At 39.4% G+C, this 221,230-nt stretch overlaps 1 protein-coding gene, 1 long non-coding RNA gene and 3 pseudogenes across 4 annotated transcripts; 2 read left to right on the top strand and 3 right to left on the bottom strand.

The window, feature by feature from the left end:
• Nucleotides 1-28,604: 28,604 nt before the first annotated feature.
• Nucleotides 28,605-92,491, top strand: LOC110568048 (uncharacterized). Its single transcript, XR_010339133.1, has 6 exons — nt 28,605-28,643; nt 45,084-45,132; nt 66,080-66,178; nt 66,763-66,858; nt 70,136-70,191; nt 90,165-92,491. It is a non-coding gene; the product is annotated as an uncharacterized LOC110568048 (long non-coding RNA).
• LOC135270947 (peptide YY-like) lies at nt 28,718-29,100 on the bottom strand (annotated as a pseudogene).
• NLK (nemo like kinase) lies at nt 48,128-202,797 on the bottom strand. Of its 3 annotated transcripts, XM_064367632.1 has the most exons (11): nt 201,425-202,797; nt 122,845-122,974; nt 112,970-113,025; nt 82,433-82,539; nt 80,143-80,228; nt 75,135-75,344; nt 71,198-71,299; nt 59,174-59,260; nt 53,202-53,400; nt 52,230-52,323; nt 48,128-49,913 (listed from the first exon to the last, which is right to left on the bottom strand). In XM_064367632.1, exons 1-11 carry the CDS (start codon nt 201,880-201,882, stop codon nt 49,859-49,861), a joined length of 1,584 nt encoding a protein of 527 aa, XP_064223702.1. In that variant the 5' UTR covers nt 201,883-202,797; the 3' UTR covers nt 48,128-49,858. The 3 variants fall into 3 exon arrangements, with proteins under 3 accessions (XP_064223702.1, XP_064223703.1, XP_064223704.1); XM_064367633.1 differs by lacking the exon at nt 59,174-59,260; XM_064367634.1 differs by lacking the exons at nt 48,128-49,913; nt 52,230-52,323 and adding an exon at nt 57,239-57,275 and having other exon boundaries at nt 53,282-53,400; nt 201,425-202,795.
• LOC135270995 (U1 spliceosomal RNA) lies at nt 119,944-120,097 on the bottom strand (annotated as a pseudogene).
• On the top strand, nt 126,255-129,327 carry LOC110568049 (small ribosomal subunit protein uS14-like; annotated as a pseudogene).
• Nucleotides 202,798-221,230: the final 18,433 nt, after the last annotated feature.

The raw sequence follows: 221,230 nt of genomic DNA, 5'->3' as shown, positions 1-221,230 counted from the left end.
GGGAGGACTTTTGTATACGGCGCCTCTCTTCCTTCTCCAAACCAATCACTTGAAAAAGAACGTGAATTCCAGGCGCTATGGCCCACGCCTGTAATCCCAGCAGAGGCTGAGGTGGGTGGATCACCTGAGGTCAGGAGTTCTAGACCAGCTTGGCCAACGTGGCAAAATCCTGCCCCTATTAAAAATACAAAAATTAGCCAGGCATGGTGGTGCACACTTATACTCCCAGCTACTCAGAAAGCTGAGGCAGGAGAATCGCTTGAAACTGAGAGGCAGAGGTTGCAGTGAGCTGAGATAGCACCATTGCACTCCAGCCTGGATGACAGAATGAAACTGTCTCAAAAGGCCAGGTGTGGTGGCTCACGCTTGTAATCCCAGTGCTTTGGGAGGCCGAGGTGGGTAGATCACCAGGGGTCAGGAGTTCGAGACCGGCCCAACCAACATGGTGAAACTCCATCTCTACTAAAAATACAAAAATTAGCTGGGCATGGTGATGCACGCCTGTAGTCCCAGTTACTTGGGAAGGTGAGGCAGAAGAATCACTTGAACCTGGGAGGTGGAGGTTGCAGTGAGCGAAGATCGCACCACTGCACTGCAGCCTGGGGGACACAGCGAGCCTTCGTCTTTAAAAAAAAAAAAAAAAAAAAAAAGCTGGTAGGGCCTTTATAGATAAATTAGGGCCTAACACCTCATGAGAAAACACAGGTATTTGTCTCAGGTCATAAAGTGAGTGACAAGGCAGGGACTGGAACCCTGGTGTCCTAACACCCAGCACCAGGCCAGGTCTTCTATCCCTAGGTTAAAGCAGTGCATTACCACACAAGGTCTCCAGACCAAACCCAGGACCCAAGAGAGGCCTGGCCAGGTTGACACACGTTGCACAGCTGGAGAGGCCTGGCAGCACTGCTCCCACCCTTAACACCCATTATGGCATTAAGGACATGCTGGTACCTTTTAATCATCTGAGTACAGATCCTGTAGAACTTAAGTATAACTGCTTGCTGGAGGGTGATGGGGCGAGAGGAGTGTGGACTAGGAATTGCCCGGGAAATGTAGTAACTGTACAGCTGTCAGTGTGACTGCTTCTCAAAAAACATCTCATCCAGCACTGACAACATAATGAGACCCCCACCTCTACAACAAAAATTAGCTGATGTGGTGGTGTGCACATGTAATCCTAGCTACTCAAGAGGCCGAGGTGGGAGGACAGCTTGAACCCAGGAGTTCAAGGCTGCAGTGAGCTGTGATCACACTACTGCACTCCTGCCTGGGTAACAGAGAGAGACCCTGTCTCAAAACAACCTTAAAATGTCACTGAGCCAAATTTGTTATCTATAAAGATTTTTAAAGGCCAAGCACTTTCAGTGGACTCTCGCTGTGTCCAAAAAAAATTCTGTCCAGCCATTTGAAATTCCTTTAGTGAGGGACCATAGCTCTTACTTTGATGAGGTCAGATAAGTCTTAGAATGCAAATGGCTCTAAGAGAGGTCAACTGAGGAAAAAAACAGTGTGGAATGACTTCCTGTCCTGAGAACAATGTTTACTGCCTTTTAAAAAGTATTTGTGGCCGGGCGCAGTGGCTCACATCTGTAATCTCAGCACTTTGGGAGGCCAAGGCAGGCGGATCACGTGAGGTCGGGAGTTCAAGACTAGCTTGACCAACATGGAGAAACCCTCTCTCTATTAAAAATACAAAAAATTAGCTGGGCGTGGTGGTGCATGCCTGTAATCCCAGCTACATGGGAGGCTGAGGCAGGAGAATCGCTTGAACCTGGGAGATGGAGGTTGTGGTGAGCCAAGATTGTGCCATTGCACTCCAGCCTGGGCAACAAGAGTGAAACTCCATCTCAAAAAAAAAAAAAAAAAGAAAAAGTATTTGTATTGTGATGAGACAAACACCATTAACCTAACAGTGGACCCAACGGTGACAGAAAGGGAATTTTAGCATTGTAACCCCAGCTGAAAGGTGCTTGGAGAAGGCCCATGCCAGATTGGCCACTTTCCTCTTCACAGCAATTGTACAAAGCTCTTTCCTCAGCTTTTGTTTCACTGTTCACTCTACTTAAAATGCACCCACCCTTCTCACCCCACTCTTCCTACCTCCCCCACTGAAAGCTGTCCCCCACCCACCCCCCGCCAGTTGCCTCTATTTGGTGGCACTGCTGCATCCCCTGAACCTGTCCCTGAAAGTTTGTCCGCTTCCCCTGAGCAACACTTACCGGAGTCCATGTCTCTGGACATGTTTCCCATTAGATCATAGATTCCTTGAAAAGTATAAAAACTGTTTATATTTTTCACTATTTTAAAACTTACCCTTTTTAAAATTAGGAGCCATAACACCAAGTCAAAAAGAATAAGAAATGAATACTTATCAAAAGTTTATTATACAAGAAAAATTATCAATACATCTTTTATCTCAGTTCTTTAAAATGATTATCAGCAATTCTAAGTTCTGTCTTCATTAATAATTCACTATGACCTCATATAAATCATGTCTTATTTCTCATTCTTTGTACCTTCATTTGTAAAATGAAGAATTTGAACTAGACACTCATGTCATTTCTTGGTCTAAAATCCCACAAGTTTGCAGATTTAAGCTGAATTAAAGTTGCCCTATAAAAAAGCCTAATTTTTTTTTTTTAAATAGAGACGGGGGTTTCACCATCTTGGCCAGGCTGGTCTCGAACTCCTGACCTTGTGATCCACGTGCCTCAGCCTCCCAAAGTGCTGGGATAACAGGCATGAGCCACCATGCCCGGCTTAATTGGTTTCTTTAACTTTAACACAAAAACATAAACACCATCAACTCCCACAAAAGTAAATCACAGTAATCATAATAAGCACAGTAATCCCTGGGGTTGCTGATGACTTTTTAAGTGGAAAACCAAAGGCACACCCATGAAAGAAACAATTGGTAAGTTAGACTTTATTAAAATTTAAAACTTCTGCTCTGCAAAAGACACTGTCAAGAGAAAGAGAAGATGAGACAGTTTAGCAGTTTCTTACAAACTTAAACCTATTTTTACATTCAATCCAGCAATCACACTCCTTAGTATTTAACCAAAGGAGCTGAAAACTCATGTCTACACAAAAACCAAAACATGATGTTTATAGCATTCTTTATTCATAATTACCAAAACTTGGCAGCAATTCAGATGTCCTTCAGTAGGTGAATGGATAAGTAAACTGTGATTACCAGACAGTGGAATATTATTCATCTCTAAAAAGAAATGAGGTATCAAGCCAGAAAAAGACATGGAGGAATTTTGGAAACATATTCAAGAATATGTGAAAAAAGCCAATCTCAAAAGGCTGCATAATGATTGCAAATATGTGACATCCTAGAAAAGGCAAAATTACGGACACAGAAAAAAGATCAGTAGTTGCCAGGAATTTGAGGGGAAGAAAGTGAACGGATGAACAGGTGGACATTGGGGATTTTTTGAGCAGTGAAATTATCCTCTAGGATACTATAATGATACATAAATGTCACTATACATTTTTCAAAATGCGTAGAACTACACCAAGAGTGGACCTTAATGTAAACTATGGACTTTGGCTGATAATGATGTCAATGTTGGTTCATTTGTTGTAACAAACGCATTATAACAAATGTGCAGGAGGCGGTGTCTTTAGTTTCAGCTCAACTTTGCTGTGAACCTAAAACTACTGGAAAAAATAAAGTCTGACTACATAAAAGGTGTGGCAAGGCAGGTATGGTGGGTGCTGGATACAAGTTTTTAATCAGGTATAGATTTGTTTAGCATTCATTGGTTTCTGATATTTTTAAAAAAGGAATAAGCTTTGTAAATATTTTTTCCCAGTGAAGCTTATCAATTTTTTATTCCATATCATGCTTTTGGGCTGTCTCTAAGAAAATACTTGTCTAGCCTGTGGTCATAAAGATTTTCTTCTATATTTTTTCTTCTAAAAGATATCATTTTCAGTTTTACATTTAGGTCTGCAGTGCATTTTGAGTTAATTTTTTATTATGATTCAAAGTATAGATTGAGGCTCTTTTTTTGTTTTGCATATAGACACCTAGTTCCAGTGTCATTTATTGAAAACACTATCATTTCTCTGTTGAATTGTCTTTGTACTTTTGTTGAAGATTAGTTAATCATAGATTTGTGGGTCTTTTTTTGGACTAAAATTCTAAAGCTCTATTATTAATCCTTATTTGTATTGCATCTGACAGATCCAGAATTATTTGAAAAGTTCATTAGCTAACAAATTTAGAAATTTGTTAAGTGTCTTATTTGGAACCTGGTGTTTGCTGACAGTAGTTTGTAATCTACAGAAGGATTTTCTTTTTTATTTTTCTTTTCTTTCTTCTTCTTTTTTTTTTGAGATGGAGTCTTACTCTGTCACCCAGGCTGGAGTGTAGTGGAGTGATCTCGGCTCACTGCAACCTTTGCCTCCTGGGTTCAAGCGTAGTACTGCCTCAGCCTCCCGAGTAGGTGGGATTACAGGTGTGTGCCACCATGCCCTGCTAATTTTGGTATTTTTAGTAGAGATGGGGGTTTCACCATGTTGGCTAGGCTGGTCTAGAACTCCTGACCTCATGATCCATGCAGCTCGGCCTCCCAAAGTGCTGGGATTACAGGTGTGAGCCACCATGCCCAGCCAGGGTTTTCTAAAATAACTAAGCTAAGATTAAAACAAGATTTTGCTAATGATTCATTATTTGTTTGGAAAAACTTGTGTGATTTTTCAAGCAGCAGGAATGAGCCGAAATGGTTTTTCCTAGAAGGTGCCCATTTTCTTTTTTTGTAGAATTACTTGGTAGTTCTCTAATATAGTGTTTGTTCTTTATATAGTCTTTGATAGTGATACATTTTGGGTAATTCTCTTTTTGGTTAAAACCATCATGTAGTTTTTCTAAGTTAAATACTCTAGGCCAGACTTGATGGTTTATGCCTGTAACCCCATAACTTTGAGAGGCAGAGGCAGAGGCAGGAGGATCACTTGAGCTCAGGAGTTTGAGACCACCTGGGCAACACAGTGAGACCTCTCTACAAAAATCAAAAACAGGTGGGGTACGGTGGCTCACACCTGTAATCCCAGCACTCTAGGAGGCTGAGGCAGTCAGATCACCTGAGGTCAGGAGTTCGAGACCAGCCTGAAACATGGTGAAACCCTGTTTCAACCAAAAAAAAAAAAAAAATCAGCTGGATGTGGTGGTACAAGCCTATGATTCCAGCCACTCAGGAGGCTGAGGCAGGAGAATCACTTGAACCCAGGAGGCGGAGGTTGTGGTGAGCCAAGATCACACTACTGCACTCTAGCCTGGGTGACAGAGCAAGACTCCGCCTCAAAAACAAAACAAAACAAAACAAAACAAAAAAAGGCCAAGTGTGGTGGCTCATGCCTGTAATCCCAGCACTTTGGGAGGCCGAGGTGGGTAGATCATGAGGTCAGGAGTTCAAGACTAGTCTGGGCAAGATAGTAAAACCTCGTTTCTACTAAAAATACAAAAAAATTAACCAGGCATGCTGGTGGCCACCTGTAATCCCAGCTACCCAGGAGGCTGAGGCAGAGAATTGCTTTAACCCTGGAGGCGGAGGTTGCAGTGAGTCAATATCGCACCACTGCACTCCAGCCTGGGCAACAGAGTAAGACTCTGTCTTGGCTAGGCAAGGTGGCACACACCTGTAATCCCAGCACTTTGGGAGGCTGAGGTGGGTTGATCACGAAGTCAGGAGTTCAAGACCAGCCTGGCCAACATGGTGAAACCCCATCTCTACTAAAAACACAAAAATTAGCTAGGCGTGGTGGCAGGCACCTGTAAACCAGTTACTCGGGAGTAATCTCTTGACCTCGTGATCCACCTGCCTCGGCCTCCCAAAGTGCTGGGATTACAGGCTTGAGCCACCGTGCCCGGCTAAGAAAATTTTTTAATCATTTGTTGATGAGTGCTTTTTCTCATTCCTGAAATACCTACTCTTAAGTCCTTTTTTTTTTTTTGTACTTTTTTTTTTTATTTAGAAAGAAAGAAAGAAAAAAAAGAATGAAGAAGAGGAAGAAAAAGGAAGAGAAAGAGAGAGAGAGAATGGGAGTGTTACTTTCTTGCCCAGGCTAGAATGCAGTTTAGTAATGGGTATTGAAAACCTCTTTTATACCAATAATTATACTTGATGTAGACAGGAAGGAATAAGGGAAGAAAATAACAAACAAGCAGCCAACCAATATTTCATTTAAACCTATGAAATGCTATGCGATTACTGAGGAGTGATTTACTTCCAATTATGTAGTCACTTTTGGAATAGGTGTGAGGTAGTAATGTATGTTTTGTGTATTTGAAGTGGAGAGTTCTATAAATGTTTATTAAGTTTACTTGTTCTGGGTCTGAGTTCAAGTCCTGGATGTCCTTGTTAATTTTCTGTCTCGTTGATCTATAAAATCGTTAGCTCTTCTTGTTACATTGATCCTTTTGCCATTATGTAATGTCCTTCTTTGCCTCTTTTGATCTTTGTTGCTTTAAAGTCTACTTTATCAGAGGCGAGAATTGCATCTCCTACTTTTTGTTTATTTGTTTATTTTTACTCTCTGGTTGATAAATCTTCCTCCTTCTCTTTGAGTCTTTGTGTATCGTTGCATGTGAGATGGGTCTGGATGCAGCATACCGATGGATTTTGGCTTTTTATCCAATTAGAATATATATAAGTTTAATACTGGCATTTGATGCTAGCTGGGTGTTTTGCCCATTAGTTAGTGTAAAATTTTCAATGTGTTATTGCTCTTTGCTTTTTGATATATTTTTGGAAAGCTCGATATCGGTTGTTCCTTTATATGTATAGTGCTTCTTTCAGAAGCTCTTGTAAAGCAGGCCTGGTGGTGGTGAAGTCTCTAAGTACTTGTTTGTTCGCAAAAGATTTAATTTTTCCTTCGATTATAAAGCTTAGTTTGGCTGGATATGAAATTCTGGGTTGAAAGTTCTTTTCTTTAAGGATGTTAAATATTGGTCCCCACTCTTTTCTGGCTTGTAGAGTTTCTGCTGAGAGATCTGCTGTAAGTCTGATAGGTTTTCCTTTATGGGTAACCTGACCTTTCTCTCTGGCTGCCCTTAGTATTTTCTCCTTCATTTCAACCCTAATAAATCTGGCGATTATGTGCCTTGGGGTTGGTCTTCTTGAAGAATATCTTTGTGGTGTTCTCTGTATTACCTGGAGTTGAATATTACCCTGCCTTGCTAGGTTGGGAAAGTTTTCCTGAATGATATCCTGAAGAGTATTTTCCAACTTGGATTCATTCTCTTCGTCACATTCAGGTACACCTATCAAACATAAATTAGGTCTTTTCACATAGTCCCATATTTCCTGGAGACTTTGCTCATTCCTTTTTATCCTTTTTTCTCCAATCTTGTCTTCTCGTTTCATTTCACTGAGCTGGTCCTCGACTTCTGATATCCTTTCTTCTGCTTGATCAATTTGACTGTTTAAACTTGTGCATACTTCGCGAAGTTCTCGTGTTGTGTTTTTCAGCTCCATCAATTCACTTATATTCCTCTCTAAATTGTCCATTCTCGTTAACATTTCATCAAACCTTTTTTCAAGGTTCTTAGTTTCTTTGCATTGGGTTAGAACAAGTTCTTTTAATTCACAGAAGTTTCTTATCATCCACCTTTTGAAACCTGCTTCTGTTAATGGAACACACTCGTTCTCCATTAAGCCTTGTTCCGTTACTGATGAGGAACTGCGATCCCCTGTAGAGGGAGAGGCATTCTGATTTTGAGTATTCTCTGCCTTTTTACACTGTTTTCTTCCCTTCATTATATATTTATCCCTCTGTCGTCTTTGTAATTACCGACTTTCTAAGTAGGTCTCTGAGCGGACGTCCAACTTGTTGATTCCCAGCGCCGAAATCTGAGCAATCCACTGCGCCGGCCAAAACAGTGGTGTTAAGATTGATGGTGCTTTTCTGCCCGGGAATCTCCAGACTCTGCACCAAGAACTGCCGCGCTGAGGCGCCAGCAAAACCGCTGCGCCGGCCACAAGAGTCGCCCTGGCGACCTGTGGGGCTTCTCCGCTGGGAATCTCTTGGTCCGTGAGCTACAAATATTCATCTGAAAGTGTGGCGTCCTCTCGTTCTCTGCGCTTTCAGTGGGAAATACGAGCCTGAGCTGCTAGTAATCAGCCATCTTGGATCTCTCTCCTTTTTTTTTTTTTGTCTTTGGAAAACATATTCCTATCCCTTGCTATTCCATTTTTCTTCCTTTTTTCCCTTTCTTTATTTGGATAGACTTTGCCATGCAATTTTATTTTTATTATTTTTATTGTGGTAAAATACATGTAATAAAATTTATCACTTTAACTATTTTAAAGTATGTAATTCAAGCCACACGTAGTGAAGTCTGTAGTTCCAGCTAGTCGGGAGGCTGAGCCTTGGCTCCTTGAGCCCAGGAGTTTGAAGGCAGCCTGGGCAACATAGCCAGACCCACTTCTCTTTAAAAAAAAAAAAAAGTATATAGTTCAGTGGCATTAAGTACATTAACAATATTGTATGACCATCACCACCACCATCTTGTTCTAGAACTCATTCATCATTGCCACAAAATTTTAGCACCTAATTGTTCCCTAGTGTTTGGCTGCCATATTAAGTTTCTAAGAGAGAAACAAGACTCAGTTCTTGTCCTCAAGGACTTCACAGAGTAGTGAGAGAAACCTAACCTTTATAACGCAATGTGGCAAATTACAGGTTAGAGCTCCCCATCACTGAATTTTATGTATTCAATTAATTAGAATTTCAATTTTCCCTTGAAAAAGCAAAGTAACTTTTCATTAGTTACAATTCAAGTTGTCCTATCATTCCACACACTGAATTCACTTAGGCTAGACCAAAACACTGAAGTCTTAAGTCTTTTGACTTAGGTCATTGTGGGACTCACAAATCCTCATGCCCTGTACTTATTGCAAGAAGGGAACCAGAAAATTGGTATCTTGATTTAAAACCAAATTATGAGCTTTTCCTTCCTAATGAAGCAGAGAGATCTGTGAAAACTATGATTAGAGAGAACTTCTTAGTTGTCTGCAACTATCATTTATTGAAACTGTTTTTATTTATTTTAGCTAAAGTGACAACTTGCTTATGATGAAATACAGCATTATAGGGGCATGTTTATCTCTCTCCGCAGATCATCTTGAAGAATAGTTGCTTTGGAAACTGTCAAGAGATTATTTTTAATTCCTTGAAAAGCTGGGAGGTATCAGTTGATTTAAAGTTTAATGTCTTAGCAGGTTTAGGTTAAAATAATGTTATCAGGCCGGGCGCGGTGGCTCACACCTGTAATCCCAGCACTTGGGGAGGCTGAGGTGGGCGGATCACGAGGTCAAGAGATCGAAACCATCCTGGTCAACATGGTGAAACCCCGTCTCTACTAAAGATACAAAAAAATTAGCCAGCGTGGTGACACGTGCCTGTGGTTCCAGCTACTCGGGAGGCTGAGGCAGAAGAATCACTTGGACCCAGGAGGCAAGGTTGCAGTGAGCGGAGATTGCGCCACTGCACTCTAGCCTGGCGACAGAGCAAGACTCGGTCTCAAAAAAAAAAAAAAAAGTTATCAGCATTTAGCAGTATTAAAATATAGATTTTATTTTCATATTACGTATTTTCTTCATATTAAAAATGTAATGCAATATTGCTTATGAAAGTAAAACAGCGTAGCTCTTTCCATCTAGAAGGACTAGATGTAGCAAATGCTTTCTACTAAAAAAGCATTTGGGGTGGAGTTGAGAGCAGCTTTTTCGTATTATATACACAGGCCTTCTATAAACAGCCAGTAAATCTTCCCAAAGGCTGGCAGGCATTTCCAAAGGGCCGAACATGGCCTGTCATTCTACTATTTCTCTCTTCCGACAGCAAGTTCTCGTAGCACCAAGACCAACCGCCCGACGGGCGCTAACCGGTCGACGGGTCATCGTTTGGGACTCACGTTCAGGCCCGTTAAGGTTTGTCGGTTGAGATCAGGACTAGGTAGGTCTCGGCCAATGGGGACAGAGCGGTCACCGGGAGCGGGTCTGCGCGGCCCCGAGGCCTAGAGAGGTGGCCGAGCCTTCCCGTGTCCCGAGGCCGCCTTCCCGGGCCCTCCACACCCTCGGGGCCTCCGCCGCGCGGCGTTCGGGCGGTCACTCCCGCCGCCACCCACAGGCGCCGCGTCCAGGCGGCTCGGCGGGGTTTCGTCCAGGCCCAGCAGGCTTGGGCAGAGAGACCCGGCGGCTGGTGGGCTCTGGGCTGGGAGAGGCCAAGCCGCCATCACTCACCGAGGTGGGTTGGGGAAGCTTCAAGGCCTGGGCCAGGCAGGGGGCAGCCAGGGGTTGGGGGGCCGGTGCATGCAGGGCGGAGGGCGCGGCCTGTCCCGGAGCCCCCAGCTCACCCGCTGGCTGGAGCCACAGGAGCCTGGGGGACCCGGGGGGAGCGGGCAGCGCTCTCCCTGTTCATGAAATCATAGTCTTACTCATGTAGTCAGTCTAAGAGAGTCGCTGTGTCCCAAATGGTGGATCGTGTTTCAGTTTACGATTTCAGCACCTGTTAGGAGACGCAAAGTTTAGATAACTAGGCCTGGATTCTAAGACTGTGTGTTTTGTTGTTTTGAAATAGGGTCCCGTTCCGTCACCCAGGCTTGGAATGCTGTGGTTTGATACAGCTCACTGCAGCCTCAACCTCCTGGGCTCAAGTGATCCTCCCACCTCAGCCTCCTAAATAGCTGGGACCACAGGTTCATACCACCATGTGTGGCTAATTAAAACTTTTCTTTTCTTTTTTGAGAAACAGTCTCACTGTGTTGCCCAGGCTGCTTTTGAACGCTTAGGTTCAAGTGATCTTCCTGCCTCCGCCTCCCAAAGTGTTGGGATTACAGGCCTGAGCCACTGTGCCCGGCCCTAATACGGTTTTAGAATTTTTTTTTTTTTTTTTTTTTTTTTTTTTTTTTTTTTTTTTGAGACGGAGTTTCGCTCTTGATACCCAGGCTGGAGCGCAATGGCGCGATCTCGGCTCACCGCAATCTCCGCCTCCTGGGTTCAGGCAATTCTCCTGCCTCAGCCTCCTGAGTAGCTGGGATTACAGGCACGCGCCACCGTGCCCAGCTAATTTTTTGTATTAGTAGAGACGGGGTTTCACCATGTTGACCAGGATGGTCTCGATCTCTTGACCTCGTGATCCACCCGCCTCGGCCTCCCAAAGTGCTGGGATTACAGGCTTGAGCCACCGCGCCCGGCCTAGAATTTTTTTTTTAAAGTTGGAATTTGTGGTGTGGTTTTGATTATCTACTGAAAAAATGATTGCTGTTTGAAGGAAGGAAGGAAGGGAGGGAGGGAGGGATAACCCTTAGTTTGGTTAGGCTGTTAATAAATTTTAAATTTGACATTTATTGCTCTTGAAAAATAGCTGTAATCATCTTTTTTCAGGGTAATCACTGATCAATATGAAGAAGGATATTTGGAAATTGAACAAGCATCACTTGACAAGCCTACAGAATCAATAACATGATCAGTGCTTAATTTCGGGTCTTAGCCACTTAGGTAGGTAGTGTTTGTGTGACACTTGATGTGAATGAAATTAAATTGGTAATAACCAATATAGTTTAGAGTTGTTTTCTTTCATGCTATCCACTAATCAGATAGAGTTTGGGATGTAATCTAATATTTAATATGTTGGGAAATCAGTGCAAAAAAATCTAGAAACACATCCAGGAGCGGTGGCTCATGCCTGTAATCCCAGCACTTTGGGAGGCTGAGGCAGATGGATCACCTGAGGTCAAAAATTCGAGACCAGCCTGACCAACACGGTGAATACCCCATCTCTACTAAAAATACAAAAATTAGCCAGGCGTGGTGGTGTTTGCCTATAATCCCAGCTACTTGGGATGCTGACGCAGGAGAATCAGAGAATCGCCTGAACCCGGGAGGTTGAGGTTGCAGTGAGCTGAGATCACGCCATTGCACTCCAGCCTGGGCGACAAGGTGAGACTCACCCTTTTTCTCACATGTTTAATAGAGAGGAACAAATGATAAAAATGTAGCGTTTTAATGATATATTTATGTGTAGAAATGGGAGAAAAAATGGCCAGCTGAGGTAATCTAGGTGAAAAAAGTTTGAATTTTCAGCTTAGCTCCATGGTTTAACCAGAATTAGAACTTCATTTCCAACCAAAAACAGGCCACACAGCCTCCATTTTGGGGTCTTGAGCAGAGAGAGAAAACAAATAGATGGTTTGTGAGAACTCTGAATTAGGTAGAAAACCAGCTTTTTGCTTATTAGACTTTGTCAACATTCAGTTGCCTTATTTATTAATTTAAAGTTAGGATTCCTTTGCAATTCTTCCATGTACATTTATATCAAGTTGATTCTTGAGAAGGAAAAAAATTATAAGCAGCCTACTTGCATCATACATCTTTGTTAGCTGTAAACCAGACTCTATGTGTGTGTGTGTGTGTTTGAGAGATGGAGTCTTGCTCTGTTGCCCAGGCTGCAGTGCAGTGGCACGATTTCAGCTCACTGCAACCTCCTCCTCCTGGGTTCAAGTGATTCTCCTGCCATAGCTTCCCAAGTAGCTGGGACTACAGGAGTGCACAACTATGCCTAGATAATTTTTATATTTTTAGTAGAGATGGGGTTTCACTATATATTGGCCAGGCTGGTCTCGAACTCTTGACCTCAGGTGATCCGCCTGCCTCAGCCTCCCAAAGACCAGGATTACAGGTGTGAGCCACCGTGCCTGGCCAATAGTTTTTAAAAATAAAAAAAAATTCTATAATTTATTTTTGGTTCTATGAGATTATATTTAAACCCCAAATTATATATTTAAAAAAAAAAAAGCCACGTCTGGGTGTGGTGGCTCATGCCTGTAATCCCAGCACCTTGGGAGGCCAAGGCAGGTGAATCACCTGAGGTCAGGAGTTCAAGACCAGCCTGGCCAACATGGTGAAAACTCGTCTCTACTAAAAATACAAAAACTAGCCAGGTGTAGTGGCAGGTACCTGTAATCCCAGCTACGCAGGAGGCTAAGGCAGGAGAATCGCTTGAACCTGGGAGGTGGAGGTTGCAGTGAGCTGAGATCACACCATTGCACTCCAGCCCGGGCAACAGAGTGAGACTCCATCTCAAAAACAACAACAACAACAACAACAAAAAGCCAAAAGACTTTTAGTCGTTATTATAGTAACCAAAATTAAGTGAAGAATTAATTTTTTAAAAATTATTTTTCAAAATAAGTACTCCTTTAGAAATGAATTGGCTGGGAATGCAAAGTTCAACACGTCCAGGTTGCAGTGAGCTGTGTGACTGTGTGACTGTGCCACTGTACCCCAGCCTGGGTGATGGCAAGACCCTGTCTCAAAAAAAAAAAAGAAAAAAGAAAGAAAAGGGAAGAAAGAAATTTAGTGTTCATTGCCCTTGTTCTGTCTAGATTACCTGTTTGAGCCATAAGCTTCTTGTACCAACTTAGTGTTTTAAGTAGCATCCATAGACCTGTCGTGGTAGCCTAGGCTGGTAATCCCAATACTTCGGGAGGCTGAGGCAGGTGGATTACTTGAGATCAGGAGTTCGAGATCAGCTGGCCAACATAGGGAAATCCCCTCTCTACTAAAAATATAAAAAATCATCAAATAGCTCTTAGACAATGTAATGAAGGAAGTTCAGGCACCACTTCTGGGCTACACCTATTGATTAAATATATTTCACAGAAAAATAAAATTTTTGAACACAGATAAAAGTTTAGCCCCAGGGAAAAATAAATGGGGCCTGTTATTATTTCATATCTCACCCTGTCTAGCAGGTTGGATCAGTACATTTAGACAACCAACAAAGATTTACTTACCTAACTACATTCTAATTATACCAGCAGTAAATACCATAAGACATGGAGAGAGGAGATAAGATGGTTCTTGACCTTCAGGTTTATTTTCCAGTCCCTCGAGTCTTGCTTTTTGAACTGCTGTAGGCCTATGAAGTTTCCTTGAAGCCAAGGATGATGTTTTCTATTTCTGTGTACTCCTTTCATGCTTAGAATTCAGTATGTGATCAGTCTGAATATTTAATTGAAAAATCGTTTCAACCTCCTTGTGTGTAGGGAGTCTCATTAATTTTTGCATAAAAGTACTTGGTGTGGGGCATAAAAGCAGTGTGTAAATATTTGGAAATATGAGGTCTGGGTTTGAGTTTGGCACTACCATTTCCTATAAGTAAAGGGACAAGGTACCATCACTGAATTATTTTCCTCAGCAATAAATGGAAATTAAAATCTCTGCCCATCTTCTTAAAGAGTAGATATGAAGACAAAGTAAGTGAATTCACATTATACAAACTGTAAAAGTGCCATATAAATGCTTATTATTAACACCTATTGTATAGTACATAGTTATTTTAATTGAATTGGAGATAATCCATCCTTAGGTCTTCCAAGACTAACAACAGTAGCAGTTAATATGCTTTCTATGTGATAGATGTTGGACTTCAGGATCTGTGCTTTTTTAATGTTATATGTGTTTTAGGGCCCCTAAGTTCCCAATTTTTGCTGTTGGTTTCACTAATTGTGAGCTCATTAGTCATCTCTACTTCTGAGTCTAACTTCTAAAAAGTCAAACATCTAAAAAGAGCCTCAGTCACTCAGTAGTGGTGTTGGGACAACGGAATAACAACCCAGAATTTAAAGTCGGATCCCTATTGTCATTCCTTACCCCAGAAAGATTCCAGATGAATGAGAGGTTTAAATGTGAGATCATAAAATTATTAGAATGAACAATGGTAGGATTATTATCTTTAAAATAGTATTTGAATAAGAAAAACTTTTCTAAGCTTAACCCAAAGCTTAGAAGCCATAAGACATGGATAAATATGCCTAGCATTCTAGTACTGGAACGCTAAGCGTCGGGGAGTTATTCATGTCCTGCTCAAGTTCATTGCCAAGGTCTGATTACAAAAATTCAAAAAATTGCAACCTCAGGCATAAATGGGTTAAGAAAAGGATAAGGCCAGGCACAGTGGCTCACATCTGTAATCCCACGACTTTGGGAAGCCAAGGTGGGAGGATCACTTGAGGCCAGGAGTTCAAGACCAGCTTGGACAACAAGACAACCCAGTCTCTACAGAAACTTTAAAAAACAGATTAGCCAGCCATGGAGCTGTTTGGAAGGCTGAGGTGGAGGATCGCTTGACTCCAGGAGTTTGAAGTTGCACTGAGCTGTGATCCTGCCACTGTACTGCAGCCTGGGCAACAGAGCAGGCCCATTTCAAAAAAAGAAAGGATAAATTTGACTATATTTCATCATAACAAAGTCAACAAACAGACTGGGGAAAATATCTGTAATATCTCATTATAGGCAAAGAATAACTTTCCTTCAGGTATTTATCAGTTCGAGAAAGACCTAAATATAATAGAAAAGGGGAAATTATATAAACACTGTGTACAGAAAGGTAATGCAGATGGCATTTACTTTTTATTTTTTTGAGACAGAGTCTTTATTTTTACTTTTTGAGATGGAGTCTCACTCTTTCACAAGGCTGGAGTGCAGTGGTGCGATATTGGCTCACTACAACCTCTGCCTCCTGGGCTCAAGTGATTCTCCTGTCTCAGCCTCCTGAGTAGCTGGGACTACAGGCACACACCACCATGCCCAGCTAATTTTTGTATTTTTAGTAGAGACGGGGTTTCACCATGTTGGCCAGGATGATCGTGATCTCTTGCCCTTGTGATCTGCCCACCTCGGCCTCCCAAAGTGCTGGATTACAGGTGTGAGCCACCATGCCTGGCCAAGACAGAGTCTTGCTCTGTCGCCCAGGCTGGAATGCAGTGGTGCAATCTTGGCTTACTGCAACCTCCATGTCTCAGGTTCAAGTGATTCTCCTGCCTCAGCCATGCAAGTAGCTGGGGTTACAGGCATGAGCCACCATACCCAGCCACAGATGGCCTTCAAACATATGAAAATATTCTCAACCATTCTCATAGTAAGAGATGTGCATATTAAACTGTAAAAAGTTAGCTTGGTAAGATTACAGGAAAATAGGTACTTACATCACAGTCATGAGACTATACATTGGTGAAAACCACTACAGAGAACAATTTGGATTACTTAAAAATTAAAATGGATGTATTCTTGAATCTAGTATTTTTTTTTTTGAAACAGAGTCTTGCTTTGTTGCCCAGGCTGGAGTGCAGTGGCGTAATCATAGCCACTGCAGCCTTGATCTCCCCGGCTCTAGTGATCCTCCTGCTTTAGATTCCTGAGTAGTGGGGACTACAGGTGCACACGACCATGCCTGACTAATTTTTAAGAAATTTTTTATAGAGACACGGTCTCACTATGTTGCCCAGGCTGGTCTCAAACTCCTGAGCTCACGTGATCCTCCCACCTTGGACTCCCACAGTGCTGGGATTATAGGTGTGATCTACTATGCCTGGGCTAATTATGTAATTAACAAACTTCTTAGAGTATAAAATTCTTAAGGATTCTTCCTGGTTACTAAATAATTAATATGATAACACACAGTTGCTTCCTGTGTGATAACGGGTCCATTCCTTTTGTTGATACTGAAGCAGATTTTTCAGTTTTGTGTTTTGTTAGTTTTATTTGGAATGTATCTCCAGACATCTCACATATCTTTTTAAGAACATTGTATTATGTTTTGGGATTGAAATAAATACATGTAAAAAGTTTACTTTATAAAATCATTAGCTGAAAAAATGCGTTAAAAGAGATGGACATCCTCTATAGCTTGGGTAGTAAAACTGAGGCATTTTATTGTGAAATATTAAAATGGTGCATTCTGTGGGTATACAGGAGTGTGCCTGTATATTTATGTTTGTATTTGCTTGACCATGAAGATAAAAATTTTTGTAAAGATAGACTCTCTGAAGGGGAACTGAGTTGCATTTTACTATATTAAAAAACTTTGATATTATGTACTTGTATTACTATTCAAAAAATGCAATTGTTTTAGAAAAGACCTAGAGTAGGCAGAATGAAAGCAGAGTAGGGCTGGGGGCATTTCTTTGGTTTTATTTATGTATGCCTCCTTCCCAGTCTTGTTTCAGTTAGAAAATAAATGAATACAGTAGGGTAAGGCCTGCATTAGGTAAGTCACAACAATTTTTATACTACATTTTATGACTAAATGAAAATTAGTCTTTTTTTTCCCCCATTAGAGATGAGGTCTTGTTATGTTGCCCAGGCTGGTCTCGAATTCCTGGCCTCATGCAATCTTCCCACTTCAGCCTTGCAAAGTGCTAGGATTACAGGGAGAAAACTAGATTTGAATTCAATACAATAGGATAGAAACATGTAATGTTACAATTTAAGCCTTATGGTTAAATTATATTAATTAATATTGCACTAACTTCTGGCCTGGTGTGGTGGCTCACACCTGTAATCCCAGCACGTTGGGAGTCTGAGGCAGGAGGGTAGCTTGAGGCCAGGAATTCGAAACCAGCCAGGACTGTTTCTTACTGACTTCCAGCATGCTGTGTTGTTGGAATTCCCAGTTCAGTTTGAAACAGATTTTCTACTTAGCATATTAGTAGTTCCCAGCATGCCATTCATACTTGCTTTGTTGTTTCACATTTATTTTTTCATAGCATGAAATGTAGCGATTGGAATTGCATTATTGGCTACATCTTCTCTAATTGGTTCAAAGCAAATAGAGATTGGATGGGAAAAGTCAGTGGATTATGGGCCTGTATAAAAGTGCTTTGATAAACATCTGTGCCATGTACATCTCCTTAGTGTATGCTGGAACCTCTCTAGGACATACTCCTCTAAATGCTGGGTCACAGGATGAATGCATACCTTATTCTATCAGCTATTGGCAGAAAGCATTTAAAGTATTTTACCAATTTATAATCCTACCAGCTGGGAATGAGAGTTCCAGTTTCCCTATGTCCTCAAACTTTAAAATATATGTCAATTTGACAAGATAAATGTGATCTCATTGCTTTCCCTTTGTGTTTGACAATTTGGGTTATCTTTTCTGTCATTTGCCCTTTCCCTATTAAAAAAACATTGCCTTGTTTGACTTTTCCTATTGATTTGTAACAATTCTTTATATATTTTCTGCACATCAATCCTTTGTTACCTGCTGCAGAGATCCTCCAGTCTGTGCTATTCATTTATTTGTTTATTTTGTGGTGTTGGTGTACAGAAGTTTTTTGCTTTAATGTAGTCACATGTATCAGTCTTCTCCTTTGTGGTTTGTGGGTTTTGAGGGAAAGGTAATTTTTGGGTTTTGTCTTATTTAAGAAATCCTTACTTAGCCCGAGGTCATTTATGCCATCTGTATTTTCTTCAGAAAGTTTGAAAGCTTTGCTGTTTCCACTTGGATTTTAAGCAAGCTAGAGTTTATTTTTGTGTGTTACTTGAGGTGTCTTTTTTCTGTATGGATAATAACCAGAACTGTTGTTGGCATTTATTGTAGTCTCTTCTTCTTCTTTTTTTTTTTTTTTTTTTTTTTTTTTTTTTTTTTGAGACGGAGTTTCGCTCTTGTTACCCAGGCTGGAGCGCAATGGCGCGATCTCGGCTCACCGCAACCTCCGCCTCCTGGGTTCAGGCAATTCTTCTGCCTCAGCCTCCTGAGTAGCTGGGATTACAGGCACGCACCACCGTGCCCAGCTAATTTTTTGTATTAGTAGAGACGGGGTTTCACCATGTTGACCAGGATGGTCTCGATCTCTTGACCTCGTGATCCACCCGCCTCGGCCTCCCAAAGTGCTGGGATTACAGGCTTGAGCCACCGCGTCCGGCCTTCTTCTTTTTTTTTTTGAGACAGTGTTGCTCCGTCACCCAGGCTGGAGTGCAGTGGTGCCATCTCGGCTCACTGCAACCTCCGCCCCCAAGGTTCAAGTGGTTCTCCTGCCTCAGCCTATTGAGTAGCTGGGATTACAGGCGCGTGCCACCACACCCAGCTATTTTTTGTATTTTTAGTAGAGATAGGGGTTTCACCATGTTGGCCAGGATAGTCTTGATCTCCTGACCTCGGCCTCCCCAAGTGCTGTGATTACAGGTGTGAACCACCTGTAATCAAATATGTGGGGCTGTGTCTGGGCTCTTTCTTTCGTCTTGGGTCAGGTGTAGGATTTGCCTTTCCTTCTCCTTCTGTACCTGCACTGCTGCCGTATTGTTTTCATTGTTAATTGCTTTATAAGTCATAATGGCATGTGGGACATGTCATTCCTCCTCCTCCTTCAGAGTGGTCTTGGCTATTCTTTCTCTCCTCCCTTTTTATTATGTCACTGTTCCCACTGACAATGTATCAACTTTCAGATTTTTCTGTTAAGTCACCATTGAAAATTTACCTCATATCCTACATCAGTGTAAGGTATATTGCTGAGTTGAAATGAGGAAACTGAGGCCAGTGTGAGAAAATGAGAATCCAATTTATTCAGCTCCTGGGCAAGGTTCTGTGGTCTGGGAAGGGGCCAGAGAAGTCGCACTGAGCTTCTCAGGGTGTGGGGTTTTATAGGGAGTGGAGGTAATTGATTGGTCTTTAGGGAAACAAAGAGCAGACAGTTTCATTGGTGAGGAGGGTTGATTGATTATTAGGGAAACAAAGAGCAGACAGTTTCATTGGTGAGTTTCATTGGTGAGGGGGTTTGATTGATTACTAGGGAAACAAAGAGCAGAGAGTTTCATTGGTGAGGGGAAGTCAAGGTGCCGATGGGGCGAGCTGCCATTGGTTGCCAGGCAGGACTACTGGTGGGCTGACCGGCTGGGGAGGTCAATGTTAAGCTGCCGTTGGACAAATCTTTGGTGGGCCTTTTAAATTTTGAAGGGGTCGAGTGAGGAATGAAGGAGTGGGTGTGTGGAGCCTGCATAGAGAGACCAGATAGGAGTGGGTGTGGGGAGCCAGCATAGAGAGGCCGGCATGGGGAGAGATAAGTGTGTCAGCATGGAGAGGCTGGCATGGGGAGAAACAAGTGTGTCCATTTAACTCCCGGTAAGGCAGCCGGCCTTACAATCAGGACTTTGTTAGAGTCCTAATTCTCCTTTCCATCCCCGTTGCGATCTAGTCCCCTATACCTGTTCCCATGGTTGCCCTGATCCGGATGTCAGCTACCTCAGGCTGCATTCCTACAGTAGCCCCCGTACCTCCACACCCCCGCATTATCCCAGAATATCCTGGACTTACCTTCTGGATGCAGCAGTCTGGTCTCAGACTCTAGCAGTGATTTCTAGTTGCTTCTCAGGACCACAGGTCTTGCCTAGGAGCACTCCAGGAAGTCATTTTACAGGTCGCCCAGCTTCTTCTGGTGCCCTAAGGCATTCCTGGAGGCTACAGGGAAGCTGTGGAAAAGACTAGGTGCAAGCTGAAGCCAAGATGGGGTCCTGCAGTTGCCTCCCTCTTCCACCCACACATGGAAACAAGATGCATGAACACATGAGGATGGGTGGCAGCTGGTTCCAGGCCCAATGACAGAAGCCAGGCCATGCATTTGTTCACTCATTCATCTATCTGTCCCATTGTCCCTTTGTTGGTCACATCCATTGATCCATGAGTCCCTCTTTCCCTTCCACTCCCCTCCTACCTCCCTCCCTTCCCCCTGCCTCCCTCCCACCCCCACCCACACCCTAAGCATCCATGGAGGCCCACAGTGAGCTGGGCACTGTGCCAGCTGCTGGAGGTTCAGAGCTGAACGAGACCCCAGCTGCCCTCAGGAAGCATGCAGTCTAGAAGGGAGAACACAGGACACGATGGGACTCCCTCACCAAGAGGAAAGGGCTTTGATGGGACTTTTAAAAAACTGCAGTGACACTGTACAGGGCAGTCAGGCCCCTCCAAGGCCAGCTGCTCTCCATGGTCTGCAGCCAAGGTAATGGCCTCTCTCTGTGTCTCTCTTCGGATGTCACCAGCACCCCAGATACACTGGAGGGCAGGTAGGAAGTAATGAGCCAGTGGGAGGCCAGGTTTGGGCCACCCCCAGCAGAGAGGAGGAGCGGTGGTCCCAGTGGGAGGGATGGTCAGTTTGGGGCAAGTCAGCCAGGAGTCTCAAGGTCAATCTATCATTGGGCCTATTCCACAGTGAGTGGCAGAGAATGACATCTGAGAACCATCATGCATCACAGGAAGCCCACAGGGCTTATATCAGGGGCCCCAGAAATGGGCGGTCCAAATGGTCACACACCGACTTGGAGTCAGAACGGCAGGTTTAGCCCCAGCTGTGCCTAAACCAGGTGGCTGAGCAGCTTCTCTTTGCATCTCAGTGTTCTTCTCGGATAAGTGGAGGCAGGAGCGAGCCCCTGTCCTACTGCTCTCTGGGAATCTGGGCATGTGCTCCATAGTGAATTTGGAAGTTCCATTTAAATGGCAACTTTCAGTCAGAGTTTAAGGGGCGACTGACAGGGAGACCCACTCGGAGCTGTGTCCTCAAGCCACATTCCCTCATCCTGCCCATCACAGCGCTGCCACCACCGCCTCCTGCCCTCAGGGTGGCAGGTAGCCTCTGAGCTTCCTCCTTTCCTCTCTTCCCCCTTTCCTCCCTCCCCACACCCCTCCACAGTTTCTGGAATGAGTAAGGGAGTCCGGAAGAGTGAGGGGCTGAGAGTCCACCTTAGGGTGTGTCTCCCAGTTCATTTTTACCTCGATGCTATCTGGCATGTCCAGGTGTGCGCCATTCCCCCGGGCACCAGGATGTCCCTTAGGGTGTCCGTGCACTGGTATGTGTCCCAGAAATAGCCACGTCCCTCATTCTGAGCGCGCCCGCATCCCAGCTGGCTTACCGTGCGGAACACCTACAAGCACCGGTCTGGGCGCACGCGGGCCCCACCCCCGGCGTCACGTGACCGCCCGCAGCTCTGTGCGCCCCGCCCCTCCAGACGCAGGCTCTGCTCTGCGCATGCGCTCTGGCCGTAGCGGGCCTCGTGTGGCTGCTGCCGCCGCTGGAGGGCGCCCTGGGCGAGGAGCTGCAGGTGCCGCGGCAGCTGAACCTATGCTCGATTAAGAAGTACGTGGGGAGGCTCTTCAGCAGCAGGTGGGCAGGCGGAGGGTGCGAGGGGAGGGAGGACGGCAGAGGGTGCGGGGGGACACGGACGCCGCCGGGCACCCTCACGCGCATCGCGGCCCGAGCTGGGCTCGGGGAGCGCCCTCTTGACCAATGCAAAGACGTGTTCCCAGCTCGAAGAAATCTAAAACCCACAAGAAAACTGCGAACGCCACGAACACCTCCCCACCGAAAGCCACGAAATCCCCTCCATGGACCATCGCGAACCCCCAGTGGCTGAACACCTCGGAACCCTGACCACCAGCCTCCTCTTGGGGGCCCAGGTAGGACAGCCTGGATGCTTGGCACCGAGCCAGGAGCCTCGGGGCTGCGGGCAGCTTGGGTAGGAGCCAGAGAAAGCCCCTGGGGGAGAGCGTGCGGGGAGATACCGGCGTCCTGGGGCTTCCTTCTCCAGGCTGGACCTTGGCCTCCAGACGCCTCGCTGACCACCAGCCCCTTTATATTGTGAGAGGCCTCAACCCCTCCTCATCCCCTCAGTGAAAACAATAAAGACGAGTCTCTGTTGCTTCACTGACTTCTGAGGGCCGGGGTGGGAGGGGAAGGGAAGGGCAGCGGGGAGACCAGTCCTTCGAGGGGGTGGGGGAACCTTGGAGTTCCTGCCGTGGGAGAAAAAGACCTCAACTGCATGGTGGGTGGGGTTGGCAGGTCCTCCCCTCCTTCCCCTAGCAACCCATGCACCTTCCCCCAGCTCAGCCCACATACCAGCATAGCGTGGGGGGCTCTAACCCAGAGGGAGAGCAGAGCTGGGAACCTCAAAGGAGGGACTTCAGGTAGACGCACCCCTACTCCCACCTGGCCCAAGTTTCTACCAAACAGCCCATCTTGGGCTGTCAGAGTTGGCACAGGAACAAGAAGAGGTGCCTTTGCCCCTCAGTGTACAGAGTATAGGGGGCCGCCTTTGCCTCCTGGACTTCTAAGCCCTTCTAGGGTGAGCAGAGCAGGGGAAGGGGTGGACCTGGCTAGGGCCTGTCCCTGAGAAGCTAGGTGTGAGGGTGGCTCTCTGTTCTGGGGTCTTCCATGGCCCTCAGAGAGGCCTGGTGGGGGCAGTGCCCCTGCCCTGATCCTACTCTCACATCCAGGTGTGTCTCCAGGTGTGAACTCCTGGCCCCAGGAACTATCTATACCTCTCCACATTCACAGCCCATCCACTTAAGCCGACAGAGAAAATGCTGGGATTTCACCTCCCTCACCCAGACTCAAACCATTCTCTTTTTTTTTTTTTTTTTTTTTGAGACGTAGTTTCGCTCTTGTTACCCAGGCTGGAGTGCAATGGCGCGATCTTGGCTCACCGCAACCTCCGCCTCTTGGTTCAGGCAATTCTCCTGCCTCAGCCTCCTGAGTAGCTGGGATTACAGGCACGCGCCACCATGCCCAGCTAATTTTTTGTATTTTTAGTAGAGATGGGGTTTCACCATGTTGACCAGGATGGTCTCGATCTCTTGACCTCGTGATCCACCCGCCTCGGCCTCCCAAAGTGCTGGGATTACAGGTGTGAGCCACCGTGCCCGGCCAAACCATTCTCTTACTGAAACCATCTCTCAATGGAGACAGACGCCCCTTGGATTTAAGAATCAACCTGAGGTCAGGCACAGTAGCTCATACCTGTAATCCCAGCACCTTGGGAGACCGAGGTGAGCAGATCATTTGAGCCCAGGAGTTCGAGACCAGGCTGGGCAACAGAGCGAGACCCTGTCTCTACACAAAAATATTAGCTGGGCATGGTGGCATGTGCCTGTAGTTCCAGCTACTTGGAAGGCTGCGGGAGAGGATCGCTTGAGCCCAAGTGGTCAAGGCTACAGTGACCTGTGATCAGGCCACTGCACTGCAGTCTGGCTGACACAGCAACACCCTGTCTCCAAAAACAAACAAAATAATCAATCTGAGCCAAGCAGCTGCATCCTCTAGCAGCTCTTTGCCTTTTAGGACCTGGTTCCACTTCCAGGTCATTTGCATACACCAGTTAGAGTCAGGGTTTGAGGGGAAACACAATTGTGGTGTCATTTCCATGGGGTCTGTGCAAGGTGCTGAGCCCAGGAAAGTGGACCCCTCATCCTCCAAACCCATAACCCCATCCCTTCAGGCCAAGCATGTGGGGAAGGGAGAAGCAGCCATTCTAGGAACGTGAAACATTCCAGTTCCCTCACTTCTCCCCTTTATACACACTCATACACACTCATGCACACACACACTGTCCCCACCTATTCAGGGTGCCTGAGAAGGGCCAGGAAGAGACAGGTGCACTGGGACTTGGGGCAGTCGTCCCTGGGGCAGGATCCAGGTCCTCGCCCTCCCAGAGCTGGAGTGTGGAATCCACAGATTAGACTCGTGGCAGTAGCTGGAACTCAGCTAATCTAGCCTCCTCCTCTTCCACGGCAGCTTGAATACCTCCTGTGCCCAGGGCTTCACTACCTCTCTGGACAACCCATTCTCTCCAGATTTCTGGACAGCAGCTCAGGCCCCTGGATGCAGCCATCACTGCCGCAGCACCTGAATCTTACTTCCGGGCTGGGCTGATGCCTGCACTGCAGCCTGGCAACAGCGAGACTTTGTCTCAAAAAAAAAAAAAAAAAAAGGTTTTGGGGAGGTGAACAGGGAGGGCAGGGCAGGAAGTTTCCTGGAGGAAATGAGGCCTGAAGTGGCCTTGAAGGCTGGGGAGAGGCAGAAATGCTGTTTCACAGAAGCAGGCCTGTGGAGCAGGGCTGAAGACTTTAAGGGCACACATTGAGGAAGTGCAGGAGGTGCCACCAGAAGAGGAAGAGGTGTTAGGGGAAAGTCTTGAGTTTCCAGCAGAGTTTGAATTTCATGTTTAGTAGAATCAGAACTGCTTTGGGATGAGATCTCTTAGCTTTGTCCCTCACTCTATGGCCTCATGCAAGCCTCTCTCCCTCTCGGCCTTGGGATTCCCATTGGTTCAATTAAGAGATAGGACCCGGTGATTTCTAGATGACATTCAAAGGACATCATGTTTCTAGCAGACAATGCGAGGTGCCCAAATATCCACGTTCTCATTTCATCATCAAAGAGCTTGAGATGGTACATATATAGGTTTGTTATGTAACAAAAAAAATCCATTTATAAATAAAAACAGTTTTAAAAACAGATGGGCACACAGCCACTCAGCTAAAGACGTCTCAGAGGTTGTTCTTGCAGCTAAGTGGGGCCATGAGACTAGCCTTTAACCAATGGGCTGAGAGTGAAAGTGATTTTTGCCGTTCTGTTTTCAGGAATGGATGTGCCTGCCTGTGGCAGATTATATTTTTCAAAGATGACCACAGAAATCTCTCCTCTCTCATGTGTGATTCTCCAGTGGGGTCTGTGTCCCTGCCTCTTGAATGTGTGTGCACTTGTGACTGCTCTGACCAACAACATATGGGGTATGATGGCGTGACTTCTGAGGCTGGGTCACAAGAAGTGATTGTCATGAGTTAAATTGTGTGTCCCCCCTGAAATTCATGTGATGAAGTCTTAACTCCTAGCACCTCAGAATGTGACCTTGTTTAGAAAGAGGATCATTGCAGATAGAATCAGTTAAGATGAAGTCATGCTACAGTGTGTAAGCCCTACTCCAGTAGGACTGCTCTCCTTATAAAAAGGGGAAATTTGGACACAGAAACAGACATGCATAGAGGGAAGACGATGTGAAGAGACACAGCTCAGACCCCCTCCTCAAGGCCAGGAGAGAGGCCTGGAACAGATCAGAAGGAATCAACCCTGCCATTTCAGACTGCTGGCCTCCAGACCTGTTGTTTAAACCATCCAGTCTGTGATTCTTTGTTGGCAGCCCTAGCAAACTAAACAGCAATGCCACCTTCATCTGATTCTCTTGAAATAAGTGGGCAGCCAGCTACCACATAAGTCCAACTACCCCAAGAATTTCATTGGAGAGGCCACATGTAGGTATGACGGTCAATAGCCCCGGCTGAACTCAACAGCCGGCACCAGCATGGGAGTGAGCCTCTCAGGCATCAGCCAGTGGATCATTTAGATAACTGCAGTTCTGCCAACCTCTGATTCTATCCACATGTGAGACTCAAAGCGAGAACTGCTGAGGCGAGCGCTGCCTGATCCTGACCCACAAAATCATGAGTGACAAACAATGGTTGTTAAAGGCTGCCAAGTTTTAGGGTAACTTACTATACACATAGTAACCAGAGTGCCTACCCTTTCCCTTCCCTCCCTTGCAACTGGCTGGAACACAGATGAAGTCATGGTGGGCTGTCTTCAGTCTTGTAAATGACATAGAAGAGGGTGTGGGGAAGCCACAAATGAGCCTGGGCTCTTGGGTGCCCTCATGGAGCAGAGCTGCCAACTCCCCAGATGCCACTCACATTTCATGTAAGAGAAATTTCCATCTTGTTTAAGAAGTCACTTAATCCTGTTTTTTAAGCCAAATCAATATCCTAGTAATATCATATATGTAAAATGAACAGCTCAGTGTCTAAAAGAAGTGCTTTTTGGAAAAGGTAATTATTGCTATTTCATTATTATACTACTAATAATTATTAATATTATTACCCTAAACTGCTCGACACTCCTCAAAATGAACATGAGGTGAACCCATGTCACTGATGGTCAATGAGACCTGTCAAACTAGGCAGAAATTATCTGTGGTCATGCTTAATTCATACCAAGTCTCTCTTCCATCCACCTTAAGCTGACTACAGCTCTCCCAGGCAGACCAACAGACAGGGGATCGTGGATACCAACCCACTCCCCACCCACACAATGAACCAAAGCTCCGGGCAGCCACTGCGTCCTCCCATCCCACCCGTTCTGTTGCAGGAGAGATGACAGGCAGCAAAATGGTATGGATAGTGGATCTAAGATAATGAGTGGGGAGAGGAAGCCAGAGAAACTAACTACATCCCAAAAAAAATCAGGCAAGGCTTCTGGGAGGAGGTGACCACTATCCTGAGAGTGCCTTCCAGGCTGAAGAGAGTGAAAAGGCTCTGCAAGCAGGGAGAGTGGCCTGGGCAAAGACACAGAACATCAGAATCCACATAGCCAGTGACCTCCCCCATCTCCTGTCTCCTCAGCCTCACCCTTTCAGCTCTACCTCCAGGGAGGCTGGAGGTCAGCATAGGGGAGGGTGGGTATCAGAGCCCTGTGGGCCCCTGGGGACCTGTGTCCAAGCAGGGACCTCCTCTGCAGCTACGGCAGAGTCAGCTTTAGAGTCTTCTCTCCTTCCAGAGTCATCAAACTGCAAGCAGTACTTCAAAACCCTAGTCCACGCAGGGATACCCTGTCTTCCTGGTTTTTTTTTTACCCTCTCTGAGTCAGAGGCTTTGGCCTCAACCTGATTCTCCCCTTCATCTCCTAGCCCCGTGCTTCAGATTCAGGCAGGTCTTGCTGACCTAGAAGACCAGGAGACAGCCCACAGATACAGGAGGCTGAGTCCAAGGAAGGAGACATAGGCCCTTCCTTCCTGAGGCCCCAGGAGGGAGACAGTACAGAGACATAGAACTCTCAGTGAACAGAGCAGAGGCCCTGAGAGCTGGGCAGCCAGAGAGGGCAGGGAGAGTGCAATTGGGCAATCAAGGCGAGCTTCTTGGAGGAAAGGGGCAGGGAAGGGTTGATGTCAGGGGAGATCAGTCTGCAGTCAGGCTCTGGAATAGGTGCAGAGTGGTGACGGATTCGTCTGACTCCAGTTTAAACCACAGCGCCTTTAGGCTTCATTCAGTATCTAGTCCAGGGGAAGGGGGTACATGGGAAGGTGTCTATATGGCCTTGTCACTAGGAAAGCACAGTTCGTGACTTATCCACCGAGTGTGGATTCAGCGAGATGGGGGAGGGCGGTTTTTTAGGGATAGGGGAGCCCCCACACTCCCATTGCTCCTCTGCTCAGGGAAAGGGGGACGGTAGAAATGACCTGCCTCTCCGGTCAGCACACACACAGCCACTTCAGCCCCTCTTGGCTCGTCCTCCACAGCCCCATCTTAGACCGCATTTCACCGCCAGCCACTCCAGCCCTGGCGCTAGTAATACAGCTCCTGGGGAAGCGCCCCGGAGTGTTGGTGCTTCTTTGACTTCACGGGATGGGGGAAGGACAGCCCTGTCCCCATCTGCTCTTCTAGGCTGCCTAGCAGGCTCCTGTCCACGCTCCCCGCCTTCTTCCAGAACCCCATCCACTCCTGACCCCACTCGATACAGTTCCTTCCACAGCAGCCCCTGGTCTGGGCGCTGTCCAGGCCCACGCTGGGTGGTCGAGTCTTCACTGGGCTCCGAGCAGAGGGAACCCCCGCGCCCGCCCCAGCCTTGTTGTCCTGGGGCTCCTCTGGCCCCCAGGCCTCCACCCTCCACTTCCAAGGGACGCCACCTCCACGAAGGAGAAAGGAAAGGAAATACAAAGGCACACATTCGTTTCTGTGGAATTCGCTCTTTATTTTGGGACCAGGGAAGGACCACACACAGCCGTGCAGCCCAGGGGTTGGGGCACCGAGACACTGAAAGTCCGCACCCGCACCCACACCTGCACCCGTACCCTGCTCAGACGCCGCCTCCAGGAGGCGGAATCCGGGTTTCTGGGGTCGGGCGTGCGTATGCAAATGAGACGGGCGTGGTTGGAAGATCTCCCAGGAGGCCTCAGGGGTCCTCGCCACAGGTCGGCGCCAGGAGCGAAGGGAAAGGAAGCGCATGTGGGGAGGCAAGCGTGGGAGACGTCGTAAGTGACGGACTAGGGTGGGGTGGGGCGAGGCCGCGCTCTCGGAGGCAGGATGTGTGGTGACGGGGGCACTTTCACCTAGACCTGCTGGGGTGGTCCTCGCCGTTGCGGTAGAACGTTTTGTAGAGGCGCGCGTCCGGGCTGTCCTGTTTCACCTACTGGGGGCGGAGCTGGGAAGGGCGAGTTCAGACCTGGCCACGCCCCCGGCGGTGCGGGGCTGCAAGGGAGAGCCCCAGGGAACCCGCTCCGCCCACCCCGTGCCAGCGCTCACCGCGGCCGGGTGACCAGGTTGAGCTAGTGGCGCAGGGAGGCGTAGTAGCGGCTCAGCTTCTCCCGGGAGGCGTCTTCGCCGGGAGCCTCGGGTTCGATGGGGTAGGCGTCGACTAGCGCCCCCAGGCGGACGAGCAGGGCCAGAGCACTGTGGCCAGGCAGGCTATGGCCTGCGCACCGACACCATCTGGGAAGGCGACACTGGGGCATGGGTCATTCCGAGCCTCGACCCTCCACGGCGTGAGGCTGCGGCTGCCGTCGGGGCCACGCTCCGACGCTCTCCCTCGGTCTGGTATCGGACCAAGGCTCAGCCACCAGCTTACCTTGTGTTCTCCGGCACTGCACTGTCTCCTGCCTCAGTTTCCTCATCTGTCAGAGGGACAAAGCTCTACCTGACGTAACCCTACCCCTCACCCCCTCTGCTGCCCAGAGAGGTAGAGGGAAGAAGAAGGTTGTGCTGGGGGGACTCCTGGGCCTCCTTCCCACCTCCGATGGCCCCCTCCAGTCCAGTTTCTCACCACTCACCCCCAGCTTCCACCATTCCAGCCTTAGTTTTCCCACCAAACAGCCAGGGTTTCCCGGTACCAGACAGTGCTTGAGCCCCAGCCACTCACAGCGACAGCTTGGGAAGCAGATGAGCAGGAGGTGGAAGGCAAGGGAAGTCCCAAGGGCTGCACTGCAGCAGGTCAAGCTGAGGCCTCCTCTGCTCAGGGCTTTCCTTGCGGGGCTTATATCCCTGCCTGGAAAGGAGGGGGAGTCCTACGGGGAGGGGGAGCCAGCAGAGGGTGGGCCCTTCTTCCTCCCTCCTTCCACCCCTGCTAGATCGCTGAGCTTACACCCAGCCAGTGTGTGATGTCTCCACCTGGCAGGAGCTCAGGGGCAGCTGCCATGCTCAGATTTTGGGTCCCACTGGATGGGGTACCCAGTCTGAACCCTGTGCTCACCCCATAGTCCCCCAGGGGCAGGTCTAGCCTTCTGAGGAAGTAGAGCAGTTGGATCTAGCCTCCTAGGGCAGCCCCTAGGACCAGGATGAGAGTCTCTCTTCCCTAGCCTGTCCGTGGGTGGGAGTGGGGGGCAGAAGGGTGAACACATTTCCTCCAGCCTGTGGGATCTGTGACCACTCTTAACAAAAGACAACCGTTTTCACCCTCTGCTCAGTAATACCTTGGAGAAGGGCTGAGGAGTGACAGGACCTCTGGGGGTAAAGTCTTTCTCTTGGAGGCAGGGGTGGGGGCACATGACCTTGGCTCCTGACCTGCAATTGATGGTGTCCTCAGGGAGAGGCCTCTCTGAACACTCCATTATGTTCTTTCTCCATTAAAGAGTTGGGAAAAGAGGCAGGAGGGGGCAGAAGCCAGTTCCCCCACCAGAAGCAGCTGAGTCGGCCACCTGTGTATCCAGCCTGGCACACACAGACCCCGGTGCAGCCATGTGTGGCATAGAGCCCCCTTGCCAGGCAGAGTGTCCCCACCCCTATGCAGGTGTCATTCAGGGCACAGGTGTCTTATGCCAAGGCTTCCCAAGCACATACCACTGTCCCCAGCCCGTGACAGTCTCCACTGGGCTCTGAAGCCCAGATCCTTTGAAGGAAAGGACTCATGTTTATTAAGCACCTACTGTGCACCGGGTAGTACATAATTTCAGGCATCACAAGACGATGAGCTGAGTTTATCTCTATTTTCTAGATGAGGAAACTGAAACCCTGATAGGTGATGGAGCAGCCAAAGTCACCCATGATTCAAACAGGAAAAGGAGGGTGAGGCAGACCCCAGAAAGAAGACCTCTCAATCTGAGGGGCAGAAAGGCTCAGCACCTGGAGTAGCATGGGGTGCTGGAGCAAGGACACGAAGGCCAAGTCAGGCCCACCACCCACTCTGAGAAGCCGCGTAGGGGAAGGGTCTCCAGACCACCAACCCCCTCAACCCCACGTGCCCAGGAGGAGGGAGGAATGTGGGACGGTCTCCCCATAAAGCCCTTTCAGCTTCCTCTCCCTGGCCTAGCCAGACCTCCAGTACTTCCAGATGTCCCATCAGCCCATAGGGGGTAAAGGGGCCTACTTGGGTAGGCTGCTGGTTCTGAGCCAGCCCCTCCAGCCCCAGGACAGATGGCTGTGGGGCCTGTTTTTAGCGCTCTCCTGAGATGGGAGTTCAGGACTCTCTCAGTCACTCTTTTATGGGTTCAATCACCTGCATTCTCCGGAAATGGCTCCTTATCAGCCAGTCAGGCCCCATAGGACCACACATCCCAGGAAACACCAGGGTGCCCTGCTGAGCATGGAGGTGGCAGAGGACACTAGAACAAGGGGACATAGATCCTGCCCTTGGAGGAAGGAGAAAAATCATTCTTCTTAGGGACTCATCATCCACGGGCAAAGCACAGCCCTGTCCTTCAAGAACCCCAGTCACAAGGGAGAGACATGGCCATATCATGGGGGGATCCTCAGTCTGAGGGGTTCCCAGAACATGGATACAGAGAGACAAACAGAGACAGCCATTGTATTGTTTGGAGGGAAGACAGCAGAAATCAAAGAATTGTATTCCCATGGAAAGACAAAAGGCAGGTGCTCACCCTAGGATGCAGGGGCAGAGGGGGCTGGCTAGGACATCTATGATTCCAGGGGTCAGGGCCCAGAGAAGGACCCTGCAGGCTAATGGGGTCAAGGATACCAGAGAGCAGGGGGCTGTTTGCTCTTCTGACCCTGCAGCACTAACCATGGTGGTGATAGGGGTTTCTAGTGCACTGATTCTGGGCAGAGAGATGAAGGAGCCTGTGAGATGGCCACAGGGAATCTGACATCCCTGGAGCCCCATCATGCCCTGGAACCCCATCATGTGCTGGAACCCTGTCATGTCGCGGGGAATAAGCAGTCCAAGGACAGATGGGAAGAGAGGAGAGACATTGTAGAAGCTAGAGGGCATGAGATGGCCTGAATTCGGGCTACAACCTCTGAAGAAGTCACTTCCTCATTTATAGCCAAAGTAAATGGGTGCCCTGGTGGTCTCACTGTGGACCAGGAGCCAGCCTCAAAACCTCTCTATCCATCCCCCAAACCCTCTCTATCCATCATACCCCTACCCTCCAATCTCACTCCACAAGTACAGGGCAAGCTGATTGGTTCCTTAATCTCCGCCTCCTTGCTGAAGAGCTTATTAATTTGTTGATTAGCAGGGAGGATGTCTCAGCCCTCGATCAGTGGGCTTGGCTACCCCCATCCACACACCCACACCCATCACTGATGCATGACTCAGTGGCTATGAGACATGTCTGGGGGATGGAGGGCCGAAGTCTGTGAGGGGGGAAAGTTCAGAAACGATTGTTTTTGTAGATGTGAGACCAGTGCCTGCCTCCAACTTGTCCTTGGAAGGTAGGGGACAGAATCACTAGGGCTTCGTTGGCCCCATTTTCAGAGCATCTGGCAAGGCCACCTCAAGTCAAGGAGACCATGGACCTGGAACCCAGCTAACCATTTCCCTTGTCCAGTGGGCTCAAAGGCCACTAATCAAGATGGTGTGGCCTCTGCCATTCATCCCCAGAGGTTTAGAATTCTGCACCCCATTGCCCACCTGCCTGTACTTGCTCCCCACGCATAAGACCCCTCTTTTTTTTTTTTTTTTGAGATGGAGTTTCGCTCTTGTTACCCAGGCTGGAGTGCAATGGCGTGATCTCAGCTCACCGCAACCTCCGCCTCCTGGATTCAGGCAATTCTCCTGCCTCAGCCTCCTGAGTAGCTGAGATTACAGGCACACGCCACCGTGCCCAGCTAATTTTTTTTGTATTTTTAGTAGAGACGGGGTTTCACCATGTTGACCAGGATGGTCTCGATCTCTTGACCTCGTGATCCACCCGCCTTGGCCTCCCAAAGTGCTGGGATTACAGGTGTGAGCCACTGCGCACAGCCCATAAGGCCCCTCTTTGATCAGCGTGTACTGTGCAGCACTGGGCTACTGCCTTCCACCCGCAGGCACTTCCTCATGCCCAGGGTCCTGCAGACAGCAGGTTGTCATACAACAAGAGTAATTTGATCCTCATTCAACAAGTACTTATTAAGTCTCTGCTGTGTGCCAGGCACTGATCTAGGCACTGGGATAGGGCAGTGAACAAGCAGGCAAAACCCTTACCCTCATAGAGCTCATATTCTAGTGATAGAAAATAGAAAATAAATAAATAAGCATGGAGGCTGGGCGAGGTGGCTCACACCTGTAATCCCAGCACTTTGGGAGTCCAAGGTGGATGGATCACCTGAGGTCAGGAGTTCGAGACCAGCCTGGCCAACATGGTGAAATCCCATCTCTACTAAAAATACAAATTAGCCAGGTTGTGCTGGTGGGCACCTGTGATCCCAGCACTTTGGGAAGCTGAGGCAGTTGGATCACCTGAGGTCAGGAGTTCAAGAACACCCTGGCCAACATGGTGAAATCCTGTCTCTATTAAAAGTATAAAAATTAGCCAGGTGTGGTGGCAGGTGCCTGTGATCCCAGCTACTCAGGAGGCTGAGACAAGAGAATTGCTTGAATCCAGGAGGCAGAGGTTGCAGTGAGCCGAGATGGTTACCACTGCACTCTAGCCTGGGTGGGTGACAAAGTGAGACTCAGTCTCAAAAAAATTAAAAACATAAATAAATAAATAAATATGCATGGAATATGTCTGATAAGTGCTATAGAGAAAAATCAGAGCCGGGTGTAGTGGCTCCCGTCTGTAATCCCAGTGCTCCAGGAGACTAAGGTGGGGGCATCACCTGAGTCCAGGAAGGAAGTGATGAAGCAAACAATGAAGCTGCCTTGGGAAGAGTGGGAGGTGGGTTTGGGAAACAGTGATGCCAAGCAGGAAGGGATTTTCACTTTTTATAGTAGGAGTTCTCCTCGGAGCCTCCCTCTTACCTGAAGCTTCTGGAAAACACAGTAACAGATACCCATGACATGGTGCATGCCCAAGGCTCAGGCTTCGCTCTAGAATAGAGATAGGCAAACTTTCTGTAAAGGACCAGATAGTAAATATTTTAGACTTTGTGGTCCATACAGTCTCTGTTGACACCGTTAGGCTCAGCCATTGTAGCTTGAAAGCAGCCACTGAATACACCAAAAAAAGAATGGGTGCGGTAGTGCTTCAGTAAATCTTTACTTACAAATGGTAAAAGTTGAATTTCATATAATTTTCATGTCATACAATTTTTTTTTAAGTTTCCTTCAACTGCTTACAGATTCAGTCACTTTAAAAGACACTCTTTTTATTGAGCTCAAGGGATCCTCTGGTCTCAGCCACCTAAAATGCTGAGATTATAGACATGAGCCACTATGCCTGGCCTAAAATGCTTTTTTTTTGAGACAGAGTCTCACTCTGTCACCCAGGCTGGATTCAGCTCACTACAACCTCTACCTCCCGGGTTCAAGGGATTCTCCTGTCTCAACCTACCAAGTAGCTTGGACTACAGGTGCCCACCACCACGCCTGGCTAATTTTTGTAATTTTAGTAGAGACGGGGTTTCACCATGTTGGGCAGGCTGGCCTTGAACTCTTGACCACAAGTGATCTGCCTGCCTTGGCTTCCCAAAGTGTTGAGATTACAAGTGTGAGCCACCACATCCAGCCCCTAAAAGGCATTTTTAAGCCACAGGATGTACAAAAACAGGCCCACAGGGCCATAGTTTGCTGACCCCTGGTCTAGAAAAGCAAGAACTCAGCTACCTCTGCTCTGGGTTAAGTTATCTGTTTACCAAGAGTTGGTTTGGTGTGTCTGTAGCCTGTTTATGCCAGGTGCATTTGTCATTGTAATCATGTAATTGAATTAAACGTTACATAAACTGATGAAATATGAGTGCATAAAGAATTGTTTCCTTGCAAATGATGTTAAATGCTTTGGAAGTAATACACAAAGAGATTTGCTGACATGTTGAATTAGATGTGAAAGATAAACTATTCAGGGAAAATCCTAAAAATCTAGAAGTGTTCTACATCAGATTGCTTCATAAGTGTCTTTAAGTTTAAAGAAATTGGAAATAATAGGTAAATTATAGGATTGTAGGTGTGATTTATGCAAGAAAGTGAAAGGAGGATTTGAGTCGAGATATCCAAAGAAAAATTAGTGCCTGAATGTGAATTTTTGTGTTTGAACCTGTATGTGTCTGTTTTTATTATTGCCCACTTGAACTGACTGTTTCAAAAGACCGGTCAGTGACTCAGATCTGCTTCTGTCAAAACAAGGACTTCTCCAGTACTTTATATATTTCCAGTATAGTTTGATTTTATAGGGTATTTCTATTTAATGGCTTAAAGAACAAAGAAAGATTTTTCAAAAACCAATAAAAATAAAATGCTGGTGTATGTTGTGAAGCCTGAAATCAGACACTGTGAGGGGCCCTGGGCTCTAGCCCCTGGGAGCTCTGTGCATATCCCCTCCACATGAGTCCTCCTCTTCCCAGTCTGAATCCAACACTTTTTCAAGGGCCCAACAGTCTCAAGAGGCCTATGCTGCTGGTGCAGAAACTCAAGTCCTGAAAGACGTATGGATTCAGGGAGAAACAGTTCTGGGCTGGTTGAGACAGAGCAGCTCCCTGATTCACAGGGCCTTGTGGGCTTGTGTCTCTGTGGCTCCTGGTATCTTATGTGGTGCTGGCACGTGGTGGCTGCCAGGTTATTGAATCGATCCGTCAGTAAGTGAACATATTAGTTAAAATGTTGGTGCGCCTGCCTTAATAGAGACTAAATAATAGTAATTTAAATACCATAGATATTTATTTCTCTCTCATGTAAGGGTCCAAGCTGGCAGCCAGGGGTAGGGTGCCTCTGATCTACAAGAGGCCCAAGCACCTTCTAAGAAAAAAAAAAAGCAAATGATCATATTGATTGAAAAACTATTTGACAAAAATTCAAAATCCACTCACAATTACTCTTAGGCTCAGCTGGGTCACTCATACCTGTAATCCCCTAATACTTTGAGAGTATGAAAAAATACTCTTAGGCTCAGCTGGGTCACTCAAACCTGTAATCCCCTAATACTTTGAGAGGCTAAGGCAAGAGGTATTGCTTGAAGCCAGGAGTTCAAGACCAGCCTGGGCAACACAGTAAGACCCTGTCTCTAAAAAACAAATTTTTAAAAATTGGGCATGGTGGTGCCTGTAGTTTCAGCTACTTGGGAGATTGAGGTGGGGGAATTGCTTAAGTCCAGGAGTTTGAGGTTCCTGTGAGCCATGATCACATCACTGTAGTCCTGCCTGGGTGGGTGACAAAATGAGACCCTGTCTCTTTAAAAAAAAAAAAAAAAAGGCCAGGTGCAGTGGCTCATGGCTGTAATGCCAGCACTTTGGGAGGCCGAGGCTGGATTATCACTTGAGGCCAGGAGTTCAAGACCAGCCTGAGAAACATGACAAAACCCCATTTTTACTGAAAATACAAAAATTAGCTGTGTGTGGTGGCGGTCGCCTGTAATCCCAGCTACTTGGGAGGCTGAGGCAGGAGAACTGCTTAAACTTGGGAGGTGAAGGTTGCTGTGAGCCGAGATGACACCACTGTACGCCAGCCTGGGTGATAGAGGGAGACCCTGTCTCAAAAAAAAAAAGTGTGATACAGGTGAAATGACAGAATGACAGACAGCTAGGTCAATAGAACAGAATAGGAAGTACAGAAATAGACCTACGCCAATATGACAAATTGATTTTTGACCAAAGTGCAAAGGCAACTGAATGGAGAAAAGACTCCTAGAACCACCACCAGAGTCAGGACACAGAAGGCACAGAAGAACTGTATCACTCTGAAGGACTCCCTGGAGTTACCCCTGTGTAGTCACTCCTGCTCTCACCCCTAATGTTTGGCACCTGCTACCACCACTATAGTTTTCATCTTTTAGGGAATGTCATACAACTGGAATAATACAGTGTGTAATTATTTGAAACAGGCTTTGTCCACCCCTAATGCCTCTGAGATTACTCTAATTTGTTCTGTGTATCGATAGTTCATTCCTTTTTTATTGCTGAGTAGTAAATATCCCAGTACATTAATGTGGTTGGTTTACTTGGTCACCCACTGAAAGATATTAGGGCTGTTTCCAGTTTGGATCAACTATGAATAAAGCTGCTGTATTAGATCACGAGGTCAGAAGTTCGAGACCAGCCTGGCCAATATGGTGAAACCCCTATCTCTACTAAAAATACAAAAATTAGCTAGGCGTGATGGTGGGCCCCTGTAGTCCCAGCTGCTCAGGAGGCTGAGGCAGGAGAATCACTTGAACCCGTGAGGCAGAGGTTGTAGTGAGCCGAGATTGCGCCACTGCACTCCAGCCTGGGTGACAGAGTGTGACAGACTCCGTCTCAAAAGAAAAAAAAAAAAGCATTCATGTGGGCATATTCACCTCTCGAGGATAAATACCCTGGAGAGAGTTTTATGGGTCATATGTAATTGTGTGCTTAACTTTAGAAAAAAGTGTCAAAATGTTTTCCAGGATGGCGGTTTTGCATTCCCTCCACCAGTGGACAAGAGTCTAATTGCTCTGCACCCCGAAGTACTTCGGATTGTCAATATTTTTTATATTGCCCATTTTAATGTGTAGCTGGTGGTACATCATGATGGTTTTAATTTGCATTTTCCTATTGTCTAATGATGCCAAACGTCTATTCATGTGGTTATTTGCCATCTTTATATCCTCTCTGGTGCAGTGTTTGTTCCTGACTTTTTTTTTAAGTGTGTTGTTGGTTTTCTTACAGTTGAGTTTGAAGAGTTCTGTATATATTCTGGATACAAGTTTTTTGTTGAGTATGTGATTTGCAACTATTTTCTTTTGGTTTGTAGCTGTTTTTTTCATTTTCTTAACACTGTCTTTTACAGAACAAAAGTTTTTTTTTTCTTTTTCTTTTTTAAAGAAAGAAAAAAGGAAGAAAGAAAGAAAAAAAAATGAAGGAGAGGAAGAAAAGAGAAAAAGAGAGGGAGAATGGGAGTATTGCTTTCTTGCCCAGGCTAGAATGCAGTTTAGTAATGGGTATTGAAAACCTCTTTTATACCAATAATTATACTTAATGATGTAGACAGGAAGGAATAAGGGAAGAAAATAAACAAGCAGCCAACCAATATTTCATTTAAACCTATGAAATGCTATGCGATTACTGAGGAGTGATTTACTTCCAATTATGTAGTCACTTTTGGAATAGGTGTGATATGGTACTGATAAGAATGTACGTTTTGTGTATTTGAAGTGGAGAGTTATAAATGTTTATTAAGTTCACTTGTTCCGGGTCTGAGTTCAAGTCCTGGATGTCCTTGTTAATTTGTGTTTCGTTGATCTATAGAATCGTTAGCTCTTCTTGTTACATTGATCCTTTTGCCATTATGTAATGTCCTTCTTTGCCTCTTTTGATCTTTGTTGCTTTAAAGTCTACTTTATCAGAGGCGAGAATTGCATCTCCTGCTTTTTATTTATTTGTTTATTTTTACTCTCTGTTTGGTTGGTAAATCTTCCTCCTTCTCTTTGTTTTGAGTCTTTGTGTATCATTGCATGTGAGATGGGTCTGGATGCAGCATACCGATAGGTTTTGGCTTTTTATCCAATTAGAATATATATAAGTTTAATACTGGCATTTGATGCTAGCTGGCTGTTTTGCCCATTAGTTAGTGTAAAATTTTCAATGTGTTAATGCCCTTTGCTTTTTGATATATTTTTGGAAAGGCTGATATTGGTTGTTCCTTTATATGTACAGTGCTTCTTTCAGAAGCTCTTGTAAAGCAGGCTTGGTGGTGGTGAAGTCTCTAAGTACTTGTTTGTTCGCAAAAGATTTAATTTTTCCTTCGATTATAAAGCTTAATTTGGCTGGATATGAAATTCTGGGTTGAAAGTTCTTTTCTTTAAGGATGTTAAATATTGGTCCCCACTCTTTTCTGGCTTGTAGAGTTTCTGCTGAGAGATCTGCTGTAAGTCTGATAGGTTTTCCTTTATGGGTAACCTGACCTTTCTCTCTAGCTGCCCTTAGTATTTCCTCCTTCATTTCAACCCTAATAAATCTGGCGATTATGGGCCTTGGGGTTGGTCTTCTTGAAGAGTATCTTTGTGGTGTTCTCTGTATTACCTGGAGTTGAATATTACCCTGCCTTGCTAGGTTGGGAAAGTTTTCCTGAATGATATCCTGAAGAGTATTTTCCAACTTGGATTCATTCTCTTCGTCACATTCAGGTACACCTATCAAACGTAAATTAGGTCTTTTCACATAGTTCCATATTTCCTGGAAACTTTGCTCATTCCTTTTTATCCTTTTTTCTCCAATCTTGTCTTCTCGTTTCATTTCACTGAGCTGTTCCTCGACATCTGATATCCTTTCTTCTGCTTGATCAATTTGACTGTTTAAACTTGTGCATACTTCGCGAAGTTCTCGTGTTGTGTTTTTCAGCTCCATCAATTCACTTATATTCCTCTCTAAATTGTCCATTCTCATTAGCATTTCATCAAACCTTTTTTCAAGGTTCTTAGTTTCTTTGCATTGGGTTAGAACAAGTTTTTTTAATTCACAGAAGTTTCTTATCACCCACCTTTTGAAACCTGGTTCTGTTAATGGAACACACTCGTTCTCCATTAAGCCTTGTTCCGTTACTGATGAGGAACTGCGATCCCCTGTAGAGGGAGAGGCATTCTGATTTTGAGTATTCTCTGCCTTTTTAGGCTGGTTTCTTCCCTTCATTATATATTTATTCCTCTGTCGTCTTTGTAATTACCGACTTTCTAAGTAGGTCTCTGAGCAGACGTCCAACTTGTTGATTCCCAGCACCGAAATCTGAGCAATCCACTGCGCTGGCCAAAACAGCGGTGTCAAGATTGATGATGCTTTTCTGCCCGGGAATCTCCAGACTCTGCACCAAGAACTGCCGCGCTGAGGCGCCAGCAAAACCGCTGCGCCGGCCACAAGAGTCGCCCTGGCGACCCGTGGGGCTTCTTCACTGGGAATCTCTTAGTCCGTGAGCAACAAAAATTCGTCTGAAAGTGTGGTGTCCTCTCGTTCTCTGCGCTTTCACTGGTAGCTACGAGCCCGAGCTGCCAGTGATCAGCCATCTTGGATCTCTCTCTCTCTCTCAGAACAAAACTTTTTATTTATGAAGTCCAATTTATCAATTGTTTTCTTTTGTGACTCATGCTTTTGGTGATTTCCCCCTACTTTTCTCTGAAAGTTTTAATCATTTTACATTGCTTTTAGATATATGATCTATTTGGAGCTAACTTGTATAAGTGTGCGGTTTAGGTTGACATTCTTTTTTTGTATATGAATGTTTGTGGTTCAGACACCATTGTTGGCTCTAGGAATCTATACATGTGTTAAAACTCATAAAGCTGTACACCAACAAAAGTCAGTTTTACTTTATGTTACTTTATTGGTTTTTGAGAGGGAGTCTCATTCTATCACTTAGGCTGGAGTGCAGTGGTGTGATCTCAGCTCACTGCAACCTCTGCCTCCCTGGTTCAAGCAATTCTTCTGCCTCAGTCTCCAAGTACCTGGGACTACAGGTGTGTGCCACCACACCCAGCTAATTTTGCACTTTTTATAGAGATGGGATTTCACGATGTTGGCCAGGCTGGCCTCGAACTCCTGACCTCAGGTGATCCACCTGCTTCAGCCTCTCAAAGTGTTGAGATTACAGGCATGAGCCACCATGCCTGGCCAACTTTATGTTACTTAAAAAAACATTTATTTGAGACAGGATCTCACTCTGTCACTGAGGTTGGAATGCAGTGGCACAGTCATAGCTCACTGTAACCTTGAACTCCTGAGCTCAAATGATCATCCCACCTCAGCCTCCCCAGTGCTAGGACTACAGGCATGCACTGCTATTTCTGGCTAATTTTTATTTTTATTTATTTTTGTTGAGACAGGATCTCACTGTGTTGCCCAGGCTGGTCTCAAACTCCTGGCCTCAAATGATCCTCCTGCTTCACCCTCCCAAAGTGCTGGGATTATAGTTGTGGGCCACAGCACTCTGGCAAAAAAGTCATTAATAAAAGAAAAAGTTATTTCTAAAGTGCTTAGAACGGAACCTGAAAAATAGTAAGTTTTCAAAAAGTGTTTGTTACTTAAAGATAAATTCCTGGCCTCCCTAGGCAAGCCACCCTCCTATTATAAATAAGCACTCAGGGGTGGCTACTGACAGATCAGGAGGGTCTTTGGGTTTTGTGCCTGGTGTGGGATCACATCCTAAGTTGTGTCCCCAGATGCTACAGTGCAAGCAGAAGAGAAGCAACGGGGAGATTTGGACTGTCCTGCACAAACAGCCCCCACTTAGAGGGTGGGATGAAAGGCAGACAGCGGGGGATGGTCCAGGAACCTGTAGGCACCTTTGGAGGGCATCCCAGAGTTGCTCAGAGCCCCACTCCAGAATCAGACAGAACCTGGTTCAAACCCTGCCTCAATTGTTCAGCCAATCTCTGTGGCCTGAGGAAATTATTTCATCTCTGATCTTTGGCTTTGTCGTCTGTGAAAAATAGATCTTTAGAGTCCCCATAAAGGGTTAGGAGGATTGAATGAAATAATACCTGTCAGAAGCTCAGGACTGTTGCCAGCTCATTATAAGCACCCAATCACATGCTACATTTTCTTGCTATTGTTTGTAGTAGAGACTGGCAGGGTGCACCCTCAGTGTGAACAGTGAGTTATCTTTTGTTGTGGGATTTCAGGTCCCAACACTGTATTCCAAAAATGTTCAAAGTTATAGTAAATTGAAAAAGGCTGTTCAGCAAGCCGTACGATGAGAATTAGGATGCTTTTCTTCTTTTGGCTTAGCTATCATTTATATTTTTCTACAGTAGATATATATTACTTTGATAATTAGAAATAAATATGGAGGAGAGGAAAAGGAAAAAAAAGTTCAACAGAGTAGGACCAGGGACAGAGCCCTGTGGTGCAAAGCCACCACTTCCCAGTTTCAGCCATGGGCTGCCTTTAGAAACAGCCTCTCATCTAATTAAATTCTTGGCCGATGCAGTGGCTCATGCGGGTAATCCCAGCACTTTGGTAGGCCAAGGTGGGCATCACTCGAGGTCAGAAGTTCGAGACCAGCCTGGCCAGCATGGTGAAACCTCATCTCTACTAAAAATACAAAAGTTAGTCAGGTGTGGTGGCGTGCGCCTGTAATCCCAGCTACTCGGGAGGCAGAGGCAGGAGAATCACTTGAACCCGGGAGGCAGAAGTTTCAGTGAGCTGATATCAGGTTGCTGCACTCCAGCCTGGGTGACAGAGCAAGACTCTGTCTCAAAAAAAAAAAAAAAAATTATTCCAGCCATTGAGCCATTTCACCCACATATCACCCGGTGTCCACAGGATGTCAGATTTTGCTGTCTGCCTTGCTGAAGTCCAGACATGAGAAGCTTGCAGCACTCCCATTCCCAACCAAATAATTCCATCAATGGGGAAAATCAGATCAACCCAGACAGATCTGTTCTTAGTAATTTCTTATCATGTCTTTCCTTTACACATACTTACAAACCTAGAGGTGGTAGAAAGGGTATGGATTCTGGAGTCAGAGGTTCTGGGTTTGAATCCCACTCAAATTTTTCAGCTGTGTGACTTTGGGAGAGTTGCCTGGCCTCTCTGATCCTCACTGTAAAAAGAGAATAGTAAAGCTGTTGTCACAGGCTTCTTTTGACAACTTAAAGAGTGGGTAGGCTGGACGCCATGGCTCACACCTGTAATCCTAACACTTTTGGGAGGCCAAGGTGGGTGGATTGCTTGAGCCCAAGAGTTTGAGGCCAACCTGCGCAACATAGTGAAACCTCATCTCTACGAAAAATACAAAAAAAAAAGCCAGGTGTGGTGGCATGTGTCTGTAGTACCAGCTACTTGGGAGGCTGAAGTGGGAGGATCACTTGAGCCCAGAAAGTTGAGGCTGCAGTGAGCCGAGATCACACTACTGTACTCCAGCCTTCAGTGACAGCAGTGAGGCCCTGTTAAAAAAAAAAAAAAAAAAAAGTAACCACCAGTGACCATATCTGTATGCCTCTCCTTCTCCTACAAAACTGGTTTCCTCAAGGACAAGGCAGGAGCTTCCTATCTTTGTGCCTCAGTGCCTGGCACAGAAGAGCACCATCACTCCACCCCACCCCACTTGAGCTGATACACACACTCCTTTTTCTTGCTCACATCTCCGCCACCTGCCTCTCCTCACATTTCTCCACAATTCTCACCAACTCCCTCTGCACATATGCTTCTCCCCAGTGCTTATCTCTGCCCTCTCGTTTCCCCAAACCCTGCCTTCCTGGCCTAGGGTGACAGGCCCCATCCTTCATCCCCATTCTGTGTCCCCAGTGTCCATGAGCTGCTGTGCAGCCCACGGCCTGCTCCGTGGCCTTCAGTGGGAGGGAGAGTGATGCAGGACGGCAACTCATTTACTGAGGCACTTGTTAGCAGCTTCATCAGTTCCAAGGGCTGCATGGAAAGCCATTAGCTGTGACTCAGTCTGTGCCATCCATCAGAGAGAGGGGTGGAAGGTGAGACGAGAGAGGGAAAAAAATAAGAAAATGACCCACTCCTGTGTTCCTGCCGCCTCCCAGGGAGAACGAGGCCCAAGCCAGTTGGGTAGCAGCGATGGGCAGCACGAGGTGGCACATACATCTCCATACGCACAGTCCGCTTCCCATGCTGGAGTCCTCACAGCAGTCTGCTCCACATCCCTCCTACTTCAGACCAACATGGACTACTGGACCATCGCCTCCAATCACCCAGGGCTGCAGCCACACACTCCCACTCATCCATCACTGAAACAACCACAGGGAGGAGAGAAGGTCACTGGTAGGAGCCCTAGAGCCACTGAGTCAGGAAGGGCAGCAGAATGAAGACGTTTCTTTCCGTTTCTGCCTCTTTATCCTTCCACCAGGGTCTCATCCCACTGTCAATCATCAAAATAATTTCCAGGTAAAGAGTTAAATGTAAAATATATTGAACTATGGAAAAACAGGAAAGAGAATCTTGTGGCAAGAGAGCTTTACGAGTATAAAAGCCCTGGAAGAAATCACAAAGAGGAAGGTCAACAGCCTGGCCTGTACAAGTGTTAAATGAGTGTGCATGTCATAAAAGCATAACTGAAATCACAGATTGGACCACCTCTCTTTGCCAGGCTAACTCCAATTTATCCTCAATTCAGCTTCCCGAGGAAGCTTCCCTGACCACTTCACCCGCTTTGGGTTGGCTGCCACCCCTGAGCACTCCGGGGCACTGAATCCTGTCTCAGATGAGAGTTGAAACCTTGTTATGATGATTTCTTTATATTTCCATCCCCATGGACCATAGGCACCGTGACATTTTATTATTTTGATAATCTCCATGGCCAGCACACAGAGATATTGAACACAAAGTAGAACTCAATAACTTTAAAAAAAATTTTTAGTGGCTGTTATATTTTCTGGTTATCTAGCTTTTTTTTTTTTTTTTTAAAGACAGAGTCTCACTCTGTTGCCCAGGCTGGAGTGCAGTGGCACCATCTTGGATCACTACAACCTCCACCTCCTGGGTTCAAGTGATTCTCCTGCCTCAGCCTCCTGAGTAGCTGGAACTATAGGAGCCTACCATCATGCCTGGCTAATTTTTGAATTTTTAGTAGAGGCGGGGTTTCACCATTTTGGCCAGGCTGGTCTCAAACTCCTGACCTCAGGTGATCTGTCCGCCTTGGCCTCCCAAAGTGCTGGGATTACCAGCTTGAGCCACCGCACCCAGACTCAAGCAATCCTCTTGTCTCAGCCTCCCAGATAGCTGGGATTATAGGCACACACCACGTGCCTAGCTTCTAATTTTTTTGAGGAACTGGCATACCATTTTCCATAACTGTTGTACCATTTCACACTCTCAGCAGCAATGCACAAGGGTTCCAATGTCTTCACATCCTCGCTAGTATTTCTACAATATTTTTGGTTAATTTTTACTCTTTTGCTTTAAATATATTTTTGTCAAAACTTTGCAGCTGCAGATTCAGGCTAATTCTAGTTATGGAAAACGTCAACCATATAAACTAACTGGAACGTCCTTACTGGCAAACCAGGGAGTCAAAACCAATTTACTTTCTACTGGGAAAGGTCTACATTCATTTTATGTTTCCACAAAAACCATCTCACTTCTCAACTGTAAGACAGACACAGCTGTGCCATGAATTTGCTGCCTGGATGAAATTAAATACTGCCAGTCCCAGTATTTCTTCCTAATGTTCTCTTTGCTTTACTTTCCAGGGGCTGTCTCTCAGGACTGATGGATTACCTGACAGCAGAGATATAAAAGGTGAGGTCTTTATAAACAAAAATTGTTTCAAATTGTCCCTTTAGTTTGCAACTCAGGAAGTTTTTATACTTAGGTATATTGCACCACATTACTATCTAAGATGTGTAAGAAATTCGTCTTTCTAAGTGGGAGAATGATAATGTCATACTGGGGTTCAGCGTGCCCTCAGCTCCCAAGAGGACATTTCTCCAGGTTCTTGGTCTCCTGCCCTCTCAAGAATGAGAAAGGGGACCACGGCGCAGTGCGCAGTAAATACCGGACTCAAAAGTGTTTGTAGAAAGTGATTTAGAGAGAGAAAAACAGGAGAAGGAGAGAGAAACAAAGAGCTAACTCTCACACCGAGTGAAAAGACTCCAGAAAGATGGAATCCAGGAGAGGAAAGCAGCTTCCACACTGAGTGGAAGGGAACAGAGCGAGAGATGGAGTTTAGGAGGGGAAGACAGGCTTCCACAAGAGATTGTGGAAGGGGACTTTAGAGGGAAAATCCAGGATAGAAAAAAACAGCTTTGTTCATGGAAGGAGATCCAAACATGGAGTCCGAAGGGGTGTGGAAGAAGGGGACTTTTAACCTTGGAGGAATCCCCACCTTCTCTAAGACCCCAGGGCAATGAAAGGAGTTCCTTAGGGGAGTGACCAACTCTTAGTTTCTTCCTGCACCTGCAAAATTTAAATATAAACCGTTAAATATCCCGGATGGAGAGAGATGGGAGCGGGGCATGGCATTAGGAAGTTCTTGCCCTTAAAACTATGCCCCCTTGTGGACCCAGAAAGAGAACACATTCCCTCAATAACTGAAGAGGGATGTGAAAATAAAACTCAGAAAGGGAATGGAGTAAAAAAATAGTGAAGATGGCCAGGTGTGGTGGCTCAGACCTGTAATCCCAGCACTTTGGGAGGCCGAGGCGGTTGGATCACGAGGTCAAGAGATCAAGACCATCCTGGCTAACATAGTGAAACCCCATCTCTACTAAAAATACAAAAATTAGTTGGGTGGTAGTGGCGTGTATCTGTAATCCCAGCTACTTGGGAGGCTGAGACAGGAGAACTGCTTGAACCTGGAAGGCAGAGGTTGTGGTGAGCCGAGATTGTGCCATTGTACTCCAGCCTGGGCAACAGAGTGAGACCCTGTTTCCAAAAAAAAAAAAAAAGATAGTGAAGTTGGCTCTCTGGCTTACATCTGTAATCCCAGCATTTTGGGAGGATGAGGTGGGAGGCTCACTTGAGCCCCGGAGGTTGAGGCTGCAGTGAGCTACGATCAAGGAACTGCACTCCAGCCTGGGTGACAGAGCAAGACTCTGTCTCAGAAAGACCCAGAGACCCAAACAAATATATGTGCCCATGTACCTCCTGGAGAGTCTTCATTTATCCTCAGGGGTGTGTGTACCCCTAGTTTAAAGGTGCTGCTGTAGTTTATTATCCCCATAAACATATAATTATATGCAACGTATCTGCTTAGTTTCCCCCACGTGTTCACCGATTTCTTTGTTCACCATCCTTGGATATCTGCTTTTAGTTATTGTTTTTCTTCCTCTTGAAGGTACAACATCTTCTTGAAGTAAAGTAAGTCCCCTTTAGAACTGCCTTTGGTGAGGCTCTGTTTAGAGTAAACTAAATTTGTTTTCTGAAAATATCTTAAAAGTTATCTTAATTTCAAAATTCATGCAATTTTACATTCTATTAATATATTTTTTATTTTACTATAAAGTAATATTTTAAGTAACCTATCAGAGAGGAAAACAAAACAAAAATTATAAACCTTATGAGTCATCACAAGAGATTATCTCCATCTTTCACAGGTTCTTAAACTGCCTACAAATTATAGGTGATTATAACCCTAATTTACCTGTCCACACTGACTCTACTGGCTATGAGAACTCCCATTTTTGCAACTCCCAACAATAAAGCAATAAGGCACAAATCTCCTTGGTTTTCTAAGTAGGTTGCAGCTAAGAGCAGGTCAGTATATTTTCTCTAATACTTATCATCTGTAAAGGAATTTAGTTCTTTTTTTTTTTTTCTTGAGACAGTTTGCCAAGGTTGGAGTGCACTGGCACGATCTCAGCTCACTGCAACCTCCACCTCCCAGGTTCAAATGATTTTCCTGTCTCAGCCTCCTGAGTAGTTGGGATTACAGGCGCCCGCCACCATGCCTGGATAATTTTTGTATTTTTAGTAGAGATGGGGTTTCACCATGTTGGCAGGAATTTAGTTTCAAAATCATGTGTAACTCAAAATGCTCTCTTTTAAGTGATGAAACTGGTTTCCTTATCTAAGCATTATTGATATTTATTAATATGGCTTCCTGATAAGTAATTCTTATACTAAGTATTCAAAATTTTGTTGAATAAAATAATAAATGTATTTATATTAACTTACATGAATTAGAATAGCCAACTCCCTCAATGTTAGGGAAAAAAAATCCATTCATTTTGCTAAATAAAGAAAGATAAGGAGAAGTACACGCCACCTACAAACTCAAGAGTAATGTTGCTTTAGCTTCAGGCAAAATATTCTGAAGTTAGGCAGTCTAGTTTCAGGCCTTGATGACACCACCAATGGGCTGAGACTTCTTCCTTAGCTCAAAGTACCTTTGGGCTGCTAGGCGTAGGAGGCAGAAGTAGTAAAGAGGGAGGTGTCCAGTTCCTTCACCAGTCTGCTTCATACAAAGCAATCTACTTTTATTTAATATATTTGACTCCAAGATATTGCTTCAAAGAAAAAAAAGTTTGAAAACCACTGGATTAGAGACTCCAAGGTCTAAAAATACTTCTATATTGTGTATATTTAAATCACATGTCTTTGATATTGGTTAACTAAATTTTCAATATATTTTTGTCAATCTAAAGTTTCTGGGAAGATTTTTTAAAAAACCAATTTCCTCAAAGATCAAAGTGGAAATATAAATAGGAAATGTCTCAAAACTTTGCAAAGTCAAGATATGAGTTGTACTGAAGAGAAAACAAAGGAAAGAAACTGAAATAAAACAGATGACACATCTTTTTCAAATGTCACATTTAATGTTTTCACCACTGTACTTCAAATCTACATTGTACAAAGTGTGCCACGGTAATTGACCAACCTCTGAGATTGTACCTTTCACACCAGTGTCTTCTTGGGCTCTTTTGATACTAAACACGTTTCTCATTCAAGTGAATTGAAATGCTTCAGTTGGGTTGATTCTCAGGAGCCTCATAAAAAAAAACAAAGATATTGCACCATCTTTGTTTAGTAATTCAATGTTTGTTTCTTTCACAGCAAATAATTACTTCATTGAAGTTAAAACTTCCAAACATAACTTATTAATAGTCTTCAAATTCAGCTCAGATCACTCAAGTTGAAAATACTCTGCTAAATACAGATAACTTACAATAACTTTAACAGTTAATTGTCCATAACACACACCAAGGTTTTTTCCTAGACCAATTTTAAGACGATCCATTAATATTCCTTGTACAGGTGAAAAATGATCTTCAATTTTCTTTTTATTTTTAATATAAAAGTTGGAAGGGACATTCAAGTTTCAAGTCTCCACACTGAACTTAAAAAAAAAAAAAATAGTCATCATCAGCATGTGGAGGTAAACAAGCCAAGTTGTATAACTCCAGGAGGTAGAGGCCTTCGATTTGTATTCATATGTACATATGCACAGAAGAATTCAGTGTTCCAACAGAAAAAAAGAACTTGTCAAAAAGTAATAAGTTATTTACTACTGTGACATTTCAAGACTCCCACAGCTTTGCCTAAGGACACAAACACATTTGACATAATTCCCTATGTGCCTTTTTAGTTGTGGCTTAAAATTTTTTTAAAATTTGTTTTTGTCCTTTATTATTTTTTTACTGTCCAGTGCAGGAAAAGTCTCACAAAATTTCACAGACCTAAAATGTGCAAGCTAGTTCTCTTTCTATACAGCAATGTTGGGATTCTTTTGAAATTAGCTCAGAAATGAATTATTTACACACATGAAAGATGCATGCTCGGGGTTCTTTTATGTAAGAAAGAGCAGAAAAACTTCTAATAAAAATAGATTAAATATATATATATATATTTATACTGGGTAAGGAAAACAAAAGTTTAGTCTCTCCTAGTCACAAACTCATTCTCTCTACCCACAACATTGGATTTTAGACAGCACACATCACCATCACGGCTCTAATGAGAAGCTAATTATAGGGCTTGATCATTAGGTGGCATGCCCCCTCATCCCTACCCTCCCCCCCAGGTGCAGCCACGATCAGTTCACGTAGCTCCATAATTGGTCGCAGGCAAGGTTTCTAGATTTTTTTTAGTTTTAGAAAACCCCCAATCTTTAGGAATGGCTCAAATAATATCAAAATGTATGACTGTCCTGTGTGTGTGTGTGTGTGTGTGTGTGAACAATCTCACTTCATTTTAGAAAAGAAAAACAACAAAAACATAAAACCCCAAACTCCCAAATTTGGTTCAATTCTCTTTTGTTCTGAGGTGAGCCATAACAGCTGCACTAAATTCATAAAACATGTGCAACTCTGGGTAAAATATTTTTCTTCTAAAAGCACAACCACTTTACAAGATTAAAAGTCTAGTAACATTTCTAAATATTATTCATATCATACAAGTAGTGGTTGTTAATTTAAAACTTCATTAGTAAAATTACAGTACAAGCATGATTAACCTCCAGAATTGCAAATCCCAGACTCCAGTGGAAAGCTACATTACATCTTCAGTAGTACATTATCTTCCACCGTCACTCCCACACCAGAGGAGATGGGGGCATCTCAGATGGCTGAGCAACAGTGGAACTGGAAGAAAACAGCGATGGAGAAATTAATTGTAATGCCACAATGGCAAAAGGGTAATTCACTACTGCCTGTTTTCCTCTCTTCCTCTGAAAAAATTAAGTCCACTTCTGGATTTTTACTTGTTTCTTTAAAGTTGAATTTTCTAAGTTGTCTGTTTAAGGATCTGTTATCTACGGAGAGGCAATCTGGTGTAGTGGGTAATATATAGGCTTGAAATTAACATGTCATTTACTAGTTGTATGGCACTGAGCAAGTGCCTTAATCTCTTCTCATTTGGAAAGGAATAATGCTGTTTACCTCAAAGGATACTGTGATGAATAAATGATAACAGATGTGAAGTGTTTTCTACAGTGCCTACTTCATAGTGTAAGGTAAATGGTAGGTATTACAAGTGACAATTTCAATAATCAATCAGGAAAACAACCTTAAGGGATGTAGAATTATCCATTTAAAAGTAGCCTCTCAAAATACAGTGGCCTAATCGAATGAGCCTTAGAAGCATTATCAAGTATTAATGGAGAAATATAGGTAATCATTTAGCATTGGTTATCCACAGATGTTACTGGCTTTTTCCTATGTCTGACTAAGGTTGCTAATTAGATTATAAACTTGAAATGGAGAAGTGTACCCATTTTGTTTCTCCAAGGCCCAGGATCATTTATACCTAAGCTGCTTAACTGCCTAATTGACAGGGTCAGTAACTCTTAGGGGAAAATAGTAAAACAAAGTAATTTAAAACCACAGATAAGTAAAATGCAACTTGATTCCTTCTTCCAATAGAAAAATACATGGAAAAAATGAAAGTCAGGTCTTATAATTTTATGCATAAAATCTTGACTGTGGTCCAAAAAATTCAAACAACTTCAATATGATTAAAGGGAAACAGCAGAAGAAGAGAGAAAAAGGAGAGGAGAAAGGCAGCAGGGAAGATAGAGACTGTGTGGCCGCTCAGATAGAATCCACCCTTCGTCTTGCTTTGTGATGCTGGAGCCAGACCCTGTTCATGATTCCCTTTGCCACTGAGCTAAATGTTAGCTTTGTCAACAAGAGGGTGCTGGAAGGGCACTACAAAGTAGTAGCATCGGGAAGCAGGCTCCCTTCCCTGGTTTGTTGTGCTTTTTTTTGGTCATGTGGAAGGCTCAGCTTTGGTCCACCCAAACTCTCCTGGCAGGCGTCTTTGATGGACCAGTTCTGCCCACACCTTCTGGCACACTTCCTCTTCTGCACATCACCCTCGTGCTGTGTTCCTGTTCCTGTGGCAGCCATACCCTCTCCAAAGAGGTCCTTACATAGAGGAACTGCTTCTAAATTCTTAATTTCTTTATTTTCCCTCTGTCAAAAAAATTGCCAAAGCAACCTCAGTCTACAGGGAGTAGCTGCTTTCTGCATTTGCTACTTCAGCAGCCTTCAGAATCCTTTTATGCCTTTTAGCAGTTGATCATCTTTCCCAGTTAACAATTGTTGTTATTAAATTATCCCCATTCATATTATGGGGAAGTGGTTTATTTCTCCTGACTGGACCCTAATTGATATATAAGGACTTAAACAAAAAGAGATCAAGAGAAGGAAAGGACAGAGAGACAAGGAGAATGAAGCCTGGTAAGTTCCAAAGTAGGTTCACAGCTCTACCATAAACCTCTTGGCTTCTCCTCCACACAGGATACACCAGCAGTCCACCAGCACACAAAAAAATTATTTTCTCACTTGCAGTTATTACTAGGGAGTGGGAATGGTAGTGGGAACTGAGATGACCACATTTAACTCCAGGAAATCACCATGTACATCATGAGGCGGCAAAATGATCATCTGGGAAAAATATTGCCAAAGCAACCACAGTGAACTGGCACCAGTGTAAAATGTGATGCTTACAGTTTTTGTGAGATGGAGTTTTGCTCTGATTGTCCAGGCTGGAGTGCAATGGCGTAATCTCGGCTCACTGAAACCTCCACCTCCTGGGTTCAAGCGATTCTCCTGTCTCAGCCTCCCGAGTAGCTGGGATTACAAGTGCATGCCTCCACACCTGGCTAATTTTTGTATTTTTAGTAGAGATGGGGTTTCATCATATTGGTCAGGCTGGTCTTGAACTCCTGACCTCAGGTGATCCACCCGCCTCGACCTCCCAAAGTGCTGGGATTATAGGTGTGAGCCACTGTGCCTGGCCTGCTTAGTTTTAATACACTCAAACCTCATAACAGAAACTTTCTGTTGCACCTTTTACCTATGTTAGCTAAATAAAAACAAATACGCTGAATAATCAAGTAACACTGGCATCCTTTAATTCTAACAAAAATGTTAGAATTACATAGATATAGTTACCTAATAAAGCTCTTAAAAGCAGCAGACTGAGGGTTGATGCAGAGAGGCACTCTGTTTCCTTTCTGCTGTTCCAAAATGAACTGGTGAATAATTTCTGTGGAGAAAGCAAGCATCATACAATCCATGACAATTTGGAGGCCTGGGAGCAGTGAATTCTCAGCTGACTCTAGCCAGCATCTGAACAGCATTTCCTACTGGTTTAGTTAAATCAAAAAAACACATCATCTATCAAGCAGAATTCAGTTGAACTTCCTAAAACTAAAATGACAGCTGTTGCTAAAGGTAGGCAAAAAACCCACTGGTGGCATTACAGACTGCAGCCCCATCAGTGGGAAGAGTAAAATGGTCTATAAATTTGAGAGAGACTCCAAGGTTTGGCATTATAGATGAACTCTTCTAAGTTGCTGCCTTTTGGAAGATCAGTTGGTATCTAGGTGTACAGTTTCAGGTGGTTACTTGGGGACTACCCTCTCTCTTGTAAAATGTCCTAGAGTAGACACTAAAATCACTCAGAATTTTGATTGCCATTACCCCCACTGTATCCCAATAGGAGATCCTGTAACAAAATTTTATGACTACACTATCAGAAATTCCCTTCTCTTGTCATCATCCAAGGAATGATTCCCTCAGTGAATTTTTATATTTAATGGAACTTTGTATGTTATATAAAGAAGATCAATACGTTTCAATCAATGAAATGACATTGAGTGAATACATATTAAATGTATTTTGAGTCATACTCCCTAAATAAACTTTGAAAATAAGAACAAACTATTCATTCCTCTCCCCAACCTTCCCGTGTATAGTATTAAATATGAATTATTATGCCCTGGACACATAGCTATATGCAGGGTTGTAAAATAAACATACAGGGGAACTTTGGTTACCAACCACATCTCAGCTCTTCATGGCCACCTGGTGGAAAATGTTACTTGGCATCTTGCCTGGCCCAAGGCCAAACCAGATACTCACCTTTAACCTGTCGGACAGAACTGAGGTTCTTCTCAAAAGTGTCATCAAATTTGGGATTGGTGACAGGCTCAAAGTCACTGGTATAAACTCTTCCAGTAGAGGTGGAAAAGCAACATTTACACATACATGTGTGATATCGTAGTCGCCCTTCATCTAGGTAGGGGTGGGCTAAGGCATCCTTAGCGGATATTCTTTTGGACTGAAATCAAATTAGAGACCAGCACATCAACACTACAGATAAATATGACTGTCCACATAGGATCTTTCCAAAGATATATTAACTGCTTTACACAGCTTATAATTTATAGTACATCCCATCCAAAGAGGGATAATTGAATTTAGAGGTGGGTAACGTAGCAGCATAGGGAGTGTATGATTTAGGACAACTACTGTTATCATCTACCATCATAAAGCACTTAGAAGTGCCTTTCTGTTGAAATTCTGAGAAGTTCCTACCCTGAAACAGATGTATGCAGGGTCAAAAATCACAAATACCACGACATTTAACTATGTAGTGCTTCAAATGGGGTTACATTTATATTTTAAATGACAGGCTGTATTTTCTAAATATGTGTCAGCATCCAGAAGATATGTTCATAGTGGCAGTCTTACAAAGCTGCTTGAAATTTTTATTCTCTTAGAATACCAAACAGACTAAGGCAAAAGCTGCTGGAGTTAGGCAGCAGATAGCAGTTTGACTGCCATGTTTTGAGATACAGCTCAGTCTGAATATCAGGAGTCTAGCATTTTATTTTCTGGCACTTTTATTTTTTAAAATTTTTTTGTAGAGATGGGGGTCTCCATATGTTCTTGAATTTCTGGCCCCCAGCCTTGGCCTCCCAAAGTGCTGGGACTGCAGGTATGAGCTACTGTGCCCAGTCATTTTCTGTCACTTTAGATCAGAATACTTAATATATTAATTTTAAGTTTACCTGAAAATCTAAACTTTTAAACTTATTACTCCATTAAAAAATTAATGTGCCTTCTTTTAGCTCAGTAGACCAATGTGTACTACTGAGATAAAGTAAATTTTAAAGGATTTAAGGATGAACTCAATAGTACAGAGTAGAACAAAAATGAGAACTAACATTTTGCTCTGATTCTAATATGACCAAGAACTTCACATTACACAATTTAAAGAAGAAAACCACTTTTGTTTTCAAATAAACCAAAAACAACTGAATCATCCTAACTGTTCTGGTCCCCAAATAATAATAAAATGTTTTCCATAAACCTGGATTCCCACAAACACTTTTATCTCTGATTTTTGCTATGCTGATCTAAAAGGGCATGTCATGACCTTTCAAGATACCATAATCACAGAAGAAAGCGGGTGTTTTATTTACCATGAACCGGCAAATGTATACTTGATAACCTTGGTTTGTTTTCCTTTCAATGAGTTTATGTTTTGTATTTGGTGACCTAGCTCTTCTGAAGTCTGACTCCCCTGCACTCTTAGCAAGTAAACTTTTTCCTTTTCTTTTTTTCTAAAAAAGTCTGAGTCCTTTGACAGCTATTCCTAGAGGTTCCACTGGGACGGAGTTCCACTGCTGGAACCCAAAGAAACAAGTAGGCTGACCATGTGCAAGCCTGGTCAAGGGCCCCTCTGAGCCCTTGGCTTCCCTTTCCATCTTTCATTAACTTCTGTTCATGAGTTTCAGCACAGAACTTCAACAGTTTATCCTTCTGTTTCTTTAGGTCATATACAGTGATCATTCCAACAACTTACTTCCAAGTGTGAAGCAAGATGCTTCACACTTATACCACTGTCCAGTTTCTCCAATAGCTTGGCATTCTGTGCTATAGATAAACATAAATGCTTCCTTTTTTTAAAAAAAAATCACTGTTACCTGCTGGGTTATCTGCAGGACTTTTTGACATTTTCAATAATATCTTTACTCCACAGAGCAGAGAGCAGGCAAAAAATACAGAAAATAATGCCCATAGGTCTTGGCACCATGTGAAGCATTGTGGGGAACCTGTCATTGGCACATCTGGCCTGCACGTGTGCCACTTTATTACCTGTTGTGGACACGCCTGCATGGGGGAATCTGGATGTGCTTAGGGAAGATAGAATCACAGCTGACAGAGGCTGGGGGGATCTTTTTTCCCTTGGGGATACTGAACAAACTGTGTGTTGTATACCTGCTTTTTGACTGTGACCTGTCACTAAGGTCAGGTCATTTGCGATGTCATGTTAGCATTCAAAGTTCCAGATTAGGGATGTTCAATGTGTATGTGTATGTATGTGTGTGTGTATGTGTATCTCACCACAGACACCTGCCTCTTAGACTGAATCAAGTAACTGAGTTAGCATTTCTAGTACTGTTTCAGTCCAGGAGCAGACATACCATGGCAGTAGACTGCTTAACCCAAGATCAACAAAACAAGAATAACTAGTTACCTAAGACTAAATGGACTAAATAAATACACTGATTTATTTATGGTCAATGGTCTGTTCTTCATAGGTATTTAAAAGGGGCTCATGCCTGTAATCTCAGCACTTTGGGAGGCCAAGGCAGGTGGAACACTTGAGGTCAGGAGTTCGAGACCAGCTTGGCCAATATGGTGAAATCCTGTCTCCACCAAAAATATAAAAATAAATTAGCTGGGCGTGGTAGTGCACGTCTGTAATCCCAGCTACTCAAGAGGCTGAGGGAGGAGAATCTCTTGAACCCAGGAGGTGGAAGTTGCAGTGAGCCGAGATCGTGCCACTGCACTCCAGCCTGGGCCACAGAGTGAGACCCTGACACACACACACACACACACACACACACACACACACACACACCCTCATTTCTTCTTAATGTATTGCTGACTTTTAATTTAACAGGTTAAAATCAGAACAAAACTCTCTTTAAATGGTTTCTTATTCTGACTGAACTCTCAGAACTGGAAATTAAAAAAAAATCCTTAATATAGATCAAAAGCTAACAAAGCATCAGGCCAATTTAAAAATAATAATTCTGTAACAAAGTAATAAACTTGTTGGCTTTGTTTATAACACAGTGATAAAAGCAGTTAATTATTATGTAGTGTACATTAACTAAATTAATTTCTTTCTTTTTGAGACAGGGTTTTGCTCTATCTCCCTTGCCAGGGTGGAGTACAATGGTGAGATCATGGCTCACTGTGGCCCTGACCTCCTGGGCTGAAGCCATTCTCCCACCTCAGCTTCCTGTGTAGCTGGAACTACAGACATGTGCTACCATGCCCAGCTAACTTAAAAAATTTTTAATTTTGTAGATGTGGGGTCTCCCTAAGTTGCCCAGGCTGGTCTTAAGCTCCTGGGCTCAGGGGATTCTCCCGCCTTAGCCTCCTAAAGTGCTAGGATTACAAGCATGAGCCACTGTGCTCTATGCTCAGCCCAATTTTGTTTTTAAATGACTATGCAGTTATTTATATAGGTCCCATAAATATGTACTCCTCCTTACCAGATAAATCTTTCTCTGTAAATAAATCTTTATTATAACTACAACCACACCACAAATTTCATTTAATTGTGATAATCCCACTATTAAGGAATAAGGACTACATGTCACATGTAGAATTTATGTACAAAAGACCTCCCAGAAAAAACGTGCTTACTACTTGCTCTGTGGCTTTTAGGATATTCCAGCCTTAAAGATTGTAAACACTAACAAATCAGGAGCATTAATAAACATGAGTTCTCTAGGCCAGGTGCAGTGGCTCATGCCTGTAATCCCAGCACTTTGGGAGGCTGAGGCAGGCAATCACAAGGTCAGGAATTTGACACCAGCCTGAATAACATGGTGAAACCCCATCTCTACTAAAAATACAAAAATTAGCTGGAGGTGGTGGTGTGCACCTGTAATCCAAGCTACTTGGGAGGCTGACGCAGGAGAATCACTTGAACCCGGGAGGCAGAGGTTGCAGTGAGCTGAGATCGTGCCACTGCACTCCAGTCTGGGTGACAGAGCAAGACTCTGTCTCAAAAAACAAACAAACAAAAACAAACAAAACATGGGCTCTCAGAGAAAGAGGATGGCTTACAGCTCTAAACAGTGCATGCACACCTGGTAGAGGGGAGTTACATGGTTCTTGGATCCACATCTAAATAGAAATAGAGAATAAAATATTTCTAACACATAAATTTCAATCCTAGACCCTTTATAAAATCCTCTATGGGCCGACAGAAATTACCTCTGAAGCCTGAATTTCACACAGCTCTAGTTTTGTTAACCACGTAAAAGGAGGTTTTTAAAACATATTGATCAACATTTTTTTGTTAGCTATGTAGATAAACTTGCAAATAACACAAAATATCAAATAATAGTAAATCACTAGCTCATTAAGCAAGTTATATGATTGAAATTGTCCTTAATGGTGGGAACGTGACCACAAGGAGACTGTGGAAGCAAGAACAACTGTCACTTTTGTCAGGCTTACAGTATCACTAAGCACTTCACATACCACATGGTATGGTTTGGCTGTGTCCCCACCCAAATCTCATCTTGAATTCTCACGTGTTATGGGAAGGACCTGGTGGGAGGTAACTGAATCATGGGAGCAAGTCTTTCCTGTGCTGTTGTTGTGATAGTAAGTCTCATGAGATCTGACGGTTTTAAAAAGGAGAGTTTCCCTGCACAAGCTCTCTTTTCCTGCTGCCATCCATATAAGAGGTGACTTGCTCTTCCTTGCCTTTCACCATGATTGTTAGGCTTCCCCAGCCATATGAAACTGTAAGTCCAATTAAACCTCTTTCTTTTGTAAATTGCCCAGTCTTGGGTATGTCTTTATCAGCAGTGTAAAAATGGACTAATACACCACAGTAAAACAAAACAAAACAAAAAAACAGCAAAAAACACCAAAATAAACACATAAACAATCTACACTGTATGCTAAGACATCACAAAAATAACTTGAGTCACCATAATTGGTTCTGGTCCCCCAAACCTTGACTGTTTCTCACAAACCTGGACTCTTAACAGAATGTTTTTTATCCCTAATTTTTGCTATGCTGATGTCTGTAGGTTTGTGCATTTGATAATCTTCTAAGAAAGTTGCAGCTTCCTTACTACAAATGGCCCAATGTAAACTTAATAACTTTGGTAATCTTGTGGTTTTTTAATCTTTTAAATATCTGGTATTTTTTGTATTTGGTGACCTTGTATTCTTGGCATAAAATTTTCTTTCCTAAATGCTTCCATTTTTGAGTCTTCTTTGACAGTAGTTATTGGCTAGATGTGAATAATATTCTCTGGATGGACGAATAAATGCAGAGCTGAACTTACACTGTAATTTGTAGTACGTTCCAGAAGAGTCAAGTCCAGAAAGGGTATTGGGAAAAGCTTCCATCTCAACAACCCAGAACAAACATTTCCTTATGTAATATAATGGTCAGATTTTTTCAAATAATCTTAAAACATTTTGTGTTCTGACTGGGCATGGTGGCTAACACCTGTAATCCCAGCACTTTGGGGTCTGAGGCAAGAGGATCACTTGAGCCCAAGAGTTCAAACCAGCCTGAGCAATATAGTGAGACATCTTCTCTACAAAATATTTAAAAATTAGCTGAGCATGCTTGTAGTCCCAGCTACTCAGGGTGCTGAGGTAGGAGGAATGCTTGGGCCTGGGAGGTTGAGGGTACAGTAAGCTGAGATCACACCTCTGTACTCTAGACTGGGTGACAGAGCAAGACCTTGTCTCAAAACAAACAAAAAATTATTTTGTCCTGATTTAACTTGGTGCCAAACTCCTTTTGCAAATATTGAGATTAATAAGAAATAAGAGATAAATGAGATCCAGCTCCTTATCTCTTCCCCTAGACTCTTATGTGTTAATAAACTTCTGTGTGATGAGTGCACATGATACATATGATACTGGTGATTGAAGTTTATGTTTTGAAAAGTAATTATTTACATTGCCAATCTATTCAAAACCACATTGTTTCTCTCAGAACACATTTATTTGTAATTCATTAAAAATACATAAAAACAAACACTACTTACTGGATCAAAGACCAACATCCTGCAAAGGAGATGAACAGCTTCATGTGTAGCCTGGCTAGACAGGGTATAGAGTACAGGAAGAGATGGCTGTGAAAAAATTAAAAATTCAAATATTTAAGTGAGTCTTTGTGTAAACAGCTATGGAATACAGCCAGCTTATGACAAGGTAAGTACTCAGCTCGAAAGGCAATGTGTGTCTAAACTCAAGGAGAATGAGTTTTCCCTTCATTAACCAGTTTTCAAAAGCAACAATTGTTACTAAGTTCCCATAGCTTGCTTGCTTGCTTTATTTATTAATTTATATATGATGGAGTCTCACTCTGTCACCCAGGCTGCAGTGCAGTGGCGCCATCTCGGCTTACTGCAACCTCCGCCTCCAGGGTTCAAGTAATTCTTCTGCAGTCAGCCTCTCAAGTAGCTGGGATTACAGGCATGTGTCATCACGCATGGGTAATTTTTGTATTTTTAGTAGAAATGGGGTTTCACCATGTTGACCATGCTGGTCTCGAACCCCTGACTTCAAGTGATCTGCTTGCCTTGGCCTCCCAAAGTGTTGGGATTACAGCTGTGACCCACTGGGTCTGGCCCCGTAGCATTTTTATATTGCATGATTATCCCCTGTAGGGTAAAGCATAAAAGAGCCTATGAAAAATGAAAATGAGTTGTAAATATGGCACTCCTGCTAGCCATCTTTTTTTTTCAATAGGAGAAAAGGCATGCACATTTATTTATTGTGTGTACATGGGAGGCTTCAAAATAAAGCTCCAAACCCCTAATGAGGTACAGAAGCTTGAGGTTATAGAAACCATGAGGGCTCAGAGCATGGCCAAAACCAGGATTTGGTTAGCCTTATATCTTAAATGCTTTGGCAAGAATGATAATCAAACATGCCTAGGGATGGGAGAGAAAAGATTTAAAGGCAAAGCATGTAAATTATAAGCATGTGAACTGTCTTATGACAACATGATAAAGGTGCTGAGATACTAGTTCTAAAGGAGCTATAGGACACTCAAGAACTTATAGAACCTTTAAAGTACACCACTGGTTTTGATGGTTTAATCTGAATTGTCTTTATTATTGATTTCTCACTCAATAATTGTCTTTATAAGTGGTAGGCTTATTCACATGGCCATATCTGACCTCCGTGAGGCAGCGAGATGGCTTCAATGACCTGAGAAGCCATAGAGCTTATAAAGCTTCTATTTCACTGCTAGGAGCATCAGGAGACAGAGCAGGTAAACAGCATCTGCTCTGTCTCTCACACAAGTAAATTCCTTATCTTTAACATTAAAAAAGGAAAAATTAAGGAAGGTGACAAAAAATGTTTAGACACTCCCTTTCTTTCAATGCTTAATATAACTGTTGGCAGAGAAATTTTTCCTCAAGCTTTGAAAGTTCAAATTATTATTGGTTTGACTTTCATACAATTAAAAAAAAGACTAATCTTGTAGTGGAGTAAATGACTTTCCTAATGGGTTTCAGACCTGGCATCTACTTATAACCTTTCTGTGGTCAGAAAGTCTAGAAGGTCAAAGCCTATGAAAATCAACTGAAATAACAATAAAGTTAAAAGCTGAGGCTGGGTGTGGTGGCTTATGTTTGCAATCCCAGCACTTTGCAGGAACAAGGCAGAAGGACTGCTTGAGCCCATGGGTTTGAGATGAGCCTGGGAAACATCATGAAATGCCATCGCTACAAAAAATTTAAATATTAGCCAGGCATGGTGGCACATGCCTGTAGTTCCAGCTACTTGGGAGGCTGAGGTGAGACGATTGAGCCTGGGAGGTAGAGGCTGCAGTCAGCCGTGCTTATGCCACCGCACTCTAGCCTGGGTGACAGAGTGAGGTTCTAAAAACAAAAAAAAGTCAAAGCCTTTTTTAGTTAGGCCTAAAAAAAAAACCTAACTTTAGGGGTAATGACCCCTGACCTTCACTATGCTTTGGAAAAGTGAAGAGGCTCAAGTGCCATAAACTACATTTTATCTGGGTCTGATCTCTTCCCATTAGCTCTAAGTGCTGCTGCTGCTGCTGCTGCTACTTCTTCTTCTTCTTCTTCTTTTTTTTTTTTTTAAAGAAATGGAGTCTTGCTATGTTGCCCAGGCAGGGCTCAAGTGATCCTCCCACCTCAGCCTCCCAAGTAGCTGGGACCACAGGCACGTGCCACTGTGCCCACCTCAGCCTCCCAAGTAGCTGGGACCACAGGCACACGCCACTGTGCCCAGCTTCTCTAAATCCTTTTTTTTTTTTTTTTTAAATAGGAGATGGAGTTTTGCTCTGTCACCCAGGCTGGAGTGCAGTGGTGCAATCTCGGCTCACTACAACCTGTCTCCCTGGGTCAAGCGATTCTCCTGCCTTAGACTCCCAAGTAGCTGGAACTACAGGCACGCACTACCATGCCCAGCTTTTTGTATTTTAAGTAGAGCCAGGGTTTCAACATGTTGGCCAGGCTGGTCTTGAACTCCTGACCTTGTCCATCCACCTCAGCCTCCCAAAGTGCTGGGATTACAGGTGTGAGCTACCGCACCCGGCCAATCCTTCTTAAATCCTGTTTTTTCAGGGTTTCCCTATAAAACTTTGAACTTTTAGGAAATAATCAGACTAGAGCAGCCTTTGGTAGTTCTGGGGCTTCTTCTTTTATATAATGCCCAGACTGCTTCATTATGATTATATTTGTGGGAAAAACTAAAAAGAGAGTTTTAAAAACATATGTTTCTCTCATTTGAAAAACAATTTAAAAAGCCATCTGTGAACCATGTGGTATCTTTATCTGGTCCTGATCTCCAGACACTGCCTCGTCATACCACTTTAGAGTTAGGGCATTTACATTTTGTTACTACAGTATTAATGGTCTATTAACAAGAGAGCAGAACTTCAGCGGGTAGTAGGTGGGGCAGGGGCAGGAAAGGCAGTCTGGTTTATGTTTGGGAGAATTTGACCATCTGAACAACACTATTACTTTAAAGGCAAACTGGAGGCAAGTTTTACTTGCAAACTCTTATATAAATTTCCTGTGGGTAGTCTGCCTTGTATTTTCTGGTTTGTCAGTAGATGAAAATTCAAAATATCACAGAAAGTTCCTGCTATTTGAGCACTGGAAGGCCAGAAACAGCAGCATGAACAGCAATATGAGCAGGTCTCATGTGGGTCAAACTCTCTGCAACACCAGAAACAGGAGAAGCAGAACATTAGAAAGTTTCCTTGGACTTTGGTCATAGCCTCAGAATCCTACTATGATAATTATTAACATCAAGAATTTTATATATCTTCCTCCTTCCAACAAAAGCCACATAGGAAAATCCAACAAAAACAACACAAAGAAGATACCACAGAATCATCAGGAAGTTATTACTCATTATGCAGAAGTTTTCTTCAGGATCAAAGAGTAATAGAGAGAAGATTAGATGGAGGTTCTAGCTCTGTCTTGTCACTAATTAAAGTTACCTCAGTAACTTTAAGTATAAAATGAGGCGGCTGGACTATGTGATTTCTGAAGTTTGGTTCTAAAATTGTATGTCTTTTTTGTTCATTTGTTTTGAGACAGGATCTTGCTCTGTCACCCAGGCTGGAGTACAGTGCTGTGATCACAGCTTACTGCAGCCTCCACCTCCTGGGCTCAAGTGATCTTGCTACCTCGGCCTCCCAAGCAGCTGGGACTACAGGTGCACACCACCATACCCAGCTGATTTTAGTATTTTTGTAGAGACACGGTTTCATCACGTTGCCCAGGCTGATCTCAAAGTCCTGAGCTCAAGCCACTGGGCTGCCTCGGTCTCCCAAAGTGCTGGGATTTGTACAGGTGTGAGCCACTGCGTCCAGCCTTGTATGAGTCTTGATAAGATTACTTTGGATAAAAAAATTAAATATATACACAGAACCCACACAGTGTATCTGGCATTCAAGTATCTGTGGACCCACTCATTATTCCTTGGTACATGTACATGTTTGCAGAGAGAGAAGTATTTCTTTTCTTTCTTTCTTTCTTTTTTTTTTTTTTAAAGAGGCAGTCTTGCTCTGTTGCCCAGGCTGGAGTGTAGTGGCATGATCATAGCTCACTGCAGGTTTGAACTCCTAGCCTCAAGCGATCCTCCTACTTGTGCCTTCTGAGTATACCTGGGACTACAGGCATGTGCCACATGCCTGGCTAACTTTTTTTTTTAGACATTGTCTCGTTCTGTCGCGAAGGCTGGAGTGTGGTGATGCAATCTTAGCTCACTGCAACCTCCGCCTCCCTGGTTCAAGGGATTCTTCTGACTCAGCCTCCCGAGGAGCTGGGATTACAGGCGCCTGCCACCACGCTCAGCTAATTTTTTTGTATTTTTAGTAGTGACAGGGTTTCACCATGTTGCCCAGGCTGGTTTCCAACTTCTGAGCTCAGGTAATTCAACTGCCTTGGCCTCCCAAAATGTTGAGATTACAGGCGTGAGCCACCGCGTCCAGCCCTGGTTTTTAGAAAAAAGTTTTTTGTAGAGACAGGGTCTTCCTATGTTGCCCAGGCTGATCTCAAACCCTTGGGCTCAAGTGATCCTCCCATCTTGGCCTCCCAAAGTGGTAGGATTACAAGTGTAAGCCACCGTGCTCAGCCTAAGTATTTCTTGTTTAAAAATGTGTGAGTCTATAATAGCTTTGAAATTATCTGTATTAGTCAAAATAAGGAGAAGTGGAGAATGATGGGGGAGAGGCTTTAACTTATAACTTAATTTACATGTGTTTTACACAAGAATTTTTTTATTGTGTAAAGTGAAGTAATTTGATATTCTTGAAAAATTTTTACTTTGACTGTGAATAGCTATCTGCTTTTTTACTGCCTGTGCAGGTTGGCAGCCAAATTCCAGACAATTCGTACAACTGAATTGTCTTACCATAAGCAGTTCTTTCCCGTCCACTCTCGAAGTGAAACTACTCATCCTATTTTTGTGGTGAAGATATGTCATAGCTTAGCAAAGGGAATACTGGAAGAAGTACTAGAAGACATGAGTTTGAATCCTATCCTTGCCATTACTAGACTTAGGTAAGTCACAAGCTTTAGCTTTCTCATCTATTAAACTGCACCAGTACACACATCTCTACCTCCCAGCATCAATGCTAATCATTTAGCAGTCACCCAATGTCAGGGCCTGCGTCAGTTGTTGGAAGTAACGAAGATAAAAAAGACTTATGTGGTGGGCAAGGAAGAAAGGCAAGTAAGTAGTTCCAGTTGCCAGTGAATGGGGATAGAGAACAAATTAAAAGGCAGAATTTTTAAGACTTGAAGACAACTGGGTATGGAATAAGTGGCTGGAGAAAATCAAATAAGTGGATGTTAATGCTACCTGAAATTTTAAATTTCTCCCTCCACCAAATTTCACCTTTCTTTATAGAAGCATACCCCAACAAATACACTAAAAATAAAAGTATCATTTCAGCCTAGAACAGCCATATTATATACTTTCTCCTTTTCTGTGTCAGTTCATTCATGCCAATGCTTCTTCAGAAAACAACCATTAACATTTTAGTTTCTAGCACTGGCTCCATAGGAAAGATGCATTGCTAGAGATACTGCATTTCTAAGTTCACTTTCTTCCCTCTAACTCACCAGCCATTAGGTTAAAACCATTTGGGCCAGGTATCAGCAACAAACAAGAAGTTTACATTTCTCGTAAGTGCAATAGAATCAATCTAAATAAGCAAAATAATAATAATAAATAGAATGCTTAAAAATACGCCCTAGGCTGGGCATGGTGGCGCATGTCTGTAATAATCTGTTGGGAGACCAAGGTGGGAGAACTGCTTGAGCCCAGGAACTTGAGACTAGGCAACTTAGGGAGATCCTCTCTCTGTTTCTTGTTTTTGGTTTTTTGTTTTTTTTTTTGAGTCTCATTCTGTCATCCAGGCTAGAGTGCAGGGGCACGATCTTGGCTCACTGCAACCTCTGCCTGCCTCCCAGGTTCAAGCAATTCTCCTGCCTCAGCCTCCTGAGGAGCTGAGATTACAGGTGCTGGCCACCACACCTGGGTAGAGACAGGGTTTCACAATGTTGGCCAGGCTGGTCTTGAATTCCTGATTTCAAGTGATCCACCTGCCTTGGCCTCCCAAAGTGCTGGGATTACAGGCATGAGCCACCTCACCCAGCTGAGAGACCCTCTCTCTAAAAAAAAAAAAAGAAGGCTAGGTGGGGTGGCATGTGCCTGTGTATTGGAGAGGCTGAGGTGGGAGGACTGCTTGAGCTGGGAAAGGTGAGGCTGCAGTGAGCTATGCACTCTAGTCTGGGTGACAGAGCGATACCCTGTCTCAAAAGAAAAAAAAGATGCTCTAAATGTCTCATTTGGAAATATTTTTGCCAATTCTCCTAACATTCACACATGTTAAAATTTCTCCTTTAAAATAAACTGCTCCATTTTCTGTTTGTTCTGCAAGTTTATAAGTAACTTAGCAATGTGGGAGTGAGTGGGTGCCAGTGCTGAATCATGAGGACAGAAAGGGGTATGAAGAGTGCTCTATTAATGACTATGATTAATTAAATGAAGCAAAGATGAGCTTCTGGACTTGGGTGAGTGGCCGTAAATAATATGCCAGAGTCATTATAAGCTAACTGCAACATGCTGGTTGCTACGGCAGAGTCAGCTGGACTATGCAAATATCCCGAGTAGATGTTCCTACTAGTTTTCATCCAACTACATATAAGTTTTAGACCTTAGCTGGCAGTAAAGAAGCTATGATGATCAGTCAGCAACATTAAGTGAGTATGCACAGTGAGTACACAATAGTAAGCACTCTGGGGTGACATAAACCCCCATCTAGAAAATCAGTTTGAACTGAATGAGCTCTCTAACTTCATTAGAGCCTGTTATATGTAAGATATGGTTCCTGTCAGGAGACAGAACTATCTTCATTTCAGCAAAAATACTGTATCTATTTCTGACACAATTAGGTGGGAACAAACTGAGGAAAACTGAAGACCTAAACCTTACTATAAGAGAAGAACAAAAGGACTAAGAGCTGGCAGTAGACTTTTCAGTCCTATCAACAGGTCAGTAGTACCTCAACTATCTTCCTTAATAGATATGTAGGCTGTGGCAGCTAAGCTTTCCTTCATTCAAGATTTTGAGCTATAGAAAAGAGATAATAAACTTAAAACACCACACAGTGTTTTATTCTGTCCAGCATTCCCTGACCTTTAGGGAAACACCCCCTTTCACTCCCAAACCAAGTGGTTTGATTGGGCTTGATTGCAATCTCCCAACTCCTAGGATGAGTACTTGACCCAGGCCTGGCCAATCAAATGAGCACCATGATTAGCTCCAGGATGGGCACATGGTCTGAAACAGGCAAGGGACAGACAATGGGATGGCTAACCCAATATATACCCTCAATGGCTCTTTCCTTATCTAACTTTATTATATAGAACAGGAAAGCTAAATACTCACTTTGTTAGTCTGTTTTGCAGCTAGGAGGCCACATATGACACAGTTCTGGACAATGACATATGAGCAGGAGTTTGCTAAGCAGGCTTCTAGGAAAGCTTTTGCTTTCCTGATCAAGGGAACAGATAGTGCTAATGCACCCTTTTTCCTCCATTTTCTTGCTTTGAATATGGATGTGTTTTCTTGACAGCTACAGCTATATGGTGACCAGTCACCACACAGTATGCAGGCAACATTCTGAAGATGGCAGCGCAGAAAATTAAAAATAGCTGGATCCTTGACACAAGTAAGCTACTCTATCAGCTCCAGACTATAGAGGAAACCTCTTGATATGAGGAAAAAGTGGACTCTTATTTCTTAAACCACTATAATTTACTTGCAGCCAAACATATTCCTAATAAAAAATCTTTCAAAGATTTTTTTCTGGAGCTATTTGGGAAGCTCTTTCCAGAGGATAGTTATGGTAACAGAACGTAGGCCTGGAGTGCTGGCTCCATCTTTGCAAACACATGGAGAAAGCCTGTCTGAAAATGAAGCCAAACACAGGAAAGCAGAGCAGAGAAGGAATCAGATTCCTGGCATGGAAGATCCCATGAATTCTAACAGGGCCTGAGGTTGGTTGTAGCTCAAGATTTTTCAGTTATGAGCCTTAAGGTTTCTTTTTTTGCTTAAGCCAGTTTAAACTAAGTTTCACTGGAAAGAGTCTTGACTAATATGCCACATGGAAGCATTTATATTAACCAACCAACACAAATACATTAATTTGACACATTAATCTGTGACTTTAAGATGACCATCAATTAGGTTCTCCTTTTGTATATGTATACAGTTAACCCTCGAACAACACAGGTTTAAATTGCATGGGTCCACTTCGATGTGAATTTTTTTTCAATAAAAGTTATATTGAGTGTGCCTGCCTGTCCTTCCACCTCCACCTCTGCTACCCTTCCTTTCTCTTCCTCCTCAGCCTACTCAATATGAAGACATTTATGATGATCCACTTACACATGAATAGTCAATTCATTTTTTCTTCCTTATGATTTTCTTAATAACATTTCCTTTTCTCTGGCTTACTTTATTATAAGAATACCAGTATATAATACATATACAAAACGTGTTAATTGACTTATACATGGTTTTTCGACTGTAGGCAGGGGGTTAGAGGGTGGAGTTGGCACCCCTAGCCCCGGTATTGCTTAAGGGTCCATTGTATGTTTTTGAAAGTCCAATATTCTATTTGTACAAATACATGTAAACAAATATGTGAATATATATCTGGAAAGATATTCTAAAGTTAATCCAGATGGGACTTGGATTGGGGGTGGTAGCTGCAGATAACTAACTTGCTGTAAAATTTTTATTTTATTTTATATGTTCTCACTCACAGATTACCTGCATATATACAAATGAAATTTTAATAAATCTGCTGTGAAGATATAGGTGCCAGGCAGTATATACTAGCCAAGAACATAGATTTTGGAGTTAAGGAAACCTAATTTTAAGATCTGGTTTATGATGTTAAACATGTTATTTAACTTCTATTAATCTTCCATTTCCCATCTGTAAAAAGGAATCGTAATGGTACATTATAGTGTTATTGTGATAATTTAATGAGGTAATATATAAGAAGTGTTCAGTACATAGCAAAGTTCTAATTATTGTTAGAAATTATTAAAAAAATGATAATTTATGTCTAACTTTGAGTAATTACTTAGATGAAAACTACTTGAAAGAAGCTTAGTTTTTCTCAGTCCAAACTCAAAAACTTGTATTGAATTTTTAGAAGTTTAAACACCATCATCTAATATTCCTATATTAAGTAATTTAAAATAAATACAGGGAGATAGAGCTTGCCCCAGTTAGACCTCTAAATGAAGACCTCCAATTGGCCTAAGCAGCATCACTGAGGATTACTAGGAGTCTTTTCTAAAAGTCAGAGGCTCTTTCTGTGTGCACACATTTTTCTTTCATGCAAAGTATCATATACTTCATTCTGTACTGTTCATAAGCTAAAAGAAATTCACCCAAAATTTCTCTATAGATTTTTTGTAAAGATCCTTTAAAATGTTAAGGCATAAAATGGACTAAACCTTATCAAATGCCTTTTCTGCGTCAACTGAGATCATCATGATTTTTCTCACTTAAGATGTTATAAAATATTAATAGATTTTCTGTAGGTGAACCATCCTTGCATTCCTGGGATAAACCTCATTTCATCATGTGTAATTTTTAAAAAGTCACAAGCTTCATTTGCTATTTTAGAGTCATAACTTTAATGGTTAATATTTATTAAATATTTTCTATGTGCCAGGCACTATTCTATGCTCTCCTTACATGCATTAGCTCTTTTATCATTATAATAATTTAATGAGGTAAAACCATTTTTAATCCTCATTTTAAATATGAATGAACTGATATACACAGAGGTTAAATAATCTGCCTAAGTCACAAAGGGAGGTACTAGTAGAGCCAGGATTCATACTCAATCTGTCTGAAAACTGTATTGTACAACTCCCAGTTCACCATTCAAAACATATGCAACGTGGTAAACCTGAGATTGACACCACAGTCTGCACTCTTAATCACTACAGTCCAGAGGTTATAAATTCAGTATATAACCTGTGCAGAGCACTAATCTAAACACTATACATTTTGCAGAAAAGTCATGATGTACAGAAACATAAGCTATATTGTTATTCCAAAGACCAAATTAATCTTTTAAAGTAAAAAAAAAAAAAAATCCAGGTAGCTACATACCAAATATATTTGTGTGTAGGTATCTTCCAACCTCAGCTGTAAATAGCTATAACATGAATAGAGATACCTTCAATCAGCTGCTAATAGGTCAACAAGAGGCACACAGGACATGCATCTTGTGACTGGCGAGTGGGCAGGGAGTGGGAAGTGAAAAGGTAGAATCTGATTGGTGGCTTAAGTAAAGAGCTTCAAGAACCTGTTAACATCTCTTGAGAGCAGTGATGATATAAAGATCAATTAGCAAACACAGATCAAAAACTGAATTTCCACACTGGAGGGAAAATGAAAAGAGGCAATATGCTAGGTTCATTTACATTCACTTATATATGGTTGGTATAACTTTATACACATCTAGCTGGATTAGTGTTCAAAGACCATGAGTATCTGCCTAAGGAGGCCATTTCTAGCAGTAGATAAAAGCCATCTAAAGACCTTAAAGTCTCTGCAAAGTGCATCTAGCCTTTAAACAGAAATGGTCTCCTAACTAGTTTTCACTCCACCAGTCTTCTCTTCAAAATCAAAATATTCCAACACCAAGACTGGACAGGGCTGCCCCTTTTACCACAGTGTTCCCTTAAGGTCATCACTAAACTCAGTGACAAGCAAAGGTATTACTGTTAAGAGGTCAATTAATAGCAAAATGTATAAGAAATGATTTGGTTAGACATCTCAACCTATTTAACTAGTTAAATAAAAGTGGAACTTCAGATTTTCCTTTCCTCTTCTTTTGCTTTATAAAATATTACTTTTTATTTCATGGAAAGTCTTGGGTTTTTACAACTAACAGATTTTTAAATTTTTCACAGAAACAGTACTCAATTGCCAGGAATGCTCAGAGCAGTGCACAGTGACTTTTGGTAAGGTAAGTTACATTTTTGAGCTGTTCTATCTAGACAGCAGATGGGAAACTCCTCAGTTTCCTTGTTCTTCAGGCTGCTGTTTAGCAACTCTTTGACACAGATGATTAATTAACTAGCAACCATTAACAACAGTTAAAAATCCTCTAGAGACAGAAGGGTGACATAAGGGTGTCTGATCTTCATCAGTTTTCATTATTGTTTACCTTGAACCAGGCAAGATTTACTAATTAATGAAGTCAGTGAAAGAGGACAATTATTTTGCTACTTCTAAGGACACATTTACCAAGAGGCATTAGTAAATTAGTTTAATGTTCCTGACGCTGGCCAATAAATGGAACATAATAGATCTTGTTAGTTCCTTCTATAATATAGAACTTTCCTCTAGGTTAAGATTTACTGCTCTCTTCTAAGGGTGTTAGGGCCTCATATTATTTTATAGTTCTAAACCAATTGCAACAGAAAGATGTAATCATCAGGGGGCTATTTAACAAACAAGCATACATCTCTATTTGCTAGCCTGGGCAGGCTTTAAAAGAGAACACACTTTACCTCACTGCCCTTTATGCCTGTGACAACAAAGCTCTGGAGTCACACTAGAATTGCAAGGAGAGAACTGCAAAAGGAAGGTGAGGCTATACCAGCTATACTGGCTCAGTATTTGGAAAGGACATCTTGATATACATATACTAGGTTATGGCATTGAGGTCAAAGCTCCATCTCCAGTAGTTTTTCCCATCTATACTAAATCAGGAGACACAAAGCCAAGGATCATTTATTAGCAAAGGAGCTACAAAACATGCACTTTCTCCTATGGCATCAGCAATGAGGAGATTTTATTTAGTTTGACAAATATTGAACATTTTCTTACTTAGAACCATGACGTTTAAAAAAAAAAAAACACCTACAAATAATACATTTGCTTAAAAATCCTTAATAGATTATTCTATTGGAAGAGAAATCTTGCCCAAACAGATGGTTACCAGAAAAAGATCCCCCCGCTCCTCTCACCTGTTTATGAGGACCCCTGAGTATATGTGCCTTAGCGCCTTCACAAGCTGTCCTCATTGCTTCCAGTGATGGTGTGCCCAACAGATCCGTGATCAAATCCAACTACAAGGAAACATAAAATACAGACAGATAGCAATCTCATGGAAATAACTTTTCATTACTCTTAAATCACAGCCTTAGAGATGCAGACCAAATTTGCATCTCTAAGGCTGTGATTAGAGCCTTAAAGCTGGGGGGAGGGGGAGAACCTTAAGACAAGCTCTAGATTAACTGACAGGAGCCCTTATTTTCACTTTCTGGCCTATTAAAAAAAAAGGTATCTAGGAATTTATAATAAGTAAATTCCTCACATAAAGGAATTTAAATAAATTCCTGTTAATTTATTATTCCTATTTATTATTTAAAAGTTCCTATTTATCAGGAATCCAGATGTTAGAAATATGGAAAACATGTTTTGGCAAGCATGACATTCTAAGGCTAGAGCAATTTAGGAGTCTGCATCTGCTTGTCCTGTTTTCTTGATACCATAGCATCTAAGATCTTTGCAGAGTTGAACTCCTCTTCTGTTGATGGCTAATGACTGTTCTTTCCAAACACTTAATGAATGGATTCTGATGCTTCAAGTGGATTCAGGCTCATTAAGGAGCTAAGCCACAAATCAGACACCTGTGATTTAATAAATACTGGAAACATTCACACCTGAAATGAAAGCTAAGCTCTCCATGCTTGGGCCAGTATACATCCTTTACATTCTACTCATACTAGAAATCTCTTACACTGGCAGAAAACTGTGACACAGAAAATATGACACCATGTAAGTCCACATTTAGCTAGCTGGACACAATAAAAGAAACCAATAAAACAGTGTTTTTGCAAACAAGTCTTTGGGCAGCAAACTATCTTACCAATTTTCTGTAGTGTCACAATTATTATTTATTTATTTTTTTTGAGACGGAGTTTTGCTTGTGTTACCCAGGCTGGAGTGCAATGGCGCAATCTCGGCTCACGGCAACCTCTGCCTCCTGGGTTCAGGCAATTCTCCTGCTTCAGCCTCCTGAGTAGCTGGGATTACAGGCACGCGCCACCATGCCCAGCTAATTTTTTGTATTTTTAGTAGAGACGGGGCTTCACCATGTTGACCAGGATGGTCTCGATCTCTTGACCTCGTGATCCACCCGCCTTGGCCTCCCAAAGTGCTGGGATTATAGGCGTGAGCCAGCGCGCCCGGCCCTGTCACAATTATTCTAACTTCATAACCTAATTAGCAATAACATTTCATTTGGATCCCTCCAGGATGGGAAATTCTTACCTAGAGAACATTTCTTTTCCTGGTTCTGGGCTTGCCGAATATAAAGCACTATTTTCTGCACTTATCTAACCCATGGGGTAGCCATCAGCATCACTGCCCTACAGGTTAATGGAGATACTTGAGGAAAGCTTGCTTTCCACAGAAGTAAAGATCTCTATACAAAGCTTTTTGGGAAAAGTATGTAGGTGGTATTTTTGGACCTCAAACCACTACACTAAAGGAAGAAGGAAATGACTAGCTTGCAAAAACAAATGGAAACATTCAGAAAGTTGTCTAAAATGGGTCAGATCCATAGATGAGAAACACTTTTATGACATCTGCTGGTACTAGGGTAATTAATTCTCAAAGATTCAGAGAAAACACAACAGGAAATAACGACTTCCATTTAGAAGTTAGAGTCTTTTCCTATTTTAGATATTTATTTCTCACCCCAACACACAGCAACAATTAGACAGATATGAATTCTCCTGCAGTGGCTATGTCAGACTGCCAAACTCAAGATCTATGTATTTCTTTAGAAAAGGAGATATCTGAACTCCAGTCCAGTTGCTTCACTTTCCCTCACATATTCTTTGCAGCAGCAATTCAAGATTCTTGTTCAATATATAGGCTTTGAATACCTCCTTATTATATTTTACTTAAGCTTTTCTGTATGCAAGGTAGTAGTCACATTCATTTTATGACAGCTTCTTAGGTCCAGATATGATAGTCTTATAGGTTAAGTCTGTTAAACTTCACTTTCTAAAGAAAGTGAAAAGTGAATATTGTCAATAGTACACAACATTAGATTACCTATATGTACATGATTTTTTAACACCAGAATCAATTTTTAAGATGTAAACTTCAAAAAAGACAGTCTGAATGTATAGAAATAAATTTAAATGTTGATTGAAGTGGATATAGTTTCTAACAAATTAGGTAACAATTCTTTGTAAAAAAAGCAAAAAAGAATTCTGTCTCTGGTTATGTGCATGAATTATTTACAAAGACACACAGTGGTGTGGTATTTTTAAATGTCATCAATCAAATCTTAATATTCCTTTGGTCAAAACCTTCATTTAAGTTTTCTCTCACACTTAGAATAAAATCTTAAGGCCTTATCATGTCTCCATGGCCAAGCTCTTTCTCTCTTTCTAACATCATCTCCTACCAGTGTCTTTCATCACATGCCAACTCTTGAACATGCTATGCTTATTCCTGCTTCAGGGGTGTTGTTATGCTGGTTGTCCCTCTTCTTGGAACACTTCTCCAGCAACTTGCTGCCTCATTTCATGTGGGTGAAATATTATCTTCTCAGAGAATCCTTTAATGCCTGCTCTGCTTCCCCATCATTCTCTATCCCTAACCTAGCTACATTTTTCTTCATGGAACTTGCCATTATTTGGGATATTTATTTGCATACTTATTTTTGTCTTGTGAAAGTTTCACAAAGGTAAGAACACTGTCTTATTTACTGCTGTATCCCTAGCGTCCCAGCACACTACCACCATTGTAATTGCAAACATTTACAGAGTACTTATGTGCCAGGCCCCATTTTCAGCTTTCCTACTTCATTGTACAACAATCCTCAGAACAGTTTTAGGGACAAAAAAAAAGAAAGAAAAGGTTAAGTAACTTGCCTAAGATTTAACAGTTAAATGGTGTAGCTAAGATTTGGACCCACCAATTTCATTTCACCGTCTGAGCTCAAGGTTACTACATTATTTTCATGCAAGCAATACTGTTAAAATTTGTAAATAAAAAATACCTAGTAAGGATCCCAAGAAAATATGTGTATTAGTGAATTAGCTTTAAAGACAAAGTAACAGGAATGGCTTCTTAAAGCTATACTTTAATCATTTCCTGATGTTCTCTGTCATATTTAAATATTTTAGTCCAATAATAAAGGTTAGAAATTGTCCTAAATGTTCAGATTTCAAGAAATCAACACAATAAAAATTTATATTCTAAGCACAAAGTTTAAATACATTAAGTCATCGATACATTTTCAAGTCAGAGCCATTCATTTAGAAGGAAGAGAGGCTTTCTAACAACTTAAGATTATGCTTATGCAAATTGTTACAGCAGAGCCTGCAGCTATGTATCAGTGCATATGATAAAGTCAACAGGCCGCAGTGGCTCATGTCTGTAATCCCAGCACTTTGGGAGACCCACATGGGCGGATCACTTGATGTCAGGATTTCCAGACCAGCCTGGCTAACATGGTGAAACTCCGTTTCTACTAAAAATACAAAAAATCAGCTTGGCATGGTGGCATGTGTCTGTAATCCCAGCTACTCAGGAGGCTGAGGCAGAAGAATTGCTTGAACCCGGGAGGCGGAGGTTGCAGTAAGCTGAGATGGCACCATTGCACTCTAGCTTGGACAACAGAGTGAGACTCCATCTCAAAAAAGAAATAAAATAATAAATAACTAAATAAAGTCAACACTCCCTCTAAAGGCTTGTAAGTTACAAAATGAATCTCTTTGTAATCTTCAGCTTTGTAACTTTCTGAATTTTAAGTGAACCCCTGAATTTCCTAAAAGCAAATTAGACAGTATAATGAATAAGCCCAAGACATGTACAAGACGGATTTTTCTTTCAAATCTGTAACAGAATTGAAACTAGAGCCTTAAATTGAAATCATACCTGCTGAATGGGACTCTGTGCCTGAAACAATATTCTTCGTCCTAGTAGTTCTGCAAAGATACATCCAACAGACCAGATGTCAATAGCATTGCTGTAATGACGGCTGCCCATCAGGATTTCCGGAGCCCGATAATACTGAGTAACAACTTCCTGAGTCATATGACGGGATTCATCTAATTCTTCCACTCTGGCCAATCCAAAATCACAAATCTAAATAGAAAAGGCAATCAAAACATTGTCAAGCAAATACAAATGAAAGAGTAAAACAAAACATCAAAACCTTCATGGGGCACTGAACTTTGAAACACTTTTTTTTTTTTTTTTTTTTTTTGAGAGGGACTCTTGCTCTGTAGCCCAGGCTGGCTGGAGTGCAGTGGTATGATCTTGGCTTACTGCAACCTCTGCCTCCTAGGTTCAAGAGATTCTCCTGCCTCAGCCTCCCAAATAGCTGGGACTACAGGATCCCGCCACCATACCTGGCTAACTTTTTTTTTTTGTATATTTAGTAGAGATGGGTTTCACCGTATTGGCCAGGCTTGGTCTCCACCTCCTGACCTCAGGCAATCCACCTGCGTTGGCCTCCCATCAGCCTCCCAAAGTGCTGGGATTACAAGTATGAGTTATCACACCTGGCCACTTTGAAACATTTTAATGATACAGGTATAGTATATTTATGTCAATATACAATCTAGTTTACTTGGTTAAGAGGGGAAAAAAGTCTCAAACTTACATCATTTTCTTAAAAATATTCTTCTCATCTTTATCAATAAAAACATGTCTGTTTTGTGATGAATGTAAACGACTTTGTTTTTTTATTTGTTTCCCTGGCTCAAGTGCAGTGGCGTGATTGATCTGGGCTCAAATGATCCTCCCACCTCAGTCTCCTGAGTAGTTGGGACTACAGGCTTGTACTACCCATGCCGAGCTAATTTTTTGTGTTTTTTTTTTTCTTTTGTTGTTGTTTGTTTGTTTTTTTGTAGAGATGGGGTTTTGCCATGTTGCCCAGGCTGGTCTTGAACTCCTGGGTTCAAGCAGTCTGCCTGCCTCAGCCTTCCAAAGTGCTGGGATTACAGGCGTGAGCTACTGCACCTGGCCAAATGCATACTTCTAAGTTTGATTTAGAAACCAACTGTTGGCCAGGCACAGTGGCTCATGCCTGTAATCCCAGAAACTGGGAGGCTGAGGTGAGAGGACTGCTTGACATCAGGAGTTCAAGATCAGCTTGGACAATACAGCAAGATCTAAACTCTACAAATAATTTTTAAAAAGTAGCTGGGCATGGTGGTGTGCACTTGTAGTCCTGGCTACTCTGGAGGCTGGGGTGGGAGGACTGCTTGAGCCCAGGAGTTTTAGGCTACAGTGGGCTATTTATTATTGTGAAACTGTACTCCAGCCTGCAAGACAGAGTGAAATTGAGACCCTGTCTTTAAAAAAATTTTTTAAAGCCCACAAAACCAACTATTTTCAAGACCAGCTTATGGAGGAAGATATAAGATAAAGGGGTTTATCTTGAAGATCTCCTTAGCTGAGATTATGTTTGTCATCTTAATGAAATATATATATATTTCTTTAAAACAATGGGTTTCAAACTGAGTCCAGCTGAATCTAGTTCTGACTTTAGGCATTCCATAAATATTATATCCAAACTTCACATGTACCTATCTATTTAAAATACAAATTCACACTCAAATGCATAAATATGTTAAAATGTAGTACACTGTAGAATATTAATGCTACTGGTTCATTCATTTCTTCATGCCATAAATATTTAAGTGAGTACTTGTTATATTACAGATGGTATGCTAGAATCTGGAGATATAGCAATAAATAATAAAGACTGGTTAACTTATATACAAGCTTAGAAATAAATTTTTTCTTGTTATTTCTGCTTAACTGAAAAGTATGCTGAGGTTACAAAGTGAGCTGTTAATAAACAGCAGCAGTGCCAGCACTAGCAACTACTGCTTATCTTTAGGAATTAAAATTTTCTTGATATTGGGCAATTAAAACACAAAAACTAGGATCAATGAGGATGAGAACAGATAGTAATGGCCATCTAAGCTCCAGTGTTCTCACTGATGAACGTTACAAGTCACAATATTGCAAGTGATAAAATAAGATTTTAAATCAGTTTTCTAAATTGAAGTCCCAACATAAGATTTTATTTGAAAACGAGTTGTGGCAGCTTAAAAAAAGGTCTGAAAACTACCATTCTAAAGAAAACAAAATTTACCCCCAAATTTTTGGCAATCCTCTCTCTGTGATTTGAATCTGGTTATATCAAATGAATTCAAAAGTGCATGCGGGACTGAACCAATATGAAGCCACCACCTTTACAACTTAAGAACAAAGGAAAATTTTCCATGCCACACAGAAAACCATATAACATAATGACAACAACAGCTCAAGTTCATCAAATCCTGTTCAAATAACATAATTTTTTTTTTTGTGACAGTCTTGCTCTGTCACCCAGACTGGAGTGCAGTGACGTGATCTCGACTCACTGCAACCTCTGTCTCTCAGGTTCAAGCCATTCTCAAGCCTCAGCCTCCTGAGTTGCTGGGACTACATGCACGCACCACCACACCTGGCTAATTTTTGTATTTTTAGTAGGGACAGGGTTTTGCCATGTTGGCCAGCCTGGTCTTGAATTCCTGGCCTTGAGTGATCTGCCCACCTCGGCCTCCCGGTGCTGAAATTACAGGTGTGAGCCACTGCACCTGGCCAAAATAACATAATATTTTAAAAACTCTATTACTTGGCCATGACTCTTTAGGATATTTTTAAAAACCAAACCAAACCAAAGAAAAAAAATGTAATTTTTTTCTCTTATTCATATGAAAAAAACCAACCAACCACCCATCCAACAAAAAATGCCTTCTCTTATAAAGCAAATCCCTTACTAAAAACATTAGTCTGATTTTGTCATTTTTAGCTTATCTGGAAGACAACCTCAGCCCAAAATAGGAAGCTTACATGATCAGATAACTAAAAAAATTTCAACAAAATTATCCATCTTGTGCTTTATGGGAAACAAAATACATTGACAATATGGAAGGATACTGATTTTTAAAAAATATTTTGTTATAATGATCTTCAATGAATTTGTATGTTTGAGAAGAAAGAACTAGTGTCTGTAGCCTAGCACTGTATTCTGACTTTTTAAAAGTAGGCCCTTAAGATGAGTCAAAGAAGTGGAGTAAAATTTGTTTGTTATTACTTGTGTGTTGTGTATTCATAAACGACATTTTCCTTTAGTTGCCCATTCATACAGTTGGAGGTTATAAAACCGTAACAGGCAATTTGGAAAATGAACTTCAAGCAGTTAATGGCAACAAGCATGCACAAAATCCTGTGTGAAGTATTCCAATTAAAAACCAAAATTAGAAGAAACGGGCTTAAACTGCCGTAAGACTGATTAGGTATGAATAAGACAAAAAAATTTCTAACTATAAGGTTTTAAAATTTTTTTAAAATAAAAATGATTATGAGAATAGGTTGTAAGTTCTCTTTAAAAAGTGAAAAGGTGGCAGGAACAACTCAATAACCTATAGAAGGAATACTTTAGTCGATTTTTGGGGCAATTAACTTTTCTGCAAAACAAAGAACTGAAACTACAACATCAGCTATTTTCAGGGAAAATATGACAAATTGGTTTTTATCTTTCTAGAGTTAAAATAAAGGTGAGGGCTCTTGAAGGGAGAATTTTCACTCATAAGCAGTGTAATCCACCAGCTTTTCAAAAGAACTGGCCTACAATTCAGAGAAATCATTTAAAATAAAAAATGAATTTTATTTATACATTTGGTTTTACGGCTTAGTTTAACCTCCAGCAACCTAAGTAATAATGATAGTCTTGATTACTTTTAAAGTAGGTAACATTTTAAAAACTTACTTTTATTTTCAAACAGAGCAGTTAAAGCCCCTTATTTCCAATTTCTATGATAAAGGAAAAATACGGTAGACCTCTCTCTATTCAAGAGTTCTGCCAATACATATCTGTATTAGAGGTAGGGATATACAAATACGTGGACTTTGCTATTTGCAAACCCCTGTTTAAATGAAAGACAATGGCTGTACTAGGGAGAGAAGTAAAACTGAAATTGATGACTTGAGATTTTGGAACTACTAAATATAATTAATTCTATAATCAATTTCTCTTCAGAGGAATAATTGAGAATTGGCTACCATACATTATAAAAATACAGTGGATAGGTACATATTACCCTTTTCTGGCTTGGCATTTTCACTTTTTTTTTTTCTTTTCTAGAGACAGGAGTCTCACTCTGTCACCTAGGCTGGAGCGCACTGGTGAGATCGCGGCTCACTGCAGCCTTGACGCTCTGGGCTCAGGCGATCTTCCTGTCTCAGCCTTCTGAGTAGCTGGGACTACAGGCATGCACAACCATACCTGGCTAATTTTTGTATTTTTTTGTTGAGATGGGGTTTGCCATGTTGCCCAGGCTGGTCTTGAACTCCGGGGCTCAAGCAATCTGCCTGCCTCAGCCTCCCCAAATGCTGGGATTACAGGCATGAGCCACTGTGTCACACCAGCATTATGACTTTTAAATATGTTATTTCTCACTTTGCTACCTTGGTCAAACAGCATATAGAAATGTTAGCTATGGAAAAATGTAGATGGTCTTCCTAAAAGCCACACTTCATTCTCTTATATAAACAGATGCTTGATGTTCTAATATTTCTTCTGATATGCACTTCTTTTAATAATGGAGCAATCTGTAAAGAAGTCACCTTCTCTATTCTTTCTAATTACACTATAATTCCAATTTCAGTGTTTCTAAAACATATGCAAAATATCTGAAAAGAACATGAGGCAGGACTACAAATTATTACTATGGTTATGAGTAGTGATATGGAGAAAACTGGGTTCTTTAAAGTTTGGTAAAGTAATGCAAATGAACTTATTCCTTTCACAAAAATATGCTGTTCTTAAGCCTGCCTTGACATTCTGATTTTTCCCAGGTATTTAAATAAACTGAAAAGCTACCTTTAGAACACAGTTGCTGTTCACAAGGAGATTCCCTGGCTTAATGTCTCGATGTAAAATGCCAGCTGAATGGAGATATTTCAAACCTGAAATAACAAACAGATTTAATTGCAGATATTTAATACCTTGTATTCAACTAATAAGTTAGAAAAAACCTTGGAAGGAAACAGTAGAAGATTTAAAATTGTTCCCTAAATAACTGCATGATGAACATTATTAAAAGCTAGTCCCACCTCAAAATACCATAATCTTGCTACAGTAAAATAAAATGTCACCAAAGGCTTGCAAAGTCTAGAGACAAAATCTGTAATTTAAACAATTATATAGGTTTAAATACAGATAAGCTTCTTAGGCACTTAAGACCTTAGATTGCTGGTCAGTGTGGAGTGCTGCTATTGATACTTTTAACTGGCAACTCTGAGCCTGCTCCAACAAAACATTTTCCATTAACTCACAGGGAGCCTCTCCCAGGACAGAGGTTTCACTGATATGACAAAATTCAGGAACTTGCCCACACTGTCAGTAGTAGTCTTTACCACTGAAAATCAAGAGGGTAACGGACTTCGTTACCCTAAGATTTCTGACATCTTAGAAGACCAGTACCTTCATTCAGTACTGCTAAGGGTCCCAGCCTCAAGGTTGAGTCCTTTTTATGTGTGTTCTTTTCTTTCTTTTTCTTTTTTTGAGACAGGATCTCACTCTGCAACCTAGGCAGGAGTGTGGTGGTATGATCACAACTCACTGAAGCCTTGACCTTCCTGGCTCAAACCATGCTCCCACCTGGGCAGTACCACCATATCCGACTAATGGGCTGAGTCTTTTTTAGATAAAATGTAGCAAATTACATTTTTCAGAAGTATAAAAAGAGACAATATCTTCCCCATTTTCCCCTACCATAGAATATGAACAAATCTATTGGAGGTCAACTTTTTTTTTTCTTTTTTTTGGTGACAAGAGTCTCATTCTGTCACCCAGGCTGCAGTGCAGTAACACAATCTTGGCTCACTGTAGCCTCCACCTCCCAGGTTCACTTGATTCTCCAAGTAGCTGGGACTACAGGCATGCGCCACCATGCCCAGCTAATTTTTGTATTTTTTAAAAGTAGAGATGGGGTCTTGCCGTGTTGGCCAGGCTGGTCTCAAATTCCTGATGTCAGATGATCTGCCCGCCTCAGCCTCCCAAAGAGCTGGGATTACAGGCGTGAACCACCATGCCTGGCTTGGAGGTGAACTTTTTATTGCTTATATGTTTTCATCCTTTTGGCATATGTTTTTCAATCTCTATAAAGAATCTTTTTTTTTTTTTTTTGAGATGGAGTTTTGCTCTTGTTGCCCAGGCTAGAGTACAGTGGCATGATCTTGGCTCACCGCAACCTCCGCCTCCTGGGTTCAAGTGATTGATTCTCCTGCCTCCACCTCTCTAGTAGCTGGGATTCACCACCACGCCCAGCTAATTTTGTATTTTTAGTAGAGATGGGGTTTGTCTACGTTGGTCAGGTTGGTTTCAAACTCCCAACCTCAGGTGATCCGCCCACCTTGACCTCCCAAAGTGCTGGGATTAGAGGCGTGAGCCACCGCATCCAGCCCTTAGAATCTCTTAATTCTATGAATTCTGTGTGGGTGGGGGGAGGTAAGAAAGTTCTTTCGGCTTTAAGAAATTCTCTACTTGTAATGGCAAAATTCTCACAGACACACTTGATAGCCAGAAGAAGTGTCAGTAATATTGGCCCCAATTTTTTCTCAGTCACATCTGTGCTCTTTAATTAGCTAGTCTAGAGTTATTTAGTTGGCTATGTTTATTGGTCTTCTGCATCTACTTTGGTTTTAAGGGTCATTTTGTTTCTGTAGGGTTGGCTTCAGGTAGGCCAGCCAATACTTGGACAGGCCCACCTACTGCTGGCTTGCAGGATGGATGTCATCCATAGGGGATATAGTCACTTTTCACTTTAGTCATCTGATGCTACATATTCCTATTCTGTTGAAAACTAAAGGCTGTTTTGTGAACTCGTAACAAATCATTCTGCTTATTTACCTAGATTAGCTTACTCAACTGCCTAATGAATTTGACAGGGCTTTCTCTTTCATCACTGAAAACAAGAACTTTTTGGCCACCCTCAAAAGCTTCTTCTTTAACATTAAATATGGAAAGTATAAAATATGCATTGGTCAAAAGAAAAAAGTCTTTAGAGAAGAAGAGAGCCTTGGAAGGTCAGATTAAAGTCTAAATGAGAAGCAAAACATTTCACTTACAGTGTGACAACACCTTTTTTTTTTTAATAAAGAAATCTTACCTCGCAAAATTTGGTAAAGAAAAACTTTGACATGATCTGAGCTGAGAGGTTGAGGAGAGACGATAATTTTATGTAGGTCACTCTGCATCAATTCTGTGACAACATATCTTGAAGTTTTAAGTTAAGGAGAGTTCAGCGAATTCAGTTCCCTACCCCCTCAAAATGGTGACCACATCTAAAAAATAACTTCCATTCTCAAGCCTGGAAAAGTAGGGAAAGCTTCTAGACAGCGTGACAGGTGAGAATTCCAGCCCTTACAAGATAAAACACTACTAAAATTAAACATGTTTAAAAGTCAGCAGAAGTAAACGACCAAATGATTTCCTTACAATCAGCATTATAAAAGAGAAAACCAAAGGTAAACATTTTAAACAACAGCAAGGCCAGGAAGAATATGAAGACCAAACAGTTTTTAGCTCTACTTAGACATGTTACAGGAATGTCGTTTGAATCCAGACCAAAGGGGACTGGTGATCTCATCTTAGGCCACCATGACACCAATGGAAAAGATCACGACCTATCCAAGGACCATGGCTTGTTACACTATAAATATGGTATTCCTAAACACATGTAAAATGGTTAGTTAAGTCTCTCCACAATCTTAATAACTTAGTTCTTTTATTATTTAACTTTTTATATATTTATGAAACACTCCCCCCACCAACACTACCACCACTAGATTTCAAGCTTCTTATGTGTTGTACTCTGTTGTTTGTTTAGAGTTTTGCTCAATGGACACATGACAGGTGATTAAAGGCTGGAGCTTGGGGAGCCATGGAGATATGGAATTCACAAGACTCTTGTGAAGCACATGAGTGTTAGAAACATTAGGGAATCAAAAGTATGATAATCTTATAATTTATTAAGTTTTCTTAAGGCAATTTCTAATTTAATGTTTTAGCAAAAACAAGTAGGAAAGGGGACAACTTGAGAACAGGAAGGAGAACTGATAATGATAGCCTTTGACATAAACAATTGAAAACTCCTCTTTTTTCTGAATTGCTTTAGTCTCCTTTTTTCTTCAACCACTGTATGTTGAAATGCCCCACAGCTGCTGGTCCTCAGTCCTCTTCCCTATCCACACTCTTGGATATTCGGATCTAGTCCCATGCCTTTAAATAACAACCATGCTGATGACTCCCAAATTTCTCTCTCTAGTTAATCTTCTTTCCTTAAGTGCAGACTTATATATCAAACTGCCTACTTATCATTTCCCCTGGATGCCTAATTGACATTTCAAATAAGTCCAAAGCTGTATTTCCAATCTTTCTTCTACCACTTTTTAGCTATAGGCTTTCCCATAGCAAACCCTTTTTTCTGGGAAGTTGCTCACGCCACAAACCACATCAAGGAGTTACCCCAATTCTCCCTCTTTCAACATACCTCCAGTTCATTAGAAAAATCCTTCAAAATTTAGCCAGAATTAAGGCCACTTCTTATATCCACTGTTACCACTCTGGCCCAAGACTACAAGATTTCTAAAACATAGCAGCCAGGATAAGTCTTTCTATTATTATATTTTTATTTTGCCTATATACTGACATTTACTTTATTATGTAGACAATACAATTTTTAAGGTTGTTTTATCATCCAGATTCTTTCCAAAGAAATATATTCTACTTTGTAATGAAAGCTAATGAGAAATAATATTTGGCATGTGGGATTCATTTACAGGACAGTTTTCAGTGACATGTTAAAATGATTCTATAAAATGAAGAAAAGTAAAATAATGACATCAGGGTTATAGTTTTTCTTAATAGTTTTTATTTAACTTTTTCCTATAAAAATTTTCAAACATGGAAAATTACACAGAGACAACCCATATTTACATTTACCACCTAGAATCTACACTGACCATTTTGCCATATTTGCTTTGTCACATTATCTACCCATTGGTCTTTCCATTCATCAATTCATCCAAAACTGGATGCATTTCACAGAATGATCTTTTAGGATGAAGGCCAAATTATGTCACTTTTCTGTAAAAGCTTTCCATTTCATTTAAGAGTAAAAGCCAAAGTCCTTAAAATGGTCTCAGAGGCCATAAATCATTTGGCCTTCTTATTTCTCTGACCTCTTCTATCGCTTTCTTCCTGGATATTCTCTGAACATGCTATATACACTGCAATCTTAGGCCTTACCTATTCCCTCTGCATAGACTGTACTTCCTGACATCTATTTGGTTAACTCTTTTCACCTCCTTTGTGGTTTTGCTCAAATTTTATCTTTCAAATGAGGCCTACCTCAACCACTCTGACACTACAGTCAGGTGTTGCATAATGATGCTTGGTCAATGATGGACCACATGTATAAAGGTGGTCCCACAGACTGTAATGGTGCTGAAAATTCCTATTGTATTGCTTAGGGATGTCTTGGGGACTAATCCTGTGTAGGCTTAAGCTAATATATATGTTTATGTCTTATTTGAAAAAGTCAAAAAGCAACTCAGACCTCAACTCCACAAAAAATTTAGCCAGGTGTGGCTTGTGCCTGTAATCCCAGCAGTTACTGAGGAGATTGAAGTGGAAGGATAACTTGACCCTGGGAAGTCAAGGTTGTAGTGAGCCATGATTGCACTACTACACTCCACCCTAGGCAACAGAGTGAGAATAAATAAGAAGAAAAAATATTTTTGTACAGTTGTACAATGTGCTTGTGTTTTAAGCTAAGTGTTATTACAAAAGAGTAAAATATTTAACAAAATAAAAAAGTTACAGTAAGCTAGGATTAATTTATATTAAAGAAACATTAAAAAAGAAACTTAGGAATGGGAGAGAAAAAAATAAACAGTGTACCTTAAGAGTACAGAGTTTATAAAGTCTATAGTAATACACAGTAAGGTTCTAGGCTTTCAAATTCACTCACCACTCACTGACACACCCACAGCAATTTCCAGTCCTGCAAGCTCCATTCGTGGTAAGTATACCATTCGTGGTGTACCATTTTTATCTTTTCCATCATATTTTTACTGGACCTTTTCTATGTTCAGATACGTTTAGATATACAAATACTTATTATTGTGTTAAAACTGCCTAAAGTATTCAGTATGGTAACATGTTGTACAGGTTTGTAGCCCAGGTGCAACAGGTTATACCATACAGCTTGGGTGTGTAATAGGCTATACCATCTAGGTTTGTGTAACAAAATCTGCCCTCCCTATCCAATTGCCATGGCCTTGCACAGCTCTACTTTTTCTTCTTCCCTTAATACTTATTAGCTTATAATTTCCTTATGTTCATTCTCTGTCTGTATTGCCAAGCCTGCTCCATAAAGGCAAGCTTTGTCTGCTTTGTTCACAAATCTATCCGAGACTCTTAGAATAGTGTCTACACATAGTAGGTACCTAAAGTATTTGATGAATGAATGTATATTGAGCACCTACTAGGTACTCTACTAAGTATTTTAAATATATAATCTTATCTAATTTTCATGGTAAACCTATAAGGTATGTAGTGATACCTAAAATTTAGATAAAGAAATTGATGTTAACAGAAGACAAACAGCCTGCCTATGGTTACATACTAGTGAAGCTTTTAGATCTGATCATGTCTAAAATTGCTTCAATGGTTCAATGCAATTTTGGATTTATCTTTTCTTATTCCTTTTTTTAAGTAACATTTTTAAAAACTATAATAAAATAGGCCCGGTGTGGTGGCTCACGCCTGTAATTCCAGCAATTTGGGAGGCCCAGGCGGGTGGATTGCTTGAGTCCAGGAGTTCAAGACCAGCCTGGGCAACATGGAGAAATCCCATCTCTATAAAAAGTTTAAGAAATACACCGGGCATGGTGGCTCACACCTGTAATCCCAGCACTTTGGGAGGCCAAGGCAGGTGAGGTCAGGAGTTTGAGACCAGCCTGGCCAACATGGTGAAACTCCGCCTCTACTAAAAATACAAAAACTAGCTGGGCATCATGGTATGCGCCTGTAGTCCCAGTTACTCAGGAGGCTGAGGCTGGAGAATCGCTTGAACCCAGGAGGCAGAGGCTGCAGTGAGCCAAGATTATGCCACTGCACTCCAGCCTGGGTGACAGAGCAAGAGTTTGTCTAAAAAAAAAATTTTTTTTAAGAAATAGCTGAGCATCATGGCATGTGCCTGTAGTCCCAGCTGCTCAGGAGGCTGAGGTGGGAGGCTCTCTTGAGCCTAGGAGGCGGGGGTTGCAGTGAGCCCTGATCTCATCACTGCACTCCAGCCTGGGTGACAGAGTGAGACCCTGTCTCAAAAATAAAACCCTACAACGATCACAAAATATACTAAATGTTCACTGTGTTCTTTATAGAAGAATTTCAATTAATAAATGCAGAAATAATTATAGAATTATAAAAAAAATCACAGTTTTGCAATCTCTGGAGCTAGGCACCATCAATGGCTGGTAAACCACTTGAAAAGGATGAGTATGAGATTGACATCACTTCAATCCACAACTCTATTTTAAGCATAATTTAATGTAGAACAAGAATATTATTATGTTTATGATATTCACACCATTGCCTAGGAAGTATTCATGTTCCCCAAAACTTAATTTGAATATATCAATCCTCTAGTTCTAATTACCAGTTAACTAGAAATATGTGGAATTAAAAAACAAGACACTATGATGAAGCAATCTGCTAAGCACACAATGCAGATCATTCTTCAGGAAAAATTTCTTGAAAAAAATCAATGACCATCTCTCTTCTCCCTCCCACAAAAAGGGTCTGTGTGTGGCTGGGTGAAGGGCAGGCAGAAATGTTTGGGATAAGAGACTCAAGAGACATAACCACATATACATGTGAATTTTGTTTAGATCCTTATTCAAAAAGTGACTCGAGGCAATCAGAGAACAGATATTAAGGAATTAGCTAATTTTATTAGGTGTGATAATGGCATAATGGTTGTTTTTAAGGTACTTATCTGTTAGAAATTCATATTTAAGTATTTGTAGGTGGAATAATGTGATGTTTGGTTACCTGCTTTAAAATACTCCAGCCCTTTCCCTTTCCCTCAATAAAAAGGAACAGAGGAAATGATATTGGCAAAATTAATATTGTTAAAGCCGAGCAGGAGGTAGATAAGTTATATACTTATATACTACTGTCTCTTATATTTTCATATGTTTTGTATATATTTTTGTTTATTTTGAAAATTTCCATAATAGTTTTCTTAAACTTCATTGTAGAAAATGGAAAATACAAAAAAAAAAAATGCAAGAATATTAAAAATATCCAGAATTCTACCTCTTTGGATGAATTTATAACATTTTGATGAAAATAATGTATGTGGCTACATAAATGTATATTTAAAATAAAACTGGTATTATATACATTGTTGTTTTGTTGTCTCTTCTTTTTATAAAATACAAGGATCTAAATACAAAGCAAGCAAGGGAATCCTTTCATTCAATGGTCTAATAATGCAGAATATTAATGACAGCATAGTGTTTTAATATGTGGATGTATTATCATTCATTTAACCAAGCAATCATTGTTAAAAATCTATTTCTAATTTTATTTTTTGAGACGGAGTCTTATTCTGTCACCCAGGCTGGAGTGCAGTGGCGTGATCTCCGCTCACTGCAACCTCCGTCTCCCAGGTTCAAGTGATTCTCATGCCTCAGCCTCCTGAGTAGCTGGGACTACAGGCATGCACCACCACGCCTGGCTAATTTTTGTATTTTTAGAAGAGACAGAGTTTTACCATATGGTCAGGCTGGTCTTGAACTCCTGACCTCAAGTGATCCACCCACCTTGGCCTCCCAAAATTCTGAAATTATAGGCATGAGCCACTGAGACTGGCTTACTTTTTACTATTTTAAATAACCTTGAGATAAACATTCTATACCTAGAATTGTATATGTGTATCTGAGAATATTATGTATACTTTTAAAAAAGTTTTAAAATACTGTAAACTCTTTCCATGGTATTACATATTCTTTTACATCATTTTAAATGCTTAAATAGTACTCCATTTTATGTAGTATGTCAGGAGTTAAGTCATCTCCTGCCACTGGATGTTTACAATATTGTTTCACTATAATGTAGCTCTGCGGGAGTGCTTAGAGCTTTAAGGTACTGTTTCATGATGAACCCTCAATTATGTATAGATCCTCCCTTCTTGGGTTAATTCATTTATTCAGAGTCTTCCAATATTCCTTCTTAGGCCAAATGGGTGAGGCTGCCAGAATTCTGTGTTAGTGGGTTAGGAGCCAGGGATACCATAGCTCAGCATACTGTCCAAGGAATAAACTTTTAGTCTCCAGCAGGGTTGGGGAAGAAGATCTGAGCATCATACTACTTCTTAAACAGGCTTGCAACCAATCCAATGTTTAGGTCCACCTGTACCCCTACTTCCTGAGATACTTGATGCCTCCAATTCCTGAGACTTTGTGACATTCTGTAGCAAAAACCAACCTGTTTTTGGGTTCTCATTACTGCCACCTTACATATCTGCCTTTTCTAGTCTGAATTTTTAACCCTTCAGTGAAATTTAAGGGGACTACAGGAAAGAATGGTATTAAAGATCTGTGTTCTATCCACTGAGTTTTCAGGTTGAAAACTCTTTACATGTTTATTGGCCACACGTATGTGTGACCATGAGAGACGGAAAAAAAGGAAAACCAAGAGTGAGAGCAAATTGTTCCTATCCTTTGCTCTATTTTCTACTGTGGTGATAATTTTTATTTGTAATACTGCTTCTCATCTTAAAAGATATCAACCCTCTAGTATATATTAAAACTTTCTTTTCCACTAGGAAATCATTGGATAGTGATATAAAAAACTGCTACTTGCACCTTGCTACTTGCACCTTTAAGTCTTGATCAGAAGTCCCAATATTCCTGAGTTGCACTGGTTCCAGAATTCTCAAGGGAGAGGAAACAAAGGAACATTACACAGAAAAAAAACCCAAACAACAAAAACAAGAATTTCACAATTGCCACCCCTGTATTAAGTGTTTTGTTATGTTCTGAATATCTGTGTCTCTTCAGAGAATTTTTTATACAGAAAAAAAATTCACAGGTTGAAATGCTAACCCCCAAGAAGATGTGATCAAGAGGTGAGACCTCTGGGAGGTAATTAGGTCATCAGAGCAGAGCCTCTCTATAAAAGAGGCCTAATGGAGTTTGTTAGTCCTTTCCACAACAGTCCTAGACTGTTAACAAGGAAATGGGCCCTTGGAAGACACCAAATCTGCCAGCAACTTGATTTTGGACTTCTCAGCCTCCAGAACTGTGAGAATAAATTAGTGTTGTTTATAAACCACGGAGTTTATGGTATTTTGTTATAGCAGAGTGAATGGACTAAGACAGTTGTCAATCTGAGTTTTTATACAGAAAAAAAAAAAAATCTTGTATCAATGGCAAGGCATGGTGGCTCACGCCTGTAATCCCAACATTTTGGGAGGTCAAGGCAGGAGGATCACTTGAACTCAGGAGTTCAAGACCTGCCTGGGCATCTTAATGACACTCTGTCTCTACAAAAAAATTAAAAAGTTAGCTGGGCATGGTGGCACGCACCTGTAGTCTCAGCTACTAAGGAGGCTGAGGCAGGAGAATCACCTGAGCCCAGGAAGTCAAGGCTGCAGTGAGCTGTGATTGTGCCACTGCACTCCCACCTGGGTGACAGAGTAAGTCCCTGTCTCAAAAAAAAAAAAAAAAAAAAGTATGAAGCATTTATCTGTATGGGATGTCAGTCAGATCTGCTGAGTTTATTAACTTTTTTTTTTTTTTTTTTTTTTTTTTTTTTGCTTTTGCCAGGATTGAAGAGTTCTTCCATGGATGTGAAGAACAGGTTATATTCTATTCTGCTTCACATATCTACAAAATTGGCAGCCAAGATGTGATGCCAGAATCCTTACTGTTAGTAGTGACAGTTGGTATGCTTGCAAGCAGTGAAGAGAAAACATCTTAATTTTCAAGTTTATCAGGTTGAATTCATAGTGCTGGCACTTGGAAAAGTGGCTTTGACTTATAAATGAAACAAACTGATACAAAAGCCAAAAACAGAAAATAAGTATGAAATAATGTCATATGCCTTCTTCTAACAGTGATTACATTTTCAAAGAAAGGAGAAAATGGAAAACATTGACTGAAATGATTAATGTTCTAACCAGATATAACTAAGCACTCATTTCAGAAAAATAAATCTGACATTTCATCAGGCATTATGAAACATATCAGGTCAGGGTGTTGCTCACCTTATACCTGTTGGATTTGAATGGATAAACTGGACTATTTTTGACCAACAATAACAATTTCATATGATTCAACTAACACAAAGTATTACCAGATATCAAAAAACTGAAAAGTATTCAAAATGAATACAGAGCATGATTTCAAATGGTAAGTCAGTTCCTTCATACTAAGACCACATACACATGTGCATAATTTCTCACAAAATATAAACCAGCAGGCATTCCTTCTGCCAGGCACAAATGACTACATCACCATGTTACTAACTTCAGGATCCATGAACTTCAAAAACCTTTCATTCAACCTTCTATTATCTATTATAATATTTAAGAAAGGAGAGTTTAAAAGAATGCTACTTTTATATCTCTGCTTCTTGAGAAGATGACAGGTTGAGTTAAAAAAGAATAGGGGCAGGTTAATTAACTCTAATTAACTGAAAATTTCAGGGCAAAATACATAGAGCACTATCTACCTCTACTATTTTCCATTTACCCTTGTACAGAAATGCTTTCCCTTTCTTTAATATCTTTTAAATATAAAGGACTGGAAAATTTTAAACATAGGATTTTTATAAAGTGATTAAAACAGCTATTTTGCAGATAATACGTTTTGTCAAGCTTTTGTTTAGCAAAGCAAATTCTTAGGGAAAATACATTTTTCACTCCATGAATAATGCAGTCTTTTTTCTTTAGAGAAAACAATGTGACAACCAGGCCAACCTTTTACATTTTTCTTTGGAAAATAATTCCTGAACTTGAAGCTCTAACAATATAGTTCAAAAATTCAGAAGCAATACACACCATCTTATGATATGGTTTTTGCTTTGCTCTAGCAGAAATCCTCTGAAGTCTCAATCCCCAGCATAATGTCTCCCAGATGTCTCAACTAGTTGCCATGCCAACTAAAGCAGCTTAAATTAAATGAGGGGCTGAAAAGGCACCTGCATCACTCCAGGTCTGCTGCACATTAAATAAAGCTCTCTTGATAGGGACTTAGAGGTGCCATTAACTTGAACAGCATCTATCTGATTATTGTTTCTGAGAAATTTAATGAAGGTCTCCAAACAAGAGTGAAAACAGGGTGCTCCTTCCCTCTCCTGGTCTTTCTAAATGGGACAGCCACTCCAACAGCTGGTGCACCCAATGGGTCAATGAATTTGCTATGGCCCTTTAAGTTACCATTGGATGAAGATAAACTACAGGACCAAAGTTAAGGCTTTCAGGAGAATATGAGCAGATTAACCATCTCTGCTATTTAAACGTGCCATTAAAAATATGATTGTTAAAAACACACTGTGCATGGTATGCCAACCTCAAAGTGATTTGAACAGCCCTACTATAAAACAAACTGCTGCTGATTACAGCAATTAGTTAAGCAGCTCAATGAAAAATGGATTTCAAATGTACTGATTGGCTTCAAAAAAAACCTGAATGATGCAATGTATTGGCGGTGGACTTGGGGGATGTCTCAGGTGTCCAAGAGAAAACAATGTTTCTGTTTTGTTTTAAAGAGTTAATTTTTAAAAGTTTCTTTACTGCTTTCTCACATTAGTCACTGGAGAACATCACTTAAAGAAACACAAATTTGAACTTGAGAGGTTAGATTCTTTACTCAAGGTCACGATGCCAGTCAGTAAAAAGCCAAGACTAGGCCGGGTGCGGTGGCTCAAGCCTGTAATCCCAGCACTTTGGGAGGCCGAGGTGGGTGGATCACGAGGTCAAGAGATCGAGACCATCCTGGTCAACATGGTGAAACCCCGTCTCTACTAATACAAAAAATTAGCTGGGCATGGTGGTGCATGCCTGTAATCCCAGCTACTCAGGAGGCTGAGGCAGGAGAATTGCCTGAACCCAGGAGGCGGAGGTTGCGGTGAGCCGAGATTGCGCCATTGCACTCCAGCCTGGGTAACAAGGGCGAAACTCCGCCTCAAAAAAAAAAAAAAAAAGCCAAGACTAGTTCAAGTTTCTCTAGTGCTCTTTCCATTCCCACCAAGCTGTTTCCTGTGGAAACCTGCCTTTACAGGTCTGCTATTCCAATTTCTTAGCCAAATATCAGCACCATATGCAGGTTACTATGAAATACAAAACAGATGAATTATTCTTAATTATGGGCTATGAGGAGAAGAAAAGGAGAAAGGATGTTAACGTTTATTTGAAGCTACATGTGCCACTGCATATGTGATCTCATTTAATCCTCATAACACCTACTTTATAACTATTGTATTTCCATTTAAGAAATAAGCACACTGAGGCTGGGAGAGGTTAAGCTGCTCCACACAGTTTGGTTTCAAATCTAGATTGTAATGATTCTAGTCTGACCCTTTCCTTTAAGTTGCATTATCTCAATTTGTTTACTATTAAAAGAGAAAATGAAATACATGAGACTGCCATTACTCGAATGTTGCAAAAACCAGGCTTCAAGCAAAATCAGAAAATCAATATTGCATTACATAATGTAGTATTCCTTCCTTTGCCATGTTTTTTCCAAGTGAGAAGTCACGGCACTGTCTTCATTCTTCAATAAATTTTGAATAGCAGCATGTACAAGATGCCAATCTAGGTATTAGAAATGCAGTGGCATACAAGACAGCCCACTGCTTTCACTGAGAAACTCAACAGCCTAACAAGGGAGACAGACAATTAAACAAAGCAACTGCAATTCACTCAAAGATTACAACACTGTTACAGCTATTCATCTCATAAAAGCTCCTTAGGTTCTGCTTTTGAACTGAATAAGCCAGACTTGCCATTATGGAGCCACCAGGAATAACAGCAACAAACTTGCACAACAAAGATATATTATTCTAAACAGATAAATCTCTAAATTATTAGAATTACTAATTTCCAATAACTAAAGAGATTTCAACATGTGAGAAACTGTCAACAAAAAGGTGCTTTCTTCAGCACCTACAAATTTCTGAATTAGATGTGCAAACTAATTGGCAATTTATCTATACTGTATAAAAAACATACACTCATATTTGGTTTCCTAAAATGGTTCATCCTGAAAAAAATTTCTTTAAGCCAGACACAGTGGCTCACACCTGTAATCCCAGCACTTTGGGAGGCCAAGGCAGGAAAATCGTTTATGGTCAGGTGTTCGAGACCAGCCTGGGCAGCATAAAGAGATCCTGTCTCTACAAAAAAAATGTAAAAATTAGCTGGGTGTTGTGGGGTGTGCCTGTATTCCCAGCTACTTGTGCCTGAGGTGAAAGGATTGTTTGGGCCCAGGAGTTTGAGGCTACAGTGAGCCCTGATTGCCACTGTACTCTAGCTTTGGTGACAGAGCAAGACCCTGTCTCAAAAAAAACATTTTTAAATAAACAACATGAAAAGTAATACAAATAAAATGAGCATTTATTAAGTGTTCACTATGTGCCAGACACTTCTTTAAGTACCTTATATGAACTATTTCAATGAATCCTCACAAAACAAGTAGCAGGTTATGCTAAAGAATGAATTTTTCTCTTTTTGAGGTTTAGTCTTTCCTTTTGGAAGAAAATGAATCCAAAGACACATGAAGTAACTGCTCAATCCACTTATGTACTTTTATTCATTTCTTCTAGCACCTGAATTTTAGTCTTAGTTCTATCACTGGCAGAACACAACTACAAATAAGAAATAATCCCACAGTTGCAGACAATTTATCTCAGTTTGCTGAAAAGCATTTCTGAGCCAACTTTGTGCCACTTTTAATATAGGTAACATACGTAGGTCACCTCATTTAATCCTCATAACAACTTGTGGCTATTTCCACATAACAAGTTTAAACTGCTAGTGAAGAAATGTCTGGCTGACAGGACAAATAATGATATCCTTTTGGCCAATGACTGAAAAGTAAAAAGGTTAAAAAAATCAAGAGGCAAATTTTGCTACCTCACCCTCTTTGTCTCAGTGTCTCCTTCCACCTCCTGAGTATTCACTTCCTTCAAGTCTTTTTCCTCTTACCCTTCTTTAGTCAAATTATAAAAATAATCTTGACAATACAAGAAACATTTTCCCTGTACTTATGAATCATATATGCTTAAATAGCTTCATATCCCCTTGTATTTATTTGAGTGCATGAGAACTAAAAAGTTAGCATATGTGTGTGTATGTATAAATGTGTATAAATGTTTATGTGCATGTGTATAAAAGAGAAAAGGAACTCCTGGCTACTTTTTTGTGTCTGGTGGGGTACTGGGCCTGGACTAGCAGCCTTTCCCAGAATTTTTTTTTTTTTTTTTAAAGAAAGAAAGAAAAATAATAAAGAAGAGGAGGAAAAAGGAAAAGAAAGAGAGAGAGAGAATAGGAGTATTGCTTTCTTGCCCAGGCTAGAATGCAGTTTAGTAATGGGTATTGAAAACCTCTTTTATACCAATAATTATACTTGATGTAAACAGGAAGGAATAAGGGAAGAAAATAACAAACGAGCAGCTAACCAATATTTCATTTAAACCTATGAAATGCTATGCGATTACTGAGGAGTGATTTACTTCCAATTATGTAGTCACTTATGGAATAGGTATGAGGTGGTAATGTATGTTTTATGTATTTGAAGTGGAGAGTTCTATAAATGTTTATTAAGTTTACTTGTTCCGGGTCTGAGTTCAAGTCCTGGATGTCCTTGTTAATTTTCTATCTCGTTGATCTATAAAATCGTTAGCTCTTCTTGTTACATCCTTTTGCCGTTATGTAATGTCCTTCTTTGCCTCTTTTGCTCTTTGTTGCTTTAAAGTCTACTTTATCAGAGGCGAGAATTGCATCTCCTGCTTTTTATTTATTTGTTTATTTTTACTCTCTGATTGGTTAATAAATCTTCCTCCTTCTCTTTGAGTCTTTGTGTATCGTTGCATGTGAGATGGGTCTGGATGCAGCATACCTATGGGTTTTGGCTTTTTATCCGATTAGAATATATATAACTTTAATACTGGCATTTGATGCTAGCTGGCTGTTTTGCCCATTAGTTAGTGTAAATTTTTCGTTGTGTTAATGTTCTTTTCTTTTTGATATATTTTTGGAAAGGCTGATATTGGTTGTTCCTTTATATGTATAGTGCTTCTTTCAGAAGCTCTTGTAAAGCAGGCCTGGTGGTGGTGAAGTCTCTAAGTACTTGTTTGTTCGCAAAGGATTTAATTTTTCCTTCGATTATAAAGCTTAGTTTGGCTGGATATGAAATTCTGGGTTGAAAGTTCTTTTCTTTAAGGATGTTAAATATTGGTCCCCACTCTCTTCTGGCTTGTAGGGTTTCTGCTGAGAGATCTGCTGTAAGTCTGATAGGTTTCCCTTTATGGGTAACCTGACCTTTCTCTCTGGCTGCCCTTAGTATTTTCTCCTTCATTTCAACCCTAATAAATCTGGCAATTATGTGCCTTGGGGTTGGTCTTCTTGAAGAATATCTTTGTGGTGTTCTCTGTATTACCTGGAGTTGAATATTACCCTGCCTTGCCAGGTTGGGAAAGTTTTCCTGAATGATATCCTGAAGAGTATTTTCCAACTTGGATTCATTCTCTTCATCACATTCAGGTACACCTATCAAACGTAAATTAGGTCTTTTCACATAGTCCCATATTTCCTGGAGACTTTGCTCATTCCTTTTCATCCTTTTTTCTCCAATCTTGTCTTCTCGTTTCATTTCACTGAGCTGGTTCTCGACTTCTGATATCCTTTCTTCTACTTGATCAATTTGACTGTTTAAGCTTGTGCATGCTTCGCGAACTTCTCGTGTTGTTTTTCAGCTCCATCAATTCACTTATATTCCTCTCTAAATTGTCCATTCTCGTTAACATTTCGTCAAACCTTTTTTCAAGGTTCTTAGTTTCTTTGCATTGGGTTAGAACAAGTTCTTTTAATTCACAGAAGTTTCTTATCACCCACGTTTTGAAACCTGCTTCTGTTATTGGAACACACTCGTAATCTATTAAGCCTTGTTCCGTTACTGATGAGGAATTGCGATCCCCTGTAGAGGAAGAGGCATTCTGATTTTGAGTATTCTCTGCCTTTTTACGCTGATTTCTTCCCTTCATTATATATTTATCCATCTGTTGTCGTTGTAGTTACTGACTTTCTAACTAGGTCTCTGAGCAGACGTCCAACTTGTTGATTCCCAGCGCCGAAATCTGAGCAAACCACTGCGCCGGCCAAAACAGCAGTGTTAAGATTGATGGTGCTTTTCTGCCCGGGAATCTCCGGACTCTGCACCAAAAACTGGCGCACTAAGGCACCAGCAAAACCGCCGCGCCGGCCACAAGAGTCGCCCTGGCGACACGTGGAGCTCCTCTGCTGGGAATCTCCTGGTCCGTGAGCAACAAATATTCGTCTGAAAGTGTGGCGTCCTCTCGTTCTCTGCGCTTTCACTGGGAACTACGAGCCCGAGCTGCTAGTGATCAGCCATGTTGGATCTCTCTCAGAATTTTTTTTTTTTTTCAAGTCTAAATTAGATATTGCTGGAAATATAGGAGACGCCTTTGATGGGAGATCAAAGTTAAAAATGTAAGTTTGGGAATCATTAGGTACAGTAAAAAATAATTAACAATTTCTACTTTCTACTAAATGAAATATGCCATATTGAGGTATTTATTTGCATTTGGTTACAATCTTTTTATTAGTTTATCTTTAAAAACTTTTTTTCCATTTCTTTCTTTCTTTGTTTGTGTTACCATTAATGGGTTTTAAATTCAACTTTATCAACATGACATTCTTCAGAATAATGCAATCAGTGTCAGCAGCTGAATTGTTAGTGCATAGTGCCCAAATATAATAAGCAGAACATCCTGCTAGATTCCCACAAAGTTTGCCGAGGAAGAAAATGTTTTCATGGAGGACAGAATTTGAGGCAAGAAAAAGCAAGAAATAAGACATCTTCTGAAGATCAAGGAAATTAGGTGGGAACATATTAGAGATATCAAAAAAGGCAGAGAACAGAGAGGAGTGCTTAGAATTAAAAATAATCCTGTACAATTTTCTCTGATGCAAAAAAGATTATGGGCAAGAAGACCAGGAAACTAATCTAGAGCCTGGTAGCCAACCACCTCAGTGATAAGCCTCTCCTGACCTCTTGCTCCAATTAAAGCAGGTCTGTACCATGATCAATATTTGTTTAACCCATCTCTACGATGCTGCATCTATTTTAGGAAGTAATTTAAGAATGCATGATAATCAGCGCCACACCAGAAATCTGTCCAACTGTCAAAGGTAATTCTTCAAAAAAGCTACACAGTCATAACAGAAACAAAAGCTGACATCAAACTCTGACCTTCAATTATAAATAAGATGATTGAGTACGTTTCTGTTTTTAGGAAGTCATGATTACTCAGGCAGTCTCAGGCTGCAGGACTGGTGCCAACAGCATCTTTGTTTAACCATCATCATTAGCATCAATAAATACTGACTAGGTACTAAGTGTGTGTAGAGAGCACGTTAACTCATTGACAAGACGTGGAAAAAGGATGGATGAATACAAGGCAACAGCCAAGAGGTTGGAAAAAGACTGACGACTGACATTGACATGTAAAAATCAAGGAGAGAGGACAATAAGGCACAAAAAGATTTTAATATAAATGAACAAAGAAGCTTGACTGAAAAGCAGCTGAAATTTACAATTTTCTGTGTTAGGCATCCAGCTTTAAATTTATTTTCCCTAACCTACTCCTAATTACTGTAAGAAGTTAAGTCTCAATATGGGTTTCCATTATACAGATGAACAAAGAGATTTAGAGAAGTAAAGAAACTAGTCAAAGGTCCTAGCTAGTGTGCAGCAGAGGTGGCACTAGATCACAGCCATTGTTCTTGTACTCTGTCCTTCAAAAGATGAAATAAACTTCAAAAATAGAAAATTAAAGAAAGAGATAAGAACAAAACAATTCTACTTCAGAAGGGAGAAGGCCTGGAAATTGATTTTTAAAATGAGGAGTTAACAGGTTCAGCAGTGGGAGGCAGTGTGGTGTAGGCTTTGGAATCAAAATGGCCAGGGTTAGAATCTTGACTCTGCCACTTAGTAGCCTGATAACATTAGGCAATTTAAATAACTTATCTGAGTCTGTTTCTGCACTTATAAAATAGGTACAGGGACACCTATTATACAGGGTTACTGCTACGATTTAGAATCACATATAAATTCCTGGCACACAGGAAACAGGAATTAGGTGGTAGCTGCTATCATCGTCATCATCATCGTTAAATGAGGGAGGGAAAATGAGTTTTTTTAAAACATCAATACATGCTAGGTGGTGTGCCAAATGTCCTACATACATTAATTCATTTATTCCTTAAAATAACTCTGTAAGAATATCATCTCCATTATCACTGAGGAAACTGAGGTTTAGGGAGGAGTATCAAATAACATTTTGAAGGTCAAAAAGCTAGTAAGTGGAGAAAAAAAAATCAGGATTTGAACTCAGGGCTGGTGATATCAAAGTCCATGGCCTTTTTCAAAATGTATGATTGTGCCTCTATTTCTTCCCAACATTTCTCCCCAGGAAAAAAAAAAAAAAAAGCAGAACATTATAACCACTCAAAAAAAACACTCCTTTCGGCTGGGTGTGGTGGCTCACATCTGTAATCCCAGAACTTTGGGAGGCTGAGGTAGGCAGATCACCTGAGGTCAGGAGTTCAAGACCAGCCTAGCCAACATGATGAAATCCTGTATCTACTAAAAAATACAAAAATTAGCCAGGTGTGGTTGTAAGCACTGTAATCCATTACTCAGAAGGCTGAGGCAGGAGAATCGTTTGAACTCTGGAGGCGGAGGCTGCAGTGAGCCAAGATCATGACACTGCACTCTAGCCTGGGCAACAGAGTAAGGGTCTGTCTCAAAAAAAAAAAAAGAACAAGAAAAAAAAAATCTCCTCCTTTAAGCCACTGTGATCTCAAAAGGAAAGACTAGGTAAGCTCAAAAGGATATCACCACTGAAGGAGAAAAACTTTATTCACTTTTTATTAATGTGGTCTCATGCAGGGTTTTAAACCTTCAGGGTTTTTGGCATCAAAAAACATGTCCATGACAGTCACATTCCTTTAGAGTTTACTCATTCACTTATGTAAGGACAAAAAGCCCTTTCTTAGACCAAGAAAGGTTTTGTACAGGACATATTATTTTTGACAGATGGGAACTTGAGGGAACAATTAAACGTACTAGTTTCTGTGAGACCTCTGAGAATCTCCACTAGGGTAACTCCTGGTTTTGGTAAAGGGTTAGTAACCTGAAGGGTTTCTTAGTCTTGAACTCAGGGTGGTAAATATTATCCATCAAATTAATATTCTTCATATTTAACCCTAACTACAGAAAAAGATTAATATACTATAAGTGATTAACAGTCCTCATATCCCCCCAAAATAAAAACACACATTAAAAACCACCCCAAAACTTTGCTTATTCATGCAAATCATATTTATTTGGGGAAAAAAATAATGCCACTTCAACCTGATCCTATTTTCTACCATCTGGTTCTCTTCACCTCTAAGTAACATATCAGTATGAGGAAAACTATCAATTAAACATGTAACTTTTAAACCCACTGCCAAAGGTACATTTAATATTCTTGGTATTTAATAATGACAGTCACAGAATATGCAGAGAACAAAACAATACGAGCAGCACATAAATAAACTGTACTCTGGCTAAAATCCAGATTGTGCTACTGTGCTATAGGTCTATTAAGTTTCCTGAGGTACTGCTCTCAAACAAATTGGGTTGATAGCAGGAGACTCAGCTGGTCTAGCAAGTGTCTAAAAGCCCCGCTGATTCCCCATATCCTCCAATTATGGTAAGTCTGATATATTTAGTGGCTTCTGAGATCTCTAGGTCTCCACATAACACATGCCTCCTGGAGTCTAGCAACCTTAAAAAATAAAGTCAAAACAGTGGGACATGAAAAAAAGATCAAATAAATACAGTCCCAAAAGCGTCGCTAGACTCTCACCTGAATTAAATATGTCAAGAGGCTAATAATCATAAGGTTAACCAGAAGGTTAAGCAGTTCAGAAGAATGATAATGGGGTTACCAGGCTTTTCAGAAGCTCAAATTAAGTGTGGCTTTGTTGTTATTCAATATTATCCTCTAACAGTTGGGAGCACTGACAGCATTTCATTCCCACCAGCTGGGAAGTTTTTTATTTTTTAATGGAGAAGTGAAAAGACCAGATTCAAGCTTTAGATTTTTTGGGGTCTTCACCTGGAATACAGGTGTTTCAAAGAGCTAGTGTGAACAAGTTATTCCAACTATAGTGACTCTCTTCAAAGCAGAGGGGAAAAAAATCCAGCTGTTGAGCTCGAACTTTACATGATTCTTTAAAACAATCTCAGGATTTGCTATATACTAAAGCCAAAGTAATCTTTATGCAGACAGGAAGGCCTTTTAAATGAACTGAAATAGAAATAAAGATATTTAATTGGTTTATCTGAGTTGGGAAAAGAAAATAGAAACTCATTGTATCAAATTATTTCCTAAAGAATGAATATGGAAAGAAAGCTTTGGAAACCCTATTTTAATTCCTAAACTCTCTTTATTGATTTCAGCTAATGGAAACTTAATATACTACAGGGCATAGGCAGGTGAGTGGTTCTTGGGATCTCAGGCTGAAGGAGAAAATTATGTCATATATGAATGGAGGTCAATTTTCCACCTTCCCATGTTCAGGCCTGCCAACATAGTCTATGACTTACATTTTTCACACCTTTCAGGAAAAAAAAAAGAGGAATAATAAAAAAATTAAAAAATGTTGATTCATTACACAGCATTTAGAGGTCAATAAGAACTGGGAGAATTTACAAAGTATTATAAGTAAATGCTTACTGCTGACAAGGTGCTGTGTAAATACGTCATAGTAAAGCACTGCTGAATAGGCACTTTTAATAATAGCTAACCATTCTGGACAGCTCAAGTTGTGTGTATGTGTGAAAAGTTGTGATACTGTCTTATGTAAAAAACTATCAGGTTCAAAAGCTTTTGCCATCTAGAGTTCAGAATGATAGTGGGCTGGCTTCCCTGCTCAACTGAATTCTGAGAACATATTTAACGTTCCAAGTGCAATGAGCTACTGATGCTGTATGACGTTCGAATGATGTGTTAAAATCTTTCAGATAGCAAAATAAAGATATTTAATTTGTTTATCTGAGTTGGGAAAAGAAAATAGAAATATGTTGTATAAAATTATTTCCTACGGAATGAATATAGACAGAAAGCGTTGGAAACCCTATTTTAATTCCTAAACTCTCTTTACTGATTTCAGATAACATAAACTTAATCATTCATTTTTCATTTAATATTGGACAGAAACTAAGGCTAAGCCAGATTATAAAAAAAAGAAATCTTACAATATTAAATATTTATTGAGTAGGTCCCATTTTGGTCAAAGCCTCTACAGTCCTTTTTAAAAGTTATCATCTTTGGCCAGGCACAATGGCTCAGGCCTGTAATCCCAGCACTTTGAGAAGCCAAGGCGGTGGATCACGAGGTCAGGAGATTGAGACCATCCTCGCCAACATGGTGAACCCCATCTCTACTAAAAATACAAAAATTAGCTGGGCATGGTGGCATGTGCCTGTTGTCCTAGCTACTCAGGAGGCTGAGGCAGGTGAATTGCTTGAACCCGGGAGGCAGAGGTTGCAGTGAGCCAAGATCACACCACTGCACTACAGCCTGGGCAACAGAGCCAGATTCCATCTCAAAAAAAAAAAAAAAGTTTTCATCTTCGATGTGATATATATTGGAACAAATGTGAGTCACGTGACTTTCCCAAAAGACACAGTAAATTTGGTTTAATAAACTGCAGTACCGAGATACCCAAGCCTAGCCCCCTCAAGCCATAGATTCTCTTATATGACAGTTACACAAATGACAGTTAAAACATGCTTAAGCAATAACATGCTTAGGCACTTTAGACACGAATTCTGAAATCTTGCCATTCCTGTTTGAAAAAAGAATCTACAGCCATAAATGTGTGAGACTTAATAAAATCTCTCTGCTCACATTTTTTTTTTCTTCCAAAATCAGGTGCACAGGGGAAGGAAATTTCAACCTAGTACTCAGATATATAAAACTGGCTGACCTGAAATAAGAGTGAGGGCATTGAATAGTGTAGATAATGACAATCTGGTTTACAGATATGGTTGATTTCAAACAATGCTTTCCACATGAAAGAAAAATAGCAATGTGTCACAGAGAGAATTGTGTTCTCTTGTAACAAATGGTCAGCCTTAAATCTAATCATCTTCTTTGCCACAAAAAGCATGGGAGCCTTTGCAACTAGAAAAAATCGTGTGCTTCAATTAGAATCACTGACCTTTCCTGAGGCATGCCTGTGCTTCTCTACAGAAATCAATGGAATAAAAGGTCATGTTGTTAAAATGTTTGAATACGACAATCTCTTTCCCAGGCAAAGGCAAATTCCTTTTCTTTTTAAAGTAACAAATTTGTTGTATAGAATGTCAAAAATTAAAATGACCTCAGTTGTAATTTAAAACTGACTTTAAAAAAAATCAATCCAATCACCAGAAAAAAAAAGAGAAAAGCTGGAAAGCTGTCATTCTACAAACTCTGTTATAGCCCAGAAAGTTCTATTTGATGAGTCTTTTTAACTAAGGCTATAACCATGTGTGTAATAAAACAAGAAGAGCATTCTAGAGAAAATTATATTATTTCGAACTTCAGCTCTCTCCTTTACAAAGTGCTCTGGAGAAAGCAAGGCAAGCTCTGTGTCTGTGAATTGTAGGTGGTAGATACTGGTGATTAATCTTCCATCATCATAACCCTCCAAATCAAATGCACATGTACACAAACCAGAGATTAAGAGCTGAGGAATAGAAGCCAAAATGACTGGAATAGTCATTGTTTTTTGGAATATAAAAAACCATATTTGAAAGAGGAGCCTCTATATAGATTAGGAACATTTTACTGCATCAATTTCTTCATTCATGAAGAGAAAGGGTGAATTCTTCAATTACCTCAATGCATTTAGAAGGTAAGGGATGAACATATCAGTCATATAAACTGCAATGTCCCTCTTACTGCCAATACAATGAATATTAACACTTTCTCCAAAAGACAATGAGCCCTCAAATTAGACCCAAGTAACCTTTCCATAACAGGTCTGAAACATTTACTTCCACGTCCAGACAATTTGGTGTCAAATGTCCTTCTGCCTAATAGAATTTGAGAGCATTTACTCTAGTCTGATCTATTGTAAAGCTGCAGGAATAATGTCACTAAAACCTGAGAGCAGACTGCTACCAGCATTATAAGCAACTGCAGCAGCATCATGAATGGAGGGCAAGTCTCTGAACATACCAATCTACAAATGCTAGTCCTCACCTACCCAGTGTTACCCATCACCATTGTAGCTCATTTGTGGTTGGAGATTTTTTTTAGATGGAGTCTTGCTCTGTGGCCCAAGCTGGAGGTTGGAGATTTTAAAAGACAAAGTTACTAAAAGAAACATTTCTGAAGAACAGAGAAGATTCAAAATTAACAGAGAACAAAAAATCTACAAGAAGAATTTAGGAAAAGTATATCAAAGAGTCTGTTTCTGAGTACTTTTTATAGTTGAGAAGAGATGAAATAGAACAGTGGTCTATTTAAAAGGATCTCCCTCCTCTGTCTAGATATATGATACAACACAGTGCCTAATACACTTGTTCACAGTACCCACTTTCAACCTTTCACAGAATGAATATTCTATTATGCACTTAGTTGTGCCATCTATTAGCACTGTTTCCTATTGTTAATTAGAAAAGCTATGCAAAAACGGTTACATGAACCCATAAACAGAAATCAGACATGGCTTAAAATTTTGTGGAAAAATGAGAATATTACTAGAAATATTGAAAATATACTTTTCCTACTAATATGTAACTGTTCTTACATGAATTGATACACGAAGGACTACTGAACATGTTTTGTTCTATGAAAATTATTAAGTTGCAAGTAAGTCTTCCAAGCTCTTTTTTAGGGGGTGGGGTCGGAGAGGAGAGAAGGAACACAGGGCAGTTTTTTATCCATAAGAGAATTTGGTTAATATCTCTATTGTAAAATTGATTACTGTAGTACTATGATTATTTGAAAACTGTCTATCATCTTAAACCCATGAATTCTTTAAAGGTAATGGCAACAACAATACTTTGTATTACCTGCTGGTACATCGTGGCTGAGGGTAAAGGTAGAAAGGGCATGAAACAAACATTATCATGAAAAAATATCTGGGAAGATGTCAAGCATCATTCTGTTCTCCTTTCACAACAGTCACTGTCTCTTAGCTCCAAAAATCAGGTCCTTGTTATGGTGTTTTTTAAAAATTGTGGTAAAATGCACATAAAATTTATCATTTAATCATGTTTCAGTGTGCAATTCAGTGGTATTAAGCACATTCACAATGTTGTGCAACCATCAGCACTATCCATTTCCAGAACCTTTTCATTATCAAATAGAATCTCCTTGTCAAGTTTTTAAAGGACATTTCTGATTCTGTTATTTTTCATCACAAAAATCTTTCATTGGGGCCCAGTGTCAACTGAATAAAGACCAAATTCCTTAGTTCAACATTCAAAATCCCCTATGACTTGGCCCCACCTAGTTTCTCATTATTTCTGCATGTCAAACTCTGGCCAACTAGATGATGTACCATTCCCTAATTATGCTCCTGATACTTACTCCCGCTATCTGGAATATCCATCCTCTTCGATGCTACCGTCCAAATACTTCTCATCCATCAATGCTCATCTGAAATGTCTTTTCTCCATACATTTTTCTTATCATTTTTTCTGCCTGAAGTAATCTCTCCTTTTAAAGTTCCACACCACCCGACTATATTCTTTTGGCACATTCTACCACACATTAGTTATCCCTTTATATCTTATCTTTCCCCCATTGACTGTATCTTCCTTGAAGGAAAGCATTGAGAGACAGCAGAGCATGGTGGGTTGAGAGTACTCCTGGACCACTGGACTATACAGTTTCTTCATCTACAAATTGGAGATACGAATAAAGTGTTTAGGATAGTGCCTGAACATATTATATATACATATATTTTTGAGACAGAGTCTCGCTTTGTTGCCAGGCGCCAGGCTGGAGTACAGTGGCACGATCTCGGCTCACTGCAATCTCCACCTCCTGGGTTCAAGCAATTCTCCTGCTTCAGCCTCCCGAGTAGCTGGGACTACAGGCACGTGCCACCACGCCCAGCTAATTTTTGTATTTTTAGTAGAGACAGGGTTTCACCATGTTGGCCAGGATGATCCCAATCTCTTGACCTCGTGATCCACCTGCCTCGGCCTCCCAAAGTGCTGGGATTACAGGTGTGAGCCCAGCCAACATATTACATTTTTAAAAAAATTAAATAAATGAACAATTCATCTTTGTATTCATCCCAGAGGTTAGTACAAGGTAACATACATAGCCGTGGTAAAGGTTTGGCTGAATGAATAAGCAAGGCTAACCAGATACTGACAAAAATGGTAGTTAAGTCAGGAATTTATCTGTTCCTGAATTGTTCTATCAACCTTTATTTGGTTTTTCCTTTCTCTAAATTTCTGTCCTAGTCTTCAGAGATAAGCAGAAAGGATCAGTGATAGTGGGTAAGTGTAAGTTTTTGTTTTAAATCATCAAATGTTTGTCTAGTAATTCAGTGGGAAACCAAAATGGGAAAGAGTAAAAATCAGAACTCCCCAGTGCTCTCAGGATATCTTGGTCCTTTTCTTTTTCTTTGGAGGGAAAAGGAGTCTCACTCTGTCACCAGGCTGGAGTGTAGTGGCACAATCACTGCAACCTTTGCCTCCTGCATTCTAGAGATTCTCCCGCCTCAGCCTTCTGAGTAGCTGGGATTACTGGCACGTGCTAAGAAACCCAGCTAATTTTTGTATTTTTAATAGAGACAGGGTTTTGCCATGTGGAACAGGCAGGTCTCAGGCTCCTGACCTCATGCAATCCACCTGCCTCAGCCTCCCAAAGTGCTGGGATTACAGGTGTGGGCCACCGTGCCTGGCCAATTCTTTTCTATTATCATACTTTCCAACCTATATTATTGTCATTATTTATGTGATTGTATCTTCCACTAGATTATACACCTGGACCAGAAATCATCTATTGGTTCATTTAGCAAATATTTATTTTGTACCTACTCTATGTCAGGAACTGTTCTAAGTGCTGGTAATGTAACAATGATGGATCTGGAAACATAGTTGATGCTTATGTTTATGGAATAAATGAATAGGAAGTTCTTATAATATGGGAATCTTCAAAGCCCCCAGGATATAGATTTCTAGTCCTTAAAGGTACCATTATTGAAGAAAGAGTATGCTTACATATGCATATATACATGTTGTTTCCATTGTTCTTAGTTTTTCAATGACTCCTAAGATTCCCTGAGGGTTACAGAGCTGTTTCAAAGCACTAGAGACTCTTAATGGCTGAAATGGACGCATATGTTTCCTCACCGCCTTTATGACAAGAGATTCCTGTTTAAAACATTGCCCGTACAAGCCAAACCTATCATCCAAACAGGGACACTTCTGAGAGTGAGAAATTCACAGTAATTGTACCAGAACATCAAGTAAAATCTGAGACTGTCCCAACAAACCAATGTGCACAGACACTCCACTAGACTTCTCAATTCCACTGGGTTTAGAATGTAATTGCTTCTAGCACAGAAGACTCATGCCACCCATATTTGTCTTCATAAAATACTAAGTTATGCTTCAAGTTAAAAATAAGCTTTTCCCAAAGCAAATCAAATTTTTATTTGCAACCCTGTAGGTATCTAGTGCTTTCTGGGAAGGGGCCTGTTAATGTGCATTGTAGAGCATCCAAAATCTTGACTGAAGCATAATAAATTCGGTTTTCTAATCAAACAATTAGAACTGTTTTCTCTTGACTTGAATTTCAGTAGGCTCAAAGTAATTAAGTACCAAACTGTTTTCATACAGATTTCCAAATAGAAACTCAAAGTATAAAATGAACAATGTAATCGTTTAAAAGCTGAAACATCAGCCCAGAAAAGTATATAATCTTTAAAATTATTAAATAATATATTTCCTAGATTGATAAACACTATGAAGACAAAAAGTTAAAAGATACAGAGGTCATGATAGAAGTTATTGCTCCTTCCACATCTGACTTGTCCTATCTCTGTTCAACTCTGTAGGCAGATTTATAAAAACTTACAGTCTCGATACTGACTTTTTTTAGTTGCTTCAAGGAGTTATCTAAAAATGCATGGTGTTTTGAAACCCACACTAAATTTTTGGTGAGCACTGATGTAATAATTTTATTACAGTTTCAGTCTCTTTTAGGAAATACATGATTAATTGCATGATACTATATACTGATACTCTTACTGTAATTTGATTACATCAAAATGCACATAGAACTCAAATTTTCTAAAATTGTATTAACTACTACATTAGGTTTAAAAGCACCTGCTGATTTAAAATGTTTGTCTATTAAAACTTGAATATGTGATACACAACCCAACTTTTCTAATGTTAGAAAAAGTGTAATGATATGATACTGTATGTACAGTGGATGAATACTTATGATTATTTCTTTTCCCTCACAACTTAATATAAAAATATATATTTCTGACTTGATGTACTGACTCATTCAACTAAATATTTAAAAACCCATTAGATGCATAATATACTAATAACTTGCCCAAAACAACAGAACTTCATACAGATCTCAAAATTAGTTTCTTAAAAGCATAATTCCATGATCACTTATTTAAAATTCAAAATATTATCTAAAGTCTGTAGACATAATAATCCTCCAAATTAAAAATCATCTAAAACTATTTGTAATGCATGTGCCATATTTCTGAGATACTACAGAGGGAGCTACTGACATAGATAATAAAGTATGCTGAATTCATATAGTAACTTGAGGTCCTATTAATCTTTAATCTTTTTATATTTTAGGTAATATGTTTTTTATTTTTCAAGGAGAAAAATGAGAGTAAGGAAACTGAAGGTTTTTTTTTTTTTTGCTTTTGCTACAGTAAATTTATTTGTATTAAAAACACATGGCTGGGTGTGGTGGCTCACGCCTGTAATCCCAGCACTTTGGGAGACCAAGGCGGGCAGATCACCTGAGGTCAGAAGTTTGAGACCAGGCTGGCCAACATGGTGAAACATGGTCTGAACTAAAATACAAAATTAGCTGGGCATGGTGGTGTGCTCCTGTAATCCCAGCTATTTGGGAGGCTGAGGCAGGAGAATCTCTTGAACCCAGGAGGTGGAAGCTGCAGTGAGCCGAGATTGCGCCATTGCATTTCAGCCTGGGCAACAAAGAGCAAAACTCCATCTTAAAACAAAACAAAACAAACAAACAAAAAAACACAGGACACAGAAAACCTCCCATTTAGGACATTAAAAGAATCAGCAGCAAAGGCAGAGCATATATGTAACTAAGGTATTTCTTACATTTTCATTTAATAGTTGTTCTATAATACAACTTTTCAGTATCTTATATTCCAAGCTAAATCATTGCTTCCTAAAAAGTTTTTATAATCCTGTGGTCACTATAGGTATGATTTATTTTTATGTTAAAAGAATTCAGTTTTTTCCAGTTGACACCACTACTGGAAAACGCGTACCTTTTTTCTATGCATGATTCTACGTATAGCTAAGAATTATAAGGCAGAAAACAGAAGACTACTGAAGTTTTAGGGTTGAAAGATTGGATTTTTCCATCTGTAATCAGCTAGAAATCACAGTAGTGCAAGTAAAGTGTTAATTTTTTAACCTGAAGCTAAAAATTTAAGTGATATAAGATGAAATAAAGTAAAACATTTAAGTAAACGGTATACCAGAGGGTTCCATGAATATTTTATGACAAAGGCTCTTTACTTAAACATCTGTGAACAATTTTGAGGAGGAAAATTTCATAGAAACATTCTAACTAATAAAATGGGTTGAAATTTGCTACCAACGGCTCCTAAGCCACCTACACCATTCATGGTTTTAGACCATAACTATGCTAACTTTCCCACTGTTCTGTAAGTATGTGAAATAATGATGAATCAGAGATCTCCTAGACTCAATTAAATTATGGCCAATTAATAAGTGATTGAAAACTTTTATCCTAAAGAAGCACACACAGAGTTTTCAAACCAAGTACCAAAATTAATGCCTGATATAAACAATATGTGCCTGAACTGTAAGGCAGAAAATGGATATAATGAATTAACTAAGTGTTCAATGAAGAGAACCTAAATATATGTGGCATTTATTCAAGATACCCATATTCACCAATTATCTTACATGGAAATGTTCTTTCCTTACCTAGGGCCTATATGCAGCAGTAAAGGTTTAACTCAGCAGACCTGAGCCGTCCAAATGCTGCACATTCCAAAAGTCTTCGGGACTGGCCCCTGACTTCTAGGAAGTAACCTTTGGGCCACTGCAATATCCACCTGATAACAGCATCTTAGTATACCTGGGGCTTTGGCCATGCCAGATAGTTTATGCTAACAGTATGATTTACGGTGAATATCTGTCTGCCTGGGGCCTTGGGCTATGCTGTATTAGTTTGACCTCTGGAGGGGAAGGGAAAAAGGAGGGCTGGAGACTCAGTAGCTAAGGTCAGTCATATGGATGCTCCATGCCTATGTGACTGACTCACAATAAAAACCCTTAATACCAAGGCTCAGGTAAACTTCCCTGGTTGGCAACACTTGCTCATGTTGCCATCTATTATTGCTGGAGAATTATCCCAAAGGACAAAGGGAATCTCATGCCAGGCCCTTTAAATTGTTTTCTTTTCTTGATTTTAGTCTGTATCTCTTTGCTACAATAAACTGTAACCATGAGAACAACAGCTTTTCTGGGTCCTGTGAGTTCTTCTAGTGAATCACTGGACCTGAGGGTGGTCTTGGGAACCCCCAACACAAGCTAAAATATAGCAAAATTCATATTTAATAAAGGAAATTTCTTCTAATTTCAAGGTTTGGTTTCAGCAACTTCATTTCCAAAGAGACAGAAACAGCACTACACACTAATGGGAATTCTTTCTACTATATGGATTTCCTTCCCACCAACTAAAAAGAATAAAGAGGGGTATCTCCTGGCCAGGTATAAGAAGGTACTTCTGCTGAATAAAACAAGTGGTGATCCATTCCCACCAGCTCTCTCCTTTTCTCCAATGAGGACCCAGGTAATCTTCAGAAAGTCTATGAAATGGAATCATTAATGCCTTCTCAGTTGCTACGGCTGACCTACAGTTGAGGAGAAAAGAACTTTCTCAATTCTTCTACCCTTAGGTTAATTTTGTACTTTTAAAGTAAGGGTTTGTCAGAACTATCTGGCCAGGCTCCAAGTTTCAGCTATACAAAGACATTCTTGTCAGCCAGGAACCAGTCAAGGGACAGTCTTTTCTTTGGAATGTGCAGAGCTGGAGTACCCCAAGTCCACTGAGCTAACCCTTCACTGAATAAAAGGATTAACTCCATAAAGGATTTGTGGATTAAAATATAACCAAGGATTACAGTTTCCCCTCAGTATCCAAAGGGGATTGGTTCCAGGACCCCTGAGGATATAAAAATCCGTAGATGCTCAAGTCCCTTATATATAATAATGTGGTATTTGCATATAGCCTGCATATAACCCTCTGTATGTTTTAAATCATTTCTAAATTACTTATAATGCATAATAAAATATAAATACTATATAAATAGTTGTTATATTGGTTTTTAATTTGTATCACTTTTTGGGGGGAAGGGGAGTAGGGACTCACTCTGTCCCCCAGACTATAGTGCAGTGGTGTGATCACAGCTCACTGCAGCCTCAACCTCCCAGGCTCAGCTGATCCTTCTGCCTCAGCCTCTTGAGGAGCTGGGACTACAGGCATGTGCCACTACACCCAGCTAATTTTTTTTATTTTTGGTAGAGACAAGGTCTTGCTAAGTTGCCTAGGCTGGTCTCCGACTCCTAAGCTAAAGCGATCTGCCCACCCTGCCTCAGCTTCCCAAACTGCTGGGAATACAGGTGTGAGCCACTATGCCCAGCTATATTACTTTTTATTTTTTTCAAATATTTTCCATCCATGGATACAATTTCACATCTATGAAGGCTGACTAGCATTCAAGAGCTTTTGGTTTATCAGATCAAAACACTCCAGCAGTGTTGATCAGTGACAATTCTATTATTATATAAGGTTTCCCAAATCCTTAGCCAGCTTAGTCTTAATTGTTCCTATTTTCTAAGGAAGTTATCAAAGATAACTGTCTCATATGGAATTACAAATGAGATTTTCATTACCTCACTGGTGACTCAGAAAAAGTATCTCACTATTATATTGGTCTCCATTCTGAATCATAGGCCTAAAGTATTAATAAAAAGGCCTGAAGTTTGAATAAACTATACTATCATGAGCTTACCAATATCAATGACTTAGGATTCCCTGTCTTTATTTAAAGTTTTACCAAGTTAAATGTGGAATGGAAACTGATGACACTTTGTCCAGGAATGTCAGAGAGGTTAACTTATGTCTCAATTTTTTTCATTCACTGTCCCAGGAGCTATTGCCATGCATTATTTTATTATTACCATGGAGCTATCACCAGCCATTATTTTATTATTATTTTATAGTTCATTATTATTCACAATGTCTAACTTACTATTTTTAAACATTAACAGTAGTAACAGGAGAATGTTAAGGCCTCTATCCTGAGAATCACATAGCTAAGGGCTGAAAGCAAGACTACATAGTCAGAATACCTGGAACCAAATCTCCATCCTGACACTTAATAGCTCTGTAATCTTCGTCAAGTTTCTTACCTTTTGTGCCTCAATTTCCTCTTCTGTAACAAGGAAATAATCATAATATCTTCCCTAGAGAATTTTTGTAGGGGTTAAATAAACTTATATGTGTAAAGAGCTTAGAATTGTGCCTGGGATCTGATAAAAACTATGTTAAGTATTGGCTATTATGTCAATATCATCACTAGCACCACCATCATTCTAAGGAACATAAGACAACTTAACTTATATTAATTCTATAATTTTTATCTTACCCCATGTGTTATAAGAAAGGGTAGTATTACTCTCTTAACTGACAGGCAGCTGTTGTATAGTGGTAAAAGCACTTTCCTAGGTACTATTACAACACAGCTGCCTCAGTGGTTTCATTTGCAAAATGGGGATGGTAATAATCTATCTCATAAGACTGTGTGGGGATTAAATATCTGTTCAGATGTTCTGTTCTGTGGCATCACCACACAAAATATGTTAATAATACTGAGCTCTGCCAGACACTTAGGATTTCAAAATTACCTGGTTCCAGGTACTCAATCACTTCTGCAAGGATGAGATTTAAAATACTTGAAGGCATGAACCCCAAAAGGTGCTAGAAGAACAAATTAATTTTAAAAATTGTCCCCTTCTTTCACATTCCCTGGTTAGGATACATTTCTTCAAAATAGTCAATGTGTGGAGGTTGGAGTATGTCAAGGGCAGAGAGTACCTGAGAAAAGGAAAAAAAAAGTCAAATTTAGAGAACTAAAAAGGAAACAAAATTTGACATAAATGCAAATAAATACTAACGACTCTTTAATGAATTAAAGCTTAGTTACAATTGCCCACTGAAATTAATTAAATTTACCTGTCAGGAAACACAGTCCTAACCATTAAGATGGATTAGTGAACTTACTATCCAAAAGATTTACAAAATGAGAGAGGCAATTGGGATATACCATATACTACCAAAATCCCTGTACAGGAGAGTTTTTGAAATAAATGCCCTATTTGAAATAATCAATGTTGCTCTAAGAGTCTGAGAAGCCACATCTCATTCCTTTATTCCTCTGTTCAACAAATCTTTACTATGTGCATTCTACTTGGCAAGCACTAAGCTTTCAGGTTATCCTGTTGAACAAAATAGGCATCATCTCTGCTCTCGCGGCTAGAGAAAAGGCAAGTACTAAACAAATAGTTATAGATACGTAATTACAACATCTATTACTATGGAGGAAAAATGTAAAGAAGGGTGGAGAGAAAAAGCTTCCCTGAAGTAACACTACTCTAGAATTTGAAGGTTGAGTGGGAGTTGGTCAGCTGATGGGCAGGCAGTATAAAGACACTGAGGCAGATTCTAGAAACAGAAAAGCCAGTAGTTATGTAACATAATGGGTAGGAAGAAAATATAGACTAACATAAAGTAAGAGGAAGACATGAAATACACTACATAAGGTCTCTTTAAATCATACTAAGCATTTTCGATTTTATTCCAAGATTCCTATAAGAAAAGAAGTCACTAGGGTGAGGAAAAAACTTAATGACTTCAAGTCCTTTATAAAACCAGCATAGTCCCTGCGTAACTTCTGCCATCAAAACATAACAAGTAACCCCCCTCCCAGCTGTCTGGCTATTCTTTTAAGACTTTGAACTTATCTTGCTATACTAATGAGAAATACCAAGCTCAAAGGACATGGAAGAAACTACTTAACAGGAAGTAAGTGTGGTACAGTTCAAATTTTATGATCTGTAGCTTAGTTAAATTTTCTTTTATTACAGAGAATTACAAACATATAAAAGTAGGCAGAATAGTATAAAGAATACCCACATAATCAATACCTGGCCTCAGTTATTTACACACATGAACATTCTTTACTCTCCACATATAATTCTCAAGCATATACCAAACTTATTTTAGCCATAATCAGTATCTCTAATGAAAAAAAAAAAGGTTAAAAACTACAATGATCAAATCTAAAATGTAAACGTTTAAAAATATCATCAAATAGTTCTCAAATTTTCCATTTTTTCAAATTTAAAAAAGTTAGTCTAAATCAGTAGCTAAATAAGATTTACATACTATGATTGTTAATCTAATGGTTTCTCCACCATCTTTTTCGTTTCCTATTGCAATTTACATGTAGAAGAAACCCTGTTCATTTTAAAGGTTATTCTTGTTTCAACCAAGCATTTCTCACTATAAATTTTAAGTAAAAATTTATTTTATGCATTAAAATCTCCTGTAATGAAAAATCCTCCACTCACTTTAAAGCCAGTTAGAGGCTTTTAAGTAGTTTAGATGTTTTTATAAGGACTATATATCTTTTGAATTAAAATGTTTATATTAGGAATTTTGGTATAAACAGAAAATAAGAGATTTTCCAGTTTCTTCAAAGAATAATTTTTATCATATGACAGATACATTATTTCATTTCTATATATTTTTAAAACTATAATTAGCCAGCTATATTTCTTAAACCAATAAATTCACATAAATTTCTCACTATGTGCCAGAACAATTTTTTAGATGAATATTTGACAATTGAGGAAGGCAGTTAGAAATTAGTGTTTTACTTGACATCTTTCGGACTCTAAACTCTGTATCTGAGCAACACACATCCTGTCTAAGGGGGAAACAGAATGCAATGAATGACTGCGTCCAGTATACAAAGCTATTTTACACTTCAAATCTATCTGCTATAATTAGAGGTTATCTAGAGGAAAGTGACAACCATACATTTTAAACCTTGATAGAGAAGAATGAGGCTTTCTTACTCCATATTTGATAAGGCTTTTTTTGTAGAAAAGCCATATAAAACAGGGCTAGACATTTGCACTACAGCATTTAGCTGTGATTGTTAGTTCCAAAGGTATAATATTTTAAACTATGCCTGGAATTTTTTAAGCGATTGTTGTTTTTTCCTCCTGCTCTCTCTACTCCAAAATGTTTTATCAGAGGATGGCATTCTACAGTGCTTCTAGGTGGCAAAAATATTATTTAGACTAGCAGAAATGATCCTGGAATCTCAGAAGGAATGTAAATAAGTGAGAAGGTACAGTGTCAAGAGTCTGAAACTACAGACTTCATGCCTGACACCCCGTTTAAATAGCTGGAGATCCTCTATAAAACCCCACTATTATTTGAGAAAATAAAGTACATGAGATTAGCCTTAAGATGTAAATAGGTGGACACTTGTATAGACTATGGCTTGTAAAGAGTTTAACCCCAAATACCACTAACTCTTCAAAGGATTTCAAATATAAAAAATGCAAGCAGACTTGTCTAATTAAAAAATAAATTAAGGTTACATCTTTAAATGATAGTCATTACTAAACACATTTCTTAACAGTGTCTTTACACATTTCACAAATCTTTTAAGAAACACATAAAAGCTCATTGTTAGCTGCTTTTTAGAATTTTAATCTCCATGATGTTAGAAGATTCACTATAAACTGGTTATGTAAGAAAATAGCTTAGTTTCAGTCAACCCTTTATCAATAAAATTAGTGCTGTGAATAATTAACTGCTGTGAATAATCTCAATCCTAACTATAAAGACGAGAAATTATCTGTTCATAGAACCAACATTTAGGACTCAATGAATAAGATACCTATAAGGAACACAGTTAAATCCCATGTTAGCAAGGAGCTATTCTTTTCCTACTCTCTCTTCACAATAGATTCTAAGTCCTTTACAGTACAGACTATGTTATTACTATTTTTTTTATAGAGTTAGAGCATAAGGTATACAAATCCTCAGTATAACTTGATGAATTTTTATACACACACATATTTCCATGTAAACACCACCCAGATTAAGAAATTAAGCATTTTCAAGACCCCAGAAAACCCCTTTGCCCTTTTTTCAGTCAAAACCTATCCTGGCACTGTTTTCACTTCTATCATCAAAGATTCATTTTGCTTGCTCTTGAACTTTACACAAACTGCATAGTAAAGAGTGAAGTCTTCTGTGTATATTCTTTCATTTACTGTTATGCCTGTGAGAGTTATCCATGTTCCTGTGTGAATCAGTGGTTCATCCTTTTTGGTGATGTGCAGTGTGCTATTATTCAACTGGACTATACCACAAAGTACTTATCCAGAGTGCTGTTGGCAGACCTTTGTACTGTTTCCAATTTCTAGCTATTATGTATAATGCTGCTATGAATATTCTTGTACGCTCTTTTGGTAAATATATGCATTCATTTCTCTTGAGTGTATACTAAATAGAATTGCTGGGTCATTGGGTAGGTGTATATTTAGCTTTAGTACAAATTGCCAGTTTTCTGTGGTAGTTTTATAAATTTATCCTCTCACTAGCAATGGATTAGAGTTTTAGTTGATCTACGTCCTTGCCAACAGTTGGTATTGTGAGTCTTTTTAATTTCAGCCAGTCTATTGGGTATGTAGTGTTAACTCAATGTCATTTTAATTTACATTTCTCTGATGACTAATGACTTTGAACACTTTGATATGTTATTCTCTTTTGTGAAATTTTTCATTAAGTCTTTGGGCAAAACATCTTGAGTTATAGAAGCTCTTTATATGATATTTAGATGTATAATTCACAGTCTGAAAAATATCAAGTAAAACATTTACTTCTAATTGTCTTCTTCAAACACTGAGTATTTACTTTAAAAATTCTTCTAGCCCATAACATATCTGAAAACAAGTATTTTGTTGGATATATGTCTGAGGTCTGTATTTTCATTCTCTTAACTTTTGATGAACATTTAGTTCTTAACATTAATGTTAATGGTAATTAACATTAATGGTGTCCAATTTAACAGGTTTTTTATGGCTAATGATTTACCTGTTCAGTTAAAACATCTTTGCTTATCTCAGTCACGAAGATATTTACCTATGTTTTATTCTAGAAGTTTTACTATTTTACCTTTCACAGTTAAGTCTATGATCCATTTTGAATTAATTTATGTATATGGCTAAGATTAATTTTTTAAATATGGATATCTCACAGACTCAGAACTGTTTATTGAAATGGTTATCCATTCCCCACTGGATTACAGTGGCACTTCTCTTGCAAATCAGGTGAACATACATGTGGTACACCAGTTTATAAACTTTCTATTCTGTTCCATTCACCTATTTGTCTCTCCTTGTTTCATATCCTATGCTTTATACCTTCTGTTGCTCAATACCTGGGATTCAGTCTCAATATCGGACGACAGTCTCAATATGAATTTCTAACTTTGCTCAACCTCTTTAAGATTGTCTGGACTATTTTAGATCTTGTGCATTTCCATAAGTTTTAGAATGTTGTCAATTTCCATACATATATACACATAAAACGCTGCTGGGACTGTGATTAGGATTACACTAAAATGTACTTGAGAAGAAAAGACCTATCAATCACATTGAGTCTTCCAATCCATGGACATGGGAGACTTTATTATTTTAAATGTTAATAATCTGCCCAGAACCACAAACTTTACGCACATAGCAAACAAAACCAAATTCCCTGAAAAGTAACCTACCTCTACAGCATCCTTTGCTTTTTCCAACTCCTCAGTGGCTGAACAGTTAGTATTAGTTAGCACTTAGTATTACTAATGTCTGAACAGCATGTCTGTATTGAGAGATAGGCCGTATCTGTTTTTCCCATATTGTATGATTCTGTAACCTACTTATGAGCCCAAAGAGGTGTTGTTTGAGTTAGGTCAGACTATTCAAAGGAAAATGAATGATGATTCTTTGTCTCATTCTAGCCCTCTCTGGGGCACTCTAGAGCTAGGACAAGAAAAAATAACCCCAAGAGAGAGTTATTATTCCAGGACCTTAGATTTCTTTTATTTCTGTCATTTTCATTCACTCACTCACTCTTCAAATAGACTGGCTACCTACTGTATATTTAGTGTTATTGTCTAAAGACAAGAAAAATGTCAAAGATATGTGTTACAGGGGCTCTTGGCAGGAATCAACAGACCCTAAGGGGGCTCGAAATGCGCTCTGGAGGACAAGTGAAAGCCTAAAATGACATTAAAACTGTATATATGTGTATTTTTCCAAATGAGGATTCAGAGCTTTCATCTCAAAGGAGTACAAGATCTAAAAAACCTCAATCATCACTTTCCCTGATGATCATATGACAACTTGCATGTATATACACACAAGCACAGGCGCATAGGTGCACAGAGAGAAGATTCTGCCAGATTTTACAAAAGCTCAGACAGATACTAGCAACAAGCCTAAACACCAATTTTTAGAAAGCTAAACCCATTTCTGTTTCCCCAAGTTACTTCAAGGTGAATGTATTCTTTAAGATGAAGTAGCTACTCGTGTGTGTGTGTGTGTGTGCGCGCGCGCGTGCGCGTGGGCGCACATGCACGCATGTGTGAGTAAAAATTCAGTCAGATCACCTGAAATCAATGAATTTGATACAGCGACTTTGAAGTTTCCTTTCAAAAGAAAATCCAAAGCCTCCCAGGCTTTGTTGCTATTCTCTGATACATAAAAAGCCATCCAAATTAAAATCCAACCTTCCAACAATGACCAAAATCTTTCTATATGCCATTTTTATCATGACATTCCTTTGTTCTTCAATCAAATCTTGTTCTCAAAAGGCTCATATTAATATTTTCCTTCTGTGTTTGACGCATCTTTGAGTTTCTAAGTCCACAATAATTTCTCTCTTTTCCTTAATACTATGGTACTTGCCTGCCACCTGAGAAGCTTTAAAAAAAAAATCACAGATACCTGGGCCTCAACCCCAGAGATTACAATTTAGTAGGTGTAAGGTGAGACCCATGAATCTGTGTTTTAAGGCCCCCCTCTTCAGGGAATCTTTGAATACATTTCTAGGTTTTGGTTGTCCAGCTCTTTGCTATACACACAGCTGTCCTGCCTTAATATTTAACCACACAGGCAACCCTCCCACAGTACTTTTATCATAGTATTTATCACATCATGAAAGTCATTACAACTATTTGAAGGTAAAAACCCCAGAAGCTAATGTACCTTAGGCATATAGGATGTGCACAATAAATGTTTGCTGAATTAATGAACATGGGCTCTAGAGTAAGACAGATTTACAGTCCAATCTGTGCCACCTTAACCTTGGGCAAGTTACTTAACTCCAAGCCTCTGGTTCCTCCTCCATAAAGTAGGGTTAACAAGCCCTATCTGACAAGATTTTTGAGGAGTAAATGAATTAATATATGTAAAGCATCTAGCAATCTCCAGACACACAGCAATATGTATTAAACATACCCCTTCAAAAAGTAAGTGATTTAAGCCTTTATTGTATCCTCCACATGACCTAGCACTGCACTTCTTACATAGGACACAATAAATAAACATTTGCTGCCTTAACTAGATCAAATAACAGTTGCTTCTTAGATAGGCATTCCACACATACTAGGTATGCTGGCCCTGAGATCCTTTTGGAAATAGATCTCAGAGACAGCAGAAATCCATTAGATATAAAACAATGGTGCTGTGCCAGCTTCAACTATGTGGCTCACTTTTAAGCACTTTCACAGATGTCACAGGCACTCTTCTATGATAGAGCTCAGCAGCTCCAAACAGTGGTTGTGTGTGTGTTGAACAGATTTATATGCATTAAAAAAATTTAATTTCTGAAACAACCATATATAGTTTTGTTTCTTTTGTTTTTTAAAAATTAAGAGACCAGGGGAGAGCACGAATGAAGTCCCCCAGTACCACAAATTATGCAGCTGAGTTTCCCACATTTGCGGAAATCACGGGGGTCAGCGCATCCGGAGTGCAATGACCTGGGAAAACCATGTTCATGATCATGGTATCTCCCTTGCCAGGTTAAGTATGCCATATACAGTTTTTTAAATGCTTTTACCATGCCTGCTTTGAAAATGAAAAAACTTAAAGCTTGGAGAAATTAAGGTCCAACACACACCAGTAAAAAATAGTAGAGACAAAATTCAAACCTAGTTCTGACTTCAAAGCACAGCTCTTAGAAACTATGTTAGAATTGGTTGTGTATTTTAATTGGTGTGATTTTCAGTTTTATTTCTTCTCTTAACACTACTCCCTCTGATACTGTCTTTATAACTTAGTTATTAGGAATGAGTCACAAGCAAAAAATACCAACTAGACAAACAGCAGCTTATTACACAACCCCTCCTTTACAGAAGAGGCCAAGATTGGTCTGAATATAGTAAGCCATTGACATCATTATTAAGCAAATTTCTTTTTTCTTTGTCTTTCTATTTTTTTAAGATGGTGTTTCACTCAGTGCCCAGGCTGGAGTGCAGTGTCACGATCTTGGCTCACTGCAACCTCTGCCTCCCAGGCTCAAGCGATCCTCCTACCTCAGCCTCCTGAGTAGCTGGGACTATGGGTGTGTGCCACCACACCCAGCTAATTTTTTATTTTTTGTTCAGATGGGGTTTTGCCGTGTTGTCCAGGTTGGTCTTGAACTCCTGGACTCAATTATCCAGCTGCCTTGGTCTCCCAAAGTGCTGGGATTACAGGCATGAGCCACTGCACATGGCCCCAAGTAAAGAAATTTCTGATGCCACCCTTGAAATATTTCTTCATCATGGATACCTTTACTTGAGTATCTGCACTCTTTGATGCTGAAAGAAGTTCTGCACTCTTTGATGCTGAGGTGACATACTAAGGCAAAGTCAAGAAATAACTAAGAAAGAACTAGACATCATTCTAAATTATTTATAAAATCTGAGGAACTGGTCATAAAATAGCAACTCAAGTGGCATTTTGTGTGTTTGGTTTTTTTTTTTTTTTTAAGAGATGGAGTCCCGCTCTGTACCCAGACTGAAGTGCAGTGGTGTGATCCTAACTCACTGCAACCTTGAACTCCTGGGCTCACATGATCTTCCCACCTCAGCCTCCCAAATAGCTGAGACTAAAGATATATACTACCACACTCAGCTAATTTAAAAAACTTTCCTCTTTAGAGATGAGGTCTCATGATGTTGTTCAGGCTGGTCTTGAACTCTTGGACTCAAGCGATCCTACCACCTCAGCCTTCTGAGTAGCTAGGATTATAGATGCAGCCATTGTCCCTGGCTTCAAATGGCATTTTGAAATGTATTAAAACAAACATCTTGCTAGGCAGTTCCAACTGACTAAAACACAGCAATACCTTTTTTAAAAATTTAAGGAAAGAGAATTTCAAGAGGAATAATCATTAAAATGAAATACATCAAACCAAGGAGCTTTGAGTGAACCATATGGTAAATTTCATACTCCCAGTTTTAACAAATACCTCAAATGTTTGCAAATTAGTTTCTTAAAGTGAGATCAAAACTCTGGCCAAAGTTCTAAAGTTTTTTGTGCAAATAAGCACTCAGACTCACAAGAAATCGTAATTTTTTTCTGATAAAGTTTTTATTATGGCAATTAAAATAGCATAGGCTGAGTACTATGTAAAGAACTTGAGGCAGTTTTTCTTTTCACATGAAATTGAAAACAGATTCTAATGCTGGCAACTTCCAGGTAAATTTTACATGTATCAAATTTTTAATTAAGGATTAGTTAAAGGGAAGCTCTGTCAAAGCACAATAAGTCTATTTGTTTGTAAGTCTTCACATCTCTAAACACAGCCATAAACAAACTAGCCTATGTAACCTTAAGGCATATATTATTTTTATAGGATAAACTGTTTCCTACGTCTCTAACTTAATCTCTGATTAAAAATATTAAGAGATAAAGATAAGACACTTAAAATCAAGGGTCAATTATTTCCACTTAAATCTCTCACTATATAAATCACTACACTCTATTTTTGTGCTGAATATTAATATTATTCCTCAGCTAAATATCAATATTGGCTTTGCATCAATCAATATTTATCTGTCAATCAATCAATCTTAGAATTCACTTACACTTGCTCTTTGTTCAGTCACAAAAAGGGTCTACTTTGTCTCAGGTTTCTAAGCCCCTCAATAAAAACCGTGGTTGTGGTTTCTGTCTATTAATAACCTATTTTCCCTACAAATACATGCTCCTTTTCTGTGGGCTTTAAACATATTTAGTAGCTTGTATTCTTAGAATTAAAAAAGACATTCAGATTGACAAATGAGAGTACACACCACAATTCAGAAGCCAATGTGAAACTTAATAGGTTCAATGTTTCCTGATTGGGAGTTTAGAACTTGTGCATGTCATACAATTCACTGTGTAATTTTCAAACCTTGAAATAAAACGCTGATAAAATATACTACCCTGGTGAGTCTAATATGCTGCTAAGGTTGAAAACCACTAATCTCGATAGTGAAAATTTAAGACAGTCATAGAGAGACATAAAGAGTATATATAAAAGGAAAGCAAAGCATTGAAAGACTACAGCTTAGAAAACTTTTGGTGTGTGCACACCTCTTTCAGTAAGAATGTATGAATTAGAAGCCTATCAATAAGTATTCACCTATAACCTCACTGCTGCGCTTATTGCTTTTCACAGTTTGGCATAAAACTGTAGTCAATTTCCAAATTTTACTTATAGGTGCCCTTTTAAACTCTCGTTTGCTCTTTACTAATTCAACGCAGGAGGCTTAGGAAATAGTTTTCCCCAAATACCAATTTCACTTACATTATCATGCTTAAAAAAACACAACATCTTCAATTCCCGGAAGACCCTTTTGCAAGAGACCAGATTCTGGAAGACGTTGGGCATCTTTTTGAGCGCTACTCTCTTTCCATCTCTTGGATCTGTTACTGACCTAAAGAAGCAATATTTGGGGAAGGGGGAAAAAAAGACAGAGAAATCATTCCACACCTTGTTTTCCAATATTTCAGATCATGACAATATCTTTATCTTAAAACACTCAACATTATCTGCTTAATGAAGCTTAAGGTATCAGTAAGAAAGATAAAAGAGTACACACCTAAAATTAAAGAGATGTTTGGTCACCCAACTCATCTTCCATGCTTAATGGGAAAAAAAAAAAATCCCTATCTAAATTTCCATAAACACTTACTCTTTCTGAGAGGTCACTTAATACATCTGAGGTAGGAGAGGTATTAGTGAGAAAGCCAGTTTAAGAATGGGAAAAAAGCAAATATACAGAAGCAGCATAGATCACTAATCTGATCAAAGTCAAATCAATTTTATGCTTTATTTTCAGAACTACATTTGAGAAGGAAGACATGTTCAAACACAATTTAAATATTTTGGTTTCTTATGTATATGAACATCTTTTAATAATACAGACTTCAATATAAGCTGCAGCTGAACAACGTCCCCTCCTTGGAAGTCTGAGTGCCAGCTTAGTGATCCCTCTAGTTCCCAAGTAATGATAACCTCATTCCTTTTATTTCCCAGCTCTTAGTATGGTAGTTGCTTCTTGCAGTTACTATCTCTTTAATAATTGTGCCCCCCCACTTTTTTTTCTCTCTTTTAGCCTTCTAACACCTATATAACCAATTTCCTGTACTATATTTCCCTATGTTTTAAATAGGAGTGCAGTTTCTGTTTTTCTGCCTGGACCCAGTTGATACATATTAATCAAAGAGTTAAAAGAAATATCAGGCCAGGCTCCCTGGCTCACGCCTGTAATCCCAGCACTTCGGGAGGCCGAGGTGGGTGGATCACCTGAGGCGAGGCTGCCGACTCGGTGAAACCCTGTCTCTACTAAAAATACAAAAATTAGCCAGGTGTGGTGGCGGGTGCCTGTAATCCCCGCTACTTGAGAAGCTGGGGCATGAGAATCACTTGAACCGGGAGGTGGCAGTTCCAATGGGCCAAGATTGCACCACTGCACTCCAACCTGGATGACAGAGTGAGACTTCGTCTCAAAAAAAAAAAAGAAAAAAAAAGAAGTATCAATAAATTGAGTATACATGGCCAACTGGTCATTTGGCAAATTGACTTTCCATGAATTAACCTAGAGCTTTTTTTTTTTCCTTTTACCTGTCATAGTAAGATTGGTTGTTCTGGTAGAATTTATTCCTGTTCAATTTTTTAAGCTAAATTCCTGCCTAACATTCTCAGCTATTATCATTCAGCCCCTGTTCTGATCATCCAATGCTCTAAGTATTTATTCCTCCTAAATTTGTGTCATTTTAAAATTTGAGGCTGGGTTCAGTGGCTCATGCCTGTGTTCCCAGCACTTTGGGAGGCCAAGGCAGGAGGATTGCCTGAGACCAGGAATTTGAGAACAGCCTGGGCAATACAGCAAGACTGTGTATTTAAAAAAAAAAAAAAAAAATTGATCCATGTGACATTAATGCCTCTTTCCAAGTTAAAATTAAAGTTTAGAACCGGACTGAGAGTAGATCTCTGCAACAGATATAATACTAGAAATCACCAATAAGACTGTCATCCAATCATTTACCTTGAGTATGGATATTTGATTACTCATTCTATGAACTACAATCACTCAATTTCTTCATCCTGTCCATAAGGAAATCAGACACTCATCAAATTGCTTTCCTGAAAATAAAAATTCCTAGTATCTATGTATCTGTCTAAAAACCATATCAAACTTCTTTATGGATTCATTTTAGTGATCACTACTTCCTTTTCTAAGTGCTCATGAAACGCTGAAATCATGTATTCCAGTATTTTTTTCCTCAACATGGTGCTATTTCTATTAAGTATTCTAGTATTTTTAAAAAACACGATGACTTCATTTTCTTCTACTGGCTGAAATTTTGATAAAACAATTATTATCTACTTATTACTATTATTTTTTAGAGAAAGGGTCTCACTGTCACCCAGGCTGGAGTGCAGTGGCACAATCATAGCTCACTGTAGCCTGGAACTCTTGGGCTCAGGCAGTCTTCCTGCCTCAGCCTTTCTGAGTAGCTGGGACTACAGGCAATTAAATATTAACATTTTTGAGTTTCAGTAGCTTCATATGTAACTCAAGTAGGCCAGGAGACCTAACATTCATGACTGTTGCTTAAAAAATACTAACCCAGGCAGGGCACAGTGGCTCACACCTGTTAATTTAATCCCAGCACTTTGAGAGGCTGAGACAGGAGGGTCACTTGAGGCCAGGAGTTTGAGACCAGCCTTCGCCACAAAGTGAGACCCTGTCTGTATTACACACACACACACACACACACACACACACACACACACGCCCCAACCCAAATCTGCAATACTGATTAAAATCCACATAAACTAGAAAATTGGAGAGGACACTGATATACTGATATATTCAGACTATTAATTAGAAGTACTTTTTTTTTGTTTAAATGTACTACTTCAGTATTTAGCTAATAGGAGAGAAAAACGTCAGTGAAATATGGAAAAGGGAAAACTTCAGATCACACATTGTATTCAACTGTCACATCTCTTTGGTCTTCTCTAAGCTAGAAGTTACTTGGCATGTCTTTCGTGACTGCCATTTTTGAAATATACAGACCAGGCCAGTTACTTTGAAGACTAGCCCTTAATTTGGGTTTGGTGTTTTCTCATGAATAGATTCAGATTACTCATTTTTGATACAAACAACAAAGGAACTGATGCCTTCTCAGTGCATCATCTCAGGAGGCACATAATGTCAATATGTCCCATTACTGATAACTTTTATCACTTGAATGAGGTGTCTGCCAGGTTTCTCCACTATAAAGTTACTATTTTTTTCCCTTTGTAACTGTATTTATGTCCTATTTCTCATTGAATTTTAACCCATTAACTTTAGCATCCATTCATGATTTTTGCCTGAATCAACTGTTACGATGGTTGCCAAATGACAATTAGGTAATTTTAATATTTTTAACAGTTGGCCTGGCATGATAAATATTAGTTTCTAAACATAAGTAAATTGATTTAACACCATGCCCTTTCCAAAGGTTTCATACAATACTTCTTCCTAACTTCTGACTACTTCTTACTGGTCACCCTATTATGGTGAGAAAAGCCACTAAAGGAGATAAACCTACTCCTGAAAATACTTGACACAGGCTCAAGGCGAGTACTGTGTCTTATAATATTTTAAGGTAAAATTCACAAAGCAGTATTTTATTTTATTATTCATACAAAGGCCAGTCATGCCTGTGGCTGGTAACAATCTAACTTTAATGAATGTGAATGGCAGTGCAGTAATTTCACGCCATGTTGAGTTTGTTCTCTCTTAACTTGAGGTAGCAGATGCTTTGGTTCAGCACAAACAGTACCACAGAACACAGATAAGTGTGAACATGTTATACAGGAATTCTTTTTATTTTCTTTGTTACTCAAAGGTTTGCGGCGCTTAGTTTCTCTGCTGCTGCAATATGATGGTTATTCTAACTGCATTTGCTAATGAAGCTCCAGCTGTAGAGATAATGAACAACATTTAGGACAACTTTCTTCATTTCAGAAAAAAGGAGCCATCCTTATGCCTACAATTCTGGGGCAGTTACTTTTTCTGCTAAACACTGGATGCCTTAAATAAAACAGTACTTCTGTCACTTAAACAGCCAAGTTATACTAACAGGAGTTTATTTCCTAAGTTTTAAATTAATACTTCAAACAGCATGTTAAAAATAGTTTTAAGGGTCTTGAGAAAAAATCCTTTCTTACATCTGTCCAGAGTTTATCAATACTTCTTTGTACCCACAAATTCAACTGTTTTTCAAAAAGCCGGAAGAATCCACAAGTCATTTTTCAGAGAGACACAGAGTTGATCGAAAGAGTACAATAACAAAACAGGAAGCATTTTAGATCTGTTGAGGTCATTTTGTTGAGTTTTCTTAATCCCAGAAAACTGAACACTGTCACAAATCTGCTTAAATTACTGACAAGCAGCAAAGTTGTAATGAAACAAAAGTGAAACTTACTATTGGGAATACTTTCTCAAGCACTAAAATGTCATTTAAAATATCTTTAAGTCAGCAAGAATCTCCAAGAAATTATGTTTTTCTATGTAAAGAATCCCCCATGTTTTAGCAGTTTTAAAGTTCATGTTTCTGATACATGTTTTTAGCTATTCAAAGCAAATAAATAACTTGTAATAAAAAGAGTGCTTTGACTTGGTGTAAGAAAATCAGGTTCTTCTAATTCTATTCACGTAAAGCTGTAATCAGTAATCCTCCATTTCTTGCTATACATACTACAATTACTATGTCAACTACACCAATGCAGTACACATCTCAGTAATAGAACCTCCTAACTAGACTCTAAATATTTAGATTATTGCCTTCACGTTTATTTTGAAATTCATTTCCTTATTTTTACTTGTATTTAGATTAATTCTGCTTCAGAAAACAATAGCAAATTAAGGCAAAATTTTGGACAACAAACAAGTCTAGGAAATGTATCCTATAGGTACCTTGGTCCTTGTTATATGTCCAAGGATACACAAGAAATTTATGTAATAAATTACAGAAGAAACAATTTTATTTCTCATTGGTCTAACTAGAATTTTAACAGGCTATAATCTGTGTGTACTCATCATATTTACAGAGTTGTACACAATTTAGAAGAAATCTTTCTAGGTCTCCCTTCCCCCATCCAAAATGCATAAATAAAAAACAGATTCTCATTTTCTATATTTAATATATCCTATTAGCCAAGTTCTTTTCTAAGTTGTTTGTTTGTTTATCCAAGTTTGGTAATTGTTGGGTTAGCTGTATGCATAAGAAAGAGATCCTTTCCCATTTTGTCAAGATATATAAAATGATCACGAATTTGCTAATTTATTTTACAAAGAAAAAGGGCCTATACAATAGCTCAACCAAAGCCGTGAAACAGTTCATTCTTTTCTTCATATTCTCCTAACATTAGTCATCAAAAGCAGCAAAATACCTATATTTGACTGAAAGAGTTAAATAAGAACTTAAACATCCTCTAATTCTGTTTAATGAAGTAAACATTGCAAAGATCTCAGCAGATAAGACATCACTAGGACATTCTGATCTGCAGTGAGACACCTGAAGGTGCTGATAATGGAGGAAGGATAAGGAGAAGGTAAGCCATCCAGTGGCTGTCATTATTTATTTCAAGTACTTAGTACTAGTGAGTGAAACCTAACTCATAAGACCCGTTTAGTCCCCACCAATATGCTGGATAAGTTAAACTGCAGCTGAAAATCATTTATGCTAATTCTTGTGGTCTTGGGAGTACTTAATTGTTCTTTAGACCCTGAATTAATTAGTTCCATCCATACCATAGATGCTGGGGAGATACAAAGACTCTTCATCCTCAGTCACTGTTAAATATCTCTATGAGGAGTCTGAACTGCCTGCAGGAAAACTGCTATGCTGGATCTTCTCATATTAGAGGGTGAACATGATACAGCCCAATCTGCCAAGTCTAGGAAGTTTTCATGGCCCACTAGCCACAGTCCTCACTTAGAAACAGATCTATGAATATTGCACGGGGAGGAAAACCAGTTGAAGGAATGAAAGAAAGGTTTCTGTGCAAAGTCAAAAAGGAAAATAATTCACAACTACATCTCCCTCTTGCATTTTAACAACTTTGTCTAGGCAAGATGAGGTCACCAAAGGGCATGCAAAACTAAAACTATGTCACACAAAAATGCACTTGCTTTTAATCCCACTTGATGACTACCTGAAAGATACGTGTTCGTTCAGTAATAGGAACACTAGAGGACTAGAAAAAAATTTAAATTTGACAAATGGCAATTTTTATTGTACATTAGGTTTATAAGCATAGAAAACATTTGAAAGAAAAAGACAGTTTATTCACATGGTAGGTTTGTAACTGTGGCTTTGCAGACGTCAAAAATATTAATGAGTTTAGAAATAAAGTTCACATCAGAAAAAAACTTTGTTCTGAATTGTCATAGAGCATACTTTAATATTGTAATGGCTAAACTAATATTTTAATAATTAATACAAAATGTGAACAATATGCTTGAAGTTAAAATCAGATTAAATGTATCAACAGTAAAAAAAAATAGTTTTCAAATAAAAGAGGCCCTTTGCCTGGTTGCACTCCTGAAAGCAAGATAGGTCACCAGCAGCTCTACTGGAGCCACCACGAAAATTCAGCTGAGGTTCTCACTCTTGTTGCGTCTGCTCAAACCCACATGGTCTGATCCTGAAATATGGCCTCAATAGGTGCGGCCAGTGTTTCCATCAGTACATGAAGGATATAGGTTTCATTCAGTTGGACTAAATGATCTTTGTTGAATGAATTATCCAAGGTATCCACCCAATGAAAGAAACCACATTAGCTCTTTGTACATAAAATAAAAATTTAAAAAAAGATAAAAGAAGAAATGTGAATATGGCTTAGAATTAGTTATAAATAAAATGTCCATATTTTCTAGAGATGAATACTTATAAGTATAAACAGGTGAAATGACATGAGAGCCAGGATTTGTTTAAAAATACTTCAGCAACAACAATAAAAAAAGATAGTTGAAACAAATGAAGCAAATCTTGTTAATTATTGAATCTAGGTAGTAGGTATAATGGGGTCTAATTATACAAAAGTAAGGAAAATAATGTAAGTTTGAAATTTTCAAAATAAAAATGAAATTTATAAAAAATACTATTTATAATATTAAAAATATGGAATAGCTGGGATTAAAGGTAACAGATGCTATACAAGACTTCTATACAAGATGTTTTAAAAATATTACATAGCAAAATTAAAGAATAAATGGAAATATGTATCATATTCACGGATCAGAAGACTTAACATTGTACAATTTTAAATTCTCCCCAAATTGATTTATAGATTGAATGAAATCCAATCAAAACCCCACAGTTTCCTTTTCATGAGACTAGATGAAGCAGTTTTAGTTTTTCCATAAATTCAAGTGTGCTGGTCAAGCGCAGAGGCTCATGCCTGTAATCCCAGCACTTTGGGAGGCCAAGGCATGTGGATCACTTCGGTCAGGAGTTTGAAACCAGCCTGGTCAACATAGTTGACCATGGTCAACCCCATGTCTCTACTAAAGTACAAAAAAATTAGCTGGGTGTGGTGGTGGATGCCTGTAATCCCAGCTACTTGGGAGGCTGAGGCAGGAGAACTGCTTGAACCCAGAAGGTGGAGGTTGCAGTGAGTTGAGATTATACCACTGCGCTCCAACCTGGGAGACAGCAAGTCTCTATCTCAAAAAAAAAAAAAAGGAAAGATCAAGTGTGCTAAGGACAGGTAAACACTTGAAGAAGAATAGGTTGGTTTTGAAAAATTGTTCTACTAGATATGAAGACATATCTAGTAGGGCTACTATAGCTTTATAGTAATAGTAATTTACATAGTGTAATTCTGGTACAAGGATAGACAGAGGAAACAGAATTATAATCTAAAAATAGACTATCACCTATATGTACACTTGACTTATCAAAAAAGCCCATTCCTCCTATGGGCTTCCTGTCTGTTTCTTGTTTCTGTGACATGCCAACAATACTTCTTCACTCCCAGCAGTAGTACCTTCTTATAGCAGTAGCTGAATCCAGTTTATAGCTCTGCCAACACTTGCAGAACTAGCCTCACTGTGTCTTCCACTCCAGATACCAGCACCAGTGAGCCAGTATCCTCTCCTCAGACATCACGGGGTTCTAAATTTTAATAATTCCAACCTCTTCCTTTTATTCTTCTTGCTGTGGGGTGGAAACTGCCACTTTTGAGATATCTTAGTGTTCTCTTCTTCCATTTTTAGTTACCTACTTGACAACTTTATACCTAATTAACATTTTTTTCCATATTAAACTCTGTTTAAATAACTGGTGTGGTTTCTTTCTCCTGATTGAACCCTGCCAGATACAATATCTTTTCAATCTATGTTACTGGAACCACTAAATATCCACATGGAAAAATAAGATGAACCTCTACACCTACTTCACACTATACACAAAAATGAATTCCAGGTAGGATGTAGATATAAATGTGAAAAGCAAAATCACATAGCTTTTAGAAGATAACATATAAAAGAATATGATATTAAGGCAGGGAAAGATTTCTTCAATCAGACACAAAAAGCACTAATCACACTGGGAAAAAATTGATATATTTGACTACTTTAAAATCAAGAACATCTTTTCACATCTGTACATTGTTAAGAGAGTAAAAATGCAAGTCCCATAGGAGAAGATGCTTGCAACTCTTATAAGGAGCAAAGGGCTCTTATCCAGATGTATACAGAACTCCTACAAATCAATTTTTTAAAAGTCTAACAACAGCATATGTTTTGTTAAGATGGAGTGCAATGGAAATTCTTATAGTTTAGGAGGGTAAATTGTTATAATCACTTTGGAAAACAAGTTGGAATTATCTATTAAGTCAAAAATATATATATCCTATGACCTGGCAATTTGACTCCTAGGTATATAACCAAAAGGAATATGCGTATCTATACATTAAGACACATGCAAGCATATTCAGAGTAGCAACATTTGTAATCCCTTAAAACTGGAAATAACTTAAATATCTACAAACAGAATGTTCAATATATAATATACAATATGTAAATTGTAGTATATTCAAACAATGGAATACTCTCCAGCAATTAAAATAAACTACTGCTGTATGCAACAACATAGATAAATCTTACAAACATAATTTTGAACAAAAGAAACCAGTCACAATAAATACATACTACAATATATCATTTCCATAATATTAAAAATACAAGCAAAGCTAAACTATAATGTTTAGGGATGCACACTTAGGAGACAGACACTGTTGAGAAAGGAAGTCGTTAGCATAAAAGTTAGGAAAGAGATTGTCTTAGGAGAAGAGGACAATGGTGTTAGAGTGTCAGAGGCGTTTGAACCACAGCAACTCCATCTTGAATAGGAGTTGGATAAAATGAAGCTGAAACCCACTTGGCTGCATTCCTAGGATGTTAAGGCATTCTAAGTCACAGGATGCAATAGGAGGTCAGCACAAGATACAAGTCATAAAGACCTTGCTGGTAAAACAGGTTGCAGTAGAGCACCCAGCTAAAATCCACCAAAACCAAGATGGTGATGAGAGTGACCTCTGGGGGTCCTCACTGCTCATTATATGCTAATGATAATGCATTAACATGCTAAGTGACACTCCCACCAGCACCATGACAGTTTACAAATGCCAAGGCAACATCAACAAGCTGCCCTACATGCCCTAAAAAGGGAAGGCGTAAATAATCCATCCTTTGCTTAGCATATAATCAAGAAATAATCATAAAAATGGGCAACCAGCAGCCCTCGGGGCTGCTCTGCCTAGGGAGTAGCCACTCTTTTATTCCTTTACTTTCTAAATAAACTTGCTTTCACTTTACTGTATGGACTTGCCCTGAATGTTTTCTTGTGTGAGATCCAAGAACCCTTTCTTGGGGTTTGGATCCAGAGAGCACCGGGGACTTCTGGGTGCAGGTGATGTCCTACATCTCACGTGAACAGTGGTTACAGAGGCATGCACTTTGTGATACATCACCGAGTTATACATTTTATTTTGTGTATATTTGTTACTAAATAACTAGAAAGGTTTTATTAAAAAGGCAAACTGTCCAGCTTAATTTTCTAGCACAAGAAAAGTATTTTAGCTTAAATCTGTATAATGAGTAACTTTTTAAAGGATAAGTCTTTCCATTATTTTTCTTATAGATATACATCTGTACCAGCCCAAAGAACTTCGTCACTTCCTTCCCTGTGCCACAAATTCATTCTGTAGAGAGGAGTGTACTGTCTTTTTTATGTTGTGGTAGAATTCCAAAGGAATCTGCTTGCTTGAAAAAAAGTAAACATTTTTCTTCATCATTACAGAAGAACACGTTATTAGGAAGCATTCCACAGGAAAGTGCTGTCAGTAAATTTAGGACCACAGTCCCACCCCTAATCTAATCACAATCTCCTAACTTCTTCCACTGTGAAGCAAAATGCTGAAGCAGCTACACTATACAGATGTGCTTCAGGTTTTTAATTAGTTAGCCTAATTAAAAATAACCAAAACCAAAAATATTACAAAATAAAACAAAACAGGAGGCAGGACTTCCAGCTGCGGCAAACTGAAGAGGTCAGCAAATCCTTTCCCCTCAAAACAACTATAAAACTACACAAAAGTGTCAAAAACAGTCATTTTGGGACTCCAGAAAATGTCCAAAGTCAAATGACAAATTTAAGTGTTTTTACAAAAAAACTGCTGATATTTGTGTAAGAATAGTGGGAGTCACAGCTTGGAGCTGCTTCTTACCCTACCCCTGCCACACCCTCCCCAAGCACCAGTACATGTAATAATTACTGGGTAAGGCTGGCTACAAAACCTAGCAGCTTGGCTGTCTCAGGGAGCTAATATGATTTGAAGGGGAGGGCAAAAAACCCACACCCAGTAGCATTGAGAGGTTAAAGCATTAAACTCAACTAGAAAGGAACAGAGAAAGCCTATAGCTCTGCTATCCAAAGGTTGCTGTCCTGGTTGAGAAGAAGGGCAGACTTTCAGAAATCCAGAAATTTAACAAGGAGATTCTGGAAATGAGAGAGCCACAGAGGGGGCTAAACTCCCCAGACATTCCTGGCTAATTGATGGCTGAATATATGCCCGGAGGAGACCAGAGACAACCTAAACATTCCATACATCTCTCGCTGACTGAGAGGCTTCCTGCGTGTGAGGAAAAACTGAGAGGGCTCAGCAGAAAATAAAAGCTGGGCATAGTTGAAAACTGGATGCTCTCCCAACACACACACAGACACACACAGACACACACACACACACACACACACGCGTGCGCGCGAACGCGCAGGCGGCCAAAAAGGTATAAGCCTTATTAGCTCAAGACACTAGATGCTTGAGCATAACCTTTAACCAACAGCTGACTACTCAGCTATGCAGACACAAGCAGGACTCCAAGAAAGCTAGGCTAAAAATTAAAATAAAAATTAAAAAACAAAACAAAATTGAGCAGAGACCTGAGCTGGCTGCACCCGAGTGGGGAGGAGAGAGATTCTGCACATCAAGTCTGCACCTGTCGTTTAAGAATAAGCAAATATACATAGCAACAATAATGACAAATGTCAGGGGTGAGGAAAATCAGAACCAGAGCTGTTATGCTGTATTATCTAAAACGTCCAGTCTTTAGCAAAAACATACCATGACATGTGAAGAAACAGGAAAATGTGACCCATACTCAGGGGAAAAAAGCAGTCAATAAAAACTGTTTCTGGACAGGAGCAGTGGCTCACACCTGTAATTCCAGCACTTTGGGAGGCCAAGGTGGGCAGATGACCTGAGATCAGGAGTTCAAGACCAGCCTGGCCAACATGGTAAAGCCCCATCTCTACTAAAAATTAAAAATATTAGCCAGGCATGGTGGTGTGCATCTCTAATCCCAGTTATTTGGGAGACTGAGGCAGGAGAGTCGCTTGAACCCAGGAGGCAGAGGTTGCAGTGAGCTGAGGTCATGCCACTGCATTCCAGCCTGGGCAATAGAGTGAGACTCTGTCTGAAAAAAACAAAAAAAACAAATGACAAACAATAAGTGTTTCTGAGTAGGTCCAGATGTCCTATTCAGAAAAAGACTTCCAAACTAGCTATCATAAATGTGCAAATAATTAAAGGAGACCATGTTTAAGTAATTAAAGAAAAATATAGTGACAATGACTCAACAAACAGGGCATATCAATGCAGAAGTAGAAACTACAAAAATAGGACAAAATCAAATTCTAGATTTGAAAAGTACATGTTAGAAATGAAGGAAAAAGTTTGAGAAAATGAACAAAACCCCAGAGACCTATGCAATAACACTGAAGGTACCAACATGCATGCAATGGAAATATCAGGAGGAAAGGAGCAAGAAAAGAGGCAGAACAAGTATTTGAAGAAAAAGAAATAATGGTTGAAATATATCCAAATTTGATGAAAAAATAATCTACAGATCCAAAAAGTTGTAAAAACAAAACAAAACAAACCAAGTAGGACAGACACGGAGAACCACACCTAGACACTTCATAGTCAAACATTAATTCAAGTCAAAGAAAAACTCCAAAACAGCAAGAGAAAAATAACAGTATGATAAATGACTGCCTTCTCATCAGAAATAATGGAAGCCAGAAGGCAGTGGAATTCCATTTTAGTAAAGAAAGCAAAAATTTAGTATCCGACTAAAAAGATCCTATCCTTCAAAAATGAAGTCCAAATGAAAATATTCCAAGATATATACTCCAGCAATAAATAATCTAAAGACGAACTTAAGAAAACAATTCCATTCACAACAGAATCATAAAGAATAAAATACTTAGGCAATAAATTTTGAAAGAAGTGTAAGACATACAATGCCAACTTCAAAACAATAAATTAGAGAAGATTCATATTCATGGAATAGAAAACTCAATGACAATTCTCCTCATAGTGACTTATTGATTCAATGTAATCCCAATCAAAATTGGAACCCTTTTACACTACTGGTAAAACTGCACAATGGCACATTTACCTTCGAAAACAGTTTGGCTGTATTTTAAAAAGTTAAACGTAAACTTACCATGACCCTGCAACTCCACTCTTAGGTGTCTACACAGGGGAAATGAAAACTTATGTCCACACAAAGACTTATATGTAAATATTCATAGCAGCATTATTCATAATAGTCAAAAAACTGGAAAGTGTTAAATCCATTACCTAGTGAATGCATAAACAAACTATGATACATCTATACAACAGAACAAACAATTACTTATTAACACATGGATAAGCTTTAAAAATATGCTAAGTGAAAGAAGCTAAACACAAAAGACTACATAATATAGTATATCACTAATAAGAAATTCTTGGAAAAAACAAACATATAGAGACAAAACACTTCCGTGGTTGCCTGGGATTGGGAGTGGGTTACTATTAATGAGTAAGTCTTTGGGGTGATGAAAATATTCTAAAATTGGGTGGTAGCGATGACTGTATAACAACATAAATTAAAAGGTACTGAATTACATACTGATGATGGGTAAATTTTATAGTATATAAATTATGCCTCAATAAAGCTGTTAGAACAAAAAATCATCACCACTAAATATCAACTGTTTATAATATTCTAGGCCCTATTCTGATTTTATTCTGTACAGTTTCCTTCTTTCCCCTTTGATAGCTTTTCCATTCATCTAAATAGGTCACATATTAACCGCTTATTTAAACAAACAGGAATCACCTGGAAGTCTTAAAATACAGATTGATTCCCTATGTCTGGAGTGGGAAATTGAGACACTCAGGTAACACTGCTGCTGGTATCAAAGCTTCTAAAGATATTATATTAGTATCTTGGATAAATAATAAATCTAGTAATTAATATAGTAAGCATGGAATTTTAATACATTTGGCCTTCCCATTAGCCAGGGTACAACTTTCCATTTATTCAAACTTATTTCATACTTGCTATTAAAGTTTTATTATTCACATATACACAGAACATTATGTTAAAGCATTTTATCTGTGCCATTGTAAACAGGTATTTGTTGCTATATTATCTATTGTTAAAATACAGCAACATGCTTTACTTTTGTTAACTTAAAATTTGCACCTTTTCTAAATTCAACTATTATACTGTTTTTCAGATTTTCTAGATATATAACAATCGTTTGAATTCTGATAGTTTAATTTCCTTCTTGCATATATCTGTACCTTTTTTATTTTTATAACTTTCATACAAGCTGACATTTGATAAGAGGCAGCACTATTTTATTTTTTAATAGAAGATGCCTTTACTTTTCCTTTTGACTAATGTTAAATTTTAGTTACAAATATATATGAAAAAATCTTATATTTCCTTTATACATTTTGGGTTGTCAGGAATTTTTTTTTTTTTTTTTTTTTTAAAAAAAGACAGAGTCTCACTTTGCTGCCCAGGCTAGAACACAGTAGTGTGATCTCGGCTCACCAGTCTCTGCCTCCCGGGTTCAAGTGATTCTCCTGCCTCCTGAGTAGCTGGGACTACAGGCATGCATCACCGTCTCGGGCTTTTTTTTTGTATTTTTGGTAGAGAGGAGGTTTCACCATGTTGGTCAGGCTGGTCTCAAACTCCTGACCTCAGTGATCCACCCACCTTGGCCTCCCAAAGTGCTGGGATTATAGGAGTGAGCCACTGCGTCCAGCCTGTTAATTTTTATGAGGCATTTTAAGGATATTTTTAAATATTTGGGGGATATCATGATTTCCACTAATTGTCTTTTTAAATTTACTGGATTATAAACCCTTGAGAGCACAAGGATTCTACTGATGTATGTCTCTTTGTATCCCTCCAGTGCCTAGAACAGTATCCCATCCCAGGTCAATGAACATTGTTTTAAATTGATTTTACTATTTTTCCTAGTAATGAAATGATTGTATTAATAGTCTGACTTACACTAAACCAATCTTGAATTTCTATACTAAATCTCACTTGGTCATGGTGAATATTATTTTTAATTGTTAAATACCTTTTAATATGTGTTCTATTTATATTATTCTTAAGAGTTTTTTCACCTATATTAATCAACAAGACTGCCTTCAATCTTATGTTACCTTAGCAGGTACCATACCTGCCTCGAAAAATAAACTGGGTAACTTTCAATTTACTTCAGTGTTTAGTAGCTTTTTTCTTTTTTTCCGACAGAATTTCAATCTTGTTGCCCAGGCTGGAGTACAATGGCATGGTCTTATCTTACTGCAACCTCTACCTCATGGGTTCAAGGGATTCTCCTGCCTCAGCCTCCCGAGTAGCTGGTATTATAGGTGCCCGCCACTTCATCCAGCTAATTTTTGTATTTTTGGTAGAGACAGGCTTCCACCATGTTGGCCAGGCTGGTCTCAAACTCCTGACCTCAGGTGATCTGCCCACCTAAGCCTCCCAAAGTGCTGGGATTACAGGAGTGAGGCACCGCACCTGGCTTAGTAGCTATTTCTATGATATACATATTACATATTGAAAAATACTTACTAGTGATTCCATCAAATTTTCTTGTGCTTCCTATTACAACTAGTGTATTCAAAATACCTAGTTGTGCAGTGTTTTTTAATTTTTGTAGTCTAGTATCTAAAGTTAAAAAATTTAATTATCCATTTCAGTAGTTTTCATCTTAATTTTGTCTATCCTTACTCTGTTCTTTTCTTAGGTCCTTTTGGGATTAATCAGTCCATTACATATACTCTATTTATTCTTGTGGAATTGGCATGTAGAGTTGAACAAAATTATGAGTTAAGCTATGCCAGCCTCATGAGCTGGATAATTTGATGATGGGAATTTTTAATGTCGTTCAAGTATTATAGTTTTATTGTAGTATGTATTTCTCTTTTTCATTTGGTTGAAAACCTGCTGTTTTCTTATTCATTTCTAATTTTATTGCACCATAATCTGAGGATGCTATATGTAAAATTTTCATTGAAAGTATTTACTACAAAATTGTATGTATTTAAATCTGTGCATTTAAAACACTGTGTGTATTCAGATCTGTGGACAGACCTACTACTTCCATTTCATTCTCCTAAAAATTTATCTTATTACATTACTGAGAGCAATTAAATTTTTGTTTATTTGAACTTAAATTCTCTTAGTGAGATATTGTCTCCTATTAAAGTGTTCTGGTATACAGTTCTTGCATTTATCAGTTTTTCCCCCTTGTTTTTCTCTTATAAGGAGTATATCTGCTGGCATATAAGAAGCAGTATATAAGATATACCTCAATTTGACAAACGAAGTTCTAGGATAAATATTTTATGTATTTTCACTGTATATGAATTGAAATGATTATAAAATGGCAACATAAACTGAAATGCTATTGTGTTCATAGCACACTGTATAAAAGAATTTAGTTGGGGCCGGGCGCGGTGGCTCACGCCTGTAATCCCAACACTTTGGGAGGCTGAGGTGGGCGGATCATGAGGTCAAGAGATGGAGACTATTCTGGCCAACATGGTGAAACCCAGTCTCTATTAAAAATACAAAAAATAGCCGGGCATGGTGGCACGTGCCTGTGGTCCCAGCTTCTCGGGAGGCTGAGGTGGAAGAATCACTTGAATCCAGGAGGCGGAGGTTGCAGTGAGCTGAGACTGCGCCATTGCACTCCAGCCTGGCGATAGAGCAAGACTCCGTCTCAAAAAAAAAAAAAAAAAATTTAGTTGAAGATATTAAGTTCTGAATATGCAAAATTTTTCTGAAAGCTAAAAAGAAATTAATGTTGCTTGAGGCATGTTTTCAATAAAATAAGTAGAGTGAGGTACTCAAATCATTATTCTATATATTTCATGTTAGGTTCTCCAACTATAAGATGGATGATTTAGATGAAGAATAAGTTTTTGGGAAACATACTTGGAAAAATGGGACAAATACAGCAATTTACTCTTGATTTTTAATTATGGCAAATAGAGCAACAACGGAAATTAAATAAATCATTCACAATAGGAACATCGAACATGGTAAACAAAATTTTCTTTATATGTTGGTAGTCTGACACAGGAGCATGGCCTTGGCTTTGGGTACTGAAGCCTGCTGGCATGATACAGGAAGTAGAATGACTCTAAATGAGAAAGTGATCATCATTAGCTAACAATGTCTGCTCCAGATCCACCTGGAAAAATGGGGGTGGGCTCAAAAGCTGCTAGCAAGAGATAAGAAAGGCTTTCTTCTGTGGCCAACCTATGAGTGAATCACCAGGTCTTCTCTATAACTCAGTTAAAAAGTGGTAGGGGAAATAACTGGTTGTTCAAACACCTGACAGGGGTTTATCTGATGAATGAAACTTACGTTTTCCCAAATCAATTTTTTACTAACAAATGACATCATCAACCTCTGAAAAAGAATCCATATGTTCTCCCATTTGAAGAGCCAGTTAACTGGAGGAAGGAGATAAAAACACCATTACAGGTTTATATCTGAAGCATACCAGTCTTTGGATCAAACAACAATTTTTAAGATTTTATACTACCAGTATAAAAAAAAAGAATTGGTACACAAACTGTAAAATCTCAGGTAAAGAGGCATACATCATACATTTTCTTCTGCTACAGCTCATTAGCCATGTTAGAGAAGCCACCTGTTATACTACAGCTAGAATTTCAGGTGTATATTACATGGTTAGGAGGATTTTTAATCCTCCTTTGGGATATAAATTTAAAAGACACTGCTGAGTGAAAAAAGGTACCTGTTTCCTTTCCCTTCAGCTGTAGCAGAAACTTTGAATCAAGGTGAAGATTCAAAGTAGCAATCAGAAACAGTCATGGAGAATGTGGCTGAATACAAGAAAATAGTCTGCAGCCTGACATCTCACTGAGGAATTGAACACCTAACAGAAAACCACCTGAATAATGGAAGGCTACTAAGTCAAATAGAACTAAAGCACTTTGGGAGGCCAAGGTGGGTGGATCACGAGGTCAGGAGTTTGACATCAGCCTGACCAACATGGTGAAACCTCATCTCTACTAAAAATACAAAAATTAGCTGGGCGTGGTGGCACATGCCTGTAATCCCAGCTACTCAAGAGGCTGAGGCAGGAGAATTGCCTGAACCTGGGAGGTGGAGGTTGCAGTGAGCCAAGATCGTGCCACTGCACTCCAACCTGGGTGACAGAGCGAGACTCCATCTCAAAAAGAAAACAAACCCCAGCCCCTATCTTCCACTGACTTGGCCCCACTTTGATAAAACAAAAATGACTGTTTATATATAGCAATTTTTATCAGATCACAAATCCCCAGAAACAAACTAGAGAAATTTGCATGTATTTATATATACACACACACATACAAATATATATGGATGAATACAACCTTCACACAAAAATTTTCACATTACAAAAGCTCCAAAGTTCAGATAAAAGGGTAAAGAACAATCTTAGAAAGTTTGAGTGCAAAAAGATTTTAATTCATGGTAAATATGTATGCAATGCCTAATATCAATGGTGGCTGGCTTATGGAACTTCTGCTCTACTTCCAGAGAACAAGCTGCAGCATTCATTCAAATTTGTTACTCTCAGATAGCATATTAAATACTGTATATAAAGTTGCAAGAAACAGAATAGGAATCACATATAACAAAATAAAACTTCCCTCCACCATTCTTAAACTTTTTTTTTCTATTTTTCTCCCTCACAAGAATGAAAGGAAATATATAGAAAGGGATACTTACTACCAAAAGGTTGTTAGAAATTGCAGAGTTGCTCTACACAAATGCTGTGATTTGCTTTATGAAAGACAGACATAAGAGCGATCTACAAACCATTTCTTCTTTCCACAAACCTTTATGGGGCATTTAACTAGCTATTACTTGGTACTACATGATATAAAGAAGAATAAGACCAGGAGGCTGAGGCAGGAGAATTGCCTGAACCCAGGAGGCAGAGGTTGCGGTGAGCCGAGATCGCGCCATTGCACTCCAGCCTGGGTAATAAGAGCGAAACTTCGTCTCAAAAAAAAAAAAAAAAAAAAAAAAAAGAGGAATAAGACAAAGCTGATGCCCCCCTGAAGTAAACTTCTGTCCCATGTAAGAAAGTACAAAGAAAAAAGGCAAGCCAGACTCTATAATAAATGAACTTTTATTCATTAGGCTAAATTTCTTTTGCAACCTCATCGCATCCCTCAGAAATCAGAAATATTCCAAATGCATGAAATATTTCTAGCTCAAGGGGGTAAAAACTATTTTCTACTTTAATATAAGTCAACAATATATTAAAAATGTTTGATTAAAGCAATTACTGTCAGTAGATGTCTAGAGATCACTTAAAAAGATTGGTAAATATAAGCTTTCCATCTCAATAAAAATATATCTCAAATAATCCAAAAGTGAGAGGGCTAAAAAAGAGGAACATAAAAAGAAAAAGCAGGTGACAACAGAAAACAACAAAATGGTAAACCCAAACCTCACTATATATCACTAATTACATTAAAGATTAATAAACTAAAATTCCAATTAAAAGGCAGAGACTATCACAGTGGACAAAGAAACAATACCCAATCTTATGCTGTCTATAAGAGATACACTTTAAACAAAAGATATAGATAGGCTAAAAATAAATGAAAAAGGATATACCATGTAAGTAAGCATAGGAGGGCTAGAATGGTTATATTAGAGTCAGATAAAATAGATCGCAAGATAAAATTTATACAAGAAATAGAGACATTTTATACATATATAAGGGTAATTTATCCAGGAAAACAGCAATTATAAAAGTGCATGTACGCTGGGTCCCTAGCCAAGAGGGAAAAAAAGTAAGTAAACAAGAAAATACATAAATGACATATAGATGAGAAAGGAAAAGCTTAAAATGTCCTGATTGAGAGATGATAAAATCATATATGTAGCAAATCCTAAGAAACCTACAAAGAGCTACTAGAACTAATAAATTAAAGCAGCAAAGTTCCAGGGTATAAAGTCGATCTACAAAATTCAACTGTATCTCTACGTACCAGCTTTGAATAATTAGAAGATAAAGATGAGTAAAAACTCCAACTTTGTTTACAAAAAAAGCACAAAAAAATACTCACAAATAAATTTAACGAAAGATGTTCAAGACCTGTACACTGAGAAATATCAAACATTGCAAAGAGAAATTAGCGACAACCTAAATAAAGCGCCAACCTAATTCTACCCTTCCTATACTTACATGGTATATTCTTTTTCATTTATTTACTTTTAACCTATCTATATCTTTTGTTTAAACCTATCTATATCTTATAGACAGAATATGACTGGGTAGATCTCAAGGTTCTCTATTAAATAGAAATATACCATGTCCATGGATTCATGTTCATGGCTTAAAAGACTTAATACCGTTCAAACAGCAAACCTCCCAAAATTGATCTTTAGATTCTATGCAATTCCCATCAAAATCCTGCAGGCTTTTTGAAGAAAGCAACAGTGGATCAAAAAATTTGTATGGAAAGGCAAAGGAACTAGACTAGGTAAAACAATTTTGAAGAACAATGTTGAATGATTTATACTACTTGACTTCAACATTTGTTATAAAGCTACAGAAATCAATATGTGGTGGTACTGGCATAATGACAGACATACAAGTCAATAAAACAGAACACAAAGTCCAAAAACAGACCTATGCTTACATGTCAAGTAATTTTCAACAAAGGCCAAGGTAATTCAACCAAACAAAAGATTGCTTTTTAAACTAAGGATGATGGAATAATGGGATATCCACATGGAGAAAAATGACTCAAGACCTTTACTCTCACACTATACACAAAGTTCAAAGTTGGCCAGATTTCTATTACTAGAAGAAAAATATTTCATCATTTCTACTCTTTTTACCCCACCGTGGACATATGAGGCTACCCTTTCAGGACTAAATTTAAAAGGTAAAACTGATTAAACTTTCAGGGAAAAAAAATCATTTGGATAAAATGTGACTTTGGGTTAGGCAAAAATTTCTTAGAACACAAAGAAGCAAAAACTATGAAAGTAAAAAAAAAATAGATGAAATGATCTTCATAAAAAATGTTTGCTCTTTAAAATACACTGTTAAGAAAATGAAAAGGCAAGCCACTAAATGGGAGACACTATTTTAAAACACCTACATGGCAAAGGCTTGTATCTAGAATAAATAACAATCCAATTAAAACTGGGGAAAAGGTTGGCATACTTTATGCAGATGGCCAATAAGCTCATAAAAGTATACTCAACACCACTAGTCAGATAAATGCAAATTAAAACCACAGGAAGATTCTACTACACAGCCACTAGTATGGCTTAGGTTTAAAAAGACCGACATATTTAGCACTAATCATACTATATTATAATCATGGCCATGCTTCTCTATTCCAATAAAACATGAGCTCATGGCTTAAAAAAAAAAAAAAGTCTGAAAATAATAAGTGGTCATGAGAATTTGGAGCAACTTGAACTCTCCTACATTACTGGTAGGAATGCCAAGTGTACAGACACTTTGGAAAGCAGTATGGCGGTAACTTGTAAAGCAATTCCATTCCTAAGTATTTACCCAAGAACAATGTAAAAAATAAGCAATGCTCATTTTAATATAAAATGTAAAATGAGCAATGTAAAAAAGAGGTATTTACCCAAGAGCTATGTAAAAACTTGCACACAAACGTTCCTAACTGCATGATTCATAAAAGCCAAAACTTCAGCACAATCCAGATGCTAACAAAGTGATGAACACATAAATGTTGGTACACCCAGATTATAGAATACAACTCAATAATACAAAATAAAATATTAATAAACAAAATGGATGAATTTCAAAACACTATGCTAAGTAAAAAAAGTCAAACACAAAAGACTGTTTACTATAGACTCCATTTATTTGAAAATATAAAAGTCTACAAAATGACTTTTGTCAAGACAAAACTACAGTGACAGAAACTAGATCAATGGTTGTTGCCCTGGGGCTGCAGATGGGAGAGAAGACCAGTTGCAAAGGAGAAGGAAGAAACTTTTTAGGGTAAAAGACCTGTTCAACATTCTGATTGTGGTGGTGGTTCCATAACTGTATATAATTACCAAAATTAGTCAAACTGTACTGTATACAAAATTCACAAATAGGTGAATTTTGTTGTATGTAAACAAAACCTTAACTTTAAAAAAGGAACACAAAATCAGAAAACAAAAGAAATAGTGCTCCACTGCACTAATAAAAGAAATAAAAACTATATTATTTTTTTCTCATAGACTTGGCAAGAATTACACTTGTGATGAAAGGTGCTAATTAGTACATTTCTGAAGAGTATTTTGGCATTGTATTATCTAAACCCTTGAAAAATGAGTGGACCTTTTTGTCCCAGCAATTCTACTTCTGGAAATGTTTACTACAGAAACAATCAGGCAAATTAAATAAGCCTGTACAAGAATGGTAATAAAAAGCTCTTCTCAATTGTAAAAAACTAACTGGGAAAAAAACTTGTATGCCCAACAATAGGTGATTGGTTAAATAATGAAATATCCATTCAATTAAAATGATGTGACCAATAACATACATGTGCCCTTATTGATGAATAAAGACGTACTCGATATCAGTTTTCTTCCTCTTTCCTGCATTTTATGCTGGTGGTACCTTTCACAAAAATGTTTACCTTCTACTTGGGAGAGTTGTGATACAAATAAGTGAGTAATAACTATCATACAGATTCCTATTATTAGAAGAAAAATAATTGTTCATTTCTACCCTCTTTTACTTCACCTTGGGCATATGAGGCTACCCTTTCTGCCTAATTCTTATGACAATTTTTTAAACAACTACCTTTGGACTTCAATCACTGTTATCACAAAATATCTAACATGAGCAACTGTATCAATTCAAGAGAGCTCCGATTCACAAACTGAATCAGTTTTTTTTTTTTTTTTTTTTTTTTTTGAGACGGAGTTTCGCTCTTGATACCCAGGCTGGAGTGCAATGGCGCGATCTCGGCTCACCGCAACCTCCGCCTCCTGGGTTCAGGCAATTCTCCTGTCTCAGCCTCCTGAGTAGCTGGGATTACAGGCACGCGCCACCGTGCCCAGCTAATTTTTTGTATTAGTAGAGACGGGGTTTCACCATGTCGACGAGGATGGTCTCGATCTCTTGACCTCGTGATCCACCCGCCTCGGCCTCCCAAAGTGCTGGGATTACAGGTGAATCAGTTATTTTAATTATTTACTTACAGTTTGCCCTGTGGTAGATAAAGAAGTAACAGAAGGTTCTAGTGTACATTTGTAGGTTTATATTATCTGGGTCTCAGTTCCTTTATCTATAAAAAGAAAAGGGCACAGTGCTGGATCTGGTCATTTCTAGTTCTAAGGAAGATTAATCTATTAATAACCAGTCAATACCTTTAAAAAATTACAGAATTGGCAAATGCAAAGTTACAAGAAACAAATCTTTGTCAACTAGATTACCTTGTAAACATTCAGTTAAAGAAAAAAAAAAAAAGAAACAGGATCCTTAATAAATCTTGGCAAATTGAAATCCACACTATAACACAAAATGGAAATTCAATTTGTCAAGGAGACTAACAAAGGCAGGACTCACAACTGAAAAGTGATATATCCTCAATGGTTTTCTAGTTGCTAAAAAAGTCAATCATCTTACTTGAAGACATTGAAAATGTGCAAGTATCTGTCATTATAGTCATATCAGTAGTAAAGGGCCTTATACTCCTACAACTACAGGTAATTTCAAACAGAAAAAAGCAACATACTTTCAGTTATTTAAGGTAAATAACTTATCATGACTGCTTTAAAATAATGTTGCCCAATCCAACTAGGTTCAGATATTCAAACTAAGTAAGGATAATTCATTTATAAAATTGAAATACAACTTGGGTTCACAAGAACCTTGCCTAACCAATGTTCCCTGCAACTCAGCATTACATAATTCAAAGAAGAGAATAAATGTATGTAAGTTTGACTGCAGAAAAAAAAATCTGAATTTTACTTGTCTAATGCCAAGTCAAAGAAACCAAGTTAAATACAGGCATCCAGGCAAGAAATAAAACTCATTTATTAAACCTTCTTAATGAAAGAAACAATTACAGTTAGAAGCATGGCCAATTCTAAATAACAGTATAATTTTAAAATTTCTATAATCAAAAAGTAGTTTGTTATCTGAACATTTTTTAAGGTTGCCTTCAGAGGTTACACAATAAAAATAACTTATAATATGCACCTTGTACCTTGGTGCCTCATTTTAAAGTTATATCCCAAACAAAATTGAAATACAAGGCAATGGCTCAAGCAAAGTTTCATTAGATGGAAAAATAATAAAATTTACTCTCATTAAGTCTGGCTGGAGATGGTGGTGCTGGGATGTGGTACCGTAACATAAATGACATAGCTAGACAACAAAAAGCATGTAATCAAGGGAAAGCCTCCATCCTATCACTGTTTAGACTCCATAGTGTCTCACTTACATATGCTACAAGGTGACTGCTAGAAGAAGAATGCTCCTCTTATTTTTGAGGAGAAAGGAAATGATTCTTTATCTGCCAATAGTAAGGGATTTCTTCTTAAACGGTTTCTCTGACACCAGTGATTTGTAAAAGTAGATTTTTATTAGGGGCTTATTTTTTTTTTTTCTTCTACTTTTTTTTGAGATGGAGTCTTGCTCTGTCACCCACGCTGGAGTACGGTGGTGTGATCACAGCTCACTGTAACCTCCGCCTCCTGGGTTTAAGCAATTCTCCTGCCTCAGCCTTCAGGTGTCCGCCACTATGCCTGGCTAATTTTTGTATTTTTAGTAGAGACAGGGTTTCACTATGTTGGCCGGGCTGGTCTTGAACTACTGACCTCAAGTGATCTGCCTGCCTCAGCCTCCCAAAGTGCTGGGATTACAGGCATGAGCCACTGCACCCAGCTTGGGGATTATTTCTTCATTAAAGAAAATTAAGATGTTGAAAAATTCTCTTTTCCCTGTTCTCTCTGCTGTTTGGAAATAGATGAGGGAGTGGGAAACTAGAGAAGTGTCTTCAAGATCTACATGGGCTTTGATTAATCTATAGCAATGACCCATTGAAAGTGTCCCTTCTGATGCCCCAGGTGTCAGGATTCCAATATTAAGTTCCCATAATCATCTCTGTCCAAATGCAAATTGACAGACATTTTCTCCTTTTTCAATATTCCTTTGATTATAGCCCCTTAGGACAAGAGATCTGAGACTATACTGTAGGAGGATAAAAAAATTACAAGAACACTTCATTTTTGAAAACTCAAGTCTATACTACTGAGTCACAGTAACAACCGTTATACAAGGTTTTGTTTAGCTTACATTTTCTTGGCTTAATTATGGTTAAACAGGCTAAAAGTAAACCAAATTGTACTTTTTCTTGTGTAAAAATACAATTTTACAGCCGGGTACGGTGGCTCATGCCTGTAATCCCAGCACTTTGGGAGGTTGAGGCAGGCAGATCACAAGGTCAGGAGTTCAAGACCAGTCTGACCAAGATGGTGAATCCCTGTCTCTACTAAAAATATAAAAATTAGCTGGGCATGGTGGCACATGCCTATAATCCCAGATACTCAGGAGGCTGAGGCAGGAGAATCGCTTGAACCCGAGAGGCAGAGGTTGCAGTGAGCTGAGATCATTCCACTGCACTCCACCCTGAGCAACAGAGCAGATTCCATCTCAAAAAAAAATTATTTTATATATATATATATATGCACATATATATAATTTTTCATAGTTAAAAACAAGGACTTATACATTTTGTCATCCTCTTCAAAAATTAATCCCTATTTTCAGTGAGTCAGTAGAAAGTCAAAGATGCCATTTAAACTAGATTCTTCTGAAATCAGTTAAATAATTACTATTTTTTAACGTTTTCAAAATAAGTATATCCTTGACCTATAAAAGAATGCCTGTGCTGACAATTTCTTGAATGTCACTATTTAATAAGCAAGACGTCATCATGAATGTAAAATTACACTTCACTTGTGACAGTGGGTCCTTGCATCAGGAAGTAAGATTGGATGGAGAAATGCATGGGAATTTTTGGAATAAATTCTCCATTCTGGTTTTATGATTTTAATATAAGTACAACAGTTAGAACACACAATAAGAGAAAAGGACAGGAACATACTTGGAGAAAAGATGACTTTTCTATTTGAGCCAGCTATTTTAGAAAAATTCTAGAATACTTACAGTAAGTGTCAGAATGCCATCTGGTTGTACTGTTGATGTAAATTTTAAATGTAACTTTAAGGATTGATGCAGATTTTCTTTTGTAAAACCAGAAACATTAAAAGCTACACCATAGCAAGGGTCACAGCAGGAGGCAAATGGGTTGCTTAATGGAATAATCATTTCAACCATGTATATATTGTAATTGCAGAAATCTGGAATCACAGGATAATCTGCATCAATAATAGTACTGACACCTTGCTTTATAATAAAGCCCTTGGAGATTAAAGTGTAAAATTATACTACAATTTTGAGCAGTAGGATCCTTGCTGCTAGAAGTGAAACTTGGATAGAGAGATGCATCTTTTCCCATAAGCTCTAAATTTCTTCCACAACTGTGTGAGTTACAGTCTGAAAATTGTTTTAGAAAGTAATATAATTCCATCACATGTAGAAGCTGTGAATCTGAATTATGAATGGAATGAATCTGACAACATGGCCACGTAGACTTTTTTTTAAAAATTTTTTTGAGGCAGAGTCTCACTCTGTCACCAGGTGCCATGCTGGAGTGCAGTGGCACAATCTTGGCTCACTGCAACCTCCACCTCCTGGGTTCAAGCAATTCTCAGACTGTCTCAGCCTCCCGAGTAGCTGGGACTACAGGCACATGCCACCACACCCAGCTAATTTTTGTATTTTTAATAGAGACAGGGTTCCACCACGTTGGCCAGGATGGTCTCAATCTCTTGACCTTGTAATCCGCCCGCCTCGGCCTCCCAAAGTGCTGGGATTACAGGCTTGAGTCACCACGCTCGGCTGGCCATGTAGACTTTTAAGCAAACTCTTCCCTAGGGTCAGGCCACTGTCCAAGTTGACTACCTTCCCACTTTGAGGGGGTACTGCACTATGGAGGGGAAATATGGGGATAAAACAGGACTAGCCCAGGAAGGCAGCAACAATAGTATCATGTAACATTTGCTAGCACCATGAATAATTCATGGTCTCTTACTTTATGAGGACAATCCTTTTCTAGCACTCACAGTAATGACTTCCACTTAAGGTGGCAAATTATTTGTGCCTTCCCAATTTTTCCTTCTAATATTATTCTGGTAAGGAGATTACATTCTCCACCACCAAAAAAGACTAGATATTTTGAAAACTGGAGCTGGGTCAGGTCCCTTTCCTCTTTGGTTAAAGAAGATCTATAAAGATTTGGACTGAGAACTGCCTCTGCCAATGGAGAAAACAATTAAAAAAATAAACACAAATTTGCAGAGAAAGAGAAAGGAGACAAGAGTCTTGATAATATTCAAGTTTTGAACTATCAAAGGTTAGTTCTTCTCTATCTATCTTGAAGCCTGGTTATGTGAGCCAGCATAGCAACTTTTTACCTCAGCCTCCCCAAGTGCTGGGATTACAGGCCTGAGCCACTGTGCCCAGCAGTAAAATTATATTTTTATACAAGAAAAAGTACAATATGGTTTACTTGTAGCCTATTTAACCATAATTAAGTTGAACTTTTATAATCCAAGAATCCCAACTCTTACACCTCCCCTTACCAGATGTTATTTCCACCTGCATAAAAATAATAGCTTTTGTCTCTCTTTCCTCTTCCCTCACAGACTATAAATAATGTAATTTGCCTCTACAGCAAACCCCTAGGGATGGCAATGTTTGAAATAATCCTTTTCAGATACTTAATCTTTTGATGACTGACTTTACATTACACATTACCATAGATGCAAATCAGTAGCTCTTCTGTCAAGAACTCTCTCCCAGTACTACTTCCTTTTCTGGTACACAAGCCGGTCAGCAAAAGGCAAGTGGCTACAGCTGGGTTAATAATGCACTACTAGTAAACACATCCTTAGCAGTAATTTGAAAGGTGTAAAAGAGAAGGGCAGCCTTATTGAAATGTGTTCTTGCTTTTAGGTTCTTAGGGCAGAAGCAATCTGACATCAACTCTCAAAATACTTGGGTAATTTGGTTTTGTTTTGGAGGGCATTTTTGCTCAGAAATCTGAACAGTCTAACCATTCCCCATATAGTAAATTCTAGGACGTTCTGAAGAATTACAGCCTTTTTAGAGAGCTTAATATTACCTCACGTGAATAAAAACAAGTTATTTCATTTGTTCACAAGTTACTAAGTATCATCTGGTAAGAATATAATGGCTCTTGTCAACATCTGTGAATTAATCATATTCTAGTAAAAATATTACAGCTTTCTGCTACCCTGACTATTAAATAATGGTCATTTTTTTGTAATCTTTTGTCATACTCTTTTTAGAGATGTTGGATTGAAATTCTAATGTTATAATGCAGATCCTTTCCTCACTAAGGCAGTCTGACAACAGAATAAGTTCTGACACAATGTTCATCAATTATTAACAGTAGCAGAAACCATTAGAGTCCAGTACAACACAAATAAATGAGCTGAACAAATGAAATATATGGTGTCTTTGGTGTGCAATTTTCATAGAAAGAATTGTTATCTTCATTTTTCAAACAGGAAAACTAATGCACAGAGCAGTTAATAAACTTGCCCCATGTTACAGAGAATAAAGGGCAGAACTGAGATTGGGTTAAAGTCTATTGGACTCTACAGTATATGTTCTTTTTACTATACCAGACTGTTCTCCCTCAACTCTGAAGTTCTGTGAAGCAGCAATTACAAAGCTTTCCCACCACACCTTCCAAGGAATCCTTTGATGACAATTATATTTCACAGAATTTTTCTTTTTATTATAAATTACTCCTCTTGGAATGCCTATGGAATAAGGGAAATATGCAGTGAACATAGCAAGGGAGAGTTAATAGAGATCGCCCACAAAAGCTCTACTTTTGGAAATGCTATTATATATAGATCAGCCTACTTTAGGAGCATTCAATTTTGGTTTCATTAAGTATGTATGTTCTTCAGAGCCAGAACTATATTTAAGAAATCCATTGTATATTTTTTCAGCATTTGGTCATGAGACTATTTCAAAGAAAGGAAAGCTCTTTGTTCCGTTAATGCATGTCCCCTCCTCCCTGCAAATCCCCTCCCAACTAATGAAGTTACTCTTAGTCTGAGAAACCTGGTTTAGGAAAACTCAAAAAATGTAGCTCTGTCTACTTGAAGGTAGGAAACAGTCTGTTTTGTTTGACTATTATCGCCCTGAACTTGTTACACAATAGGTGACTGTTGAAGGGGAGGGTTCTACTAACTTAAATCTGGTTAGAAAATAAGCAGTTACACAATTGACTGAGCCTGAGGGTGGAACAACTTTAATATAGGAAAGAGAAATCCTAAAAGACATTCCAAATTATTTATGTAGTTAATGGGAACAAGAAAATTCCCTCACAAACTATGGCTTTCTCCAAAAAGAAAAGTAAATATCACCAAAATGGAAGAACTATCACATACTGAGTAAATGTTCTAGATTTGTTTCCATTTGCTGTAAAGAAACGTGTATATCCACAAGTTTTCTGAAACTGCTACATTATATTTCAATGTAAATTCTTTCTGGAAGACAAATGAAAATGCTGAGTAGGCTTTCCTTACTCTTCCTTCTCCCCCTTTCTTTTTTTTTTTTTTGTTTCTTTAAAAAATAAGCTCTGAGCAACACACCAATTTTAATGCATTAAGATTAGAAGCATGTAACCAAAGAAAAGTTGTTCGTGACAGAAGGCTATTTTTACTTCTTACCATTAGAAATGGGAGGAAAAAGCTGCTGTGCAAGTGCTACATGTCACCAACCTAAAGAGGTTATGCCCTTTGGCAGCACATTTAAGAAAAACCTGTATATTGTTAGCTCTAATGATTTCCAGGTCTTTCTTGTTCAACAAGGGGTACCCACCTGGCAACATATCAAAAGACGCTAAAATGAAATTCAGGAGACAGAAGACAGGCTGGTTGTCAAAAGAAAAAAAAAAAATCAGATGCCAGTATGACAAAGACTTTTTATTTTGGATGATAGGTAACAAGTGAATTAATAAAAAGGAAGAGTAAGAAGGGAACATTACCCAGTATTATCTGTTTTAGTTGGATTTGCACACCTGCAATGTTTCTTCTGGGATATCTAAAAATGAAATTAACAAGGGTCTCTTAACAGGAAAGGAAATGACCCACAGATCAGACTTTTACTGGAGTCTCATTTTAGAGATTACTATGGAAATTCTGGTCATGACATTTTAAGGAAATAGGTCTTACATCTATGGGAATAACTTTTATTTGGTAGATTACTGAAATGTAACCATGTGGAAGGGGTAATTTTATATCTAATAAAGTGAAGCAATAGAAGTTATATATAAGAACTATATTGACCTTTTTCAAATCAGTGATTTTATATATGTATGTGTTTGTGTATGTGTGTGTATATATATAAAATTATATGTTTTAGACATGTGTGTAAATATAGAAATTAAACACTGTGTACTCATTGCCCAGATAAAATGTTTACCGCATCTGCTTAAGATACATTTTATTAAGATATAATGCTACTACAGATGCATCCAAAGACTGCATCTTTAACTCAATCTGTCCCAGAATTTACTATTATTCTGGCTCTAGTGTGAATCCTTGATACTCACTCTTTAAATTTTGATACATATGACTGTAGCCATAAAAATATGATTGTTTTGTGTTTAAAATTTACATAAATGGCTCACACTGGCTTAAGCTTTTATTTATAATTTGCTTTCTCCCAAATCAGCTTTGTTTTTATAATTTATCTATGTTGATGTGCTTCAAGTCAGTGAAAATAAATACATAAAAGAAAATAAAATTGATCCATGTGAATACATCTAGATCTAGCACATTTATTTCATATGTGTATATATATATATATATATATATATATATAGTATTCCACTATATGCACACACTATAAGCCCACAGATTCAAGAAACTCACAAAATCCCAAGAAGAAACATGAAGAAAATTACATTTAGATATCACAGTGAAATTGCTCAAAACCACTGATAAAGAGAAAAATATTAAAAGCTGCTGGAGAAAAAAAGACATATTACACACAGAGGAACAAAGGAGGATTATAGCACATTTCTCATTGAAAACAATATAACCTAGAAGATAACAGAGCAACACCTTTAAAGTACATAAAGGAAAAGTCACCCTAAAATTGCATACCCAGCAAAAATAACTTTCATTATTATTATTATTTTTTTTAACAAGCTCCCACTATGTTTTTAACAAGCTCCCACGAGGAGATCTTGAGCTCCTGGCCTCAAGTGATCCTCCCACCTCTTGGCCTCCCAAAGTATTGGGATTATAGATGTGAGCTACCACACTTGGCTAAAAATAACTTTCAAAAATGGAGATGCTACAAAGACTTTTTCAGACATTAAAAAAAAAAAATTAAAAGAATTTATCACCAGCAGACTTGCACTGTAAGTAGAGGTAAAGGAAGTAAAATGATTAACAGATGAAAAACTGGATATATACAAAGAAATGAAGAGCATGGAAAATAATTAACAAGCACAGGAAACAACAACAACACAGGTAAATATCAAGACTTTTGGTATTATTTAAATCTCCCTAAAAGATAATTAACTGTTTAAAGCGAAATAACAATGTCGTGTGGGGCTTAAAGCACATGTAAGAGTAAAATGTATGACAACAGTAGCACAAAGGCTGAAAGTGAGAAATGGATACAGACTACTATAAGGTTCTGATGCTATGCATAAAATAGTATAATAGCAATTGAAGGTACACTGTGATAGGTTAAAGATGTATACCTATATACCCTAAAGCAATCACTAAAATAATACAGCCAAACAGTTACAACTAAAAAGCCAACAAGAAAGATAAAATGGGGGCATAACAAACATGCATGATTCATTTAAAATATTCTGATAAATTGAAAGTCATTAAAATTAGAAACTTCTGCTCTTCAAAAGATGCTGTTAAGAGGATAAAAACACAAGTCACAAACTGGGAGTACTTATTTGCAAATGATGTCACTGATAAAGGATTTGTATTCAGCATTAGAAAACCCCCAAAGCTCAATTAAAAAAACACACACCATTTTTTTTTAAAGTAGAGAGAAGACTTGAACAGATACTTCACCAAAAAAGACATATGGATGGCAGATCACTAGTCATTAGCAAAATGTAAATTATAACCACAATTAACACTACACCCACATTAAAATATCTAAAATTCAAAAAACTAACCATACTAAGTAACAGCAGTGATGTGGAGGTTCTGGAACTCACACACAGTTGGTGGAAATATGAGCTGGTAAAACCACTTTGGAAAACAGTTTAACTTAAAAAAAATTATGCATACACCTAGCATATGATCCAGCCATTTCACTCCAGGTGAAATGAAAGCATATATCCATGCAAAGACTTATACATCAATGTCCAAGGAGCTTTATTTCTAATAGTCCAAAACTAGAAATAACTCAAATGTTCATCAGTAAGTGAATTAAAAAAACAAAAAAACAAAAAAACTATAGTATATCCCTAGATTACTACTAAGGAATAAAAAGGAATGAATTATGAATTCATGCAACAACATGGATAGATCTCAAAATAACTAAGCTGTGTAAAATAAGCCAGAAGAAAAAGAGTTTATTTTATATTATTATACTTACATAAAAATCTAGGAAATGTAAACTAATCTATGGTGACAAAAAGCCTAGAAATGGCAGTGGGAGGAGAAAGGTGTGGAAAGAAAATATTACAAAGGGATAGAGGAATTTGTTTGTGGTGATGCATATGTTCAGAATCTTGACTGAGACAATAGTCTCACTTGTATACGTACATCAAACTTACCAAACTGTACATTTTTAACAAAGTTCTTTACATAATCTAAACCTGTTTTCATTCATCACATTGTTGGTGCTGGTATTCTGAGTACTGTGTATGCACTGTGAGGTGAACAAATGAACACTTACGTGAAATTCTAATTCTATCATTTCTGGCACCATTGAAAACCAAGATAACTGATACTTTGTATGGAAAAAAGGAGATTCAAGACGAGAATTTTAATAATTTGAATTTGAAGTATCAGTATGAACTCCTGATGTCATTTTATCTTAAAGATCTGCCCACTAAGAAAAGTTTAGAAACAATGACAAACCCAAGCATTGAGTACCTCTAGTGCCAAGGGAACGCTGGAAAAATGGCTGATTCCAGGTCTGGGTTAGAAAATGTACAGATGAGCCCAGAACATATTGTCAAATCTAGACAACTAGAGTTATATCAAAAGAACTCAGGAGCCCAGTGGCCAAAATCACCTAATTTGCATACCAATAAAGACAATGATTTCAGTAAAACAAAAATATCAAATATTTTCCTATTTGAAATATAACTTAAATCCATAAGTTATAACTGGTCACTGTTAGAGGATGCTAATGGATCAATACATTATTTTGAAAATGAATAAAGCAAACAAATTATGCATTTGTCCCATCATTTATATAAATGATACCTACCAACAAATAATCAAATAGAAAATGACGTTTCACTTTACAGAACTATTTCAGCTAATAGATACATAAGAACTGGTAGAATTAGATCACCATTTTGCAAACTTTAACAAATTAATGGATCTAGTTATTAACCATCAATGTCTATAATATCGAAAAGGAGAAATGATCCAATATTATATCTCACCTGATTAAGTACATATCACCTACACTACCTAGAGAAGTAGTCATAGCCACCCATCAAAAAACAAGCAAATAAACAAAAACATGAATGTGATCGAGCCTCCAGACTAAACTACCAATGAACAGAAGAGAGAGCAGAACATGCTATACCACATGGATGCAACCAATAAAATATAGATTATGATAAACTCTAAGACAAAGTCACCTGAATTCCTCAAAATAAAATTGCAAGGAGAAAAATAAGAGACGTGGAGAGGGAACCACTCCCTAGATGCTGACATTCTCAAAGTTCAATCTTCTTTTTATTTCTCTCACTTTCGTCCTTAGTGACCTCATTCACCATATTAAGCTATAAATTTTATGACTGATTATCAAATCTCTCACGCTGACACCAAAGAGGTGACATGTCTAAAGCCCAACCTCATCATGGGTTACAGATTCACAGGATTAAAAGGAATCTTAGAAATTATCTAAGCTAACCATCTACCTAACATATCAATCTAATGCAAACAAGGTCACTTTCAAACACTTGGATCAAAACTTTCAACAAAAGATGAATAAAATCCAAATTTCCTAACATTCAAAGTCCAATCCCTGTTTCTAGTTTTAACTTCCTTCTCGTCTACATATATCCTACTCCACTCACAAACTAGACAATAGCTACTCTCCAAATATGCCTGTATGTTCTTACCTAATCTGTTCCCATGTCATAGACCCATCTACTACTTCCATTAGCTGAAACAGTCCCATTGGTGATATCACAATTTTCTGTTCTGATGTATATCCCTCTATACAATAATGGTGAATGATTAGCATTTCTACAGTATCTCTGATATTCAGGATTGAGTATAAAACACTCAAAAGAACCAAGATAGAACCAAATCTTTCTAAGTCCAATTCAAATACCACTTGTTAATACTTACGTATAGTTCTAACTCAATGCTGACCCACAATTCCCAAATTTCCCCTAATTTGGTACATATAGACAGCCTATATAAAAGTTAAAAAATTAAATCAGATAATATTTGAAATTACAAACTCTAAACATGCTAGAAATGTGGTGGTAATTTTCACATAAATGTAAGGTAGTTACATCTCTGAAAACCCATTTATATTGTTCCATCTAACAGGAAAAGATTCACTCATAATCCTATCCTTATAAAATTATTTTGCTTGCCACATACTCAATATCAACTCTTTTTTTTTTTGAGAGAGACAGGGTCCTTGGGTGTCACTCAGGCTGAAATTCAGTGATGTGATCCTAGTTCACTGCAGCCTCGAACTCCTGATCTCAAATGATCCTCTCATCTCAGCCTCCAGAGTAGCTGGGACTACAGGTGCATGCCACCACAACCAGCTAAAATACATGTATTTTTTCATAGGGACAAGGTCTCCTTTTGTTGCTCAGGCTGGTCTCAAACTTCTAGTCTCAAGTAGTCCTTCCGCCTCAGCCTCTCAAAGTGCTGGGATTACAGGCCTGAGCCACCACTCTCAGCCTTAACTTTCATTTTTAAATGAGATGTAAGTGACTCATTATAGAGTCATTTATACTGACTTATGCTAGATTTAGATATTAAAGTAAAGGCAATGCAACCTCATGATTATCTTGAAAGAAAAAAATTAAAATATTTTTAAAAATAAAGTTAAGGCAAAAGACAAAATCTTTAATTTACAAAGATTCAATTATGTATGTTTGGCAAAAAATAACAAAACAATAATACTATGAAATTGTATTTTCATACATCATTGGTAAGTATACATCAGCTCTTAATCTTAGGCAAAGACTTCTAGATGCCATCTAGTAGCATGTTCTCTCCCTCTTCCTCAGAAACAGAACTTCAGTTTTTTTAAAAGTAGCAATGCATTCAAGTAAAACACTACTTTCCTTCTCTTCTGCAGCAATCTTGGCCATATTATTCTAGCCAATGGAACATAAAAGGAATTGTTATGTGATTTCCAGCAAGGATCCTTAAAAGGAAACTAGTAACCTGTTTTTCCTTGCCTCTAAGAGGGGTAACTGGGTGACTGGGGAGATAGATGAAAAAGAAAACTTGTAAACCCTTCTGTATCTTTTGAATTTTGAATTATGTAAATATTTTATTAAAACACACACACATGATTAGAAAGAATTATAGTTACCTTTTAAAAGTATTACTGGTTCAGGGGGAAAAAGTGGCAAATTTAGTAGTCATGTGTCACTTAACAGGTATACATTCTGAGAAATGCATCATTAGGTGATTTTTGTCATGTGAATGTCAGAGTGTACTTACACAAACCTAGATGGTATAGCCTACTACACACCTAGGCTATATGGTATAGCCTATTGCTCCGAGGCTGCAAACCTGTACAGCATGTTACTGTGCCAAATTTGTGTATCTAACAGATGCAAACAGCCAAAATGTAATGGTGTTGCACTACAACTTTATGATGGCTGTGTCGTCTCTGGACAATAGGCATCTTTCAGCTCTATTTTTTTTTTTGGAGACAGGGTCTTGCTCTGTTGTCCAGGCTGGAGTACAGTGATATCATCTCAGTTCACTACAGCCTCCGCCTCCAGGGTTCAAGCAGTTCTCCTGTCTCAACCTCCTGAGTAGCTAGGATTACAGCTGCACACCACCACACCTGGCTAATTTTTATATTTTTAGTAGAGATGAAGTTTCACCATGTTAGCCAGGCTCGTCTTGAACTCCTGACCTCAAGTGACTCACCCACCTCAGCCTCCCAAAGTACAGAGATTACAGGCATGAGCCAACACGTCCAGCCTTCAGCTCTGTTATAATTTTAAGGTATCACTATTGTGTATGTGGTCCATCATTGACTGCAACATCATTATGCAGTGCATGACTGTATGAACTTTCTTCTCTTGTTTACGTTTAAATGAATTACTTATTTGTGAAGAATGCTCCAAAAAATGCTCTGGGTTCGGGGTTGATAATGGAAACTTCCTTTCAGCTGGTTGATGTAAACTTTATTCACTCCATGTACTAACAGAATAGTGTCACCAGGGGCTGGGTTTGGGGGAGAAAAAGGCATAAAATGTGATAATTTTTACCTAATCTGATAAATTACAAATCTTGGGCACTTGAAATAAAGATAGGCTTTTCATCTGCTTATTTCTAAACTATGTGACTATTATTTCAAATAGACAGTCCTCTACATCCAGTTTTTATGACCAACCAAAACACTTTTTAGGAAGGGCCACAATAGAACCTTGGCATTAGACTACACAGTACAGTTGATTCTAATGGCTAAAATTAGATTAGTCAGATATTGAACCTTGATGTACTAATTTGTGTTTTTCCACAGACTTTTGTGCAGCATGGAACAATACTGAAAAAAAATAGAAAAGGGAGTGGAACAGGGGCTGGGTGTGGTGGTTTACACCTGTAATCCCAGCACTTTGGGAGGCTGAGGCAGGTGAATCACGAGGTCAGGAGTTTGAGACCAACCTGGCCAATATGGTGAAACTCTGTCTCTACTAAAGATAGAAAAATTAGCTAGAAGCTGTGGCAGGGCACCTGTAATCCCAGCTACTCAGGAGCTGAGGCAGGAGAATCGATTGAACCCAGGAGGCGGTGGTTACAGTGAGCCAAGTTCGTGCCACCGCACTCCAGCCTGGGTGACAGAGCAAGACTCCGTCTCCAGGGGGAAAAAAAATGGAAAAGGTAGTGGGACAGAACATATAGCCCTGTTGACAAGTCACAGCCCAGGCAATTCAGAAGCCTGGAAGACTTGCCCCCATTACTACCTCTTTTTGGATTGTCAATTAGGAGGCTGAGTTCTTTCTGTTCCTGGCTCTATCACTCACTAGCTTTCAGACTTTGAGTTAGACACTTAACAAAACGGTATTTTCTAACTCAAGAAACCTATTTCATCTTAATAAAACAGTGAAGGTTATCAATAAGTGTGTGCTGCAACATTTTCTGACTACCTACAACATGTTAAACCTTTTTACATCAAACGTTATCTCATTTAATCTTTATGATAAGGTAGGGTCTTTTACTTTCACTTTACAGATGAGAAAACAATACTCATAGGTGATTAAACAAAGGTATTGTTAGTCACACAACTATTAAATGCAGAATTTAGGAAGCAAGCTAGGTTGTTGCCTCTGAGTCCAGCGTTAAACCCACTATACTTAACTCCAGTGGGCCTTATTCTTCTTTAATACTGGACTAATGGGTCTTCCACACAGCCCTCACAGCTGTATCATGATATGGCTCATTTCTTTCATAATTGTTTTGTGCTAGGCACAAGCAATTCTCATGGATGTCTGCTATCTAGTGGAAGTGGGGAGAGATTCTGAGGACTATTCAACATAACTTAAACCACCCCTCTGTGGCTTCTTCTGTATAGTGTCTTCATACCTATGTATTATTTAAGGGTCATACAAAGAATTTTCATGGTTATCTGGGACTATGAAAATCCCACCTCTAAAAGAAAAATAAAGCAGCATCTATTGAATGGCCAGAGATTTAAAACAATGTTCCCAAGACTTATGTTCAAAATTCCAAATATTTAAAAATCCAAGTCAAAGAATGGTTAACTGCTAAAAACATATATATAAACCAACAACAACAACAACAAAACAATCATAAAATGTACTCTCAATCCATTATAGTTACTGGTAGAACTTTTTAAAAATGGATGTCTCTATCTGCTGGGATTTGGATTTAGCAGTTCTGGGCTGGGAACTTAGATATCTGATATACACTCCTGGTGAGCATTCAGTACAAAGGCTTAGACACTATATTTTAAATTTATGTAATCTAATACAGGAAGCTTTGCCTTTCTGAATGTGATATAATGGCAACATCCTGTCGATATAATGTAAATAATAGTCTTCTCTGTTCCAAAAACATATTTGGTTAAAAAGTAATCAGATTCTCCATAAATTCATGTATTTTTCAAAGAACGATGATACATGTTTATTCATTCAACAAATATTTATAAATCACCTACAAGGTGCTATGTTAGGTACTGTCACAGATACAAAAGGGACAGACACCCATAAAACAAATTAAACAAATAAAATAAGATTCTACAGATCAAGCTGCCTCACAGGTGCTCATAATTCTGAAAACAAATGCACAAGCTGATTTCCACATGTCAAGCAGCAGAAGGAATGGTATTGTAAGGACAGTGTGGGAAAAGGTAGTTTTAATAAAATAACAATAGACTTTTACTCTACTTATTTCTAAACCATGTGTGACTATCAGTCCAAATAAACAGTCCTCTGAATACAGTTTTTATGATCAATCAAAATACTTTTTAGGAAGGGCCACAACAGAAATCTTGGCATTAGACTACATAGTATAGCCAATTCTTATGGCTAAAAATTCCTTCCTAAATATCTATTTAGGTATCTTTTAGGATAAATGAGAAAATTCTAAGATGTGCACCTGCATATGTTATATTACTTAGACATTACAAACATGTTATTTCCTCAGTGTTTACATTTCAAAGCTTTTACAGCCAAAAGTACTCTACTCAATTCAAAAACTGACAGGCTTTAGTGAAGACAAATAAACCCTTTCAGGTATCAACTTTAGAGGTCAACATTAAATTCTGCTCTTCAATTTCAGCTCACAATCCAAACTGATCCTGCAATAAGAAAAGCTGCAGGAAACACAGGGGATTGTGCTTCCCTTTTAACCCCACCTACTCTTTTTCCCAGCTTCCTATTCACATGGCCAGGGAGGCACCCTGATTTCAGACAAAGGGAACTGATAAAAAGAGGCTAAACATACTAGCAGAAACTCACATTCAGGCTGGTGGGACATATAAATATGCATTTTGCCAAAGTATTTCCTTGTAATTCAGGTAACTCAAATGAAAGTTTTATGTTATGCTAACACACACATCCCTCCCTTTTTCCCCCTTTTTAACAGCTAATAATGTTTTTAAAACACAAGATTAAACAGAAAGCTATTTTCTTTGGCCAGGTCTGTCAAAAGCCAGTCTTAATAAGTTGCAGATGGAACATTTCTATTTAAAGAGTTACTTAAAAAACAACATGAATTTCAGTCTGAGCACAGTGGCTCATGCCTGTAATCCCAGCACTTTGGGAGGCCGAGGAGGGTGAAGCACGTGAGGTCAGGGGTTCAAGACCAGCCTGGCCAACATGACAAAACCCCCTCTCTACTAAAAATACAAAAATTAGCTGGACATAATGGCGGGCCCCTGTAATCCCAGCTACTTGGGAGGCTGAGGCAGGTGAATTGCTTGAATTTGGGAGGTGGAGGTTGCAGTGAGCCAAGATCACTCCACTGCACTCTGGCATGGGTGGCAGAGAGAGACTCCATCTCAAAAGAAAAAACAAAACAAAACCAGGAATTTCAGAGGGGAGAAGTGTCACTTTGGGCAACTGACAAGTGTTCAGTGATGAGGAGTATGAAAGCATTCCTAACACATGCTCCTGCAGGTTGATTTTCTTAGGGACATAGAATTTGCTTGGAGATGTCAGTATCAAATGGAAACCTGATAATAGGTGACATTCAAATGAACACAAAACCTGATTACTTTGCTACTCCAGTGTACATATCATTGGCCCATGTGAAGAGCTAACAACAGAGACTTCAGGTAATAAAGCTCAAAGGTAAGCTTTTAGTCAATCACACCCCAAAATGAAAGAGACTTTCTTCCAGTTTTTAAAATGTATATTTGTTATTTTTTTCCCCCAGGGAATGGTGGGGGGAGGTGGACACACTGTCATTTCTAAAATTTAATGTTGTATTATAATTACTAACACCCACCAAAAACATATAACCATTATCACTTATTCATTAAAAAGTGAGCCCAGGCAACATAGTGAGATTCTACAAATTTTTTTTATTTAGCTGGGCATGTGGCATACACCTGCAATCCCAGTTACTCAGGAAACTTGAGCCCAGACAGTCAAGGCTGCAGTGAGCTGTGATCATGCCACTGCACTCCAGCCTAAGCAACAAAGTGAGACATTGTCTCAAAAACAACAAAAACCAGGTCTACGCTTGGTGTGGTGGCCCATGCCTCTTATCTGAGCACTTTGGGAGCCTGAGGCGTGTGGATCACTTGAGCCCAGCAGTTCAAGACCAGCCTAGGCAACATGGTGAAACCTTGTCTCTACAAAAAAAAAAAAAAATTAGCCAGGTGTGGTGACATGCACCTGTAGTCCCAGCTGCTCAGGAGGCTAAGGCGGGTAGATCAATTGAGCCCAGGAGGTTGAGGCTGCAGTGAGCCATGATTGGGCCACTGCACTCCAGCCTGAGTGACAGAGCAAGATCCTGTCTCAAAAAAAACAAAAACAGATCTGAAAGTTAAACTGATTACTTCAAGGAACTAAGCTCCTAAGTTAAAAACATTAACTTTTACCAAATAAATATTTTAGAAGCAATTAGTTCTAACGTTTTGGATGTTTGGTTTTCTGTTTTCAATAAACTTTCAAAATATCTGACATGATTATGCACTAATCTGATCTGCTAACCTTGTCAATGAGAAACTGCAAGCAAACTGAACTCCAAATGCTCCAATGCCTCCAAATGCTTCATGATAAACATTGGTCCCATCCTGCTTCTCACTTCATTAGCAGCATGAACTTACCCTTCATTTGCAGCAAAGTATGCTCTGTACCAATAATAACCACAATTTTCCCTAGCCAGGCATTATAATACATTTAAATGTAAATAATTACCTCTTTTAGACTGTCATAGTCCTAGTGTTTGGGGGTAAGGATTGGGAATCACTTTCATGGGGGTCTCACTATGTTGCCCAGGCTGGTCTTAAACTCCTGGGCTCAAGCAATCTTCCTGCCTTAACCTCCCAAAGTGCTGAGATTACAGGCATGAGTCACTGTGCCTGGCCTAATTTTTTGTAGAGACAGGGTCTCACTATGTTGCCAAGGCTGGTCATAAACTCCTGGGCTCAAGCAATCTTCCTGCCTTGGCCTCCCAAAGTGTCGGAATTACAGGCGTGAGCTACTCTGCCTGACTGGATCCTCGTCTTTAAAAGTGACAGACACAAAAACATGCACAAAATATTGCACATAATTTCAGCAGTTTATAGATCTGAAGTTGCTGACCTGCAGGTTAAGAATAAAATTGGGGAAACTAGATAGCCACATGCAAAATAATGAAGTTGGATCCTGAGCTTATACCACATACAAAAATCAAGTCAAAATGTATTAAAGATCTAAACATATAAGACCTGAAACAATAAAGTTCCTAGAAGAAAATACTGGGGAAAAGCTTCATAATATTGGATTTGGCAATTATTGCTTGGATATGATACCAAAATCACAGGCAACAAAAGCAAAAACAGATGAACAGGACTCAAAAACTTTTGCCCAGCAAAGGAAACAATTGACAGAGATAAGGCAACCTATAGAACGGAAAAACATATTTGCAAATCATATATGGTTACTTCCTAGAATACACAAGGAACTCTGACAACTCAACAATAAAACAATCTGATTTTTAAAATGGGCAAAGGAGAAGATACACAAATGGCCAACACACATATGAAAAGATGCTCAACCTTATTAATCATCAGGAAAATGCAAATGAAAACCACAATGAGATATCATCCCACACCCATTAGGATGGCCACTATCAAATATAAAATAAAATAACATGAGCTGGCAAAAACTGAAAATACTGGAACCCATGTACACTGCTGGTATGAATATAAAATGGTCCAGTTGCTATGAAAAACAGTATGAAGGCTCTTCAAAACTTTAAAAATAGTTACCATAAAATTCAGCAATCCTACTTCTTGACATATACCCAAAAGAACTGAAGACAGGATCTCAAAGAGATATTTGCATATCTGTTCATTACAGCAAGACTTGCAAAAGCCAAGAGGTGGAAACATCTATCAATGGATAAAGAAAATGTGATATATACCTACAATGAAATATTATTCAGCTTTAAAAAAGGGAATACTATCATATGCTACATCATAGATGAACATTGAGCATATCATGCTAAGTGAAATATTCCAGTCACAAAAAGACAAATACTGCATGATTCCTCTTATTGAGGTATCTAAAGTAGTCAAACAAATATAAATTGAGAGTAGAATGTGGTTTCCAGGGGGTGACAGGGAGGACAGGAAGTTGTTGTTCAACGGGTAGTTTCAGTTTTGCAAGATGAAAAAGTTCCAGAGATCTGTTGCACAATAATGTGCATATACTTAACACTACTATACAGTACATTTTTAAATGGTTACGATGATCAATATTTTTTTTAACAATAAAAATAATCCATAAGAGTATAATAAATATGGTCAGGTGCGGTGGCTCACGCCTGTAATCCCAGCACTTTGGGAGGCCGAGGCGAGTGGATCACGAGGTCAAGAGATCGAGACCATCCTGGTCAACATGGTAAAAGCCCGTCTCTACTAAAAATACAAAAAATTAGCTGGGCATGGTGGTGCGTGCCTGTAATCCCAGCTACTCAGGAGGCTGAGGCAGAAGAATTGCCTGAACCCAGGAGGCGGAGGTTGTGGTGAGCCGAGATCGCGCCATTGCACTCCAGTCTGGGTAACAAGAGCGAAACTCTGTCTCAAACAAACAAACAAAAAAGAGTATAATAAATCTGAGAAGGGAAGCTAAGGTCTTTTTTTAAAGGTCCTTTAATGCTTTGCTAAGACTAGAGATGAACTTTATACACAAAAAATTGAGAGCATGGGTGCTATAAACCATGGTTTATAAACTGGGTGGTTTATAGACAGGGTGCTATAAACCAAATTGACTACTCTAAGTCTGGCACTGTATTAGGCACACTACATGTATCATCTTATTTAATCTTCCATAGGCCTGCAAATGACTGCAAAATAGAATGGAAACCTGCTATAAGGTGACCAACTACAGTTAGAACATGTGGAGTAATCCTGGCAGAAGGAGGTAACAGTGATAGAATTTACTGGTGTCACAGATGTAATGATTGCCAACAAAGTCTTCAACAATTTCCTGGGCCAGGTTCAATATTGCTACCAAGAGGAAGGCTGTGTGTGTAGCACTGGAGAGATAGGCAGGGACATCATACTTTCCAAATTTTGCTGTAAACCTAAAACTGACTTAAAAAATAAAGTCTGAGGCTGGGTACGGTGGCTCACACCTGTAATGCCAGCACTTTGGGAGGCCAAGGCGGGTGGATCATGAGGTCAGGAGTTTGAGACCAGCCTGACCAACATGGTGAAACCCCATCTCTACTAAAAATAAAAAATTAGCTGGGCATGGTGGCACATGTCTGTAATCCCCGCTATCCAGGAGGCTGAGGCAGGAGAATTCCTTGAACCCAGGAGGTGGAGGTTGCAGTGAGCCAAGATCGCATCACTGCACTCCAGCCTGGGCAACACAGTGAGACTCTGTCTCAAATAAAATAAAAGTCTGTTAATTCTTTTTACATGGTAAAGTATCTATTTTACCATATAATCAAAGGAGGTTTTACAGTCATTTTTATTTCAATGCTTGAAAAAAGGCACATTATTTTAGGAAACCTTCTGATAATTAAATTTTAATTTCCTCATAATGGATATATAATGATCTAAACCCCCAATCAGCTGCCATTACAAAAAGAATCGCATACGTTTTCTGGGAGAAAAAAATAATGTACAGTACTTTCTGGATTAAAGCAGTGTATCATTTCATAATTTTAGCTGATTGAATGAGTAGAGGCATTTATAAACTTGATTCAATGCCACTTTTTAACTAATTCTTTTTAGTGGTGAAATAACAAATGCATACCTTAAGGAAGAACATCCTTTTAAGAATTCTGTTTCAGGCTGGGTGTGGTGGCTCATGCCTGTAATCCAAACACTTTGGAGGCCAAGGCGGGCAGATCACCCGAGGTCGGGAGTTCAAGACCAGCCTGACCAACATGGTGAAAACCCTGTCTTTAAAAAAAAAAAAAAAAAGAATTGTTTCGTATTTTCCTATAACATGCTTGAGAAAGAAGCAGAACTGTCTGTGCATCTATATATTTGTTAAAAAGGATTATTCTTTTTCAAAATTTACTATAAAGACCTATGATAGGAATTTAATGTAAGGCTAATACTATAAAAACATGACAATCTAGAGTTAGCTTATCATTTTCAGTGTGAATAAATTATAACACATCACTGGCAAAAGGAAGCTAAAGTTTCCAAACATTTTCTTATCAATTCCCTCCATATTAATGCAAAGTTTAATATAATGGGATTCTCAGCATCAAACTGATCAAGATGCCTAATTTTATCTCCAGATTAAGGTCTGCATTAACTGATAGTGTGAGATGTCTAATCACCTTATAAATTGTTTATAATTTTTCTAAGACAATTAATTCTCAAGAATGACTTTTATCCTCAAGGACTGGTGATATTGTTTGGCTGTGTCCCCACCCAAATCTCATCTTAAATTCTACTCCCATAATTCCCACATGTTGTGGGAAGGAGCCGGTAGGAGATAATTTGAATCACAAAGGCAGATTACCCCATACCTTTCTCATGGTAGTGAATACATCTCATGAGATCCAATGGTTTTATGAGGGGATTCTGCTTTTGCATCTTCCTCATTTTCTTTTGCCACTGCCATCTAAGAGGTGCCTTTTGCCTCCCACCATGATTCTGAGGTCTTCCCAGCCATATGGAACTGTAAGTACAATTAAACCTCTTTTTCTTCCTGTCTTGAGTATGTCATTATCAGCAGTGTGAAAACGGACTAAAACAGCTGGCAAACAAGGGAAGAAAAGAAGGCAGGGAAAGCACATTTGTACCTAGTATAAGAAAGGGAAGTACAAAGCAAAGAAAGGGAAAAAGTAAAAGGGACATGGGTACTAAGAAGCATCAAGAAGAAGAAACAATAAAAAAAAAAAACACAGCTTGACATACAGCACTAAATTAGCAAATTTTACTTATATCTGACTGATATAATTGTCAATCTTACAAGCTGCAATGTTGCTTCAGAGGCAGAAGAAATAGGAAGAGAGGCAAAATAGTATAATACAAGTCCAATTACTACTTTGCACTTAATTTGGTTAGATTAGGACAGGTGTTTGAATAAACTCCATGAACCAATGACACTAACCCTTTCTACTCCACTTCTTTGCTTTTTATAAACCATAGGTCCTCTTTTATTCACATACTAGTTTAATACACACAGATGCACAAAAATGGGGGTACTCTTTAACCTCCTCTGTTCTCAGGCAAAATACCAAAATTTCTAACAGAAAGTTTAAAAATATCTTTTCTGTTAGAAAAGACTACAGCTCTGTCACATTATTTCAGCTAATCAACAGTAACTGCTTTGGACTGAATGTGTGAGTCCCTCAAAAATTTGTATGTTGAAATCCTAACCAACAATATGATGGTATTAGGAAGTGGGACCTTGGGAGAGGTGATTAGACCATGAGGGTAAAGCCCCCATAAATGGGATTAGTACCCTTTATAAAAGAGGCCCCAAAGAGCTGCCTTCCACTTTCCATCATGTGAGAACACAGTGAGAAGATATCATTTATGAACCAGGAAATGGGCCCTCAAAAGACACCAAATCCTCAGAAGCTTTCATCTTGGACTTCCTAGTGTCTAGAATTGTGTGAAATAAACTTGTGTTGTTTATAAGCTACCTAGTCTATGGTATTTTGACACTAACTACATCTTTTAAGGTTATCCAAATTTTTAATTATCCTTTTCTTTAAAAATCTAGTGTCTCTAAATTAGAAATAACTTGAGAGAGCTCACAATCCGTTTTAGCTCCAACACACTAAAGCCATCACAAATGTCAACAAAACAAAATTTGCCTTTCCTCAAAACAACTCACCTTATTTAACATATATACGAAGAAAAGAAAACACAACTGGATTTTTTACTTCACTGTTGCAATGTGCTGTTTTCACTGTATGGGTAAATGTTTTTTTAAAGATAGATTTTATCTGTTTATGTTTTTAGCTTTTATTTATATCCTACCCCATTCCAAAACAGGTAGCTAAGAAGGAAGCATACAGTATAAGATTAAAAGGTGGAGGAAGACGAGGAGTAAGAGTTTGAGGAAGGGGGAAAAATGGGTAGGAAGGTTATGAGTGGGCGTGAAGGGGCCGAGAAGGTGGTCTGTACCCAAAACATAAGCTAAAAAATTGTACATCCCTTAACTGAGGAGTCTGCACATTTGGCTCTGAGCTTTATAGAAGCCAAAGCAAAAGAAGAAGAAAACTTAAGAATAGTTTTTAAGTTGAGGCCCTTTTCACTCAAATGCCCAATTTTGTAAAATAAGTCTTGAGAGCCCAATAGCTGTGTCAAAATTCCAAAGATATTCAAGAATATAAAACAGAGATGAACTTGAGTCACAAATTGTACGGAGATGTTGTCTAAGCAATGCTAAGAAGTTGCCATACAGGTTGTTCTTGCCTAACAAATAATTTGCACATGCTTCAGGGAAATAGCCCCTCAGATCACAGGAGTAGAGAAAGGTTACTCTGATTTCCACCTAATGATTACTTGTATTTGATTCAGAATTTGTAGCAACTGCAAACACAGCCTGTTCAATGGTAGACCTTTTACAAAAAAGAAGTTGCTAGTTTCACATGAATCACCTTAGAGAGAAGTTTCTATTGGAATAACATCAGAGTCAGTTGTCCGAATCAGTTGAATGTTGAGTCTGTTTCTGAATGTTTTTAAAAACTGGTTTGTCTGCCAGATCACATAATGTAAACTAACAGGTTAATACAGCCAATACTCCTTGTGAGCAATGCAAAATTATACCATATTTCATTAACTGTAAAATGCCACTAATGGTAAATGTGCCATTATTCTATGTATCAACAAAAAGCAGCAGCAAACAATTTTAAGAAATATCCTAATTTTGGAGATGTTAAAATGAAAAGTGCATATTATTAAAACATTTACAAGTGAAATATGCCAGCTTGTTTCATCATGAGCCAGCTTGGTGTCTATCTCCCCACCTCTGGTGTTGGTACCTCCTCTTGCCTTCTTCTCTCACCTGTGCCTTCCTCTACTGTTAAGTCATCCCAACCTCTACACTAGTTGCTTTCCTCACCTGTTTTTGCTCTCTACCAAGAATTCTTCTCACCTCCCTTTCTCATCCTACTGTTCTTTTCCCCATCTATGTATCTTAAAATGTGAAAAGATGCTAGGCAAAAGAAATACATGTTCATAAAATCAGCTCTGCCAATGGACACCTAAAGCCCCTTGATCCCTTTTTGTAAAAAAAAAATTAAATTTAATTTAAAAAAAAATTGCAGGGCAAATATATAATGGCCACAAAATAATTACGTAATTCACCAGAGAAAAAGGATTTAAACTCAGGCAACAGGAGAAAAACAACTCCCTCAATCCCCTCTCCAACACGTACAAGTAATCAAGGTCATTCGGAAACTTCTCCATTTGTAATTTTTATGCTCTAAAATCCATCACTGTATCCATTTTTTAAAATAGTAACCCAAAGGCAAAAATTCTCCTTGATGTTCCAGATACAAAGTGCATAATTTTTTTCTACAACTTTTAAGTTCAGGGGTACATGTGTAGGATGTGCAGGTTTATTACCTAGGTAAACGTGTGTCATGGTTTGTGGCACAGATCATCTCATAAGTGTGTAATTTTAAAGTGAGCTCACATTTAAAATTGGGATGTAAACCTTCATTCGTTCCAAAATTGTATTACCCTAGTCCATCTGGAGATTGTAAGATAATATTTCTAACATATTTTAATCCCTCCTTATATAGGATTAGCCCAAGGAATTTACCAAATTATTTTATCTCCAACACGTTGAATAAGCTTTAATTGCTTTAAGTTATTTCCTGAAAATAGCAAGTAAGTTATAACAGTCCTAGCTAGAAGCTTAAAATTTCAAGAGTTATCTATAAAGACTTTGAAAACTGAATTCAACAAACTTTAGTGAATGCATATCACGTTAGGAACATAAAAATAAACAGAATTCAGTCTCTATCTTTGTGTCTACGGGGATACCTCTTCTTTAAGAAATATATATATATATAAACAAGCATAGAAACAAATGTTAAGAGAGTAATTCATTCTGCTGGGGGTATATATAGGGGTAGGAGTTGAGCCAGATGGGGAGAATACCTAAAGAGAAGAACATCTGAAGTGAGTGAAGAGGAGGATGCATTTATCACAGTTGAAATAGGAAAAGACATTCCAAACTGGGAGCAGGACTGATTTGGACTTTATTTTTCCCCTTATAATAATCTTGCCACATTTTAAAAACAGCTAGAGGTAATTCCTAAAGATACGAGTATAGAGTAAAAGTAAATTCGGTGGAAAAGCATGTAAAGATGCTGGATAAAATATATGGTTAACCTTGAGGAGGAAGCAAAGAAATTCCTGGAGAGCAGAAACAAGAAAGAAACATAGATTCACAAAGTTGAGTAACACTACAGACAGTTTTCCCTGGAGTTATTGGCCAATCCTTGGTGAACAAAAGCCTGTATTCTAATGGGCTACTTGGTGAGATGACAGGAGGCCACCTGGGGCCCTTCCCAGGAGACTGGATTAACCATACCTTTGCAAATATGCTAGGAGCCTCCCAAAAGTCTGCATCCTTAGTAAGTGAAATAGGAAAAAGCTTATTCTGCAGAGGGAGATAATGGGAATAAGGGTCTTTTTTGGCTTCAGTTCTTGGTAGAACAGTAAACAGAAATATGTCTCCACTGTGAATTCTTAACAAGTCTGTACCCTTTGTTACTAAAATTCAAACTAGTTGTGTGGCCTGAAAAATTCAAGTCAAAAATTTACTTAAAAGTAGATGGTAGCACTAGATACTCAAATCATCTTTGCAAAAACAAAATCTAATACCCTGCCTCAAAAAAAAAATCACAAAAAATAAAAGTTCTAATGACACAAGCTCACAAGTAAAAAAAAAAAAGAAAGAAACAAGCACTCATGAATGACAGCCAATGAATTAGAGTGACAAAGATAGCAGATAAGAGTTATTTTTTTTATCAGATACAAATAAAATATTTTTAAAGTATTTGAAAAAATACAAAAGGGGACAAGCATGACCGAATAGGAGACTATTAAAATGGATGAGGCAGATTTGAAAACAAATAGTATTTATTACCCATGGATTTAAACATTCATGCTAAAATTTCTAGGGCAACTAAAAGAACAAAATAAGGTATGAAACTTTCAAATAAGTAAACAGAAAATCTTAAGCAATTCAAAAGAAGGCAAATAAAGAGAAAAATATGAAAAGCAGAACATATGACATATATAAATAAGGTGGTAGGGACAAATTTAAAAAGATCAGCACTCATCTCAGCAGTCTGAGACCAGCCTGGGCAACACAATGAGTCCCTGTCTCTACAAAAAATTTTTAAAAATTAGTTGGGCATGGTGGCACGTGACTACAGTACTAGCTACTTGGGAGGCTGAAGTGAGAGGATCACTTGAGCCCAACAGGCTGAGGCTGCAGTGAGCCGTAACTAAACATCTGCACTCTAGCCTGGGTGACAGAGCAAAACCCTGTCTCAAAAAAAAAAAAAAAAGATCAGTACTCATGATTGATGGAAATGTTTCCCTTAAAAGACTGTCAGACTGGACTAAAAAGCTTAATTTAAATGTATGCTGTGTACCAGAGACATATAAAATATAAGAATATAAATGCTGAAAGTAAAAAATTTTTTTTAAAAGTTAAAGTTAAAAGATCTACCAAAACATGGAACAAAGAAAACCAGTTAACATAGAAATATGACACTTTCCATAACAAGGAGAAAAGGTTAGATAAGCAATTAAATAATAGTTTTTGTTGACTGATTGGTTGGTCAGTTGGCTGGTTGTATACAAGAAAGCTGAGAACTCAAAGACTGTAAATGAACTAAACTCCAAAGAGAGAGAAGCCCTTGCTAAGAGAGAAAACACTCCAGGCCGGGCGCGGTGGCTCATGCCTGTAATCCCAGCACTTTGGGAGGCTGAGGCGGGTGGATCATGAGGTCAAGAGATCGAGACCACCCTGGTCAACGTGGTGAAACCCCGTCTCTACTAAAAATACAAAAAATTAGCTGGGCATGGTGGCGCACGCCTGTAGTTCCAGCTACTCAGGAGGCTGAGGCAGGAGAATTGCCTGAACCCAGGAGGCGGAGGTTGCGGTGAGCCGAGATCGCGCCATTGCACTCCAGCCTGGGTAACAAGAGGGAAACTCCGTCTCAAAAAAAAAAAAAGAGAAAACACTCCAAGCCCCTTTCATCCCTGAGTCACAGTGGAATGAGGAGCTAACTGGATGCTGAAAGGGGAGGAAGGAGAAACCAAGATAATCTTTTAGCACCTTTCATTGGCTTAAGATAGTTGACTTAATTAATTAAAACCTGAGGCTCTCCAGACCTGTTCTGCCAATTCTTTCTGATGAGGCCTTCATGTATGATACAGCAGGACTGCTGAGAGAGATCACCTTAAGTAACATGGTGCCTTAAGTGAATGTAAGCTTGAAGGCAGGACAAGAGGGTCTACAACTAGTCAATGACATTGGACAGTGAAACTGAAAATAAAAATACCATTTCCAATAGCATTTAAAAATATTAAATACTTTCTGTCACTTCCCAGGAAAAACAAACAAACAAACAAACAAACAAAATTAAATACTTAGTGATAAACTTAACATATGCAAGACCTTTAAAATGCAAGCTCCCAAACACTGCTAGGAGAAATCAAAGACATAAATAAGTGGAGATCAGAGTGGTTGACAAAGCCTGTTAAAAAAAAAAAGTGGAGAGATATGCCATGTTCATGGATTGGAACACTCAACTTTTTTAAGAATTCTCTTCTATTTGATCTATAGAGTTGACACCTTCCAATAAATATCCCAACAGATTTTTATAGAAACTGACAAGTTAATTCTGTAATGATACGAAAACACAAAGCTTCTAGAATAGCCAAAATAATCTTGAATGAAAACAAGTAAGTTGGAAGACTTACAGTATCTGACTTCAAGAGTTACTTTAAAATAGTGTTTCTCAACTGAGGGTGACTTCATCACCTAGGGGACATTTGGCATTGTCTATAGACATTTTTTGGTTGTCATACCTATTGAGTTGCTACTAGCATTTAGTGGGTAGAGGCGCAAGGGATGATGCTGAACATCCTATAATACATAGGCTAGCCTCCCACAGCAAAGAACTATCAGGTCCAAAATGTCAATAGTGCTGACATGGAAAAATCCTGCTCTAAAGCTACAGTATATAAAGACAATGTGGCATTAACATAAGACTAGACAAAAAGACTAATGAAACAGAAAAGTTTAGAATTTCACTGTATTTATATAGTCAACTGATTTTCCACAGTGGTGCAAGGCTATTCAATGAGGGTGAAAAAATCTTTTTAACAAAAGATGTTGTGAGAATAGGTAAAATTAGTGTTTTTAAATTACTAGTTTACTTTAAAATTAGTATTTTAAAAAACAAAACAACAAAAATGCCTCAAATCCTACAAAAATTAATTTCAGATAGAAAACTGACCTAAACATAAAAAACTACAAACCTTCTAGAAAAAATAAAAGAGAATAGTTTCATGACCTTGGCATTAGACAAAGATTTCTTTTTTTCTTTTTTGAAACACAGTCTTGCTGTCACCCAGGCTGGAGTACAGTGGTGCGATCTTGGTTCACTGCAACCTCTGTCTCCCAAATTCAAGTGATTCTCATGCCTCAGCCTCCTGAGTAGCTGGGATTAGAGGCAAGGGCCACCAAGCATGACTAATTTTTGTATTTTTAGTAGAGATGGGGTTTCACCAAGGTAGCCAGGCTGATTTCGAACTCCTGACCTCAGGTGATCTGCCTGCCTCGGCCTCCCAGAGTGCTAGGATTACAGGCATGAGCCTCCGTGCCCAGCTAAACAAAGATTTCTTACACTGAACCAAAAATATACTAATAATAAAAGAAAAAATTGATAAACTTAACTTCTCAAAATAGAATTTTCTGTTCATCAAAATACATCATTTACAAAATGAAAAGGTAAGTTACAGAGTAGGAGAAAATACAATAGATTGATCTGTCAAAAGGCTGGTATTCAGAAAAAAAAATAAGACTCCTACAGTATAATAATAATGATAATGGCAAATCAATCATTTAAATGGGCAGAAAACCTGAACAGAATTTTCAGAGAAAAAAAAAAAAAGATATGCCAACAGCCAATAAATTCATTAAAATGTGGCAAACATCATTAGTCATCATGGTAATGCAAATTAAAACGAAAATGATATACTATTTCACACCCACTAAAATGGCTACATTCAAAGACCATCAAATTTTGCAAGGACTTGCAAGTGGATTAGAACTCTCTTTGCTGGTAGTAGTACAAAATGGTAAAGCCATTTTGGAAAACTGTTTTGGCAGTCTTAATAAAGTTAAATATATATATATCTACTCTACAATTCAGAAATTCCATCCCTAGATATTTATCCTTAGAGAAATAAAAACATATATCCACAAAAAGACTTATGTAAGAATAGTCTAAAAGTGGAAAGAACAGAAGGACGGATAAACAAATTGTGCTATATTCATACACTGAAATATGATTCAGTAATAAAAAAAGAAAAAAACGCTGATATGTGCAAGCAACATGGATGAATTGCAAAAACATTATGTAGAGTGAAAGAAGCCTTGCACATAAGAGTACACACATACTGTATGATTCTATCTATATAAAATCAAAGAACAAGCAAAACAAATCAAAAATGACAGAAACCAAAAAAGTGGTTGCCTAGGGTAGGGGGAGGGGGATATATCGTGGAATTTACTTGAGTGAACTTTCTGAGGTGATAAACATTCTGTATCTTGACTGGGGTGGTGCTTACAATAGTAGAAACTCATCAAAAAACGCTAGGTGTGGTAGCTTACACCTGTAATCCCAGCACATTGGGAGGCTGAGGCGTGAGGATCGCTTGAACCCAGGAGTTCAAGACCAGCTTGGACAACATAGTGAGACCTCATCTCTACCAAAGTTTTAAAAATTAGCTTGGTGCGGTGGCACATGCCTACAGTCCCAGCTACTCTGAAGGCTGTAGCAGGGGATCACTTGAATTCAGAAGTTTGAGGTTACAGTGAGCTATGATCATGCCACTGCATTCCAGACTGGGCAACAGAAAGAGATTTTATCTCTAAAAAATAGAAAAAAATTTAAAAATTAAAATATAATTAGCAAACTTTATCTAGTGGACATATACAAAATATTAATCAACTGCAGAATAAGAAGGATATTTATAAAAAGTGATCACATACAAGGCCAAAGTAAATCTCAACAAATTCCCCCCAAAATGGTATCAATCATGCAAACCACATATACTAATCACCACAAAATTATATCCCAAGATAGTAACCTGAAAACAAATATCATTTTTGAAAATTAAAAACAGGCTCGTCTGAAGGTAGTAAGTTCTCTCAATTGTTCAGTTACAAATAGAACTCCTTATTTCACTTTTTCCCTCTTCTCACTACTGCACTTACTAAAAAGAAAAAAAGAAAATTAAAAACACACTTCTAAGTACTCTATAGGTTAAAGAAGAAATGAGACACACAAACATGGCCAAATATTTTTTCAAGAAAGGTATAAAGGCAAATCAATGGAGAAAGGACAAGCTTTACAACAAGCTGTATTGGAACAATTAGACGTCCATACTTTTTTTTTGAGGTGAAGTTTTGCTCTGTCACCCAGGCTGGAGTGTAGTGGCTCCATCTCAGATCACTGCAACCTCCACTTCTTGGCTTCAAGCGATTCTCCTATCTCAGCCTCCTGAGTAGCTGGGATTACAGGCATGCACCATCACTCATGGATAACTTTTGTATTTTTAGTAGAGATGGGGTTTCACCAAGTTGGTCAGGCTGGTCTCAAACTCTTAACCTCAGGTGATTCGCCTGCCATGGCCTCCCAAAGTGCTGGGATTACAGGCATGAGCCACTGTGCCCAGTCCATAATTTTTTTTTTTTAAAGGTCTACCTACATGGTAGGTAGGCTTAGGCAAAGGCTTGGGCAATTGGGCCATAATGCCAAAAGACACAATTCTGAACACCATAATCCTCAATGCTGAATTCTGAACACCATAATCCTCAATGCTGAAATCCCAAAAGAGCAAAATCCCCAAAGTCTAAACCCTAACAATTAAGATCCAAAAGTCATCATCATAAGATAGTTGCATCATGTTTGACAAGATCTTATCTCCTATTTCTATGCAAATTGCTCAAATCTATCCCTATCTTACACTTTTATATGCTGAATTTTCTTTTTAGTTTCTTCTTTCAAAAAAAATTTTCCCACTATTTTTAATTGTCAGTATTTTTTTAATTACAATTCTCTGTGACATGTATTTAATATTCACATCATTTCCAATACTGGAGGTATAAATTGTATAGACTTTCAGAGAATTCTAATTTGTTTTATGCATGTTTTACAAATTTGACTCCATGAAAGTGGATTAGCAGAACGTTGACTTTGTGTACAAGCATTTGCATGTGCTTAAAACTTGTTGAATAAATGGACAGATGTTCTTTTTATTTAAAAAAAATTTAAAAAAAAGGTCTACCTAAACCTCACACCTAATACAAAAACTAACCCAAACATGAAATACAGAATTCAATGTAAACCATTAAACTATATAACTTTTAGAAGAAAACGTAGAATTCTTCATGACCTGGGTCAGGCAAAGAGTTTCCAGATCCGACACCAAAAGTTATGATCTGAAAAGAAAAAATGGATCAACTGAACTTCACCAAAATTATAATGTTTGTATTGCAAAAGACATTAAAGAGAATTTTTTTTATAAAGAACTACAGACTGGGAGAAAATATTTGGAAGTCACACATCTGAAAGAGGATTTATATCCAGAATATATAAAGATCACTCAAAACCTAATATTAAGAAAGTCATCCAATTAAAAACTGGGCAAAGGCTTGAATAGATACTTTACCAGGATACAGAGATAGCTAATAAGCCCTTGAAAAGATGCTTAACATCTTTAGTTATTAGGGAAATGCAAAACCACTACTAAAGAGCATTGCATATCTATTCAAATGGTTAAAATTAGGAAGAAAAAAAATAAATATTACCAAATGCTCACAAGCAACTGGAACTTTTAGACCTTGCTGGTGGGAATGCAAATTGCAATCCCTTTGGAAAACAATCTGGCAGTTTCTTTTTTTTTTTTGAGACAGTCTTGCTCTGTCGCCAGGCTGGAGTGCAGTGGTGCGATCTTGGCTCACTGCAACCTCCGCCTCCCAGGTTCAAGCAATTCTTCTGCCTCAGCCTCCCAAGTAGCTGGGGCTATAGGCACGCACCACCACACCCAGCTAATTTTTGTATTTTTAGTAGGGAGGGGGTTTCACCATGCTGGCCAGGATGGTCTCAATCTCTTGACTTGGTGATCCGCCCGCCTCAGCCTCCCAAAGTGCTGGGATTACAGGCGTGAGGCACCACGCCCAGCCTGGCAGTTTCTTTTAAGCTTGAACATATAATATGACTGGTTCCACTCTTTGGTATTTACCCAAGAGAAATGAAAGCCTATGTCCACAGAAATACTGTAAATGAAGATTCGCTCCAATTTTATTTGTAATAACCAGAAACAACCTAAATGTCCATCAACAGGTGAAGAGGTTTTTAAAGCTGTTATATATTAATGCAATGAACAAGGACAAACTATTAGTACATGCAACACAGGGACTGAAATGCGCCCACTGGATATGGTACCTATCTGCTAGTTAACAACAGGTCATTGGTTTTGTATTTGTCAGAGCAGTTTGAGCTGTATGGTATGTGTAGAAATGATTATACAGCGGACTGTGAATAAATGAGGTGAAGAGGTAGAGACAGTGATGGACAACTACACTTTCAAGGAGCTTGACTGTAAAGGGAAAGAAAGAGGTTAGGCTGGTCATCTAGAGGATGAGGGTTGAATTTAAGGATAAGGTTTGAACGAGTATAGAGGGTAAAACGAAAGGGAAAGGGGCAAAAGTTGAACACCTGAAAGAAGAAGATCATAGATGAAGTAAAGCCTCTGGAAAAACTGGAAGAGGATCCAGAGACTGAAAGTAGAGGAAAGCTACGCTGACATAACTTCATCTGTGGGTGTAACAGGAAGTTACCCAGTTCCTGCATCCTTTGGCTTTATTTTCTCTGTAAAATAGGGGAATGAAGTCATCTGCAGAAAGTGAGGAATAGGTGGAGTAGAAACTTGAGGAAAGAGGTAGCGGTTTGAAATGGCTGTGTGAGCAGTGGATAAATGAGCTGACTTGAGACAAGTCTAAGACTTGCTAGAGAACACTGAAGGCCCAACAAACTTTATATACCATGAACCACGTCAGACTGCTATAAAAGTTTCTAAATATCTAGGGATGAGCCTCAAGCAAGTTATATGATAAGGAGAAATGTATTTATTTATCACTGCCAACTTGTAATAAAGTTTGGGTCCACACTAGGAGTAGCATTCACCTAAAGACTATACAACTACCTTCTTCCAGCTTCTAGACCCATTCCTATTCCAAACCATTCTTAGTACTGCCTGAGCCACATTTTAAAAATAAATCTGATCATTTAAATCATTTCTTTAAGTCATTCAATAGCTTCCCAGATTCATATAAAATCTCAAGGTATTAATATAGCAAAGAAGTTTCTTCATAATCTATCCTCTTGTTCTCATCTCTTAGCAATCACACTCATCCTACATTCTAACCATAATGAACTAATTCCAGGTCCCCAAACATACTGTCATCTCTTACTTACCGACTTTGTACATGAAATTCCCTCTGCTTGAGATGCCCTTCCCCTTTGTCCCATCATCATCAAAATTTAACTCAAATATCACTCTCCTATCAGGCCTACACTGCCTAGAAAAAAGTACACTGCCTAACTTCAGGGGGTATCATTCACAACATAATGTTATGAAAATGGTCACATCAGAATTGTACAAACTAAGGATCTTGGTATCCCATCTATATCTTCTCATAGTAAACATTCTGTACATAACTGTATATATATCTTAATTGCAATTTTTAAAATAAATATTCAAGTATAAGTTTCTCCTGGTTAAGAATTATATCAAGGAAGCTTCCTTCACCTTATAATTTAGACTAGGTTAAATTAGGCTTTTCTAATTAATCACTGTTTTTCTCCATAAAACAAAAATGTAAAGTGCTAAGAGATAACAATTAAAACAGCTAATATTTATTGAGTGTTGACTACAGGCAAGACACTGTAGCATTTTATATGCAGTATCACATTTAAATTTTCATAAGAACCTGAGATAGGTACCATTATAACTGCTATTTTTTAGAAGAGAAAGCTGAGACACAAAGCAGTAAAGCAACTTGCCAAAAGGCACATGGCCAATAAAAAGAGGCAGAATGTGAATCTAGGCAGACTATCTTAAGAGACTGCACTTTTAAAACGACTTGTTTAAGCCAGGCTCTGAGGCATATACCTGTAGTCTCAGCTACTTGGGAGGCTGAGGCAAGAGGTCTGCTTGAGCCTAGGAGTTCAAGGACAATCTAGGCAACATAATGAGACCCCATCTCTGAAAAACATTTTTTTTAATAATATGCTAAATGTCTGCCTTCCCTGCTTCATATGACATGAATTTTGTTCCCAATCTACCCTCAGGACTCAAAGCCTAGTATACAGGCCTCCAATAAATATGTCTACTAAAGACCAGGTAGGGTGGCTCAAGCCTATAATCCCAACAATTTGGGAAAACAAGGCAGGACAATCACTTGAGGCCAGGAGTCTGAGAGCAGCCTGGGCAATATAGAGAGACCTCATCTCTACAAAAAATACTTTAAAATAAAAAAATTAGCCAGATTTGGTGTTACATGCCTTGTAGCCCTAGTTACTGAGGAGACCAAGGTGGGATGATTACTTGAGTCCAGGAGTTCAAGACAGTGAGACCTTGTCCCTTAAAAAAAAAAAAGTTTGCTAAGTTAAAGATGACTCTAGATTCAGCTCTCTGAATACCTGTTATCTACCATGTTAGCCATCTTTCTTGACTTCCACTGATCAGCGAATTTGATAAGCCTACTATGTTCCTGACAAATTATCAATAAAAGTGTTACAAACTCCTATATATATGTTCAGTAAATGATGTGACATCTCAAATCTGGACATTCACCCAACTACTTAACTGAAATCACAGCTATTTAAACTATTCAAAGGGCTAAAGAACAGACCCATTACTTTGGTAGGTTTTCCATAAAACATTATTTTACCTTTTGTCAAGGCTTGCAGTTTTTCAACAGGTAAATCAACACTCTTTTCTCATTTCATTCAGTTTAATTATTCTTAGCTTCCTAATGCACTTTGAAGCTCTTCTCATTTTGTCACAATTCTTTTCTGCCAACCTCCTATTTGTCACAAAGCTCCAGAGAAGAAAGAGTGAGGAATAAGACGTTCCATATTACTAAGTGAACTTTTACGAGGGCGAGGGAATAAAACTTCCACGAGTTTGACTACATAAACATCTTTGGAGAAAGGGAATTAGGAACTTTCTTTATGTAAACAAACAGAGACAAAACATCAAAGAACTATCAGATGGTAAAATTACCTCTCCTCCTTCGGAGAGCTAAATTTTAGTGAATACTTTTTACAAAACAGTTTTTTAAAAAATGTATTGTTTTTAAAACCCAAACCCTGAGAAATGAGAAAATGATCCAGACTTATGAAAAAATTGTGTGTGTGTGTGTGCATGTGTGTGTGTATATACACATACATCATCCTTGATTTTAAATTCTTTTTCCTCTTGAATGCCGTATGAAACTATAAACTGAAGTATGCTATCATCCAACATGGAGCATACTCACCAGTGTTTATTTGAGGTTAAGATGTTCTCACTGTGTTATCAAACAAACAATATAACAAAGAGAAAAGATAAGAAATGACTTCTTAAAAATAAAAACGTTGCCAGTCGCCATGGCTCACGCCTGTAATCCCAGCACTTTGGGAGGCCAAGGCAGGCAGATCATGAGGTCAGGAGTTCAAGACCAGCCTGGCCAACATGGTGAAACTCCGTCTCTACCAAAAATACAAAAATTAGCCAGGCATAGTAGCACACACCTGTAGTCCCAGCTAGTCGGGAGTCTGAGGCAGGAGAATAGCCTGAACCCGGGAGGCAGAGGCTGCAGTGAGCAAAGATCGTGCCACTGCACTCCAGCCTGGGCAACAGAATGAGACTCCATCTCAAAAAAAAAAAAAAAAGTTATTTATCCCATGGTTTGTTGTAAGACTAGACTATAATACACATGGCTTTAATACTAAACTTTTCATCATTATCCAAACAGCACCCATTATGGTACATTTTAAAAGTCTTTTCTTAAAACACTGTACAATTCCAGGTTTTTTTTTTTTTTTTGAGACGGAGTTTCGCTCTTGTCACCCAGGCTGGAGTGCAATGGCGTGATCTCGGCTCACCGCAACCTCCGCCTCCTGGGTTCAGGCAATTCTCCTGCCTCAGCCTCCTCAGTAGCTGGGATTACAGGCACGCGCCACCATGCCCGGCTAATTTTTTGTATTTTTAGTAGAGACGGGGTTTCACCATGTTGACCAGGATGGTCTCGATCTCTTGACCTCGTGATCCACCCGCCTCGGCCTCCCAAAGTGCTGGGATTACAGGTGTGAGCCACCAGGTTTTGATTTTTAAAAGGACTAAAAAAAAAAATCTATACATTCATTTTAAGACTCTTTAGTCATCTTCAGCAACTTTCTAAGTGTTACATGAAGCTCAATAATGGTATTTACATTAAGAAAAACAGAACTAAGTGATAGGAAATGGTCAAAATGTTAGTATTAGCCACAGAACTCTTTTGATCATGAGGGCAATAAAAGTCAGAATTAAGCCACTAAATGAGGATTACAGAGTCACCATTCTAGACATCCTCAGAAAAAAAATGCCAACAGGCTGTCCCATCTATAACTCTCTTGTTCTCTCTTTCTGGCACTTTAATATCCTAGTCTTATTCATGCAGTTTTAATAGGCAACACTTCCCAAACTTTCCCCACTAAAGTACATGGCATTTTTTTTAAGGGTCAGAAGGCACCTGCAGGTCTGGAACCCCAGCTCAGGGATTAGATGGATGGAAAGTCCAGCATGAGGAAGGAACTGCTTGAACTAAAGCTGACAGGATGGCACTGTTTTCTAAAACAAAACAAAAAAATTATTTTATAATGACTTGAGAAATATATCCCATGTATAGAAAAACTGGAGGTGGAAATCACCAATTACTAGGGCATTAGTCTAGTATGCTGGACAAAATGATCTTGTGTCTCCTCTAACGTAAAACGACAAAATAAAGCTTCTAAAAAAATAAAATTGCATTTCTAGTTTTAAGAGTTTTAGGGAATTAACACTCTCATTAGCCATTTTCATATTCTGTGGTATTCAGAATACATGTAGATACCATGAAGTATGTCTTACAGCTGAGGCCTCTGCAAATCATATAATAACTTATATTACTCTCAAATTCACATTAGAAACTCAAGTGACATTGAAATATCACACAAATTAGCTGGTGCTACTTTTGTCACTAGCACTGTTGCATCACAACTAAGGCAGCAGAAAAATCATCTCTGGGTTCGTTCAAGACCATTTTCTTTTAATGTCTTTTTTCAATGTGCTTATAAGGTTATAGATACCTTTTAAAAATAACTCATAGAATTACAGAATGATAAAACACTGAAATTGGATAAACTGGTATTTCAATCTCCAACTCTCAGCAAATTGATCACTAGAGGAGTCTATTTAAAACTAACTGGCCCTCAGGAGGCTGAGGCAGGAGGATGGCTTGAGCTGAGTTCAAGGCAGCAGTGAGCTATGACTGCATTCAACTCCAGCCTGGGTGTCACAGCCAGACCCTACCTTAAGGGATCACTGATACAGATTTTCATTTAATAAATTGTGGGTATATTTCAAAAATGACCACTCTACTACTCATAGATTTAGGTTGCTTTCAATCTGGGAGGATTATAAATAGCATTAAATGAACATCCTTATAAATATATCTTTGTATCTAAGCTCAATGATTTCTCCAAAGAGCGTGTGCATTCAATTTTGAGAAACTGCTCTTCAATCAAGACTCCATCCATCCACACTATCATAAAAAATTTAAGTGTATATGTGTTTCACTACATCTGCAACAACAGGGAGGATTATTACTTTAAAATATCAATCTAGCAGTTTAAAAGTGTTATCTCATTTCTGCATGTTTATTAATGAAAGTGAAAATTCTTTAATGTTTTTTAACAATATGTATTTCTTCTATGTGCTCATTCTCTAGCTTTTGCCCATTCTCTGTTGGGTTCTTCAAGTTTATTTCTTGTTGATTTAAGAGCTCTTTAGGTTGAGTGTGGTGGCTCATGCTTGTAATCCTAGCACTTTGGAAGGCTGAGGCAGAAGGATCACTTGAGCTGAAGAGTTAGAGATCAGTCTGGGCAACATAGTGAAACCCCATCTCTATTTTTAAAAAGTAAAAAAGATAGCTCTTTAAATATTAAAGATATTAACTTTTATTTTTCATATATGTTGAAAAACATATATGAGTTTTTGTTTTTTCTTTTAGGTATTTTTAATGGCGAATTTTACCAAATATACACCTTAGATGTCTTCATAGACAAATCTGATGTTCTTTTCTTCCTTTGAAGTCTAATGTCTTTCCCTCCAAGACTATAAAAATAGTTATATTTCCTTATTTTTTGGCTTTGTTTTTAAAAAATCTTTAATCTACTTGGACTTTACTTTTGTACATAATGAATATAAACTATTCTTCCCCACTGTTTGCTAAGTAACCCAACAAAGGTACAAAATAAACTAGTGTGCTGGAACCTATGCATACTGCTTATGACAGACTTACATTTTCTGGAAATTTGTAAGCTGTTTGTGAAACATAGCCATAAAAAACTATATAAACAGAATAAAATAAATCATATTTAAAACAAAGGTAACAAATACTCAAGAATTATCACTCCCTAGTTATTTTGTTATGATTTATGCTCTTAAGGTTATCTAACACGTATTTTATCTGTATGGTGAAAATACTATATAAGAGTGTGCCAGTGCATATCTTTCTCCAATTCAGCATTTAGTAGCTTCACATTAGTGGCTTGAAATTGGCCATTATAGGAGTATTACAAGAGATCAGCAAATCCTACAAACTACAGCTTTTTTATTTTTCAGAGAGCCTGTTGTTAAACACATGTCAGCATACCCCTGGAATAAGCCATTCTTTCCTCACTAATTTGAAAAAGGATCTCTAGTATATACTAAACTGCCATTTATTCATAAGTTTATAAAATAGAATGAGGAGCTTAGAATTGAACTTTTTTTTTCTACTCTAGTATCACAGACTACTTGGTATGTTTTGATATATTAGGTAAGACTTTGGACACAGTTTCTACTAACTGGATCTCTATTTTTCTAACATAGATCACAGTCCTGCAAAGAAAAGGGTATTTTCCCTAAACAATTCAATAGCATTCTTAACTTTATGTAGATTATAGAAAACAGTACAAATAAAGGACTATTTCATTTCAAAATAAAGGACTATTTCTGGATATAGTTGGTTACCATATACTTATTATAGATTAGGACTCTCACTTTTTTTAGGGGGGCGGGGCACTCTTACTTAAAAAAAAAAATTCAAACATAAGAAAACAAAACCACTACTATGGGGTGGTTCTAAATACCACTAAGTGTTCTCTCATTAAAAATTCTGCCAGTGCGTGAGGAAATGGGAATCTTTTAATATATAATGGCAAGACCCAATGATAGTACTCTTTTTTTTTTTTGAGGCAAGATCTGGCTCTGTTGCCCAAGTTGGAGTGCAGTGGCACCATCTCAGCTCACTGCAACCTCCGCATCCTGGCCTCAAGCCATGCTCCCTCCTCAGCCTTCCAAGTAGCTGGGGACTACAGGCACATACCACCATGTCCAGCTAATTTTTGTATGTTTTGTAGGGATGGGGTTTTGTCATGTTGCCCAGGCTGGTCTTGAACTCCTGAGCTCAAGCAATCCGCCTGCTTTGGCCTCCCAAAGTGCTGGAATTACAGGTGTAAGCCACAGTGCCTGGCCAACAGTACTGTTCTTTGAGAGTCACCATCACATACAAACTCAGCATTGGAAACTTTCTTCCTTTTCTTCATAGAGATGGGTCTTGCTATGTCACCCAGGATAGATGCATTGGCTATTCACAGAAGCAATCATTGCATATTAAAATCCCAAACTCCTGGGTTCAAAAGATCCTCCTGTCTTAGCCTCCTAAGTAGGCTGAGTAGCTGAGACTATACTCATGGGCCACCATGCCCAGCCTAGAAGCTTTCAATTCAACAACCAACAAGCACCCAGCCTGGGATCATGCTAGGCTCTGAAGAAGCAACTAAGACACGACCCTGATCTTTAAAACTCTCATAATTTTTGATGGATCAGTGGGTAAAGAACGTGTCACAAGTGGTTATAAGCATTTGTTTTCATTAGCACTGAGAGACAGAAACAGATTGTCTTCAAGAATAAGTATCTACTTTAAGAGGAAAAGAAAATCAGGTATAAAAACTAGTTATTTAAAGTTTGGCTACCTACAGAGACAAGGTGATATATGCTGATAACTAGCTCTTCAGCACCTATACCAGTTAAATATTACAGTGTCCCTATTTTAATGTCTTTCCTGCTGAGGTTCTTTAAGAACTCAGTGATTTATTTGTAAATACTGATATCAACGGCATCAAGAAATCCAGTAACTGCTGTCTATGTAATTCCTTACCTGTCACAGGCCATTTAGATTTGCACTTCAGCTACCTCATTCTAGGAGTTTACATTATGAAACTATGTAATGAAATACCTGGGTTGACTCAACAGAACCACCCTTTTTGCATCTATACTGAAAGACCTCACTTTTAAAGGCTTACTGTCATTTGATTTCTTGTAAACATCTTATATTGTAGCCTAGGCAGAAAACACAGCAGTTGCCCTTTTCACACATACAGTTGATATAGTGACAATTTCAACCTTTTCCAATCATTAACTAGTATTTTAGATTTTAAAATCTATTTCTTAAGGCTTTATACTATATATAGAAATAATCATTACCCTTTGGGAAACAATGGCTCATTTACTGAAAATGAGTTTAACAAAGGAATTATTTGGTACTGAAAAATACAGAGCAGTGAATTGGGTGACAGAAATCACGGCATCATCAGCTCATATGACTCCATTAGGGTAATTTACTTAAAAAAAAAAAAAACTACAATAACTTAAAATTTAAATTCAACAATAAAATCATGTCCTCTGTCACAGAATTGTGAAACCAGATCTTAGATTATTTTGAAAATGTTCCCTTAAGTCCCAACCTGAGATTAAAAACCACAAAAAAGAAAACTTTTGTAGAATGGAATATTTCTATACCGCCTGAAGCTTAGTTTTGACTGGTACATGTTTCAGTTACACATTTGATTCACACTGAATTTTGTTTTAACTATTGAGAATAAATAGCATTCCAAAATAGTCACAAGCTTTAAAACTTCGAGTTCCTTCTCTAGTTAGACGGCTTACAAAATTCATTACATGGAACAGTGAGTTTATGCAGTGACCACAAATTTCTTAACACATTGTATAAGTCTTAAATTAATCATAACCCAATCTCCACAAGTTCTGTAGAAATAGCCTCAAAGTAGGTAATGCAAGAGTCACAAAATGTTAATCTAGAAGGGTGTTTTCCGAATATACCATACAATTCTTTCAAATTTCCTGAGGTTTAAAACTTTTCAAAAAATAAGTGAGAGAATATGCTCAAAATAGATATACAACTTAGTTACATATAACATGAAAAGACTGAGTTGTTCTTCACCAAAAATCTTGTAGTATGTGACATTTAATCAGAAAACTTGGAGTCACTGGCCCACACAAAATAACCAACAGATTAATCTAAATATTCCATAGTTTTTTTCAGATGCGCGTTCCTGGTTTAATTTACAGAGTTTTTGTTTTTTACTTGTTTTGTTTTTATAAGAACACTTCCTCCATTTTCAATAGGCATTTAGTTGGACAGGTATTACTAGTAAAGCAGCAAAACACCAAAACTCTGGCTCAGCCCCCAACCAGCTGTGCAACATTGAACAAATCTCTTAGCTTCTCTGGGTCTTAATTTTCCCATTTATAAAATGAAGCAGCTAGTCTAGAATGCATTCTAAAGTATCTTCTAACTCTCTAGTTTCTTTGAGTCAGAGCTCTAGGCTGGTGGAAATGAAAAAGCGCTCAAAACAAATGGCCAAAATCTCATTTTGCAATGTTAGTGAAACAAACAGGATACAAAATTGTAAATACAGTGTGATCATAATCCCAACTCTAAATAATACTACAAACATATCCACATATTCCAGGTAAAAGTCTTGTAAACAATACACCAAAATGCTATCAGTGGTTATCTCTGAGTTGTAGGTTACAAACTGTTCTTCCTTTCGGCTTTTCTGTGTTTTTCAAGGGTCCTATAATAAACATACTATTACTCTAATAATAGGGAAGAGGGTGAAAAACAAAGAAAAAAACCTTCCTTTTATGTGCTAAAAGAATTTTACATTTGGAAAGGATTCTAGAATTTGAATGAATTTTTCAAAAACAGTTGGATGGAGTTAATCAGAAAAAAAGATCTCTGGTGAAGTCACATACCTGATACCTGTCAACCATCACATAAAAGCTGGTTATTTTCCCTAAATTAATAAGTTTTCAGGAGGTACTATTTTTTTCACTTATACTGAAACCAGTAATAATAATTATGATAGCTAACATTTACATAATACCAAGTATAGCTCTAAGACTTTAAATATATAATAATTCATTTAATTCTTACAACAGCCAGACGCAGGGGCTCATGTCTATAATCCCAGCTACTTGGGAGGCTGAGGTGGGAGAACTGCTTGAGGCCAGGAGTTTGAGACCAGCCTGGACAACCTGGCAAGAATTCCAGGACCACCACCTCTTAAAAAATAAAAAAGTCAGCTGGGTATAGTGGATCGTACCCTACAGTATCAGCTACTCAGGAGGCTGAGGTGGGAGAATCACTTGAGCCCAAGAGTTGAAGTAACCACTAACACTCCAGCCTGGGCAACAGAGCAAGATTCCATCTCTTAAAAAGAAAAAAAAGGAAATCCAGCTTGGCACAGTGGCTGATGCCTATAATCCCAGTATTTTGGGAGGCTGAGGTGGGCAGATCACAAGGTCAAGAGATCAAGACCATCCTGGCCAACATGCTGAAACCCTATCTCTACTAAAAATACAAAAATTAGATGGGCATGGTGGCGTTCACCTGTAGTCCCAGCTATTCGGGAGGCTGAGGCAGGAGAATCGCTTGAACCTGGGAGGCAGAGGTTGCAGTGAGCCAAGATCGTGCCACTGCACTCCAGCCGGGTGACAGAGGGAGACTTGGTCTCAAAAATAAATAAATAAAAATAATCCCCACAACCACCTTACAATTATTGGAATACTATCACTATCCCTGCTATACACATGAAGATCATGAGGTACTCAGAGATAAAATAATTTACCCACAGATAATGAGGGGCAGAGCTAGGATTTAGAGAGAGTTATCCTCTCAAGTAGCTGGGAATACAAGTGTGTGCCACCACACCAGCTAATTTTTATTTTTTATTTTCTGTAGAGATGAGCTCTTGCTACACAGCCCAGGGCTCAAGCAATCCTCTGGTCTCAGCCTCCCAAAGCGTTGGGATTACAGGCATGAGCCAATGTGCCCAGACAGAGTATAGACTCTTAACTACTAAATCATACTATCCCTTTAAGTGTTAAATGTTGTTCTCTTCAGGTCACTCTTTAACTGCTTTTGTTCTAAAAGTTCTTCTAAACAATTTTTCTTTAAACTGAAAAAAGACTGGCCCCACTTTTACCAGCTCAAAATTATGATTCTTTTCCAAGTCATTATTTCAAAGCTATAAGGAATATAATTTAATCCCTGTACCTATCACTAAGTGAATAATATTATAACATCTGAGATATTAAATAACAGTAATTATTAAGTTTAATAAGTCTTAAAAAAAGTTGCTTTGTTGGTTGAGATTTGTCCTCCTTTCTAAAATTTCTATTTTATTAACATGTTTTAAATAGTCTTATAATTCAATAGCTTGTGTTTTTAAAAGAATGCCTGTCAATGTTTACTTTGAACATTTGTTGTGGTATACACCCAGTTAACTTCAGAATAACCCCAATTACTATAATATGCAAAACCTGAGAAAATGGACACAGAGGAAGCCAATCAGTTAAACATAGTTGAAGATGCTCACATAATTCTCTAAGGCAATTCAAACCCAAACCAAGCCTCTTCTGCATAATACCCACATTACTTGCAAATTTTCATAGCTTTTAATAAAGCTCAAATTTCCTCTACATCTGTATTACTAAATTTCCAGCTCTGAAGTAAATATAGAAATCAATAGTTTCCTATTTTTAAAAATTGGAAGAGAGGGAAGTGGAGAAGAAGGTGGGGAAAAAAAAAACCTCTGCACCAGGCTGCCTGTTAATTTAGATGTGCAATGAAACAATTACCTGAAAATTGCACCCTTTGGGTACTTTTGTACTGGTAAGATAATACAGTGAAATAAAGTCACCTGTTTTATTTCAATTAACTTACACAATTTGCAAATCTGCAACGCTCTGCCATGGTACATTAAGAAAATTAGCATGTAAGAAAAATCACCTGCTTATGTAAATTGAGGATGATTTTTATCCATGCAGATGGAAAAAAAAAAGCTGTAATCTGGGTCAAATTACTAATTTTATCTATTTGTTCAAATGTCTCTTCTCTCCTTTTCTCTGTAGCTCAGAGCAAGAATTTTAGGTCAAAGAATGGATAAACAAAAAGTTTCTGTGTTGTCCATTCCCCCATAAGAAGTCTGCTGCCTGACACTACTGAGCTCTATACTACTTAAATTGAAAACAAGACTGAGAACCCTATCCGGATAACAAAACCAAAACATGGAGAGGAAAAGAAATCAATGGGAGATGTCTGTTCTAACTGGGAAGGAAAGCAAACATGGCAAGGATCAGGTACCAATTCCACCTTCTGCTACTTTAGGCAAACAAAGCTTCAGAAAAGAAAAGGAAAAATGCCTCCAAATAACTCAGGGCAGACAGGACTTCTCCACAGAGATCATTATTCCAGTATGTTCCATAAGTGTACCCAGTCAAGTTCTTCTGAGTCTGACGTAAGTTAGACAAATGCATTATCTCGGTCTTTAATGACTGCCTTCCTGGCATTTACTGCTGGTATTCATCCCTCCCATTTAAAACTGACTCCATCTCCAGGTCCAGGAGTGGATCTGATTGCTCCAAAAGTAATCTTATCTTCATTGACAGTGGATTGGTTCAGAAATGAGTATATAATCCAATAAAAGCCAAAGAGAAGCCAGGTGTGGCGGCTCACGCCTGTAATCCCAGCACTTTGGGAGGTCAAGGTGAGTGGATGGCTTGTGCCCAGGAGTTTGAGATTAGCCTGGGCAACAAAGTGAGACCCTGTCTCTAAAAAAAAATTAAAAAATAAAAAAATTAGCCAGGTGTGGTGACAGAGCGAGACTCTCAAAAGAAAAAACAAAACAAAACAAAATAAAACAAAACCACAAAAGCCAAAGACTCTAGAACTATGCTGGTGCTGGTCAGCAGGGTAGTCAATAGTCACATGTGGCTAGAGAGCACTCAAAATGTGGCTAGACCAAACTGAGACATATTGTAAGCATGAACACAGTGATTTTGCAGACTTAGTATGGAAAAAAATATAGATCATTAATAATTTTTATAGTGAATACATGTTGAAATGATAATATATTGGATATAGAGTCAAAATACATTAATAAAATTAATTTCACCTGTTTCTTTCTTTTTTTTTTTTTTAAAGACGGAGTCTCGATCTGTCACCCAGGCCAGAGTGCAGTGGCACAATCTCAGTTCACTGCAACCTCCGCCTCCCGAGTTCAAGCAATTCTCCTTCCTTAGCCTCCCAAGTAGCTGGGACTGACAGGTGCATGCCACCACGTCTATCTAATTTTTGTATTTTTAGTAGAGATGGGTTTTCACCATGTTGGCCAGGATGGTCTTGATCCCTTGACCTTATGATCTGCCCGCTTTGGCCTCCCAAAATGCTGGGATTACAGGCATGAGCCACCGTGCCCAGCCAATTTCACCTGTTTTCTTTTTACATTTTTTACTATGGCTACTAGAAAATTTAAGATTACATAGATGGCTTTCACCATGTATATAATAGATTAGCACTGCTGGTTTGCTGAGGATGTCTACAAAAACTCCCTTCCTCTTGTACAAGAGCTTTAGGAAGTCATTCTCTGTCTCTGGGCACTGTAAGTCCTAAACTACTACAGCCTTCAAGCCATGTCAAAGCTCCTTTTCTGGAAGGCCCACATGCAAACTACTAAGTATCTTATCCAAATTCAGAATTTAAGAGATTCCTGGAAAGAAACTTGTTTTAAAGAAATTTGCAAATTAATGTAAGCACTGGCCCCCAAGTACCTGATTTCTCACACACAAAGAGGTGACAAAATACTGAACATCAAATTTTATTTAAAAATTTTTAAATCACTCAAAATATTATAAGAAAACTATTATGAGACTTTTAAGAAACTATGCAAATTTTTAAAGTCTAAAACACTAAAAAGGTAAATATTATCAGGAAACTAGTAGTATCAAATAGACATGTAGGAAGAAATTGATTGCTCATTTGCAAATAGGCCTTCTCTCCTCCACAACTGAACTACATGTATAATTCTTACCAATAAGTCAGTCACAGAAAAAAATGAGTCTCTTGAACAAACTGAACATTTAAAATCTAATCTCAAATTAGAAAACTCTATAAAAGCCACCACACTGGAACAGGGTGACATTTCTCTCATTCCTCCTTGAAACAATTTTAGAAGCTATTCAACACTGTAATCCTGAAGAGAGAAAGTTGTCTTGTGGTCACTAGCAAACTCCATTGCCCACAAACAATGCCACTATGCCATACAAATATTAATTTTATAATAGAATCTTAGGAAACATAGGATTTCATAAATGAGAAAACCAAGGCTCAGAAAGTTTAAATAACCTTACCACGGTCACAGAGTTGTTGGCAGCAAGGCTAGGAACAGAACCTTGACTCCTAACAAGTGTAGTTTATTATTCTATTACCCTACTGTTAAAAAAAAATCATCGCACCTTGAACATGACAAACATCAACTGCTCTGATTTTTAAACTAAAACAACAACAATAACAAAAACCCCCCCGAGATTTGGAAGAACTGTACTAATAATTAAAAAATAAAATTATAAAAAATAATACTTAAGGCATTTTTTAGAATCAAACATACACATTATAGGGAAAAACAAATACAATCATTCTCTCAAATGCCATCAATGATCTACTTATTAAATACAACGGCCTTTTCTCCATCTTAATTTTCTTTGACTTTTTTTTTTGGAGACAGGTTCTGGCTCCGTCACCTAGGCTGGAGTGCAGTGGTGTGTTATCAGCTCACTGCAACCCCAGCCTCCTGAGTAGCTGGGATTACAAGTGCATGCCACCACGCCAGGCTAACTTTTTTTCTTTTTTTTTTTTTTTTGTATTTTTAGTAGAGATGGGGTTTCACTATGTTGCTCAGGCTGGTCTCGAACTCTAGGGCTCAAGTGATATGCCCACCTCAGCCACCCAAAGTGCTGGGATTATAGGTGTGAACCACCACACCCAGCTTTCTTTGACTTTTTATTGGCACCAAAGATCACACCCATTTTCCTAACAATCTTCTGCCATATTTAGGTTGTCAATCACTGTAAACACATTTTCCTGACTGCCCTTTAGTTCTGCTTCCAGTAGCTTCTTCCACCTAAAACTGAGAACATTCCCTAAGACTCAGACAGATTTCAGTTCACTCTATTTTACATACCCCCCCAAAAAAAAAATTAAATCTGACCAAGTCTCTCTTAAAAACTTTCAGTAGTTGCCATTTGCAGTATTTCAACCTTTTCTCATCATTACTTGCCTAAGGAGCCTTCTTAGGCTTTTTTCCTAATTATTCCCCTTACCATAGATATGCTATATAACTGTTTATGTGCTATATGTATACATATGCTCTATTAATAAAAAGCTGGTTTTAGTGCCTCAAGCCTTAAGCATGACATTCCAACCTCTTCATGATTGAGCTCTAGCTTACACCTCCTACCACCCACTGCACTGCACTTTCAGCATCTCCAGTCTGTAGTCTCCTGCATATAGGCCCTTCCACCTAGACTGCCCTTCACCACTGGTTGACTCTCGTTCTTAAAGCTCACTGAAGAATTACCTATTTTAGGAAGCATCCATACCTTCCATAGAAATCCCTCCTCTGCACTCCCTTAACGTCCAGTGACTATCTCTATTGCTGCATTTATGGCACTGAATTATAAATCTATTTCCCCCACCAGGTCATAATCACCTTTAATCCTTATCTCCAGCACAGTGCCTGCCAAATAGTAACACATAATAAACTAATGTTGTAAGAACTTGAAACAGAGTTTCACTCTTGTTGACCAGGCTGGAGTGCAATGGTGCGATCTTGGCTCACTGCAACCTCCGCCTACCAGGTTCAAGCAATTCTCCTGCCTCAGCCTCCTGAGTAGTTGGGATTACAGGTATGAGCCACCACACCTGGCTAATTTTGTATTTTTAGCAGAGATGGGGTTTCACCATGTTGGTCAGCCTGGTCTTGAACTCCTGACCTCAGATGATCTGCCTGCCTCAGCCTCCCAAAGTGCTGGGGTTACAGGTGTGAGCCACCACACCTGGCCTGAAAAGAATATATTCTTTTTTTAATGGTTTCAAATTTAGTTTCACCTCTCCACCAAGGCTGAGGACATCCTGAGAGTAGGCATGTGTCATTTTTTATATTGTTTACTCTCTGACTGTCAACTCAGCCAAGGCAATATGACTTAAACATCCCTCTACCTCAGTACTAAGCACAATGCAGACAACACCAACAGCAGTTTAATAGAGGTTCACAAAATTATTTATAAAACTAAATATCCCCATTTAGTGCATGCGAAAGTGCCGGTCCACAGCAAACTGACAATAAAAATATATAGACTAGTGAGTTCCAAAAGTGTTAAAAGCTTTCACTGCCTCACAGTAGACATGACTCAATTAGTCAAACTATTTCAAAACTGGGTTTAGGTAAAGAGCACCAATCATTATCAATGGCAGACATCCCCCTATATACTCTCTCTACTCACACCATTACAACTAATTGTTAAAGTTCAATCTCAGTAGAGTTCACTTAGAAGTCATCTTTCCATAATGCCAGAGTATCAGTTTTTTCTGTTTCTAGACTAGGTACCTTACAACTACTGACAGTGTCTATCAAGACTTGTTACATGCTCACTGACAGTGTTACAACTGTTGCCTCAGGCACTCTGTTACCCCTCAGCAACAACAGGATCACACTGACAAGCTATTTTAGTTAGGAAGTCCTTATTGACCTATATTAGGTGGCCCAATCAACAAATAAGTCACTGGAGTAGAATGGAGGCAAAGGGACTCAGGACTAAAACTCAAACAGACTCATAATTAAAGAGCTTCTAACAGCTTCTGTCCATTTATTGGTTGGATGACAAATGAAAAAGTTTCTTTGGCCTTGACACTCTTCATCAAAGAAACCAAAAAAACATATTAAGGAAATACACAGTACATGAACAGTTAATTCTTGAATTGCTCAGACATCAATAAATCTAATAAAAACCACCAATAGCCACTTAATTTTACAATATAGAAGTCAGAGAAAACTCTGACACTCCAAGTTATGAAGACAATGGAACATTCCAGTACTCCATTAGAGGATTTTTTATATCTATAGCTCCCTGTGCTTTGAAGGTAAACATCCAGAATTTAAATTCAAACATATATTTGGTTAATGCATTTATGCATTTACAAATTTTTTTTCTAGTCTAGCATATGAAAGAGAACTATGCCTGCCCCCGTATCTCTTTCAGGACACATGCCCAGTGACACTGATAGCTAAAAATATGGCATATAATTCTGAGGGATATTGTCTTAGCTTGTTTGAAAAGGCAATGTTTCTGAAATATCTTTTTTAATAAAAAATATTTGTCTTTTTTTCTAAAATAATATTTGACAGTATAACATGAAATTTCTCCCTAAGAATAAAACAAGTTTATTTTTTGTGCTGTGGCTTTGTTTTTTGTTTTCTGAACATAATTTGGATAATCTTTTCAGGAGTCTAACTACAAAACGACTTGCAGTGTTACAAGCTGTGGAGTTTCAACCACCAAGAAGTGGGTGCAGTATCATTAGACTGTTAGTTTTATTCTCTACTCTTTGCTTTCTCTACTTTATGATCATGAACCTGCAGTTTCTAAAAGTAAGTTCGTCTGTAGTTAAAATTAACAATACAGATTTCCACATTTCTAGTTTCACACGGATGCTTTGTTATGTCTAGAAGAGCAACCGTTTCCTTTTTACGTTACAGGCTCTGCTTCTTCAAATCTCTTTTCACAAAACAGACCCCCCCCCAAAGAATCCAGCTGTGGCTGTTAATCTTGGCTGATGGTGGAGAAACTTCTCAATACTACAGATTCTTAACCTGTAAAACATAGTTAATAACAAAATACACTTTAGCATACTACTCTTTCTGATGCAACTTACTCCAGGATTTTCCCCAAACATATTCCAAAAGCATTCTCCATTTTCCTAAATTACAGTTTGCTATGTGGAGTAAGAAGACAGGAGAAAACACAATGCCTCTCATTTTCACAAGATGAGTAAGCTAGGCAATCTCCACCATGCACAAGGGTTTATACTGAATAATTTTTTTGTTAAATCAGCATATTTCTCCCACTTCACTGGGATCTTTAGCAATTCATACTTTTTCATCCAAACATAAGCAAATTAAATTTCTACTAAAGCTGAACTTCAACAATAAGGATGTCTTTCATTTGTTACATTCTGAAAAGAAAACATTAATTTCTTCCCTGTATATAAATCCATAATACTTTGGAGTTCAGATGATCTGACTAGAACACCTATAAAGTCCATACAAATGTGTATTATTTTTGTTTGTTTTTAATTAATGGACAGGACAGCACAGAGTATTTTTCCCTTGGCTTTAAATTCAACCTTTTTTTTAATCTCCCTGGTATACAGTATAACTGAGGGGACACACTATGTTATTTAGAGTCATGCCTCCAAAAATAGTCTGCATGCTGATTTCACCTGATAAATCTGACAATCTATGAAGACACTTCATTGCACGTTAACACAACAGCTTGATTTTTCTACCAACAATAACTACAATAAAAACAACTAACACTTATTGATGCTTACTGTGTGCTAGACAGTGTACTCCTTGGTTTACAAGAATTACCTCACTTAATCTTCACACCAATCCTGAGATAAGTACTACTATTATCCCCATTTTATAGATGAGGAACAGAGAGGTCAAATAATTTATCAAGCTCACAGAGCTAGTAAGTAACCACCACTATAGTTTTGAAAGATAAAAGTAACCTGCTGAAGTTATTAGGATAAAAAAATTCAAAGACCTCCAGCATTACTTGGAGTACAAAAAGGCAAAAGTGCAAGTGAATCCCAGGCTTTAGTAATCAGACAAGTCACAAACCAAAACGCTAATTTTACAAAAGAGCTTTTCCCAGACTCACTTTTACCAAGGTGGCAATATGTGTCATTAACTCCATCTCTGATATGTTAAGTGGCCAATGACAAAACTGCCTAGGTGTAGCGGCCCTCAAACCACTCTCATGTGGTTAACTTCCTCCAACTTTCAACATTATATACTTCATGAGCCCCTGAAACTCTTTGTCCCAAAGCATTTTCCTCTGGCAAATGTGAACTACAGACAAAAAGGAAGATTTATATTACACTGACTGAAGTTACTATTTGTGGGTTGTTTTGTTTTTGCATTATGAAAATGTCCATGTGGGTGTTTGGAAGCTGTGAGTCTCATAAAGACGGTCAAATTATATATGACATTTTGATAACCCATAAACAACATTCTATCAGTGGCAACAAATGTATCTCAGGCTATCCCACAATCACATTACCAGGTAAACTGGAATTCTTACTTTGAGATAAAATACAGCAGACAGTTGTTAATGAAACCTTAATTGAACTGTCACAGCACCATCTTTACCAGCAAGCTAATGAGTAATTCACTATTTTACACAACTGTCCAATACTGATAAGTTATTCCACTAGTTAAATTCAGCAGAAAGATAAATAAAATCAGCTAGACTGAATTGTTCAGTGATAAATCTGGTAAAATGCTGCATCACTTCTACAAATATCTCTCCTTGTCTACATGGAAAAACAACAATCCCTCTCAAAATTGCATGCTGCTTTTGTAGCCATCAGTTATTACTGCTGGGTGTATGTCCCCAAGGAAATGGGGGCAAATACAGTTTCTTGTCATATGCTATGCCAGAAGAATACTTGCAAAATGCATTAAATGAATATATGTTTGAATTAAATGAATCTTATAATACCCAGGTAGTTAGTTATACGGTGGTTTGAATCAATGATGCATCACTGGGAGAAAATCTTTACGTTCCATTTTAATCATTTTAGAAAAAAGTTGTTTCCAATTCATAAGGTGCTTTCTAAACTAAAAATAAAAATTCTTTTTAATTAAAAAGTAAAAAAAATAAAATAAAATTCAGTAATTCCTTTACCTTGGGTTCCAGAATACTAGTGCAATTCCCTGTAGTTTGGTTTTCAAACCTCTAAACAGTCTTACTTAGGTCATACAACAGTTAAATTTCAAATCTAATAAGCAATTCAGACAGGAAGTCACTGACAAGTAAATATAAAAATAGGAAAGTATTTGCATACAAAACATACACCTGAAACTCTTTCCTTTTTCATACCAAATTGTATTTCACCTGTAATAGCTGATGAAAACACTCAATGCAGTTAACTAGAAAAACTCGGTTAAAAAAAAAAACAAAACCAAAGACCCAAATCACATGAGGACGCAGAAGGAGGGTGGCCATCTACAAGCCAAGGAGAGAGGCCTCAAAAAAAAACCAAGCCTGCACCTTAATCTTGGATATCTAGCCTCCAGAACTGTAATAGATAATTTTCTGTTGTTTAAGCCAAAACAAAGAAGGACCTGACTAGATCAATTAACCAAGCAGTATAGATGCTAAAGCACTGTGCTAGGTGCCAAGGAGAAAAGGATTACAACAAGACTATCCTTACCCTCAAGGGGCTTACGAATGTACTCAGTGACACACAGCAAACCTGAAATAAGATGGTACACAAAGGAGTACTTTAAGTATATGAGACAAACTCCATAGGTGGTAGAGCAGTCAATCAATTAAAGAACTTTAGAATGGATTCAAATCAAATACATTGGGCTTTCAGATATCAGTGATTCATAGTACCCACTAGCAGAATGTTTGCTGTGTGAGATGTTTCAGTACTCCAGTTCTTTATTGCCCCTTCCTTAAAAATAATAAAGTTTAAAAATCTTCCTTTGCCACCAACTTGAAGTTAAAACTGCTACAAGTCACATCACTTTTTGATAGACATGTAAGTGAAAAATGCCTTTAGAATATACTCAAGAATGCTGCAACCCATTTCCCTTTCAGTATCCCCAGTTTTTAACATTGCACGTAAGGCACTAAAAAAGCAAGCAAGCATCCAGATCTAAGAAGATCCAAATAAGTGCTGAAAGTTATTAGTAAATCAATGACAAAATCTACACCAAGGAACAACCGTTTTCCTGTTTGCTCCATCGCCCAACCAAAGCTTGGAAATCCTCAAGAGTTAGGCAAGGATAGGAAGTTCACAGTTAAATCTCTGAGATAGTCTATAGAAGAGAAGAGAGGAAGGCAGGAACAGGCAGGTCCCTGAGCAAAATGACAGAGAGGCACCATTGCCAGCTATACTCTTTCCCACCTGGAATCGCACACACCTTGGAGAAAGGACCGTGCTGCAGCAGAAACTTGCTTGGAGACTAGCTGAGCAAACACCAGACACTACTAGTTTAAAAAATGATGAGATCACTTAGTAGCCTAGATTATCAAATCTGAAATATAAATACAATGGCCAGTTAAAATGCATAAACGATGTGCCTATCATTTTTAGCCTCAAAAACAATGACAAAAGGGGATATTTACCAGGCTAGTTCCAAAGAGTTCATTTGCCTGTGGTAATGGGGGCTTTTCTAGGTAGTAACAAGAATCAATTTTTGAATGCACTGAAAATATCAATTCATCTATCCAAAGTGGAATCATTAGTCCTTGGGAGAAAATAGTTCATTCTAGTTTTGATAGGAACAAACATATTTTATTATAAACTATTAATCCTTTTAAGGTTAGACCAAATAGATCAAAATGTTTTAAGAAGCCTTTAGACTTTTACAAATATCCTAGCACTAGCAAAAGTAGTGTCATTTGTTTAAAAAGTGTATTTCCTACTATAGCAACTGACCAACAGATAACAGCAACTTAAGAGGCACTAAATGACACTAAAACATTACACGGAATGTGGGCCACTGCATAGCTAGTCTACTAACCTCATTTGTGGTACTCATGTGTGATGCTATATTTAATGCATTCTTATCAAAAGGCTAAAGCTACATACTTCCCAACCGTAGCTTTATGGTTTAAAATAAAACCACTCAAGCAATGATCTTAACTGGTTCAACTATGAATCCTACCTTTCTTCTGGAGATCAAGATCACAAAATAAGGAGTGAAAAGACAGAAAGGATAAGAAAGTAGTTACACAAAGTATATCCTAACGACAAGAGTATTATAAAAGAATTGAGTCTGGATCAGTTGCTAACGCTTAATCCCATTGGGCAACTGATCCAAACTAAATCAAACACATGAGATGACCAAGACCTTTGTAGGAATTAGTATTCCATACATTCATCTACTGATCCTGTGTTCAGTGGCTTGCTTAGGTTCTAATAGAAAAGTCTGGTAGACAACAAACATGTGTGTTGCTCATGAGAAGGTGCTCCACCAAACTTGCCATGAGCCTGGACAGCCGATGAATGAGGCCTCTTTACCACGTAATGAGGGTGGCTTCCTACAGTTGGGTTGAGAAGCTTGCTCCATCTTGGTCAACATGGAGAAAACCATAAGGGTTGGAATCACCCAATCACAACCATCCGAAGAAACCATAAGAAGTTGTGTTCTTTTGATACTCACCAGACAACACCAAAGGCTCCATATCCAATAGGTCTATCCGGTTCAATATCCAGCTGCTGTTGTGGATGATGCGAGTGCTGATGATGGTGTGCCTTAACTGTAGCAGCTGCGGCAGCCTGTACCTGAGCTGGGGCTGCTGCAGCTGGTCCAGGAGCCTGCCCCGGTGCCGGTGACGGGAAATATGGCTGTTGTTGCCCAGGGTTTAACATGGCTGCAGCTGCAGCCGCTGCTGCGGCTGCCGCAGCTGCCGAAGACGTGTGCTGCTGTACAGGGTGTACAGCGGCAGCTGACCCCGGATGAAGATGGTGTTGAGGGTGGTGGTGGTGGTGCAGGTGAGGAGGTGGGAGGTGTGGAAGGTGGTGGTGATGGTGGTGGTGGTGACCTGCTGCTGCTGCAGATGTACCGCCATTGTAAGCCGCCATCATTTTTGCGTTGGCTCTTGCGCCACAAAGAGACATTCAAAATAAATGCCCTTTGATTGGAAAGCAAACTGGGTCAAGCTGTCATTTGGCCATTTAAAAATGAAGAAAAACCACTCACTCCACCTCAAAAAACATAGAGCGTAACTGGCTTTATGTCTTCATCAGTCAATCCAAACAAGTTAAGAGGATCTTGGTGTTTTAATTTTGGGGTGAGCGTGTGTGGAAGGGTGTGAATTGCCAAAAGGAAAAAAAAGGGAAAAAAAGAAAAAAGAAAAGAAAAAGGAAAAAAGGACCCCTTCCCCCCAGGATTCCTGCCACAAGTGGGTACTAAAACTCCATTCTTAATTCGGGGGAGGTTCCAACTTTGAATGTGGGAATAAAGGCCAAACCTCCCGACCCCCTGAACTCCACACACGAAAAGGATCTGGTAACACACCACCCTTGGAATCTTGAAAGAAGGTTGACTCATCTACCCCTTCCATTCCCACATCCTTTTCTAAACACCTACCACCTCCTCAAAAACACGATTAAAAAAAATTCCCACCACCTTAAATGGAGAAGATAGGGGGAAATTATCTGGGAAACCAGCTTCCAGCTTCCCCCCCTCGAACTCTCAGGCCTTCCTACATCTCCCCCTACTCCTAGTCAGGTTGACCTGATTGGGGAGGGGGGGCGGGGGTTCTAAACTTTCCTGGGCAGAATGAGCCAGGGAAGGAGGCTGGAGTGAGGAGAGGAGGCGACAGCAGGACAGAGAGGAGAAACAGAGCCGGGGCAAAAGTAAAGGGAAGGAGGTGCAGGGAGGAATGAAAGAGGTGGGCAGCGCTCGGACGCCCAGACAGAGGGAACCGCCCCGGGAGAAGGTTAGGGTCCCGGGGCCAAAGAATAGGAGCCCCGGGAGGCGGGCGGGGTACGGTCGGAAGCGGGCTGACTCCTGCCCCCGCCGCCGGCTGCTTCTGCTGAGGGTTGGGGGGGAGAGCGGGTGGGTCCCCCGCGCGACGGCCCCGCAGGGCTCAAGGCTGCTCCGTCTCCCCCCCTCCCCCCCACCCAGCTTCCGTCCCCGCGGCCGCTTTCTCCTCAGCCGCCGCGGCCGCTTTCTCCTCAGCCGCCGCCTCCTGAGCCGCCGGTGCCGCCGCGGCCGGACTCACCTCCCCTAGCAAAGCCGGATAGAGCGGAGCCAGCGGCGGACACGCGCAACCAGCCGCCGAGGCCCCGCCCCCGCCTTGCACTGACCGGCTGCCCTAGCCAATCCACGCCCACCTGTCCGCGACTGCCTCCAATCCTGGACCATTAACTTCAGACAGGCGCACTGTTCGGCCAGTGGCAACAAGGTGTGGGTCTTCTGGGGAAATCCCGCCCCCGATGCGGGATGGGCAGATAGAAAGACCAATCAAAGAGAGAATTTGGCTTGACCGACAAAGCTTAAAGCCAATTCAAAACCAAAGATCTTTGTGACATTTTCTCTCGCCTCTCTTTTCTTTTTCTTCTTTTATTTATTTATTTATTTTTTTTGGCAGGAGCAGGAAGCTGCGTGCTAATCCCGCCTGCAAAAGCTGGAAGAGAGGGGCAGAATGAAAGAACCAATCATGAGCCGGAGACAAAGAACAGCGCAACCAATCCTTGGGTTGAAAATGAAGTGGGATGGAACCTGGGCCTGATAGACACTTGATTTGACAAATGGAAAAAAAAATTGATATAAGTCCCGCCCTTTAGATATCCTATAGAACAGGATTGTGGAGAATTTGCTGTCATAGCGAGACAACCTCTTCAAGGGGCAGGGCTTGGGGAAGGGGTGGGGTCTTGAAGTGGGCGGGACCTAGGTGAAGAAGGCGGAGTACAAATCATCGCTGGTCCATTGATCTGAGCTGTCTAATATCCCATTTAAGATGTAAAGTGTGGGGGAAGAAATAGGGGAAGAAAAAGGGAATGTCAGAGGCCGGGCGCGGTGGCTCACGCCTGTAATCCCAACACTTTGGGAAGCCGAGGCTGGTGGATCACGAGGTCAAGAGATCGAGACCATCCTGGCCAACATGGTGAAACCCCGTCTCTACTAAAAATACAAAAATTAGCCGGGCATTTGGCACACACCTGTAGTCCCAGCTACTCGGGAGGCTGAGGCGGAAGAATCGCTTGAAACCGGGAGGCGGAGGTTGCAGTGAGCCAAGATTGCGCCACTGCACTCCAGCCTGGCGACAGAGCAAGACTCCCTCTCAAAAAAAAAAAAAAAAAAGAAAAAGGGAATGTTGAGCTTCGGAAACTCAAGGTGCAAGGTCACGCAACAAGAAGATAGTCACAAAAGAAACTCAGTAGACTGACAGTTCATAGTCTACGGCGGTCCTCCATGGTTAATCCTGATGTTGGCAAAAAGTGGAGGAATCTCCAGCATTCAGAAATCCATTGTCAACAGATGATAAAGCTGTTGGTGCAAATTTTTAAAAGTAATCTTGACCATAAAAATGACAATTTTCTTCCATCTTTCTTTCTTAACATGGTCGCGTTCTGTCACCTAGGCTGGACTGCAGTAGTGCAGTCCTACTTCATTGCAGCCTCCAGTTCCTGGTTCAAGCAATCTTCCTGCCTCAGCCTCCCAGATAGTTGGGATTACAGATGTGCACCACCATGCCCGGCTGATTCTTTAAATCTTTAGAAACACGGTCTCAATATGTTGCCCAGACTGGTCTCAAATTCTTAGGCTCAAGAGATCCTCCTGCCTCCCCCCTCGGCCACCCAAAATTCTGGAATTACAGGCATGAGCCACCACCCCCAGCCTCTTCCATATTTTCTATCAAGTAAGTTTCTGTCATTGAAAGCTTACTAAAATAACATGTTTCCTTTACATCACTTCACTTATCTGAATTTATCCTTCTTTTAAATGTAAAATAATAAGCTTACAGAAACTTATCCCTACTGAAACTGCATACTGTACTCAGAAACTTGGAGGTCATCTTCAATCCCTCCTTTGCCTGTCCACATTGTCCCTTCTAATCAATCAATCATCTTTTTTGTTTTGTTTTGTTTTTTGAGACAAGGTCTCTGTTGCCCAGGCTGGACTGCAGTGGTGTGATCACCGCTCACTGCAGCCTCCACCTCTTGGGCTCAGGTGATCCTCCCACCTCAGCCTCCAAAGTAGCTGGGACTGCAGGCATGCTCCACCCTACCCAGCTAATTTTTTTTTTTTTTTTTTTTTTTTTTTTTTTTGTAGAGATGGGGTTTTGCATGTTGCCCAGGCTGAATCACCAAGTCTTAAACAATTTTAAATCTCCCTCACTTCTGCTTCTTCCCAGTCACATGACATTTACCCAAATTTACACCACTAGCATCTTTAACCACTTCTCTGCCTACAAGCTAGCTCTGCTTTGATCCATCCCTCTTGGGAGCATAATAAACTTTGAAAAATTCAAATCTGGCCGGGCGTGGTGGCTCATGCCTGTAATCCAAGCACTTAGGAGGCCAAGGAGGGTGGATCACCTGAGGTCGGGAGTTCAAGACCAGCCTGATCAACATGGTGAAACCCTGTCTTAAAAATAAAATAAAATAAAATAATTCAAATCTGAGACCTGATTGCAGGTGAAGTGCTCACACCTGTAATCCCAGTGCTTCGTGAGGTCAAGGTGGGTGTATCCCTTGAGCTCAGGAGCTCGAGATCAGTCCAGGCAATGTGGCAAAACCCTGTGTCTACAAAAATACAAAAATTAGTGGATTGTGTGGTACACGTGTCTCTAGTCCCAGCTACTGTGGAGGCTGAGGTGGGAGAATAACTTGAGCCAGGGAGGTAGAGGCTGCAGTAAGCTGAGATCCCACCAATGCACTACAGCCTGGGTGACAGTAAGATCCTGCCTTAAAAAAAAAAAAAAATAGTCTGACTGAACCCCTAAATAGTCTGGCATAATCTGGTTCCTGCTACCTACCTCAAAGGTCTTATCTCTCCCCTCCACCCTCTACATTTCAGACATTTAGAACTTCCTGCAGCTCTTTGAATGCTTTCAAGAGTTCATGCATATCTTCAGCCCAAAACACTTCCCACCCACCCTCTACTCCTCTAATTCATCCCTCAGGTCTTCATGTAAATTTTACTTTTATTCCTGGAAAGTTCTCTCTAACTCTGTTCTAGAGTATATGTTTCTGATGTATATCTCCATGATATTGCTTCCCTCATACTCTGTATTTTAATTGCTTGTTGAGTTTGACCAGGACAGAGAGCTTGTCTGTCTCACTCAATGTTGTATGCCCAGTTCTTTAGGACAGTGCTTGAAAAAGAAGAAGACACTTGCTACAGATTTGCCTGAATTGCTGAGTGCAGAAGTGGGTACAAACCCAAGCTCTGCCATTTACTGACTCTATAGCTTAAGCAACTTAACTAACCTTTCTCAATCTCAGTTGCCTCAACAGAAATAGTATGACTCATCAGGTTGATATGAGGACTAAATGAGGTGATGTATTTAAAAGTGCTTGGTAAATAGTGAAAATGCAACATAAATTATCGTCAACACTTACCCTCATGTAATATTTGAGATGTCTTTCCAATTTTCCAATACACAGCACTCTCCTCCAAAGTATAGTTTCCTAAAAGCTTCTTAGATGTGCAGCAAATTATCTGGTGAAACCAGGACCTACTGAATTGTGGGAGGAGAGGAAGAATCAGTTTAACAAGCTCTCCAGGTGATTCTTATAAACGCTAGCGCTTAAGAAGCACAGGCCTAGAGTAAAGGAGCTTAGTCTTTGTAAACTTTATTTTTCAACACTTAGTATACTATTATAACACATAGAAAGTGCTTGATACATATGAAATGAATTAATTAATCTAATCCGTGAGAAAACAATTGCACATTAAGAGTTATTTATTTCTTCCACAAACGTGTGTTGAACACTGATTTTTTTTTTCTTTTCTTTCATTCTTTTTTTTTTAATTGCATTTTAGGTTTTGGGATACATGTGAAGAACATGCAAAATTGTTGCATAGGTACACACATGGCAGTATGATTTGCTGCCTTCCTCCCCATCACCTATATCTGGCATTTCTCCCCATGCTATCTCTCCCCAACTCCCCACCCCCTGCTGTCCCTCCCCTATTTCCCCCCGACAGACCCCAGTGTGTGATGCTCCCCTCCCTGTGTCCATGTGTTCTCATTGTTCAACACCCGCCTATAAGTAAGAACATACAGTGTTTGATTTTCTGTTCTTGTGTCAGTTTGCTGAGAATGATGGTTTCCAGGTTCATCCATGTCCCTGCAAAGGACACGAACTCATCGTTTTTGATGGCTGCATAATATTCCATGGTGTATATGTGCCACATTTTCCCTGCCCAGTCTATCATCGATGAGCATTTGGGTTGGTTCCAGGTCTTTGCTATTGTAAACAGGTTGAGCACTGATTATGTCTAGGCATGGTGCTAACGTCAACTGTGGGGGAGGGGAGATAGATGTACAGATGCTCCAGGACTCATGATGAAGTTGTGTCACAATAAGCCCATTGTACATTGAAAATGCATTTAATACCAATAACCTACTGAACGTTGTAGCCTAGCCTACCTTAACGCACTCAGAACACTGACATTAGCCTACAGTTCCGCGAGATCATCTAGCACAGTCTATTTTATAATAAAATGTTGAATATCTCATAATTTATTGAATACTGTAGTGAAAATGAAAACCAGAATGGTTGAAAGAGTACTCAAAGTACACTTTCTACTGAATGGGCATCACTTTCAAATCATAGTAAAGTGGAAAAATCTTAAGTCAAATCATCATGAGTCAGGGACCATTTGTATTAAAGTCTCTGCCCCCAGGAGCTCTAAGTCTCTCTGGTGCAAGAATTTCCAAAATGGTGTGTGCACACTGTGGGGGGCGGGTTCACAAAGTGGCCCACTGGCTCTTGGAAGAAATTAGTACAACTTCTGTTTCTATTTATTTTTTATTTCATCTTTTAAAAATATCCCTTTTGCCAATGTATTATAGTTTACATAATATTACAGAGTAGTACAAATGTATAGCATTTATGAGTAAATAAGAATACACAAATTGAGGACTTGTGCTCAAAAATTTATCAAAAACATTGGGAAATCATTGGTCTGGTGATCATTTAATAATGTTCATGGTTTAGATTAGTGCTGTCCTAGAGAAATACAAAACTAAATATAAAATTTTGTGTTCTAGTAGTCACATTAAAAAGTTAAAAGAGGCCAGGTGTGATGGCTCACGCCTGTCATCTCAAAAGTTTGGGAGGCCAAGGTGGGAGGATCACTTGAGCCCAGGAGTTCAAGACCGGCTTGGGCAACATGATGAAACCCTATTTCTATTTAAAAAAAAAAAAAAAAAAAGCCAGGTGTGGTGGCATGTATGTGCCTGTAGTCCCTGCAATTCAGGAGGCTGAAATGGGAGGATCACCTGAACCCAGGGAGGCCGAGGCTGCAGTGAGCCATGATGGTGCCACTGTACTTTAGCCTGAGCAACGGAGTGAGATCCTATCTCAAAAAAAAGAAAAAAGAAAAAAAAGTTCATTAGCCACATGTGGCAGGTAACTACTATATTAGACAGTACAAATCTAGATCATGGCTTTGAATCCTTAATCTGTCCCTTACCAGCTATGTGACCTTGGGCAAGCTCCTTAACCTATCTTAGTGTGAAAACTTTCCTTGTCTCTGAAATAGAGAGGTTCCCTGACATCTGCAGTTGTGATAATTCAAAGAGACAATCCATGGAAAGCACATAGCCTGGGGCTTGCTGGCTCCTCATCAATTGGCAGTAAGTAGGATGGTTATTATTAGTACAGGTATTACAATCCAAGGCAAAGTGTCCCAAGTGTCCAATGGAGAAATACACTTTGAGCACCACTCAGTTCATGTTCCCAGCATTCCATCCACGTGGAGTGGCTGGCCCCTTAAACACATCACCAGACAGTACAATTTCCGGCCTTTTCCATTTTGTTCCATTTTCAGGAGCTGAACATGATGAACGAGAAGTCGGAAGTGAGTCAGCAGGATAGCACTTAGAGCCTAAAAAAGCAAGCAGGACATCAGAATGCATAAGCAGGAATATAATGTGCAGGAAGTGGGAGGTGATCTTCCCTTTCTTCCAAGAACTGGCTCACCCCATGAGTTGTCTGCAGAGACTTTGCAGAACTTGGGCCAGGCCCAGGAAGATTAAAGGACTACAAAAGGAGCAACTCACATCAACAGTGCTGGGTGCTCAATACCTGTGATCTCATGTGATCAATCATCAATATGTCCCATTTTGCAAATGAAGAAACAGATTCAGGAAGGCAAGGTACTTTACCAAATCTCACACATCTAGTGAGTTACAAAGCTGAGGCTGGCCCAATGCCCACTGTACCTCACAGCTGGAGGGAAGGGCCAAAGAAGTGATGCTATGGAGTACCGGGAAGAACAGGCAGAGAATTCTTACCCTTTCGGCCTGGCAGCCAGGGGCCTCCCTCACTGGGTGCATGATATTTCTTTTTAACATTTCTCACCCAAAACTGTTAGCAGAAGGCAGAAGGATTATCTCTGACCTTTCAGCACACACATCCCTCTGGGTCACACTCCCTCCATTCTCTGTCTCCATGCTGCAGGCTGGCTTATCTTTCTACCTCCCCTTCTTACCTCCCCTTCTCTACTCACTTTTAAGGCTTTGCTCTTGGAGCCTCAGATCTTCTTCTTCTTCGTGTGTGTGTGTGTGTGTGTGTGTGTGTGTGTGTTTTGAGAACCTCCACCTCCCTGGGCTCAGATGATCCTCCCACCTCAGCCCCCTGAGTATCTGGGACTACAGGCATGTGCCACCACACCAGACTAATTTTTTTGTATATTGTAGAGATGGGTTGTTGCACATTATAATTTGCCCACCTTGACCTCCCAAAGTGCCAGGATTACAGGTGTGAGCCGCTGAACCAGGCTGTAGCCTCAGATCTTTCATGAAGCCTTTCTCTGACACAAGTCCCTCTGGATCTTTCTCTCCCTTGAAGAATTTAGACAGTCAACATCTGCAATATTTATTTGAAACATGTGAGGCTGTGAAAAACTTTCTGGCTGTCTGACCTTGGGCACTTGACGCTTGAGCTTGTTTCCTCTTCTGTACAATGGGGATAATAACACCTATTTTGCAGTAGGTAATATTGAGAAAATTAACTAAGGCCATGTTTTATTCTATGTAACATCTAGCACAATGCCTGACAGAGTGGCCACTTGGGATAGGAAGTTTTCTTCCTCCCTTTTTTTTTTTTTAACAGATGGGGTCTCATGGCCGGGCGCAGTGGCTCACGCCTGTAATCCCAGCACTTTGGGAGGCTGAGGCGGGTGGATCACCTGAGGTCAGGAGTTCAAGACCAGCCTGGCCAACACAGTGAAAACCCATCTCTTAAAAAAAAAAAAAAAAAAGAGAGATGGGGTCTCACTATGTTGCCCAGGCTGTTCTCAAATCCTTGTGCTGAAGCAATCCTCCTGCCTTGGCCTCCCAGTGTTGGAATTACTAGTATTCACAACACCTGGCCTCTTTCCTCATTTCTGTGCATAGCTTACTTGTCATTATTTTCCTGATATCTCTATTTCCAGTGCTCTTCTGTCTGGGGAGTTGGTTGGGGAGATGAGATGTGATACTTAAATCTTACTAGTAAATTGTAAAATGCTTCTCCCATCTTCCTTCATCCATTTTTCTGAGCCCCTACAGGCCTTCCATGAGCCTTGTGACAGGGGACAAAGTCATCAATGTCAAAGTGAAGGTAGAGGTTTGATAGGAGAGAGTGGGAGCAAGGCTGCAAACCTCATAGGCATTTGGTATTGCTGAAGGACAAGTGCATGTTCAGGATCAGCTACCAGAAGGCATAACAAGAGAAGACCGACAAGACAGTGGAAGAATCAGTCAGGGAGCCAATATCAGGGAGATAGAGACAGGACATGGCAACAAGCTGGGGACTGGGTGAAGCCAGACAAATCTAAGTTCATGTACCACCTGGTCCTTTTTCCTCTATAGCTGGCCTCTTTCCATCCTAACAACACAGGCTCTTAGCCCCAGGAGAGTTCCCTCTGCATGTATCTGAGGATGTTGGCCTCATCTTAGCCCTCTCCATTTATCAGTCTCTGGAGAGGATATTTATCCCAGCTCCAAACCCCAGGACCAAACCTCAGCCCTGACCCATGTCCTTGGCCATGTGATTCAGTCAATGTTCCAGACTTCTCTTCTTCCCAGATGAGTGGTGAACCTTTTATCTTAAATTTAGTAAAAAAGAAAATTTTAAAATAGATTACAGCCCGCCTGCCGGCCCGCCCGACACCAGGCCATAAAAAAATAAATAAAAATTAAAAAATAAATAAATAAAAAATAAAAATAAATAAATAAATAAAATAGATTACAAAATTGTTACGCTCAACATTTGTAGGTGCCTTTTATTACTTTGACTTAAGCCTTAATAAATGAAAGTATACCTCACATGCATTGGACACAGCAGTAAAAGGAGGAATGTTTCATAGCATTATACAGATAATGTTCTGTGGATGCATTTTCAGCTTAGAATCCAAATACAACAAGATACTTTCATCAAAAGGGCAGCAATGAACCATATACAAAATTGCCATCTATCCACTCCAATACACCATGTTACAGAGCTCAGCCTCCAGGGCAGAATAAAGCTTGTCCTTGCTGAAAGTCCTCAGAGACAGTGATCCTGGATTAGAGAGCCACAGCCTTAAATAGCTATTGCTAGAGTTAGCAGGTGAAACCAAATTATCCAAGACTACAATGAGCATTGTTTGGGCAAAGACTAAGACAGTGGTGGTTTCCAGACCATGCTGCACGGAATCACCTGAGGATCTTAAAAAAATCACCTGATGCCTGATTTCAGTGGTATGCTGGTAAATATTTTAACAATTGGCTGTTTAGAAAGAAAGGAAAGCCCTGATTTATAACTGATATCCATGGCATAAAAACTTCCATCATGGTTAATTTCAAACTGCTAGTATGACATCATTGAGACAGAATTGGGAAGAGATGCACGAAACAGGTTCTCCAGAGCCAGGTAGCAGCCGGCTTTAGCACATCACTGCCTGGTCACCCCCAGAAACAACTTCATAGGTATGGGGTGTGACCTAGGCATCAGAATCTTAAAAAGCCCCCCCAGTAGATTTCTAATATGCAGCAAAGTTGGGAAACACTGGCCTTGTAATAAGGTCCCAGAAGCCAGAAACCGGCCACTTGATTGCCTTCCAGTGATAGCTGGGTGGTAACAACTGCCTCCTCAAGTACACTTTCTTCCTCCAGCAAGCCTCCATGGAAAACTAAATCGTCAGCAGAAGGTTGCTTGGTGGGCTGCTCTCAGAGCATGCGGCAGGGGGTGGGAGGTCCTGGAGGGGAGGCCGTGGGAGATCTGAAAAGCTAGGGTCAGTGTGTCAATGTAACTGTCCACTAGAAATTCCTGGGGGTGCTAGAAACACTGATAAATTCCTGCTCCAGGACATTCCTCCAGGGATGTCATTATCCTTCCATTAAAACTGTCTTTATTCTGACTGGTGGCAAGTGACTGATTTGCTTAATTCTTAATTGTTATACCTTCAGCTCTGCTGACTGAGCTCTAGCCATTTGGGTTGAAGTGTACCTGAGACTGCAGGGCAGGTAGGGGAGGAATGATTTTTTCCTGCAAAGGGCTGGCTGGGCCCCACCTCTGGGTTACTGCAGTCCCTCTGCTTATGTCTGTCATGGTACTTGTCACCTGGCCTTGCAGATGTTTACTCATCTGTTGCATTTAATGCTCTATGAGCTCCCCAAGGGCAGAGACTGGGATCCTATTTTGCTAGGCGTCCCCAGTGCCCAGTGTTGGTTTAAGCTGACATAAACCGAGCTCTTCTATCCATTAGAAAGTATTTTAAATTTACTTTTAGAAACACAAGTAGGCCGAGTGCGGTGGCTCACGCTTATAATCCCAGTACTTTTGGGAGGCTGAGGCGGGAGGATTGTTGAACCCAGGAGTTTGAGACCAGCCTGGCAACATGGCAAGACCTTGTCTCTACAAATACTAATAAAAACAAAATTAGCTGGGCATGGCAGCGGGCACCTGTAGTCTCAGCTACTCTGCTACTCTGGAGGTTGAGGCAAGAGAATAGCTTAAGCCAAGGAGGTCAAGGCTGCAGTGAGCTGTGATTGCTCCACTGCACTCCAGCCTGCATGACAGAGCAAGACCCTGTCGCAAATAAAATAAAATCACTAGTAATTCATGAATAGATTCTTGGTTTTAAAAATCCAAAGTTTAAGGCCAGGCACAGTGGTTCACCCCTATAATCCCAGCACTTTGGGAGGCCGAGGCAGGTGAATCACAAGGTCAGGAGTTTGAGACCAGACTGACCAACATGGTGAAACTGTCTGTACTAAAAAATACAAAAACTAGCCAGGCATGGTGGTGTGCGCCTGTGATCCCAGCTACTTGGGAGGCTGAGGCAGGAGAATTGCTTGAACCTGGGAGATGGAGGTTGGAGTGAGCAGAGATCATGCCACTGCACTCCAGCCTGGGCAACAGAGGGAGACTCCATCTCAAAAAAAAAATTCAAAGATTATTATTTAAGCAAACTTTCCCTTCACCCTTTATACTCAGTCTTACTCGCCTCAGAGCTAACCAATATTATCAGTGTGTGCATTCCAACTAGACAATTTTATGTGCATTTGCAGACATACATGCACATTTTAAAATGTATAGTTCTTGGCTGGGTGCTGTGGCTCACACCTGTAATCCGAGCACTTTGGGAGGTGGACAGATTGAGGTGGGCAGATTGCTGGAGCTCAGGAATCCTAGACCAGCCTGGTCAACATGGTGAAACAATGTCTCTACAAAAAATACAAAAATTAGCTGGGTGTGGTGGCACACACCTGTAGTTCCTGCTACTTGGGAGGCTGAGGCATGAGAATCACTTGAACCCAGGAGGTGGAGGTTGCGGTGAGCTGATATCGCACCACTGCACTCCAGTCTGGATGATAGAGCAAGACTCTGTCTCAAAAAATATATATATATGAGATTCTATTTTGTGTGTTTTCAAAATATATGCTATTATACTACACATATAGTTCTATAAAATGCTTTTTCACTTAACAATATGTTATGATGATCTTTTCATAATAATCTATTTATTAATGTGCTTTGTTCTTTCACAATGCTGAATTTGAGAGGTGACCTTGAGACAGGATTTAAGTGCAATTACTTTATGTGGGAGGTGATCCCAGAAAATAGGATAATGGGGAATGAGACAGGGAAGAAAAGGAAGCCAATAAAGGATGTTCTTTCAAGCAAGTCGTCACTGTACACAAAACCAGAACTTAACTTCATGGAAAAACTGGGAGCCAATGAACTACACAACTGTCCAACGCTTCTACCTAAAGAGAGCTGGAGTATTTATCCACCGACTTCCATCTGCCATTGATTGAAGGCTACTTCAGAGGCACGTTGACTCAGGGACTTTTGGCCTGCCATGTACCTGGGCAGAGAGGGCTCTGGTGGCCAGAAAAAGCCTTCAGTCAAGAAGATGCTGGTACTATCAATTGGAAGTCAGATGACATGCACAGACATGGTAAGTCCCAGGTCATATGGGTGGGGCACTGATAGGATCTGCTCCAAAACAGATGTGACTTTGTGCCTTACTTCATTAAATTCTTTCTCATTTATTCTTTTTTTTTTTTTAACAAGCAAGTCTTCACTAAGTATTCCCATCCATGTTCCCTTATGCACATGTACAATTGTTTTTTTAAAGAAACAGCTCTGACTCTGTAACCCAGGCTGAGGTGCAGTAGCTCCATCCTTGTTCACTATAGACTCAACTTCCTGGGCTCAAGCGATCCTCCAGCCCCAGCCTCCTGAGTAGCTGGGACTTTAGGCACATGACACCATACCTGGGTAATTTTTTTTATTTGAGATGGAGTCTTGCTCTGTCACCCAGGCTGGAGTGCAGTGGCATGATCTTAGTTCACTGCAATCTCCACCTCCCGGGTTCAAATGATCCTCCTGCCTCAGCCTCCGAGTATGTAGGACTACAGGCACATGCCACCACGCCTGGCTAATTTTTTGTATTTTTAGCAGAGACAGGTTTTCACACTACAGGCACATGCCACCACGCCTGGCTAATTTTTTGTATTTTCAGCAGAGACAGGTTTTCACCATGTTGGCCAGGATGGTCTCAATCTCCTGACCTCATGATCCACCTGCCTCAGCCTCCCAAAGTGCTGGGATTACAGACGTGAGCCACTGTGCCTGGCTCACCTGGGTGATCTTGAAAAATTTTTTGTAGAGACAGAGTCTCACTGCATTGTCCAGCCTGGTCTTGAACTCCTGGGCTCTGGCAATCCTCCAGCCTTGGCCTTCTAAAGTGTTGAGATTACAGGCATGAGCCACCACACCTGGCCCAGTATTTCTTTAGCATAGATGCCTACAATGGGTCCATCCATTATTCAATATTTCTGTTTAATTTTATTCTCATGGACTGGGAAATGGCTTACTGTAACCTCTGAACTCCTGGCTGCCAGAATGTGCATGGCCTCTCTTCCTAAAGCCTTCAGTCTTGCTCTTTCAGGAATCCTTTCAAGACTGAAGATAGGAGAGCATTTAGTGAGTTTCCAACTACCCTGTATGAGATTCTCATGGCCATGTTAATTCTCTCCACTGGCTATCCCTGTGACTTTACTCTTGTCTCCTGCCTTTAAAACCTGTCGTTGATACATTCAGATGTTAAGTAGGACTCGAGTAATAAAAATCAGATCTTGGAGCAATGAGTTTCTTCTACTCAGTCAGACATTTTACTTCCATTTACCTGTGTAGTCATCATTTCCAAATAAAGAACGCATGTTCACAGTCTGAGACTGGGTCTGTGCAATCTTTCTTTACAGTTCCTAGCACAATGACACAACTAGAAATTTATTTTTAAAACTTTAAATGCAAAATTTTATTTTTATTTTTAAATCCACTTTATTAAGCTATAAATTACATCCAATAAATATTTTAAGTTCCACAAGCTGTGAGTTCCTTTTTGTTTGTTTTTCTTTGTAGACACGAGGTGTCTCTTGCTATGTTACCCAGGCTGATCTCCAACTCCTGGGCTCAATCAATCTTTTGGCTGCAGCCTCCCAAAGTGCTGGGTTTATAGGTGTGAGCCACTGCACCAGGCTGGCATTGGGTTTTAAATTTTATTTTCCAGTAGTTTATTGCTGGTATATAGAAATACACTTGAATTTTTTATATTGACTTTTTTTGTAGCTTTGCTAAATTTATTTATTAGTTCTAGGAGCTTTTTTCTAGATTCTTGAGGATTCTCTAATCTCATTAATCTATAAGTTAAAAAGTTTTATGTCTTCCTTTCCAATATTTAGACCATTTATTTATTTTTCTTGACTTATTACACTGTCTAGGACCTCCAATGAATAGCTGAATAAAAGTGATGAGAGCAAAACTTCCTTGCCCTGGCCCCAATCTTAGGAAATAGTCTTCTACCATTCAGTCTTTCAGTATTAAGAATAATGTTATTGGTAGGTTTTTCATAGATGACATTTATCAACTTTAAGAAGTTCCCCTTTAGTTTAACCTGCAAGTACTTTTGGTTTCAGTTGTTTCTATTTCACCATACTAAAAGACAGCGTGACTCTAGGTCTTGGTTCTCTTTTCCCTAGTAATGTTATATAGAAAGCATGGTTTGGGATTCAAATAGATTTGAACTCTGTCACTTCCCAGCTATGTGATCTTGTTTTAGTTCTCTATCTTCTGCCTCAATTTTCTCACTTATAAAATAAGGATAGCTAGTTTTGAAGGTTATTGTGAATGGTATTTGGTTTGCTTGCATGTGTCTGACGCATGGTAGACACTCAAAAAATATTATCTCTCTCCTCTTGCTTTTTTTAGTAATATGCTTTTCACTTTATAAGGACATTTATAATGTCTGGACTGGGTGCAGTGGCTCATGCCTGTAATCCAAGCACTTTGGAATGCTGAGTGGGAGGATCACTTGAGGCCATAAGTTCAAGACTAGCCTGGGTAACATAAAGAGACCCCATCTCTACCAAAATAAAAATTAAAAAACCATGCATGGTGGCATGCACCTGTTGTCCTAGCTACTTGGTAGGCTGAGGTGGAAGGATCACTTAAGCCCAGGAGTTTGAGGTTACAGGGAGCTATGGTTATGCCACTGCTCTCTAGCATGGGCAACGGAGTGAGACTCTGTTTCTCTAAATGATAATAATAATAATTGTGTCTGCCCAAATATTCACAATAGGGTTTTTAATGTGGTTATTGGTAACATACAAAGGTCAGGATTTCATCTATGAATGACAACTTCTCTATGGGTTGCAATAACTTATGACATCCTATCAGGGCTCTTCCCTCTGCTGACTGTAGGTTCCAGAATTATTCCCAGGCTAAGACTTCCTGGGATTAACATGTTGTTCCAACCACTACAAAAAACAAATGCACTGTTCTAAATGGTACCTAATTATATCACATGTTCATTGCTTTTTTTTTTTTTTTTTTTTTTTTTTTTGAGGCAGAGTTTCATTCTTGTTGCCCAGGCTAGAGTGCAGTGGCACGATCTCGGCTCACTGCAACATCCACCTGCCATGTTCAAGCAATAATCCTGCCTCAGCCTCCCCAGTAGCTGGGACTATAGGCATGAGCCACCACGGCCGGCTAATTTTTTGTAATTTTAGTAGAGATGGGGTTTCACCAGGCTGGTCAGGCTGGTCTCGAACTCCTGACCTCATGTTCTGCCCACCTTGGCCTCCCAAAGTGCTGGGATTATAGGCGTGAGCCACCGTGCCCGGCCTCCACTGCTTTTAATAGTATATCCAGAAAGAATGATTCACAAGTCTTGGCACCATCTCAGATGTTCAGAGAACCTTTATTGTTAGTCCATACTTTATCTTCTTAGGCCTGGAATTCTCCAGCTCTGAACATAGCAGGAGTTAAGGATACCAGGCCAAAAAGTGTAAAATTGATATTATAATTCCTAGAGCAGTGTTTTCAAATGCCAGCCCCAAGCAAGTGCCTGATGCAGTGTTTTACACAGACCTCGTTAGAATAGGAAATATTAGGATGATGTGTGAGTTCTTCAAATGTACTGTCCCTTCTTCTGATATTCTATTTCTCCTGTCTTCTTGGTGTCAAAATGCCCCTCTGTTGTTATTTGATGATGATAATGAGGATGCTGATGCTTTACTATCTTTATATGGTATAATAAGTTAGCACACTCATTTCAATATACCACACACCACCAATTTCTTAAAAGTCACTGAAGTGAGTATATTTTCCAGCATGCCTTGATTTGTGTCATGGTAACAGGTCATCTATCACCATTATTACTTAGGGCAACTATGGACCTGTTTGGAGTCACTTCAGAATTCCAGCCTCGACCCTGCAACCACGGGTTGTTGGCCCCCATGACAGAGAGCTGGAAGATTCTGGGTGCAGAAGGTTCATGCTGCCCTAGTGGACTGAGGTCAGCTTCGCCTAACCTGAAAAAAACAGAGTTATACATTTCGTGGGTCTAAACATGGGGAAGTTTTGGATACGCTGAAAAAAAATATAAAAATATAAATACCAAGATAAAGGGTTCACATCAACATGTTGACTAGTTTGAGGGAACTCAGGATTTGTGAGAAGCCTCATGTAGGACATAGAGACAGAATCACGAGTAAGAAGCAGCTCAGCCAACTTGGCTGAAGCTGAACCATATAAACCTCTGTTTTCATCGTCCTTAAGTGGAAATGATCACCATGTCTTGCCTCTCTGGAGTGTTTGCTTGCAGATTGAATGATAATGGATAGAAGAGTGCTTTGCAAACTACAGCATCCCCAGACAAATTTAAGAAATGACTCTCTTTTACTTTGTTGACAATTTAGAAGGCAATATTTCTAGACACATGACATTGCTCCAGGCAATCCCTTCACTGAGAAGAGATGATGAAAGTGTACATGGCCTGTAGGCTTAATACTGTCAGAACACATTATCACCCAATAAATCCGGACAATTCTATTTTTTTTTTTTTTTTTTTTTGAGACAGGGTCTCACTCTGTCACCCAGACTGGAGTGCAGTGCCATGATCTCAGCTCACTGCAACCTCCAACTCCCAGGCTCAAGTGATTCTTCTGCCTCAGCCCCCCAAGTAGCTGGGATTACAGGCATATACCACTACCGCCCAGCTATTTTATTTTTATTTTTAGAAGAGATGGTTTTGTGTTTTTTTGTTTTGTTTTGCTTTGTTTTGAGATGGAGTCTCGCTCTGTCACCCGGGCTCCCAAGCTGGAGAGCAGTAGCACTATCTCGGCTCACTGCAACTTCCGCCTCCCAGGTTCAAGCGATTCTCCTGCCTCAGCCTCCCGAGTAACTGGGACTACAGGTGTGTGCCACCATGCCTGGCTAATTTTTGTATTTTTAGTAGAGACAGGTTTTTGCCATGTTGGCCAGGCTGGTCCCGAACTCCTGACCTCAGGTGATCCACCTACCTTGGCCTCCTAAAGTGCGGGATTACAGGCGTGAGCCACTGACTTGGCTCAATAATTCTATTTTTAATGCCATATTCCCAAACCTGGTAACGAGGCAGAGAGCCTCTGTTCTGGTGGGCTGCTGGATGCAAAGTGGGGTCTGAAGTTCATGAAAGGACAGCCAGGGACTGTGTCAGTTGCTCATGCCACCATATTCTGGGTAAATATCTCGGACAGGGCTTGTGATATGCTGCTGTCAATTCAGAAGAGGACTCTAGCACTAGCAGTATCTTCAACTGACAATATTTTCATTGCCCTAAGATCCATGTTGTTGGAATATACTCAGATTATAGTCCATTACTGAGTAATAACAGTTGTCATTTGTTGAGTGCTACCTATGCAGAGGGACAATTTTAAATGCTTTAATATATTATCTTATTTAATTCTCTTAGCAACCTTCTGAGGATGGAACTTTCATTGTCTTAATTTTTAAGATAAAGAAACTGAGGCATACAGAACTGAGTACCTTATCCAAGGTCATGATTAATTAGTGGCAGAGACTGAATTGGGCCAAGGCAGCCTCACCCAGGTGTAACCTATATTGCTTTTCTATTTTTACTAAACATGTACTCTTTTCCAAGCACTGGACTAGTCAACTACAGGGATTGACAAGACAACATCTATGACCTCAAAAAGCACTCAGTCCAGTGGGGAGGAGCTGTAACACACCGTAGTAAGTAAATACTGCATATTTATCCCTTTGATGCAGATTTATTTTTCTCCAAAGCATCCTTTATTGCCATCTAGCAAACTACATCCTCTTTTTTTTAAATTTTCTGTCTTCCTTTATTCAAACTATAAACCCCATGCAGGCAGGGTCTTCATTTTGTTCACTTTATTTTTTTTTTAGGTTTACAGACTTTTTTTTGAGACAGGGTCTCACTTTGTCACCAGGCTGAAGTGCAGTGGCACGATCCCAGCTTACTGCAACCTCCACTTCCCAGGTTCAAACGATTCTCCTGCCTCAGCCTCCTGAGTAGCTGGGATTACAGGTGTGCAGCACCATGCCCAGCTAATTTTTGTATTTATAGTAGAGATGGGGTTTCACCATGTTGATCAGGATGGTCTCGATCTCTTGACCTTGTGATCCACCCATCTTGGCCTCCCAAAGTGCTGGGATTACAGGCATGAGCCACTGCAACTGGCCAATTTTGTTCACTTTATATCCTAGTATCTAGAAGTAAGTGTGTTTGGCAAGTAAATTTGTAGGAGCTGCGTCCAAGGCACAGGAGTGGAAATTAAATAAAAGGGAACAAAAGATGGCACAAATCACAGGATTCTTCCTGAGTAATCTGGATTGACCATATCTTCATGGAATGGAGTATGCCGAAAGCTTCAGGGAGAAGAAGGAACATCAGCTAGAACTTACTTGATCAGTGAAGCTGCCCTTTAGATGTCCTGGAGTTATTTTGGGTGTATGTACCTTTACACTCCAGTCATCCCCCCACCTCCCTCAACCCCTCCAACCACACTGAACAGGTTTCTCTCATCCACAGATCAACATACCTTCACACATTCTGTTCCCCTTCCTAGAGGACCTTTCTCCTGTGCCCGCTTCTACTTCACCTCCTTTCTGCTTTACGACCTCGATTGTATCCTTCAAAACTCAAATCAGCTGTCACTTTCTCATCGCAATGACCTATCTCTGTGTTCCCATATCACCCTTAACAATCATCCGGTGCTAAAAATCACTGTTTTATTTGTCTCTGCCCTATACTGAAGGCTTCTTGAGAGCAGAGTCCATGTCTTACTCAGCCTGATTTTCCAAAACCAAACACGATGCCTGGCATGAGGATGAATGGTGAAACTGAAGATCTCTCTCCCTCCCTCCCTCCACTCCCCTACACAAACACACATACATCCGGCTCATGGCAGTGACTATGTCTTCAAATTCCCCTACTCCC

The sequence above is a fragment of the Aotus nancymaae genome, unplaced genomic scaffold, assembly GCF_030222135.1.
Source record: "Aotus nancymaae isolate 86718 unplaced genomic scaffold, 86718_ANA_hifiasm-v0.15.2.pri h1tg000072l, whole genome shotgun sequence".
Taxonomy (NCBI): Eukaryota; Metazoa; Chordata; class Mammalia; order Primates; family Aotidae; genus Aotus; species Aotus nancymaae.
Note: the sequence above shows the minus strand (reverse complement) of the source record. Positions and strands in the feature narration are given on the sequence as shown.

Bases quoted from the DNA above. Each gene is read 5' to 3' on its own strand.
- NLK (XM_064367632.1), bottom strand. From the start codon at position 201,882: ATGTCTCTTTGTGGCGCAAGAGCCAACGCAAAAATGATGGCGGCTTAC. The intron at 80,229-82,432 runs GTAAGATTTCTT...TTGTTATTTCAG, and splicing joins TCTTTACCAAATTTTGCGAG to GTTTGAAATATCTCCATTCA. The intron at 75,345-80,142 runs GTAGCTTTTCAG...TTTTCTATTTAG, and splicing joins ACAGCAACTGTGTTCTAAAG to ATTTGTGATTTTGGATTGGC.